This window comes from Copadichromis virginalis, linkage group LG2, assembly GCF_057382275.1.
Source record: "Copadichromis virginalis isolate Kocher_CV1m ecotype Utaka linkage group LG2, C_Virginalis_male_GT1.1, whole genome shotgun sequence".
NCBI lineage: Eukaryota > Metazoa > Chordata > Actinopteri > Cichliformes > Cichlidae > Copadichromis > Copadichromis virginalis.
The window spans coordinates 28,830,334-29,083,377 of NC_140619.1; the positions used below are offsets into that span (position 1 = coordinate 28,830,334).

Below are 253,044 nucleotides of genomic sequence, written 5' to 3' on the forward strand. Positions count from 1 at the left end.
TCAGTCCATGACTGACGGTGTTTCACTGTTTTTCCATCTAAGTATGTTTTAATTGCATCGGCAGAGTATCTGTGATCATTGCTAAAAAATGAAGCTGTTAACAGTCTGATGCTTGCCAGATGGCATTGCATAGTGGATCAAATATGACCGTAATTTTATGTGTTTATTTTAACGTTCTCCAATGCTATTGGCTGAAATGCAGCTCTAAACCTCTGTGCCTCCACCACGTTTTCAAGGTGGCTGTTGACACTCACTGGTGCGCCTCTTTTTTGGCATCCTCTGACAGTGAACCAAGAATTTTAAATCTGGATTCATTACTCCACAAGACCTGTTGGCACTGATTTTTAGTGCAGTTCTTGTGTAATTCGGCACAGCTCAGCCTTTTCTCCCTGCTTATTTTCCTTCTGTGAACAGTAGATGGATCAGCTGAAGGGCCAAATGAATCTTTCATGTCATATGTCAGATCTATATTGCAATTTTTCCTATTTCTTATGGACAAGACTTCTAGGTAGTGTTAATCTGCTGTAGTTTTACCTGCATTTTTTGTCCTCTACTTGTCCAGTTTCCTCAAATTTGTTCAGGGCATACTGCACACCATGGGAAGAGCTACTAGCTCTTTAGGAACCACCTTGTTGGTGCAAAAAAAATACTACCTTATTCCTGTCAAACTGTTATCGTTTGAACTGTTCACACATTCAGCTGAAAAAATGGGAACAAATGATGTGGTTTTGTGACAGGCTGGTAGTTACAGTCTCTATCCTAGTTTTAAATCCAATTTAAAACTGGTTCTTTTTTTGAGTCGTTATATGTAGGCAACTCTGCTTCATCCCTTGAATTAGATGCCATTCTTTTACTTGAATAAGTGTTTCACAAGTCAGCATTACGTGGCTTAACAAAAAGATATATTCATCTAAAACAGCCAGGTACAAGCACTGGGCTGAGATGAGTGAAACAAAATATCCAGAGAAAGACTTTGAAAGACCTTTAGAAAGCCTGGAGAACTAGTGCTCAAGACCATTTAAAAAAAAAGATACAAGGTCTGGCTCCTTTGAAATCAAATGCAGAGAAATGAGGGGTGGCTCTAGACTTGTGCACAGTACAGTAAAATGAAAACAGGGTCAAGAGCGATCTCTGCTCCATTTTAAAAGTTCCTGGTTGTGTGCATGTGGAAGCAATTTTGGAGCCAATAATCCCTCCACCCTCCTGAGCCCCCCTTCCTTGTATTCCCCACCTACTTTGCCCACTTGTAAACCTGTGGTCATGCTGGCAGTGCCTAAGCTACAGTTGGCGTATAAAAGAGCAGCTTAAGCCTGCTAGTAAACAATTTTGTTTATGGCAGACGTTCTGTAAACACAGCTCCATGTTCTCAACATGCTGACTGTCAACATATCACAGCTGGCAATTAACTGTCACCATCTAACTAACCACTAATAATGAAGCACAGACCCCCTTTTTTCCCCCCGAAGAAATTACCAAAGGCAGTGTTAAAGGTTCAGTACACAGCAGGACGCCTGGTACCAGCTTACAAACGCAAAGAAAGAAGTGAGAGAAATTTCATTTTTTAAGATTTTATTAAAATACGGTGTGGAGTTTACCATTGGAAGTTACCATCACAAACATGATTGTTTCTAATAAAAAAGTAAACAAAACAAAAAAATAAAGCTTAAGAGTCTAGTTACAGGAGAATTTTTTTTAATTTGTTTTGTTTTGTTTTTGCAGTCTGGTGAAAGAAAAAACAAAAAAACAAAACAAAAATCAATTCACAATGAGAGTGTGTGGAAAAAAAAAAAAAATGTTCACATGTTGTAAAAATACATTTCCCAATTTTAACATTACACACAGTCACTTCCAAGCATTCATTCATTCATTCCTTGTTAGATGGTTAGATGTCAGTGCTAAAAGAAAGCAAAAATGAAAGAGTAAAGGAAAAAGTTCAGACCTGTGCACAAACGGATCGAAGGGGAGAGCGGTTTCCAAAAACAAGAAAGAAAAAAAAAAAATGCAGGAGGCTGTTCTACATTGTCAGGGCGGAAAACTTGGGATGAGGGACAAGAGACAGAGGGCGACTGCTGGAGGATATGTGTGCATTTTGAACCCTGAGAGAGAAAAAGTGACCAGCTCTCACCATAATTTTCTCCTTTTGCTTTTTGCCAACAGACCACACCAGAGTCCGCTTTGTCCTCCCCCTACCAGTCACCCCTGTGGCTCCGGCTCGGAGACTTTTAAGAGCAGCAGAGCGGTGATGGTAACGGTGGCGGGGCAGTCTCACACCCAAGAGTGAAATATCAGCTATGAGCATACTCACACTGTGCTTATCTGTTAGCCAACACACATATACTCTCTGCCCGGCTGATTTGAACTATTAAACCAGGGAGTAATGAAAAAGACATTTAAAATAACGCTGTACAGCACAGGATTGATGTGCTGCAGAATGAGCTAAAAGAGTTCACACAAGGCTAAATGTGGTTCGTCACTGATAAAGAAACAAGGTGCGGTAGATTTAGGCCTGCTGGGGTGTGAGGAGCTTTTTGCGGAGAGGCCTTGAATGTGGCCCAATCTTCTTTTTTCCTTTTGGCTGGGTGTGTGTCTCCTGACTTCACCTGCTGTGGTCAACTGTATTAAGGCAGTGAGTGGTTCCATGGCAAATTTCACTAACAGCTACTATTATGGGGAGAGAGTAAGTAAGGCCCACAGGATATCAGTTGGAGAGAAAAGGTGGTGGGATCAGACAAATTTCTTTTAAGAAGAAAAAAAAATAAAAATTGGGGCTGCGGGGGAAAGAGGGAACTCTTGATCTCTGAAATGTTTCAGTACAACATGTAGAACACAGACAGCATATCCATTAAAATAAAACAGATCGGTTTTCATAACAGTGCACTGATGAACTGAAAAAAATATATATATATATAATCATCATCATCATCATCAACAACAGCAAAAAAAAAAAATTTTAAGATTACTATTATGCTCATAATCCAAACTATGGGGGTTATTTATTAAAAATATATACTCATCACATGACAGAGGAGCCTAACATCTCAGGACAGACGCGCTCCACGTCTGTCATAGACTCTGAGGGGGGAAACTGTACATCACTGGAAACTGACCACGACAAACATGGCAACTCGGGTTGGAAACACTCGGTGGGGTCTGGTAGGAGGGAGTGGGGGGGGGGGGGGGGCAATAGTATTTCCCCTTAAAAATGACCTCACATGCACTATAGATAGAGCAGCTTGACGAAGGGGGATTAAATGAATAACAAAACAGCACCTACTACTACTACTGTTCTAGTAAAAGAAAACTAGCAGATCACAACGATCGCCTTTTGTTTTGTTTTTTTCCTCCTTTTTTTCCTCTCATTTTTCCATCAGCCAGTAAGATTGGGACTGAAACACATCGACTACAGTCTGAATCTGTGCCGAATTCTTACACTATGAGGAAATAAAAAGGTAAAGGCAAACAGATACGCATTGGATTTAATGCCTGAGTATTCATTGATCTTATCGAACCTACAAAGATATTGTCAAATTATTTTATGGGGCTTTTTTTTGTTTTTAAATTGTATCATTACTGCTACCATTTTACAACCCTTCTAGTAAAGAATAGTAAAGATGCATCTAGAAAATCTGTACAAAAAAATAAAAGGGTATGCACGGTACATTCAATATCTGTTACTGAGGTACTAGAAGTGGTGTTCCCATGACACCAGGGCAACAGCGTTTAAGAGTTACTCCTAGGGGCTATTCCTTTGGAACGACAACAGCTTGTTATAAGGGTGAGGGAACATACAAACACACACTCGCACGCAAACCCACACTATCACGCGCGCACACACACGCATGCCACGGTCATTAATGAGCCAGCATGCAAGAACACCGTCCCATTTGCTCCTACGGAGAATCTAATCTCTATCGTCCCCTCGCACTTTGAAGGAATTGATGGATTCATGAGCAGATGTATAGGGTTGGAGCATCACAGTGGGAGAATAGTGGAGGGTGGGTGACAGAGTGGGTGTGTTGGTGGTTGTGGCGCGAGCTTAACAATAAGGCGGTAATCTATCCCTGGTCACCCCTCCTGTGGTTTGAACGTCGGCAGTGTGTCATCGTGTTCTTCGTCACTAAAGGTTACCTGTAACTGTGACTGAGAGAAGCTGCAGGCAGCTTCCTCTGCTCTGAGCAGCCAGACAGCGCCCTCTGCTGAAATGCTGCTGGGTTTCCAGCTGGGAAGGAAATGAAAAACAGAAAAGCTGCTGCAATCGAGTCCCTGTGGGCACCAGGTGCACAGGACCTCACACGCTCACTCGCACACTCAAACGCACATCACTCAAGACTGCTGGCAAGAGATAGAAATTCATACCAGGACATGCAGGTACATCTCTGATATGACGCTCAGAGCTTTTATCTCATGACATCACAATCCAAAAGGGGAAAAGCGTGTGTAAATACAGGGATGACTGTCCTAAAACTAGACAATCGCAGCAGTGAAAGTTGACAAAGAATAATGGGTTTAATACTCACAGACGAGTTTAGCAGATAAAAAACACACTGTGACAGTCAGAGAGCTCCACACTGACAGCATTATGGATCCCTCTGCTGAGCAAACTGATGACAGCGCAGAGGAGAGACAAGGGCCAAAGTGGGCTAAAGGGTTAGCTAGATACTTGGCAGGGAGAAGAGGATGTACTGTTTGTGATTCTGTCCTGTTTTCTTCTTTTACTTCAGTACAAACTTCACCCCCCATCATGAGAAAGATGGAAAGGGTAAGAAAAAGAAAAGAGGAAGAGAGCAGTAACATGAGCCATTAATGTACAAAAGTGGGGCTTCAACCATTCTGTGTCTGTGCCTCTAGTGGTCAGAGGAGGACTGCAGGAGGCAGACTGTAAAGCCTCGTGTCAGAAATGCTTTTTTTCTTGTTTTCTTCTTTTTTAAACAAACAAACATTAACATCTAGAACCAGAGCAGATCAACTTTTCATTAAAACAACAACCAACTAAGGAAATAAACCAATCCAATCACTGAATCCTTGAGAACACAGTTATTGCTGACGTAGTGGGGGAGTGAAGGAGATGAGGGGATGGTGGGTGAGCAGGTGGATGATGGAGGCAAGGGTGTATTCTGGGTGGTGGTGGTTGGGGGGGTGGATTGTTGTGGTGTGGACAGGTCACTCCTGGGCTGGTTATGTGATCTGAGAAAAGACTGTAGAGCCACGTCAGGTCAAACTAGTGCTGCCGATGTACTGGAGGGTAGGGTTGTGTCTGATCCTGGGAGGCGGGGGTTGGTTTCCAGAGATGACGGAATGTGCTGACGGCGGTGGGGGGGGGCTATTGGTCGGAAGGGATGTCTCTGTCGGCTTCGGCCTTAGTAGGTTGCCCTGGGGATGGGGCGTGAGGGGGGTGGGAGACGGGGGCGATGCCATGTGCCAGGGTTCCTGGAACCAAACTTTCAACGCCTGCGGCAGCTCCTGGGAGACCGCCTGCTGCTGCAACGTTGATCAGCCCCGGAGGAAATCTGACACAGAGCCAAACAAAATCAGATCAGGTTAAATTCAACCTTATCACCAATGAGGCAATCTCGGTCAATTCTCCGCTCACCTGTAGGCGGCTCCATTTAGTTCTGGGTGAACAGTAGCGGCCTCAATGCCGGGCCACTGAGAGGCTGCCATCAGATACTCCTTATTAACACAGTTCTTCAGACTGTCGGGGATACGCCCTGCAGAAAACAAACCACAAAGTTTCGCTGTCAGATATGACCGACAACCTCCTTATTCAGCTACCGGATACATTTCTGGTTTAATGTTCTAGCAATATGAGTCAAAACAGTCTCAGCATGGCAACAGGGAACACGTTACTCCAATGAAGCCTGTGTATTCCAAACGCCTTCGATGCTTGTTTCCTGCGGGGGAACACAGCGGGTCTATGTGCCGCGCTGGAATGGTAGCGCTGTGCAGGGCGGCTGCTGTGTTCGCTTCGTATTACTCCTCACCCCCCACCCAATCCTGTGGCTTGTCATGTCTTTCACAAAGTGTGATGTGGACATTTATGTGCTTTTTGTGCAGAGGAGTTTTTTTGTTTCTTGTTCTCATGCTGTCCTACCATGGAAGCACAGCATGAGTAGAGGTCTCTTTTTTCCCCTCTTGTACTTTCCCATTGTTGTGTATATTTCAGTGTTTTTCTGTAACGCTACCGATCTTCGACTTGTATCCCCATGTAATGTCTGTGTTGTGTCTGTAAGGTTGGGGGGGGGGGGGGGGGGGGGGGGGGGGGGGGGGTCCCATTTCACTGCAGGGCAACCTGCATGTCGCGAATAAAGCTTTGATTGATTGATTCATCATACATGCTCTGTGTTTGGTGGTAGGCATTTCATTTTAAATTTTTATGTGTGGAAATATAATCAAGAATTTAAAAATTTGTGTTTTTGGAATTTTACTCTTTAACCTCTTCTCCCATAAAGACAATATTTGAGGACATCCCATGGACCCTTAATGAGTTTTGAGACCTCGGTAATAAAAACTTGGTTTTATGATCATTAGAAGAGTTTCTAGGTTTTTCCAAGGGTAGTGCTAGTAAAGTGTAAAGGCAGAGTTCCCCTTCACTAACATCTGATCCAAACTGAGTAACTTTGTCCTGAAAGCCGGTCTGAAATATGACAGTAACTGCTCAGTTCAAAAAAGGAGAAACAAGGGGTACTCCTGGTAGCACTCTAAAACTCTATCACGCATCTTAAGAAAATCCAGAATTAGTCAGACTCCAGCTCTGATCCACTAATTCTGCACTTGTCCTAACCACAAAAAACCTGTATGCATGCTTAGAGATACAAACACTGGGCGATTCACAGAACCCAAACTGTCATTAGAAAAGTGATAGTTGCCAAAAAGTGAGGAGTGTCACATGATAATGCGTTCACTGCAGCGAAAGAAATGGCTTGATCTCATGAGATGAGTGTACACGTCTTACCAGTGATGGCCCGGCGCACCTCTCTGGCTGCCTCTTCACGAGCCTCGACAGATGCCTGCTCACTGTACCAAGATGTGTGCGGGGTACAGATAAGGTTGGGGGCATCCTTCAGAGGGCCTGTTGAAAAACTGGAGAAGAAAGTACAGGCTGATACAGAGAGAGCACTGAGGGTTTGCACCACACTTATGTATGAATGTAGCGGGCCAGTTAGAGCCCAATTCACTAGGGTTACCTGAAGGGTTCTGTCTCATGGACGTCCAGGGCGGCACCTCGTATCCGGCCTTCCTTTAGGGCCTGAGCCAGTGCTTTCTCATCCACCAGACCGCCTCTAGATGTGTTCACCAGGAAGGCTCCTTGGCGCATCTGTGTCATTAACAATATCATTCAACAATGTGGATGAGAGCTTGCGAGGAAAGGCTAAGAATTTCAATTTCCAGCGAAATGCAGTACAAACTGAAACAAATGAGCACTATTAAACTCTGATTAACACACACAGTCACACAATTACAAGGTTTGGCTCAGGAAAAGCTGCAAATGTTTGAAATGTCTGGCACATAGAAATTGTCACTCTCATTTAAAGTCCTGTCGATTATTTACTTAGCTGATGCTAGATAATGATTATGTTGAATTAATCCCACCAAAAAACTACAATTAATGCATTCAAAGACCCCTGCAGAAAAATATTTTTCATCCTCACAAAGAGCAATAAGGCAGAATTAGGCAGGAACGAGTCCTCAGATGTTACTGAAGTCATTTTGATAATAAACTTCTAATCATATGGATGTGACAAATACATCTAAAATTAATAACCTAACTGAACCAAATTATCAGCTGATGCAAGATAATATTTAGAGTAGTACGGCAGAATGCAGTCGTATCTAATCTCATCTAAAATAAACAATGCAAGCTACTCACAGGGTTTAAACAGATAGCAGAGGTATGTTGTCACTAGACAATCTATTCTAAACAAAACATAGCTGAGGTGGAAGTAATACTACCCTTTCTGAAACCAACATTGTTTTGGATATTTGGAGTATGTTCACACACCTGTTTGATGGTGAAGTCATTAATGAGATGGTGGTTGTGCTCATTGAGGCTGCAGTGCAGGGACACACAGTCAGAGTGGATTAGCAAGTCCTGCAGAGTGGCCATTCTCTGCAGGCCGAGTGAGCGCTCCACGCCATCGGGCAGGTAAGGGTCATAAAAGATCACGCCAAAACCAAAGGCCTTTGCCCGCAGAGCTACTGCTTGACCAACACGTCCTGGAAGGAGGAAGGGGAGGTTAGGGGTATAAGAAGCCATTAGTGGTGCACAGGCTTATTTTAAAATTCGTCACATTTCCTTACTTTGATGCCACCCCTCACTACGCTTTTTACTCACCTAGACCAATAATGCCCAGCGTTTCCCCCCGGATACGAGCGGCGCCACCAGCCACCTCTCTGATCTGCTCCACGCTAGAAGCACGGGTCCCCTCCCTTAGAGCTTGGTGCATCCAGGTTACTCGCCTGTACAGGTTGAGAATCAGACATAGCGAAGTGTCCGCTGTCTCTTCCACTGAGGCTGCTGGCACGTTACAGACAGCGATGCCTAAATAACAGGTAGAAAAGAAGAAAGAAACACTAACTAAACCGTTCTGTTTTACTGTGTGTCACAGCATGGCTGTACAAGTCTCTGAAAATACAGTACAAATTTGATCCTCTCACCCAGCTCAGCGGCTGCTTTGACATCAACGTTGTCGAAGCCGGAGCCGATCCTGACAATTACTCGTAGGCCTTTAAACTTTTCCAAGTCATCTCTGGATAGAGTGATAGTGTGGTACAGCAGAGCGGCCACTGCCTCGTTTAGCACCTGTTGGAGACAGATGGAAATTTTAACACCTCGGTGTTCATCTCAGTGGACTGCACTTATCATTCTGTTACAAGGCTGCAGTGTTGTGCACAGATTTCGATTCCACTTGTGAAGGAGGTGCATGCATGCTCTCTTAAATAAATCATCAAATAATACAGCTGCTTCTTTACAAATCTATTGCTAAGTGCATTATGATAAATGAATAATGAAGTGAGGAAATAAAGAAAGAAATAATAAACTAAACTAATCAACTGCATTCATCTCCACTGTCTTGGGCTGCAGCTAGCGGTGCTAATCCTGAGTGACTTCACGTTGTTTGTACATGAAACACTTTTCCATCTGCTGCAGGTTCTGTTAAGAGCGATTCTCCAGCTCATAATGGAGTTTCAAAGCAAAGCAAGGACTAACAATCTCCAGCTGCAGCCCAGGATGGTGTAGATGGAATCTTTCCAACCATGGGACAGATCCTCTCTTAGGAAGCAGGTGAATGATAGTGAGGACCGCTACAATAGCATCCTGGCCAGCAAGGCAGCCAGCAAGAAAAACATGAGACAGGAAGGTCAGAGATAGTTAGTAACTGAGCCTTCTAAGTAAGGAAAAAAAGAAGTGAGAGGGTTCTCTCTGAGAGACTATGTAACATAACATAACATAAAATGTGCTTGTTAATATGTCTGAGCCATCTGTCACAGCCAAATCTGTGTGGGGGGGAATTTTTTTCTCCGCAGGTTTCTTTTGTGTAGACAGCTTAGACGCTGTCTGAAGTTTACAGCTCTAGGAAAAGGGAATGCAGCCTTTTTTGACATTTAGAAGGTTTTAGAAGAATGTTTCATGTGACATCAGAATGTCGTGCCTTTTTAACGTGTGTGCTTGTGTCTCCTCTACCTTTTCATGAATCTCTTGTGTAGACTGGGCATCACAGAAAGCCACTGTGGCCACATCTTTCAGGATGGGCATCTCCACAGTGCAGTCACGCCCGTCCAGCAGGGCCACCAGAGGCCGAGGGTGCATTGGCCCATTCAGGATTGGGGGTCGGATACCTGAGTCCGCCGGGGAGAAAAGGGACAAATGTGCATCAAATCAATCTGAAGCAAGAACCAGGTAAAAGTATCAAATTGCCACAGACGCATGTGAGCACTTGTTTTCAAACAGATTTTGTTACACAGCCTTTCTGCTTTTTTGCCCCCTTTCAAATGTAGCTTCCACATGACGTTTGACGTAAAGAGCTACCAGCTACTTGCATTTCAGAACCAGTAAATTTCAGCTGAAGGTTTGTGACTCAACAGTCTGCATTTCCCATGTCTGGACTATCCGACGTGATACAAGTCATCATACCCTCACAAAAAAAACCCTGCGCACATGGCTAAACAGAGCTAGACAATAATAACTCAAGACTTTTATGACTGTATTTTTCCAACACTTACACCAGAACCTTAAGGGAACTATCAAAATGGTGTGTTTAAGTGTGTGTGTGTGTGTGTTTATACCAAGTGTTTTAAGGTTACAAAAGCAATGTGTAACCATATCTATGATGGGGCATGGACAGTGTCCAGCCATCTGGCCTAGTTGGCATTGAACTCCAGCTCTGTTTAGGATGGCATGTAACCATTATACACCGTCAAGACTTCACAGATCCATCGCGTCCTGTTCAAATCTACTACTCATAAAGGGGAAGCTCGGACACTGGTTAATGAAAGAGAGGCTTTTAGTTAAGTGTTAATTCTGGGAACTTGGCCTGCCTACTGTATGAGCAGACGGGTGGGGGTAGGGACAACGGGGGTGAGGTGATGGGTGTATGATGACTGGGGGAGGGGCGGAGAAAACTGTGGGGTCTCTGGGAGGAGGTTGTGGGGATTGGAGAGGAGGGGGGGCCTGAGTCATGACCTAAATTCTCCCGTCTGGAAGAGTCCCTACTTCTTATTTTTCCTGTTGTACCCTTTTATTTCCCCAATCGCACACTCACAAACACCTCAGCAGCAAACATCTGCACAACTAGCTCATGTGCACTACGGTCAATATTGCACGATTACCACAAATCAGAGGGATCAATAGGGATGCCGCGAGAACCGATATGGTAGCTAAGAAAAACAGGAAGTACTTTGCATTCAAAGGTGGGCAAGCAAGGGATGATAAGTGCAACATGCCCCCTGCAAATTAAATGATATTTTTTAGAGAAAGGGAGGAAATACTTCCAGTTGAGCAAAGCACCTGAAAGACCAGCATCCAGATCGGTTCACGGAATTCAAGTTGAGTGGGTTTCACTTCATAGTATCAGCAAACAAAGTATGGTCCTTCTTAGGTTATCCTGAAATACACGTTAGCGTTTTGTTTGAGACAGCTGGCACTGCTGTTGTGAAATTAACTTTGTTTTATAGGCTGAAATGTTTGCAGTGGCTAACACTAAATGCTTATGCCAACATAATGTAACTGTAACATTAGTAAGCCACTCAGCAAAAACCCTAACACTTCAGTCTGTGTCTTCTCAAAAAAGAAATTATAATATTAACATCTTAAATAAATGATCTGCCATGTCAGTGTTTTAACACAACATTTAAGTATGTTGGATAATATTTTTGTTTTTGGTATATAAAAATCATATTTTTACTGGTACAGACTATTCAATTAAATTATAAACGCCACATCTTTGCAAAAACAGCTACATCAGTAAAGTGTGTTTTACTCTTGCTCACTGTAGTTTTCTCACATGAAATCTGGATAAATCTTTCAGGAGAATCAGATCCAACACTTATTTCTCAGGACTAGAAGACAACAGGAGACTGTCCACTTGGGTAGAGCCTGCTGGAGGCAGGACACATGACGCCCACTCACTCGCTGTGGATTCTCTAGACAATTACCTGTGCTACTCACACATTTTGCTGCATTTAAGCCAGCTAAAGTCCACTTAACACCTGGATTGAGAGCTGGATAACCTGCCCAAATAATCTCTAGGGACGCGTGAAGGCGACTTTAACGTCTTCAGGCTTGGACTGACTCCACACATGCGCCAGCACTCACTATCTCAGTCCTGTTGGGTGACAGGTGTGTGTGCGCCTGCCCCCATGGTGGGGAGTGTGACAAGCAGGAACATTTACTTGGACAGAAGACAGGACGTAATGGTGAGACTGTTGAGGAAGAAAAGGCGCTGGTAGCTGGAAGGGGGGTGGAAAACAAATATTTGCGAAAGCTTCCTCTGACGCCTGAGCATATCTCAATTCATGAATAAAATGCACACAAGCTGAGGGGAAAAAGGTATTTATAAAGCCTGGTACACTCAATCTGATGCACACCATTTAGCAGTGTGATTCACATTTGCGGCAGAAGGTTCAAGAATGCCGTCATGCTGACTGCAAACAGGCTAGAGAAAAAAAAAGACAAAAAACAAAGACTCTTACTATGCAGAAAAACCCAAATGGGTGCGTCACAAAGACTCCCTGTGTAAAAATATATATCCAAGTAGGCCTACACAGAGAGCAATCTGAGCAAAGGACATCGGTATACCCGAGGCCTACAACCAGCGAGCATGGCCGCACACACAATGCAATTCATTCAGTGATTCATTCATTCTCCCTCCCTCTCCCTTTCTTTCCCCTTACTCCCTCCTCCTCCTCCTCCCCCCCCCCCCCTTCTGTAGTTAGAGTAAGAGGTGAGGGGGGAGGGGCAGCAAGCGATGATAATGCAGCAAGCAGCAGTACTCCACCCAGACACAGTGAGACCCACATACACACACATGCGATTATTCAGTTCCTTCTTACGCCTGCGACACCAACACACACTAAAGACAAAAAAGGAAAAAAAAGAAAAAAGGGAAACTGCACACACATAGCCGGCACCACACCCAGAGCCTAGATCCCTTCCCCCCTTCCACAGTTCACAAATTTCAAAAACACATGCCGATATAGAAAACACATGAGCACCGGGGCTAACCTTGCATTATGAAGTCTGTCAGCCTGTCTTCCTCTCTCTCTACCCTCGCCTTGCTCTCCCTCTATTGCTCGTTTTTTTTTTCCTCCCTCTCTCTCTGTTAGCCTGCTCTTGGCTGACTGGATCCCAGCTGTCATCCACGCCCAGCCCCTCCCCCACAGCCTGCCTCCAATCACCGGGCGACTCTATTGAGAGCCAGCCAACCAGCACTAACCTCATTAGCATAGCCCAAGCTGAGGCTGAGAGCGGTTTGGGGGGCTGTTGTCGTTTTTTAAAGAGACAGCTGGCCCGTTTCCCTGTAGCTGCGGCCACGACCCTTCACCTTGTCCTCTCTCCCTTTCACCCGTCTCCTGAGACTCTTCCAGACGCTTCCCTCCATTTTAGCGCACCGTTATGTCTCATCACTATCATCAACTCTCCACTCTCCAACCACTGTATCTCTAGAAATCTGCAGTGCAACATCTTCAAATGCATTTTGCTAAAAAGATCCAAGTTCACCTATTTTTCTCACCTAAAAATCGAAACAATTAATTTCACCGTGACTGTGTGCATCTGCCCATTCTGATGGATATTTCAAATTCTTTACTACTGTCCGCCTTCGGAGTTAAAACCCTTGTGAGTTGTGGCTTAAAAGGTGGTTTTCTCATGAGGACACAGCATGTAGTAAATATCTTCTGCAACCAAGTATTAAAGATTATTTCATAAGAAACTATCATTATGTGCAATGGCACAGGAACATTACAAACAAATGTTATTATACTTCCTCAAAACACTTATATATATATATTTTTTTTGAGAATCCTACATATATATGACTGTAATGCTTATAGTCTCACCCTCACAAATGCGGTCGAGTCTCTGCCGCTTGATTTGTTTGTGCTTGTCCATCAGAGCCATACACCAAGCAGTCTATACCCAGGGACACAGAAAGAACAGATCCAAGTGGTGGCAGGGTCCCTTTAATGACGTCCACGTATTTTCACCTGCGTACAAGAATCCAGCCAAAAATGAAAAGATGAAAAAAATTGAAATTTTAAATGCATCCTTATGTTGACACCTGCATTAAACCCAACTTGCAAATGAAAAGTAATGAGGATTTTAGAATTCAAAAAAAGAGTCACTTTCTTTTTAAACACATAGAATTTGGAGTATTAGAAGTTAGCCATAATCAAACTTGCCAGGAATGAAAACACTCTCAAGTGAAACTTTTTTTTCACAAGATCAAGTGATAACTAAAGCTAAAAAGTTACAGGACTACGGTTTTGGGGGCGTTGGGGGAAATATACTGTATATTTACCCCCAGAAACTTATTATAAGGATTTATTAGTACAGCTGCAGGGTTTAGACAGACTCACCTGGAGAATAGCGTCTGTTGCACCAATCAGCTTCACAACTTAGTTTACACTGTAAACAAAGCAGAGATAAAATTACTTTAGGTGATAATAATGCGAAACAGTGACGCTGCAGGTGGCTCATTAAAATAATAAAAATAATAATAATAACTGAATAAAACTCGACACTTATAACATCGCATGCACAGCAATTAAAATGATATGGCCATCATCTAGTGGCAAAAGTATTTTGAGAGAAGTAACTTGCGCTGTACAACTCGCATAGTTTTTTCCCCCCCTTCTTTTTCACAGTTACACTCGTTCGTGTTCCCCAACTTTCTCCTTAACTTTACTACAACAACCTAGGTACACAGTACGAATAAACAGTACGAAAGGACACTCTTGATAACTTTTTGGTTATAATATCCCCAACGGTTAGCTCCCAAATTACCGTTAATGAACTAGTTAGCTTACAGTGCTAGCTCACTCGTTTCTACTCTATCCAGAAACACCGGAACGCTTACAATGAAGGATAACATTCATCCGTTAAATGCAAACGTTACATTTATTGACTCATATACGCAGATGACATTCACTAAAGTCCACTCCGAGTTAGTTCAGCTAGCATTAACTTTTGAATCGCAATCCGAGCTATCGCTAACTAAACACATAGCACAGCAGCTAGCTGCGCGACGGTGGCTAGCTAACCCAAACACAAACACTTGAGGACTCTCTAACATTTTAGTGGCAAGTTCAAACTCCCGCCAACTTTCGAGTACACGTTGTTTTTGATGTTATTTACTTCTCATTAACTCGTGAATAGTGTTGCTACAACCCACGTCCACAATTACATGAGGCGTTTGAAGCGTTGCTAACGTTAGCTAGCTATCGCCGATAACTAGCGTGCAGCTGAGTGTGTGGGAGATGAGAACGGAGGGGGAGCCCATTTCGTCCGATCTGTTATCAGCGAAGAGCGCTACAATGTGAAATATCTGACCCAGAAGCTTTAAAATCATTAAATCTTCGGGGAAGGAACAATCGCCCGTATGCTTGATTTGAACCACATCTACTTTGTGAACTAAAAAGCGAATCTTGTGAGGAGAAATGATAATTATTTACCCCGAATAAACTCTTTGAGGAGTGCTCAGACAGTGTGCGTGCGTCGGCGGTGTTCCCTCTCTCCCGATCGCCATGAAATTAGACAAAGAGGAAGTGGCTTGTCGATGTGGGGGTCAGACAGTGTGCGAGAAAGCATCCTTGGACTGGAAGGAGCGCCCTCACCTTTCAAGGCGGAACGACAAAGACGCGCAAACTCTAGTGCAACAAGTCTGCAGGCAGCTATCAAAACTTTCTGCTTAAACTTTAACTTCGTGTGCAGCGTTCTTACACATACACCCGCAGACCCGATTCTGCTCAATTTGTAATTCGGTTACAGCTAGCTACAATATAGTTTACAAGAAAAACATATTTTCTCCCCGAGCGCGAAATGTAGGTGTATGTGTGTCAATATCTATGTTAACTAACCCAAACTGGACTATACAGTATATCCATACAGCACGACTATTATACTGAGATCAGCCACTAGGTGTCACAATAATCCAATTATCTACTGCCCCCTGACTTTCTTTATGTTGGGTCCAAGCATGAAACAACATTCATATTCATTTAAGAAGAAGAAAAGAAGGACAAGACACTTTTTGGGAAAAAAAAAATAATTCTATTAAATTTATTTGTACATAAATTGTGCAACAAGTATATTTCCAGCCAAAGAAATCATTTCTTAAAAGCCTCACTCTTTCGTTACATACACTCTCAGAAATGGCTGGACGCATGTACTCACTCAAACCACTGTACAGCCCGTTACATTGTGCCCTGTGAAGACCAGCTGCAGCACTCATACGACTGACCACTGAAGTGTATGTGCCTCGAATTCAGAAATATCTCAATCAGTGCAAACAGGAGCCTGGCTGTGAAAAACAAGAGCACAGCACCAAGAACTCTGTATTTTAAGCTTAAGGCATGGTCAGTTTATGTAAGCCGTGTCACTGTTAACAAGATGTGTCAATGTCAAAGCAATTACACAAACTCCAAAAAGATAATGTAACGTAGAGGGTGTGTTATGTCGTTTGTGCCAGAAGAAAAGCAGAATATATCTGAAAAGTTAGAACAGCAGTAAAAGTGAAGAGGCTTTAGGCGAGATTTTTAAAAAGTGGAATGTATCCTGTTAAATACACAGAACAATTAAATATGGATACTTATTGTATGGGCTTTTTTTTTTTTTTTTTAATCTTACACACAGCAACATTTTAGCTACTGTTAAACAGCTCACATTTAATTCAGTCAGCCAAATACAAAAGTAGTCTACTCGAGTATCAGAAGCAGCACTGAACAACAATCGGTCTCATTCAGTTACTGGCATTTAGTGTGCATCATGTAATAGAAACATTCTGTCAACCTCTGGCAATAAAGTTCTTTGATAAGGATATGTAAGGCCATCAAGATGCAAACCAGTGGCTTATGCTAATTAAGACTTGTCTTAATATCAAATATTAGTCAAAAATCTGTGCGCATTAAATCTTGCTTATTCGCTCATGCACATTTCCTTAAGGAGTGCTTCAACAGGCCAGCGCTAACAAAATTTGTGCAATTTTCAATAGTGAGCAAGCTCAAGTGTTATGATCGCAGCAATGTCATTGGATATTAGCCTCCCACATGGGGTCCTTGGATCTTACTTTTAAACTCTGGACATTTGTATAGAGAGGGCAGCAGGTTTCCACCAACTGCCAGAAGAGCACGTTATATTAAAAAGAAAATATAAGCCTGCAGGTGTGCTTAACATGGATATTGATGCAGTTATAACACTGAGAGCACCAAGGAGCGATCAGTTTTCTTCTATAAGGTTCAGATCCAATTCTGTACAGTCTCTTTCAAAAACAATCTTTTGTCCTCCATCTGCAGGCCTCCTTTCGTCTTCCTCTTCCTCACTTTCACTGAGCGGCCCGATGCTGGCTCTTCCCAGAAACTCTGCCGGAGAGAAAGCCGAACGTCGTTCCACCTGTGAGGTCACTGGAATCAAACCGCTACCTGGTCCATATGCAGGGCTCTCACGATTACCAATCTAAGCAGGAAAAACCATGTGCATCATGATCATCATGTTACTATTTTTATAGACAAAAATAATTACTGTCTTGCGTCCTTGCATCAAATAATAAGTGATAAAGATAAAGTGGTAAAACATAAGTGATGAGATAAAAGCAAAAAAAGAAAAAAAAAAAAAGATCACAAAAGGTCTCGAAGAGAAGGCTACATTTAAGGAAAGTAGTGAACTTGATTGCTCACCAATACTATTAGCCTCCGTCACAGAGGTACTGTAACACTGATGGACCACCTTCCTTGCTCACCTGTGTCATCTTGCTGAAGTCGAGGACTGGCCTTGGGTAGGGCAGAACATCTGGGTCATGGCGCCTCTTTAAGCGAGGTTTGCGCATGTCACAGGGCTGCGAGTGGCAACGTGGCAAAGCAGGGTGGAGGCCACGCCTAGATGAGGATGGTGTGCTGCAGGCTGAAGTAGGAGACGGAGACAGCGCTGGGTGCTCCAAGTCAGAACGGCCATATTTCAAGGCTGAACCTGCACAGGGTTGGGGGGGCAAGGGCACCGTAGGAGATTTCTGAATGTGTACAGGGGAGAGGGAGAAGCGACGCTGCAGCACATAGTGTGAGGTCAGCGGGGCCGGTGAAGAAGAGCACGAAGAAGGCGTAGCAAAGGATGCAGAACACGCTCCTTTCAGTGTATCGCAGGGGTCCCATGGGAAGCCCCATGATATCAGGGAGTCAGACGATAGCGCTAAGCTAAAGAAGGTAGGACTAGCAGATGAGTGTACGGAGGAAGAGGGGAAGGAGGAACTAGGACCACAAAGTGGCAAAGAGCTGGCTCCAGAGCCTGAACTAGATGCTCCACCACTGTGACAGCTACGTTTCACCGGGGTCCAAACCCTTGATGCGCTGGGATGCCAGGTGGTGCGGCACTGAGACAGATCCTCTGGAACAGAGAGGGACCGGCAGTGGCGTTTTGGAGGTGGCGGAGGTGAACTTTGGAAAGCCTTGAAGGGACGTTCTGGTCTCTGGAGTGATTCTCCAGATTGAGAAGTAGGCCATAGTGAATCAAGTCCACAGGAGTCATCCAAAACACTGGCAACAGATGATGGATGTGTAGTTGAGGTGTAGCTCTCTGAAAATGCCAAAAAGATAAACATGAGGCCAATTTCCCCACTGGTCACAAATGTTGCTCTTAACTCACTAAACTTGCCTTGTGTTGTTTTATGAGCACTCCACGAGACAGTGGGACTGGAGCCCACTGTAGGTAATGACTGTAACAAACAGAATGACTTGTTTTCAAAATCAGAAGTGAGAAAACCAAGTCAATGAAACAAAATCAGTTTGAAGGACAAGACTTTGTTCCATCTAAACCATCCAACTCACCACATTCACACTGAATGAGAAGGCCTTGTGATAGGGTTCTTCTAAACTCTGCTTACGAAGTTGCTCTGTTATAAGAGTCACCATATTTGTAGCTATGATCCAGGGAGAGACATGGAGATGAGGAGATTTACCAAGGGCAGTGAAAGTGTCATTAGTCAGAGTTCTGGCGTGGTTTGTGGCGTCCCCTCTACACCTCAACCAGCCAGACTGACCAGGTTCCTCACTTTGCCACCAACATCTTTATGCAACCTAGAGAGGCAGGTGAGAATAGATTGAAACAAATTAAATAAGTGGTTAGACAAACTGCAGAGAAATCAAACTAGTTTAGTCATTGTGGGGCAGAGGGTACTTTTTAATGTTTGTTTTTCTGTTTGGGAAAGCCCACAGCAAGAGGAACAGAAAAGCTGCACACCAAACACTGACCACAGGTCTATGTGAACCAAGCTAGGGATTATAAGTTGCCCTTTCATTCATGCAGGAGCAGAAGTTTATGCTCACTAAGGCGAGAATCACACATGGACATGAGGTGACCCTGAACAAAGCAGCACGTCACATTTCATCAAATTAAGTTCATATTGTCATTCCAAATGGGACTCCAAAGAAAATTTTATTTCGAAGGAGATGCAGACTACAACTCAAGTGAAAACTTTTGCAATCAAGTCAGTAGGGTCCAATAAACTGAAATGACAAAAGTTGTGAGTAGTAAAGAATGGAAGGGGGAGGGAAAGACTAAAAGGGAAAGGATGGAGGGGGAAGTGTGTGAAAAATGAATGGGACAGGGGCTGGAAGCATACCATAGTATCTTTGTAAAGGGGACAAAAGAATAGTGACCAGGTCTCAAGGACTTACTTGAGGCCAAACCAAATACAGTCCTGAACTACTCTACTTGTAATCAAAAACTTAAAAAAAAAAAAAAAAAAAAAACATTAGTTACTGAATGCACAAACACCTGAAGATTCCCCTGCAGTAGCCCATGTATGGAATCCCAGGAAGTCTATTACTCAGTGCTGTACATCTCAAATTGAAAGTAAAAGACACAGAATGACCGTTGCATTAAAATGTAACATGACCCATTAGCCTTTGGACTTCTGTTTAAAAGAATGTGTAGAGCACATGTAGGGTGGAAAACCCCCCTTCAAAAAAACCAAATATTAATCTAGCAACTTTGAGGCCCTTTGATGGCATTTATATTTCAGCTCACTTAAGAGACTTTCGTTCAATCACTGTTGAGTCAAGATGTGGCCTCCAGGGCCTTCCTCCTCCTTGTGGCAAACAGTGCATTTGCTAGCCTAGTTCCACATGCCACAAGACATTATTTAAGGGGCACAAGACCAAGCTTTTTCCACTGTCATGTCCTGAACACAATCAAGAGCTGTCAAGTAACTAGTATAAAACTTTAGCATCACTTTTCAGTGTGACTAGCAAACATACATTCGATCAGCATAAGAAAAAAAAATATAGGACGCTGTCGAAATGACAAGAAACCTCTAGCACAGCCACCTTGATAAAATAGCTTTGACTTAAGGACACTGTATTTAAAAAAAAAAATAAAAAAAAAATATTTAAAAAATGGAAAACAAGCGAGTTTAACACAGTGTTGCGCAGCTTACTCAAACCACGTTTCTGCCCATCAGCTAAAATTCATGAACTGCAATCCAGCTGTTGTTCGTTACAATGTAACACATTAAAATAATGCTAAACTTACAGGATCGATAGGATTCCGATTATAGCCGGTGAGCAAGGTGGTATGTGGTAAGCTAGCTCACGAACACGATGCAGCCAGTGAAGCACCAAGTTGTCAGCTAGCTCATAGGATAAATGCACTAAAATTACTAGCGTCAGTTTATTACAATAGATCTGATTGCGACCGGTTAGAGGCTTGTCATTCCAGTCGGTTATAGCTACGTTTTGTAAGGCCAGTATGAAAATTTGCGTTCCTAAATTTAACGCTAACCCAACAGTCTATGTCTAAATCACTTGTAGCGTTAGCTTGGTCAGGCAGCTTGGTTGCAAGCTAGCATGCTACAGCTGTCTTGATGTATTACCTGCTTTCAGGCGTTCCTAAGCAACCAAAGCTGCGCAGCGAGTGCACCGGGTGGCGAGCAGATTAACTGAGTATTTATAGCTTCTGGACGATACCAATTGAGAGGGTGTTTTTGTCACATGCCTTTACAACTGGTGATTCAAGAGATGCTTAAATGAGGTTTAGACATACCAGAAATGTATAACGTTTACTATTGTTTTTTTCTGTTGTTTTGGAGGAAAATAAACTGAACTCACAGCAAAACACATTGCAATTATTTTACGAGCTTCTGTCACTTTGACCGTCCCACAGTGACACCGTTCTGGTTAAAGCGAGAGCGTAATTTCAAATCTTCCTGTCTAACAATAAAGGCAAATGTATTTTATAATATAGGTCGAATAATAAAATATTTATTAAATTTAGATACCCTACCTTACCTGTGACAGGGGAAAAGAAAAGTTAAAACTACAAAGTGTTTGAACTCAGCTCTGCCACCGACGCATGCGTATTGGGTCAGTTAGCGAAACAGTTTTCCATAAGTTTCTAGTCAATAGCTGTTATAGTTTATGGCATTGTATTTGTATCTGTATTTGGTATACGTGAAATTAAAAGAGCCAGAGATTAAGTTGTCATGGCGCAAGAAGAACTTCGGAAAGAAGAAACTCTTGCAATGAGGAATAGGCTAATCGGGTATGTAAGATGAAACTTGGTGTTTTCTTGGTGCTTGCTCACAGGCTTATTGTGCATATAGTGCAAATGACACGTATTGATTTCTTTGATTACAGACAGTCATGTAAACTGTTTTATTCAGAAGACCCGGTGAAAATAGTAAGAGCACGAGGACAGTATCTATTTGACGAAAATGGCAAACGCTATTTGGACTGTATCAGTAACGTCCAACATGGTAAAACATTATCATCCAGTCTCAAGTCCGTTTTTTCTAACCAATTAAAAAAATACAGTGTATTACACTTCTGCCACCTAGTGGCAGGACGTTTTAACGCCCTTACTGACATGTTGTATGTATGTTTTTCTAAGTGGGTCATTGTCACCCCGCCATCACAAAGGCTGCAGCAGCTCAAATGGACGTCCTGAACACAAATTCAAGATTCCTGCATGACAACATAGTCCTGTATGCTGACCGCCTGGCTGCTACCCTCCCCCAGAAACTGTGTGTCTTCTACTTTGTTAACTCTGGGTGAGTATTCTGTTGCACGCTCATACTCCTTAAAGAAAGCATTCTCTAAAGTACAATTACATCTTTTTTTTCCTGATAGTTCAGAGGCCAATGATCTTGCCCTACGCTTGGCACGTCAGTACACCCAACATGAAGATGTCGTAGTTCTTGACCAGTAAGTATTTTGCTCCATTGCAGCCCTTTCACCCCTGCAATTACACGTGCTTTTCAGTTATAATGAGCTCTCCTTCTACACTAGTGCATACCATGGGCATCTAATGTCTCTCATCGACATTAGCCCTTACAAGTTCCGGAAACTGGCGGGACAGAAAGAATGGGTTCATGTGGTGTGTAAATTTAGAAACCTATTATCACAAAAACTGCTGCCCAGCAATAGACTCCTGCTGATCTCAAAGAACATGTTCTTTCATCCTCCCAGGCACCTCTACCAGACACATACAGAGGCATATACAGAGAAGATCACCCCAACCCAGGCCAAGCATATGCTGATACAGTAAAAGACCTTATAGAGGATGTTCACAAAAAAGGCCGTAAGGTACACTATAACCCAGTTCCATGCAGGCTCAATAAAATCTCTACTACACACGCTCAGAACAGTGCTAATAATAAGCACATTACACTTATAGTGCATATTTATTATCTGTTTTTCTTTAGATCTCAGCCTTCTTTGCTGAATCCCTGCCCAGTGTTGGTGGACAAATAATCTTGCCCCAAGGATACTTTCCTAAAGTTGCAGAGTGAGTAATTCTTCAGTTATCTGGTTGTTTTTGCTCAGCTGGTTGTACAACAATGAAAGTGTGGTGCCTCCTCGTCGTATTCTCCACAGATATGTGCGCTCAGCTGGTGGCGTGTTTGTGGCAGATGAAGTCCAGACAGGTTTTGGGCGTGTGGGACATCATTTCTGGGCTTTTCAGCTTCAGGGAGACGATTTCTGCCCAGACATTGTGACCATGGGCAAACCGATGGGCAATGGGCATCCCCTGGCATGCGTAGCAACCACTGCAGAGATAGCTGGAGCTTTTACAGCCAACGGAGTGGAGTACTTCAATACGGTGACTATACAGAAACCTTAATGTAGCATAAATTAATGCCCGATCTCCACACACAACCAGGTATTTGATAATAATAGCTATTCTACCATTAATATTAAAATGACATTAAGAGAGAAATGTCATTTTAAGACTTAAAACGTACATTTCACTCACAGTTCCTGTGTTACTTTTAAATATAATGCTTTTATGCATATTCTAAAGATAAATCACTCATTTTACTCTCCAACTTCATGCAGTTCGGCGGGACTCCAGTTTCATGTGCAGTTGGCCTAGCAGTCCTTGATGTGATCGTGGAGGAAGACTTAAGAGGAAATGCTGTGAGGGTCGGAGCCCACCTAAAAGATTTGCTCACAAAACTGAAAGCACGACATGAAATAATTGGAGATGTCAGGTAAGGATGCTATGTCAGCGGTATCCTGCAGTTCATAGCACTTAAAAAATAACTAATTGAGCTGCCGTATAATGAAGTCCAGTGACTCTACTAATTAAAGCTTGCCTACAGACATGTCCATGTTTACAGTGCCTCGTTGACATCTCACTTTTATTTGCAGGTGTGGTGTTTTGATCTTACTTAATCTAAAAATGTTCAATTATTCAAATGTATAGAAATTGTCCTCCATACCCTATTATACATATATTTGGTAGTGTTTACCCTTTGCAGTATAAAAAGCTAGATATGAATGACAAAAATCTCAGATTTTCAGACATGGACTGCAAACCGCTGCTAACGTGAATACTTAACATGTAAATATATTTGACAAGTATGCTAATTCTTTCATAATTCCAATAAAAGGCCATGTCTTTATTTCTGTAGAGGTGTTGGACTATTTTTGGGAATTGAGTTGGTGATTGACAGAGAGAAGAAGACTCCTGCCACAGAAGCTGCAGCGCATGTGGTCAAGAGGTGAGGGACTGCAGTGCAACATATTAGTTATCAGTTAGTTTTTACATTTTATGTTTTTTTTAAAAAAAGCTTACTCCCCAGTGCTGTTCTGTGATTGGAGTTTGTCCTCTTTATATCAGGTTGAAGGAGGATCAAATATGTGTCAGTACTGATGGCCCATGGGAGAACGTCTTGAAGTTTAAGCCTCCCATGTGCTTCGGCATGGAGAATGCAGAGCTGGTGGTGCAATGTATTGATCGCATCCTTACAGGTTAGCTGACTAACATTGTAAACAAGGTTATATGCATGCTATCTACTCAGTCCATAAAAACCTCAACACCAAAATATAACCATTTCATTTTTTTCAGACATGAAAGCCAGTGACCTCAAACTGGAAAAGGAAGACATCTAAGGTTTGTCAAACCTGTAGAAAACATTTTAATTGCATCAGACAGAGTCAGGTGGTCACATTCATAATATTTAGAGGTAGAGATTAAAATCTGTTCTTGAGGCTCCAGTAGACCAAACAGCTTCACAGAACATGTTGCCTCTTCCACTCAACACAGACTACTGTGGGGGTTCACTTTAGAGAAGTTGGACTTCTATCTGGAAATTAATAATTCAGAGAATATCAAAGCGGTGACAGTGAATTTTAAATAACGGTACTGCTGGATCAGCGTCGTCATTCGTTTCAAACTATGCCCATTTAAAGTGAAATATCAATGCAAATGTTTTAGTCATTCTCATTTTCAACAGATCATACCAGTCACCTCTCTGATGACACCCCACAGACTGGAGGTAAACACTACAAGCCACAACATATCATTGCCACCTGGGAAATGTAGTCTACCAGAAGATGACATTTTGAAATTCCACACTTTTATAATACAAAATAAATAAATTAAAGAAAATATTGACAACTTTTTTTTTTTTTTTAACTGTAATCCTGGTTCTTGTATCATTTTTCTGCTGACAGCAGTTCACATAATCAGCTGTGACTTAACACTGATTGGCAACATGTTCTTAATACACAGCATGGTAGAGTGAAGCACTTACCAGACAACTATAACTCCCGGACACATTCACAAAAATTGCTCAAGTATTGCAGTTTAACATCTAGTGGGGTGGGTGTTACACTCAGCAAGTTATCCTGCAGGTAGTGAAGCCCTCTCCCACAGCTTCCCATGGAGATGTTAACATTACTTGAGACGAAACAAGCAAGCCAGTTAACAGTACAAAAACATTTAACGTTAACTTTACAAATAATAACAGAAAGATCCATGTGTAATATAAACCAAAAGTTTATTTCTACCAATTTGCCAAAGACACTAGAGGAATGAATTTCCAGTGAGAGAGGGAATACCCTCTTACATTTAACAGGCTTGCGTTCAGTTGAATAACACTAGTAAAGCCACTTAAAAATTGCAGACATGATGGGGGAAGAATCTCCTTAAAAGCCAAAATAACAAAAACGACAACAACAAAAAAAACAAAACCAAATAATTGCTGGTTGTCTTTGTCTACAAGGCCTTCTGCAAATATTTATTTGACACTCTTACAAAGAACCCTTTGATTAGTATAAATCCCTTTTTTTTTTTTTTTTTAAACCTCACCCCACATCTGAAGCCATGCAACTCACATCCAACACTCAGCATGGGAGAACAACAAAATCTATAAACACCAAAACAAAATGAAGAAACAAAAAAAAAAAAAAATAATAATAATTGTTTTATTCGCGAGCTTTAAAAGCTCTTGCTCATCTGTAAATCCAGTAGACATGTAAAAATACAACCATACAATACATTAGATTCAAAAAGGTACCAAAAAGTACAGTAAAAATAACACTTCCATCACTGGAAATGTAAATGGACACAAAAAAAACAAAACAAAAAACAATATAAAATAAAAAGTGGAAAAGTGACATTTGCTTCCCCAGTTCCTCACTTGATCTGTACAAATGGAGCATGAGTCCAAATTTTCTGCCAACTCCAAAGGAAAAGCCAGAGCCCATGTTCGCTGTAGTCAGACCATGGATCTCTTTTTCTTATTTACTTTAGACCTTGAGAGAAAAACACGGTGCTTAACGTTACTGAGAATAAACCAAATGCGGCATGCAGTTACACAAAGACAGACAGGTGCATGAATGAGTTTGACTGGTCAGTGATGGACAGACACACTTTTTGGACGGGGGCAGGGGCTGGGAAGGGAGGGGGACACGACCTCTAGCTGTTACACCTAGCACTTTGGTGAAAGGTGAAACAGTCCTTTATTCCCGCTTTCAACCACCACAAACTCGACGCGTACTGATCAAACAGTCGCAGTACAGGTTCATCTAAAGATGGCCGACAGGTGGAATGAATCCATCTCTAATGATCACAGACCCCACAAGGCGGCCTACCCTAACCCCACAACAATGCTGGAATGGACTTAGAGTAGATGGAGATCTCTGGGGTCAGAAGGCACTAATGGTTACAGCTATGTTCTCATACTACCACGGATGATGCAGAAATGCATACCTGCACTATGTGTGATCAGTATGGCTTGTAGCTACTCTGGTGCCCTCCACGTCTTGGAGTTTTCCCATAGCTTGTATTGCCCTGGTCTGGAGGACAAGAGAAAAAGGGACTGAGTTCTTCTGTACAAAAAGGAGGACCAAGAAAATAAAGTTTCTCTCATTCTGTTTCTTTTCCCTGGGGCCACTTATCGCTTACTGTAATCGTAGCCACCCCCATAGCCGTAATAACCAGCAGAGTAGTCATAGCCACCATAGCCACCATATCCGTAGCCTTGCTGTCCATAACCATAGCCCTGGTTGTATCCCTGGTTCCAGTAGTTGTTGTAGCCTTGATTCCAGTTCTGGCCCTGGCCTAGAAATAACAAGTAGAAAGCTTTTGTCACAAGTCTCCAGAAACAAATTTAGGCCATGATTGAAATCAAGAGTCTTCTGAAGTGCACACAGATTTCGTGCTTACCTCCACGTCCTCGCCCACGTCCACCGTATCCACGGGCACCGTACTGCTGCTGCAGGTAGACCTCTTTGGGCTGCGCGATTTTAATTTCACACTACAATGTCACACAAAGAGCATCGTGTTAAACGTTTGCAAAGACTTATAAATCTGGCTAACTAAATTTCAGCCGGCAAGCTTGCTGTGCCATTACCTTGCTACCACCGACATTGTGGTACTTCTTCTCCATGACTTTCTTCACCGAAGCCTCTTCTTTGTACGTGATGAATACGAATCCCCTCCTCTTCTCTGTCTTTGGGTCCTGCGGAAGCTCTATGGTGTCAATCTACAAACAAAGAAATCAGAGTTTTGTAGCAGCCACCTCCAATATACCCACTTAATTCCATTAGATGCTGACAGGTGCTTCTAATGTACCTCTCCAAAGGTCCCAAAGTACTCCTCAATGACCTCCTTTGAAGTATCAGGGTTGAGTCCGCCCACAAAGATTTTCTTTACTGGATCCTTCTTCATGGCCATGGCTTTCTTGGGGTCAATCTGTCTCCCATCTAGCCTGTGCTCCTTCTGTTCAAGAACCTATTAGACAAAGAAAAAACAAACACATGTAAAATTGCCCACATTGTGAAAATATGCCTCACGTGTCCACATAATTACATAACTTACCTTTTCTACGCTGGCTGCGTCTTTAAACAGAATGAAACCAAAGCCTCTTGACCGGCCTGTCTGCTGGTCCATTTTGATGGTGCAGTCTGTCACTTCGCCAAATTTAGAGAAGTAGTCTTTAAGATCCTTCTTGCTTGTGTCCCAGCTGAGACCGCCAACAAACATTTTCCTGAGCACAGGAGAAGGGACACTGTTAGCAGCAGCAGCTGCAGGCACCCCCCCACTAACAAGCTTCACACAGTAGTGGTAGTGGGTAGAACCAGGGGTGTAGATATACAGGCTGTCCCAAAACATCTGGTGACCCAGTAATGTAGGGGGGTAGGTAGGTAGCACTTGCTTTAGCTTTTAGCCGTTAGCCATCTTTCAAGGCCGGTTTAATAAAGTGAGAAATCCCCATGGTAGAGGCACAGCACCCACCCCGTATCTGCTGCTTTTCTAAGCAACTATATATTAGATTTAATCTTTACAGTGGCGCCCATCCCCCCCCTCTCCGCGCTGCACATGGCGCCAACAAAAGGCCGGTTGAACAAAGAGCCGTGGCAAACCGCTAGCGCTCATTAGGGACGCCTGCTTCCTTCACAGATTCACAGCAGGCCTCTTAAACTCACCCGGCATCCTCCTCGCCCTTGCTGGCGTCGATCTGGCCTCCTTCCGTGCCGCCGTTTTGCGAATTGTCGTCGTCCTCGGGCCCTGCGTCCTCTCCGCAGTCATTCGCGGCGGCGCCGTCGTCGTCGTCGTTCCCCTCCTCAGTGAGGCCGGCTCCGTTAAAATCATCGTCGACTTCGTGGCCGTTTTCCGATGTTTCCATGTACTGTTGCTCTGACTCAGACATTTTGCACAATTATACCTAAGTCCCCCAACACAAACAAGATAGAGTAAGGAATTAGTGATACAGTTGTGGGGGTTATATAATGTGTCATGCCGTGCATGCCTCGCCATTTCCATGGTGCCAATACGTGCTTTTCCCACCATTTTGGCCGGCGCGATCGCGTTCCCTGCATTCAGAGAGCCCCGCTTATTACCGAGTGCCGGGAAATGGCCACAGAGTTACGTTCACTTACACATCACAGTAACCAAACTGCATCTTTAGCGCATTACTGCCAAGGGCAAATATTAGAAAAGTTGTACACATATGTATCGCGCTGATAAACCGAGCCGGGACTATGCAACTCAAATTCGCAGTTACGTAATGCCGAGGCCGATACGGCCGCAATATCAGTCTACAATTTTAATAACTACAAAAATTACCTGCACGTACCCCAAAAAACAACTGTTTAAAAATAGATAGATTACAAGAATCGCATTACTTACGTGACAATATAATGAGAAAAAAACTAATCAGGCTAATGAAATACAGAAACGTACTTACTAATCACACAACCGGAGAGCTCTCTTCAAGATGGATTCTCCCACACGACGGCAACTCGTGGTTGGTTTTCTAGAACCAGCAGGAGAAAAAAACGACCTTTTTGCGCAGAAGCCCTCTGATTGGAAAATCTCTGCTGCCATTCACGGCACCGACCAATGGCATGTAAGACAGTTTTTTTCTGTTTTTCTACAAAAGATGTTCACGCCTCGAGAACTCAGGAAGGAACTCAGAGTACTTTCAGAATGGTGTGTTCACTGCTCGGTAATTTCAGCTCCACTCAAGGAACTTGGTCTGAAAATTACCAGTGAAGTTTTCATTATTAATAAAAAAAAATCATAAAGTGACGTCATCAAGTTATATCCATATTCATAGAGTGCGAGATATAGGTAAAACAGCTCAGATAAAGTAACAAAACACACTGGCACAGTAATCCATTAATAATCTATTTTTTCCTTATTGATTATTTAAATAGGGAAGTAGCCCTGATCCTTCACTCAGTTTAATTCTTTTGCTCTCACCTGTGAAGACTTGTGAAGGAGGCTTAGAAAACACAACAGGGCCCAAACTACAAAATCCAAACCACTGACCAGCGGTAAAAAATTAGAAGGTCAAACTGAAGTTAAAAGAAAAGTAAAAAGATGAACCACCGCTGTTCTTAAACAGTTTGATGATGAGAGAAGGATTAACCTCCACCGGAGTGATGGAAAGCCCAATATACGGAGAAAGAAGGGATCTGCTTATCTGTGAAGCACAGTGGCGGTTGTGGCATGAGAGGTTTTGGCCATCACCAGATCTTTACCCAGCTGAACATTTCAACTCATGAAGAAAAGACTGAAAGGACAAACCCTGAAAAAGGTGCTGAAAAAGAACCCTGGAGAGACATAACTAATGAAGAGACTACTAATGAACTAATGAAGAAATAAGAAATATGATGAAGTCTATGGGTCATAGAATTGATGTAGTTATATATATTCTATGTTTTAAAAAAAACACATTTAGAGGCCAGTAACGGCAATAAAAAAAAATGAAACTGATCTCTCTTCTCAAATTCATCTTTTGGTTTCACACTCAAATGTCTTCAGTGCACAGTAAAAGCTAATTGATTGGCTTGAGGTTGTAATACACACAATTGTATATGTATAATCAGATACAAAAGCATTGAAGTGTGTTGACAGAACTCATAATTTTCTGTCATTCTTTTTCTAAATCCTTTTACCAGAAATATGTGTGTGATAAAAGGATATACACTTGGGTTATAATGCTTCAGTCCATTTATTTAAGAAAAAAATATATCCTGAGCTAGTCATAAGCACTTGTGTTTACAGTATAAGCAGCTTTCTGTATACCTGGTGAGTTAGGAACAAACAGAGTCACACACTGCAGAACAAAATGTTCACAGCTGGGTAACTGCAATCATCCGTTTCCAACAATCTTAGCATATAAATGTAGGAAATGGTATTGGAAGTACCCTCTTACTGAATAAGCAGACCCAAATGCACAAATAAGTTATTATTTTCACTAATAGTGAATCAATCTGAGTGGAGCAACAGCAACAGAACTGACTCAAAATCAAATATTGCTTGACTGTGTTTATTGTGTTATGGTGTGTTGATACCTGTGCATTCCTGTATTATCCTTTTGTGTTGCACATTTCGATGTTTTTTTCTTCGCTACCTAGCCTGACCTGTCTCCCCAATGTGATGTTTGTATTGTATGTACGGTCGGCAAGGTCTGTCATCTCGGTTGTGAGCAAAAGACCTGCAACTGACAAATAAAGGTTATCTCATCTCATCATCATCAAAATCAAATAAAGTTATTGAGTGTTTTGTCAACAAGTAACATTCTGATCTCAGCTGGGTTCATACAGTCGACCCAGGTTATCGGATGGATTCAGTGCAACCATGTTCACTACTTCAAAATGCACTCTTTTTAAACAGCGTCATTTGCAGACCCTATAAAATTGTTTGTCCTGTTATTTGGTGCTGCCAAATATTTACTCTGCTGTCTACTGCCTTGTCGACCAGCAGTGTTACCTGCTGGGTTGGAGATGGAGTGGCTCTTCGACATTAAACAGTCACCAATAGTATTATTGCCAATAATACTGAATACTTTCTTTCCCCCTTCCAAGTCAGATGGTGCACTGTTTTGTACGGAGGATAAAAGAAATATTTAACATGGCCACTTTTACCTAAAAGTAACTTTCATATCCTTCCAACAAAGTCAAGTTCACTCACAATGAGACTTCTTTAAATATCTCAAGGTAAAAAATGACATAAGATCACACACGAGTGACTTTGAAAGTGCAGCACCAGACACACGTATTTTCCCAGCTAGGGCTAAAACCACTGCAACTCAATGGGAAGTAGACCTAGGTTAACAATTATCAGAGGATATATGGGACATAAGTTTGAAAAATATACTTTGTCACAACACTGTATGTTCAATTAGTGCCAAACCTGCTGTAAAATAGTTTAAGGAGCTGCCCAAATCAAATTATTCAAAGATTAAATTACAGAGAATATTTCCAGACCTTTCATCCCAGCGTGATAAAGTTAGGTTCAAAAGTAATCGCCACCATAGATTTAAAAACACAGACACACAAGATTCAAATTACAGTGCAACTTTATTTCAGGGAGTTAGGCAAAAGTGTTGCATGACCCTTCAGGAATGACAGCCAATTGTACACGCAGTCCCCCATTTTCAGAGGCTCAAAGGTAAATGGACAAACTAACACAACTTTACATTGAATTGTTCTTAATGCTTAGAAAGTGCTTTGAGAGTTCAAACCTTACTACAAGCAGTAAGAAAGTGCTTTCTTTCTTTTATGAAAGCTTAATTCAACCAAACATTTTTGTTTGCCTTTAATGAGAAAATAACCTACTCTACCTCCTGAGCCACAGCCATTTTTGATGCATTTAGTTAAAGGTTAAGAAGTTGTGTCTATATTTAAGTGATAAGAAGACTTTTAACTTTCATCCATCCATCCATTTTTCTAACCCAAATTCTGGGGCTTAGGTAAGAGGTGAAGTACAACCTAGTCAGATCACCAGTCTATTGCTGATTTATGCCAGAAAGCAAACAGATGCTTACGACTGAAAATATGATTTATTTCATTATAGCGTTGAACAGATTCATTTCTCAGTCAAAAAGAAAGACATTAAACTCTGTGCTCGTTGCTCCTTTTTCCCCACTGTTTGCCTCTCATTGCTCCTCTTCCACAACGACTGCTTCACATATTTGAGGTTGGTCTGGGTTGTTTTGGATGAGCCAGTCTGCAAGCCAAATCTATCAGGAGCAAACATACAATCCCCATGTTCACAAAGCTCTAAACAGCTGGCTAATGACTGAACACGTATAGCTTCTAATACTTACAATGGGGTTGAGTGGCTTGTTCATGCAGAGCTCAGTGAGCCCGCGTAGCAGAACTGGGTTTATATACCTGCTCAGGTATTCTTCATTTTCTTCTCTTGAGGGTAAGGGTTCAATTATAGCTGCATAAAAAACACACAGGTCAAAGAATGAAAAGCATTCAAAACACTTCCATATGCACAAGATCTCTATGTATAGAAGATTATGTGTGGGTGTGCAAATTACTTACAGTTTGGGAACATGAATTTGATCTCCCTTACAGCTGCTTGAAATGAATCGCTTCCATGAAGGGCATTTTGTAGCTCAGAAGTGCCATATTTTGCTCTAAGGCTGAAGAAAAGTACAGCATTCTTTATTTGTACATCTGCGTATGAGTTTTAACAGAGCTGACCTTTAACCCATACCTTTGATAAAAGTAATATACCAAGCCTTGATGATGGGTCAGTCAAAGGACACGGTGAACTAAAATTCTGAGGCTGAGATCCAGAATTACAATCAAACACTGTAAGTTATATACAAGTCAAATTTATATTAAAAAAATGCCATGTAAATAATACACATTATTACTGTTATTCATTTGTCTGAGTCCAAGGATGGGGCAGGTTTGCAGAGAAATATTCAAGTGCTTTTACACCAAAGTGTGAGCATGCTGCACAGTATACTGTATATTGTGTAATAATGTCAGTCTTTGATTTTCTTCTATTCTATTCAAAATCTAATTACACCCCACTTTTCATTATCCCAAGCAATGACACTGACCACTCTGGATGGGTTTCTCTGGCCTTGGCACTGTTGACAGGTCCTATGATGGACTTCCAGTGGGCGATAGCATTGTCGCATGCTAGCATCAAGGCAACGATGGGGCCAGAGCTCATGAAGGCCGTCAAGCTGGGGAAGAAATGCTTTCCATACTCCTCTGCGTAGAAATCACTGCATTGCTCTGGACTTAGCAGCAGCTTCCGCTTCTAATGCAGGGATTAAATATTGGATATGACAGAGAAAGCACATATGGTGGTGAACACAGTCATGATTTATCTCTAACCACATCAGATACAGTAGATCAGTTTAATTTCAGTAGGCTGGTATTCTGAGGCTATTTGCTATTTGCATATGCATACTTCAATTGCTTTTACCATGTGCAAAAATAGTTTGTCCTGTCATATTTAATCAGCCAATCACGTCACAGCAGCTCAATGCATTTAGGCATGTATGCATAGTCATAGATCTTCTGAAGTATAAACTGAGCATCATAATTTGGCATAAACAACACGAAAGCATGGATCCATCCTGCTTTGTATCTATGGTTCAGGATGGTGGTGGTGTAATAGTGTGGGGTACATTTTCTTGGCACACTTCAGGTACCAGATGTACGATCGATTTATGACACAGTATACCCATCTTCTGATGGCTGCTTCCAGCAAGACAACGCGCCATGTCACAAAGCTAAAATCATCTCAAACTGGAATGTTTCCGACAACCATGCTATGAAACATTCAGGTGGTTCTGAGGGAAAAGGGGATCCAGGTTTACTAGAAATAAAGTGCCCAGTGATTGTATTATCAACTATTGTTTGTTATTATTGTTGTTAAGTTATTGTCTTCGTCCCATCACCCCCAGCCAGTTGCATCAGATGTCTACCCCTGCCTGAGTCTGATTCTGCTACAGGCTTCTTCCTGTTAAAAGGTAGTTTTCCCTCCCACTGTTGCCAAATGCTTGCTCAAAGAAGGACGTTTGATTGTAGGGTCTTTACCATAGAGAATAAAACACCTTGAGGTTACTGCTGTTGAGATTTGACGCTGTATAAAATAGAATTGCATTGGATATTAACGCCCTTTATTGGAAAACCTTTGCGCTACTGATATCTGCAAAGGAAGAAAATCTATTACTTTTAAAAGGGGCATTTATATGAACGAAGATATCACACTTCTTATAATAGAAAATAGATAAATTATTTCCTCAAAAATCCTCAGCTGGATAGCCTCGTCCCTGACACAACAAAGTGCACCCCACAGTTCTCATCTTGTAATTTACCAACGTAAGAAACTTTAACATACCTGCAGGATGGTGAAGCCCGACTTGAGGATAATATTCTCTATCTCCGCAGCTTTGTCGATGGCATCTGGTTTAATAATGGCCAGTGTTCTTTCCACATAAATACGAAGAGGTGAACTTTCATCCATCTCCTCTCGCTCGCTAACATCAAATCAGACAGACGCTTGTAACGTTTATCTTTATGATATTAATTTACTTAATATTAATAACAGCTGGCAATGAAGAGTTTGAGTAGCCTCATTATAAAAATGTTTTTTTTTTAAAGCGAAACTGCGATTACTCGTTCAATTAAACCACTGACCCACCTTCTGGATGTGTATGTCTGTTGCTAGGATGCACGTGTACGGCACCGCATGCAGGACAATTCTTACGATGTAAAAACTCGCGAATTCAAAGGTTCAATAAATATTTGTCCCCCTTCGTCAAAAAAGTATCAGCTTCTCTTAAATCTGTTTAGTTACATAAAATCTTGCCAAATATCTCAGGGTATAGTAAGAATCACAATAAACATGATGTGGGAGATTATGTTATAGCTCAGTGAAGAAACCTTTTCGTGGATAGCTGTACTTGTATGCCCCCTTTTTGCGTGGCAATAACTATTAACAGTGTTATTCCAGCAGCAGATCTGATAATCAGACTTTTTTCGTGACTCGAAGATTTTGCAAACCAAAGTAATTTAAATATGGAGGACTGTCACATTGGGGTACACAGTATAAGGGGGCACCTTACCACCCTGGTTTAACTACCAGGATGACAGTGAAAATACTTTAAAGCAACACTTAAATATTACTAAAGTAGACATTAATGCTTTTCAAAGGGCATTTAATTGACTATTTGAGGACTTTTACTGCACATATTTAAAGTTGAGCCTCTTTGTATACAGATCACATCAAACCTTCATACTCTGTAGCATTGCTGCTCTGTGACCTGCTTCTCTCTCTTGACTCAGGGAGTAGGAACAGTAGACCTGACCCTTCATATATTTGAAATCTTATTCGTAAAACAGATACAGAGATAAGAGGCTTTTATCATTCAGGGAGCATCTGTAACATGATCTGAAAAGTAACCATTAACTAAAGATATCAATTGAGTAAAAGGTACAAGATCTGAGATCCACAAACTTGCACTTAAATATTATACTAGATCTAATTTTTCCTTCTTAAATCAGACTTAATACTATTAACTTTTCAAGGGATTGCACAGGTCAGCACCCTTGTACCTTTTTGATCTTTTCAACTGGTAAATTCCTTCAAGATCATTGAGGTCTGGGGACCAAATGCTCCTAGCTGTCCATATGTCCAGATTAAAGCACAGAGGAGATTGGCCTTTGCTGTGATTGCTCCTGAAATGTGCAACAAACTCCCTCTTCACATCAGGACCTCCCCAACATTAGACACTTTCATAACCAGTTTAAAAACCCACTTTTATTCGTTGGCTTTTAAACCAGAATGAATTCCATTTTGTTTTATTTCTTACTCAAATTTTCTCATTTTATGCTTCTTTTCTTAAATTTTGTCAATTTCATCTCCTTTGATCATCTTAAATGTACAGCCCTTTGATCAACAGTTGTTTTAAATGTGCTATATGAATAAATTTTACATTAACCAACTTATATGAGAACCACCAATATTATACAATGTTCAGAGCAAGACGGGACACATTCTTTCCAAACAGTCTTTTATTTAAAGTTGCTTCAACGAGGATTTCTTATCGAGTTCCAATGGTGACCTGCCACACTCTGATCAGGTTGTCAGTGTAGCCAGCAAACAGGGTCTGTAAAGAAACCGAGAACATAAAGTCAACGCTCATCAATTTCTGTCGTTTTATAGTCCGATCATATTCAGATAACTGTTTTTAGTGCCCCTCATATTTGCAGGACTGTCACCAGTGGACATCAGAGGTAAAAGTGAATGGGAATAATCAAGGGGGTTAAACACTAAAATCACCTCTTCTGACAGACATGCTTAATATATGTTTTTCTTACCTGTCCATCAGCAGACCATGCCAGGGAAGTACACTGTGGGGGTTCGGCCTTGCTGTTTGTGCTGATCACTTCCTGTCTCAGCTCGTCCACAATGATCTTGCCCTCCAGATCCTACAAGAAAAGAAGAACCAAGAGGTGGTGTGATCACTAACAGGTATAAAACAGTGACTGAAGTTGAGCACCAAAATTTATTATTAAACTAACAAACGAGGTTAGAGCTCAGAAACAGCCTCTGGTTTTCATCATAGAATACAGCTGGCATGTTAGGTTACATCACTGCCCTTTACAACTTTAATTTTTAAACACACAGACCAGAGTGTGAAGCCTTACCCAGATCTTAATGCTGGGTCCAGTGGCAGCACAGAGCCAGTAACGGTTGGGGCTGAAGCAAAGGGCGTTGATCACATCACCGCTGTCCAGGGTGTAGAGGTGCTTGCCTTCATTCAGGTCCCACAGCATGGCCTGGCCATCCTAATGTGGAAGACAGAAGACATCCTTCAGTTCAAACATCTTTGTGTAACATTTAAAGCAAACAGTCACTTTTAAAAATCTTCAGCACTAATGATGATCTCTTTAAGGTGCAGGAATCACTCAGTAACAGCCTCTGGTGTCATCAATATTAAAACAGATGCATGTAAAGAATACATCATAGTTGAAACCTGCAGGCTTTAATTTACTCCTATTAAGTGGAGTAAAAATGATTTAAAAAAAAGACATTCAGTTAAACTCTGCCTTACCTTTCCACCAGATGCACACAGGGAGCCATCAGGAGACACGGTCACTGTGTTCAGGTAGCCAGTGTGACCAATGTGGTTGGTCTTCAGCTTGCAGTTGGCCAGGTTCCACACCTATGAGCAAGGGGCACACTATGTTAGGCCTCCACTGTTATAAGCGCCATCGTGTCAGCCTATCTGAGCTTTGCTCTCATAAATAATTCTCATCACTGAGTTCAGTTAAGCCATGCGAAAAGTTTTTAAATCACTGAGCAAACCACACAACACAAAGTTTCCACAAAGGTAACATACCTTAACCATCTTGTCCCAGCCACAGGAGACGATGATGGGGTTGCTGCTGTTGGGGGAGAAGCGAACACAAGACACCCACTCAGTGTGGCCCTCATCCTGCAAAATAAAGAGCTTTGTGAATTCTCAAAGCCAGATTATGAGTTATGCTGGTATTAAAAACGTCACGTGATGCTATTTGGTTTGTACCCTCATCAATAGTACTCATCAACGAGATCAGGTAATACATGCAAAATTTGTAATAATCATCGAGCAGACAAACCATATAACAAAGTTTTATTATCTGCCAGATCATTTTATCACAATCAGGCAAACAATGTGGGGGAAATGTAGATGTCAACAATAAAGTGCCATCTAGTTGCTTTACATTAAAGCTAGCATCTTTAACTGTTAAGTGTCTCGTTCAAAATAATATTAAGGCATTAAGAAGTGGCTGATAGCTGCAGGAGAGCATTAGATGGAAGTTCACCTGGATGGTGTACTTGCAGACTCCAAGAGTGTTCCACAGCTTGATGGTCTTGTCCCGGGAGCCAGACACGATCTGGCGGTTATCAGCAGAGAAAGCCACGCTCAAAACATCCTTTGTGTGTCCAACGAATCGGCGGGTGGTGAGACCACTAGGAAGAAAAATATGCAGGCATTTCAAATCAACTAAATTACTGCACACCTTAGCATAACCAATCAATGCATGCCTGCTGCCACTGCATCCAAATACTACTGACGAGTCCAAGGCCTAGACATTAATTTAAGAGCCAGAAAAAAAAATGACTACACCAGTTTTTCTTGTGTCTTTGTTTTACAATGCGAACACTGACACTGAAAAATAAAAAATACAACTCAAGATTTTAAAGCTGTGGATGCACAATCCAGCAAAACTGGACCATCTGCACATTTATTACCATCACTGTTTTCAGCATAGATCTTAGGCAGTGAAATGGTGCACACACCCAAAAGCCAGCTATTTGAGGCCATTCAAGAAACACCAATGTTGCTGCTCAACTGAGTTTTCAGTGATAAAAGAAATGAAAAAAATCAAGGAAAACACAACGGCCAGAGGTGAAGAAAAGGACAAACTATGTGGTTTGGGTTCACAAGTAGTCTGTGAAATCACCAAAGAATGCAGCTACACTTACAGTTTCTTCCATACTACTTGCCCTTAATCAGTTAAGCAAAAAAACCCTCTCGTTTTCTGACTTTGCTCCCACACAGTAACAAAAATCAGCTAAATTATGTTCAAACTTCCATTTCCCCTTGATTTTGTGAGTCCAGTGTGCAAATACAGTAACAGCAGCTGATGGATGTGTGATTTTCTGAGCTCATACTAAGGGTAGAGGGTAGGTGATGGGTTTGACAGAACCTGTGCCTGTCTGAGTACAGACCTTCACCCCATTACCTTTGTGGTGGTTCTGTCTGCGTGAGGTCGATCAGACTGCTGAAAAGTCAGTGTGACCTGATCTAGACAACTTAGGCTTTGTTGGTATCAGATCTCATGTACTGATGGCATAGAGAACAATTTGATATTCTGAAACTAACTAAGAAAACACTTCATTTGTAAGACTATTTTTGGCATATAACAGATCTGAGAAACTAGCACTAGGCCTCTTCAAACTCAAGTGATTCATAAAAAATCAAATGTCATTTAGAAGACTTGGCTTTTCACCTGTACTTCTAAACATCTGCCCAGGGGTAAAGACTCCCTGCACTTACGTGGTGAGATCCCACAGGCGGAGGGTCCCGTCCCAGGCTCCGGACAGGGCAAACTGTCCATCAGAGGAGATCACAACATCACTCACAAAGTGAGAGTGACCCTTCAGGGAACGCTGGGGGATACCGTAGTTGGTTTCATCACGGGTCAGTTTCCACATGATGATGGACTTGTCTGAAAAAAAGCAACACGTTTTCATGTCTCAACGTCCAATATTCATTCAGGAAACGAATAATTTAAGCATCAGCATGCATCGATTGCTAGCACTACATGCACACCTGTTAAACTTCGGATCCACGGGCTCAGTCTACGAAGGTTAGGAGGGTTTTGTTGCTAAATAATTACATTTATTCAGGTAACTAAACGTGCTATAACCCTCCTAACAAGTATGGACATCAACGGGTCTGTTACAGATGACGACAGATAGCGCTAGCGAGCTTAGCTAACCTGCTTCTTTCCAGCTAGTTAGGACCTTTTTTATGTAAAAGTTTGAGCCCTCTTTATCTAATATTACGTGGTTACTCATGTTTTATCTGCTCCTTACACACCAGTTTAAGTATCTGCCTCACATTACAGCGGCAGCAGCTAGCTTAATAATGCTATCTGAGCCATGTTGGCGCAACCGGCGGGGGAAGCCTCACCTCGGGACGCCGACAGGATCATATCGGGGTACTGGGGCGTAGTGGCGATCTGGGTGACCCATCCACTGTGCCCCTTCAGGGTCCCCCTCACTGTCATCTGCTCGGTCATTTTGGCGAGGTTCGGTGGTGCCTTTTGCAAGGATGGATTCGGATTTTTCAGAGGTCCGGGAAAACCTAGGTCCTCATCGCATCTAGGCACAGAGGAAAAGGAAGTTCAGACCCGGATGCAAAAACTAAGAGGGGGTGAGAGGCCCGCGGAGGATTCTGGGATATGTGAACTTCAGCCCATTACACAGCGACGTGTGTAAAAAGAAACGAAAACAAAACCTCTATTACTACCTCTAGTATGTGCTACAGATTATGTTAAATTCATGCTCTCTATGTGCGTCATATTTAGTAAAAGTTTTGATAAAAATGGTCCTCAAAAAGCCCCGAAAACAAACAAACAAACATGTAAAACAACAATCATAAAAATGTATCAAGGTACATTTTTCATAATAATAATAATAATAATAATAATAAATAAAACACAAAACGCAGTTATAGTCATTTTTGTTAATGCTCTCTACCCAAATAGAAATTGAGCTTAATTCATGTAACGTCTAATACTTGTATTTACGTACAACCTATTTTATTGCTCATCAAAGAAGAAGAAGAAGAAAAGGAATTGTTGCCTGGCTCTAAATGCTTTCAATACTTAATATAGTTATGTATTTCCTAATTAGTTTTCATTTTTATTTCATATTGACGTATTGTTTTTAATTCAGTTTAGTTTCAGGTTTTGTTTATTGCTTCCAAATGTTTAGTTTAGTTTTTAATAGATTTAGTTTTAGTCTCTTGTTGTATGGAGGACATATGCCAGATGCAAGGTTTAGGCAATTCACTACAGGTATTCAAATAAAAACAAACCTTTTTTTTTAAAACAATTAACTCTTTTTAGTTTAGTTTTTGTATTAGCCAGGTCTGTGTTGTATATTTTTCATGGTATGAAACTATGAGCAGCAGAATTCATTCTTTTTGCATACAGTGTGTGAATTCTTCCACTTCAGTGATTGAATTATGGATTATTTCATTTTGATCTGGATTCTAATCTGTATTTTTCTTCTTCACTTCTTCACTTTATATTGTCATTCAGAATTTTTTTTTTACACCCGTTGAGGGTTTTTTTTTAATAATTGTTCAGACGTGTGCGAAGCTTTGCTTTTAATTATAGCACCCTCTAGGGGCGAAATGCTTTGTCACAGGCGCGGGTATTTAATCCCGAGTGATTGTGTATATGTCAGATGCTCATGACAGACCTAATCAAAGACGTTTTTTTAAACTGTTTATTTTACCAAAAGACAGAGCTCCTCAGAAACACTTCTTTGATACTCAAATTTCATATCAAAGTGCCTGCTGTCAAAGAGTGTAGACAGCAAGAGCTCAGTAATCAGTGAAGTGTACCATATGTAAACATTGGTGTAATCACAACGAATGATCTAATGGTTCTGCTCCATTACAGCATCTCAGAAAATATTTAAAAATGAAATAATTGTAGTCTTAGATGATTTGACATAGAAATAACAATATCACATCTTTCCATGCTTAAAGTTTTGGTCGGTTTTGTTTAGGTGACAGTGTTTCTGTTGTGGTTAATGCCAACTTCTTTATGTATAAATATAGGCAGCACGGTGGCACGGTGGTTAGCACTGTTGCCTCACAGCAAGAAGGTCCTGAGTTCAATTCTACCATCAGGCCGGGGTCTTTCTGTGTGGAGTTTGCATGTTCTCCCTGTGTTTGTGTGGGTTCTCCCTGGGTACTCCGGCTTCCTTCCAAAGACATGCACTTTGTGGGGATAGGTTAATTGAACAATCTAAATTGCCCATAGGTGTGAATGTGACTGGTTGTCTGTCTCTGTGTGTTAGTCCTGCGACCTGTCCAGGGTCGCCTCTTGCCCTATGACAGCTGGGATAGGATCCAGCGACCCTGAAAAGGATAAGCGGTAGCGAATGGATGGATGGATGGTTCATTTGGTTAACAAACTGAAAATCTTTGGTTGTGTCTCTCTCATTTTTTGTCTTGGCTCTTTAGCCAATGAATTGCAATATCTGTTGACTATGACTTTTGTAATGCCTCAAAAGTAAATCCAATGCAAACATTTTTTACGTTGTCACAGGTCTTAGTCTTGTTTAAAGACTAAGACCTGTGACAACGTAAAAAATGTTTGCACAGATCTTAGACTCCCTTTTAGTATTTCTATTCTGTCCCATTTATTTTGTAGACTTTCTAGCTTTTGGCTTTTGGTAAAATCTAATGCAAATATCAATGGGTCCAAAACAATGAATCCTACTGATTTTCACATCCTCAAAGTCCTTCTGCATAGGCACGTGACCAAATACATGAAAAACAAAGTTGTGTTTTGTGTGTACTAATAAACATGAGCCATTTTGAGATGATTAAATATATATATATATATATATATATATATATATATATATATATACACATATATATATATATAATCCATAGGTCCCTCATCCTATTCATGTAGCCCCTTCCGCTAGGGGGGGGGCTACATGAATAGGATGAGGGACCTATGGATATAGGTCCCTCATCCTATTCATGTAGCCCCCCCCCCCCCCCCCCCCAGACATAGAGGACAGTTACAAGTACTTGGGGATCCCGCAGGCGAATGGGAACCATGAAGAGGCCACTAGAAAAGCTGCAACCACCAAGTACCTGCAGAGGGTCAGGCAAGTCCTGAGGAGTCAGCTGAATGGTAAGAACAAGATCCGGGCCATCAACACGTACGCCCTGCCCGTGATCAGGTACCCTGCTGGGGTAATAGGCTGGCCAAAGGAGGAGATAGAAGCCACTGACATAAAGACAAGAAAGCTCCTTACCATGCATGGAGGGTTTCACCCCAAGTCCAGCACCCTGAGGCTGTACGCTAAGCGGAAGGAAGGGGGCCGGGGACTGGTGAGTGTCAGCACCACAGTCCAGGATGAGACAATGAACATCCAAGAATACATTGGGAAGATGGCCCCAACTGACCGAGTGCTCAGTGAATACCTCAGGCAGCAGAAACCCAAGAAAGAGGAGGGAGACGAGGAACCATCATGGAAGGACAGGCCCCTGCACGGTATGTACCACCGGCAGATAGAGGAGGTGGCTGATATCCAGAAATCCTACCAGTGGCTGGACAAAGCTGGACTGAAAGACAGCACAGAGGCACTAATCATGGCAGCACAAGAACAAGCTCTGAGCACAAGATCCATAGAGGCTGGGGTCTATCACACCAGGCAAGACCCCAGGTGCAGGCTGTGTAAAGATGCCCCAGTAGGGTTGCCAACTCCCTGAAAAATAAATAAGGGACACCTCGTGGCCAGGGCCGGGCGACCCAGTTGTCTTCACCCTTCCCAGTGTGGTGAATTTTCTAGCTCTTTTTTTGTGTGTGAAATTATTTTTTTAACCATTTGACTTGAAGTTGATTTAAGTACATGCATATTCTATTCTTTGTGATATGAACACATGTGAAACAAATGATCATTTAGCCATTTATTTTTAGCTCAAAATGACAACATTAACACAGTAAAACAGGTCTCTTTCTTAAACAGAAGCCTGTCATGCTTAACTTTTGAGAATATAAGTAAATCTTTCTTTAAAAGAACTCTGTCCTGCTTAACTTAAAATAATAGAAAACAATAGAAAGAAAAATATTCTTGTAACAGTGCACATTTAGTGCATTTAGTACAATTGGCTTCAGTTGAGGTATTATTTCAGCTTTTCTAATGCTAATCAGCTGCTCCTGTTTGTAAACCCGCTTGTTCCCATGATTACGCATCTTAACTCATCATCATTATTCATCTATGTATTACTTTTATGTATTAGTCATCTATTTGTTGTAATCATCTATCCTTGCAGTTGTTTATTACACAAAATAAATTATATTATCACACTTCTGGCCACATAGCGCTGATATTCACTGCACATGCCCATATTAACTTTTTCCTGCCAGGTGTTTTCCTTTTCCCATTCTTCCCTTTCTCTGAGGGGAACAAACATTGCTGCTCTAATGCTGGGCTTACACTGTGCGGTTTTTGGCCCATTTTTAGCCGATTTTTGAGTGATCGGACCGATTTTGGCCTTCATCGTGCGTCGTGTAGTATACGTGGGGTAACGAGAAGTGATTAACACCTCACGACCAGCTCCCGATCATCAATCGCTCGTGAAGGTGTCACCACAGGCGCTCACACTGCTCACGCGCAAACACGTAAACGTCGGTGAAAAAGACGGAGCAGCACAGCAGTGCAGCGTGCGATCTGGACACAAGCGATGGAGGCACAACTTGTAGAACTTCGAAAAGGCTCGGATGAGCTTTCCAATGTGGCCTCACAAAATGATCACGACCACAACAACCGTGAAAATAGTTGGATCTACATTGCTGCTCAATCACAGCTGCCTGATCAATGTTTTTCATTAGCAATTTAGCAAAGTTGATGGTGGTGGTGTGTCTGTGTGAGTGAAAGACAGACAGAGAGAGCGACAGATTTTCTGTTATAACCTTCATTTTATGGAGGCACAGTGTGAGCTCTCAGGTCGCATCAGAGCATCGGGAGGTATAGTGTGAGACTCTGCATCGTGACCTACCAACGTCTAACCCCTGCGAGTCAATCGTGCAGTTTGAGCAGGAGCTGAATAACGTGACTGAAAAAATCGCACAGTGTCTGCCCAGCTTTAGGTGTACAGTCGTCCGAGACTTGCACCGCAGTGTCAGCGTTTGTTTCCCTGTTGGCCATGCTTGTTGTTGTGGTCATCTGTTGTCTTCCGGTATTTTCTCCGTAAGCGACCTTTCCTCGACCAATGAGATGAGCGGTAATCTGAATTGTCATACTCGAATTGTCATAAGTGTGGTGTCAGCTCATTGGTCACAAAGCAGGAGAGGGGCTGGGAATTATGTTTTCAAACAAAGTGTTAATTCCATAAACATTTATAGACTACTTTTGATTCTCACTGTATTACGGGACAAAGTGCGTCCCTTATTAGCTCAATACGGGACGTGTACTTTTGTTTCGAAATACGGGACGATTCCGTATTTTAAGGGACGGTTGGCAACCCTATGCCCCAGAGACAATCCAGCACATAACAGCAGGGTGCAAGATGCTAGCAGGCAAGGCATACATGGAACGCCATAACCAAGTGGCCGGCATAGTGTACAGGAACATCTGTGCCGAGTATAACCTGGAAGTCCCGAGGTCAAAATGGGAGATGCCCCCAAGGGTGGTGGAGAATGACCGAGCTAAGATCCTGTGGGACTTCCAGATACAGACGGACAAAATGGTGGTGGCTAACCAACCGGACATAGTGGTGGTAGACAAACAGAAGAAGACGGCCGTAGTGATCGATGTAGCGGTTCCGAATGACAGCAATATCAGGAAGAAGGAACACGAGAAGCTGGAGAAATACCAAGGGCTCAGAGAAGAGCTCGAGAGGATGTGGAGGGTGAAGGTAACGGTGGTCCCCGTGGTAATCGGAGCACTAGGTGCGGTGACTCCCAAGCTAGGCGAGTGGCTCCAGCAGATCCCGGGAACAACATCGGAGATCTCTGTCCAGAAGAGCGCAGTCCTGGGAACAGCTAAGATACTGCGCAGGACCCTCAAGCTCCCAGGCCTCTGGTAGAGGACCCGAGCTTGAAGGATAAACCGCCCGCAGGGGCGTGCTGGGTGTTTTTTATATAAGATTTCTGAGCTTTACAAATATTTTCTTCTAAACATCAACTTGGTAGCTTGGATGTGTTGTCATCTATCAGTGCTGTCCCCATGCATACAGCCGCTGCTGGTACTGTGTACATTTTTGCTCCTCTGTCCAAATATGCATAAAATGACAAATGAAACTTAACATTTTCTAATATTATTCCTTTAATCTTCTGTCTCTAGGTGTTTGTGTATCCACCCAGCCATCCATTTTCTTTCACTTATCCAGGGCTGGGTCATGGGGACAGCAGCCTAAGCAGAGAAGCCTACACTTCCCTTTCCCCGGTCACTTCCTCCAGGTTATCCAGGGGAACACCAAGGCATTCCCAGGCCAGCTGAGAGATATAATCTCTCCAGCGTGCCCTGGTCCAGTGTTCTGCCACTGGGACAAAAATCACGTTGTTTCTCCTGTATCTGAGGTTCAACTAGCAGGCTGCTGTGTGGGTTAAAAATAAGAGAAAAAGAAAGGGTGCACAGAGAGATAAGGAGAAAAACTATAGAAGAGAGCACAATTTAATTCAATGACATGCAGTGGTGGCATGTGATGAAGAGAATGGTAAATAGATGCTCACCCCTGCCATAGTAACATAATTAAGGGATGAATCAAGGTCACTCGATCCATCTCTAAGTATATGATTTTTTTTTTAAAGGAAAGTTCAACTGCTAATCTTAACCTGACCTGATCATTCAGGACTTAGAAATGTCTAGAAGGATTCTAAATTCAATGCATGAAGTACAGCACAGATTTGGCTGCACCTCTTAGTTTTAATGTAAAATGAATGAACCAGAACAATATAACATGGATATATTTAATGACAAGCAACCATAGAACTAGAGGGTTTATTTCCATCTACATGTTTAGTTTACCAGATTTTATGTTATACATTTTAGACAATTACAAAAATAGCTTAAATCTTTTACAACCAAATACCCAACCAAAAAAGAGCAAACAAAAACATTCTCACAAAGTTAAGCTAACACTGTGGTAAAAGAGTTGCTAAAACAAACTCTATCCTGACATGGCGCCATTTACTCATTTAGCCATAAAAAAGACACTGATAGAATCTGCGAAAGAAATCAAGGCACATATGTAATGTGGCAGATAACTACCAGCTTTCCCAATGAAACAAAACCCAAACCTGCGTTTTAAACCATTCTACATAACTGCAACCTCAACACACATTTGATCATGATTCCCAAAGAAAGTTCGTTTTAGCTTAATGTGATGCCTTTTCTTTTAGTTTTTTGAGTATGTGTTATTTAAGTTAACATATTTTTCTACTGATACAGAAATTGTTTTGTGTTTTAAGTGATGCAACTTTGCAGGTACAATGTAAAAGACTTCATGCAAAATGATAATAAACAAAAGGTGATATGAGGTTTGTTACAGCTTCTTATCTGAGGCTTAAACAGGAAATATTCTGTTGGAAGACTGCTTAACAAATTTATTAAACCACCACCTGGTGTCAGGTTTATGTCACAGCTGCCCCAAATTAACAGTATTGGTCATAACCAAAATCATTTTCTTATGTTTCTGTACTGGTTAATCCACCAGTTTAATACAACTACCTTATGTAAATAATATTTTTAATACTAAAATATAATTTCTGTTGTTGTCCAGTGTGCCAGCTTAAATTTGGATAGAAAAAAAACATGAATTCAGTTTGTATTTGCCTAATAAACAAACATTATATATATATTTTTTATATTTTTAAACACATTTTTAAGAGATTTCTAAAATATTTCTGATTTTTAATGACAGGTAGTCTAATAAATTTGTTAATTACTGGATCTGCAGCCTAAACCATACTCGAACATAACGTGAGCCTGGTTATAGGACATTAAGATATTTATAATTACAAGAAAGTCAGCATTACAAATGTACTGTTGTAATATAAAATCCATTTGAAATATTACAGCATTAGTTGAAAATGTTTAGCAGCCTCTGTGGTGATGGGTTAATAGTACTGAAGACAACTAACCAGTGTAACCTGTAGATTGCCAAAAATGATTAACCTGAAAATGTATTTTGCCTTTCAAAAAGATCATTACTGAGTAATTTTAATACTGCATTACAAATATCAATGCGTAGACAACTTTAACATCACTTTCCATTAATACGTATATGTTTGCATATATTGATCCTATGCATTATCAGTCCTGTGTATAGTGTCCAAGCCAACACAGATTACCATTTCACCATTTGTTTTACAGTTCTTTAAAAGGTGTGCATTTGTGCGTGTCTGTGTTTTATTTGAACAGTACACAAAAGTATTTAAGCACCAATAAATGAGTAAGTCTGAGGAAAATGTATTACAAAAACCACAACAAACTAGTTGAAGTCATCTGACTGCAAAGACTTTAGAACCACTGTGCTGAGATGTTGCTGAATGAAAAAGAAACTACCGCCAAAACAACTGCTGTGTGCATGTTTGATTAAAGGTTTCTTCTTTAGAGCGTTAGTCCTGCATTCCATGACTAATATTGATTCAAAGCTATCTAACAAACAACAAACATTTAAGTCAGCAGCAAGGACTTCTACTGTTGTCCAGGAAAGACTGGCAGCAGTAATTAAACATCTTTTCCTTTCTTTCTGTGACTAAACTATAACAATCAGTCAAAACGCATCAAGATTGGCAAACATTTGTCAAGCAACTGAAACACTGGTTTATCATGAATACTGTTAATGGTTCCTTCAAATCTGACCTTAAAGTTTCACTACCTAGTCATCTCACAATCATGGTAATGCACAGGAATGCAAAAATGAAACTGGCGATAGGTAAAAATATACCATAATAAAACAAAACGGCACAAGTCATCATAAACGTCAGCCGTAAAAAAGTGGACTAACATTTCTGAGTGGCTTGTTCATTTAAAAAATGCTTATTGTATGTAAAAATCAATGCACTTTGAGGTTTCAATGAGGGACCACAAGTCATACAAGCTGATAGCATGTTATACAAAACTGTTATGATCATGCATTAGTGAAAACTTACTTACTGACTTAAGATTAATTTAAGAGATCACCATAACATGTTCAAACTATCTGCACAGAAAATCCTTCCTTATGTGCCAGTGACATCATTGACTCTCAGAAAACCTCAAGCCTTTACAAAACATCAGAAGCAGGTTCATCTTTCCCTCTGAGGTGAATGTGGAAACGCAGTGTTTGCGTCCTCTTGGAGAGATTCCATGTCGGAGGATGTGAGAGTTCGGTTTGACACAGGGGCATTACATGGCCGGCTCTGCTGCAAAAAGCAAATCAGCCCCTTGTGATTTCTGCGTGTCTACGTGTCCTTACTCCAACCGGGCCCCGCACCGTTTCAGGGCTGAGAGAGACGCTTGCGTTTGAGCTTCTGCCTTGCCATTTCCTCCTTTCAAAACAAAAACAGAGAGAGGACAAGAGAGTACTGACAACACACTCTTGCATCCGCCGCGAAATAACGTCCATCTCTTCAAGCATCCATCCTGTGAGAATGGACGAGTGCGCACACGACAATCAGGCAACAAGGCAGGCTTTGTTAGTTAGGCACTCCTCTACTCCAACAATGGCATCTGGACTGTCCTCCAAACTAAGAGTCTCACGGCCACGTCACGTCAGTCTCTTCAAAAGCACGGCTGCTTTCACAACAACAACACCGGATCTCGAGTTTAAACATTTTTTTTTAATACTGTAGACCCAAATATGTCCTTGTTCTCAAAGTCTCAATATATTATATAATAGGATTTTATAAAAAAGGAAAAAAGGGAGTAGGGTTGTTGGCATAGTATTCTGTTGCAATATATACCACATCAATATGTACAGATTCCATGCTGCTGGTTAGTAATCACTGCAAAAGAAGAAAAAATGGACTGATTAGTGCGGAAGAATTAAAATGAGCAAATAACTACTGCATTCAGATATTCATGCACTGCAATTACAAAATCGCACACAGGCTGTAATATACTTACAAAATGCTCCTGTGTCAAATAAGCCAACAAATATGAATTCAATTGAATAATACTAAGCATGTGTTTTGACTTTGTTAGCCATTCCCCCAGAGCACTCTCTGCTGTATCAAAATCATTTGGAAATGATTTCATAAGTTAATAAAATGATTAAAAAAAAACATGTTCGAAATTTTAACACTCACCTTGTGCCAGCAGCCCGGTATGGGTAGCCCGTCACGTCCCTGCAAGGTGAAAACAGAAGTTAAAAAAAGCGTGAAAATGTCCAGCGATGCATGCTTCCCTGCATCTGAAGAATTTGCACGCTGCTGATTTTAATGTCGGTTGGTGTGCCTTCACGGTCAGGCGTGTTATATTAAAAATCAAATTTTACTTTTGTTTTGATTTTAAGTCATATGTTACTCTAATAAATCCAGATTTCTAAGTACCACATTACTTTTATTATCACATTTAAAATGAACATTTCGATATTTGGAGAAATACTTGGATAACACGATGGTCGATCTGTTAAATAAGAGGTACAGTCAGCAGTCCAGTTAACTTAGCTTCGCTTTGGATAGGTGCACTATCTTGACAGTACTGGGACACACCTCTTTATCTCTGAAAAGACGTGTGATAAAATGCACCTATCCATGCAATCTGCTTTTAGAAATATTTGGTCATTGCAAAGAGCTTGCTGAGTCAGTTCATGCAATATCTTCATCAACTATAAATGGTATTATTGTAAAGTGGAATTATTTAGGAACTATGACAACTTGACCAGAAAGTGTCAGACCATATAAAGTTAGTTACTGAGTGCTGTGCTGCATAGCACATAAAAGTTTCCTCAGTAAGTGCAGAGCTCCAAACCTCTGGCATTAACATCAGCACAGAAACTGTGCACCAGGAACTTCCTGCCATGGGTTTCCATGGCCATGTAGTGTATATGCTAGATGTTTCCTTCTATTACTAGTCTCCAAGCAAAACGATACCAACCAGCTACAGTAATATTCTAAGAACTGTACCATGTCTCATATGTAACTCGTTGTCAGCATTTACCAAATGTCTGTCTGTGGTTCTGATTTTGCACAATCCTTCATACTGACGAAACTATTAATTACTATTATTTTCTTGATTACACCTGCTTTTTCCTCTTCTGTTTTCTTCTTTGCAATCAAGTATAGTAAGTAGTTCTGCATTTCTGGAACTTGGCATTGTGTGTATATTTCACAAATTCATAGCAAGCTTTACGTTTTTTTGGCTTGATCGGGCCTAGACAGTTTTGCTGTTTATTATCTGTGAACGCCTTTCTTTATTATTATTGTTATTAAGCCACACCCACATGAACAATGTGTTGGTAAATGTCAGTTTATATGTTTCAGAGTTGGGACCAATTGGACCCCCCCCCCCCCCCCCCTCCAAAAGACCAAAATTTAAAGAAGCGTTTAAACAGTCAATAACAGCATCAGTTACAGTGATCAGAGAGAAGTGGGGAAAAGAAGCAAAGATACTGTACCAGAGGACAGGGGCCCTCAGGGCCAGAAGGAGGAAGAGGAGGAGTTGCAGGAGAAGAAACCGCTGCCTTCACAGACTGCTCTTTAGACTCATCGCACCCCTGTTAGCAGGAGCCGAGTAGACATTTAAAGCATAGAAGAACAAGTTCAGAAAAGCAGTTAAAGGGGGAAACAGAGATAAGATATATGCTAAGTGTTTTTAAACTAAAAAGCTAGAGGAAAGTGGGAGTAAGTAAATGAGCATTGCTGCAAAGCCTTTGTGTGTACATGTGTGGGGGAGACATACCACAGGACAAGGCTGGTCCAGACCCGGAGGACCTTGTTCACCCTTCTGGCCCTTTAGACCTCTCTTCCCTACTGTTCCTCTGTCACCCTGGGAGTGATGAGGACAACAGTTAAACAAATTCATACACTTATCACATGCAGCTAATGAAGACAGCCCATTCATACACTGGAAATAGTTTAAGCAGTTTAAGTCAGTCATTATTGTTGCTATGTTAAAAAACTGAAGGAGGAAGATGCGATAAGCTGGAGGAGAACTGAGAATCTGTTTGGACTTACCTTGTCTCCTTTTTCGCCTCGATCACCTTTTTCTCCCCTCAGGCCTGGGAAACCCTGGATACAAAACCACAATCCATAAGGGAACTTATTACCCAATATATGTCAGACTTTATTTAAACTGAAGATACTGTGATAAAATAATGTCAACATGTATAGTTCTTCTTAGTAAGAAACTCACATCAAGTCCAGGCTCTCCTAGTCTTCCCTGCAAATACACATTGAGAAAGATTTTTTTTAAAAATAATGAATAAACCAGCAACGAACAACAGATCTATTAAACACTTTTATGGAGGTTGTTGTGTCCTTACTTTCTCTCCCTTGGCACCAGGAAGGCCCACTAAGCCCGGAGACCCAGGTGGACCTTGGAGGCCATCTGATCCCTGCAGTAAAAGCACACATTCATCACTGCATCATGTCCAGTTCTTGAGCCATGACCAACACATTAGAATAATAATAAAGCCCATTATCACTTACTCTGGATCCAGGAGGACCACTGTCTCCCTTCTCTCCCTTTATCCCCACTCCTGGTTCACCCTGCATTACAGCAAAGCCACACTGAGTACAAGACAATGCATCATACAGCTGCCATCCGCCTCCATCACATACAGATAAACGAGCTTACCTTAGGACCAGGCATTCCATGCAGCCCCTGTAGGACATTGTGTGATGTGAGTCTTTGCAAACTACAGACCTGACTGGACTTGTTTTATCTGAAATGATATAAAGTTATGCTGCAGGTACTCACCATGGATCCAGGGTGCCCAGGTATTCCCGGTGGGCCTGGTGGGCCAGGTGGGCCTGGCTGGGAAATCATCTGAACCTTTAGCACCAATGAAAAAGTGGAAACAAGAAGAGAAGCATATAAATTAAGTGAAAAAAGTGGTTAAGAGTTTCTCAGCTAAATTCAAAACTTTGTATAGTCGTTCCTCAAAGTAACCAGAGAATTTCAGACTGTTTCATGTGTTTACTTCTTTAGATTCTCACTCATTTCCAAAATGAAAAACAATTGGAAAGAACTTAAAACTAGAGTAAAATCTACATCAATGAGTGTGAACATTATTCAGTTCTTTAAAGCAATGAAGTAGATGGTTCAAAACATGCAAATAACAAATAAATAACAATATATTTCCCTTTAAACTGTCTGTTTGGAGGTGCAGCAATCTGTAATGAACGTCAGAGGATTCATGTATTTCATACTCATACTAACCAAGTTGTCATCTAGTCTGCAGTCGCCTTTTTCTCCTTTCTGTCCATCCATACCCTGAGCCACAAAGAGCAGGATTAACTTTCAGCTGTTTTTAAAGTTGTCACCATTGTGTTATTAGCGAAATAGAGTCACTGTCGCTACTTACAGTAGGCCCAGAGAGACCCATCTCGCCTTTCTCTCCTCTCATGCCGGGAGGTCCTGTCTCACCCATGTCACCTTTGAGTCCCTGGAGATGAAGAAGAGATTAATAAGGCAGATGATGCTAAACGTCCCACTGACTACTATATGAAGTAGTGAAAGAAAAGGAGCATGCGTCTGGGTGTAATATACTCTCTTTGTCGCTTTACCTTCTCCCCGTCAACTCCTGCTGGTCCAGGTAACCCGAGCTCACCCTGATGCAGAACAAAAAGAGGGAAGATGCACTCGGTGGACTAATATATCTGACTTTGTCTACAAAATCAGGCTTAGCATGTTTTGGGTATTTATCAAACAATAAATATCAGCCAATCACAGCTGTATGGCTTACCTTTTCCCCTGCAGGTCCTGGAGGTCCTGGTGGTCCAGGTGGCCCCTGGAGAAAAACAGGCAGAATAAAAGAAATGAGCACAAAGCTTTGTTGCATGACCTGTGTTAGACTAAATTAACCTAGCAGCAACTGATTTTCTGGTTTAGCTGATTACAGCTAGTCACCGACTTTGTGTGTCACTTGCTGCCGGGCTGGCGTGCTAACAACAGCTGCCTCTCTTGGTGGATAAAATTGCTCGTGCGAGCTGTGAGACCAAACTCAAACAGATCAAACCAAGACCTGAAAGCAACTATAAAGCTGTGGGGAGCTAAGGAGGTCTTTCTCTTACAAATAGTCATATGCATCATATAAAAATATGACACTATAATGGCTTTAATTAGAGCTGCAATTTTCAGACAGTCCCTTAGACATCTTCTGCATTTTTTATCTGCTCACTCTCACACTGTTTATCACAGTGAGGCTGGTAACTCATTATAAAAGGCCCAAATCGTGAACACAAAACGCTATAATTCACAATGTGGGCCTGACAGTAAACAAGTCCAAAACCTTCCTTCATTCCTTTTTGCTGATCACAACCAACTTGAAGCAATTTTTATCTTACAGAGATTGTAAAAGAGCTCTGAATGTGGTTTGTGCTACACAATAGTCTGGCACGGCTCTCTGTGATTGTCTGAATGATGGGACTGCTGGAGAAAACATTCATGTGACTTTATGTAACCCTAATGATGAATGAAGAATGGCGTGCATATATGTAATAGGCCATATTCTTCCCATGCAGCTCTGCCGTTATGCTATGAGTGATAGCTCTTGTAAATCACTCCACTTAATCTTTATATTCACAATGCTACACTTGTTATTCCTCCTTGTAAAGGCTCCGGTCATCTTGAAGCAATAAAAAGGAAAAAAGCCAAGTCGCCTCCCAGAGGTGTACGATTCATTTTCCAGTTTCTAACTTGTTGTTCGTTCTCAGCTTTTAAAGCCATGGAAAATGATGTTTACAAGCAACTATTTGATCCCAGACACTCCATCACTGGAAAGTGAATGCTATTCATCTGCAAAATGACTGACAGTGACAAACAACCCATCTTAGCATTGTTTTAAACCAAATTCATCATCACCTAACATTTCACAACAAGCACATGAAACGCTGCTTTTCACACAAACAAGCGATCAACTCACAAGGTGGGTGGCCAGTGAGCGCTACCTGCTCCGTGGAGCCCTGCGTGTGAATTTGTGCCAACTAATTCGCAATGGCAAATAGCTTCCGATAAGATCTCGGGTCCATGCTTTCACCAATCCCTTTGCAACATTCTTATATTGCTTGTATTGATTGTTGCATGCAGGAGCTCAGCTCCAGGGGGACCTGGTTCATAATTGTTTTAAATCAAATGCATGCTCCACTTCTCAGAGAGCCATCTGCCAGTAGCACGTACTGCGGTGTACAGCAGGATCAAAGAAGCTGGTGTCTGAAGAGAGTGATGTGAGACTGTGTTGACAGTGAGGCGCTCCCTTCTCTATGTGCTAGCACAAAGTAAAACACACCATGCTGCCCTGTAGCAGGTTTCAAACACATACTTTTCACATACATGCCATAAAAACACAGAAGGCTTTTGATTTTTCTGCATAATTAATCAAAGCTCTTTAGGCTGCATGTCATCTGATAGCACAGCGGTGCTTTATTTGTAAGGGCTGTGCTTTTTTTTCTGTCCCAAACAAATACACAAGAGACTCTGGAAAACTGAGACACTCAGTAATGCTCTTTAGATGTGGCCCCTAGAGTGACATCCAATACATATGAAGTCCAACACTCTTTGTTGAGGGCATCTACAAACACAAACAAAACCCATTAGCAAGAGAAAGCGGGCGATGCAGTAAATACACAAGAGATGCTTAGATGCAAATCTGTGCATTGGTGTTAGTTACTGGTCACACCGCCAAAAACATGCAGCAACAGCAGCAGCAGATTACCGAAACACTGATGGTGTTGATGGCCTGTCGAGGAGAAATGGCGACATGTTTAGTTTTTGGTTTCTTTTTACCACACTGCCAGCTCTGGTGTTATTTACTTATTTACTTGTTTTGAAAAGCTCTGCCTCAATCCTTATGTGGAATTCAGTCATAAGCGGCTGAATGAATCGGGTGTCGCTGACACCGACACTTGAATATGACTCACCTGCAAAGCATCTAGAAGCTTCCCATTGAAGTCGATGATGTCTGAAGCACCCGGGGTGCCCTTCTCACCAGGAAAACCCTGAGGCAGAAAAAATAATAATGTAGGAATATTTTATATAAATGTAGAGATGCATAGATGGCTCAGCATAATAGCAGAAGGACAGAGTTGGCCCTTAAGCATAACAAATAACATACCATGGCTCCCTGTAGTCCTTGCTCTCCTCTTTCTCCTTTGTCACCCTGTTTGCACCATGAACACCATATTATGGTAAAACTCTTTCATAGCATAATTGTTAGCATTATTATTGATCATTATTATTTCAAAAACAATTTCAGATATGTTTCTTACCTTTAATCCTGGAAGTCCATCCATGCCTCGCTCTCCTTTTACTGCATTCCCAGGCTCGCCCTGTTTAAATGCACATTAAAGGTTAGAAACATACTTAAAATCATCCATGTCAGAGACATGAGAGTGGTAGAGTAAAGCTCGGCTTTACCTTTTGCCCCGGGACACCCTGTTGTGGATAACCAGGCTGCCCATCTTCTCCCTAGCAATTCAAAAGAGCCATTAAATGCAGAGAGAGCTACATATCTGGCTATATTAAAACAGCTTTTGAGCCCTTTGATGGCAACACTTCAGTTAAGATCAATAGTTTGTTAGCAGTCTTACCGGCCTCCCAGGCAGTCCCTGTGGCCCCTGAGGTGGAAATATATAAAAAAAATAAATTATGAATTTTTCAGACAGTCAAATTATTCCGACTAAAAAGACTCCAACAGCAAAAGCCAAATTGCTTCAGCTGTAAACCAAACAAAATGCGAAACAAACTCTTAAAGCTTAGTGTGAACTCTGCTCACCTCAGCTCCATCGCGACCAGGAAAACCCTGAAAGGACAGAGGAGACATTTAATGAGGTGAATCTACTTCAGGAACATGAATCTTTTTGGCCACTAGATGTCACTTTTCAATAAGGCATTCAAGGCAGTCTGTAGACTTCAGCTCCTTCAGCACAAGCTGGACTGTTTAGAGAACAATTACAGGAAATGGATGAATGATGAGCAGAGAAAAATAACAAAGACAGATGCTTCAATACAGGCCACAACTGGTTACCTAATGCATGGATAAGCAGGAAAATTCTGAAAATTATGCTCTTTTGGCCTTTCCAACAGCCAGATGTAAACCCAACTTCGGTCTAACTTGTTGGACAGCGGTGTTCCCGTGTCAGCAGTGATGATCAATCTTATGGCGTGTCGACCTCCCCAAAAAGGGTTCAAGAGACTTGCAAAATGCCCCTTAAGTATGCATTAAGAGAGTTTTCTTTCTTTGCTTTGACGCCCATTCATACAAAAGAAGACTAAACAAGTTTTATTCTGTTTGCAGTTGGATTTGAATTTGAAGCCTTCAAACTGAAGTCTGTGTTTGATGAGTGTTAAGCCAGTGAGCACAAACTTCTATCCATCAATGAGCTAACATATTTTTTATTTAGCCAAAAAGATCTTTTTTAGCGACTGTCTGCGACAGCCAGGTGGAAGCAGCTAAACATCTGCTATGAAGTCATTCATGGCGGAGACAGCTTAGAGGGCTCTTGTGCAAGAGCCTCTCTCCATTGCTTCCTCACACACAGATACACACACTACTATCAAGTAGTTGTGTTTACTTGATCAGCCAGTGGACCCTAATAAATGCACGATATAAATTGAAGGTTGTTAGCCTTCCATTCAGTAATATGCAGAAGCTGATTAGATATTCTCCAGCTGGCCAGCGTGCAAAAAGTGTCATCGCGATCCTTCCTACTGTTTTCTGGACCCGTTTTACTTTCATCTTTTTGGCACTGCTCTTTCTTTCTCATCATATTTCCTTACCAACATCTATCCATCCATACAGTCATCAATCCACCCGAACCAACCAATTGCCAATTAACTTGACAATTATCCTGTGGGAAGCCATGCAGGCAGAACATGTAGACCCTGCTGATTGGAAGGTTAAAACCCAGTACCTTCTTACTTTAAGGTGACAGAGCTACCCGACAGCATGAGACATTTCATTCTATATAACAGATAAAAAACGATGGAGGTTTGAGTACACCAGGGCTGGCAGTCTCACTCACTTTCTCCCGCTCGGCCCTCTTAGACATCTGCCTACAACATGGAGTGGCTCTCTGCAGGCCTCTGTGCTTTGTTTTGCTGTTTTGGGGTTTTGCAACTCCTTTAATCAACTTGAAGAGCACATTTGCAATCGACTAGGTTACAGGATGGGCCCCCTTTTCTCTTCGACCCGTCTGTTTTTTGTCATTTTCTGAGCTGCGCTGGCTTTCCCTGCTGTTGGTTCAGCAGTTCTCAAGTGACCCACACCGAAACCAACATTTTTCACTTGAATCCCTTGCTGTCCTCTTGTGCCAGTTGAGGGTAACAGCGCATTCATTCCTACACTTGAATAAACAAAAATTACCTTCATAGTCTCCTTCTCTTCAATTCAATAACCACAGCTGCAAGTTTTGCTGCATCTGAACTAGACCCTGGGAAGCAAAAAGTTAATTTTAAGAAACGAAAACGGCCACAGGCGAGGAGTGTACTATTGTTTGGTGAGACCGGCAAACTGCCCATGAACTCACCACAGTGCCATATCAGTTTCAGCGTGCACAGCAACACAGTTGTGGTAGGAGGGTGGGAGAATGTGGATTTGGAAAGGGGGGGTGTTGGAGAACTTTGTGGCCGCTAACTTACACAAAACAGATGAGGCCAGGAGTAGACTTGCTATTCTGGGACTTCTTTAGGTAAGCCACAGCATGCTGGCAAATCCCAGAAAAATGAGAATAGGGGTTCATTGCCATTTGCTGTGTACACCCTTACCCCTTAAATATATGTATAGGATTCCACATTTACAGGTTGGAGCTACACAGTTTGCAATCTATCACAGTGTTGTGGTTAAAAAGTATGATGGGAGTAACAAAGCCACTGATGACTGAGGTGTTCTAAGTGGCTGCAATGCTTGTGGTGTAACCTTAGTTTGACAGCCAGAAGGGATGGAGTAAGAGGAGATCTACAGTGGGGGTGGGAGGGCATTGTTTTGTTGAGTCAGTGTGGATTTGGCTCTTGTACAGTACTGTGCAAAAGTCTTGAGGCATCCATCATTTCTTCATATTTTACAAGGAAAATGGGAAATACGTGCAGTGATTTATTGAAACGTCAGCAAACACATGGAAATACTGACTTAAATACAAGCCTGAAAGTCAATATTTGGTGTCGCCACCTTTATTCTTCACACAGCCTGAACTCTCTTAGGCAGATTTCTTGTCATTTCTTTAAGCAGTCTTCAGGAATAGTTCTTCAGGCTTCTTGGGGAACTTTTGTTCTGTTTTCTGTCAAGATGAGCCTACACTGCTTCGATACTGCTGAGGTCTGGGCTCTGAAGAGGCCAATCCATGACTGATAGTGTTCCACTGTTTGTTTTTCTATCCAGGTATGCTTTTACTGGGCGATCGTGGCTCAAGAGTTGGGAGTTCACCTTGTAATTGGAAGGTTGTCGGTTCGAGCCCCTGCTTGGACAGTCTCGGTCGTTGTGTCCTTGGGCACACACTTCACCCGTTTCCTACTGGTGGTGGTCAGAGGACCCGGTGGCGCCAGTGTTCGGCAGCCTCGCCTCTGTCAGTGCGCCCAGGGTGGCTGTGGCTACAATGTAGCTTGCCATCACCAGTGTGTTAATGGGTGGATGACTGAATGTGTAAAGCGCTTTGGGGTCCTTAGGGACTAAGTAAAGCACTATATAAATACAGGCCATTTACTGCATTTGCAGTGTGTTTGGAATCTTTGTCATGCTGACAAATGAAGCCATTGCCAGTCAGAAGCTTTTCAGGTTTTTTATTGCATGGAGGATCAAAATCTGACTCTACTTTGCATTGTTCATAATGCCGTCTGTTTTCATGAAATCCTCAACACTGCTGGCTTAATTGCAGCTCCGCTGTGTTTTACAGATGGCTGTAGACACTAACTGCTGTTCCTCTCTGCTGACCTCCTCCGTACATACTGACGATGATCTGAACCAAAAATGTCAAACTTGGACTCATCACTCTATACGACATGTTGCCATTTATTTTCAATTAAGTTCTTGTATAATTTACCTCAGCCGTTTTAACTGTTTTTCTTTCTTAAGAATGGCTTACTGACAGCCACCATTCGACTGAGACCATTTCTGATGAGTCTTCAGTGAATGGCTAGATGCGTCTCTCAGGTCCTGTGCCAGGTTTGCCTCAGATTTTTTAAGAACACACCGCACACCATGCTGGGATATGCCAAGTTTTTAGCTAAGAGCTCTTTAGAAATCACCTTGCTAGTTCAATTTTAGAAATTTGAACAAATGGTGTTTTTTTTTTATCGGTCAGGTAAAAGGCCTGCTCTGAAAATAACTGAAAAAGCAGTCAATGTCCACAGAAGAACTTTGAAAGACCTACAGACAGCCTGGAGAACTGTTGCTCGAGACAAGTCTGGCTCCTTAGAAGCCAAATGTAAAGAAACGATGGCTAGCTCAAGAAGAGGGGTAGAGATAAAAAGATGCTCTTACTGGCTCTCCGGGAAGACCACGAGGTCCATCTTTTCCAGTGTTCCCAGGGGGGCCACGGGGACCTGGAGGACCTGGGGGACCGGGAGGACCAGCAGGTCCAGCCTGACCCTGATCACCCTGATAAAAAACAAGAAGAGGAAAAAATGCAAAAATAAACTACCAACTACAAACTTGTAATAAATACATTATTAAGTACACACGATAACGTAATATATTAAAATAAAACTCCTTAAACGCCCCCATTAACTGATTTGTTTTTGGCAACAGAAGCAAACACTGACATGCCAGCGACCTGTTAAGGTTATACGGCAAACATCAAAGAACTACCCCTCAGCTTCTGCAGCTGTCTTTGTGGGCAGTCAAGGTGTATAATCCTTAATCTGTTTATTTATTTGCCCAACATTTATTTACAGTTGCCTTTCTCTCCACCTGATAAACATGACTGCAAAATTCCCTCGTATTTTAGACCCCGTCGAGTTTCCTGAGAAAAATATTTGGTTCTTTATCTGCTAAATGCTCCACATATGTTTAACAGCTAGTTGAGAACACTGTTTGCTGTTTGGTGCTTGAGAGGAAACGCGGGGGCCTACAGTTTCTTTCTCTTTTTGACGCAACGACTGCCAGGAAAGAGCAGTGAGAGAGCAGAGAGTGAAAGTAAGAAAACAGGGAGATAAAAGACTCTCCAAAGTTCTGTAGAGCTGAGGGAAACTGCAGAGTTGGGTGATAATTATCTGTGTGTCACTGTAAGCCACGGATCTCACAAACACATTATTATTAAGAAAAGCTTTAAATATGCTTTGTGCTATGAGCAGAAATCCCTCAAACTTAACTTGCAATTACTGGCATGCAGCTGGTTAGTTAGTGTGGTTTTGTACCAGGGCACTGGTAATAAAGGACAACAGCAGGAGGAACTGGCCAATAAGAACAGTTTTTATCTGGTGAGTTAGACTGACATTTCAAACAAATCCATGCTGGCAAAACAACTTCATTTGTAAGTGAAAAATACATCTGATCACTGGATTTATACTGCGTGCCATCTTTTTTTACTGAAAATTACCACCATCCCACTGCCTATTTAGGCTAAATTAGGCACCAGTTTTGTCTCCACTTTGATGCTATTCTCCCATCCCTACAGACATGTGGTGCATTATGGTTTGCTTTGTCAAAAACACTTTCATGAAAATGATATGACCAGTGCCTTAAAGCAGACTAGAACCTCATTCCTATGCACTGATAATTATTATGTCCCTGTTAGGCTCGAGCTTGAACCAAAGTGATGAAGTGATGTCGACACTGAGGAGTAAGATTAACGAGAACCGCACATTTCTACAGTGTGGGTGGCTCATCTTCCAAAGATGTTTTCCTATGTTTCAAAACGCTTTGGAGCTCTGAATATAAACACTTTTAATTATTCATTCATGGCAATACATTTTTAGTTGACCAAAAGACAAGAAACACGAGATCAATTTCATGCAACATGACTGAAGAATGTGGAAAAAGTGGGAAAGAAGGGAAGACGCTAGTCAGAACATGAAAAGGAAAAGCGGGTTAAAGTGTTAAGGAAACAAAAGAAAAAGCACACATGCCTTTTAGTTGTGGTCTACCTTCAGAAAGAGTCTCTGAAAGCTGTTGGTCGGCTCTCGAGAGAGAAAGCCGTGGTCAGTTCTGGGGAAAACCATCTACGATGCAAAGAGGTGCACCAGTGATGAAAAGAAAAGAAAGGGGAGAAAACAAGGAGAGGGGATACAGAAAAAAGAGAGAAGAGGACATGGAGTGGATTAAAGTGAGTGCGAGAAGAGCGTCAGTTACATAAGTTGGAAATCAGAGGTCCGCTGTTAACCGTGAGTCCAGAGTTCATGAAAACAAATGCTGCAGGAAAAACAGATAAGAGTTCAACAGCCTCTTAAGCTCTAAGCACAAAGAAAGGAGGGAAAAACTGCAAGAGAGGTGTTTTGCTCCTCTGTCTGCAGGGATAGCGGTAGCTCGGCAGTCCGACAGCAGTTCTCTAAGAGGCACAAACCTTAACAGTGAGAATCTGATTACTGTGCAGGCTTGCATGTGTGCCGTACATAGGAGGACCCTGAAGAGAAGAGGAAAAGGTGAACAAGATAGCGCAGCATTACAGTCATGTTTGCAGCTGTTTCAAATCGAATTATATATGCAGTTAAAAACCCATCAGGTGCAAATAAAATGCATCATCGGCAAATCGTGAGACAGACATCCGTAAAATCTGCAAGTAAGGCCCAATAGCTGTCTTTTGACCCTTGAAAAATCATTTTGGAGTAGTGTGTGTGTGTGTGTGTCTGTGCGTGCACAACATTTAGTGCCTTCCGATCATTCCCACTGTGACCAAACAAAACAGTGGTGGTTTGGCTCTTTCCAGTCAACACAGTAAATGTGTTGATTGTCTGTCAGGCTGAAAGGAGCAGAGTTTTCCTGCTGCCGCAGAGCCTGGAGCACTGTGTCGCTTCTTTGGTTCAGCTCCCTCAAAAACACAAGGGAGGGAGGGAAGGATGGGGAGAAGATCTAAGGGGGGGGGGGAGTGACAGAAGAAGAAGAGCTGCTAGAGAAGGTTCTGCTAACAGGCTCTAGTGAGGGCTGGATGGCTGAGGTTTTTGCACCACCGCAGACTCCACCTCCTCCTCTCTGGGCCTGTGCACCCCTCTCTGCCCACTGTCACAGTTGCTTATTCACACCGTTCCCACCATGAAGACCACTTATGCATATGCTCCTTAAACACTGCATAAGAGAATAGACTGTTTCATGGTGGGTTTCCCCTTTACATTGTTCTCATCAGACTTAAGGCTGATACTAAGACAAATGGCCATTCATCCCTGGAGGCCCGTCTCACTATGGCCTGTTTGCAGATGCTCTCAGGGAGGCAAACTCAGGATTTGGCAGGGGATCAAACTCTCATCAGAGCTTGTCTTTCAATACAGCCCCCAGATGAACCTAAACATGCAGTGACAATGTCCTCTGTATGGATTTGACTGTATGGAGGCTTGGGAAAAATAGCTACCAGCTTTACTCCACTCAACAAAAAGTTGCTTTGGAGAAAGACGCAACACTATACATGACCTTTTTCTCACATCATTTTGGTGGTTCTTTAACATTTTGTTTTAATAACCCTGTTATCCTGTTTTGGTACCCTGGTCTAAGACCAGAATCAGCCTGGAAGAGGCACTAAAAGTGATGGACTGACAGGAAGCGGCACATTGACGGAGATTTGCGGTTGCTTTCTGTTTTCACACATACGCTTATCTGCCCGTAAAGGTCAAAGCTGAACCTTTGAATACAGTTTTGAAATCCCAGTAAGGTGATAAATGAGCATATTTAATGACCTGAAGACAATCCGACTGTTAAAAATAGTACTGAGCAAGCAAGAGATTTTTGTTTTCTAACCCATCTACAGCCGTATCTGTGACAACCTATATGAGGGAGCCAAACCTCATCCACATCTACAGTAGCTTTAGGAGCTGTTGGGTTTGATTTGAACCAAGCTTGAGGTTTTTGGGGCTGCAGATTTATCCAGGGACATCAAAGCTGCAGAGGCCTGGGCCAAGTGCAATATTTATCATTTGGAATAACTATGTAATGCGAAATGCCAAAGGAGATTTAATTCTTGCACAAACTATCTGAAAGGATAGGTGGGGAAATCAAATGGCTTACGCCTTGATAGAAATCAGGAATTTCTGTAATTTTTTGAACCGCATCATAAATACTGTTCCGTTGAGTAGCCACATCATATTTACTCTCCATTTAGCTTTTGGTATAAAACAGTAGCCAGTTTAACTCCAATAATCGTAGACTCTTCTGTGATTCCATTACTGGGGTTCAAGTCATAGGAGATGTACTTCCACATTTCTAATCTACAATCCATGCACTACCAGACCTAGGATAAGCAGTTGAAAATGGATGGATGGACAGATCGAAGGATATTGGTGGTAATAAACACAAGAAACGAATGGCTATGAGAAGATTTTAGAGCCATTAGAAACATGCTTGTAACACATTTTCATGTTCATCCCCACTTTAAAATTCATGTGAAGAAGCGGCTTTATGTGGCATTCTGATCTAAGCGCTCTAAAAAAAAACATTCATGGGTATGTGACCTCTTTAAAGATTTGAAACTGTTTACCATGTAAAGAACAGAGGTTTTATTTTCAAACCACACTAAATGAAATGGGAGCTCTCATGGAGGGAGGAATGATATCAGATGAAAAGGCAGCACTGACAACATAGACCAGATGCAGGGTGAGGTTTCTCTGTAATGTTAAAAAAAAGTAGCTTAGCTTGGGTAAGAGACGGGAGCTCTGGCAGGTTTAATGTTTGCTAATAACGTCATTTCTCATGTCTGGCTTTGGCTTTGGAGATGGGCGACTCCAACCTCGTGTGCTGTCAGTGCAGTTGTGTGTGGGGAAGCCACACTGGGTAAACACACGTTTGCTTTTGGATTTGTGTATGCGTTTTATAGACAGACCGAGACTTTTATCCTTATTTATCCAGATTTTTCCCGCATTGTGATAACAAATAAACCATTTAGTGGTTTTCAGATGACATAAACACTTCAGTCTCCCTGACATTTGATTTTCAGTTTGTGATAGCAGACTAGAAACCAGCTGAGGAAGCTCTACAGTTATAATGAAGCTAAAATACATTAAGCTAATTTCAAGCATAGCTTTTAAAACTGGTGGTTCTGTCTCACAAAAATCATATAAAAGGAGTGTTACCACTCATCTCAGACAGCAGCCAATTAGCATACAGACAGCTCTGCATTGGGAAAACTGTAACTCTGGCTCTACTTAACAGAATTTCTATTTACTGACTTAACACATTAAAGCGTTGCTTCACATGCAATAGCCAAATTTCTAAAATGTCAAGCGTCTGTTTTTCTCTTTAACTTCAATAGGACTGTGTAAAAGCCTCAAGTTACCCGTCATTTCTGTAGGAATCACCTCATTGTGGCAAAAATGATATTTTATGTCTGTCAAACTGTGTTACCTTTGGCAGTTTTCATCGATTCAACTAAAGAAATGTGAACAAATGATGTGTTTTGCGACAGGCGGCTAATAACAAATTGCCTAAGGACACAATCTAAAACTGGTTCTCGGTCCAGTGTTAAGTGGCTTGACAAACAAACAACATCTGGACTGAAAAATGAGTGAAAAGGCAGCCAATGTCCAAACAAAAACTTTGAAAGATCTTTATAAAGCCTTGAGAGCTATTGCTCAAGACCACTTTAACAATGAGAAGACAGTCTGGCTCCTTGGAAGCGAAATATGATAAAAATGAGGGTTGGCTCCGGACTTTTGCACAGTACTGTATGTCCTTTGTTTCAGTTGAAAGGAAAGTGCGGCTTATGACCTTTAAAAAGGGTGAATGTTTAAGAAGAACACTAACAGACAAAAATTCAAAATAAAAGGAGAACAAAAACTGGAAGTAAGGTTTAAATGGAAGGTCATTTTTAAATTACACAGAGAAAAAAAACATATAAAGGACAGCATCTTTTCTCCAGAGTCAGCTGCAGTGAGGACATAATTTCCAAAATGTGCATATAACAGCCAAAAACAACATATTTAACCTTCTCTGATGAATACAGAAAACACAGACTTACCCTTGGCCCAATGTCTCCTTGGTCACCCTGGAGGAAAAACAGGAAAATAACAATTGTCAGCAGTTATTAGCCCTGTATATGTGCAGCAGACCAGTTATCCAAAAGAGCTCAGCTACTGTGGAGCAGCGATGACAGACAGGCTTAAAATGGAAGATTTGGTTTTGGGAAGGAAGTGGTTCAAAGGTCATCTGTCTCCTAAACAGCTCAGCGTTTTGACATTTATTGTATAAATCATTTGGTAGGCCATAAATCATCTGACAGCACAGTATCAATGAAGTCGAAATGCGGAGTGCACATGCTGAACACAGCTGATTTCTGATCAACTTTTTGGAGTTCATGTTCTCATCACAGGGCTACTAGCATGATTACATGAAGTGAGCCAATTTTCCGAACCTCAGCTTCATCTGTCAGATGCAATCGCCTCATTAATCAGGCTGATTCCCGCTCTGACAGATGCACTTTAATGCAGTCGCGTTGCCCTCCTGATTCTGCTGAAACGCAGTCTCGAACATATACACACAACCAACCAGCAGCGTGGAGAGAAACGACCACACGACGAGGCTGCTCTTGCCAGCACTTACAGCTCTTACGGTTGCTAAGATCTTAGGCTGGGCAGAGGTTCACAGAGCGGGAAAACATCTGGCTATCATCGAGCTTTGCGGAAGGCCTGTAAACCTGCTTAGTACCTTGACGTGAGAATGTGCAGAGACACATGAGCTCCCGCATAGCTAAATGTAATCTACGGCTCTTTTGATGGACACGCAGCGAAAACTGGTTGTCCGAGCACCTTCTGCCCATAAATAAATGTTCGAAATACACTCGTACAGTGCATTGACTTGTCTAGAAAGGCTTTTGAAATCCATATTGAAGCATACCTTTTCTCCCTTGGGTCCGGATGGTCCCTGTGGGAGGAGGGGGGAGAAAATCAGAGACACTTGGTCAAGATAAATCAGTTATCACACATCACACGCATCTTCAATAGCCCTTCAGAAGGGAGCTTTCAATCAAACGGTAAGACAAGGCAGTTATTCTGCTTAATGGATTCATGGCATTGAGACCGCTCAATCCAAACATCACTTTTGTCTGAGTGTATTTCACAGTAAGAATACCAAATGACTCAAGCTTGTCCCAAGAATCCCTTTTAAGAGTGCTCTTTGAGAGATAAAAGTTTTCTCAGAGATAAAACCTTTGTTCCTCCATCAGTGACTCTTCGGAGCTCTTGAGATGTTTTAGATGAGGAATGCTGAAATGCTAACTAAAAACACGGGGTATCAAACATCCCTGTGCGATCCTACACTGGTGCACGGTCCCCACTTTGTGACAGCTTCAAATCCTCATGAGCTCTATGTATGAGGCAGGGCCTTTGTCCATTTCTGTGGTGAGCCATGTCTCAGTATGCTGCTGCTGCTGCTGCTGGTGGTGGTAAGGAGCATAAGGATGCCAAATGTGAAAGCACAAGCAGCAAACTCACTGCGGGCCCTCTGCGACTGTGACAGGCAGAAGAATAAGAGGTGCAGGAGCTTTCTTCTCTTCAGGAACTCTCTGCAGGAGGGGGAGATACAGGAGAGGTGGAGGAAGATCTCAGCCTGGGCGTTTACCGTCTTATGTAGTCTGGAAGATGTGTGGATGGGGGTGTGTGTGCAGTTTTCTCTGTGGTGGGGTTGGGTGGACTGTCCAGGGCTCTGTGGAGCCGGGGGGCGCTACTGCACTGGGCCCCGGTCTGATGGGCCTGGGCCCCCCTTCCCTGGCGGGTCGCGGAGGGTGGGAGTGCCTACTGGGGTCAGCGGGGGAGCTGGCCCCAGGGAGGGGTTACCTGCCCCTCCCTTCCTTCCCTCCCCATCTCCAGCTGCCTCCCTCTTCCCGCTCCTCCACAACCACCCACACATGCAGGGCCTTGGAGTAGGGGTATGTCACCAGGGTGCAGAGGAGGCTACCCCCCCGTCCCCTTCTGGCTGCCTCTGCCTCAATTTTATCCCACAACTTAGACATTCACATTATTCACACTCTCATTACACATACATATAGGATCTTGGGGGTGGGCACAATCACGGAGTCCAAATTACCATCAGAGTGTATACCTCACCCCTGACGTCATTGCCCACCTCTCAATTTTAAATACACTTAGTCATTGAGGGCTAGCAGGAGGGACTATGCGCTTACCTGCTGCTCCTTGGCAGGTAGCTCCATGCCCTCCTGGGTTTTAATTGCACCTTAGAACACATATGCATCAACACTACAATGAGCGGGTGGGGGGAGGTTTGGAGTCTTCTCCCACCCCCATTCTCTGCGGCCTGCTGGAGCGGGAGGGCTAGTAGGAGGAGTTGGCCGTCCGACTGCGGTCTGGGGTGTGGGGCCTCCCTGCTGCTGCGGAGTCGGGGTGGTCTGCCTCTCCCCACCGCAGGGAAAAGGGTAACACCACCTGGGTCTGGGTGCAATTCCCCCCTCCAGGGGCAAGGGTACCTAGACCCGGTTTGTAGAGTACGCTTGGGGAGTGTGATTGTGTGTACAGCGTCTCTTTATGTCTGTCTCCACGTTGGTTGAGTGTGGAGTGAGTGCATATGAGAGCATGAGGGTGGGAATGGATGTTTGTGTCTGTGTGTGCCTGTATGTCTGTGTCTATATGTCAGGTTGGGTATCAGACGCCACCTCTCTGGGGACACCTCAGGCCCTCCAAGGTTTGGAGGCCTATCTCCACCCACCACCACTTCCCCTGCCGGTGGCGGACTCCCTCAGGTGTCGGTGCGTTGGTGGTTCTTTGTGTCTGGGGGTGGGCGTCCGGGTGCACACCGGCTCACTCCTTGGCGGCCGCTTGTCGGGGCCTGGGGCCTGGGGCTCGCTCGGGCCCCTTTGGAGGTGGGGTGCCCCCGGCCTCTCGGCCTGGGGCTCGGTCACTCAGGCACAGCTGGGGGCCGGCGGAGCTCACGGGCGCGTCACTGCAACTCCCCCTGACTTCTGCTCCACGGCTGCTGGGCGAGCCCTCATCTGGGACTCTCCTCAGCTCTTACTGGGACAGTGGCGCGGCTGCCCCTCTGTTGGTCTTCCATGGTCTCTTGTGTTCTGGGGGCCTCTGGATGTCTGGAGTTTTGATCTCCTCCATACCCGCTTCACACCCTGGAGGACGGGGCTGTGGCCCCCCCACACTCCCTAGCAGATCATTACATGGAGAAACCTTTGGAATGCAAGCATGCTGATCCACACAGGTATGCACACATGGGTATTCACAGACGCGGACTAAAGCTTTCTTGGCTGCTGCCTCAAAGCACACTGTGCGCTGTCTATCTTGCGTGCTGCACAATATCGTTTATTACTTAGTAAATATTGATATCTATGACTAGCTAGTTTATTGTGATGGTGCTTTGTTTTCTCTATTATTATGTTGCTCTTTGTTGTTTGCTGTCTCCTCTGTTTGTTTTTTTTGTTTGTTTTTTTTTTTCTCCATACAGGTGACCCAGGAGTTCTTTTTTTTTTTCTCTCTCTTCCCCCCCCCCTTCTCACCGTCTCTTCTCCCCTTTGGTTTTCTTTCTTTCTCTCCCCCTCTTTCTCTCATTCATTCCCCCTGTCCTATTTATTAAAAAAAAAAAAAAAAAAAAAAAATGACAAAGGATGAACTGAAGCTCTGCCATCACGTAATGTCGCATACTGCTGTTTCTGATGTCATTTAAAAAAAAAAAAAGAAAAAAAAAAAAAAAGAATAAGAGGTGGAAAGCATCCACTGTCCATCTGTGACAACAATGGACAGATCATACCTCTTAAAGCCAAGTCACCACTTAGGTTAGACCCTTCGCACTCAACTTGTCCCCTCTGTCTGCGTTTCTCAGTCCCCTGGTTCCAAATCTGCCTTGAACCTTTTGAAGGCTTTCGTTCTATTTTGTACCTTCTTCCATAACTTCTTGTGTCTGGCGACAGTTTTATCTTAGAGCTATAAACGCGTTCAAGAGTACAACAGCGAAGACGACAAGCAGTGTGTCAATGTGACTATCTACGCGATGACAGACAGAGCTTATCTCCCGTGCTGCTCGCTCTTCCGAGCGGTAGAAAGCCTTTAACTCAGAGTCAAGCCGCAAATTGTTCAAACAAGACTAACTTTACAGTCAACTTCTTCATTCAAAATGATCTAAAACACAACAAAAAAATATGTTGAATTTCAATAAACTGATTTCCCATCTGGTTTAATTTCATTTATTGTGTATTTTATGTGCAGGAATGGCATTTTAAAAGGGGAAATGATAAAAAAAAAATCTTTAGTTTTCCAATTGATTCAAAAAGAAAAAAAACCCCAAATGCCAGCTCATAAAAACCTCATTATTAATTTTGGAAACAGAAGTCCCTCAAAGATAAAAAATGTGCTACATGTTTCCCCCCTTTATTATGTTGTTTTCATGCCCCCCACCCTTTGGGTTTGCATGCAACTCTGGTCATGAGTCACGCCTTCTGAGGGTTTTATGCCAGACCCTTGTTGATGGGGAGAAACCTATTAAAGGATACACCCAGCCTCAGGACTCCTTTCACAGGAACAGGAACAGCTTAATGGTGTTTGGAGAGCAACAGCTCTCATTATGCTGCGAGGGGGTTTACATTTCAGCTGATGACTTATGCCTCTTGTGGGTGAGCGCTGCGATGTGCTGAAGGAGGGGCGGAGGGGGCACAATAATGACTTTTTAAAGAGTCTCCGTCTGAAGGTTATAAACTAATCTCTTTCTTACTTTCCCAAATGGTGTGTAACCCATTCGCTCTGCTTCACCTGTTTCCATGCTGCACCTGGGCGTGCCTCTGAGTGCACCAGCATTTCAGGCGCGAGTTGATGGATGGGAGTGCAAAGGGGATTTCAACACTCAGCTCAGCTGAGCCCAGACTACCCCCGTGGCTGTGAGCCATTGGGATGACTTAAGAGGTGGAACAGGAAGTAAGATGGCTACCGGGTTTTTCACGCACTTGCAGTGACTCCTCAGGGCGAGTAAAAATGATTGATGAGGTATAACAAACTCTCACCAGTCTTACAGGACAAATGCAGAGTCCAGCTGGATTTATAATAGGAAAAATCTTTAAATAGGAACTGAATAAATTAAATAAAATAAGAAAGTAAGAATAAGAGGCGTGTGACGATGTACCTGGCTGCCCTTCAGACCTGGTGGACCCTGAGAGGAAAGAAAACAGAGTTAAAAATCAAACTTGTTTCTTTCATTTTGGGCATACTTGACAAATGTGGCTGAGAATACTCACTGGTTTGCCATCTAAGCCAAGTGGACCCTGTTGGGAAAGAAACAAAGAGAAATTATGACCAACACAAAGTCCCGAGAGCCCTGTCGCCACTGAACCACTTTAGGGGCTTCATTTATAAAAATGACTCAAACAGGAATAAGCAGTCGTTTATAAAAAAACCTTACTCTGACAGGGAAATGTAGTGTAGACTTTAGTGATTTTTCTGTCAGTTATGTAAGAGCTATTGCAATTTTGGACACACATGCCTCCACGCCTGCTGTGAACTTTATGCTTTATGATAGGAATTATCAATAAATTGCCGGACCAAAGGTGTTTTGAATTAAAAGCAGGATGCAGTGTTCTGTAATTCATATATCAAATTAGAGACACGTAACCACGGCTGCTTTTGTGTTGAGACGTTTTTAAAAAAGCCAAACACGCTTTTAGGAGGATGAAATTTTTTGGTGCACAATGATCTCATTTCAGAAGGAGTTTGCTTTTCTTTTTCGGTACATGCACTCAAAAAAAAAAAAAAAAAAAAAAAAATTCTTTGCTGTCTTTAATACGAGGCTATAATTTGGAGTAAACTGAAATATATAAAATCAAAAGTTTATTTATTTAAATAATGAATCATTATGGAAAATAATTTTGGTATCAGCCAATCAATAAAAAGTCATTTTTCTAGAATTCATTAAATTGTGAAAGTTTGACATTATAGTTGCACAACAAAATTACACAGAAAATATCTATCTATATATATCTCTCTGCTAAAGCCTCCTTTGTGCAGGCATTATATAGGTATCTTTTAACAATGAGGGAAAGATGTTATAAAATATAAAATCATGTAGAAAGTATGAGAACTTTTTTATAAATGAAGCCCAAGTAGTAGCGACATGACAGCTTATCTTGTGTTGGGAACATTATATGAATACACACTGGCCCACTGCTTGTTGAGAGTCACATTAAAGCAAAGGCACCTCTCTCGGTAAAGAATTGAAGCCAGAAGAAGGTAAGCTCACACTGTCGTTTTTAAGTGTCGTTTTTGTGCCGATAAAGTTGTGATTAGTAGGCTCTAGAGATTTCACCTTCCCTCAGAGCAATTCCAGCAATTTCCCCTTGTTTGCAGTGTTTATGCTAATTAAACTAAGCCAGGCACTTTTGTCTGGAGCTTATGTTTAACCTGCAGACATGAGAATGGTATCAATCTTTTCATTAGACTCTCAACAAGAAAGAAAATAGGCTTATTTAAAAAAAAGAAGAAGAAGAAAAAAGTGCTCCTTTAATTACTGGTTTAATAAGGCATAATGAGCCAATAATTATACTTGCAGGTCACCCGACCGAGTCTGCTGTGAATAAAGCATTGCTTCAAAACACTGAAGTCACTATTTGTTTTCAGTCCACGGACAAGACAACCTTTCCTCGGCAAGATACCCTACACCAGCTGTTACTTATTAGTATTTCAGAATGTTTTAGTCTTGTCTCCATATCGCTTATGAAAAAATGTAAATTGTGTTAGTGTTGGAAAAAGCAATTAAGTGGATTTGTAGAGGCAAACATTTCAAGAGAGGACAGCAAAAATAACCGAAACTTCAGAGTGAAAAAGTAGGAAAAAGAAGGTTTTTCATTATTGTATTTAAGTAAATGTGTAGGTCTATGTATATCCTGCCCAGTGTGTGTGTGTGTGTGTGTGTGTGTGTGTGTGTGTGTGTGTGTGTGTGTGTGTGTGTGTGTGTGTGTGTGTGTGTGTGTAACAAGTAACATTCAGATAAAGGCTCCCAGGCTATGTGCTGTATAATTATATTACTTGAGTGGACTTGTTCCAGTTGCATCAATTTGACACACACCCCCACATCTCCTGTGTGTGTGTCTCTTTGTGGTGCTTAGATTATACAACAGGCAGTTAAGAAAGTCTATTCATCCACTCTCCAGCACTGAAGCAGCAGTTGGAGATGTCCACTTTGTTTACCTCGATAAAAACAACTAACAAGCAGTCACTGAACTTCCTCTATGCTCAGTTCAAAGGCGCTCAAATCTTTGGATTACTTAAACATGAAGGAAGAGCCGGCTCTTGGATCAAACTTTCCGGACAAACACTTATATGTGATGTATGTGGTAAGGGCTAACGTTGACTTCCTGCCGCCTTCCTTCTTAACAACCCTACTCTATGTTAAGCTAACTGTTTTTACAGGGTCCCTTAAGTACTGGCTTGCTGTTCACAGTCCTGGTGGCTTTCCAGGGTGGAAACCATCATTAACAATAATCACTTCTGGCCTTGGATGGCGCACACAAGTCTTGGCTTTTTTCATGATCTCCTGATTTACCAGCCCCACGGATGCAACCCTACCACAGTCTCATCTTGGCCTGCTTTGCTGGATGGGCAGTAGGTACAGAGAGGGAGCGATACGTGAAGCTGCTCTCGTTACCCGCTCATCTGATCATTTACTGCTTTGCTTTTGCCTCATAATTTGTCAGCGTGGCTACAGACTGCTGTCAAACTTGAAAGCAGCCTGTAAAAGAGATTTATAAAAAAGCATAAAAAGTGCTTCTTTACAGAATGTCTTTTTGATTAAGGAACCCTTGTGAAGTCAGCAGTAGGTAGCCGAGACCAGGGTGGAACAAATGACTGGGACCAATTGGACGGCAATAATTTCACAGCACAGGACAGGCTGGATGTCCATCGCTCTATTAAAAACAACATCCTGAGTTTCCCATGAGAATTTCAAATGTCCCTCTGAGTTTTCCGAGGCTACATCCCTACATGCACACTAAGCTCTACCATGTATACATACATCTATGCAGGGACATCTCTGCATCTGGGAGCGTTTATGGGGGTCTGGCTCCTTCAAGACTCGTCAGGATGAGCAGGAGAGGTGAACAATGCGAGGTCAGCGGCTGCTGCACAATCTAAAAGGGACTGATTTATGGCCGCTAACAAGCGACAAAGAGCCTTATGAATTGTGGGTACAACTGCTGCTTGGGTCTTTTTCTTTGCGACGAGATGTGTATGAAAGGTTTATTTTCAGTAATAAAACCCTGCAGCTAATGTCTGACATCGGACTGCTTGCATTAATAAGTAGTAGCATAGAATTTCTACTAACTTGAGGAATTGCTAGAGCTGCCTGAAGCAATATTTCATGCAACGAGCAGTGGAGAGAGCTCTGGTATGTCTGGTAATAAAATACTTTAAAATATACAAGCTTCATTAAATCAGCAATAGAAATAAGAGCCGGTGTTCACTGAAAACCAATGACAAAATGGGTTTAAATAACTATGAAACAAACAAAATCAAAGGGAGTTAGGTACCTTATCTATTGTCTTTTTAAAAAAAAATATAATAGCTTAACTTTAAAACACTCTGCAAGGCATGAAACGTGTGCTGGAATTCAAATAAAACTAGGCTGAACTAAAAAAACATGAGCGATGTGGTGGGTTTCAGAGTGTTGGGGTGAGGGGCTGCTGCTAAATTTCTGCATCTCAAACCACAAACGGATCAGGCTGGAGAAGAAAGGGAGGGAAGGATGGAGGGTAAAAGAACACAAAAGGCAAAAAAAAATAAAAAATAGGAGATTAATGTTTAGAAAAAGTGGGAAAAAGAGCTGGAGATTACCGCCAAAACCTCAAGTAAATGTGGGAGAAAACAAAATAAAGAACCACACTCGCATAAAAAGAACTTGTATTTCTAGTCTGCAGCGCCACATTATCCTGCAGCATCCCTCAGCAGGTAAAACAACAAAAAAACAGCTTTGACTCACATTCCCATCAATTAGAAGGCTGTTAAACAGATCTCTGGGAAATAACATGGCCTGTAGGAGGGCACATGTCTGTGTTTGCTTATGTGTGAATGCGCGCGTTGATTCAGGCGTGTGTCTGTTTGCATGCGCTCGTCTCTTAATCCCGGTGAAAGAAGCCGCAGGCTGTTTTAGCTGCCTTTACTGTACTCCCTATGGCGCAGACTGCTAATTATCCACGAGGGTGTGATTGTCGAGGATGCAGCATGAAAAGCTGGTGTCTGCACATCACAGCCGGCGTCTCAGCGAGAATCGCACGCTGCTTATGCTGCAAACTGCAGGCTCAACAAACTTTTATGGCATTAAGGTGAAGGTGAGATAGTGAGAGAGCGCTTTCCTCTTTCTCTTCCTGGGATATGATTAATTTTTTCCTCTTGAGGCTGCCCATGAAAACCTTTGTTTGATGTCACCACAGGGACAGAAATCGGTGTTAGCTCTACGTGTGCGCAATTTGTGATACACGGCTCTTAGAAATAGTCAGTGGCTACAAGCAGAACCAAAGCGCACAATAAAGCATAGCAGAGTGCTGTTTGTTTGGGACAGAAAATTGCCAACATGTTGCCGGGTGCCCGTCAGGCTTTGATCTGCGCCCTGCAGCCTTGAAGGCTGAACAATGGCGAGCCTGGGCCCTTCTCGCTGATTGAGGTCCGCTGTCTGTCTCAGTGTTGCACTCGCGAATAAACACACTTGTGGCTGGGCATGCTGCACATGTGAAAAGGAGTCAGTTGGTGTGTGTGGGTGTGTGTTTACCCCTCTGCCCTGCTGTCAGCCTGCCTGACTGTGATTATTTGACAGGGGGAAGACTCTTTTCTGAATCTCGCCTTGGCTGTGATTTATGAGAGGAAGAAGTGGCAAGGGTTACATGAGGGGAGAAAACATACATGAGCACGCACGTCGTAGTGTTATGCTTGAGAGACACGCAAACCGCATTTCATTAACACTGTTTATCATACAACTGATGATTCTCTGGAAGTGGGCTGCTGCAGTCTGATGAATTCAACATGTGTATGCCACCTAAATGAAGTGCAGCTCATGTGCACTCACACTGCACACATGCATGCAGTTTCTTTAACAGGTCAGCAGTGGTGGATGAAGGGATCCAATGTTTTTTCTACCAGTATATATTTTTTTAATTCCAATATTTTAAAATTGCAATTACAACTTGGATTCAGGATCAATTCCCATCTGTGGAACAGAGGACTTGATCTTCACCCTTGCAAACTTCTGGATAATTCACAGAGGTTTGAACATTGAAGCTAGGTGTGTTTTGGTGGCTTGGAGAATGGTTATGAGCACCTGTTGGGGGAACTGCAGGAATACGTGGTTGCAAGTCAGTTGTCATGGGCCATCATGTCCTCGTAAAACCAAGTGTATCCACTTACTCTCTGCAAAGTTGGGCCTGTTTTCACTGGAGTTTAACTCTGCTAGGATTCTCTCTTGTCTTTAGTCCTGTTTGAGATATTCATGGACAGGATCTCAAGGCGTAGCAAGGCTTAGGAGGGCATGTACTTTGGGAACCTGCAACCTTCCTCATGTAGATGATGTGGTTCTGTTGGCTTCATGTATGGGTAGGATATGAAAGAGGATGGACCAAGCGATGGAATTCAAGCATCTTGAAATCTTAATCATGAGTAACGGAACGTGGAGTGTTACATTGACTGTTGTGGTAAAGAGAGAACTGAACCGAAAGTCGAGGCTTTTCCAAATCATCAATCCATCTAAGATCCGACCCTCATCTATGGTCACGGCATAAATGACTGACAGAGTAGGGCTGCAAATACAAGCTGCAAATACATGAGTTTCCTCTGTAGGATGGCTGGACTCCGCTTTAGACCCACTGTCAGATGCTACACTGCTGCTGCGGGTCCTGGGTTCCTCCTGGTGGACAACAATAACTGGACTCATGAGCCGTCATATGCAGATAGTTCCTGGAGGATGAAGGAATTGATACCACTGACTGGGCCCCCAGTCAGTGGTAGCCTGACCTAAATCCAGTCGAACACCTCTGGGACGTCATGTTTCAGTCCTTTTCAGCAGTGTACATTTCATCTGGCTTGAGAACAGCTCAGGTTCTCCTCAAGTTTGGATGAATTGGAAACTGTTGCTGGTGAGAAGGACGTTTGCCTAGTCGGCTTCAACTGAAACCCAACTCAGGACAAATTGAAGATAACGGATTGATGGAAAAGTTGCAATATCAAAATGTAAAAAATAGTTGGTTACACTCCAAACCAACCAAGGTTAAGTATCAAAAGTAGCAGTACACAGTATTCAAAGGCCATTAAAGGGTACAAAAACGTGTATTTAAAAAAATGCCTCTAAACTGCAGTGCAGGAGAATAAATTGCAGCAGAAAATTGTATTACCAGTAAATCAGGGACAAGTACCTCTAATTAAAACTTGATTAGATGCCCTTTGTTACTTTGGACTTCCACAGCTGTTATTATCATCTTGTTGAACTGTTTGCTAGCTTGTACACTTACAGACTTTTGGCTCGGGAGGGTTAAAAGCTTGAACTGCATTGTATGTAATTCAGAGAGACATAATAGGGGTGAGAGAGGACATGAAAAAACACTGGGAAGCAATCTAGCTGTTTGTTTAAGGAATGGAAACAGAAAGAGAAAAAAAAAGTCTTGTTGGCACAAATCTCTGGCACAATGCAGTTAGCAGCGCAGCGGTCTCCGGTAACCCACTTGTCTCATTTCTGCTGATTGCCCTCATATATGAGCATCTGAGAGAAAATACTGGTGTGAAAACACATCTAGCACTCACATCCACACACACACATACCTCTGACCACTTCCACAGTCCTGGGCTTTGTTACAGAGACATACATAAACAATAGGTGGTTTGGACAGCCTCCACACATATGCACACAGACACACAAACATTGATACCCAACAGGAAGAACGGCCCTTTTTAAAGTCAGATGTTTGAAATTCTATCATCTCTGCTCCTGCTAAATGTAATGATATACTGTCCATGATAATTGTCAGCGTGATTAATCTGCTGTTGTTTCACTGTGACCTCAAGCACGCAGCATCCTCAGTCTTTATAATCACACACACACAGACCAGGAAGCTGCCTCTTGCAACAGCAGACTGAGCTCCTCCAGTCGTTACACTGTTTCATCTATGTAATCTTAGCACTATACAGATTGATTTCATTATACTAACTAGACTGGGAAGAATTAACCAGATTGTGCAGTGTTTAAGCAATGCACAAATAATGGCATCCCAGGACAATGTTAAATGAAAACAAGACAATAAAATGTGCAATAACTCTGGGGTTTCAAATGGAGACGGCAATGGAGATGAACGGTCACAGGCAAAAACAAACAAGCAAGCAAGCAAACAAACAAAATCCTCTAAAAAACACAAATGTGCACAGGCTTATCTGTGCACCGAGTCCACCTGTGTGTAATTAGCAGCAGGCATTTCCCGTCAGCAGGGCTGTGCAGTGCCAGGCAGACTGTATGGGAATATGCCTGAGCGAGAGCCCGAGATACCCGCATTCCCAACATCCACAACTACACAGCTAGCATGGCAAAGATGTTGTAGGAGTTAAGATGACGTGACTATTTTGGGTCACCATGGAACTAGTCAATGAGTGAAAAACTAAGTGCACCCCATGATTCAGGAGCTTGTAGAACCACCTTTAGCATCAATTATCTGAAGTAAATGTTTCTGTATGACTTTATCAGTGTCTCACAAGGTTGTGGCCTCTTGGCTCGCTCTTCTTTAAGCGTTTTGTTTTGTGCACAGCACTCTCAGACTATTCAGTCCTGCTGAGGTCTGGACTTTGGGCCATTGCAACACTTTGATTCTTTTTAAGCCATTCTGTTGTAGATTAGCTGCTGTGTTTAGATTTAAATTGAGTCCTGTTGCATGGCAATTAGACCAAGCTTTAGCTATCAGACAGATTGCTTCTCATTTGACTCTAGAGTACTTTGGTATACAGAGGAGTTCAGGACTGACTAAAATACAAGGTGCTCAGATCCTGTAGCTCCGAATCCTCCCTTCACTACCCTGCTTGTCAGCTGATATGAGGTGTTTGTGTTGATTTATTGTGTGTGGTTCTCAAAATGTGGGGCTGTGCATTATGGCCAAACAGATCCACTTTGGTCTTGTCTGTCCAAAAAGCACATTTTTCCCAGAGTCTTTGGTTTTTGGTGGGTTTTTTTTTGTATTTTTCCAGAAGCAACTTCGCAAATTTAAACCATGCTACAATATTTTTCTTTCTCCCACAACCCCTAACAAACAAACCATACTTGTCCAGTCTTTTTCTAATTGTACAGTCGTAAAATTTAACATTTAACATGCTGACTGAGGCCTGTAGAGTTTGAGATGCTTTTGTGATTTTGCTATTTCTCTGAGCACTGCATCGTCTGACCTTGGGGGGGATTGCCGAGACGTCCACTCAGGGAGGACTGTAGCATTGTGCACACTTTTCTAGAAGTCACACTGTTTTGTGTAGGTGTATTCATAAATGGATGATAAGCTAGAAATCACCGTTTCATCTCATAAATTGTGGGAGAAAGAAAAAAGAAAAGAAAAGGTCTAGCTGTCCACTAGAGGCCGCTGTATCTCTGGATAACATTAGGCATGGCTCTGTGTTTTTGTGGAAATTGGTAACCTGCTTTCCATTCAGTAGCTATGCATGTACATCGTTGCATTACACCAAGCATATTAAAGCCCAACTAGAAGCTGCAAGCCATGATTGGAGCCTTGTGGATGACTGTTTCACATTGTGGTATGGTTTACACTCCTGTGGTTTGTGTTTACTGATGATATCTTAACATTATTGGGCATTTATGTCTACTGCTCTTTATGTTTACTCATATGAGAACTAAACGTGCTGCGTTTCCCCCTGCCAACTGCCTTGGGTTAGTCATATTTCGTGTGATATAACCAGTCTGAACTTTGTATATCTGTGAGCTTACTTCTCATTTATGAGGCAGGATACATCACTGTTGGTTATTGGTTATGAAGAGGAAGTCATGGAAAGGGTAAATGAATTAATTTAGTAATTTAGAAAGAAAAAGCAGAGAAGATGATGGGATAGAAAAAGGCAGAATAAATGTGGGGAAAAAGTTAGAACAGATCCAGGCCCAGACACACAAGTAGGTGAAGTGAATAGAGTGACAGGATAAATAAAAATCTAATTTACCGGGTATCCATCCCGTCCAGCCTTGCCCTGGTGAGGTTAGACATTGAAGCATGAAGCATTAATCAAGGCTGAACAGACACTAACAGCTGCACACAACAAACTCAAAGACCAACATGTAGCCTGGTATCCTACATAATAAAAGGAGACAAGTGGTTAATGATTTAAAGGATTGTGGCTGACTATTTATTTATTCATATAAAATATTGAATTCTTGAATGAAATAATTTACTGTAAATGGAGACTAAATTTGTATTTGGAAACGAATGAACTAGCGAGGACTTAGTCATATGTTTACACCACAGCTTTTGACTCACATGTTCTGGGATTTTTTTTTCTCTTTTCTCATCTGCTCTCAAACATGAGCCACGGTTTTAAACTAAAAGCCACTTGGACACAAAAAATAATTAAAAAAGAAAATCAGATCAGTTGTTTTCATTGTGTCTACAGTACCAGCCACTGCACATTACTTAGATAAACGGCACTGACACATTGCTACTTTGCAGAGTAGCGAGTGACTGGATTACCACACCTTCCCATCAACTTTATGAGATTTAGGCTGTAAGTTTTGTGGGGGTCTTTAAGAGAAGACATTGTTTCATGCACGCCTAGTGTGGATCAGATGCAGACCAATCGAACAAATCCTGGTTGGCCGGGCATGCTGTTTTTGTTCTGATGTGTCCGGAAGCTCGTCACGGTACGTTTCAGAGCATGTCCAATTCTGCATATCTGATCAGTGCCACATGGGACAATTTAATAAAAAAAAGAAAGAAAAAGAAGGGAATAAAAACTGAAATTGGACATTTAAAATGCAGATGGAAAAAACAAAACAAAAAACAAATCTGAAGGCAGCTGCATCAGTTTCCACTCTGTACAAGGCTTTGAGTAACGGTGTGTTTTATCTCCCGAGTGTGTCAGAGTGTCAGCAGGAGTTACAGTCCCACAGAGGAGAATAACTCACTGCAAATAAGTCACACCTCCCTAACCATCACCACGAAAGACTCAAACACACAGTCATGGACACCCACATGCACAGGTGGTCCATTTATTGGCGTTCTCTGTGGATGCATGTGCGAGTGAGTCTGTGACAGTCTGTATGTCTGTGAGTGAAAGGATTCCTGGCAACTCCCGCAGTTTGCCGGGCCGTGCAGGACTCACAGCGAGGGATGATACAAGGTGGATGTGTGTGCATGCGTGACTGATGTTGAAACCTCTCTTTAGTTTGTTTCCATACTACCTGGATGAGGTGGAATGGTACTTACAGGAAGCCCTGCAACACAAAAGAGAAACCAAGCGTTAGAAAGTAAATGCTACAAGTCTCTACAGACACATGAAGCACAACATGCGAGAACTGCAGCAGGCTTTGGTTTATATACCAATCAATTCCTCTGAACAGTGGTCTGCAACAAAAAAAACAAAACAACAAAAAACCTGCACATGCAATGTGGTTCGTTAGATGATGGCTGCAATTAACCACCTAAATACAGTACAGAACAAACATATTAGAGCTGCCGCCAGCGCAGTTTGTGGTGAACCCGTTATGATAAACAGACTGCTGGATAATGGGTCATGTTTTACATTAGGAAATGAAGTCATGTCAGGACTTTGTTTCTTAAGAAAATAAGGGCGTATTGGATGGCGGAAAAACAGCGAGTAAAAAGGTCGGGGCGTGCTGGCAAACTGTCTGTCCCTTTAAAGTTGTGGGGGGAGAAAAAGAATGAGATGCTTCTGAGATTTCTCCAGGGCAGTGTTTCTGTCGTGATTGAAATGCTCTGATGTTGAGCCTCAGCAGCAAAACTACATTCAGCTTTTCATTCTTTGCCTAACAGAAAACAAAAGTAATGATCAAAGAACTCCTTTTGTTGTTAGTGGCCTTTTTTTTTTTTTAATAATCTCCTTAAAGTCCGAGGCTAAGACCAGGAGCACTATTAAATCACTTAAATCCCTACAAAGTGAACGCATCATTAGCAGAATTTTTATTAGCTATTCCTTAATATGCTATCCGATAAAACCGATAATGATGCTGATTAATGCAGCTTATAGTGTATGATGTCACTTGGGGCTCTGCCACCTTTGCGGCTTCAGTACAGCATACCTCATCAGCATGAGTACGACATCAAACACCAACATAAAGTCAGCAAGACTGAAAACAGGCTCTCCTTAAAACACACACAAAAAAAAATCCTTGTTAACATGAACAGATTCTATTGTGGCCTTGAAGTGGGCTCTTTGATTCAGCAGGAGCTTTGCATACGTAGAGAGAGATGAAAATGCATGTTTTAGGGGCGAGCATGTGTCAAGAAGAAGAGGAGGGAGGCGTTTAGGTTCATGAGGGATGAAAGTTTATCTGTGTCTGGATGCTTCGACGGGGACCTCCCGGGCCAGACGGTTAGGCAAACAAACACACTAGCTTGGAAAGCCACACAGAAAGACAAGCTTTAACTACTGAACTTGGGACAGGTGTGTATATGTGCTTGTAGACTACTGAGAAAGAAAGAGACGCAGGAGCAAACATAAGAGAAAAGGAAACAATTTAAAGAAAAAAAAAAACGAGGCATGTCAGAGAGAAGATGACAGCGAGGGCTGATTTTAAGATGCTTAACTACTCTGTCTGCCCTCTTTCCTGTTATTTGTGTTTGTGCGCTCCCTTCTCCACTCTCATTTGTTTTTTTTTCCCTGAGAGAATGGAGGAAAACCTCTTCTGGCCTTTTAAAGTGTTGTCCTGGAGTCATCAGCATCAGGATGGCGAAACAGCCTCTCCATTTAATATACGTACTCGCTCTGAGCCAGGATGCAATGTGAGGATGAGAGACTAAAAAATACAAGCGATAGCCTAAACAGAACCACGACGGCCCTTCAGACACGGACCATCTGCCTCAAATAGGCATCCACTCTCGGCTGAAACCTTAGCAGCACACATCCTCCAAATCAGGGGTGGGTAATTAATTTTCCCAGGGGTGTGGGCCTCCACAACAGTCCCAGTTTCTTAAATTAATTCCCCACTCCTGCTCGTAATGATGAGGTTTCCATTAAACGGACCTGGAGGACACCCAAAGGGATTTCCACATTTTATGCTAATATAAATTTAGTTAGACAGTAAACTGATTATCGAGATTTGAGACCGGTCACTACTGCTCTCCAAAATCCATTAAAAACATGAGTAAGGCATAATGGTAAACTGGGTCAGTCCCGCTGAGACCGTAACGCTGCCGTGAACACTTACTAGTCCACCAAATCTGCCACAGCAAATTGACCCTAACAAATCTAATTTCACTTCTTGTTTTTTTTTAGTAGTTTCAGAAAATGAGTGAAACTCTGTAAACGGTAAGATTAAGATTTAAGATTTGCATCTCCAAAGAAAACCAAATTGCGCAAACCACACACAAGGCCGTTCATGCCGGCAAGAGACTAACACATTGATGGTGTTCACCTTCTGCTGCGATTTCTAGAAAACAGAAATATACTGTTTGGCCGCCCTCTAGAACAGAAAAAAAAACATGCAATTCCGAGTCGAGATTTATGGGACGTTTTGCTCAACCCGTCACCTAAAAGATGGACGTTTGATCAGATAAAATAAAGTAAGCAGACAAGCAGAAAGGGATCACTGATGATCTTTCACTTAGTCACCGTGTTCACAAAAACAGATCCCATCTGTAAACATCCACCTCAGTGATTCACAACCACAATGGAAATTTTACGACAGTGACACATATCCTGCAGGTTTTGATAAAATTGCCTAATACTGTCGTGGAGCCCACTTTTAATAAGAAACATTTAAAAATTGGGATGAGTGAGACTTGTACAACATCCGCTCCATCTTTCACGATGACATTTGTGAAACAAGACTTATGTCCTTGCTCTGTTTTGGTTCCTCGTGGAGTGTTTTTGTGGTTTGGATCGATTGAAAAAGCAGCACCATAATGGTGGGTAGCGATGTTGGCGAGGCAGACTCATTAGGCTCGTACTACAGCAGCTGCTACCGCTCAGCAAGAACGACTGACATCTGGGCAAAGTTAGTGGAACCACATGGCCAGAGTTAGCACTATGTCGGCGCAAATGGAAAGGGACAGGGAGAAGGGCCAACTGAAGCCCATCAACCAGTGGCCTGACTCATGGATCACTGCCTTTGCTGGGCCCTCGCCTCGAACTTACCCAGTCACACAGGAAAAAGAGGGATGGTATGTGAGTGTGATGAAGAAAAAAAGTGTGTGTTTTCCAGGAAAAGAGGTTAAAAGGAAAAATAAACCGTTAAATGATTTGATGGGCATTACTTACCAGGTTCCCCTCTTCTTCCCATCCTTCCACGTTTTCCTGGAGGCCCTGTGGAAACACAGAAAGAGCGATGAATTGCCAAAATCAGCACCGCAGGGATGAGTAGAAAATGACTCAACCTCACTCGCCGTTTCGCTTCTGCTGCTCGAGCGCTGTTTGGCATCAAATGCGTACGAGCTGGCAGAGCGCTAAAATGTCAGCGCACAAATTGCACATGTAGTTTCAGTTTCAGATGCGAGAAACAAAAATAAAATGACAGAAAAAGATTTCTTTAGAGCTAAATGCACTCTGTGACTTTCAGTTTGGCTGGACAAAGACTTTCATGTGTGTACAAGACTCTTCCCCTCATGTTGAGCGAATATCACATTCATCTCTGGCCTTCATGCAGCAACTTTCCTCTGGTCCTGTTATGATGCAGCCTCCACTGTGACCTTTCTAGTAAAAAGCTTTTTTGTCATTGTTGGCGAATTCTTGCCAAGCTTGGAAAACTAGGAAGAAAGCTACAGAAGGGACGGGAGATGATGTGAGACGTTAGACCTCATGCTGCTAGAAGACCATGAGTCATTTTCTACACTTCCATTGATTTGCGTCAGTGTCTGCTCGGTGATTTCACAGAGGTACTGTTCTTACAACTAGTGCACTTGATTGCACCCCAAAGAAAAATAAGGTTGTGATCAGGCTCAGAAAGATCACTCAAGCTTCCCATTTGGCTTAAAAGCTGAAGCTATCCACAAAAGGTTTTCCAAGTTCTCTCCATGTGTGATATGCACCAAGCTGGCTGCTTGGTGCATAGCAGACCAGCTTGTAGTCTCTAATTAGTCTCTAATTTACACTGAAAATTTTTAGCACAGTTTGCCACAGTGTTATAGCTAATTACATTACACCCAAGCAGAATATTACAGGCTGAGTATATTTTGTGGGCTTATTTATTTAAGTAGAGAGGTCTCAAAGTATTTTTCTTCTGCACCCTTCATTCACCCATAAGCATATGCATTCACATGTCCAATGTCTTTAAGCTGTTTGTTTAAAATGTACACTCACACTGTGATGTATCCATGAGGGGCAACTTGGGTTTAGGATTCTGGCTAAGGACACTTCAACATGCATGCAAACTGCTTCTTTTTGCCTACTGCCCTATCAGGATATCAGGATAAGCTCCCGTCAATGCTGATGCACATCAACTGTGTGGTAGCAGCGAGCGATACTGCAAATATAGGCATCGATCTGATACTGATCACTAAATCACTGTGGGTTTTCCTTTTCACAATAATGAGTTACTACAATAAAACACACCTTTCAGTTTTTCATGCATTCTGAAACTTGGAGACCTGAAATGTAAGGGGCTGTCCCTCACTGAGCCTGGTTCTGCCGGAGGTTTCTCCTTGTTAAAAGGGAGTTTTCTTCCCACTGTCACCAAAGTGCTTGCTCATAGGGTATCATATGATTGTTAAGGTTCTCTCCCTATTATTGATGTGTCTTTACCTTACAGTATAAAGCGCCTTGAGGCGACTGTTGTCATTTGGTGCTATATACCAAAGTGCTTGCTCATAGGGGTCATATGATCGTTGGGTTTTTCTGTGGGTGATTTGGTGCTGTATAAACAAAACTGAATTGAACTGAATTAAATGTGCTTGTCCCTAAAATACTCTGGGTCAGCTTCTTTTGTTTCATTGCGCCATAGGCTATAAATCCAAAACACATGACAGTCAGCACAAAAAGGTTCAGACATTTTTCACACTGCATGTTTGAGGTTGTTTCTTTTTTCCCTCTCAAATAAAGGAAATACATTTAACACAGTTCAGTGGCTACAAACTGAAAAAAAAAAAAAGATTGCTCAGTTGGTGCTAGTATCGATCCGATACAAATATCAGCACTGGTATTGATAATATCGATATTCGTAATCCACTTCTACTGTGTGATAGTCAACCATAAAGCGGATGTGTCCTGAGAGCAGCTCCCATGCACTCTGCAATTTCAGTTTAATATTTCTCTTACGTTGGGGACATGCTGGCCACAGGTTTGTCTAACACACAGTTGAATGTTTACTCCATTTCCTCCTGTAACATTAAAAGCAAAACACCAAAAAAATTTCTGAATAAACTTACGAGTATGTCAATACTACTGCTGGGTCGGCTATAAGGAGGCAATAGGAGCTGAAAGGATGTGTCAAGAGAGGCATCAGAAGGAAAGAATTACTCTTTGGAGCTTGTGAGAAGTATTTGAAATATTTTGTTGGTAGATCATCGAGAGTATTTTATTTTAAAAGCCCAAAACACTGACTGGCGTCCTTTACATGTCATTATTCACCTTACTGAAGCAGCCATGTAAAATATTTTTGTGAATTTACTGCCAAAGTAATAGGAAAACATTCTTAATCGAATCACACATTCTGATATAACTTTTTGAGGTTCTTTTCAAACTTGCGAGGCAAGATGGAAGAAGAAGAATAATGATAATAATCAGAATAAATAAACTCTGGACTTTGACTTACTTGTCCAGTATTGTTTTTTCTAATCTAAACGGGGTTATTCTAGTATCAAAAATCTTTATACTCGGCTGTATACACCATGTGCTTACACACCATTCTGCATTTAATCATTAGTTGTTGTTCATCTCTAGCTCTCTTGCACAGTGTGTTTTTTGTTCTGTCTTCCTCCCCTTCCTCCCAGCACCAGAATCACCCTGCATGAGCCTGGTTCTGCTGGAGTTTTCTTCCTGCTAAAAGGGAGCTTTTCCTTCCCACTGTCGCCAAGTGCATGCTCACAGGGAGTCGTTTGATTGACACAGGACTTATGGTAGCCTCAAAACGATCACTTTCTTTCTGCTGCATGTCAGAACTTTTTTTGTCAACCTCTCTTTGAAAAATAAATTCTGCTTGTTCTAAAAATGAATCTCAAAAAGCAAATCTACCGTCAATTTACTGCACAGGATCCAGACATGGCAAGAAAACAGGGCAGCTAAAGTAACAAGTAAGCCTTCAGCTTGCTTTCCCATGGTCTAAAACCCTTCTGTGGGCAACACCTCACTTCTTCTGTCTTTTGTTCCATGTGACCGTCCTCCCCTGCTCTCATAGTGAAATCAGAACCACACTGGTTCCACATAAATGGCTCTGAGCATGTTTTCTATTGTCATTATTGGGGGTATTGTAGTGGCCTAATCACTTCCTGACTCTGCCAGCCCTTTCAAGGAGACCTCAATCATGGTCTCCCACCTCCTACGCATGTCTGCCTCTCCTACTTTCATCCTCCTTAATGCAACAGCAATGAGCTATTAATGACACTGGAACTCTGGGATTGAAGGAATAGTAAAAAAAAAAAAAAAAGTAATAACTTTAATTAAAGAAATGAAGATTGACCCTTTTTTTAAGTGCTCGACTAAATCATATTTTTATGCTGTATGTAAGTGATTCCATTTGCCATTTTAAGCTCCCACAGGATTTTGCTGGCAAACTAAAAAAACAAAACAAAGAATAACAAAGGAAACTGAGTGGGCTACAGCTGTGCACCCACTGCACTGACTCTCATTTAAAATTTATGTTTGAACAGTTTTACACTTTTAACACCTCTACACCTTCAAACCTCAGGCACAGATGCCAGCCGTGTTATGATAGCCTCCATATTTCACAGTGGGCTTGACTTCCCCTCCCTCAGCCTCCACCGTCATAAACAGGAGTGGGAGATGCTAGAGTAAGCCCAAGGCCTCTGAAAAGAGACTAGATGGAGAGAGATGCTAGATGACAAGGTGGAAAAGCTGAAAAAGCTGGAAACAGGGAGACAGGAATGTGCATGGGAGTGATGGGATGGGGAGGAAAGACCAGGAGGTAGAGAAATTAGTTGGGAAGGACAGAGAAAGAGAGTCTTACAGATATAAGAAAAATGACAGAGGAAAGGATTGGCAGACAAAACGAAGTCAGCAGGCATCGATGGATGAATGCTTTCACAAGTCTTGCACGTACATGGTCTTTGGGTGCATAAAATTCTTCCTTAACCAAGCACATACTTCATAAGATATGGGTCACCACGGGCCATGCCTGCTCTACCTTTGTTTGAGACTTGAAAGGCGGCCATCTGCATGTCGACAGGTTAGTGGCCAAACACTGGAGGGGCAGGCGTCAGAGTGACTGAAATGTGGGAGCGTGATTAGTCCTGAGTGGCATAGTTGAGGGGGAATTGTGGCGGGTGATGACAAGCTGATGTAGGACTAGATTAACTGGAGGAATTAATGGGAAAAGCAGCAGGGCTGGAGAGCAGAGTGTAGGCATGTGTGAAAGCAGTTCAGATTCCTGCTCTAGAACAGCGAGGTGAGCGCATATCGGCTGAGATGCAAACAAATGGCCGTGGCTCGACTTGGGTTTTAGCTCTGTCTTTCTGTTTCACTGTGGCATTTCTGGGTCAGCTGAGGTGAAAGGAGTTGAAAATGTCCTACGGGTCTGCAAGGACACTCTTCAATCTAGTAGAGTCAGCAATTTTGAGGTTATCTGAATAATCACATGTAAAAAAAAAATCTCAGCAGGCATCATCCAGTCAAAGTGTGCAAGGCATGAAACAGAAAGGTCGTGCAGGCAAATGTAAAGTTTAAATGTAAAGCAGATTAAAAACAATGCGTCTAAAACAATGAAAAATCAAGTATCACACACGTACTCCTGGGTGACATTCTGGTTCCAACCTCCATATGTCGACTTGTGTTGTTATTTCAAAGTGGAAACATGCTCATTATGTCATTTAAGCAATGCTGCACCAACTCCACGAAGTGATAACAGCCTATTGAGCCTACAACTAGGTGCAGGCAGTGATGACAACTTATAATGATGATTTAATGGGATGATAACACACAAAAGCAGGTTTTCATTATACTCTTTAGAGGTCTAGGTTGCTAACTGACTAAAAGATGACTGTACAACTCCAAGACAAAGCAGCAATACATTTCCCAGAGTGACTGGTTGATTTGCACACTGTAAAACAGATGGGAGGATGCTAAACAAACAGACGTATGGGGTTAAGGTAGAAAAATGTGAACTGATAAATGTGTAATACTGAATATTTAGGAAATAAGGCTACATATAAACGTGTGTGATGTGTGCAGATCTCTTTAAGAAATGCACAAAAAAAAAAAAAATGCTGGACACGCATGAGCTCACTCAGCTGAGCACATGTTAAGAAATCCCTGGGAACAGCACGATAACACGGAAACATACAACGAACTTCATTTGAACTGCAGATAAGTGCGCGTGTGTGTGTATGTGCACGCTCGCCCGAGGCACTTGATCTCAAGCTCCACACAAGGAGCATTTAAGGTTTGACCGGGAGACCACAAGTGAGCCAATACCCCCCTCGGAGTGTCTATGTGTGTGAGAGAATGTCAGAAACCAGTGAAAAACAAACACATGGATCTCTGTTTAGATACAGCATCCTTCTCAAGTCTTCACACAGTATCTTTCAGGAAGCCACTAAAGATTGACCAATACTGAACATCACATCCTGTGGGTAAGCTCAAACACACACACACACACACACTCAGGCAAATCCAAAATTCCTGCTGATAAGTGAAATCGACCTGAGCGGCGCCGTAAGCTATTTTTCCATCAACGTTTTTACAGGTTGTAAAAACTATTTAAACCCACTGTGGTCTCAAATCAACAAAACATACACGCCAGTCCATCTTCCATCTACTCCTGTTTGTTTCTCATAGCTGAAGTTTGGCACGATCGAGCTACTGTGACATTTCTCGGAAAGAGGGAGCTTCGAGAGAATAAAGTGCACAATGTTTGAGAACTGAGCCCACCTTATCTTTGTTAAGGTCCTATTTTGTTTAACCTAGGTGGGATCAACAAGAGCTAACCAAAATCCATCCATCCACCTTCCCCACACACAAATATGGGAAAATGAAATTTAGTGCAAAGAACGGGAAAAGTGGGCTGGACATATCGAGAGGAAAGTCGAAAAGGTCTGTTTCTTGCTTTCATAATAGCTTTAGGTGGTGAACCTACAGCATATCATCTCTTTATTTTGCAATTCAAACAAAAGACGCTGGGGAAGAGAGCCAGAGATGAATAATCACTAATGATAGATTTTTTCCATCTTTTGTTACAATCATGAAAACTTTGAAGAGGTTTTTCTGTGTAGATACCTGAATTTTCTACACATGCTGGTGAGTTAAAATCACCTTAAGCCAAATTTTGACCACATTTGTAGAAATGCTGACACTAATATTGCAACACTTGACTCAAGATTATACTTGCAAAATATGTTTATAGCAACTAAACGAACTGTTTCCCCTTTTGTCAAAGACAGAATTTATGGTCTCATAAGGCGAGGTTAAGTACCGTCGCTGCAAACCAATGCTGACATCAGGCACGATTGCGAGGATTCCCCAGTTTCGCAGAAATGTGGACAGCTGTTAAGCTTCTTTGCCCGAAACAAAACTACTTGTCTCTGTCGTCTCCTGATCCGTCCACGTTCGTGTTTGTCCAAGTTTTGTTCCAGCAAGCTGGAGGACACATGCTGTGGGTGTAAACAGCTACAAAAAGACAAAAAGAAAACGGATGTGAATCACGTAACGATGATTCGTTCACCAGCTGCCTCGCATCTCTCTTGTTCTGGGTCAGGCGAGGTTCAGTGGCTCAGTCTGGGTTCATGAATATCCGATCTCAGAGTGGGTACAATCAGATATCCAAATTAAGCAGGAAAAATAGTTAGAAAATTCCAACTCAAACCTATTAAATCTCGTTGTGACAGATGTCATAACAACCTTGCATATCATATATATGTGAAAATGATTACTTAATATTCTTCTTACTTTAGTCAGAGAAAATTATTATTTCTGTTCGAAATAATTCATTTTTTATGGCTCTGTTCTGGAACCAGCAACAAAGACCCCAGTATAGACACGGCTAAAAGCGGGCTTCCAGTAGCTTCAGTTAATTAAATCTCACAGGCAATTTAATACATAAAAATATCCAATAAGTTCATTTTTCATATGCTGCAGCCTCATGTTGTTTCCCCACTGATGCCGTGGAGATCTCACGTAACAAGTCATAAAGTAACCTCACCCCATGGTTCTGCCTGCACTGGACCCAGATCCTTCATTCACGTTAGTAAAGTTTTGGCAGTGTTTCATAAAGCTCAAGAAATATCACCAAAAGCACAAAGTGTTCCTGTGCCGTTTGGCACTCATTAGGTCTCACTAGTTATGTCCTCACTCTTAGTCCGAATACAGATGGAGAAAGACATGAGGAAGAGAGCACAGGAGAGGAAGATGAGAGATTGCTTTCAGGGGTTAAAACTGATCAGCAAGTGATATATAGTAAACTAAACATTTTAAAGCTTACATGCACTGTTGTTATTAATTTTGATGCTTTTTCCTCCTCATCAGTGGGGAAAATACACATTATCCCTAGATCTTAGGGTCCCTCCCATCTACCAATCCCCCTTCAATCCCTGTTTATGGGGTACAGAAGTGAGCAAACATCACCGACTACTGTCAGAAAGAAGATGAAAATGGGGTATACGTGTTCATGTTTTTTATTAGTTTGTGGTTTTGGGGGATTGTTTAGAGCTTTTTTGTAAATTACTTTCATGCTTTTAGTTTTTGAGTTTCTGAAGTCTTCCCCAGCATTTCAGTTAGTGTGAAGCTGCTGTGTGTTGCTGTGTTTGTCCACCCTTTCCTGTTTTATTTTGCTATTTTTTTTCTGTGCCTTGTCCTGCCACCTATTACCTCTCCTCTCCTTATCGGCATATATATATGTTGTCCGAGTCTCCCCTTACCCTTTGTTGTGCTGTTTCTTAATGCTATGTGTGTATTCCCTGTGCTCTGTGCTTTCTGGTATTTCGATGTCCTGCCCCTGTTCAGTGTTGCATTTTGGACTTTATTTTTGCCTGACGGCATTAAAGCTGTTTTTTTTGAGTTACTCCTGTTTCTCCAGGTCAACATCCTGTCTGCCACACAGCCTTTCCTTGACAAGAAAAGTAGAAAGTGTGAACAGTGAGCTATATATAAGGCTGGATGTATAAAAGAAGGTGTCAACGGAGGTATCAGGTTGCACGGAACTCAACTATACACTGCTGATGTACCAGGATTGCTGGCTGAGCTGGACTTTCTGGCATGACGTCGCCACAAACCTCTTGTTTTACACAAAACTCGACCGTTTTAAAGAAAATGTACAAAAAATGTCCCTCATATTCCAAAGCTTAGTACAAATGGTTTTAAGAAATAATCGTATTCTTGGAATTCCTGCAGATAAGACAGCAAGTCGTAAGCAGGGTAAGAACTGTTGTTGGAAGTCTCACCAGATGATGAACAGCCTGAATCACATCAGTAATACAAACCTCTTGTGGATTAAATTGTCTTTATAAAACTTGTCTGCCTCTCATGTGGGTTGAACTTTGGCTCTGCGACTGTTGATATGTGGTTAGAGAGAGATGCTAGTAAACATCTCTCTGGTATTCAAGCAAAGGTCATCTTTGATTGGGAAATAAGATGCGGCAGAGTTTCGGCTTTTGTGTTTGAGTTTCTACAAGTGTTGCATGGCAGCAGAGCGTCTTTCTCTGAGTATGTTTGTGCGAAGGACTGGATGCCTGCTTCACGCCCATGAGTGTGATCAACATATAGTTTTCTTAGCACGCTCCGTCAAAGCTGAGTGACGCCGCTGTAAACCTGCATGCGAGCGATGTATGTATGCATGCTCTTAAAGTTGCAGGGTTGTTTAGTTGTCTGCTGCATTATTCATTTTGCCCTAACGAGCTCAATCTCTAAAAACTCATCAGGTCGGCACTGATGTGGGTTCGCATAATCCTTGACAGGTCATTTGTGTTTTTAGGGTGACACAGTGTATACTTGTAGAGAACTTTGATTGCGTGTTTATATTTGTTTGAAAGTGCGCACAGGTTGGAGAGGAAGACACAAAGGAGCTCTGCGCTGGATCTGCCGCTGCGATGTCTGGCAGGTGGTTTGTGTTGAGCGCTGGGCTGGTGCTGAAGGCTGCCTGGGCATTTATCGTGTGACACACCTAATGAGACGTGAAGGCAGGGACGGGACTGCAGTCAAAACAATGACAGTATCCTTGCAAAAACACAGCCAGCCCCAGCCAAGCATAGCAAATACGTCAGATCACAACAAAGAAGACCAAAGCACCCAAAGTTCAGCAGACAGAGGACAGAGCTTTTGCCTTTAGGTGCTACCAGCTGTATTTACATACAGGCACAAACTAAGGCCAGAAAGGCAATGGAAGGGTGGAATTTTTTTTTTCCCACTTTTTGGAAAAGTTTTTTTCATCTCAAGAAAATGTTTACGACGAGCATGATGAAAAATATCATCTCATAACTCATTGCCTGAGTAAATAATGGCCTAAACTTACGTGACACTTGGCAGAAACGGATGCGGACATGTTTATGTGCAACAGTAAGAGGAGTGACGTCACAAGAAATGTGGTAAAACACATGATAGCACATGACAGTAACGTAAACTGAAGAAATATTATTTTTACGTTTTTGTAGATTTTATATTGCAAAACTTAGGGAGGATGCAGATTTGTCGCTATGGCAACCTGCTTTTTAATTTTCACATTGCGTCTGGCTTGTAAAATATTAAAAACTGATGCCAGCAGCAACAATTCAGCGCTCTTGCTACTCTCGCTAAGAGTGGACATCCTGCAAAGCTTACAAAGAGTACAACACGCAACCCTGAAAGAGGTGAAGACCTGAAGAAACGGTGAATACGAATCCCACAAAATCCATGGCAACACATGTCAAGTTTGAAAAAGACAGGCTGGATATTTCATAGCACTTCTGGGACGGGGTTCTTGTGTATGTCCTTCCAACATTATCATTCAAAAAAGGCACAGATACCAAGCCAAAGGTTGTGAGTTAGGAGATGCAGGTCTTTACTGTTAAAAAGCAAGCAGATAGTAAACAGCATCTGATATTACCAATACAGACTTTAACATATTTTCTTCAACAAAGGAATGTGCCTCAAATATACAAAGTATCAGGACTCCTTTCAGCGCACTTGGACAACAGTTTTTGAAGATAAAAGTTTCAGACTCTTTAATGTGACAAACATCAACAGCATCAGTGTGTTCAGTGGTAGTTTGACGGGGTTATTTTTGAAGTGTTGGTTTCGTCCGGGGCCAGCCTATGGTGAACGGTGGTCTGTAACAGGATAAAAACTCTCTTTTATCTTTGTAGCCTTTATTCATTCATAAAATGTGGTTCTAGTTTCTGGAAGTTCTGGAACATGTTAGGGCAAAACTGGAGACCCGGGCATGGGGAGCGCGGGGGTGGGTCTTAAAGTGCGGAGGCATAAAGAGAAAATCGCAATAATCACCATGAATACTCCAGTATTTGTGGTGTGTGTGTGTGTGTGTACACCATGGTTGAGGAAACATGGTGTGAATGTTCAAAAGGCAGCTTAACTCCTGCTTTAACAATTATCTTATTGCAAAAGGCTTCCACCTTCTGTCGTTCCCACAGCTTTCTTCAAATTTCTTCAAGCCCTGCATATCTGTGCAGTTCCAACCATTTGAAAGCAGTTTCTAATTTTCACGATTATTTCCACCTCTCTTCTTTTTCGTTACAGGTGTTTCACACCTATTGCCCTTAGACCTTACCCTTGAGCTAGGTCCTCTGTCTGGTTTGCGCTTCCTCTTTTCTTAAACCTGAAATAGACAGGCCAATTACAGCTACTTTGGAAACCAAGGTGAGAGCGTGTAGATTACACAGTCATGACTGGGCATGCTGAACCCGGCTTCGTGAAGGAACTGAGAATGGGCATCTGGATCTAAGAAGAAGTGGTGCATTCACAGTCCCTGTGTTTTTTTTTTAAGTTATCTGTTTTTTTTGTTGTTTTATATGTAAAATTATATGAAAAATACAAAATGTTTTCTATGCAGTCCTGTGCAGTCAATATCTTTACATAACTTGAATAACCTCAAAGTTCTCTTAACGTCCCACCACAGCAGTCAGGTTCACTCTTTTCTTTTTCAGCCATACTGTTATATATCTACTGCTTTGTTTGGGCTTATTGGCTTGCTGCACGACCCAACTTTGTTCAAGCTTTAACTGTCCGACAGATGACCTCACATTTGACTCTAGGATACTTTGAGAAGGCCCTCCACCACTGTGCTTAACAGTTAGTATGAGATATCCGTGCTAATATTCTCCATTTAGTTTTTGACAAACCAGTGAATTATGTCCCAATATCTCCACTTTGGTCTCATCTTTACAAAGTTTTCTTTTTCTAATTGTACTGTCATGAAATTTAACATTTAACATGCCAGCTGAAGCTAGTGGACTTGAAGATGAAGCTCTGGAGTTTTTTTGCAAATTGCACGGTCTGACCTTGGTGTGAATTTGATGGGATGTCGATTCAAGGAAGATGGTGGCATGGTGTTACCACACACCTGAATGTAGTTTCTCTGCCTGGGTGGTCTGACCTTGCAGTGAATTTCTGCTTTTATAGAGGTGGTCACACTTGCTGATGATCAGTTCATAAAGTGCATTTGATTAACAGCGACTAACTGCTTCTTACATTCTCTGCTGATGGGCTTCACGTGCAAAGTATTAAGAGTGTACTTTTACTTGTACATAGAAATTTGCTGTCAGATCTCCTCCTCCGACTACCCAAGTGGTCTGCCAGATTGCTTTATTTGAGGACCTTACTAAGTTAATAGCAGAGTTAATGTACTGATTAGAAGCTGAATATTTGACCCTACTTATATTGTTACATTTAATCTAACTTTCTTCATCCCTCACTCATCTTTTTCACATATACAGTAAGTTCATCAGCATCATGTGTTCTGTACATTTCCAATCTCCATGACTTCACCAGCAATGATATGTGACCTGCTCTATTTGCCAATATCCTGTCTCGGGTCTCATAGTAATTCCATCCCAGTGAACAAACCTTCTCTGTCAACCCAACCTGACTTAAGTAAAGAACCCATGATGCTATCTGACACATGGATGAATTAAGAATAATCAGCGTTATTGTGGAATTAAAGCTCATAGCCAAACAGGCACACTGTGATTGATTACAAGGAGCAGTTCCCAAATGAAGGCGAAAGAAAAAAAAAAAAGTTGTGGTCAAAAAAAAAAAAAAAAAATCAGATAGAGGAATAAAGAAAACTGCAGACTTACAGGCTTTCTGACAAGAAAATGTCCATGTTGGATGTGATTCACAGTGCTCCAAAAACTCAAGGGAAATGTGTAAATATGTAGGACTTGTAGAGGTCTTGGCTTTGCATACTGGGCACACTGTACTAATTCTGTACATTTACACTCAATTTATGTGCACACACACGTTAAGCAGTGCACAAAGGATCTCTAAAAGCATGCACTGTTGGTATGTGAAGGCTCACTACTTTTCAATGCCCTGTGCAGCTGCAATGCTGTCAAAACTACTTTGGGGGCCTTAAAATCATAGCGATATATATTCTGTGGTCTCCTGCTCAATCATAATCTGCATAAATACATTTTTCAATACAAGAGAGAAAATACTGGACTTTTCCAGTTACAGTATATATGTTCTTTTCCCGTCCCACTTCTGCAGGTCCAGGTCGCAGAGGTCTACACAGAGAAGCCTAGACCTGTCTCTCTACACAGCCACCTTCACCAGCTCATTCATTGGAACAAGGCAGATGTCAGGGCAGGACAGAGACTGAGAAGTAAATGGACAATTTTGCTTTCACACTCTCTCTTCAATGGATTGATGCACCATCCCATCACTGCAGACACTGCACCACTCCTCTTGTGAAACTCTTCTCGTGGGTGCATTGTGAATCAAGGGTGAAGACAAGAGCCAAAACAGCAAGAGGTTTCAGATTATAAATAATTATTCCTTTCACTGCATGTTAATTTTTTTTCTTTTCTACTACTTGAGCATTCGAAACACTTTTACAACATGCACCGTTTACCGATTCACACACATTCATGCAAGCACTTTTTTCTACTTCTATCTAACGCCCGTGCTCCAATGAACGCATCAGAGAGCAACTTGGAGTTCAGGATCTTGCCCAAGGACACTTTGGCATGTAGACCGGAGAAGTCAGAGCTCAAACCATCAAACTTCCAGTTAGCAGATGACCTGCTTTACCTCCTGAGCTACAACCACCTCATAAATCAACACAAAACATGTTATAATGGCTAAATACACTTTTTAAAATACCCTAATGTGTCTCTATATTAAAACTTCAGGATCAACCCCCAGGACTAGTGATTTTTATTTTTTAAAACCGTAACTAGATCAAGAAAACTCAGACTGAAGTTCACCTTTATTGGGTCAAAGTTTCATGTCATGGGAGCGCCTGTTGCAGCCCGTTGGGACACGAACTTCGTCAGTCACTTACGTCAGTAGCGCTGCCTCTGTGATCGCTCATAAACACTTTAGGATTTCTAAACAAGAGCCCTCAGCTGCTTCTTCGTAGATCATCATCTCTTTATTTCAGACTTACACATACAGGTGGGTGCAAGGAGGATATCACTTCACGCTGCCGTCACCGCGGGCTGTCTGAGTGCCCCTCGCTCTCATTTCGCTACCGTGAGATCTCAGAGTTGGGACAGCATGGTGCGTCTATGCTTGTGTGTTGTGTTGTATGGTGTGTTGTGAAGTCCTTTCCTGTGGCAGGTGCAGACTTGCCCCAGTGTGAACTTGTTGGGTAGGGTGTCATGCGTCACTTTATCCGGTTGGTGGCTCCCATTTTAGGTCCAATCAGCTGCTTGAGTTCCTGGGGCCTGAACATGGCTGGGATGGCTGTCGAGCCTTTAACACAGTTGGTGATAGACTGGGATCAGTCTGATGTTTCAGCCTGTTGTGAGTTTACTTACAGTCATTCAAACACTCACCATGGATAAGATCACTTTCAATAAATATATGTTAGGAATATATGGAGTTTTGCATTTCTTTGAGCAGACGGCTCTATTAGAGAGTCCACCACCAGATTTGCAAGTGAAGATCTTTACAGCGTGTCAGTGTGCGTGTTGAACTTTGCTAATGTGTGTGAGCTCGGCAGCTGCAACTGTGATAGATGGCTGACACAGCTGATATGCCTGATAGGCTTCATGTGCAGTGATGAAAGTTAAACACAGCTGGGAGAGGTATGTGCCATTCAACGCTGTAGACCAATCGCATCTCTGTGTGCGCATTCATAACAAAGTGACCTTGCATAGGAGTTAAGATGGAGCACGTTCATATAAAAGATAGGAGAAAACAGCTGCAGAGAGCATTCGTTTAGCTCATCTATTGCCACACCAAATCATCGTGTCGTTATTCGCTCTATATAAAGCGCTGTTTTTTTTGGCTTAATAGGATTCTCTTCTTTACACCAAAGATGAAAAGCGACCCGCCGTTCGCTCTCCTGCTGCGCCACCTTCTTGCCAAGCCACCTCAGCCCAGCTGCTGCTGGCCAAAAATCCAACAAACTCCCACATTTGCGAGCTTGCCAACATGTGAGCGTGAGCAAAAAAAATAAAATAAGAGTAGCTGTATATTTAATCATAAAAGCCCTCATCTGGATATCAGAACATAATTTAATGACCCTTCTCAGTGGAGCAAAACGGGCCCAACATGGAAACTGATTACAGTCTGAAACCATCCTGATGTGCTGCCCTAGAGCAGGGCGTGCTTTATGTTTCAGCATTTGGCTGCCAGGTCAAGTGGAAGAAACCGCTTGTGGTTGTAACGCCCCTCTGACCAACAGACAGGTTCTTGGATTAAACTGGAGTCCCAGATCAACAGGCGTTGCGGGTAAACTGATATGTCAGAACAAGAAATACATTTTGTGGTCGCTTTGAAAGTGATTTAGGACCCTTGTCATCTGCTCCAAGAAGTAGCGCTTTCAAAATGTTTCATACTCACAGAAAGGTGCCTGCCTCATAAATCGATCAGAGGAGGTTTTTCAAACAATGGAGGCTTTGTCTGAATACACCTGACTGTAGCTGAGCCAATATGGTCTTACACAAAACCAAATACGGTCAAACGGCACTTACAGCACATTTCTCCTCTGTGAATCAACCTTCTGTTAAAGGAATTTCCAAACAGATCCATTGTTGGAGGAAATTACAGGTGCAACAAGGGAACAATTGTTTCAAATTCACCCTGCTTGTTTAAAAAAAAGAAAGAACAAAAAAGACAGATTTTGGCAAACTATACTGTATTTTTCTATATAGATTTGCACATGTCAGTAAAGCGCTGTGCCTTTTTCCCAATTTTCCCAAGAAACTTTAAAAACAAAAGTAATGAAGGGAGGCTCGAGAGGATGAATGGTGAATCAGTGCAAACACACAAATAGTTACTGTCAGTCTGGTAAGAATAATTAAAGAACAGAGCAAAAAAAGAGGAAGAAAACATAGCAGAAAGATGTACTAAGGATCACAGGATAAATCGTTTTGTAAAGAAGGAGCTGATGAAAAGTTTATAGATTTGACTTTTCACAGCTTAACCGCCCCGGAGGATAGATAAGAGCTCCCTCTGGACAGTCGCAGAAAAAGGGAGGGAGATAACAAATGAATGCACTAGAGAGGGGCAACACTAGATCTTGAGAAGCTGTTTTTGTTTCCCCGCCATTTTTCATCCTCTCATCCATCCGTGTCTGGCCGTTTTAAGCTTTGCACTGCTCTTGATAGATATTAATGATACCAAGCAACACGATCCGATTTTGATCTTTCATCTTTTGTCCAGAAGCTTGTTATCGATCAACGTCCAGTGTCCTCCATCTTAATCAGCTTTTTACATGTGGGCCAGATGAGATGAGACGGAGCCTAACGCACTCACATTTACTCGCACACAAACCTCATTCCATGTCTTACCTATTTCTTGGATCTTAACAGACATGATCTAACATCAGCAGGGCTGATATTGTGTGTGTGTGCCACTACTTTGGGGGTGAGTGTGATGGTTAAAGCGTGTAATTAAGTCAGGATGTGACCTCCAGCCTACAGGTTGGTGGAGCCCATAAATCTGCCACTGTACTCCAACACACCCCACCTCTGACCCCAACGTTCACATTTTCTTTGCAGACACGGCTGTGAAACACACATTAAACCAATAAAATACAGACTAGAGATAAAGTTTTATAGTGCGCACCCACACGTTGCGGCTCGGTAGATGGTTGTCACATTTCTGTGAAGATCCCTCAGTGGTTGTGTCATATTAATACCAAGTCTCCCTCTCACTATGTCTCCATCTTTCTGAGCTGAGGGTTAAGAGCAGGTGTCAATCTGAGAGAGATCTTCGTGTCCCCGTCACGTCTTACAACTTGGCTCTCAACCTCTGCTTTCCTCTCACTTTTCTCTCAGACGTCTCCGTCTCAGAGGCCCTGCTTCTCTGTTCTCATCTTCTGTCTCATATTCAAGGCGGCCGACAGTTGTCCTCCGGTGTTCTCTACTCTCGTAAACAGCACTTGTCAGAGTATCACCTTTCACCCACCACCCCATTCCTCAAACACCCTCCCCACACCCAACATATGGTGTGTACCCACCTCTCTCATCCTTACTCTTGAGCGTAACTCAGCTTAATGGGAAAAAAAAAACTGCAAATGGAGCAAGTGAGTAATCCCACACACGTTTTGTGCTTACTCATCTCCACCCTGCCTGCACTCACTTCTTCACCTCTCTCCTGCACTGTCCGTTGCTTTAGATGATTGACCTCAGCTATTTAAACTAGAGATGTACCGATCCGATATTAAGTATCGGTATCGGTCCGATACTGACCTAAATTACTGGATCGGATATAGGAGAGAAATAAAAAATGTAATCTGATCCATTAAATATCAAAAAAGCACCTCACAAAACTTGCGACATGGCGTAACTCGGCATAACTGTAGTGCGTCGGATGCATCACGTGATAGAGCGGCTGTGGCATGCGAGATCTGTTGTCTGGTTCTGCATTTGGAGCCTCGCTAACAACCCGGCATTTCATCTCTGACAAAGTTATCCCAAAGAGAAGTAAAGCAAGTGTGTAAGTTCATCTCTGAATGTTTGTAAAGCATTCCAGCGTTATGCTTAACAACCGATATATGTAGCGACTGCCTCTTCTCTCTCTCTCCCTCTCCTGCTGCTACTTCAATCGTGAAACTGATCAATGATCAGCTGATTGGCTTTTCTGTCGCGACTCCGTCTCTCTTGTTTGTTTATCACCCGCTTCGCGCCAGAAAGAGGAAACCAGCGGCTGAACAACAGCAGCACGTTTAAGCTTGATAATCTGTTGTTAGAATTTATTTAATATTTCTTTCTACACCAGGATCTTTTTCTACTTAGCTGACAGCTGGTAACTGTGCAGGGGCGGATCTAGCAAAGTTTAGCCAGGGGGGCCGATAGGGCATGAACAGGGAAAAGGGGGCACAAAGACATACTTTTCTTTCTTATTCTCATTTAAAATGTCTAGCTTTTAATAATTAATTATCTGAATCTTACATCCAAAGTTTTAATCTGATGTAAAATGTATAGAAGTCCATTACTGTCTATAGTAACTATCGTTACTATATACAGTCTAATATACCCTAGACTGTATATAGTATAATATACCCTAGTAAGCTATAGTACTTTTTCCTTTGGGAAGGTACCATCTGTGCAGTCTGCACTTCCGTTGAAGAAAGATGTTGAATCTATTTAATTATTCTTCAAAAATAATGGATTTCTGTGCATTGTTTTCTCACACTGCATCAAATTAAAGTTGATTACGTCGATTAAGCATCATGAGGTGGGGGGTGGTTCCCTATTTTTTTATTTATTTTTTATTTATTTTTTGCTGGGAGTTTTAGAACCCTATTAATTAGGTTGTTTACTCTTTAAAATACCAGAATAGGGAGGATGGAGTAGGTTTAAGTTTATTAGATTCATCAGTTTTGCTGAACTATGAAATATTTTGGGTGCAGTGTATTTTTTGCATACAGGTATAACAGAATAGCTTTAGTGTTTGTTTGTTTTTTTAAACTTGAATTTGAACTTATACAAAATGCAGCAAGATATTAAAAAAACAGTTTTAATTAAAAAACACACTATATCGGATTCATATCGGTATCGGCCGATATCCAAATTTATGATATCGGTATCGGACATAAAAAAGTGGTATCGTGCCATCTCTAATTTAAACTCATCTACTTTAAATCTCCTGCAATCTTCACCTATCCATCTGTCTCCCTCTCACTGAAACATATAAACCTCCACCCTCTCCACGTTCTCTTCCACCTGCTCCCCCCTCTTGCTACAGATCACAGTGACATCTGCAAACATAATCTACAGACACTCCTCCCTGACTTCATCTGCCAGTCTGCCCATCATCACTGCTAACAAGAAAGTGCCCAGAGCTGATCCCATCCCCACCTTGAACCCATCTGTCACTCCTACGCACACCTCACTACTGTCCTGCTGTCCTCATACATGTCCTGCACCACCTTCACATACTTCACTACACTCCTGACTTCTTCATGCAGTACCACCCTATCATATACTTTCTCTAGATGTACCGCATTATATTTCTTTTGTATAGTTACATATTTTAACAAGTGAGGCTACTGCGTTTGACTTGTTTTTGAAAAAACCCTCCAGTTCCCCATCAAAGTAACTGCAGTTTTGGCACTTTCATATGTTCAACCCCCGTCTTGGTAAATTGTTACCACGGTCACTTAATTTAACATTTTAGCTTACTGACATTTGCTAATTAGCCCTATCTGGACGCAATAATCAGAGTGAGGGGAAAAGGAAACGCAAAGTTATTGTAATTCATATCGAATGTCTGGATAAAATTTTGTGACCAACCACCTCATCACTTTTGACACATTTAACTCTCGACCACAACTTGTAACCTGGCGGAGGTCCTTGAGGTTGAAGATCATCAAAGTCTCATCATCTAGTATATCTACACTAAACGTCACGTCAATGATACTGGCATGCTACCTAATGGACATTGCAGCTTAAACAAAGTGCCGGCTTTATTTACCCGGCTAAACTGTCACCGTCATCCACCTTGGCATCAAAAGTGGTCGACATTAAAAGCCCTGCTAAGAAAACAGAGACCATAGATCTTATAGTGGAATCGATTTGTTTTGAAATTTACAACCAGCATATATCAAAATCTTGTGTCACATCCACCAAGACTAAATAAATCCACTGGGCCGTTCGGCCTTGTGCAGACTGTGTCTGTTTGCCTTGGTGCCATGAGACATCACAGCAAAGACACCCATGGGAAACTGGAGCTTGTGTGTTATGCTGGGAATGGATACCACAAACAAAGGCAGCTTCCTCTCCCTTTGGCTCCTTTATAACAGCATACAGTAAGATGACAGGTATCAAAATATTATGCACGACATTTAAGAGCTTTTAGCAGTGTTTGGACACGGGATGGTGCTTATAAAAAGGTGAGCCTGAGGGCCTGGGTTTGGTACTACACTGTCAATAGATAATAGACATATTACACACACACGCAGCAGTATTTCAGAGTGTCCAAGTGACTGCATGGTTGTTCTGCCATCCAGGCAGACATCGTTGTAGAAATAAACACCGGGAACATGCTTAGAATAATTCACCAGTGCATAAATATTCCTAGGAGGGAAACACAATTGCTTCCAGGTGTTCTTACAGATTCCACCGCTGTTCAAGTGTGCGGCTGCTAACTATCCTTAACCCCACACTTCAAGTAACCCTTCAACTATGGTGAAGACTTTCCATCAGTTTCTCCAAGAGAAGCTGAAAGTGACAGAAAAACCTTGGGCTTCATATTAAGAGTGTATTCTGTGTTCTCTTCACCCCTGCACAGCCTGAATCGGGCATTGCCACAGAGGCAAACAAGTTCAAGCGTTAGTTTAAACGGAAAACCTGATGACAATAGGTGAACGATTTATTATATATACACATGTCAGAGCTGACTGAACAGGATTAAATGTCTTACAGGGTAAAAAGCTGATACGAGTTGACAATTCAGAGCCATGCTGGTACCAGGCCAACGTGTAATTTGGCACGCGACTAGAAAAACACACACAGCAATCATGTTCTTAACTATTCAGTCTCCTTTTTTCTGCCTTCTCCTCATTTTCAGTCATTTTTCTAGTTCCTTGTGGTCGGAAATGTCTTGTTTCCTTAATGGTTTCCAGTAAAGTTCCCAGAGTCCCCAGTGTATAGCCAGCCATCCTCCAGGGGAGCTCCTCTGTGCGTCCAATTAGACTCTACATCCAGAGCAGCGTAATCAAGACATGGACTGCTGAGCCTCATGCTATCTTAAAATTTAGACTTAATCTGGGATCAAGCACTTGTGGAATAACGAGCATGCCTCAACACATGAACGCTGTTAGTCATATTTGGCTTCAGAAAATGTGACTAATATAAGCCACTAAATGTGTGCTTAAGGTTCAGCTACTTGTCTTGTGGGTTCTCTCAGCAGGCTCTCCATAGTGATCCACTGTGTGGAGGAAATGGAGCACCAAGCAAAGGACCATTGAGACTTTGCATTTACATGTGCGCTTGTGTGTGGCTGCCTACCAGTACAATATCAAGTTGTGTGTTAAGTTCCTGCCTTTCCAGTCTGGGTCTCCAGCCACATGCCCTAAACTCATTAACCAGATGCCCTGCTGAGGAAGCTCTGCTCAGAGCTTCACCTCTCTGGGACCCTGAGTAATCACAAAGCATCATCACCCAGGGGCACGAGCTACCCCGCTGCACCACTGCAGATTCAGCCAGGCATCGTCTGGCATTAGCCGCCTCCTCTGGGACTATGGTCACAATAGCTGTAACTGTTGGCATTACAATGAATGGGTATTTAATAGCACTCAATGCAGAAAGACATTAGGTAATGTAGGGATTATTAAGGTGGATTATTAGCAGCCATCCATGGTGCTCTGGTTCAGTGAGACCTGCCCAGCTGTTAGGACACACACACATACACACTACATGAAGCCTGACTGACTCTGGAGAGAGGGAGGTATAAATGTGGAGAATCCATGTTAGGGGGAAAAAGGGGGAGTTCATCATGTCCCCATTCATCTTTGTTCTTGGGGAATTTAAAAAAAAAGGGGAAAAAAAGCTGGGAGAGTTTTGGACATTTGCGTGCATAATTTTGGTCTTGTGCCTGAGGTTTTCTATTCATCATCCAGCCTGTTCATTTGTTAACAAATCATCGGCTTGAAGTTGCAGAATGATTTTAAAGGTCACTAATTGATCACCTTCACATGAAAAGTTTCCCAGAACATAGTTTTTCCTTTTTAGGGTAGTATATGCATTTGCACCTGCATCACCCTTACCTCCGACCCTTTGCACCTTGTTGATGGATTCCCTCATTACGGCCCTGCAGGCTGCGCAGTCACACAGTTGCACTCACGGTCAGTGCAGCTGCATGGTCACCCGGGTGGCCGCTCTAACATTCAGGATGCGTCTTATCCTTCATGTACAGTAAACATCGAATGATAAAAAGGTAAAGCAAATATGTACAAACTACCATTTATTTATGCATATATCATGAGTGGGCCGCAGAATCACCGCGCAGTCCGTTGGAAATGTTTTTTTTCCTGCTCCAAGACCAATGTGTTTCTTACTGCAAGAAATTTCCTGATGGGGCTGATAAAATGCGTATAAATATAAAGGTCTGTCTTCCATCTTGATTGTTTTTTCTCACTGTAATAACACGTTGATATAATATGCCATGTTTCCTAATGCTGGGATCAACTGAAGCATAAAAAATAAATTATGTAAATATAATAATTCTTTAGTCTTGTTTTCAAGTTTTTGGAGATCAAAGGTGTGCAATCATGTGCTCCACACTTCATGATTTTCCTCATGTGAACCCATGATATGTTTTGTGATAACCCCACATACAGGACACTCATGAGCTAGCTGTTTACACTGATTGTACCACAGTGTGAGCCCTCCTAAAGAGCCCCACAACATAGACCTGCTTCACATTTGTGCTACAGATCCCCTTTTCACTCGGTGACATGCTGTGCAAAAGTCCCACCGCGCTCTTTTACTTCTTTCATCTGGCCAGTCCAGATCTTCTCAGCTCATTTCACAGCAGCAGAAACAAAATCACTTTGAAGACATTCCAATATCCCCAAGGTCCTTGCAACGTGACTCACCACAATGACACGAGTACCTGTTAGTCAAGGAGCTGCACTTCTTTTCACGCACACAAACTTGTACACGGGATACACTAAGGGAAACATACACCACATGCTCTGTGGTGCACAGACCCGCATCACAAATGCCAGGCACACACCACAAGGGGAAGGTGTGCGTGTAAATGCAAATGAGAGCAGCTTAGAAACGAGTGGCTCGGGTTAGCGGAGCCTGAGATTTCCTCTGCTGGGGTACACAGACTATCACGTAGTCTAAACTTTCACTTTCTTTGATGTTTGTTTGACCAAAGCGGCAGATTAGACATTGCTGCACAGTGGCCCAAAGAGAGTTCGGGGACCATATGTGTGTTGTGAAGTGTTTCATATATACCTTAGTAATCCATCTGACACAGACACACTGCAAGGAATGAGGAGGCTTATTTCTCTTTATTCAATAGTGTTCTGAAGTTACCAACGCCGTAAACACGGGTCAGACCAGAGGCTTATGCTGATTCGATAACAAGTGTGTTCGCCATATGTAGACATCTGTGAGGACTTTAATTTTCACGGTAGTGCAAAACAGCCTTCATGTCAGTAGATGTCACCTTTTTCCACTTAGGGCCGTGTTCCCGAGGCTTCTCTGTTACTCAGTAGACATGTGAACGCATATTTTATGTGTGTTCTGACTTCCACATTAGATGAACACAAATGTAATTTTAAAGAGACATATTTAAAAAGGAAAGAAACAAGGCAGTGTGCTCAAATGCATTTTTTGCCATCTGTTTTCAAGGACAATGGAGGACAATGGTTGACCTTTTTTTTTAAAAAAACAAAACAATTTTCTTTTCATATTATGGCAGGGGTTCTTTGTAAGCACTCTGAGTGCTCAATAAAGTGCTTTGAATGCTCAGGTAGAGTAGAAAAGTGCTATATAAGAACCATTCCATTTACCATTTCACTAGGGATGGGAATCGAGAACTGGTTGTTTGGGAGATCGATTCCCAGTAGTCCAATTCCTAGAAATTGTTAGTCTGCCTGCCTATGGATCCTGCTTATTGGTTCTTGCACTTGCACTACAACCAGCATGTGAGGAGGAAAATAGTGACACCGTCTAGAGCCTGGACATGGAGATAAAATAAATAAAAAGTAAAGTAGAAACCTGAATCCAGGACAGAAACAACCGCATTATGCTGCTAAAACAACTTCGGTTCTTTGCAAGTATCAGTGAAGACAGCATGCTAACGCTAAGCTAGCCAAGAACCTGGAGTGAAAGCTAAGCGAATGCCGAGCCCAGCAGCCGGACCCTGAAGTTCAACAGGTAACAAGCAGGTGAGCCATCAGGCTGCAGCCTCGCTTTCTACCTGTTCACGTTTCTAAAGCAGAATCATTGTGGCGATTGTTTTTTTGTGCTGGTTTTCATCTTTGCTTTGCGCGGTCAACTTTGTATTCTACTAAGCGACAGATCGTAGAGATGCGTGTCCTCATTAGGGACTTGTGTTAAATGGTAATTATCAGAAGGTGTAATTCAGCTATTCTACAGAGTAACATGAAAGTAATGTAAAGAATACAAACAATAACAATAACAAATTCATTTTTCCAAGGAGTAATTAAGTAAGTGTTCTGTGTAATAATGACTTTTTTGATTAACAACTCCAACACTGATCATAACAAAGAGGGCAATACCTCAACATTTGACCCACAGCATGTAATTAATTTGCATGAATGCGATTTCTTTATTGCTTCTTAGCAAAGGTGGTTACTTTCAAAACGGAGCCAATGAGAACCCAATGACAACTGATAAGTGATATCGTTAATGGACTCACAATACTAATCTCTTTTCAATCCCCATCCCTACATTCAACATTTCCTAAACTGCATGTGTGGGTGTGATTGGCCTCTCTTAGTTACTTTGTTTCTTAATAGTGTTCTTGGATTCTTGGTTGTCTGATTATTTTCACCTGTGTCTTGTTTCCCAGCTGTTTTCACATCTGTGTCTGTGCATATATTTGGAGTTTTTTAGGAGTCCGTTACCTTCTCTCAGTTTGAATTTTTCTATTTTGTCTGAACTGTCCACTGACTCAACAAAAGTACTCTTTCAGTTTATTGAATCAGCTTCAAGAGTCAGGATTTGGGTCTGCTAGTTGTGATTTATTACAGCAAAAGTGTGGATCATTACAACTGGACCATGTCCATGTAGTTTAGTTGTGTACAATTCCCACATTTCTTTCCCCCCTTTTTTTGGACTGTTTCAAAAGGATCTTACGGCTAAACAATGATCAGTCATTGTTCTGTTTGTATCTTGGAGATGTAACGGTAATATATACCTCCCTATGACAGTTTTTTAAATCAGTTATATATACTACATGGAAATGATAAATTGCATCCTCATGCAAGGTGTGGAAACATGCTGGAAGATATGACTGGTTCTCACTGGAAACAGTATAATGATTTGGCTTTTGTCTCTCTGACATCAGAGCTCAAATCCCTTTGCAAGCAGTTGTACCTACCTGTCTCTGACCTTTTCTCAAACAAAAACCATTATCTCATTATCTGCACCACCAACTTTTATACAGAATCTTTTCTTGAAGTACACAAAACGCAAGACACAGAAAACCTGATGTGTAAAAATGATGACCAGTAGACAAATATTTGTCCCTAAAGTCAGAATGGAATTAGGTAAAAAGTCTTTTAAACAAACTGCCCGTTTTTCCTGGAATAATCTACAGAAGGAACTGAAATTGTCAGAACTGGTTAGGATTGAGGAGTTTGAGGAGCAAGAAAATAGTTCCCTTGGTCAGTATGACCGTTATTTTCCTCACTCGTTATATTTGCTGTAATTTCTGCTGCCCTCTTTCTGCCAGATCTGTCTTGAAAAATATACTTTTAATCTCAATGAGACTTTTATTCATATATAGGGTTCTGGGTGTGAAGGACAGGCTTTGGGTTAGTTTTACAGGAAAAAACAAAAAAACTGCACTTAAATGTGCATGATGAGAAATTTAAACCCTCAGACTAAATTCCAGCAAGATCTGTGCTGGAAGGAAGCTTGTGATTAATGTTGTTATGTATTCTTATGCATGTGATGATTGGTCTTGGGCATAGGCCAGACCTTGAGTGAAAAACAGCAGCAATAGATAACAGAGCTGTCAAATGGCTTCTGTCATGAAGCACAGTAACAGAAAGTTGCTGTATAGCATTTACATCCCTCCCCATCGCTGCTCATCCTTCTCTTTCCCTCACTGTCTGTCCCTCCCTGCTTCCCTGGAGGAGGGCAGTTAGGATGTGGAGCGTGAGAGTGTTGACAGAAGAAGATATGGCCAGGACCAGAATTCATGGACACAACTTGACACGGAGCGAAGAGTTCAAGGGAGTATCACAGGGTACGCATAAACTGTTTCAAGATCACTTCTGTTAGCTCTTACCAGGTCAAGGATGGCCAAGGAGGATCATGGGTAATTAAAAACCTATCTTGTAGGAATCTACCTTACATCTCCCTGAGGGTGATCAGATGAGAAGAAGGTGTGCATGTTTTGAATGAGGCTTTATTTGTTTGCGGTCGTCAAGCGGAGCGTAGGACAAGGGGGAAAGGAGTGTTTACAAAAGTCTGAGATGAATTTGAATCTGCACCTGATGTTACAAACATGCGCACAAACACACACACAACCCCATCTGGAAAGAGGCACTTAAAACTAAAGAGCGGAGGAGAGGAGATTAAGGTGTTTTCACTGAAAAACACACACTTGATTACATTACGCAACTCTGTTAAGACTTATAGCTTCTGTATGTTTGTAGCACCCACTGTGACCTGTACACAGGAGGCAGACGTTTTCCAAGATTCTGCTGCCCGGCCCAAACACCAGCAGTGGGGTGGTGGAGTGGAATATTATATCTGTTGACTAAAAGGTCGTTTTAAAGTACACAGATGAATGAAGTGGACAGGAGAGGCTGTGGGAAAGGACAAAATGAGCTGGTCTGCAGATGAGATCATTTTGCATACATCAACACACCTGAATAAACTGTAATGATGTGTGGACAGTAAAGACATGCAAATAAAAGTAAAAACTACAGTGTTTTGATGTATTTTTAATTACCCTAAGGTCACTAAAATTACATACAGTGGGTGGCAACCTTGCTACTGGTATTTTACTGCAAATTTTAGGGTATTTTTTTCTCGCCAGATTGTGTGTGTGTGTGTGTGTGTCTGTGCGATTTGTAATGGAAAAGACATGGCTGAAAAGTGGAAATTTGCAGTGAAGAGATTTCCTGTTATTTCAAAGTGTATGAATGAACTACAAGAAGTCCTTGAAGTGTTCGAAGAAAGAAGCCATAACCAAGTAATTTTTCAGTGCAAATCATTGAGATGGACCAACAAGGGGCTGCTAATCAGGATGTGGTCAGTGAAGCGTTAAGAAAGTTTAGACTATCAACAGTTTCAAGAGGTTGTTGGGGGCACATCTGCTTGCCGTTTTTTTCCTCCTCCACCACCTACACACACACACACACACACACACACACACACACACTTCACTGAAACTCCTCTGCAGCGGGACGGTTGTAGTCCTCTGTCCGGCTGACTGACTGGGTGCAGAGCTGAAACGGGGCCGGTGTGCTGGCTCTGATTAGCTTGTTTGCTTTCTATAACCCGGGGAGAAGGAAGCTCCCCTGCTGTAGCTCAGTGTCAACAGGCCACCCCTCGCTGCTGTGGCCACAAGGTCTCCGTTGGTCTCACGCACACAGAAGAACGTGTGAACGCACGGCATGTACGCGAACTGCGATGGTGAACATACAGAGCAGAGACCAGGCAGAGGTGAAGGTGTAAAACCTAAGAGACCTAAGAGAAAGCATGCCATGTGCACAGACGGTAAACAAACAGGCATTCTCCTGTCTGCACAGAGCACAAATATACAAGGAGAAGGCCTGACAACCGAAACAAACGGGGCAAACAGAGACAAAGCACCAGGCCCTCACTCCTCTCCTATCCTTCACCCAGAGAGGTTAAAACCTCGGTGAACTTTGGAATCTGGTGAGACACGCCACAGCAAAGCCACAAATAGCCCCTAATAGAACATCCCATCCTGCACACCACCGCTAATGCACAGAGACCAAAGCCAGGCACAGTTAACATACCTGTGGTAACTGCATGGTTAAAAGCTATGGGGAGTGTCTGTGTGTATTTTCTGTTGCAATTAGCAGAGGGTGGGAATAAGGGATGACAGGATTATGTGGGAGATATTCTGGGGATACAACAAATCAACTAAAACTGACCGAAGCCGGAGTACTACTGTAAACAAGCATCTTTTTAACATTTCTGCTCGGCTTAAAAGTCCTCGTATTCTCATGACCCCTGAAACTTTTAAATATTATGTTCTGCTTTATATTTTCCAGTGCATGCTACGATCATAAAGTATATGCCACGTTCTGTATATGTTAAGCCCTTTTCACACGGACGTAGTATTACCAGGGGACTTTTTGTGATTTTGAAATACATCACCCCCAACCCACCACACACACACACACACACACACATACACACACACACATCAGTGTTTCACGTCTCATTTATCAAGCCTTACAGAGTGATATATATAATAAATAATAATGCTTAACTCTCCTGTACTATGATTTGCTTGTGAAGTGCGCCTGTTGGGAAATTCAACAGTAATTACTGTTACTGTATTATCGTTTCAAATATCTTAAATGACTCATAGGAAATTTTTTTCTATGTTATTTGAAATGCTACAGGGGAATGAATGTATAAACAGTCATGAGAATGCATACAAAACACAGATAAGCTGGATCAGAGGAGCGATTGTAGGATGACACAGAGGTTCTAAATAGCAGGTAACAGATGCTGCTGGGTGTGCACTTCGCTGTGTGAGTTCGTTCTGCATGTATTCATGATGAGACTTTAAAACATTGCGGGGAGTCTGGAATGATTGATGAATCACGAGTGACTGATAAGTACAAGAGAGTGTTAATGCCAAGTACATAATTTCTTGATATCAGTCAGAACTGGTGTTTAGTTCATTTTAATCAAAGTAACACTTCATATTGCGACGTCTCAATAAAAAAATTAAAATCAGCTGTGTTGTTTTACATTACAATATGCATTTCAGAGGACAAAAAACAGAAAAACATTTAATAATTACAAACTAGTAAGTAATACAGAATAGAAAATCTATTTTCAGCTAATTTATTTAATTCAGTTCAATTTCATTGTATAGCGCCATATGACAGTTGCATCAAGGCGGTTTATATTGTAATGTAAAGACATATCAATAATAGGGGAAAAAAAACTAACAAAACCTAACAACAGATGACCCCCTATAAGCGACAATGGGAAGGAAAAAAAAATCACTTTTTAACAGAAAGAAATCTCCAGCAGCATCTGCCACGACCAATTAGGAGTGAGGACAGGGAGACAGGACAAAAGGCACTTTGAAACAGAGCCAGAAATTAATGATAACTAATGATGAAAAGCAAAGTAGCCTATAAACACATATAATGAAAATAGATGAGTGAAAGAGATGCACTCAATGCATCATGGGAAGGCACCAGCAGCAATAAAGTAATTAAGACTAATAAGACCAGCTAGGCCTATTGTAATGTAACTAATCGAGGGTTCAGGCTCACTTGATCCAGCCCTAACTCTAAGCTTTATATAAAAAAAAGGGGAAAGTTTTAAACCGAATTTTAAAAGATTATAGTTTTGTTTCCTGTCAATCAGATGAAGGTTCAATCTTTTTATAAAAGGTGTTTATTCTAAAACGAAAGATTTCCTGCTGTGGTCACGATATTGAATTCTGCAGTAATAGTTGTAATGTTGCTAACACAGGTGCAAAATCTTGCTAATATTTCGTCCCTCCACATTTTATACCACATGTGAGGAAAACAACCACATAAGATTGCAAAACCAGATCTGCTAACTCTAAATCGAAAAAAAAGAGAGAAATTCATCAATGAAATCATCACAGCTTCATGAAACTGGATATTTGCAGAGATGCTGTGCCGCAGTGCAACAGCGTGTACAAGTGTACTTAATAAACTCAGTGCACAGCCAGCTGACCAGACAGCTGTCCTTGAGGTGCTCTCGTAACCATTTCACTCTCAGTTCCAAGTATTTCTCACTGCAGCTGCAGTATAAATAACCATCACACATGTGACCGCAGGACGATATCATCCACTCCGCTCTGGCTGTGGGCGACAGCTCTTAATGTAATTCACTTTAAGTTCCAGGGTTAATTCACAAACTTTTACCGTGCTGTAATGTCTGCACTTCCCTGGAATTCTCCCTCATTGCCCTCAAGCTAGGTTTTAATCTGCAGAACCCATCCATCTGCATCTCACTGTATCGCCCATGCTGTATCTGTCGCCCTGTGCTATGCTGAGCAGGGAGGGCGTGGGGTGGGTGTAGTGTTACAGTCCATTTGTCACAGGTCAGTGCGTTGTTTCACTTTAATTATGACCTACAGTACCGTCTGAGAAATGGAAATAGAGCCTCTTAAGTAGCAGCGCAGTCTGGATATGGTTAACTGGAGTCCCATGGTGAAGATCGCATGAACAACAGACACTTGATTGAGATAATATTATTGTACCTGAGACCAGAGCCAGGAATGTTATGTGTGCACAGGATAGGGCGGTGGTGGTGGAGGTCCAACGTGAAGGAAAGGGAGGGAAAGCAGAGCAGACAAAGCAACAGGGATTAGATTAAAGTTGCACAGAAACATAGACAGAGTGTGTTATGGAGGTCTAATGGCACCATTGGGTTTGCAAAAATAAAGAAAGGACTCTATTCACTACTCGTACACTCAGGGCCCCATGCTTTGAGGAAACGAAGTGATAAAAGAGATATGACATCATTGGAGTCTCCCAACAAAGATATCAGGCAGTTGAAAGGCCCAGATTAAATTATGCTGAGATTAAATGATTACTTTGACCGTTGGAGGTCCCAAAGACTTGGTCATACATGCTGAACCAGCACTGTTCAAATGGAGCGTCACAAAAATATTACAAAAACATGTGGTGGAAGACGAAGCCTCTGTTAGCCACACGCTAAACCAACAACAGTAACAGCCTGACCCTTTCACTACCTTTGTTCTATGTAAAAGTACTGTGGCAGCACATTTTTAGAAAATGCCATGCGCAATAAGCGGTGCCATGTGGTGAGTCTGGTAAACAACGTGCTACTTTAAGGGTTATCAACAAACAAAAGAAAAACCCTTTGTAATTGGTCACAGAGAGGTCTGGGATGTCTTTGTTTATTGATGTGTTTTATTATTTTTCTCTTCCTGCGTCCTTCTATCATCTCTCTGTCGTTTACCATCTCTGCTGATCTCCTCCTTGTTCGCTGCTTGTTTTTGTGATTTCTCCCATGCCTCATCCTTCATCGTTTTTCTCTTTGTTTATTTGCGTTGTTGTTGAGATGGCGTGAGTCGAAGCTGGCCTCTGATCAGTCGTGGCCTGCAGCTAACGAGCATCGTGGGGCGCCCACATCTTCAATGCGCCACATCCAGTAAGCAGGGAACTGGAAATGAGGTGAGCTGTATATTTGGAAAGGGTTTCCCTACCCACACTCAGTCTATCACAGTTTATCCATATCCGTTTCCACCTGCATAAACTTTTAAAATGTGGACATGATTATCATAGAAAGTGATGGTGGTCTGATGTTTCCGAACGCTGATCCTTCATTTATCCTCACCTGCTTACGGCTGATCAAACCTGTGTTGTTGATCTCTTCCAGAAAAGTTCAAAAGCGAGTTACAGATCTAAAGGCCATGGTCCAAATTCACCCGGCCTCCATATTTCATTGAGATAATGACAGCCACTAATCATTACAATAAGACATGACACAGTAAGGCAGTGGACTTTGTCTTTTTTTCAGCCAAAAAGATGAACAAAAGCAGATTACCTCCCCTGTGTCCATCACTAGAAATAAAAAAGTAAAATAACAATGATGACTTGAGAAACCTCTTGTAGTGACCTCTAAACCGAGGAGTTAAACCTGCGAGGTAACTAGCCCTGTGGGATTAAATGATTGGCAGAGGTCGCAGAAAAACTTCTCTGACAGTGCAGAGGAGGCCACATGTTGGACGGAGACGCATCTGATGATGCAACTGTTTAAAGACGACTGACAGTTTTGACAAAACAAAGGCATCATCAGACGTGTCTAGAGAACATGGATCTGCTCAACTGGAAACCATACGATCACGGAAAACCTTGAAGCTACCTCTTGTGGGGGCGAGTTGAACATCTTCCAAACATTATGTCAAATTGGAAAATAGAGAAATAAATAAACCGACCGATACAAATAAGAATAAATTAAGTCTTTCATTTAATCAAGGATATTTGTGTAAACTACAATCATCATGTTCAAGACAACCTGCCGAAGTTTAAACTAAGCATCAGAATGAGGACAGAGGTGATTTAACTGACTTTGACTTTGTGTAGTATATTGTCTTGGCACACTTTGGAGCCCTTAGTACCAGCTGAGCACCATCTGAACACCACGGCCTATCTGAGTTTTGTTGCTGATCATGTCCATCCCTTTATGAGCAGTTTACACTCTTGTGATGGCTCCTTCTAGCAGCACCTTGTCAAAAAACTCAGATCATCTCAACCCTGTTTCTTGAATATGCCAATGAGATCACTCTAGTCAGATGGCCTCCACAGCCACCGGATCTCAGCCCATTAGAGCACCTTTGAGATGTTGTGGAACAGGAGATTCATATCATGGATTTACAGCCAGAAAATCTGCAGAAACTGTGATTCCATCATGTCAATATGAACCAAAATCTCTGAGTGACATTTTCAGCACCTTGTTAAGTCGGTGCCACAAAGAATTAAATCAGTTCTGAAGGCAAAACGTGTCCAACCTGGTACTAGCAAAGCGTACCTAATTGAGTGTCCAGTGAGTGTATTTCCAGGCCGGTAGTTGGCTGCAGCCACAATTTGTTTCCATTTTGTCAAAGTGTACTCAATTAAATGTATGCTGAGCTGGCTGTTAGTAGTTACTGTTTACAGTGGATGGACAAACAAGTTTCACAATATTATTTTGAACTCCAACCAAATCTACATCTGTCAGTTGAGACAGAGTCATTGTGCAGAGGAGATTTACACGATTTCTGAGGCAAACAATGTCACCCTGTGGCAAAGACTTAACGATCTGCTTCCAGGAAACATTACAGAGAGAAACCAAACCTCTGTTTTAACAGTAACACCAACAATTTTCCTTCTGTTCCCTCCACCTCTCTCCTATCATGGCTCATATAAAACTGTATCTTGGGGACAGGTCATGTACCTTGTCCCAGTCAGCACAATACCTTGGAATCGGATGAAGAAAGTTGGGTAGTTGTTAGCCCGAGGGGAGAAATGTTCCTTTGATGGGGAAAGTCAGCTTTAATTCTCTTCAGTGACTCGGAGTAAGACCTCGCAGGCCTGAGGCACGCCACTGAGAGAACTCATGAGGCCATTCCAGACATCTTGTTGGTGTTACATTATCTTCACTCTGGGTCGGCTGCCAAAGTTACCAGAGCTATATTATCTTTAGTCCATTTTGTGGCTCTGTTTTCTGTGAATGCCAACCATGACCATCGAGGCTATCAAGTCCCGGGTCGGACTGCCACTAGGTTCTTTAATGTCTGATAAGAGCGAGGGTAGAGATAAAGGGGGAGGCTCTACGAGCAAATAGTTTACATAGTAAGTTTTTTCTAATGTAAAGTGTGTTTTAGCTGACCTTTACTGAACGAATGAGCATAGCAGCTGTTCAGCATGTTTTTCCTCTTAAAAAGAAAAGAGATCAGATACAGGGTTTCCTCATATTAAAAACGTGCAAACGCCAAGCCAGCTTGCAAGGCCTCTTCTACTAAAGGGATTATGGATTTTGGACTCTTGGAAAAAAGAGTAAGGTTTGCTTTCATTGTCCTCCACAAAATACGAGTACACCGTAAACAGGCAAGAGGATTACTCTACCGAGACTGCAGGCAATTCATGTGAAAGGGCACAAGTGTTCAGAACAAAGTGCAAATGTAGTATTTTATTATATATTTATTGCACGGAAATATGAGAGTGTAATGCGAGAAGATGGAGAAAATTGTTGCTTCAAAGTAAACGTACTGTTTCCATATAAATCAAATCTTTCCCTAAGCCTTTGGAAATCAGGACAATGAGCCTTTCACGCTATTCTGCTCAGCTAATCAATGATGCAGACACATCACGGGCTAAAGAAGCACCTGGTACTCGTCCATGACCACTCACCACATGTTTTCATTTAGCCAATGTCCAGGAGGCGCAACCTATCTCACTAAACATGTCTAAGGGCATCCGTCACCGCCATCGCCTGCATTTCATTTGCCTTTTGGTGAAAACAGCTACAAATTTTGCAGAACACATAAGAGCAGATTATTTCTCTCATGAAGTTACAACAGAGCAATAAAGCGTTTTCCTTATTTGATTAATTCATTAAATAAAAGTAATAAAAACGGATTGGAGGTAATGTCTTAAACTAAAGCTTCCCAAATGCTTTGCTCTGTTCCATATTAAGTAGAACATTAAATGAAATATGTTCACTATGACTACTATTAATATTAATAGTAGTCATAGTCATGTTACTACAATGTTCGTAGCAAATGGATGTATATGTTTCTCTATGTATCTCCTCCTTAATGAAAGGCCAAACTCAACAAACTCTACACAAACATCATGACACTTACAGTTATCATTATTATAGATGTGTTTTTAAAAACATTTGTTATAAATGACAAAAGATTATTTAAAAGATTAATTAGATTTCAACTGAGAATGCTACACTCTCCATGTGTGTCCGAAGGTAAATGACCAAAATCTTTATCTGCAACAGAATTTTGATTGACTCACCACAAATAAGGAATTAAGAATTTAAAAAAGCATCACAGGCCTGGCAAAATCAGGGCTAGCAATTATAATGATGATAATGATGACCATTAATTATTATTATTATTGTCATTATCCTAATAGAGAATGTTTGCAGGGAGGCGAATCCAGTCTTGGATCGGATGGACATTTCTAATCTGAAAAATAAAACCAATTTAAAAAAAAAGCAGTCGCTGGTACATTTCTGTATTTCTGGTATAAACCTAAAGCCAAATATTAACAAACAGGGTGTGGGTTTGACAAACTACTAAACTGACAATAGTGTCGTACCGTTTCTACAGCTTTGACTTCAAAAGAAAATACAACAAAGTAACGTGCTAAAAGACGAATGACAAACTGCAACGAAATCTCGGTCGACTCAAAGTAAACACGGCAACGTGGAAACCCCTGCGACTGTTTTGGTCCGCTGGGCCCGGCTGAAAGTTTGGAGACATGAATATAAATCACGGGAACATTAGATAAACACTACCGTTCACATTTCAACAGAAACAACAGTAAACTAATAAAGAAACTCTCGCTTTATTCCAAGAATGGGGTCTAGCTTTGATCTGGTCCTGTTTAATGGCTCCCCGGTTGACAGCGTGGCAGGCCTTACCGTCTTGTGGTGTCTGAGAAGACTTGCATTGTATGAAGGAACGGCACAAACAACAGCTGAACAGATCGAATCAAAGTTCCTAATGAAACGGATAGATACTGCTCAGAGAACAAACAGTACTTTTAAAGGGAAGCTTTGTCTTCTTCAGTCGACCTCAGAGAGAAGAAACAACACCTTCTTGTCTCTTCAACTCCAAACAACACCGAGAACCATCAATTGGATGTAAGAAGTCGCAGGCATGTGGGTTCAGGTTTCCCGGCGCTCCGATGCAGTGACTTGCACAGATACACACATCGTGACAAAGGAACAAAGAAATCCATGTAGTGATCTGTTCTGTTGCAGCTTTGCACTCAGAGATCACAGGCTCGTTTTGACATATCATTCAGCACAACATCTGACTGGAGCCCAATTGCGGTTTTCACAGTTAGGACAAAGTTTACTAACGGGGCTTCCCATCCCTTCCTGCTCCCACAAATTTGTCCACGTCATCATCAACCACCACCGCCGCCATCATCTTAAGACTTCCAACGCACAATATTAGTAAAAAACACAGGGAAAACAGTGATCCTTTCTCAGCTCTGTTCAGTGAGTCCCTCCTCACAACAGGCCCTTCTTCCTCCCTCAAGCGACAGTGTAATTCAATTAGTGAGAATGCAGCCGACAGAGAGGTGAGGAAGGATGAGTAATGAAGACAAAAGGGTTTTCTGGCACGGTTGGAGGTGTGGGAATGGTCGGGGAATGTCCGGTCTGGGTCTCAGCATCAGCACAGATGCACAGAGCAAACAGACACCTCTAGGGGCAAATGCCGCTTCCTGTTAGCAGCTAAAGGAGAGAGAGCTGGTGCCAGAGGTTAACACAGCTGGGGTTAAGAGGTCAGGAGGGCTTGTGACCTCACCTTCCACTTCTCCTTAGTTCCAGGCAGTGGAACAAACCTGCTGCAGCGCTTGAAGATGGACAGACACAGACCATCCCATGCTGGGATGGAAGAAGCTTCCTGCTAGGCTGGAGATGTACGCTGGTGCAGCAGTGTCTGCACCTTTACAAGGGGTTTGCTGGTATGCTGTGCCTGGGGATGTATAATTAGAGAGAAAGTATGCATGCATGCTTTTGGTTTAAAGTTTTTCCTGTAGTTATTGCAAATTTTTTGCAATTATTTGATTTTCATGGTCCCTAGGCGATGGATCCTAATGCAAGTTTAGTTTTTCCAATTTACGGAGATAAAACTGATGCTTCAGGGTGAACTATTGGATTGATTTTAGTGAATTTTGCAACATATAATAATCCTTCCTTGAAGATACCCAAATTTTTGTGACTCTCTATTCTCCTTTTCTGTTCGATCTTCCCTACCAGCAGGACAACGCTAAAATATTCCATAAAATATATCAACACCAACTTGATGACACGATAGATTTATGCAGATGTTGATGGTTCCCAGATGGTTTTAATGACTCTGGTAAATCACTGACTGCCCTCTAATGATGAAATAAAACAATATCCATTTCAGTACTAGAAAACAGACCTACCACATTTATGGCCTCATGATGAATTGTGAACTTAAAAAAAAAAGTTACAGCATTGATCTACCAGTCACAATCGTCATCAGGTCAAAATTTGTATTTGTTTAATTTATAGCGAAAGAAGTATGCTGAAACATCAAAGCCGGTGAACATGGTACACTATAGGGAGTAACTAAAGGGCCATCAACACTTTATAGCTACAGGAGCTACTTGGCTGTTGAAGCTCATGGCATAAAGGCACGGTTTGTGTGCCTGGATGCTCTGCGGGGTCATTTTTCAACCCTCGGTGGCAAAAATAAATAAATAAATAAATGCACATTTACACCGTTTAAAATCGATACATGTCGACAAAAAGTTTCCTCAACAGCATTTTTAATGCTGCAGCATTCACTACACAAGAATGCCTACTAGATAACAAGCTATGCATACATGCTTTTCCATCACACTCCACTGAGCGCATTGGAGAGCAACTTGGGGTTCAGTATCTTGCCAAAGGATACTTTGGCATGCAGACTGGAGCAGCCAAGAATTAAACCAACCTTCTAGTTAGTAGATGACCTGCTCTCCCGCCTGAGCTGCAGCCATCCCACAATATGGACGAGTATATGTGTAGTACTGTGTCACCTACACATTACACCAACAGGAGCTGCTCAACCACAGAAACCCATGCCATGAAGCTCAATGTTTGTGCTGATGTTAAAGCTAGAGGAGGTTTGGAACTGTATTATTGAGCCCGCAAAGTGTCTGCAGCTTTCAAACACTATACACCAGCACCCACTGACCCCGCTCTGTGACTTTACGGGGTCTGCCACTTTGTGGCTGAGTTGCTGAGTTTCCTAAATTGCAGTAACACCACTTTCAGGTAATTGTGGATACATCGAGAGGGAAGAAATTTCAGGAACTGTCTTCTTGCAGTGGTGGAACCCAATTTATAGCTCTTTAGAACACGCCATTCTTTCACAAATGTTTGTAAAGGCGTGACTACACGATGAGGTCTTTGATTTCATTCACCCGGAGCACTGGTACTGAAAACACCTGAATTCAAAGGTTGTGTGGTCCAGTAAACCTCCCTGCTAACCATCAGTATATAGCATCTTGACTGTTTGTGAGTCAGCATACTGGTGTGAGCAACTGGTTCAACATTCCTGCTAACATGGCTATACATGACCTGCAAGGAAGCACTTGCGTATCAGGAGACACCTGACACACAGAACATTCGGTGGTTTGAAGAACACCAAGAGCTTGTGACAGGCAAAAACTGAACAACACATTTCTAGATTAGGCAATCCAAGTGTTTCCTCATGTAAACACTGGTGGTATTCATCTGTGTGAGTCTTGAGTATATTTGTGTGCCTGCCTAATGAGTCCAGATCTGTCAAATCTAACAATTCTCAAGAAATGATCTTTGATGTGAAACACATAGCACGGTCTGTCCACACATCTGGCCGATCATCTCTCCCCTTTCTCACCGGGCTAGGCCCGTCGATTTCGCGAGCGGTCGAGCATGTGAGGGCTCGGAGTGCCAGAGATAAATACAAAAACAAACATCTGGGACAGCTGTCAACCAGACAATCAGACTTCAGCAGAGCAGCCGATGTCTCTTTCAAAACAACTGCTGAAAACGGGAGAATGAGACATACGGAGAGGGAACGAAAACAAAGAGATGTGACCTGAGAGGAGAGAGACTCCATTTCTCATCGCAAGGAACAAACAGATGAAAGCAGGAAGTTAATGCGCATTGATAGAAATGCCTCCCAACCCGTCAACTGAGGTGCTGGAGATGTCAGCCACTTTAAATCATTATCTCTGCATGGACAAAACTGACAAGTGCACGAAAACTGATGTTTTGTGAGGTTTTCTTCACATTTTGAGAATCCCTGCTGAACTGGTGGAAGGGGTTCATTTGCTCTGACACGATCACAGAGCACTTTGTGTTGTCTTTAGTGATTAAACCTCAGCTCATACACGAAATAGTAACATCTAAGGGGTATAATTGAAAGTTATGCTACTCAGGCCCTCAATGGACATGTAGCTAAATGGCTCTTCCATCCAAATTCATACAGATATGTATGCATAAAGTTTATGTGATCAGTAAAACATCAAATATTCTCAGTTTGGGGTTCTGGTATAGCTTTCTGGGTTGAGCCTGCAATCCATATCACATCAGGCTACTTTACTGGGTATCCTCCCCCCTGCTCTTTCTTCTCTCCACCGTCTTGACTGATTAAAGGCTAAAAAGTCCCGAAAAATACAACAACAAGAACAACAGAAAAAAAAAAACTCAGCTCTGTGATGCACACATTGATGTCCCCTGCAACCTGGCAGCTAGTTTTAATTTACCAGTCATAATAAAATCCACTACAGCTTCAGCCCACAAAGCTCTTTATGTGGCTGCCACAAGAAAGGGATGACAAGGACAGATAATTTATCGTGGAATTTCTCTGTAGGGTCGCCAGAGAATACAGGGGAGGAAAAACTGAGCCGAGGAGGCGGCCACGACTCAAACTAACTGCATTATTAGTTCAACTTTCTGTGCAAGCACAGGTGTGTAAGCTAAACGCCTCAAATTTCCCGTTTCCCGTCACCAGATGTCCATATGCTTCCTGCTGTGTTACAGAGAAGCTCCGAGGTGAAGCATAGAAGACGCACCAACTACATCTAAACACAACAGTTCTTATTTAAACTTTATCTTTCTCATAGAAGCCTGGCCGGCCCAGCTTTGCAGGTCACAGAGAGTCACGGTTGCAGAAGGTTTTCATTACAGGAAACAAGCTGTAATTATTCAGCATTATCCACTTCATACGCTAACCATTTGGTGTCTCCAGCTCGTTTAAAGATGGATCTACACAGAGGGTAGTGGAAACAATCGTGTTTAGGGAGGAGATAGTTTATACCTCTCCGACTTCGCCCCAAACTTAAGAGGTTGGATGCATTTTATTGTCTGCATCTGTTGAGTGCAAACTACTTTCTGGTCATTTTCTTGATTTTGAGTGAATTCAATTACGCTGCTGAAGCAGACATATTAGTCAGCATCACTGGATTTGGAGTAGAGTTTGTGGCTAATTTGGCTAAAAAAAACCACAAACACAAGAAACATTTATGTCATTTATCGACAATTTTGTTTTCCTCTTTCAAGTTGTGAGGTACTCTGAGGTCTGCAGCCAATCACGGCACAGAGCAAAGCAGGCCTAACCTATCAAAGCCAGTGAACCAAGAAATGAACCTCCAGGGAACGCTAAGCGATCTGACTCATTCAGGTAACATCATTTACAGTGAAAACACGGCATAATTATAGTTCCCTGTTACGAGTTAACAGCATCTGGCGGAGACTTGACCACAAACTGCAGCTTACAACAACAACTGGGTTCAACTCTGACTCCATTTGCATACGTTCGATATTGTATTTTATGCTCTGTTCCAGGCTCTCGGGTGTGGAGTTGGTTAACCATGCTTGACAAGGACTCAGATCGGGTGTCCTAGTCTCGCCACAGGGAGGAGGGCCTGTAGTCTGAACATGAAGATCAAACTGTGGCACATGCTCCTACATCACCCTCTGCTCCACAGGGAGAACAATCATCCATCTCTGACACTTTAGCCTGAACTTTACCACAATATCAAAATACCAGCACCTTCTTAATCGACTTCTTTTATCAGGAGAATGAAAATCAGTTTGCATTAGATAGCTCATTGCAGGAAAAAAAAAGCTTTTAAATTTTATTATATGTCACATGTCAGGCTTTAAAAATTCAATATGGGATCAATCCAGCGCATGTAGAAACCAAGTTTCCCTTGGCAGGCAGTTATCTCTGTTCGCCGTCTGCATCACCTGCCTTCATGAGATCAGAAAGGCATTTGTCATTGACACTTTCACTTGCATGTTGACAAATTGTCAACATGCAAGTGAAATATTACTGGAAATACTTTTAACGTTTCTCGTGACTGGTCTTGGCACAAGTGATGACGAGCTTTATTAAATTTATTATGGTTTATTTCATATTGTCAAACTGGTTTGAAGGCAAATAAAAATGTGTTGAGGGACGCTAAGCTTGTCTCCCTGCTGTGGAGAAACATCTGGACAAAAACAGCTTTACGTCATCTCACATCCTGATAAACTGCATTCTAAAAAAGGAGAAAAACTGTCTTAACAATTTAACTACAGTTTGATAACCAATGCTTTCATTGATTGGATGGCCAACACTAACCTTTCAGTGCTATAAAAGGATACTATTGTTTTTTACCTGGACATACAGTCTACTTAGCTGTAAATTATTAAAAGTCTGTAATTACTCAATATAGACACCGGAATCTTTATTCATAGCCATTATAACAGATTAAAGGAGCTAGTGAAACCTTATTCTCAAAGTTAAAGTCCAAATAAAGTGAAACAGTAAAGTGAGCTGGAAGATCCCGTCCGTGACATCAGCACCTCTGGCTCAGCTGCTTCTGGCTGACAGTGAACGGCTCATTAATGTGAATCTGGCAAAGCCCTGAACAGCTTTCGGTTACGCTCACTTCTGCCAAAGGCTTCTTCTTTTTACTATTAGATGTTCTTTTCCTCTCTAAAATGTCCACTTTCCATCCTGTCCTTTCCTTCCAAGTCCATTTAAACTTAATTTCCCCAGCACTTCATCCCTACTGGACCAGGGCAAATGGCAGCAAGCCCGATGCCCAGCTGCTCCGCGAGCTAGCGTTTCACCCCTCAGTGGCAAACAAATGCAGACATACGCACTTTAAAGTCGATATATATGTAAGAAAGTTTCCCTCATTAGCATTTTTTAAGAAAACGAGGCCTCTCAAGAGCAAAAATGTGCATATGAATGCACATGCACAAAAGAGAAGCGGTGGGTGTGTGCATGTTTCAAAATCTGTGTAAAGGAAAAGCCACAGTTACTGTACAAATAACTAGAAACAAATTATACTGTAAGTAGAGGGAACAGGCTGTAATAAGCAGTAATGGGCCATCTGTCCCTGCTAAATAAAAGTGATGCATCACCATCTCCCCACTCCCCCTTTCTAAGCAAACCCACCGCTCTCTTTGTACTTCATAGAAGTTACATGTCATCGAGTGTACCTTTAGTGTTAGACGAATGGGCGGCATGGGTTCTTAATCAGAGACGAATGAGCGCTCGCCTGCGTGTTTGACTATTGGCGCACGCAGCAGACGCACACATGTCGAGAGAGCTGCGCTCCAGCTGGGTTTGATTCACAGTCAGTGTAATCAATTCATAAAAGGGATTTTCTCCAAAATACAAATATTGACACACATTTGGCACACCAGTCAAATCCAACTTATTGTGAAACAGTAATAATGAATGCAGCACTGCTCGTGCACTTCGGGGTATTTTGTACATTTTGTACACTCACCTTTAAAAGTGATGTAACTGGTGCTGCCTGTAAATGCAAAGTTCTGCTTTTAATAAGTCTAAACATACTGCATGAACACACAGACACACACATCTTTGTCTGACCAGCTGGGACAGTGGTTTCTTTTTAAATTTAATAACTTTCTTACTGCCTGAGGAATCTAAAGCCCTGTTACTCTTTCACGCCACAGTCTTACAGCACACAGTGCTCGACATTTACCTGTAAACCTGTTGACATTGGAATTTTTGATACGTATTTGGCTTTAAATTACTGATGACTTAGCACAGATGAGAGAGGAAGTACAGAAAGGATATTGTAAGAATAAAAATGACAGTTAAGAACTTGATGACATGGGGAGAAATATAGGTTTTAATGAGCTCAGGTCCCACAGTGAGACCGAAACCTTCGGACCGCATAAGAAGTCCACCAGAGAGCAGGCGGGGCTCCAGCCTGCATATACAGAGTCTATTAGATTTTTACACCAAATTTATCAGCGTTGAAGTCAGCATCGGAGCCAAAGGGCTGCTCCCTGTTGCTCCATGTGTACGTTACACCTGACACTCACACGGCTCTTCTTTTTCTGTGCATTTTTTTTCTGCCTATTATATTCTTTTAATATTTTTTTCATCTGTGGATGAGTTTCAAACCTTGACTGGAGATGACTGAAGACTGGAGATGTGAACATGAATTGTATTCTAGGACCACAGCGCGACGGTAAAGTGCATAAACTGTCCATGACAGAACCTTATCTTGCTAACAATACATCAGCTCTCTGCAAGCATCTGCAAAAATATGCTAACACTAAGTGTTGTTGACTTTGTGTTCAAAGTTAAACACACACACACAAAAAAAGACCATAACGTAGGGACTGTAGCTTAGCTTTATAGGCTATTACATGGTATTTACATGACAATGCATTTTAGGACATGTTACAGAGTAACACGAAAGTAATGCAGTAACGAATAGCATACCAAATTACTTCTCCAGTGAATAAATAATAAAGATGTGATACATTAGCTTTAGTTGAGTATCGACCCCCAACATCGATTACCAATGACAAGAAACAAGACCTTACAAATATTTAATCAATCAGCGTGCAACATTAGACACTTTAATAGTCACTGATCATTTTTTGAGACAACCCTCCCCCATCCCAATCTACAGGTCTTTTGAGGGTATTAACCAGTGCTAACAATGTAACACCCTAACCTGCACCTTTCCTTTGCCTCTTTTCTACATCCCTTCTTCCTTATAGAGGGTTCAGCTTATGTTTAAATGTTTAACCTGACGTCTCAGTAGGGGGCTGATTGTTTCTGACATGATATTATGAGAACAGCTTGATAGAGAACAGTGCGGAACAGGGCGATTTTCATAAAAGCTCACATTCAGTGATAGAACACATGGTTATGAGCGGATGCTGAGCCAATGCATCAGTATGAAGTCACCGAGGGTAATTTGTACTTTCCGATGATTTCCTTTGTCTGTGCGCTGTATAAACACACATGTAATTATGCTATACAAGTCAAGTCAAGTCAAGTCAAGTTTATTTATAGAGCACATTTAAAAACAACCAAGGCTGACCAAAGTGCTGTACAGTAAATACAGATAAAAATACAATAGAACACAATTTCGTAAAACACCTCGCTGATCAAATAAAAAATAAATAAACAAATAAATTAAACCTTTCTAAAAGCCAATGAAAAGAGGTGAGTTTTAAGAGCAGTTTTAAAAGTTTCTAGGCTTTTGGAGAATCTGACGTGAGGAGGTAAACTGTTCCACAGTCTGGGTGCAGCCACAGCAAACGCCCTCTCTCCCTTTGTCTTTAATTTATACCTGGGAACATCTAAAAGCATCAGATCGGCTGACCTCAAAGATCTCCTGGGGCGATAAGTACTAAGGAGTTCTGACAGGTAAGAAGGTGCAGTGCCATTTAAAACCTTAAAAGCCAGCAGTAAGATTTTAAAATCAATCCTAAAAGCAACTGGGAGCCAGTGGAGAGAGCAGAGAACCAGAGTGATGTGGTCTCTTTTTTTTGAACCGGTCAACAGGCGAGCGGCAGCGTTCTGCACCAGTTGAAGGCGATGTAGACAGGAATGATCTAGGCCAGCATAGAGGGAATTACAGTAGTCCAGCCGTGAAGTAATAAAAGCATGGACCACTCTTTCTAGATCGTTCCTGCAAAGGTAAGACTTGACTTTGGCTAAAATCCGTAAATGATAAAAAGATCCCTTAACTACAGAGCTGATTTGTTTATCAAGTTTAAAAGCATTGTCAAAAATAACTCCAAGACTCTTAATGGAAGAAGTGCAATCGGAGGTTAGGGGTCCCAAAAAGTCAAGAGAGAAGTTGGGATCTTTAGGAAGCCCAAACACAATGACTTCAGTTTTGCTTTCATTAAGGTGTAAGAAGTTAAGAGTCATCCAAGTCTTAATGTCAGACAAGCAGGAGAGTAGCGGCTGCAAAGAAACATTGCAGTTCAACCTCAGAGGGAGGTAGATCTGAATATCATCGGCAAAGATGTGGAAGGACACATTATGTTTACGGAGCACATCGCCCAGAGGGAGCAAGTACAGAATAAACAACAGGGGGCCTAGTATGGACCCCTGAGGTACGCCACAGGTTACAGCCAGTATTAAGTCTCATGGTCAGCGTAGTCACCTTCATATGCCTCCGCACTTCATTAATCAGGACCATTTGGCGGTTTCAGCAAACTTGGCAGCATGCATGAAGGAGTAAGGGACAGTAACAGGATGCACACATACATGTACTTGATTGTGTCAGCATGGTGAGATCAAACTGATTAAACTGTGTAAAATAATGATTTAAAATAAAGAACTGTAATAAGCAGTTACTGAGTGAAGTATTAAGATGGTTTATAACTTAAAGAGTTCCCGAAAACTACTAATGGTAATGTTTTTAAGGAAATTAGTGAGTTTTTTGCAGACGTACATGGAAACAATGGACGATTAGTGCTAAGGTCACGTCAGCCTCGCGCACGAAGGATCCATAAAACTCATCAGCTGCTGTCACAGTCAATTTTCAGCACAAAGCCAACTTGGATTAGTCAGATATTTATGAGTGGATACATTTTGACAAGATTCCTGGACATCTGCTAATTGTTGGAAGTTGTCTTTAATGACGAGCATCCATGTTGGATTATTACGTAATTTCTTATTTGCTGAATATTTAGACAGGTGTTATGCCTTATGTGATTGTTTATGACGTGTAATGCATGCAGCTGTGCAAAAATGGCACATTTGGAGTAAAGTGGCTCCTGATTGCTTAATGGGGGTTTGGACACTGACCAGTGAACGTATTGTTTACAGTATGCCACGAGTGATTTCCCACCGCCTCGATAAATTGTAACATAAAGATAAATCCCCATACATTTTTGCCATCCATTCATTTATTTTCTTCTTATAAAGCCCATCCTGGCTGTCATAGGAAGTTTCCCCCCCTAACACAGCACTCACACTAGCACTTGGAGGACACCAGTGCACTGAGTCTACAAACAGATGGGATTAATGCAGGTGGCTCAACAATCAGTTTCTGTAAAACGTCTGTAATATTCCAACACCATCATTAAGTTTGCAGATGACACCACGGTGATTGGCCTCATCAGTGACAACGATGAGGCCGCCTACAGGGAGGAGGTGGATCGTCTGGCTGAGTGGTGCGACAGAAACAACCTGCTGCTTAACACCGAGAAGACCAAGGAGCTCATCGTGGACTACAGGAGGAATGCTGACCCACATCCACCCATCCACATTAAGGGGACGGCTGTGGAGCGTGTGAGCAGCTTCAAGTTCCTGGGAGTCCACATCTCCGAGGATCTCACCTGGACGACCAACTGCTCCAAGCTGGTCAAGAAGGCTCACCAGCGCCTCTTCTTCTTGAGGACTCTGAGGAAGAACCACCTGTCCTCAGACACCCTGGTGAACTTCTATCGCTGCACCATCGAGAGCATCCTGACCAACTGTATAACAGTCTGGTACGGGAACTGCTCTGCCTCGGACCGGAAGGCGTTGCAGAGGGTCGTGAAAACTGCCCAGCGCATCGCCGGAGCACCACTTCCTGCCATAAAAGACATCTACAGGAAGCGGTGTCTGAAAAGGGCTGGGAAAATCATCAAAGACCCCAGTCACCCATCACATGGACTCTTCACCCTCCTGCCCTCTGGAAGGCGCCACAGGAGCCTCCGGACTAAGACCACCAGGTACCGGAACAGCTTCTTCCCCACAGCTGTCAGACTCCTGAACTCTGCCTCCTGACATCTGACCCACGTTAAACTCATGGACTGAACATACACACACACACAATGGACAACTGTACCCTCAAACACAATAATAACATGGACTGAACCACCACTCACAACCACTAGCACTTTATATAGCCTCTGTAGAAACTATCCACATATCTCACTTATCTTAACTGCACTACTGTATAGCTCTGTGTAAATAATCATTCTGTACATTCGATAATCTTTAATCCTACAACTGTTTACAACTTGCATAGTTCCCATTTCTGTATAGCTGTATATCCCAGATTCTGTAAAGTTATTTATTTCATATTCTGTATAGTTTTTCATATTTATATCCTGTTCATATCCTGTACATAGCTTGTACTCACTACAGCCTGTACATACTTATAGTTATAGAATATTCACAACATACTTCATACCGTGTACATTATAACATACCTTAATAGACCCATTTCTGTAATATACTCACATATCTATATTATTGCTAATATATATTGTAATATATCTATATCACTAAAGCACTTCTGGATGGATGCAAACTGCATTTCGTTGCCCTGTACCTGTGCATGTGCAATGACAATAAAGTTGAATTCTATTCTATTCTATTCTATTCTAATAGTTTAGCTTTCTTTCCTCGCTTGAACAGGATGGTATGAACTGAAGAGAGTGAGAATGAAGTGAGTTTGTTGTTTGTTTGAGATTAGATATCCATCTTTCTTTCTTTCTTTTTTACTGCAGGCAAATATTGTGCAACCAAGACTAAGTGAAGCATGATCATGCACTTTTAGTCCCACTGTTGCGTATTAAAAGCACAAAGGTAAACTGCAAGGCTCAACCTAAGAATAATTAGGTAGCATCAGTCTTTAGCTGAACCCTTGACAGAAGTGGATGAAAACAAATATGCCAGTCTTTTGGTCTTTGTTTAGGATTTGTTAGCAATAAGAAAAATATGCAATATCACCAAAATTGAATCCTTTAACAGAGTAGAAAATCAATTTAACCAAACTTTGCTGGAGCAGTTGCTTTGATCCTAATATAAAGGCTACTGTGCCTAACCTGAAGTTTAGACATTACATGGTGTCTTTTATTCCAATTCACCCCCTTCGGCTGCATTTATCCCCCTGTCAGGAGTTCATTAAATCCCCAGGCATACCATCTATTGTATGTGGAGAAAATTAGGACATTAATAAATGGCAGGCTTCTAATTAAAAGTATTTTCCGTCCTTTCATTCTTCTGTGTCTGAGTTATGCCCTCAGACTCTTATTAGGGGCCCTTGCTTTAAGTGCTTGGCAAGAATTGTAAACCCAAACCGAGCTACATGGTTACCATCAAGCATGAAAGAGCAGATGGCTAACCTTTTCAAATAGTATCAGGGGCCCAATCATTTACACACATTTCCTTTTAACGAAAGAAAATGATGCTTTCACTTTCGTTCCTCTCGCCTTTAATTGCGGCTCAATTTTCCACCCTCTCTGAGATGTTTACGCAAGCATGTAAACAAGGCTGACAAAGTTGGTAATGGTTGTATCTGAAGAAGGAAAGACAAACAGCAACAAATGGCAGCGCTCACAGCATGACAAAAAAAGCAATGCAAAATACAAGTAAACATAAACTACTCCAGAAAGCTTGTTTATAGAGTCGGTACTCGAGTTCCTCGAGGATATCCAAGGCCATATACAAACTAAGTTTGTTAATATTTTCCCAATTTTTCACGTAATCTACACCAGATAAGTCCTTGTTTTAATCTTTTAATTTACACTGAGAGCCGAACACAAGGTTTTAACAGTCCCATGTTTATGCATTCAGATAAGCATTGTGGTATATCGCTATCACACTCGGATTAATAAATTAGTCTCTTCATTATTATGTTTACAGCTCAGAAAACCATCACACGCCTCACTTAACTTCACAACTGAATAGAACAAACACAAAGGAACGTGGGGACGTTTGGGGGCAGTGTAGTGTACTAATGTTTGCCTTTCAGTAACTGATAAACATTTAAAACTCAAGCAGTTCAGGCAAAATATTAACATAATTATTTCATCACCATTTTATATGCTGGTGTGGAATTTTTAATAGTTGTGTAACAGCCTATGGCACTAATGTGTTTGTCATTGATGTGACCTAAATTAATGAGATAAGAATAAATGGCACGGAGGCGATGTTGACAGCAGAAACGGTCATCGTGAGGAACTGGGATATTTATAGTTTTCAGGAAACACCCACCTGGAGAGCAAAACAAAGCTTCCCCGCTAAAAGCAACTGTACTTTTACCAGCTTTATAATGATGGATAGCTGTTAACAGTTGCCTCGAGGTGTTTTATATTGTTAGGCAATGACCCTACAATACTGCTACATACAAACAAATTCAAAAAGTTAGTTAAACTGTTAGCAAAGTGGACAAAACAGCTTACAAAAACCCGTTTTCTAATCCCAGACCAGCAGAGTAGCTAAACTGCACCAAATCAACTCAGGTTGTCAATGAAGAGTCATTAAAACTAACATGAGAAATAAGATAAGATTTATGTCATAAGCTATTACTATTTTGTTATTACTGTACTTTAACACTGATGGATCAGTATTAAATAGCAAGCTAGTGTTAGCTAATTAGCACCCAGGATTTCAGAAGTGAAAACAGATGTACCTGTTAGCAATATAAAAGCAGTGCTTGTCAACATGATTATGACTTAGTAAAAATCTGATTATCTCCATTAGCAGCCTTATTATGTACGTATCTGTTCAACTGCTTCTTAACACAAATATCTAAACAGCCAATCGCATGGCAGCAAATCCGTGCATTTACACATGTAGACATGTAAAAGGCGGCCTGATGAAGTTCAAACTGAGCATCACAAAAGGGGAGAAAGGTGATTTAAGAGATTTTGAATGTGCCATAGTTGTTGGTGCCACACAGGCTGCTCTGAGTATTTGAAAATCTGCTGATCCACTGGGATTTTCCCACACAACCACCTCTAGAGTTTACAGAGAATGATATGAAAAAGAGAAATATCCAGAGAGTGGCACATGACTGGGAAAGTCAGGGATGCCAGAAGTACGCAGAAGAACCTCTCTAGCTCATCTTGAAGCAGATGGGTTACTGCAGCATATAAAGATGACACTGCACGGCAATCCAACAGGTAACAACAGGGAACTGAGGCAACAGTTTACACAAGCACAGTGACATTGGGCAATAGATGATTGGTAATAGCCTAGCAGCTTTGGGTCCTGCCTCATACCACCGTTGTTTATTATTATTATATTATAACCTTTATTAGTCCCACACGTGGGAAATTTGTTTTGTCACAGCAGGAAGTGGACAGTGCAAAAGTTATGAGGCAAAAATTAGAATACAATAAGAATAAATACAGTACACAACTGTACAGAATAGAATAAAATAAAATACTATATACAGTAGAATAAAATAAAATAAATATACAATAAGATAAAAATATAATACAAATACAAATACTATATACAACTGAGTAAAAATACAACGATGACAGAAAGGATTATTGCACTTAGTATTATTGCACATGTATGGATGTGTGTGCTTGATCAGTTAAAGTCTTTATTATGGAGTCTGACAGCAGTGGGGAGGAAAGACCTGCGAAATCTCTCCGTCCCACACCGTGGGTGCCGCAGTCTCCCACTGAAGGAGCTGCTCAGTGCTGTCACAGTCTGCTGCATGGGGTGGGAGATGTTGTCCATCAGGGATGACAGCTTAGCCGCCGTTCTCCTGTCACTCACCACCTCCACTGGGTCCAGAGGGCATCCTAGAGTTGTCTATTATATTTTAATTTTTTTTCAATTTCCTCACTTAAGATTTTGTGGATCTCCTGTTTAACCGGCCTCATTTGCTCCAATACCTGGAGCACACCTTGTAACGGTGTGCAGTTGTTCAAATTTTTCCAAATTTTCCTGCAAATCTGACAGCTTTTTTGCTCTCACCTTCTTTAGGACTGCACATTTTGCAATAATTTTACCCCTAAGGTATGCCTTAGCTGCATCCCATAAAATTGTAGGATTAACTGTTCCATTGTCATTGAGTTCTAAATATGTTTTTAACTCCTGTCCCATTTCTCTTTTAAACGAGTCATTATTTAACAGACTTGTGTTAAGCCTCCATAAGGTGTTTTTGGGGCTAGCTTTAAACCCAATCTTCACAGTTAGTCCCGAATGATCAGATAAATCTCTCTGTCCTATTATACAATCCTTCACTCTGTGGAGATCTTCACTAGGGCAATAGATGATTGGAAAAATGTTGTCTGATCTGAGTTTCAATTCCTGCTGCAACATTCGGATGTTAGCGTCAGAATTTGGCATAAACAACATGAAAGGATGGCACAGTGAACCCAATTTGATGGTTACACTGTGGTGTACCCAAAAACTCTCAAACTAGTTTCTTGATCATTACAAGTTCAGGCGAGTTCACTGTACTCAAATGACCTCCACAGTCACCAGGTCGAAATCCAACACAGCATGTTATAGACGTAGTGGAACACAAGATTCACATCATGGAAGTGCATTGACGCTATCATGTCAACATGGACGAAAATCTTTGAAGAATGTTTTCAGCACCTTGTTGAATATATGCTATAAAGACTTAAGGCAGTCAAGAAGGCAAACAGTGTCCCTAACAAAGTTGAATGGAAAGAAAGAACCAAAGAAAATCAGAGGAATGGAGAGAGGAAACTACTCAGAACAGAGCAGGGAAACAGGTACTAACTGCCACACAAGACAGCACAGTAAGATAAACAAGATGGAGGTAAAGGGATTGTGCAATTGTAGTGTGTGGTTTGAATAACCCCCAGTGTTGCTAGAGACTTCTGTAAAAAAAGATAAAGATGTGATTTTAGAAAACCTGGAAAGACTCAGGCTGAATCATCCCTGTTTGGAGTCGCTGCAGGCGTGTTTTCTCTGACAACCACAGTGTGGGTTTGCGGTTAATACAGGGGTCCATATAAAGCCTAGACTATGCTTAGCAGAAAAGTCACACAGATACACACATCTCAGTGCTTTCCTTCAACACACACACACACACTGACCATCAACACATGTGCGCTCAGGCTTGTTTATGCAGAGCATTCCAGTGTGACGCCTCCGAGGCACATTAAAGAGCCCCCCCCAGCAGGCCAAGTGGTGCCCCCCCAGCACGCATCCGTTGGCCCAGGGAAGGGGGTCCTGTTTGCTTTATCAGGTTTGTTTTGATTCTACAGTCAGTATCCAATAGCCGTCCCAAGTGCTAAGCTCTGAGTTTGTTGTTGAACTGTATGCTTGTCCTTTTGAAGTGACGGGAAACCAGCCTAACTTCCACTGAGAAGCAGCGTCATCAGACTTTCGGTTACATTCGCAGGGCTCCAGCAGTGACAGCAGAGGTTTCCACACCTTTTGGCAGGCTCCCAGATTCTCACGTCGGATTTAAAATTTGTTAAAACGTGTATTTATTGATTTTTGATTTTGCAGGGATGTTAGATATTCCTGGAGCCACAAATTTAGCCAGTTAGAGAAATAAAGTGAAACCAGGCATGGCTTTCCTCCACTTGCATTTAACAGGACAATGATAACATAGTTAACGCATGTCAGATCTGCTTTCACAGCAGAAACGAGTTCATAAATTCTGAAGAAGCTATGAAAGCAAATACTGGCAAGAGAAGCTCAGGAAATATTTAAAAGATTAACATCTAAACTGCTGCAGGATAATGCAATCATTTATAGAACATTAACTATTTTACTAATACAATATCCCATGTTACCAAGTCTAGTGTGTGCTAATACTTAAAACTTATGTTTGCTAATATTATCATATTTCTGTCCAATTTTACTGAGTAGAGATTTTACAATTCAGAGCTTGTGCTTCTTCTGCAATGTGCTTTAGCGGTTCTCATTCAAAAATATTACAAGATGGCAAATTTGAAGCAAGAAGCAGTTCTGTTCGTTGTTATAGAACATATACGCGGTTTGTAGACACTTTGCTACTACCATGGCGGTACTGCCTGAATGGCATAGATTCAGCAAGGTGCTGGAAACATTTGGTAGAGATCTTGATTTACATGGTAGCTTCACACAGTTGCTGCAGAGTTGTTGGCTGAACATCCATGACGCAAATCTCCGGTTCCACCACATCCCAAAGGTGCTCTGCTGTAATGAGATCTGGTGACTGTGGAGGCTGTTTGAGTCCAGTGAACTTATTGTCATGTCAAGAAACTATTTTAGATGATTTGAGCTCACAAAATATTGAAAATATCCCCTCACGTCATTGCACCACCTCCACCAGCCTGAACGAATGTTAGAAGGCAGGACGCATCCATCCTTAAATGTGGCTGACACCAACTTTTGATGACTGTAGAGAGAATTGGGGCAACATTTTTACAAATCTTTTATTGGTCAGCTTTGGCTAAGCTTGGCTAAGCTTAGCTGACAGTAGGGCTTCCTATGCTGCTGCAGCCCATCTCCTTCAAGGTTGAGAGATGCACTTCTGTATAACTTGGCTGGAACGAGTGGGTGTTTTTGAGTATTGGTATGGTATAGGTGTTTAAGATCATACTACAGCCTGTCCAGCACCAACAACCATGCCGCATTCAAAGTCATTTCAATCACCTTTCTTTCCCCATCCTGACACTCAGTTTGAACTCAATCAGGTCAGCTTGACCATGTCTACATGCCTAAACACACTGAGTTGCTGCAATTGTGCATTATTTACATATTTACAAGAGGTCGAACAGGTGTATCTGAGGGTAAGATAAAGAGTATTTTTTAATCTTAAAATAACCTGATATCAACTCACAACTTTTGTGAAACTAGTGCAAAAATGGGTGGTGGAACATGTGGACACCTGGCAGCCATTCCCCAGCCAGACATGTACTGTGACTCACTGAGACTCGTTTATCTACTTTATACATCCAGACATTCAGACTCAATAAAAATACAGACGTACACAATTATATTTGTCACCATCATCAGATTAACAGTAGTGCTGAATACGATGGTGGCGCAGTTAACTCAATTATCCCGGCGTGATTAGTCTAAATAACGTAAAGCTGTCATAGATGACTCACTTCAGGGGGGGGAGGAAAGTCATTTAGAGATCAGGATGAATCTCCTTCACCATTCCTTCGTCAACACATATTTCTAAACTACTTGTACCACCACAGGACATCCCTAGCTAAAAAAAAAGGCTGAGAGGTGGTTGAAGAGAACATCCTTCTCCCTTTTCTCCGCCTGTTAGGACGTATATCAGCTACGTCCACTAAGTGCCCATCAGGAAACACTTACCGACGTGTTGTCGTGTTCTCACATTTGCAAACATGTGTATCACAGAGTCAAGTGTGTAACCACTGTGCTTGAAGGGTTTTTTTTGCATCAAACAACAGAAAACAAAACAGAAACATGCAGCTTGTGATTCTTCTGACTGCCATTTCCTCAGATAAAGGAGGGGCCGAAGCAGCGGGGAAGATATATTTTTAGCTGGAGTGAATAACTGCCGAGTCACTCTGTGAGCAACTCTGGCTAGAACAGAAAATAAAAAACATGCAAAAAAAAGGCAGAAAGAGTAAAACTCATTGCAGAGCGCAAAAGTTAAACAGTGTTTAAGCCACAGAAATCACTTCCACATGGCTGACTCAAAGAGCCAAAACAAGACTGTGATTAATGATATTTACTGGCATACTGTCAGTGTGCTTGGAATATACAGTATTCACTGCAGTGGGCGACTGTATGCCCCAATACATACCACTGCTGACTCAACACGTGGAGGACATTCAGGCTCGTGTGTTGAGTGCCTCGACAGTGTGGTTGTTTAACATATTAGTTGAAAGCAGTGGTTGAAAAATTGGGAATATGTGACAATAGGATAAAATGAAAAGAGAGATGGGAAGGGGAGGTGGAGCCAACTTGAAACACATACCTGACATGACGGAAAGAAGGTGGTGCACCACAGGAAAATGCCGTCCCGGCGACATGGAGGGAGAGAAAAAAAGAAATAAAAGAGTTAATGGAGAGAATAAGAGCTACATAATGAAGTTCACTATTTGCCTGTGAGAATGTGTGAATGTGCAGTCTCATGTGATGCATCAGGGTGGCATGTGTGAATGTGTGTGTCGGCGACGGCGCCAAACCCAGCTGTCAATCGTTGCCCTGGTGCTTCAGTCAAAATAAACCTCCAGCAAACCATAAATCACACATAATGTTTCTTTGAACTTCTACAATCTGCAAAGAAATCGTGCATTCTCTAACTATTAAACTTCAGCCTCTAGCCTGACCGAAGACTCTTAACATCCACCAGGTCAATTTCGCCCAGTCTAGATTTAGATTCATAATTATGGCTTCATTCCACCCATTAACCCTAACTCTAAAATGTCTCAGCCTTTTCTCTCTTTTCTCTCTAACTTTGCCTCTAAACCACTCAACCAGAGGTGTCCCCCTAATATACACCATTTCTCCCATGAATCATTACTCCCAAAGAACATTCATTAATTAGTCAAAGTCCACCAATCCGTCCATATTTATCTAATTCAGGGTTGTCATCAGGAGACACTTGATGAGCTGCCAAATGCTGAATAAATTAGAAGTACCAACAGAGGCAAAAACAGTTGTGTAGTGGTACACCTCAAACCCTCCTGACTCACGCCAAACATGATACTGAGTCAAGAGGATTGCACCCTGTTTGTAAATAGTAACAATCAGACTACTTATCGCTACTCTCTACAGACCTTTCAATACTTACTCGTGCATTTAAAACTGGCTGCATTTTAAAATGTCCAAACTGAACTGGATTCAAATACATTGCTCCAAAAAATATGCTTTTATTACAGCTGTAAACATTAAAAAACCTCCAATAACTCATGCCGCTCTTATCTGTTGTGCTTCACAGCATAATAGATAAAACACATGGCAAAGACAAAGAGATGCCATCTGTACAGGTGACACAGATTAATCAGAAGCTGAAAAGGAACCACAACTAGATTATTTGAGAGATTATTTTACAGTAAGTTTAAAATGTTTTTGGTGGAGATTTAAAGAAAAATGCTCAAAAAGCACAACAGATTTCAAGAAGTTTGTTTTGTTGTAGGTCCTTAAACGAAGCACGGCTTTAGATGCACTACTTCCACAACTTTTGAAATGCAACAAAGTGAACCACATTTAGATATTTATATGACGTTATCAGCAGTTTATTACCCTTGTAAGATGTCACAATGCTCATACATGTAAATATTCACATACATTCTCTTTGTTTGGCATCATTAGTTAACTTTCTCCTGATCCAAGCAGAGGGCAAATGTGCCACTGATTTAGGTAGAAAATGTGTTTCTATCTGAAAATTAGAGAACAAAAAGTCCTTTAACTTCATGCAAGACACACAAAGGAAAGGAGTAAGTCAGAAGAGATCAAATCATATCCCGGAGAAACCCCGAAGGGATCTTTATTTTAAATATCTCTGAACACAAGGGGGAGCTTTTGGCAGCTGAGCAGGAGAGAAGCTGCATGACTCACGAATCATCGGCCCCCGACAGATCTGACATAAGGAAATCGTATCTAAAATCTTCTCTGTTGTTTTTGTGAAACATCCACCACCTCATAAACAATGCTCCAGAGCACTTTACATGAGAGATTATCCATTAATCAGCATCATTGGCACTTTAATGGCCACTCCAACCCAAACTCTCCTCTCTGATTGATTTATAGGCAATAGCAGGAGAAAGTTATTCTTTAGTGAAGAGGCACTTTCTCACAGTGACGCGGTTCGACAGAGAGGAATTCACTGACAGTGATCTCAGCGTTTCTACCTGCAAATAATGACTGTAAACATCTTTTTGCATTTCTAAACAGCCCAAAATAATTGGCAGAGACTTCTCTCACGCTGCTTTTCAAGCCCTTTCTTTCCTCTTTGCCTCATGTTGTTCTTTCGACTCAGCTCCCTCTTTCAACTTCCTACGTGATGGATCGCTCTTGCTGCTATACATCAGTGATTCTGTCTGTCTTAATGAACAAGAGCAACATTGGCACAGAGTATGTGAGAGTCATTAAAGTACGATTACCATGGTGGAGTTCATCAAAGTCAGATTATTTCAGCGCAGATCATCAAAGTCTGAATCTTTACAGCTTTTTTCTTTTCTTTTTTTTTACACTATAATATCTGGATCATCGAGGATCAGCCGAGGTCTGGACCTCCATTTAAAACTTCAAAAGGTCACGCAGAGGAACGAAGCCTGCAGCATCCAGTCTGCATTTCAACTGGCCAGAGGTGAAATAGTCACTGAGGGAGAAACGATACAAAGCTCAGGCCAGAACTTCAAACAACCTGACAAAAGCACCCGAGACCAGATGTGACATCGTAACACATTACCTGTGCTTTAGACCAAACTGAGTCGCAACAGCAAACACTGGAATGACACAAACACGGTGTGCGAAGCCGAGAAGCAGACATGTGACACACACCAAACACATGTGCTCAGGAAGAAGCAGATGGTGACAAAAAGCAAACCGTGCGTCTGATCTCCGATATCCAGAGTTCCCAAAATGCCACAGCTCCCCTTATGCAAGTACAGTGCATTTCTTTCATCTACAGCTCACATCAATGAGCATAACCTTAACCCTACTAACATCGACCAACACAGGTGGTGTCAAAGAGCAGCCAGGACCATCCTCTAAAAAGACTTGCTAAAAGCACTACCTTAAACAGAGGGTCAGTGAACCATTCAATACGACTTTAACAATTTGAATACTCTTCCTTAAAGTAAAACAAAAACAAAACAAAAACTATGATTTGATCTATCAGATTCTTTCTCCTTTTTTTGAGTGAAAGTTTGAAATCTTGTTACCTCTCTTTGCCCTTTACGTAAGTCTCCAATTCGACACGGTTGCATATTTTATTAAGCTGTATTTCCTCTGGGCTTACCGCTGAGTCCGACTCATGGACGCAAACATATACACGCACAAAAGCGAGGACAGTCAAATATGACAGCTTTACTTGTTAGGAGAAAACAAACACAAAGATGTAAATATTTGTGCCTTTCTTTTTTTTTGCTCATTAATATTAGTATTGGGACCTAATATTAGGTTGTTCTGAGGATAAGGATTTGTGTATAAAAGAGATTTATAAAACTTAATCCACATTTAATAAATGAAATGGCTGTATAATTTTATTTGAAATATGCGCTATCAAAGGCCAACTGATAACAGACAGCTAACAGCACTCTGCTTTTTCTCTCTGCTGCTCAATACATGCTGTTGTCATTATGGCTACTTTAAGGGGAGGCTCTGGGGTGACTACACACACACGCACACACACACACACACACACGACTCTTCTCCACTTTAACATGCACCTCAGTCCATCTGATGTGGATGAATTGCTACTTTTTACGTTGTAAAGTGATAAAGTGATTCCTAAAATTATGTTTTGGATGAATCACTTTGTTGACTATAGAGTGAGGTTTTATTTGGGGGGGGTGTAACAAAGGTTTTTCATGGGAGAAGAGATGAAAGCGATACACTGCAGAGGAGCCCCGTGGTTGCGGTGGTCCTGTGGCGACTGGCGTCCTGCACAGCCCGCTCACTGTAGCTCCTGTAACTTGATGATTATTAAATTCCACAAAGTGAATGAAGACATTCTCTTGGGGTCTTTCGCTGTCGTGGCTGATATTTTAGGAACGTTTGCGTTATTCACGCTAATGTATGTTAAATTGACCTGCTGCGTCCACAATCAGCACACTGATTGTGATTTAAGGCTCTGAGTTAAATTTCTCTTTGCCTGATTGTAAATTGTCTCATAGCAGCTTTATCCACACATTTTGCTACTTTTGCCTCTTTTCCCTTTTCCACATCTCCTCCCCTTCTTTCGCTCTTGCACAACCTACATTGCTACATACAAAAGAATATACCGTACCCTGACATTAAACGTTACTGTGCCTGTGCTGACTGCGGAGCGAATTGATGAAGTGATAGATTCCTCTCTCCGTCTGAACAATAGGGATTGGCCAAAAGCCCGACACAGATCTTTATCACTTATCTCTTCCCTCTCCCCAGAGGGTTAAAACAACACAGATCAGCATGTGGTCTGTTTTTGTTCTGCAGTGTCCAGGTTAGACACAGCGGGGGATCTAGTGGTGAGCAGATCACTCAGATAACATTAGCCATTAGCTCATGGATGGTCAGTCATAACCTGTGAAGAGGAAAAAAAAAATCCCTTCGCTAACAGGAGCAAACATGTGTGCCTTGCAGAGCCTGCAGTCTATTAAAATAAAAAACACGAACAATAAATCGCTATCATCTTTTCCCGGCCCCCCGCGAGCATTGTATAAATAGGTGACCCTGCACAGCCCAACTTAGTGTTGGTAAGGTAATTAGACATAAAATGTGGGGGGAGGAGCGGACGACAAAAGAGAGAGTCTCTGTGAAACACACTGGTTTTATTACATAGTCTGTTAGGGGTGGAAAGAGGGCTGAAACTTGTGTTGAGTGAGCGTCTGGTTATTGATGCCTCGAGGACTCACCATGCTGGTACATTCAGTGAAAAAAGGACTGCACATGTGAAGTGCAGATGAATAACAGAAGCCTCTCTCCTTCTCAAAAACCCCTTTTTTCCCCATCCTACATCTCTGAATTGTCTATTTGTCACATTGCCCATATTCTCTTTCTTTTTTCCCCCATATCTCTACAATTGTTTTCTTCTGGACTTTTCCATTTTTCCATCTTCCCATATGCTTCTTGCTCAGAGTCAGCTGTCACTCTTATCACAGAGTAATGTGCTGGGTCACACATCTGGCATCCCCTGGCAGGGAAGTCCCCTGCCCAGCCTCCACCACCATCCCCAACATTTTTTTTAATGGGGCTGACTGGATCGAGATCTTTCGTTGGCCTTCGTTTGTGCCTCCTGAAAAAACAAAACTGATGCAGGACCAAAACAATGAGGGGAGGTCTGTCTTTCATCTCTGGGCCGAGCGGGGGTTCCACATGGTCCTGCTCACGGCCCCTCTCAGCACTAAACTGCACCACAGCATTTATCAATTATCAATTAATCAGCAGTAAATACGATTACCTCTGCTCACACGCTGATGACTGATGGGATTTCCAGAGAAATACATAAATAAATAAATAAACAAACATGGCTGTTCACAATGGATGTTATTGGTTTCTTTTTTCTTCCCTGACATCCCTTTCCTCTTATCAATCCAGCACCCCCCCCCTCCCCCAAGAAAAAAAAACCTGGGCTGAATGAAAAAGAGCAACAAAGCAGTTTGTCTACTTGTTGTAACAATGCTAAGACCCAAATCTAAATGAGCCAGCGGAAGGCCACTAATCTCCCTATAGAGACACCCTGTGGGTCCAGCATAGCAGACTAGAATCACAGAGTGCCTCGACACATCGAAGCCTCGACATGGACCCACATATGCACAAGCTGCAGTATAATGCACTGAAATTCTCAAAGGCAAATTTCGATTTTTACCACAGTTGTTTGGATTGCATCTACAAACCCAATTCCTTGGGTGATTTCCTGCTGTCCCTCCAGTTAAAATGTAATTAAAAACAGAATACAATGATCTGCAAATCCCATAAACCTATATTTTACTTACAATAGAAATTAGAAAACAAATTTTTTTTAAACTGCTAGATTTTATTATATCCTTGAAAATATTTACTCATTTTTAAAAGGATGGCAGAAACATGTCTCAGTTAAGTTGAGACATGGGTAACAAAAGGCTGGAAAACCAAGCGGCTTTAGAAGGAAATAACTGGAGGAATATTTGCAAATAATTAGGTTAATTTCTGACAGGTCAGTAACATGACTGGGTCTAAAAAGAGCACCTTAGAAAGGCGAAGAAGTGAAGACGGACAGAGGTTTCACTGATATGCAGAAAACTGAGTCTAAAATTGTGAAATAATTTCAGAGTAATGACTCCTCATCGTCTACAGTGTAGAGTATCATCAATAGAATCAGAAAATCTGAAGAAATCTCTGTGTGCAAGGGACAAGGCCCGTGATCTTCAGACATGGCTGCATGTTTACACAGGGTTAAAAACGGCCCTGATTCAATTTTTCTGAGAGATTTTGCTGCCATCAAGTTGAAAATGAGCTTTATCATTGCATTCTGTTTTGATTTACATTTTACACAGCATCACAACTTTTTCAGAACTGGGGTTCTCACACTATTTATGATTTTTATGCTCTAACCATAAAGCAGTCAGTATGTTTTACTGTATCACAAAGGGGTTAATAATTTTGTCAATCAGTCCTCTAAAACAGAAACATCTGAATTATGAACTGAACCAGTGTGGCTTTGATTACACTGCTTTAACCTTTCTCTGCTGTGGGTGTGTGCCTGTCAGTGTGCCGGTCTCGTGAGAAAGACTGTCTTTTAGTGTGAGCTAAAAAGTGTGTGTATTTATGCGTGTCTGTCATCATTCACCAACAAGCAGATAAAAACTGAAATGCTTAAAGGGCAGCCAAGCTCTCTAGATTTATATTTCGCAACATGAAAAAACAGAAATAAAAAAGACTGAAGGTACGAGAACAGCCAAACCTGGGCAGCTGACCATGAAACGGATTAAAGTAAAATATTATTGTGGACTGATGGACACGCAAGGATTCACAGTGACACGAGGAAGCACCTTAACTGCTGCTTTCCTTCATGTAGACAGCGGTTCCTTGAATTAGAGGGCTTTGTTGCTCATTTGTCACAGACTGTATGTGCATGATTACCACTCCAACAGCTGGGTCCATTAGAGCTAAAGGCGATGTTTGCATCTTCCACCCAGTGTCGTCATCCACTCATCCTCACCTAACACGGTCCATCCCCATTCATTTATTTTCAGTGAGCATTTTAGGATTAGACTGGACAAGGTTGAATAAACAGCAGCATTTAAACACTGGGCAGAAAATCAACATTCAAACATGTAGTCTCCTATAGAAGGAAAGGGAGGCCTCTAATTTTGAGTAATCCTGAAGGGCAGAGTGCTAGAAAGCATCTGCTTCCTGAAACAAGACAGATGTTAAACATCACTAAGAAACGTGATGTGGATCTAATACTGCATATTAAAGGATGCGCATGATATATAGGGCAGGATCTGGGCATGTCACTGTATCAAAAGTATATGGCATATACTTATTCAGAACATAAATGCATGTTACACTTACTGGTTCTTAAAGAAACTGATTGGTTCTGACTGCATCTGGGCTTCCCAAGAACGTCTGCTGGATGGAGGAAAACCAGTCGCTGTTGAGCAACTGCTCTGCAGTGACCTCCGCTTCACCTTTTCTTCTTTCATATTTCATTTTATAGTTCTCTTCTTTGACTTTTAAGAGCTTAAAGCAAAGAAGGGGATGCGTGCACTGGGGCCAGAGAAGACCATTAGGCTATCAAAAAGGTATTCTGTGGAGGGACAGCAGGAAGTTCTCAGCTAGATCAACCTTTGATCAAAATTTTAATTATTATAATCGCATGTAATTTCATGTAAGCAACAAAATATTTAGACTGCATGTTTAAAATGTCTTGTAATTTTTTTTACTGATTTTTACCACCCATACAGGAGAGAATGTTGCTGTGGTGTTAAACTCCCCGATACCAAACCAAACTGTTCATCTTCTGGTCCTTGGACCAGCATAACGATCGCTTTATATTCTGTCAATGGGTTGTGTGTGGTCAGTATTTTCTGCTGCTGTTGGTGGCACAGCACCAAACATTTTCTGCTGCTTCAGGCACCATACATATAGTAGCAGTCTGGTCAAAAACCACCTCATTTTTCTTTTCCACACTGGAACAAAAAAGGCCACAGTCACAAATCTCTTTCAGTGGCCCACAAGGGAAAAATTCTTGCACTTTCAAACACTCATGTAAATAAACATGGACAGGGAAGCAGTGGCAGCTTTTGATTTATTTTAAACTTTTACTGAAATTTACAGGGCATTTTTAGAAACTGTGTGACCGTGACAAACACGCAAAACATGCCCACAGATCTCCAGCACAAAAGCTCTCTAAACTCTCCAGATCTGTGTGAGCCATCCTTGCCTCCAGACACAGTCCACAGTGTGGATGCAGACTCCCTATAAAAACCCACTAAACCATTCCAATCTTTTATATTCTGTCCTCTACAATTACACATTTAGCTTACTGATCACTTCACTGCAAAGAGTTTGAGCTGAAGAGACTGTTTGCGGTACAAGAGCTGGTTTAGTCTCACAATAGGCCCTTCCTGCCTTGCCATAACAAACCTCTGGCTATTGTCTCTGTGTGGTGCCCAGTCAGATGTGTGTGCATTTGTGTGAGTACCTATGTGTATAAAAAAAAAAAGGAAAAGGGAAAAAAAGAAAGAAACATGCTGGGTGCACTGACCGAGAGAAATCAGCCATGTCGTGGCGCTGCGGCCCTCCGCTGCCACCCTGCCTTCGTGCCCTCAGGCTTGCTCAGGTTCCCAGGGGCCCAATCAAAACCTAGAGACACCCAGCGACCTTCTAACCCCAGCTGTAAGCGCTCTGATTAAGACCTCATCAACACGATGTGGTCACTGCAGCTGCGTGCTCGTGCACACAAGCCCCGCTTTGTCCACCTTCAACGCACACACGTATGCGTGCAAAGCACAAGGGTGCACAACACACTGACCTACAATCACTGGGAGGTGCAGACTTAGTAACCTTTAACTTCTGTGACTACCTTTGTAATCTCCCCTCCTCCCTCTCTTGCTGTGTATGCATTTGATTGTGAGTGTGTGTGTTTGAGGACAGGGCAGTGAGGTGTGAGGAGCAGGAAATGAGCATCCAGATAACACTAAGCCCAGAATGATAGCCATTCAGCACAACAGCGTGTGTTAGCATTGTGCGTGTCTGCAGGACGGATGATGTCAGGTCAGTTGGACGGGACTAAGATGGCAGGAGGCAGGAAGAGTATAAGACCTGGTTTTCAAACAAGTGGATGCGACTTGAAAGTGCAGCTTAACCCCCTGCAATGCTCATCAGACTCTAAAGCCTTGCTTTTGTATTCCTGTGATAAAATTATCCTCATAAGGCAATGTGCTGGCATATAACTTCCACAGCTCTGAACCAGAAATCAAGAGAAATGGGGATGCAAGCAGCTACTACTTAAGTCTAGAAACTGAATCTCTGAAAACTACTCGGAAATAGCAAAGATAACTTCAGAAATCAAACACCCTCCTACTCAAAAGTGTTATCTTAAACTTTTATTGCGAGCGGCGATCAACAAACTATGGGTCACATGTGCATGGGTGAAAGTCATGGTGAGGGATGAGGCTGTGGGAGTGGAATGAGGGTCAGCGTGATGCTCCAACCAAAACAAAAGTTGCTCCTCTGAGGATACTGCCAGCTATTCAGCACAAAGTATTCATAAATTTGCATCCTATTTCAGTTTGTGACTGGGACACCAAGTCTCCCAAGTCATATTCATGCAGACAGCAGATTGTGCAAGCACACATACTGGCACGCTTGCATCTCCACACACATGCAAACACACTCGATTTAATGAGAGTCCAAAAACCAAAGAGAAGGGAAAACAATGGAATATTTGAAAATTATCCCAGACTGCTGCTGGGGGTTCACAGCGGGAAGTGGTGCTGTAGTTTTATTAATTCTGACTGAATCTCATCCGCCGGGCCACCAAACCATCAGCACTTCCATTGGCTGTCCAGCACAGAGACATCAGCTCTATAGACCCGCTCAGATGTTTTCATAAGGTTTGTCCTCACATTCCACTCGTGGACACAAACCTGATATCAAGGCGTGTGTGTTTACGCATTAAAATCACATTTAAATCATGAATTAAATCATGTAAATCGTGACTTCTTAACCTTTCAGAAATTAAATCCTAACAGAACTGGCTTATATTCAAGGTCTGATACTAAACACCAAATAAAATAGAGATCAGCAGGTGTCAAACTGTAGAACAGGCCTCAACCACTCACAGCATGGATGATATCACCCTATGACAGCTGGGATAGGTGTCATAGGCTGGGCTCCAGCTCAGGGTCCTCCAGCTCGACCCTGAATCGGATGAGCTGAAGAACATGGATGGTTGGATGGTTAACCTCTGATGACATGGGAAAAATACGGAATAAAACTAAGCTCATGAGAGAGAAAATAAACTGAACAATATTAATTTATACCATCAAGCTGGCCTTTATTTCACTAAAATTCAACCAAGATACGTTTTACTGCAGATGGAATAACTCAAAATTATGAGAACCACTGACATACGTAAAACAGGAAGTCTAAAATATAAAAAGGGTACAGAGGTCACCGTATGTAGCAGTGAGGGGGCCCTATAGGGGACTATTACCCCATACTCAGAGTGGGGGGAAAACGTTGTTCAGGTGGACCCTCCATGTGGATTATGATGTCATCGGGACATGGGCTTTTTCCCTGCCTGTTAGTAGCGTGACATTTCATTACCTGCTAACTTCATCTCATCTCATGTAACTCGAACACCAGTGCATACAATGATCCACAGCCAACCCCCCTGCAGGAAGACATTTACCTTTCACATCCACTGTCCATCTGTAAGTTTGGAGAAACAAACTACACGGTAAAAAGAAAAAAGCACTAAGAGATCATTTTCTAAAACAGGAACCATGTGCTGTTTGTTAGAAGACTCAAACAGTGGAAGAACTTTAATGGTGGCTGTGGAGAGGAGCAAGATGTTATCTGAGCTATTCACCGTAGCTAACATGACCAGACTGTGGAGCTTCATACTGTTATTTATAGGTCTTTTCCCTTCCAATACTAGGCAATAAATACAATTGATTATCCCATAACAGCTGAAGATGGTGATCGCCTAAAGGTTGGCTGAATGGGAAGCAAAGACTTGGACCAGAAAGATGAAAGAGAGGCTTTCTTCCCAAAATCAAAAGCTTCTATTTAATGGCCTGGGGTAGGACACTTATCAAACTTTCAAGAACCACCCAGTGGTGAATACAAAAAGCCACTGTAGCAGGACAAAATTTCTGATGTGCTTTCTGATGCATTTAACCCATGAATCACATATTTTATTTAGCTGCTGGGGATCAGTTTCACTTTCACATATGAGATTTCTGAGGAAAATAGGATTAATTTGCCATTGAATGCAAAAAAATACACAAAAATTAAACCTAAAAATTTGATGTACTTGAAAAACAGTAAATAGATTAGCCCATATATTTTATGTAAACCTTATTTCCCTAATTTCTACCCATGCTATGACATGAGTGACTGCTGACTCATGAAGCATGCTACAGAAAGGGCACTGAGCATTTGTATATGTGTGTGAGCAATAGTGCCTGTAGGAAATCAAATGTGTGTGTTAGGTAAGGTTGTATAATTCAGTTCTGCCACTAAAAACAGAGCAGACACAAACATTTATAATATCCCATGTGTTTAAGATGAACAGGATCTGTACACAGTTTAGACATCATTCCAGTCCCAGCATCATTCCCATAACAACAGTATAAAGCTAGAAGACCACAGAGGAAGATTAAGTATTGCCAGAAGTCTCTCTTAAGCCAATTGGGTCAATTCTGTTGCTCCTCGTAGGGGTGTTTGATTCTGTTTTTTGTCCCTTTCGTGTTTGTTTTGTACACATTGGCTCTGTGGTGAAGTTAGGCAAAGTTTAAAGCTCAAGGATGATCAATCACGGCGCTGGATACCATCGGTGCTAATGCTGACATGGCGTGAGAACATTGCTGCAGTAATCTCTCACCTTTGACCAGCAATTAGTGCATACACTCCCATGAGAGGCTTGGTAGATGACCGAACCGGCAACCCTCAGATAAGAGATGTGCTTATCCAATTTAGAAACCACTGAGTTAAGAACTTTAAACTGGGGAAAAATTTTCCCCAGTTTAAAGCACCAAACTTCACCAGAATTGGCCTGAGCTAAGGATTGAGGAGCTGATTGTTATGCTTGCATGCCTTTGGTTCCTCATTCATCAGACTAAAAAAAAATGTATTTACTGTTCATCAGTGAGTTACAAATGCAAATTACACAGCTCTGCCTTACTTTCTATAAAACCCACAAGGTTCTCACCATACGTTTTAGATGGTCTCAACATATTCAAGCAATTTGAGCTAAACCAGAGTCAATCAGTGTGTTTCTGCTTCTGCAGTGCCACTGGATGACTGAGCTGCCCTCTCTTAAATTGGCTGTGGACATGTTGAAGTGGATGGAAATAAAACTACGGATATACACTGGGCATTTTTGGCATCTAGATTTCAATGATGGAGATAAAATATCAAAAACGCTAAAAGCAAACTGTAAACGTAACTGAGACATGAGGTTTCAATAGCAACTCATTACCTGGCCAGAACCACAGACTACCAAAGGACTTCCATCTGAAACAGAAAGAGCGTGTTTCTACCAAATCCTATCGCATACAGACATCTCCACCGATCTCCAAAACACGTCTCATCTAACACAGCAGCCAAAGCTCCACATCATCACATCCAAGTGAAGTGCGTCTTCTAAAGTCAGCCGGTCTTTGGAAGGTGAGCCCTTGCTAATGCATGTATGCTAGTGTGGCTGATGTTGAGAGGGAACTACAAGGACTGGTTTGTAGGAACACGTCAACAGGATGGCGACAACAGCTCATCAAGCTTGTGAGGTTACTTAAAAGCTAACTAAGTTTAAAACCACACACTTCCAATATTTCCCAGCAAACCATCTGACGTGTCGGGAAATGGGAGGAAACAGTGAGCCTGCTTCTGTCTGATTCAACAAATAACACCTGTCAAGTTCCTTTATAAACATATTCATCTGGTCGAAAACTTATATCGAAATGAAGAGTTACAGTGTTGTGCAGAGATGTGTATTTTAGGCAATAAGGCACTGCAACAAAGAGCTAGCCCAATGCTCCCATATCATTTCTGAACTCAGTGTTTTGCACTCAATAAGCCTCATTTGGCTGCTCCACTATTCACAAGGCGCTGCCTGTAGATGCATCTACAGCTGTATTTGTATTTCTTCTTAAGTTAAGGATATCTGTGATTTTCTTTTTTAAATTACAGGTTAAACAAAGGTTATGTTGTACGATTAAAGATGCCTATTGACAGACCAGGTTTCAGTCACCAAGCTAACCTTGGACATGTGCAGAATGTTGATAGTGGAAATGCTAGACAAAGGATGTTGAATACAGAGTTGGCAGGCAGGACGAAAAGAGAAAGACCACAGGTAAGATTCGTGGTTGTAGTGACAGAGGACGTGCAGAGGGCTGGTGTAACAGGAGGATGCTAGGAAGAGTGAGATGGAGGCAGATGTTCTGCTGTGCAATCCCCTAAAGAAGACGACACTAAGCTAACCTTATCTGCTTCCACTAACATGTTTCTAAACCTCCATGAAATTTAGAAAACACTCCCTTGTGCCCTGTCTGGCAGCTGGACTGTAACGAGATTAAACTAATCCATCACACGACTGGCTCTATTCGGACCAATCGGTGTCCATGGAGGAGCTAATGAGGCGCATGGCCCTGGTTTAAACTGTATAGTGATAGATGCCGCATTCAATCACCTTCTCCTTTTTGAAAGTGACTGCCGTTTTCCAAACAGCTTTCCAAACAAGCGCTCCTCAGATGTTTCTGTGTAATGAACCATCTGGCTCGGCAGGTTACGTTCCCTCTTGGTGGTAAATCCGCTGCCTGTTTTCCATCTAAGAAAACATAGGTTCGTTACTCGATAGCATCGCAATAAATCAGCACATTTGGACTGCATAATGATTCTCGTTCTATGCCAAATGCATGGGAACTATCCTTAGGCCAACATCTGTGATAAGAAAACATCAAATACATCAACAGAATCAAAGAACTATAATAAAGATAACCAAAGAACTATCAGGACAAGGACTTTACCCTCAAGAAGGAATACGTTCTGACCCAACTCTCCATCTCCCTGCTAATAATTACATGCACATTTTCCTACCATCTTTATGCAAATAGTCTTTATCTCAAAAGTCAATTTCCTGCCAACCAGGAAACGCTCGTCTGCTGAGAGATTTGACTTTTACTGTGCAAGGGAGCCAAGACAGGAGGTAATTAGCCTAACTTGCTGAAAAGGAAAGATAGAGACACGAGTTTGACGATATGACTAACAGACTGTGAAGCCATTTACATTCCCTTGTTTTGTCCTGCTTCAGGAGTTTAACCCAACTCAAATTGGATCTTCTTGAAAAATAACACTTTTATTACACCCTTTAAAACTCTCATTACTCTAGCAAAGAGACTACAGAGGGTGCCAGCTGAGACAGAAGGCGCCCACTTCAGCAGCTGGTCCCCAGAGCTTGCAGGACTTCAACTGGGGGTCATCCTACAGCATAGGGCCAAATGCTACAAGCCCTGCACCAAAAGTCATGAGGGAGTACAAGCATGCGTGCACATCTGTACGCTCCACTCTCATTTCAGCCTTGTTTTCTCACACACGCACGCACGCACATAGTAGTACACATGCAGTCTAATTAGTCACACCTGCCATCCAGTGCCGCCCTGAACTGAGACCAGACCATAAAGGAAAAGCGTATATGACACAAATTATAATATGAGCTAATGACCCCCGCAGTTTAAATTTCATGGTAAATAAACAACTCGTCCAACTCTGTGCACCTTTCTGTAGCATAATGGGGATTTTCTGCCTCGAGCTCCATGAAAGATTAATGGGCAGCACATCAGCTATTTCGGACATTCGGAAAACAAACCTCTTAATTGTGCTGCTCAGATAGTTTTCCTGTTTGATTGCTGTGTTTTCAGTGGGGTGTTTCATTCATAGGTGTGGGAGCGCTGGTTTGAAGGTGTTGTTTGCATTCATGCGTGCAGACACACTTTCAGATCATCAGCAACAGACAGCAGTAGCTGCAGTTCCCATGTTTTGACTTGCACAGCAATAGCAGCTCGCTCTCTTTTTACCCCCCGTTGCCATCTGTGTTGAGATCCCACGAGGAGTTCGACCCAATCTCTCTTCATCTTCCTCATTCGTGACCTCTGACATGCCATGCGACCTCTCGGTGTCTCTCTGGGGTTGTTCTCCGTGGACCCTGACCGGTTCTTCATCACTTATCACCCATCAGGAAGCCCAGCTTGTTTGATACAGAACAGCTTGGGCTTGCCCAGTCGGGCAGCTCTTTGGGAAAATATAAAGATGGAGTGAAGGGTGTGTTGTGTTGCCTTGTGTTTTCCTTGATTTACCAAACTTTTACCTGGAATAATCTACTGCTCTTACAACAAGTCCTGAGGTTGAACAAAGAGAAACTGGGCCTCAACATACTCAATAGCAGTGGTCATTTAAGGCAAGAAATGACTAAACTTCCATCAGTTCGAACTAGGGCTGCCACGATTAGTCGACTAGTCACGATTATGTCGACTATTAAAATCGTCGACGACTAATTTAATAGTCGACGCATCGTTTGAAGCTTTGTAAGATCACAAAGGACGCAGGAATGAGTAGTAGGATTTAAGGGTGTAATAACGGACTGAAACAGAAGATGGCAGCACTGCATGTACAAGGATGCCAGCTGCCGTTAAACCCCGAAGAAGAAGAAGCTGTATCCCAGAATTCATAGCGCAGCCCAGCGCAGTTGTCGACAATGGCGGCAGCTAGTTAGTTTTAACTTTACTCTTATTATTCTTTCTGGGTCACAAAATAAACGTTTAACATATTTTCAGGCGAGAATGTAGCTGTGTAAACCTCAAATATCTGCTCAGTTTATCAAGACACCACATATTTTCAAAAGCTCTCCGACGTTTTCGGAGACGTCTGTTACCCACTAGCTCGTTAGCTAGGCGGGGGCAAGGCTAACTAGAGCCGTGAGAACACCGGACTCCCGGCAAATCGTTTTCAAACCCACCGCCGTCTTTCGCTACTCAGGTTAAACATGATGTATAAGTCACTTAGATAACTTAAAATGTTATTGTTTGGCTTTCTTTAGTATTTTATTTGTTCCTGAGTAAATCGGTTTGGCTGAGATTAAAGTTATAGTTTTTGCACAGCTAAATAAACTTCAAGCAGACAGCTGATTATCAGAAGTGTGAGATGCTCCAGAATATACTCCGGTGTCCTGTTATATTTTAGAAAGCAAGGAGTTTATTAAACTTCACCGAAACAATCTGCAAATTTCATTAAAAATTAATAAACTACCATCTTGTCTTTATTTTTAGTTAGCACAAACACTTCAAGCTGTAAGCTAATGATAGTTATATAAGACCAGATGCTGTTGGTGCAATAAGCTGTACGCTGTACGTCCAATGGATGATGATCTGATTAGTCGACTAATCGCAAAAATAATCGGTGACTAGTCGACTATCAAAATAATCGTTTGTGGCAGCCCTAGTTCGAACACAACTACACCTTTAGTGTAAACTCTCTCTGTAATCCGCTTATATAAGAGAGTCAAAGCGTCTACTTTTCACTCAGTCACGCTACACCAGCTAGGCGTTGGCCATCACTGATCTCACGCTCTACTAAAGTCTCCTCACAAGAGGGTCAGCTGGCCCGATGAGGGGGAAACGTCTTATTCTGTCAAACAAGGCTGAGTGTTATCGGTAGATTGCATCAGTACTTGTCACAGAAGAGAGAGTGTAGCAACGTTATGCTTCTATTTCTCAATGGCGGCGGTCAAGCCAAAGCGTTGTTTCGAGTGCCGCTTCTATCTGATTATGTTCGTGACTGGGGTAATTTGTGTTGCCCAAAAGAAAACTAGTATTTCCACTTTGGCTGTTGAACTTTTCATTGAGGCCAACTCAACACGAGCCAATAAAGACAGACACAGAGGCGCAACAGTCATACAAAAAGAAAAGAAGAATGAGCTCTAAGCCTTAAGATTTAAGTGATCATAAAGGATCATGATCTACATTATGTTCCCATTAAAAAGGACTTGGAATGACAGCCTTTCATTTATATCCTGCTAACCCAGTAAGTGAGGTCTTATAAACATTGCACTATCGGGATCCAACCTCTCATTTCTTCACACTTTTATGCATAAAACCCACACATGAATCTCTCGCAGCGTATGAACACCTTGCCTGCCTGTGTGGCGGCTCCCTGGAGCCAGATGTGGGGTCAAGTTATTGAGAAGATGATGCGAACTGGCAGCCATCTGTCATCACACCATAATATCGCAGTTTCCTTCGCTCAAGAAATACAAGTGGCGTATTTTTGTTTGGCTGTTCGCCACAGAGCGGACGCATTCCTCTTTCCTAGCATCAAGCGCTAGCTTGTCAAAGGCAAGGGCAAGAAATGGAAGAGGTTAAAGCTCCCAGAAGACCTGAGGATAATGGGACATCCACAAGCACAGACGCAGATGAGGACAGATAGAGGGCAGCGTGGACACCAGGTGAAGATGGAGGGGAGAGGGGGGAAGATGGGGAAAGGGTCAGGATCAGGGTGAAGGCAGGAGAGAGCAGGAGGCCCAATGGGAGTTAAAGCAAGGTAAGGGTTGAGCCAGGAGCAGAGAGCACGAGGGGGCCCTTTGGTGGAGGGAGAGAAAAGGGTGAAGGGGTTGGCACACTTCAGACAGTACAAGGGAGCTATTGGGGCAGAGGGCCACATACTCCTACCAGTACTTCAAACACATTCCACCATGCCTGCAGAAACATCACAATCTGAATACTTGAAAACTCCTACAAACAGGACAATGCACAAAAAAATCCCCTGAAAGCTTAAAAATCACAGAGGTACTGATACTGCATGAAAAACTGAAAAAAAATCCCTAATAAACGACTTCATACTGTGCATATAATACACTGATGTAAGAGTCCAGAACAAAACGTGGGAAGATCCTGTGAGCCAAAAAAGATGTCACACACAGTCTGTATTTATAAATCATCTATTAAAAGCACTCGTACACATTTTCCTTTTTGGCAGCTGACAGATTCATTTGAAGTCCCATCTGGAGCAGGAGGAGTGTTTACACACAAACATCTGCCCATCGAACAGAAAGTACACAGATCTAACCTCGCAGCCAAGCCAGCCGGCACACACCACTTCTGTTCATTAATACAGAGAAAATGTAAACTGCGGTCCTATAGACAGTGACGGAAACGGAGCAGAGTCCTTAAACGAATGGCTTTTAAATCCTTTTTTTTAGCCCCTCGCAAATGACAAACATATGGCAAAGACAAACATGCACATGCGGACAAAGACACCATGCAAAAACACACACGGGGCTACACGGACGCAGGACAACACACACAAACAAAGCAAAAAACAACAAATACAGAGAGTGAGAGCTGTTTGTGTGTGGCACACAGACGTTTTCATAGTGTGTGCGTCTGTGTGTTTGTTTGTGCACTTGTATTACTCATGCTGTAGAGACATAAATCTGTTTATGTAATCTCAATAATTTGACTTTGGTTTTGCTGACAAGGATCAAGTTGCAATACTATAAATCCTTATAATTCAGGGTGAAGATCTGGCTTAAGGTTACAGGGAGGGTTGGGTCAAGCCAGGAAGTGAGTGCAATGTCCTCCAGAGTCACACAAAAAGGACTCTGTTCGTGTCCGTGTGCATTCTTATACTTTACGCGTCCACAGATAAATGTGTTTTTTTAGGCTCTGCTGGAGCTGGAAGAGCTGGAACTAATGACAGTTCTAATCACAGCGATAGGGATCAGCGAGCGACTGCATGCCGAACACCCTCTGTACAATTTACTGCAACGTGCCAATGATTTGGGATTTCCTTAGAAAACTTTTGTTTTGTGGTCCGATCATTGATCAGTATCCTGTCAGTCGTATAAAAAAAAAAAAAACAAGGAAAAGACAAGCCTGACAAATTGCATACCTTACGCAATGGCAGTATATTCCGTGATATTGCTAGACAGAAATTGCAGGTGTCTCTTGTTTAAATTCCCTTGCCTGACTATGCTAGCTGGGGAATTCTAGCATTTCTACCGGAGATGTAAATCTCTAAAAAACACAAATACTTAGTTTCATTTTGGAAAGTCATTTTCTTCAACTTTTTGGTAGTACAGTTTGAGAAAGTAAACTTTAAACTGTTTGTACTAGGGCAGGTGTGTAAGGCCAACAGGCCTGAATTAGCAATAAATTAGTAATAAAAGACATTTAAATGACAAATCTACTGTTTTTTCCCAAATATTTCACAATAATAGAAATATCTTCCTCATTTCTAGTTGGATCCGCAGTAAAAAAAAACAAAATCAAATCAAAAATGTTTTTATAGTTACAGTACCTTTTACTTTTATAACGTAACACTTATTTCAGCCCAAATACTCGTACTGACAGATTTCTTTCACTTACTAGAGCATCATTTCTTCACTATCAGCTTATCCCAGCTGTGACAGGGCTGTGAGGAAACAGTGCTAGCCACCTCAAAACTGTGCTGCTCCAGACCTAAAGTTCCACAGTGTGAAAAATAAAAAGAACTTCATAGATTTTTTAAAAAAATACTGTAAACCTTTAAACATGGGGTCTACGGGGACTGACTTACATTTGGGTCTCAAGTGGCCATTCAAGGAACTGCAGTTTTCTATATTTTCATGCTGGCACTATTTTTTTCATTAGCATAATCTGATTGTTGGTTTGGAGATGGACAAGTGCAATTTGATTTGGCTTACAGACAATACTTATATCCAGATCTAAATAAGTCATGATTTGGTATAAAAAAAGAAACACAGAATATCTAACAGAATGCTTTTTTAATGTAAAACTTCAGAAACCCCTCATATCCCTCCTCTCTCTGTATCCAGTGGACTACAGCGGCTTTTTGCAGAATCAGAATTTTTAAAAAAACATCCTCATGGTTTATTTTCTCATTGAGAATATTCTGTCACAGTGGGTGACACAGTGGGGAAGATTCCTGAGGTTTTAAATGGAATTTGGAAAAAAGGGAATTGTTGATGCGGGACTTCATAAAATTTGGGACTACAAACCACACTGAGTGACATTTCAGTGATTTTTCCACTGGCTCTCCTTCTAAACAATGACAGCAAAGTCCTGTCAGCACTGAGGTTATTTGAAGAACCGAGTTTTTGATATCTAACCATCAATTTGAATGACAAAGTTAATCTGCATTCATCCTCTGCTGTTCCACCACCGTCCCAGTTCATTTGCATCCCGTCTATGAAATTTACATCTGACTGTTTGAGATTTCACATTGTTGTCCCATTTTAAAATGTCAGTGAATCTGATCTGTGAACTGTCCAATGGAACCAGCCTCGAGGCTCAATGTGTGTGTGTGTTTGTGTGTGAGAAGGCAAAGAGAAGCAGAGCAACACAAACCTCCCCGAGGGAAGTGAAGCATTTAGAGCTACATTGGAGGGAGGCGATGCCCGGCCACACACAGACTGAGCCCACATTCCGCCTAAGCAGAACAATTATTCCCATAATGGGCAAGTTTAACTTTATTAGAAGTCGTGCAGTCAGCAGCACGGTACCGAGCCAACAACAATGACAGTGACATTAAACTGCCTGAGAGGTTATCCTGCTTCAACATCTGACCTTCAAATCCTCCACAGCCTGTCCCAGTGTAACATAACCAGCTCGGCACTTTTTCAGATGAGTGGTTCAGACAAGAATAGCTTGTGCGACTGTGTGTGTGTGTGTGTGCATGTTTAAGGTTATGGTCACATACAAATGTGCTTTTGTATATGAGGACTATAGTGAGCCTAAAATATGCAGAGTTCCTTCCAGTGGCTTTGTTTCACGGGTCCTTGATAAGCCAGAGTTTGTTATCTGTCTGGCTGTCAGCCTGAATGTTTATCCATTTGTCTGAAAAAGAAGAAGAAGAAGAAGAAGAAGAAAATCTGGAAAAGGTGACTCTGTCCTTCCCACCTTACACCCACTGACATCCGTTGAATGTTAATGTGGGCAGAAGGCTTAGCATACCTGTCTCTATATGATGAACGAGAAGCCTGTGAGACAATGACAGCAGATGAGTTGAGGATCCAGTCCCAGAGCTCGGCTGGGACGGCTGGGTGTTTTTAGGGAGGGGACGATGGGAATGCGAGTAACTCGGGCTCACAGTTAACCTGACACCGCCATCACCAGACCAGCGGGACAATAACGGGCCAAAGCATTCCACACTTTTCTAAACATGGCCTTCACTCCTCTGGTGCAAGACACTGCAGAGCTTTAATGCTCCTGAAAGCGATCTCTGTGCCACATTTACTCCTTTGCTGGCTGCTCTCTTTGTCTTTTTCCGGGTTGTCCGTACAAAAAAAGAAAAAACCAAAAAAAAAACAGCTTCCACTTAGCACGAGCAACCAATCAATCAGGAAGCAGTACACCCCAACAGGTCTGATAAGAACGTGATGGATGCTAAACACAAAACCTGGATTTACCATGCATAGGGGTATCACAGAGACAAATTACCATAACACAGCTCCTTTAAATGCCCTGAGAAGATTGTAGCTGTCTATTTTTCCACTCTGTAACTGCTTTGAACTTTTTTTTGCTGACTGCTCGACTATAAGGGGTTAGCACAACACAACAAAAGAGACCAAAATGTCAAAGAAATAAATATTTGACTTAATTAGACTATAAACATCTGCTCTCAATTTCATACCCCAAATTCGGCGTCCAAAGCCGATCTTGATTCCCTGAGATATTTTCTCATTAGCGGTTCACAGACAGACAAATATAGAGTGAGAATTTTAATGAAAACTTGAATTAGTTCTGCCTTAAACCCCAAACACAGGAGGCTAGATGCCCTACAAGCTCGGTATGATGAGGCTCTTTGCGACTGCACGGAAAATCTATTAGTGCATTTAGCTCAACTGGAGTATTGCTGGTGTTTATACAGTGCACCACTGTACACTCTTCAAGGACACTCGCTTATTCCCCCACATTTCCCACTTATCTCTCTTGCACACACGCACACACATGGGTCACTGTGAAGGACATCCAGCATTCCCAACATTCCCATTGGTGCCTGGCATCAGTGAAGACTTGCCAGATCCTCTCTTTGCAGACCCCTCCAACACCTACGGCCCCACATTCACCACAGGCTGATGCTTCCTTCAAAGGGTTACCATCATGTGGATGGGCCTTGTTTCTCTTTGCCCAGTTCATTCATTTGAATTAGCTGCACGCAAACAGAAGATACTGTAGCAATAACAATCGTACTCTACAACAGGACTAGGTTTTGGTCCTATTTGCTGACCTATTTATAAAAATCAACAATGAAAAGCCAGATGTTTGTTCATTTCTACACAGAACTGTCATGGTGGAAGGAGAAGAATGTGAAACACATCCTAAAAAGTACCATTTCAGCAGGTTGATGCAGTAATTCCTCAGTTTTTATATCTAATTTAAAAATCTGCTTAATGACTTTTCACAGTTACTGCTTCAACTAATCAATAATTATAATTTTTAATATAGAAAACCAAAATAAAATGCTTTGTCTATGAAAGAAGTTCAGGTACAGAATTTCACAAAGCAAAAAACAAGCAGAAGTAATGTTTGCCATTTTTCTTTCCAAAAGTTCCCAGCAGAGTTCCGAACTGATCCTAAGATTATTTTAAACAACTTTTTTGAGCTCTAATTTTTTTATTATTAGTTATAAACTTTGGTGTCATTCGAGCAGTGACTGTCTATCCGTTTATTCAGTACAAAACAGCCCCACAAGCAGCAGGAGTCTCAGACTGTTTGGAAAGTGCTCAGCTATGAAGTATATTTTTCTTCTTCTTCTGGCAGGGCAAGTTCTCATTAGCATAACTCAAATATAGCATATACAGACTGAGAAAACATTGGATATACAAGATTTGCTGAATGATGTGTTGGCAGGATGAGAGAAAAAGGGAAATAAATTTGAAAAATGTCTTCATAAGCCTCTTAGGCTTTAAGTGTTGATGAACTGTTGATGTGTGAGCTTCCCCCTCAGCGGGGCATCTCCTTCCTATATCTGCTGTCTTTTTTTGGTCCTTTATGAATGCTTCAACAATGCCATCCACTCCCCACACCTGTCGAGGGTCACAACCCCCCCCGATTCCTCTCATGATTGGCCTCCTCGGTCTCTGGACAAGCTGCCTTCATTTCAGACCTTTGTTTATCCATACATCCTACTGATGCATCTATTACCAGCCATCTCTGGTGATGATCTCTTTCTCATCTCCATGTCTGGATTGGTTCATCAGGGTGCTAACTTTACACCAGCTGTACATCATGCTCCTGCCTGCCGTCTGACAGTAGTAAGACACATGGTTACTGAAAGCCTAAATTTAAAACTGCTGCTCTGATGCCCAGAGCAAGTGGCTTCATTAAAAACTATCAGAGGAATTTCGAGAGGGCTACTTAGTGTGCTAATAGGATAACACCACAGTGTCTGGTGACACATGTGGGCTATATAAGGGGCGAAAGAGAGACCATGTTCAAGGGATGTGTGGACACAAAATACCCTGGGGAGCAATAGAATGATAGTCGTAGAGGAAATGAGTGGAAAAAAGAGATGCTTGCTAAGACACTAAGGTCTGTTGGGGTCAGAGGATGGAGTAAGTGAATGGAAAAGAACAAACCCTGCTCTCTAAATAGTAAATGTGGATTAAAGTGAAAATCAAATCATCTTCAGTATTTGGTTTAAACTCGCCTGGGGCATCTACTGGTTGTGGTTTTTCTGCAAAGAACGGCACAATTTCATTCTGTACTTCCACAAATATTAAAAACATCTCTTTTTACAGATGACCATAACCTGTCATTATTTGCCTTTTCAACCCTATTAAGCAACCACAGACATTTTTGAATATTATCTTTCTATCTGCAGACGGACTGAGTAAGAAAGTGGCAGACGGGACGAGTCGGGGGAATGATGGAGAAAAGGCGAGGAAGCAGTAAAGAGAGAGGAAAGCTGGAAGGAGGAGTGGAAGGAAAGATCAAATCAGGTCAGATTATGGTTAACGGCACATTGAGGATCATGTTCAACAGCGGTCTTTGACTTTTACTGTCCCCCCCTTTTACACCCCTGTCACCAACGCAGGCAATGCAGCAAATGGCTTTGACATCTGTATTCCCACTTAGAGGACAGCGGAGCAGCAGAGAGGAGATGAGAGTAGAGGCGAAACAGAACAAAGGAGAGATTGGCAATGTAAAGCATAAAACAACAAAGCGAACAGGCAGGAGATCAGTTACAAAACAACCCCTTAATACAGCCAATGAGAATCCCAACTCTCCCCATCTGGTTGCAGGTGTGTGCGGAGTCAAGTTAATGTGCTGGCAAAATCATTACAACATTATACAGTTAAAGTCCTCTGCAGTGGAAACATCTTGACTGAATCATGACCAAAAAGGAAAGAAAAAAAAGTCCAAAGCAGCAATCAAATGACAACTGAGATCCTGTGGATTGAAAGTGACAGCAGTGGTTTGGCTAAATCTCACTCTGCCTCAGCCAGTCAAGCAAAGGGGTTGAAAAACCAACAAAAACCGAGGCTGAAGGAGGACTGACTCTTAAAGTGGGATTAGGCTCGAGATCGGTTTAACCCTCGATATAAAAGCATTAAAAAAAAGCTGTTAAAAGCATGAGAATGTGGTCAGAGCAGGAAGATTTTTGTAGAGACATGATGTTCAGTTATGTTAATTACAGCAGATACTGAAAACCAAAAGAGATAAAAACAAAAATTAAAAAAAAAAAATGGTGGTATACTGCAAAATGAAAACATCAAGTCCATAATTTTACATGCTGGGATATCAATGATTTACTGGAAATGCTTTGAGGTAAATTTTGTTATTAACTGGAAAATACGCTAACAGCTTGTCACTCTGTAAAACTGTCATGAAAACAGTCGGCCTCACGGTGGTAAACTAAGGCCTGAAACACTGAAAAACCAACACATTTAACACATCAGATTATTTTAGATTTCTCTCAACTCGGAAATACGATAATCTGACAATGACTTCTGGATATCTGACTTCCTGTTGCACATGTAAGCACAGTGAACACAGGGGTCGCACGTGTTTCTACAGGACTTTTAATCATTAGTTATTATAAATCTCTGGCGCTCATCCACAGCGTATATTTGCCCTGTCTCTCTCCCCTCACCCCCAACTGGTCGTGGCACATGGCTTTCCCTCCCTGAGCCTGGTTCTGCCGCTTTCTTCCTGTTTAAAGGGAGTTTCTCCTTCCTGCTGTCACTAGATGTTTGCTCAAAGGCAGTCATGTAATTGTTGGGGGTTTCTCTGTGTTATTGTAGGGTCTTTAGCATACAATACAAAACACCTTGAGGTGATTGTTGTTGTGATTTGGCACTATAAAAATAAAACTAAATTGAACTATATTCATGCTGTGTGTATTATTGTTGCCAAACTGCTGTTTGTGTTTAGCAGCTTATGAAGACTTTAGTTCTTCATCCTGTTATAGTGCATTCCCACAGGGGGCACCTTCTTCAAGCAACACACACACACACAAAAAAAAACCCACCCATGAGCTACAAATTGTGTTCGGTCTGTATGTTTACCATTATCACTAACTTAGTTTGGTGTAATAGTGTGCTAACATCTGCAAATTTGCACTACACAGACAAAACAGCTGCACCAAATTTTGTGAAAAGACATCCAATAGTTGTTGAGACATTTTACTCAAAGCCACAAACTTCTCGGTGGCATGAAGAAAACTGGAAGATCACCAAAGTCATTAGGATCCAGCAGGTGATCCGACAGTTACTGAATAATTGTAGTCCGGTCCACACAGCTAAGATAGCACAAACACAATTCATGGGTTTTGGTTGCCTTTGCACTCTTCTGACAGCAATACACCATAATCTACGTCATGTCTTATGTTCCAGACATTTAAAATGATATTCTAGACATCTCCCATTCTTACTCAATTGAGGAGGCCCTGCTATTCATTATAACAGCCAGCTGCAGGTTCTTTTGTCGAGGGTGCAAGTTACTGAAGCTTTCCCTGGAGCTGTCTGCAGTGTGTGAGCATGCCTCCATAGGCAGAGGTAGAGACATACTATGCACACATGGGCTGCACTTGAAGACACCCCCCCACCAAAAAAAGCACCTAATTGGAGACAGGAACATCAGCATACCTTAAGTGTGCACATATGTCCGTTTATGTCAGCGTGTGTAAGAGACGTGAATGAAAAACAATGAAGACTTTTTAAAAATTCACTTTGAAGAAGAACCCTGCTCAGCCTGTCTGCCCAATGTCCCTTTGGTGTTACTGCAACACCATACCACAAAGCACAAAAGTGACACCGCAGTACACAAGACTAAAGAGCCCAATACCACATGTACAATCACAACCAGGAGGAGAGAAGGGCATCGTGTGGGTCTCCAGCATGAAGGATTTTTTTGTGAATTCAAACATATAAAATATCAGAATTAGCTGAAGAGGAGATCGAGGGACAAACGATGGCTGGGATGAGGGGAAAGGGAACAAATGATAGTTTCACTTCATGTCCCTCAAGGGAAAAATAGGAAAACTGGGATTGGGAGAGACGGCATTCTCCTGCTTCTTTCTATGGCTCCTGCTTGATGGTTAATGCCTCTTTGTTTTGTCACTGTGTTTTTGAGTGTGTCCTGGAGTAGAGTAGAGCTGAAAATCCATCAAGGGTTTGTTGGATCGTATCCAAAATCTACGTGTTTCCATCAAACGCACATATGGCAACATGGCTTTGCGTGTATGTGTATCTGTTTTTATTGGCACGTAAGCCCTGCCTTTGTGTACATATCCATATACCTGTGCATGTGGGCCCCTGCGTCGAAACATATTTGTTTGCTCTCTGGAACCAGGTTCAATGTTTTCCTCGGGGGCCCTTTTGTTTCATGTCATGAGGATCCAAAAACAGTTTGGCTAACTCAATTCAGCTCCAACTTCAACATCAACCACAGCCGAGTCCAGTAACTGTGCCAGAGGCAGGATACTGGACTGAGGGGGCCAGGTCAGTGTGTGGGAGACTGAGTGAATGATGACTGATGGTTGGCAGACCCACATAACCCAACAGACAGAAAGACTGACAGATAGATGCATGGACAACTTCAGGACCAAATGCCAAGTCATCCGATCTGTTTTGTTAGGAAAGGCTCCCTTGACCACCCTCAAGCAGCCTGATCAGATCCGTCGTGGAACCCTGACAGCCCTCCAAGTTCTTCCTCTCCTCCTCCTTCACCCCTCCACCCTATAGAGACAAACAACCCTTATCTTCATCCGTCTTCTTGCATGGATGTCTGCACAGTAAAGGTGGTAGATTCAGGCCAAAAGCTGAGAGGTGATTGGCTTCAAGTCTCCTTTACATGTCTTTTAGGTGTTTTGAACTGTGAGCTCCACTTCTAACTAAAATCTCAGCGCTAAGAAGAACTTATAGGGACCAGCTCCCTCCTGGTAAAACAAAACAAGTAATGTTTAAATTAGACCTGGCTTCCTTTAAACTCTTTACTCCATGAAAGTCTGCGGGAGTAACACTTGAAGCTCTTCTCTAAACTGAGCAGTTTCTGTCACATTTCAGGCCTCCTTATAGAACAGAATGTCTGGGTGTACATCAGACGTCATTAAGGGTGGTCTCTGTGTAGCTACCTTTGGAAACTATTCTAATGGTTGTCAAACCACAGCTTTGATACATACTAAGGTGACAAAACTCATTTATGTCACTTAGGGTACTGGGGAGGTTGTCAAATGTTGTCTTTATGGGGAAAAGAGTTCAGATATAGATTTCACATACAATTTTGTGATATCTGTTATATTTATGCATTTTTCAGACATTCATCTGTCAGAAACTTTAAACATTTACAAACATGTTATAACTGTAGTTTCTTCTCCCCTAATTTAAACACTCCCCCCACCCAGAGCCATGGTGAGAGAGGTTTGCAGGGGTGCTGATGATGGCGTTTAGCTCCCAGAGATAACACCGGGTGTTTTTAGTGGAGGTAGATTAAAAGGTGGAGGAGTGACCGAGCATCCTGTTTGCCCTTGTTTAGGTTTTGAAGCTTACTGAAGGAGAGATTGTGGGGCGCCACTGTTACTAAAAGGTGAAGAGGTTGCAAGGTTAGAGGCTAAGGATTATTACTGGACGCAAGATCCCGGATAAACTAAACCCCTGATGTGTGCCGGGGCCAGCAGCGAATTTCGATAACTGAACCTAAGACTGTGTTCAGTTCAATTTAGGTTATTAGATCCCCAAAGTCTGGCTTCTATTAATATTAAAAGATAAGATCTTGGTGTGGCGTGTGATCTGTGTGAAGAGCCTGTCAGCGGCACAGACTATTTACAGATATGGGCCCAGTTAAAATGACAGGACGGACGCAGGGCCAAAATAGAAGTGAGCTGGCAACAACAGCTGTCTTTGTGTCTCAATGTGCTAAATATACGTGACAATTATTCCAAGACAGCATACAATGACAGGTTTCACATTTCCCCGTTTTCTAACTTTCCTCCTCCGTTAAGTATAAACTCTTCTTTCTTTTTTTTTCAAAGAAATTCAACCTCTCTCTCCTGATGAATGGCACAATCCACAATGGCTCCACTCGGTGACACTAAATCAGGTTAAAAAAGATAACAAGCACAGATGTTTGTAAGATTTTTTTTTTCTTTTTACTCTGTCCTAATCCCGTTAGACACAAATACACATAAATTCAGTGAAAAACCTGACATGTCCCGGTGGAGAGGCCTTATTTTGAAATGTTAGGCCTACTGTCATGTCTAGGCCATGACCCAGGGGAAAACATGAAAGGCAATCGGCCAGTTTGGAGAGGCCAGCATTAATGAAGTAGTCAAAGAGCAGGGGAGAAACAAGAGGAAAGACACAGCATTACATGCTAAAGGCTGACCCCACTTTACTGAGGTCCTGCAGAGAGGAGGGGGAAAGAGGCGAGAGGAGGCAGATGGGGAAGAGGCAGTAAAGTGAAGAACAGGAGGAGAGACACCACAAAGGAAACTCCCAACATGAGGATAATGTTTGAAAAATACAGATAATAGATGGAGTATTATGCTGAAATATTCCTGGGAGGGAACCGGGGAGCGAAAAAGATGAGGTGAAGTAGGAAAAACAAAGATGTTAGGAGGTGAAATAGTCAGACGTGGAGAAAATGGGGAGAAACGGGGCAGCGGGGAGGCTTGCATCTGTGCCCCATTCAGACTTTATCTGTTTGTATGGAGAGCACATAAAACTTTGACACCCTCCTACCCCCAGCATGTCCTGCAGCCAGTCACCCTCCCTCTGCGTTTTTCTGCACGTGGACTATTCCTCTCTCTCTCACACATACACACAAACAAGCATTCAGAGGTGCACTGAGGAAAAAACCTTGTACAGGAAAGACAAGCATCAGTGCACAATAGAGGAGGACACAGAGACAGACTGAATGAATGTTAACGCAGTTTAAAGGGTCGGGCAAGATGACGGGCTGTCCAGCTGATCTGCCACGTGAGAGACGCTCGTCAGGTCTGTCTGATTTGATCAAACCTGTTGCTCCGAATAAATAAATGAGAGCTCCATGGCGCCAGGAAATCTGTCTCCAAGAAACCAGCTTGTTAAAAAGAGTCAGTCACATTCCTGTTTCCCGAATGAGCCAGGTACACTAGTTGTTCAAAACTTGGGTCTGACAAAAGAAAAATAGAATAGCATTGGGGTTTTCTGGAAATTACAGTAGGTTGGCTCTTCACAGGAGAATGACAGCACCAAAAATGGTATTGTGTTTTTTTTCCTATTCATACAACCTCAAGAGAAAGCAACCAGAAAAGGAAAATAGGGTGCTTGGCTGTGAGTGCATCTTAAGGCTTCCACCAGCAAGGTGAAACAGATTTGGATGAGTTAACAGGCAGACAAGGCCTCACTAACAAGCGACAGATCAGAGCTTGCTACGGCAGCCGACTAAACGCGATTTAGAAACTGAAAATGTGTCAGAGGTGTGACTTTAGAGCACAGCAGCTGTACCTGCAGTCAGCTGGTTTTCACTGGTTAGGCTTGTATTAGCTTTCATCAGAACCATTTTTAAAAATCTAATAAATTCCACTGTTCTTCTGTAAAAACACACACCCAGACAAAAACCCACAAGCTAGAAATCCTACCTCCCATCTCCAGCCTCATACCATAACATCTTAATTTTCCTCGCTCATTTGAACAACCGCAGTTTTTTCTCATCTGTGCCAGCTTTTTTTCTTTTTTCCCCTCCTCCCCCTTCTTAGACAATAACACCGCATGTCAAGCCAATTCTTCCAATTAAAAGTACACTAGAGAATCGCTTTTCGCTGGTGGTTTGGCTCCGACGCTCAGCGCGTTTTATGATGAGCGGCTTGAATTGGGTCAGATCTCCTTACTGGCTCATTGCGCGTTATAAACAAAAGATCCAGTTTGATCCACTAATCGGTAAAGGACAGAGAGCAATTTAAAGTGACAGAAAGACTTTGGTTTCATTTGTCTACTTCACATCTTAAATCCCATTCATGGGAATCACATTGCACACATTAGTCTCTCTGGCGCTTCCTCGGGCCGCTGTCTCGTTCTCCCCGTTCTCTCCACTCATCCCAGTCTTTGTCCTTGTTCCAGATCACACATCAGAACCACATGAAAGCGAGAAAACACTCAGAGTAAATAAACAGAACTAAAGTGGAGACTGCTCAGTCCCTAGTGTGAATCCCCGGCTTTAAGGAGTATCAGCAGCAAGCAAAAGAGTGACAGTGAAAAAAACAAACAAACTTGAGCATGCATCTGTGCTGTTTTGTGGTTCTATGTTTAAATGGGTTGCGAGCCTCTTCCTATTGATGTGCATTGATGCTGCAACCCTAGAAACAAAATACTGTGAGACAAAAATGAGCAAACAGGCTGATTGGATCCTTTTTACATACATCCAATGCTCCGTCTGTGTAAACACTATGTGGGAAGAAGAGCGGCATTTGCATGCTAAATACTGAGAGGGAAAAGTAGGAAAAGCAAGTAAGAGAAACAAAATTTGGATGCAGGCAGGGAGAAAATGAGAGGAAAGAGATGGTAGACCTGATAGATTGTCCACATGTTCAAGTCAGATATTCCATGTGTAACCCAAGCTGACTGGACATCTGTGATATACTCTCCTGGCTCCCAAAATGCACTCAGGACTCGTTTATGATTCCTGAGTGGAACAGCAAATATGCAGATAAGAAGTCCCTGCAGAGGCTGGCAATGGAGATGGGCTGTCGGGTGGTATGCAGAAATGTGGGGAACACACACGCAAGGTGAGCCCACACATATAGACACGCGCACAAAACAAGCATACGCTCGCACACAAGCTTGCTCAGTATGTAAAAAACAGATGGAACGCTGATAAAAAGTTTCAACATGTGCAATATATTGTGCTATTCCAAGTTTCTCCATTTCCTCCTTCCTCGCCCCCTCCCACCCCACCTCCACCTGTGCCTCCATCCGGAACAAGCAGTTAGAGAGTGAGCAGCAGCAGCAACAGCATTCTTGATACAAATCAAGTGTTTCAATTTAATAGCAACAAATCAAGTGTGTGTGTGTTTGTGTGCACATAAACACATGTTTAGCTCCAATTATCACATTGCTTCACCCTGAGGCCTGCTGGAAAAACATTCACCCAAAATCGGTGACCCCCACGTACAGACATACAGCTTGAACACGCACAGGCTTCTGCCCAAGCTTGGCTGGCGATCAGATCTATTTACGGGGTCATTTTTGGTACGCCGGGTTGGCGTACGACTGCGCGCGAAATCCTCAAATCAGTGAAGAGAAACCTCAGAGAGATAAATGACTCGATCGGCGGGACAGGCCATTTCACACAGAGTGATGCTGATCGTTTAACTGCAGCCACTGAGGCTTAGTCTTAAGCCCTGCATGTGTTACATATGGTTGTAAACATGAGAGCAGAATGACTGCGAGTTTTGCTTGGCTAACTTTTGCCATTATTTTTTTTTTCAACCAACCCTAAAAAATAAAACCCCAGCTCGTATTGTTCATCTTATTAGAAATGCAATCATTCAGTCAGCAGATTATAGCCTTTAACAGCTACTGCTCCTCTTCACCAGTAGCTTTAATACAAGACAACCTTGGCCTGTACCTTCAGGGACCCCCCACTTTTCCCGTGAAAGTCCCCCTGCATCTCCTCATCGTCTGTTTACAGCATGTGTGATAACAAGCTCCATTCCCCCGCCTCACTTCTGGCTGAACTCTGGGTTAATGTATACACTGACTGACCCACTGTGGATGTACAGCAGCCTCAGACCAACCAGATCGTGAGCTAAATATAAACTCCTGAAATCATAAATATTGAGCAGAATGATGGGGGAGGGGCTGCACGTAGGAAACAGAGACATGGGGAGGGATGTGGGGAAATAACAGACAGAAGGACATATTTGGAGAGGTCAAACGGAGAGAAAGAGCGAGAGCAGACCTGAGACAAGTAAATAAACCGCTGCTCAAAGTGGGGGTGTTAAGTTGTTGAGAGCTATACTGCACTCCCTGCTATGACAGAATAACATGCACCAGTGGTGCCGAGGGCCCGTTCAAAGGTTTCAAGCCCAGTTTTATGAGCTCAGCTCATTAAAGAGGTGCCGGGAGAGTGGCGAGTCCATCCAGGGGCTTTTACACTGAGCAGGAGCACGTTTGCCACAGCGAGACCATCTGGATCACCAGTGCTCTTCTTCACATCTCCAACAGCCATTCTGTGACTCCCAAAGAGAGATATACCCTGACTGTTATTACCAGTCTGCATCTGGAAGGATAAACAGTATCCTCTGCACCATCCCTGCATATCTGCTTGTCTGGGTTCATGTCCAGAGATGCTAACTGCCCAATAAATCCAGGTGTGTTTGCACGGGTGTCGTCCCGCAGCTGGGGTCAGCCTTGTTACATTCCTGACAGATTAACTGAGCTGTAAAAATGCAGAAGGGCTGATATGGGATATTCATTTCTGTCGATCTTTATTCTTTAATAGAGGATAAGAGTGACACTATCATTCCAATGAAAACACACTTCAAAAGACATCACCATGAGGTGTTTCGGATCTTTGTGAATACAGAGAAATAATTAACACAAATCAATTAAATTAATATAAAACAGGTTCATACTATAACACAGAAAGGGGCTGTTTTCATCATCACGGTGCTGTCAGCCAGCAGGAGCCCACATGGTGGTGTTAAAGAGTTTTTTTTGCTCCCCCATTAAAAGGCTATTCACCTTGTCACCTGCCACTTGTGATAATTAAAGAAAACACGATAATAGTTTCCACATTTGGCACTGCGTGTCTGCTCTGCACCACTCTGCAAGTTCCTGCAACTGCTAATTGCAAAGCCATACTTGCTTGTCCTGAAAATATGGACTCCCTGAAGAAAAATGTATTTTTTTCCCATTACTGATTATTATGAAAGAAAATATGAGACAAAATGTCCCAAACACATCTTAAAATACCAGAATATCTAATATAGATAAACTAGAAATACTCAATAGCTATAATAAGTGCTGTTTTCCATTTAAAGTAATCTTCTAAAGGCCATCTGCTGAGTTTCCAGCCAAAGAAACACCATGGATACTTCTGTGGTGATGCTCCTAAATCAATCCAGGGCTAAAGAAATGAATTACATCCCTGTGGTTTAACACAACATTTGATGCTTTTGATGCACGCTGGTCTGCTGCAAACAATGGCTGTTTTCAAATCATGCCCATCAGACAAAGCATTACTGTGTGAAAAGCAGCACATCAGATGTTCTTCAAAGTCTAGCTGTACTTTGATGCCATGTGCATTTGAAATGATTGATATTTTACTCTATATTCCCCACGGAATTGATTTAACTTGATGTTAAAAGATGTTTAAGTAAAGCAATTTTAAAATAGCTTGTTGATTCAGTTCACAATGTACAATAAACCTCAAAAATGCAGAATTTTATTTTTAATTCAGTGTCCATCTGTGGTAAAAACAAACATCTAATTTATGTTTGTGTCGGGGTTGTGTTCAAAACTGATTCTTTTATTTAATGCCCTCGCACCACTGCTGTGCCGCGCTTGAGAAACCGCTCTCAGCTCTCTTACTTGTCTAGAAAAACACATAAATATAAACATGTCCTTAAATAGCTGTTGCTCATTAGCCGGCTCCAGCTATTTATTGGGCTGACAACATTCAAAACAGGTGATATTCCCCCTACTAGCCAAGAGGTGACGATGCTTAAATATGTACACATGGATGCAAAGTTCTTTAAATAAGCCAGAATCTGTGATTCCTCCTTTAACTGCTTCACATCATTTCCTGCTTTTAATGGCCTCGGTCAATTCTGACAGATAATATGATAACATGCCAGCAGATAATTGCATCCAGAAACCTTTATTGTGAATCGGGACTACGATCCCAGGGCGGATCGCTGCGTTCAGACAGTTCTTCGTTCTCCTGGGGTCCGCGTGGGCCTTGCCGCCTGGCTGGCCTGTGTCCAGCCAGGAAGAATGTTGGCCCCGCTGTTAAACGTTGTGGTTTCACAAAGCTAACTTTAATAAAAAGAGCTGCTGAGAGACAGAGAGGGGAGACGTGTGGACGTTTTCTCTGTGGTTATGTAGTGCAAGTGTGTGTTTGCGTGTGTGTGTGTGTGTGCTAATCAATGGTCAGGAGGGCTGATACATGGATAAAAATGTCCACACCTGGAGTGGATTCCACCAGCTGTGCTTCAGTTCATCCTCAGTCTGACTTTAATGCAAATGCTTTGGTGAACATGAACACATGAACATCTCATATAGAGACGAGTTGTCTCTTCACTTCACTGACACCATCCTGGTTTAGCCACATAACAGATGAAGCACTGGCACTCACCCTGGCTTACCAAGATCGCTGTAACAAGATCATAAAAGACCAAAAGTTATGTAAAGAAGACGTAAACTGAGAGTTCTCAAACTGTACTTTTGTAAAACACACACATTCAACTGTGGGAATAATACATTTACCTCATGACTTCCTTCTTGCATTGCTGATTGGAGTCGGCCACACAGCACCAGACTTCACACAGCTTCCCTTTAAAAAAGGTTTCCTACAAGTTTTTCACATGTGCAAAAGTCCTCCCTGTAACCCGTTACAATGTATAAATTCAGCAATTTCCCCTTGTAACTTTTAACGGTGCAGCCCATTTCACTAAATTACTTGTTTGACAGTGGCTACCAGTTAAAGGGCTTTGATCTAGAAACACCTCTTGAACTCAATCGCTGCACTCAGCGCATGACTTCAGCAATGCAGACGTAGCCATCGCCAAAGTAAATATCTCCAGCTATCTAAGAAGCAGCATTCCCCTTTCCTCCTACAAACAAACTGAGAACACTTAAGCCTTCCAAGATCATCTTCCAAATAAGAAAAAATTAAGATACATCACTTATTTTTATTCCTCCTCTTAACGACACGTCAGCCGAAGCAAAAAAGTAACTTGAGGACGAAATGCTGTGGAGCTGCTGTCCATATGAAAATGATGTCTGTAGTCTTTTGGGATGTAGTCCTAAATGCAAAGCAGGCTGTCGGACAGCACAGGAGGGAAGAGGGAAACATTCTACTTCCTTTCAAATAAAAGACCACCACACAGCGGTGTCTTACTGAAATATTATTTTCAAATAATTACATTCAATAAATAGCTTACTGTAAATCGATTTAGCTCGTATGTTCACCTCATGAAGAAGTACAGTGTGTGAAGTAAAACGGGTGCAAAGAGAAAAAAATAGGTCAGCTGGATGTAGAACATATTTTTATTCTGCACTACAACTTTGCCTGGATCAGAAGAAGATTTATGCTGGAAAAAAGACGCTGCGGTCCAACTGATATCTGCAAGTATGAGTATGCGTGCACAGACACTTAACTCCGTGTGCCAGCAGGACAGAGATGATTTTGTCTCCTGAAAATTGTCAATTTTACCCCTCTCCCCTGTGGCATCAGGTTATTACTTGTTGCCACAGGGGAGAGGATATTGATGCCATATGATACCTAAAGCAATGTATTCAGTCACCTCAAGACATAATAAACCGTGTACCTGCAGACATCAAAATAAACACAAGTACTAGAAATACACGGGTGCAAGTACAAACATGAAGTCAAAGGACTCACAATCGTGCACAAAGAGCTGGTTATGTGCTCTGGTCCAGCATTTCAATGCCGTCCCAGCCCAAAGCTACAGTGTAACAAATCTAAAACATGGCGTACAAAAACAAAATTTCCTGCTGTTATTGTTTTAAAGTGGTAATAAATTAAACTTATATGTGTTCTTCTGTGGCAATACATTGCATAGGTAGCAGCAAGCTTCCTGTCTGATTTATTATGGCTTTTAAACAAAATGCAGCCTGAAGGGAGGGGTGATTGCTGGCCCCGCTTTGGGTCTCCATCTCCCAAAAGACTTTTCTCCACCCCCGCCTCCAGGTGGTAGAGCACGATGCTGGGCAATGAGTGCATTCAGCTGCCCTTAAGTGAGAGTGAGAGGCCGATCCCATGCCGGGATGTTTAACGCCAACAGACTCCTGGAGGGTTTCACACAAGAAGTAGTGCATTTCTCAAGCGATTAAACATCACCCTGCTGCAGAAGGCGTCAAGAGTACATATATATGTAGGACTTCTGTTGGTATCGGCACATGTTAAATACATCAACGTGAGAATGCTATGCACAAACACTCGAATATAGGGGGCCCAGTGCTCCCATTTAGTGTGCTAATGACCTCTTCTTATCTCATGGAATCTAATCTGACTGCACAACCAGGGGTTTGACCTCGTGGCATCACATACAAGAACACCACAGACTCTCACAGATGCATTAGGCACACTGAAGGCGCTCAGTCCTCACGTATAGCAGAAAACAAGCATAGCACACATAAAACAACATATTTTTAACACCCATTCATTCAGCAGAGCCATCGCTGGTTGCTGACTCAGGTTTATTTATAGTCATTTTCAGGCTGGTACTCGCCAAAGTGCTGGCAGACTTTGTGCCCCCTACTAAGTATCAGACCTGTTAAACAGCTTTTAAGCGCAATTTGCTTAGATGACAATACACTCCTTCCTCGCAGGACACATGCTGTCCCCACATGATTCGAATTAGTCGGGGCACCTTAGAGGTGTTGTGCTCATGTGTAAGTAATGAACGCCTGTGTACGCGAATGTTTGTGTACGTCTGTGTGCATGTGCTGCTTGAGTGTGCGTTGAGGGTGTAGGCGGGTGTTAATTGCAAACACCTGAAGCTCGTAAGCAGAGCTGCATTTAGTGACAGTTTGACTTAACAACGGCTGGCCGTGCTGTATCTGTGAGCACACAGAGGAGGCCCAGTGCTGCTGCCTTTAGGAGGACGCTGGAGGTAAATGTCCCTGAAGTGAAAGCCTGAGGGACATTACCATTTACAGTTAGTGGGTCTGCTGGCCTTCACAATACTTTACTACTTTTTTTTTTCCATTAGAGGAACATCTTTCAACTAAAAAGTGTCAACCAAGAGTTCTGCATCATTCTTTCCAACGCTGCTGCAGAGCTGCTGCCCCCTGTTGGGCTCCTGGCCTCATGCTTAGTGAAAGGTGAACACCCTGATGTGGAGGGCATGGGCACGGACTTAATGGCAGAAATGCCACTCATGCAGTGTGGTAGTTTGTGTCTCACACGCATACAAGCAGAAATACCTTGGCCTGTGATCCTGTTGGTAAGAGAATCAAATTTCAAGCGGTGAGAGTTGGAACCAAAGGGGAGAAGATGGTCTTATCTTACAGTGTCGCGTTGAGAGAGAGAGGAGCCCCCCCGCCCTTCCCGTCGGCCCCTCAAAGGCTCTGAGACGAACTCAGACTTGCACGACACACGCAGCATAGGACCACGTGTGACCACGACATGAAGCCCAAACCCTCGTCCAAGGACGCAAACAAATACGCGATACTTTTCATAAAAACGTGCAAAAAGAAGAAGAAAATAAAGCATTTATTTTCTGGAAATCCCTCCTTAGAAATAAACACATTTTTATAGAGAAATGTTAACAAGTCTGTGTTGAGCAATCAAATCGCTGAGACGTGGAAAAAAATAGATGTCCACAAGCATTCTATTGCATCAAAGCTGCAATAAACAAAATAGCCTTTTGTTTCGACAAAAACAAACCACCACATCTAGAGAGGACTTTAAATAGACTCCTGAAGAGCTGTTATGGATCGTATCAGTGCCAAAACCACTCGATTACGCAGCGGTTTACGGGATTTATAGGAAAATGAGGGGCAACGTGTGACACAATAATAAGATCTAATGGAGTAAAAACACCTCGTCTGCATTTCTGTGTGTGCTGCATATCTCTTATTTAAAAGTGCTTGGAGTGGAACTGCATTCAATAAATTTATAAATAATAAACCTAAAACCTAAATTAGCAGTATTAGTATCTCCTCTAACCCAGCAGGCAGCACCAACAAGCTTTTCTCAGCAGAGCACGCTTCTGGATGGAAAGCACAAAGTGTTGAAAGCGGGCCAGAAATTCCACTTGTGAATGCTTTCACCTGTTCTTATTGTTGCACAGCTATTCACACCCAGAAACACTGAGAAAGAAAAGAACAACAACAACAAAAAGAAGAACCATGCAAGGCAGTTTCCCAAATCTGCAATAAGCACCTTGAAAACTCTACTTCTGGCTTTACCTCTTTACACAAGAAAGCAAGAAAAGAAAGTGTGTCCAAGCAGGAACTGTGGCCAGATTCCACTTGAGTTTAAAAAAAAAGAAAAACAAAAAAACAAAACTGGAATGTCATGAATGCCAACTTCAACACACTCACACATCCTGTTGCTGCTAGCCAAAAGATTTCTGTCAATAAAGAACAGTTTCCCCTTTAAAAGCTCAGCCCAAATGCTCCGTGTAAACCAGCACTGAGCAGCAGCGTACTCCAGCTGATGTTTATGCATCACTCTTGGCACGCAAGTTGCGCCAAACTGCAGTGTAATTAGAAATCAAAGAAATACCTTATATCTTTCTTTAATTCAGAGGGATACTGGGGGAGTGTGTGTGTGTGTGTGTGTGTGTGTGTGTGTGTGTGTGTATCATGATGTGGATCACACCCTGTTCCCCACACCAGGAACTATCACTGGCCCTGTAATGAACACCACACGCCAAACGTGGCCAATCTTGGCACAGGACTGCTCCATCTATTAAAGTGGCATAAGGCCGAAAGGCTCAGGGATGGACATCCCAGTCCCACTGATCTGTCCCACTGATCTGCTGAGTGTTGAGCTCTGCGGGCCCTACCCCAGGCTTTAGGGGGCTGTAACCCTCCAACATGCGCACACACATACACACAGACATAGAGTCCGAGGGGGGCTGCCAAAAGCTTTTGCGAGCTCAGTCGTTAACGTTTACCTGAGAGTGGAGGGTTTTAGTGTTTTGCTTATGTGTTTTGGTAGGTGGCATTTAAGGTACAGACACACAGGTACCTGGAGGACAGGAGCACTCTTGGCCAACATCCCTCGCTGGCCGCACTTTTGGCGTCAGAGCCACCACTTTCTGCAAAGAAAGAGCAAATTCCAGTACGTTATAAATATGCATGAATGCACTCAGTTGCAAAATAGTACCGTTACACTAACTCTAACAGTTCCTTGAGAATGAGATTTCAGTTTAATTTAAATGGGAATAAATTGGGATTAAGAGAACAAAATAATGTTCTCAAGATATCTAAGTAACAGTTATGAGATCATGATCTTTCTGCTATTATATGCAGCTCCAAATGAGAAGAGTTTGCTTAATTTCTTTTCCATGTGATAACATTTTAGTTTGGTGTCTATCATCAACGGTTATGTCACCCCATAAAGCGCCGCAACCGCAAACTAATTGGCCAGCTGCATGTTGCCTTTCAATTCCTAACACTGTGCATTAACTGATTTTGGGGTGGTGGTGGGGAGGCAATTAGGGTACAACTGCCAACGATTGCCAAGTCTGCCTGCGCACACTACACATGTTCTGCGTTATTGCGCAAAGTTTGGGCACGGGGAGCAGACATCCACACGCATAGCACATGTATTTATCAACGACAATCACTGCGTATCCACAACAGACATGTACCTCTTCCACGAGCTTTCCTATTGGGGTGCTCAACTCTGACAGTAGGGTCCCATCCTCGTTTACGAACGCCCTTTTCGGGTGTTGGAAGATAGACGCCTTGTCCAACTCCATCTGCAGTCGGTTCTCCAGCTGATAGGTCTTCAAGCTCATCAGAAGACACACGGTGATGGAGCTCATCGACATCAGCAAGCACAGAGCGATGGGGAAACCTGGCACCCATCGCTGGCTCCGGGACTTGGGGGTACACTGGCACACCGGCTTACTTTCTCCGATAGAGTCGCCGACCGTATCCATGGTGCGATCCTACTTCTAAGTCCTCTTGCTGAACAGAAATGGCCAAAATACTTTGTTGTATTTGGCGTTGTTAAAATATAAACCGTATTCAGGCTCCTAGTTCGAACTTAACGCACTCACTTACACTCCGCCACAGCGCAGTGCGCTCGGGGTTCAAAGCGCTGACTGAAATTAGTCCTGGAATAAGAGGCAGCAGCGGCGCGCACCGGGTTTGCACCAGATGGGAGTAATCTGGATGCCGCAGAAGACGCGCCTCCAGACTTCCAGGACGTTTTCTGTTGAGTATCCTACATGCACGTGCAAGTGCAACTGCCCACCTAAAAGTTGCACATTCAACTAGTCGAGATGCGCCCGCCCTGAAGACCACGTGGGAGGCTTTAGATTGACAGCTGTAAATGAAACAGATTTGGCTGAAATAATTGAGATCAGTCAGGAAAATCCGGGTTGGTTCCTGTGATTTAAATAAAAATGAATATATTATAGTAGTAAACTCTTCCAAGCCAATGCAGTCCATTTTATTTAAATGAGAGCAGCAGCAGAGGATGTTCAGGAGATATGTGGGCGCTGAAGGCTTGTTTTTGTCCATCTCTAATACAAAACAGGATCATTTACAAAGGAGAAAAAGAACCTGCACAGTCTTTAGTGCTGAACCAGTTACGGTCCTTTAATCTTAGAGGATAAAATCATTGCTTTAAAAAGGCCTTTTAACTAGTTTGAGATGTAAGTTGATCCTGTAAGTCTGACAGTGATCAGGGTTAGGTCACACAGACAGGCTGAAATCCTCGAACAATCTTCACTTAATATTCCCCCCTTTTATTAGTAGGACATCGCGCTAAGACGGACACGAGGCTCTAGTTCAGCTCAAGCTGCTACAACGAGCTCTAGTAATAATGGCCTCAGACTGTTTAAATTTTTCAGTATTTTAGCTGTTTGGCGCCATCATGAGGACATAGGCAACTACTGCAACCCATGTACAAATCCAAACTCAATAGTTTGTGATCCGTTTATTGAAAATGTATTTCACAAAAATTTACATAACCATTCAGTGGGAAAAAAAAACGAAACAAAAACTACAAAACAAAAAACAAGCTTAGTACTATGTACAAGGATTTTCTGCCCCAATAGTTGTGTGTTTTATTTTATTTTTTTAAACATCAACCCTAAATAAATTACTTAAGACACTTAATGATTAAGAGATTCTCAATCTGTTCATTCACCAATGACCTATATCCCATTGCAAAGAGAGAACACTGACAAATCTGGACTTCAAAAAAAAAAAAAAAAAAAAAAAAGTTCTTCCCGTACATGTTCAGAAAATACAATTTAAATTACATGAGCAAATAAATAGATATCAACTATGGTGGGTTCATTACATCACAAATGTCATCTATATGAATATAATTGGTTAACAAATGAGACGAAACAGTTTTCAGGGCAGGACACAGTGTAGTGGGGCAGTGGACTGATACAGTCAGTTTATCTACACCTCTCCCAGAGAGGCAGGAAGTGGAGACTGGCCTGAGACAGCCAGACTAACTGAGGTCACATGCCAGATGTCTACAGGTTCAGGAGCTGTCTTTTTTGCTGCTGTTGCTATTATTACTGCTACTGCGCCTGCTTCTGCCCCTGCTCTTGTGGTAGCATGCGAAGAAGGGGTGTCGGAGGGCTTGCTCAAGACTGAGGCGCTTAGCTGGGTCATACTCCATCATCTTCTCTATCAGGTCAAAAAGCTGCTGGTGGTCTTCGCGCTTTGACATCATGTAATGCTGATGACATAAAAAAAACAAAAACAATGACAACTGTTAATCAGTTTCTATGGGTTTGTTACTAAAGCCATTGTTTATTGCTTTACAACAACCAATATTTTCCAAGTTAAAGAGCACAATCGGGATAATTTGACAGAACCGAGAAAGTTGATTTTAACATTTTTCGATAAAAACACGTCTCCACCTCTGACTTACGGTCTTCTCCATCAGTTATTCTTACCTTGAGGGGTTTGCAGTGTTTCTTGACATATCTCCCAGCAGAGCTATGTACATCCCAATCCAGCTTGTTCCTGTGAACATATCGCCGTTTTCTGCAGAACATTTGTTTTTAAAGTCAATTCATTCCACATTGTCAATTCTGTATATAAACATGCATAATCAAAATTTATATAATTTCTAGTTCTAAGTAAGTAATTTTAACAAACAGCTTTTTCAATCAACCCTTACTTTGTTTTCTCCAGGAGGTTTGTAGGAATGGGGCCCAGGACTCGCTCCATCATAGCAAGATGCTCTTTGCTGTCATGTGTCTGAATGAGGAAACAATATGACCTGAATTAGTTCAATGGCATGCCAAATAGCAGGATTGTGTATCTGCCATGTACTGTTACCTACCTGGAAAAGAGTACTTCCTAGATAATACTCAATGAGTATGCAGCCTACACTCCAGACATCGCAGGAATGATCCCACCCTAGATCTGAAGGACACCATGTAAAATCGTTTAGTCACCACCCCAGGGGTTGTCTCAAGCTTCAGCACGGTGCTTTAAAAACAGCTACTTACCTAAAATAACTTCAGGAGCACGGTAGTGACGTGTTGACACCACAGAGGTATGATGCTCGTGGTCATATGTGGCGTTACCAAAGTCAACAATTTTCACATCTGGATTCCTCAACGTTCGTTCATCTCTTTTCTGAGAACAAAATACAACCGTAAAGCTCCCACAGCTGCTCCCACATACAATATTTCACCTTTTACCAGTACTTGATATCAACAAAACCTTACCATTTCACGATTGTACTCCATATCATATTCTGACTCTATGAAGAGAATATTCTCAGGCTTCAAGTCTGTGTGCGTCAGCTTGTTCTTATGCAGAACTGAAAGACAAGATCACATTTTAAAAAACAAAACAATTTTAACCCCGATCTTTTATGTTAACTTGCTGAGCTTTCTGCACACAAACAGAGCAAGTATTCATTACTTACATTGCACAGCTCGAATAATCTGGTAGGCCATGTGTCTGATGTGGTCAATGGGGAAAGGTTGGAAGTTGTTTTCCTTGAGGAAATCGTATGTACTGAGCCCAAGCAGCTCAAAAGCAATACAAATGTGACCGTTAAAGTCAAACCAGTCCAGCATATGAACACAAGCACTTAATGGGAAAGGAAGGAAGAGAAGATGTTAATATACACAGCATGTAGAGCTATATAAATCTTAGTATGTTGTCATCGCTGTGTGATAATAACTTACTATCGCCTATCAGTGTCGAGGGAATTCAGCTGTTTAAGGACCTCTACCTCAGACAGAGCTGCCTCTCGGTAGCGGTCTATATTTTTAATGATCTTCAGAGCCACTCGAGCCCCATCACTGAAACAAAAGGAAATACAAGACTTTATATTTAAACCTAAAAGCATACAGCAGTAAATGACCACATTACATTAACAGGAACATTTTTCCTTTTCTTTCCTGATAGTACTTACTTTGAATGATCAATGCACTCAGCGACTCTCCCAAAGGCTCCCTCTCCTAGAGTACACACAATCTCATCTACAGAAAATAAAGAGTAGAAGTTAGACACTTAGCAATGACAGTAGAAAACTGACCTTTTGGTGGTTCACTGCCTGATGTTATATTGCTCTGTTTAGCTACACTACAGTAAAAGTCTTCTTAAGACTGGCAATAAACTCAGCAGTAAATGTAACACTGACAATCAATGTCTAAACCAAAAATGTAAGTCTACTGGACGAAATATTTCAGCCTCTAAATTAATGTTTGGAAATAAAAACCAGACAACAAGAGAGTGAAAGAGACAAAGTGTGAACAACAGTAGAAAGAAAAGGTATATAATTCTATACATCTCGCTCTTAGCATGTCTCCACTGTGATAGATGAGGTGACCCTCGTCATCATCCTCAAAACTCCTGGATCTTTTCCTGCGGTGATGGCTCCTCCTCTGCACCGGAACCGCCGCAATCCGCCATCACACCAATAACCCATCAGCCAGCCAGCACCAGGCCACCACAATGCGACATCGCCATTCATTCAACCGGACCAAGGGGGGGAGTTGTAGGGGTGGATAGATTCAGCCCGTTCAGTAACACCATCAGGCGAATGGACGGAAGGACGGAGCAGCCAAATTCAAATTCAGCCCCGTCAGAGAAATTGGGCGGCAGCCACCACATAGTGTGTGTTACAGAAGAAAAACATGGCAACAAGATTTACAGATGAGAGACTTTCTCAAAGTAGTACAGAAAAAAAAACTAAACTTGATTACAGTCTTTCTACATGTAGCTCTTTTTAACTCTTCGGATACAGCTTTACCATTTACCATCACGTCAAATGACTGCCCACTATGATCACAGCAACAAATAATGAGTCCACTTTTCTCTTGCAAAACTACACTCACAATCCATTACTTCCCGAGTCCCCCCCCCCCCAAACGTTTCATTACTGGAAATCATGCTTAATAGTAAGGAGTAGGACACACGCACAGATACAGAAAGACAAAGAAATGGGTGTTAAGCATTGGCTAAACACCAGTGGTAATGATCCTTTCATCTTGGTGGTATAGATAGGAAGGGGCGGGGGTAGAGAGGAGAAGGAGGTTCCCGTACCGAAGAGGACATGTGGCGAGAGTGGCTCCGCCGGCGCCTTCTATCGCGGTGCCTACGGCTACGGCTGCTTCGCCTGCTGCGATTGCTACGTGCAGAGGACTTGCTGTAGTGGTGCCAATCGCGGTCTCTCTCCTTGCAGTTGCTTTCATGGCTGTCCTCGTCACAGGCCATGTCCCAGCTATGGTCCCTTTCTCGAGAGTCCAGTCTCTGGTTCAGATTACGGGTCTCTAGGTAGTGCCTGCAGTCAAACAAACGAGAACACAAACAGATGAAAAGCACGCATAAGGGCTCAGGTAAGAACAGTCCAGCTCCTTGTTTGTGATCAAGCTCTAAACTGAAGACTGGATGTGAGAGTGCTAATGATACGCTTATCGCCTGACACTCTATCCAGGAGCCTTTTATGTAACATTTGGAATTAGCAACCTACTGGTTTACAGCCACCAAACACCCCACATCCTGTTCAATAAGGGGTTCAACTAAAGAAAGCAAATTTATTTATAGATTCAACAGAAATACCCCATTTGCAAGTTGGCAAAGCAACATGTAACACCACACTTCTGGGCATTTTTTAAACATTTATACAGCTTTTCATTGGCAGCCCAAGGCATGTCCTCTTAATAAAGCATTCACCTTGACAGAGAGCCACATTGGCAGAGTTCAAGTGCAAAACATTGATAGTTGATGGTGCGAAATATAATCTGCGATTCCACACCTGTGCATCTTGGAAGCTGGTAGTCAACACCTTCATGGTACCATTTGAGCCAATAGAAAATTGAGTGTTAGGAAAATTCCATTTATTCCTTGCATAATTGTTTACTTGCATATACACTACCTTACTCGCCATTTCCTCAATAAGGCTGAAAGTTTCCAGTAACTTGGCGCAAACTCCCACCTAGCATGTGATTTTAGCACCTAAGTATCTAAAAAAGACCAAGAAACCTTTAGAGCCTTAGCACCCTGGTGGTGTCAAGTGTCTTCCAAATGAAGTCTGCCTCTCTACAGAATTAAAATTAGAGTAGATCTGGAAAACATCTAATGTAACCTTATGAATCCTCAAGCATACTCACAAAAAGCTGGGAACAGCAAAACAAGTCTCCAACCCACTTTACTTTGAGTTTTGTGTTATTGAAAGGAAAAAAAAGAAAAAGAAAAGAATACTGACAGTTTAACGTGCACATTTAGAGTGTCACACACTGTCCATGAAGGTTGAAACGCAGTAAACATGACCTTGGTGGACACAACCTTGGTGAACACATTAAGTAAATGAACATTGAGTTTAAGGTTTACATAAGTGCTCATTATCCATTTGTATTATGGAGTATGCCTGTACAAGACAAAGGACCCAGTGTGTTCCAACAAGCTGAACAAGCAGGGCAAAGTAAATAAACCTGTCTGCAACAAGTCACCTTCAAGTACTCCACCCACAGTCAACACCAACTCCCATGCTCATCAAAACAAGAGCTTACAGGGCTTCTAACGCAATATGCCAAACCATTACTTCCAGCTCTAGATTGAAGCAGACACCATTGCAGGCTTTCATTCAAATTGGCTCAAGTTTGATTAACGTAAGCTGTAAAAAAAATAAAATGAAAAAAAATCCTGTGTACAATACATTCAGTATGCATGCAGCTCAGCACCTACTTCTCTCTACCAGCAATTACAGAGACAGTGAAGACTTACAGCATTACAAAAATATATTTGTCCGTTATGAAAAAATAAACCAATATAGATTAATACCAATTTATGGGCCTTTAGGGGTTTCTACACATAAGCACGATTTGTCCACATACTGCCAAGTAGTCCTGGTATTTAGAGCCATTTGATAAAAGAATGAATTTATATATCATATTGGTGGAAGGAGAAAACCTCTGATGGACACCCTTTTATTTGGAAATGCAGGAAAAACCTTTAATGGTTTGTAAATATACTGCATCAGCCACATTGAGCAGGCCATTATTGGTTACTTGCCCCATATCGTGTTTTTGTGCTTCTCTAAGCGGCACAAATTGACTCATTAAGTACTGGTTGAAGGTACATTCATTTTTATTTTTTAAATTACAGTTTATTTGCACAGTTAACAGTTTTTCCCCAGTGTAACACTGTAACAACTAGCATTTTTTGTGCCAAGGTATGTACTGGTATTTTTGGCATTCCTGCTGATCGAGCTTCAAGGTTCAGGAGCTGTATATTTGGTTCTATGTTCAATTTGTTTTTTAAAGACCACTGAATGTTTTAAAGATATCAAAAATTTGCTATCAACTGTTGCAATCATGCAATGCCAGATTATACAAACAGCCTTTCCACAAAACATAACTTCTGCCACTAGAGGTCTCTCAAAACAATAACATCCAGTCTGATGACCTTCTGCAGGGGATTATTTTGTCTTTACAAGTCTTTCCAACATGAACTTTGTTCACAAGTGAAGTAATGTATTACGGGTTTTACTCATATTGGGTGTCTGACCCAACTAAACCTATCATACCAAACATTAGCTACACCTTTTGTTGCTAATATTTGACACAATTGACAGGTAAACCAATTTAAATGCAGTTATGCAGAATAACAGTATCAGTTTCACTGGGTTTAATGATTGTTTGAAATATGTGGGATACTAGTAAATGAAAAAAACAACACTATTGGACCTCCAAGACATGTTATAGTCAAACAGTTCCACATTAAGCTGACATAAACCCTAAACACAAGCTCAGAATTTGAATAGGTATCCTATAAATGCTGACATATATTTACCCCTCGTAGGTCTTGTGGTGTCGGTGAGTTCTTCGAGATTTGTTTTCTCTTTCGCTGCTGTGTGAATCTTGCCTCTTTCGCTTACGACACTCCATCCTCTCTTCCCAGCTGTACTCATCGAGCCAGATGCCAGGGGAGCGCATTCGCTTTGAGTGGCGCATCTGGAAGACATGATGGGTAGATAATTTTAAAAAAGGAAAACAAAACATGTCAATTGGGTAGAACTAAAGTCTACTGAAACTTCAGAAAGTGTTAAATCTGATTATTTATCATCTAGTGAACTGCATCCTACTGAGGTCATGGTCACATGACCTCAGCTACAGGATAAACAGCTTCCTAGAAAGAGCCCTTATCCTACTGGCAGAGATCCAATACCCTGCATTACACGTGAATGAAGAAATTTAAATTGTAGCTGAAATGCAAGCACTAATGACTAAGCAAATAATGCTGAAATCATTAACATAGATTTAACATTTTAGAACCTTAATAGGAATTTCATTTATAGAAAATTATTTGAATATGTTCTGAATTCAGCTTACAGTTATTAAACTTTTTTGTTCTGCTCATGTAACACCCTACCCACAACAACAGCCACATTAGCAATCTGATCATAGGACACGAGGCTTTGTGACTATTATAGCCACATTTTACGCAAGCTGTTCGGGGTAAAAGACAAAACAGGTAAATGGACAATAAGAAAACTAAATTTAGCCTAGTTTAAGATATCAAATATTTCATAATATGTTATGTTTGCTAGGTAAAGACGCATTAATACAACTGCAAAGCCCCAACAAACAAGTTATGAGGCCTAACGTGGACGTATGGTCGACGTTTTGACCCGGTAACCGCAAAGGGCCTTTAAGGGCTCCATGTTGTCCATCTACCACCTGCGCTTCTCCGCTTGTATTTGCACAAACTGTAAGAACTTTCAGTCAAACACAATCTGAAGCTTTTGCTTATTGCTTGTGTAAAACTGCTTAGCAGTGTAGGGATAAAGCACACGGTAGCTGTTAGCTGCAGTTAGCTTGTTATGTACACGTCGAGTACTTAAACCACCGCGAATGGTACTTTAGCAGGCTAATTTCATTGAAACAAACATTACATGATTATCTGATCGTACTTAAGAATGACTAACATTGTAGAAAGCAGCGCATCATATTCTGTTCAGCCAGTTATAACATTTCCGAGGAGGTGGAAGGTAATAATCAGACACGCAACTTCCATGTTAGCAAGGCGTCGACTCTTGAAGCTCATGAGCAAACGCCAGCAGTAAAGACGCCCAATGACTGAAAAAACCGGACCAAATTAGTAATTTTCAGAGACAGGGGAATTCGTCTTACCTTTATTTCACAGTTACAAGTTAGAAAGCCGATACTTTTGCGGCTGTGTGGAAATATACGAACAAAGAAAGCGGAAAAACGGACCGTCCAGCCGTCTTCAAAAATGGCGACCTTCCGTAGAATCCGATGGAACTTTCTAAAACACATTCCATGACGCAATGCACAATAACGACGCCTATCGCAATGTCTTCTGGGACTTGTTGTTCTACGCTGAGTCTTTCAGACGGCCCTCAGACTTTATTCTATTTTATTTTATCTTATGTTTAAGTAAGATGTTTAAGTATATGGACTATATTGTGCCTGCGCCTTATGATGGCTTACCTACTTTATACATATTTCTTTTCTCTTACAGATTTGACTTATCTCTACAACTAAGCTGACCACTCATTATGTTTGTGGGTTGTTTTTTTTTCTTGGTTTGTGTGTTTTGTTTTTTCTGTGTCTGTGTGGGGGTGTGGGCTCTGAAACTCTCCACATCTCTCTTGTACACTCAGGAACTGTTATCTTGTATTCGTATTATTAGATTGGACCCTTTCTTTTTTCTTTTTGTACACCCACTGGTACTAATATAATTATGAGGTGGGAGTGTATGTTTCATATTGTTTTATGTTCTTCAAAAAGAAAAAGGCATATTGTTCAATTTGTCTTTTGTAAAAATGGATGCAGAAACTTTAATAAAAATATCTGAGGAAAAAAAGAAAGCGGAAAAACGGACCGTACAGCCGTCTTCAAAAATGGCGACCTTCCGTAGAATCCGATGGAACTTTCTAAAACACATTCCATGACGCAATGCACAATAACGACGCCTATCGCAATGCCTTCTGGGACTTGTTGTTCTACGCTAAGTCTTTCAGACGGCCCACAACGAATTAGTTTTCCTGAACTAAACAAAACATTTTTTATGATCATAATAATTGTATTACTTAAAGAATCCAATGTTAAATAATAAACAGCTATTTCATGGTGTTTTTAGTATCTTGCCTTACTTACTAGAAAATAATTTTATTTTGACATTGCAGTAGGAAAAAACACAGCATCTTTCAAATGTTATATACCCATATATACTTTTTTCATTTCTGTTTTTATGCTGAACGTAAGTGGGGTTTTTTTTTTTTGGTTTTTTTGGGGGGGGGTTTGTGTCCCGTTTGAATCTATGGCCATCAGAATTGTTGTCTTAAGGCCGAGAAAGATGCCAAGCGGATTTATTTTACCAAGTGGATCATCATGGCCTTGCCATATTGGTCCATTTGATTGACCTTTATTATGATTATGTATTTATTTTATTTTCGGTTGCTACAAACATGACAGACATGACTGGGCGATAGGACATGGAGAAAGAATGAAAGAAAGAGAGGGAGAGAAAGAAAACCAGAGGGGAGAAGAGACGGTGAGAAAGGGGGGAAGGAAGAAAGAAAAACAAACAAAACGCCTGGATCACCTGTATGGAAAAAAAAAAAACAGAAGAGAAAGCAAACAAAAAAAGAGCAACATAATAAAAACAGCACCATCACAATAAACTAGCTAGCAGTAGATAACAATAGATACTAAATATTAAACGATATTGTGCAGCACGCAAGATAGACAGCGCACAATGTGCTTTGAGGCAGCAGCCAAGAAAGGTGTAGTCCACGTCTGTGAACACCCGTGTGTACACCTGTGTGCATACCTGTGTGGATCAGCATGCTTGTATTCCAAAGGTTTCTCCATGTAACGATCTGCTAGGGAGTGTGGGGAGCCATAGCCCCGTCCCCTAGGGCATGAAGCAGGCCCCAGATATCCAGAGGCCCCAGAGTACGAGGACCCGAGGAGGACCACTAAAAGGGGGGGAACCGTGCCACCCTCCTGGGAAGAGCTGAGTAGAGCCCCAAACGAGAGGTCACCCCGCAGCTACAGAGCAGAGGCCAGAGGGGGTTGCATTGGCGTGCCCGCGGGCTCCGCGCCCAGCGCCCAGCCCCAGTCCACCACACTGGACCACCAACACACCAACGTCTGAGGGCATCAGCCACCGGCAGGGAGTGTGGTGAGGGGAGATAGGCCTCTGTACTTTGGAGGGCCTGAGATGTACCCAGAGAGGTTGAGTCTAAGACCCAACCTGACATATAGACACAGATGAACAGGCGCACGCGGACACAAACGTGCATTCCCACCCCATATACACAACCAAATACTCGGCACTCACCCAACGTGTAGACAGACACAAATAGACACTGCACAGACAGTCACACTCCCCAAACATGTGTGGGTGGGTGTGGTAGAGCGGGAATAGGGAGGCAGCTGAGGATGGGGAGGGAAGAAAGGGAGGGGCAAGCGGCCCCTCCCTGGGGCCAGCTCCCCCGCTGACCCCAGTAGGCACCCCCACACTCTGGAACCCACCAGGGCAAGGGGGCCCAGGCCCATCCGGACCGGGGCCCGCAGCAGCAGCACCGCCCAGCCCCACAGAGTCCGGGGCAGCCCACCCGACTCCACCCCAGAGAAAACTGCACCCACCCCATCATCCAATCCAATGCTGAACGTAAGTATTACCACTCCGTTTTATTATTGTTTTTGTGCTTTTTCAAACATAATAAATAGATCCTCTTCGCTCCTCTCCGCACTCTGAGTGGAAATGAGCAGTATTACTGTTGTGTGTGTTATGGGAAAATACTTTCCCCATATGACAGGAATATTCTGGGACAGGGTTCTGGGACAAAAACATCCGAGTGAAAACACTGAACGTGATCGTTTATATGTTGAAATCCAAGCTCATTGTTTTGTCCTAGGCTCAACCCTGCCTGGCAGGTTGCGTTCAGGGCACAAATACTCACATCGGCGCTTTGAATTGTGGGTAAGACATGTCTGCGCCCTGTCTTGTTTCCTGAAAGCACCTTGCTTACAGTGAACATCTGAATTATCCAAAGGTTTTCTGGCTGTAAACCGGCTTGATTCCAACACGCTGTGAACATGTCGGAAAATCCTCAGAAGAAGAGCACCTCTGGAAATGGGCTGACAAAAGCGGTGATTGCTGAAATGCTGTTGCAGAACTTCGAGAGGTTGCCTGACATTGATCAGAAAGTCTTCAGCTACGGACCCTTGTATCTGGGGGGAAACGCCGGACTTGCGGGACTCATATCCAACAGCTTGTATCGCAGAGCTCTGAACGTCAGACAGGCGCCCATCACCTCCAGCCTGCCCATGGCCGTGCTGCCCTTCCTGACAACATGCGCCCTGTACAGCGCAACCGTGTCCAACCCGCTCCTGTCCGGTGACCTCAACTGTCCCATGTGCTCCATAATACGAGGTGCAGTTGTTGGTGTGATCGGTGGTGGGGTGTACCCCATCCTCCTGGCGTTACCTATGAATATTGGCCTTGCTTCTAGGTACAGTACAGCTCCGATGCCAGAGAAGGGCAATATGATCCGCTACTGTGTGGAGATCTCCAGACCGGTCTTGAGGAGGATGAGGGCAGTTTTAGTCCTCCAAGCCTTCTTCGGCACCTACCTGGGATCCAGGCACTATGAGACATATACCAAACTGGCCGCGATAACATTTGGCCCAGGTGGAGAAGAACTCAAAGACTAAATGCACTGAACTATAAATAAACACATTCATTTGCAATGATCTTGATCACTGTTTTACATGGTATATCCCAATGCCTGAGATTGTCATCGTGGAAATAAATGTATTTGACGTATCTGTTCTGAAATCTTTTCTGGTTCGCCAAGAATAGATAAATTGTTATGTTTGCACTACCCAATATATGTTCTTTAAAATTAGAGCTGAACCAGTTGAGTAGCTATTTAATTACTTAATTACGTGTGCAGATTTTCTATATGTCTCTCTTATTACACTTGAAAACATTGAGCTTTGTACGGCTCTGAGATGTTCTAATGATTCTACATTTAAACCACAAGACTAGTGGTGATCTGATAAACTCTGGTGGCACCATTTCTGGTTTACTACATTCTGGGCTTTCTATATTAGGTTCTATAAACCAGTGAATCAATGACGTAGTAGCGTATCTGTCTCACAACCCACCACAAAAAACAGGTTATTGCCTGTAACATGACAAATGTGACCTTGATCTAGAGTACAGTTTGGCTGAAGACTGATCGTGTGTAAATTTTATTAAATTGTGACCAATAGTGTAGAAGCATTGCTTGTGAGTCGTGGACAGACGGTTGCCTTGTCATGGCATAAGAATGGCACAAGTTCATCAATCCACTGACAAGAATGGCTAAAAATAAGTTTGCATATTAGCAGATACTTGTTAATCTATGACAGGCCATTATCAGCTTAGCGATGTATTATTCATGCTCACTTTCCTATTTTTAGTGGGTAGATACTGCTGCTCCATGAGTTTACAAAGTCAACTGTTACAGCCATGTTATGAGTGAATAGTACCCCTGTTTCTCTTTGAGATACCTTAACCACTAACATGCATATGCACGCAGTTAATAGAAAAATGTGATTTTCCTCTTAGACTAAATAAATCTGAAAGCCAAAATACACATTTTATCATTTTTAGTCACAGGAGTTCACCATTTAAAGTATGCAGTTCTCTTCCTTGTCAAACTAAACATTGACGTGTGGCTGCCTCAGAAATTTAGTAACGCAAAATGTAATTTTAAGTTTCATTTGAGGGTGAAATCTTGTAGGACATTTAGATTCTCAAGGCATTTAAGGTGCTTATTATAAACCAGAGCTAACTTTAATGGAGGCACAAAGCTTGAGCTGTGGAGCAAACATAATCACAGATAAACATCAACTGCAAACAGACACCAGACCAAGCATGGTTTAGTTTTATTAAAGGCTTTAAAGGAACATGTCACAAATTTTGCAGTTACAGCCAAGAAGACTGAATGTGTTCCACCCATTTAACGGCACACTGCGATGCATGTGCAAGCAAAAATAAAATAAAATAAAAATGCAAAACTGGAGCAGACAGTCCAGTCACACCATTTAAAAAAAAAAAAGAAAAAAAAAGAGAAAACCCTAAAAAGTAATAGCAGATCTGATGACACCTAGACGATTGTCGTTGAAAGCACATATTCAGCACAGTCATCATTTAAAAAAAACAAAAACGTGTTTACCATGAGTGGCTGATTTGACATCGCATCTCAAGCTCGCTGGAATAAATTATCTGAGGAATGGGTTGCAGTGAAAGGAAGTTTATTGATGACAAATGAAGTGGGAGAATCAAAGTCAGACTGTTATAGAGAGGGAAAGGTGCTTCTTTAGAGAAAACACTGACATCAATTAATAAAAAGAAACCGATTTAGACCATTTACTAAAAAAAAAAAAAAAGCTTATTGTGTAATAGTCCCTCCCTCCCTCTCCCCTCCCCATACCCCCTCCCGCAAAATGGCTCTTGAATCACAGAACAAAAAATGAAGCCAAAAAAGGTGACAATCCCACAAAACGATTCAACAACACGTTTCAAGTCAAAGGAACCTGAATTGTTATGACAACCAGTGAATTGTATGGCACAAGTTTCCCTCTTTACTTTATATCAAGACAGAAGACCTCCTTTCATTATCGTCCTTCCACAAAATGTAACAAAGCATCCTCACCACAAAGTCTGTGTTGCAGTCTTCACAAGGTGGATACTCTAATGCCCCTTTAAGAACACCTGTCGTAGCATGCCGTTGGACTTCCTAACCAATAAAGGAACATTACAATAAAAATTATACATCTGTCAGCACAGAAATCTCCATAAATATATATCAGACAACTGAACATCAGTCAGAGAAAACTTCCTGTAGAGCAGAAAGATGAGGGGTAAATGTCACCTGTACACAATCTACACCTGGCCTGGCTCCACATGCAGCGACCAATTACTGTAGTTTTCTTGTGTAGTTGATGGCACAACACATTTAAAAGAAGTAAACACTTTTAAAACAAGTTGATCATCCCCACACGACACCTTCCCCAAAATGAAAAAGAATAAATAAAAATAAAAAATAGAGATGAACCATAAACAGGTTTCTCCGATCGACAGCGTGTAGCACAATACAGAGACGATATGAACAAACGCGTGATCGCACACAGTCAGAGGATATTTCGCAAAATGCTCAAGGCATGTTGTCTTCCATCTTCTCTGAAAACACACAGATGCCATTTCTTCAGTAAACCTATAAAACTTGACAGTTGAAATGGGCTAGCCAGCGCCCGTCACATTATTTTCGTGTTTCATTACAGTACATTACAAGTAAAGGAAAAAAAGAAGAACGTCAAATTTAAATACCTAGACAAGGCTTTGTAGCAAAGGGGAAGAGGGAAGAGAGAAGGAGGTGGGAGGAGCAAATACAAAAAAACCCCACAAACAGCATTAATAGGAATTCTTGTTTTAGAAAGTGGTTTTCCCTGTAACTGTACTCTCTAAAGTAGTAAACATCTTCACAGAGTAAACACACATCACACATGGAGAAGCATTGTCGCTCTCCAATATACTGTACCTCATCACCAACCTCCTGCAAACTGCAAAGGGATTTTGCTTCATAGCTTAATATAGTCACTTCACTTTTTAAAAAAAATTTTTTTTGTTTTTTTACACACTCCATGATGAATCCTGTTCATCGTGTTTCTCCCTTTTTTTCTTCATAGAAAAACATCAAAGTACCAGTTAGGTTCCTTCACAGTTCAGTTTAGTGCAAAGAGTCCACACGCTCCCTTGTTGGTGGCAGGTGAGCTGCCTTCGCTGCCTCATGTCTTTGCCAGGACGTTGGACCTGAAGGGAGCAAAGAGGTGAAAGGTTAATTAAGTAAAGCAGGTCTATTTAGACTTAAGCAGTTCCCATTTAATGTGTTCTCACCTGAGTGCTTTCCATCTGTCCTTCTCTACCTGATTCTCTGGACTCTCACTCTCATAGGAAGCAAGATAGAGCCCTAGGAATAATGAGAACAGATACATTTAAAAAAAAAAAAAGACAGTGTGTGTCTTCAGGAATTTCAGAAAAGTCCAAAAGAGCTAAAACAATCTGTCTAAATTGATAAATTAGATGGCAGTTATTTGCAAACCTTTGCTTCCAACTAGGTAATCTATAGAACTGCCTTGCAATCAAAAGTGGCCTTCCAGAGATTGAAGGTGTTGTACGCTCAACCTCTGGGCAACCAGTTGGTCGCTGCAATTACTTGCAATCAATTTCCATCTGCAACAGTCACATGGAGGTTGCCGTCTTATTTTTAATGGAGTTTGGCTGAGACATTAAAGAGTCTGCAGCTGTGAAGATGTTGGACACCGATGCTTTGAGCTAAACGGTAATGTCACCGTTGTAACGCTTGCCGATTACTATTAAAACAAATTACAGCCGAGGGTGATGAGAATGTTATTAGTTTTTAGTAATTAGGAAAAATGAATAATTTGACCCGACAGTGGCACTAAATGGAAAGTAAGCGGATTAGTCAAGTTATTCAAATTTGGCCTGAGGACAACTTGAAAATACAAGGCAACAAAGACTGTAAGATGTTCAGATCTTTCTGGAACAAAACAGTAGAGGCATCAAGCGAACTGGACTGTAAATGAAAACTATGTGACAGGTTCTCACCGTCCTCGCTGAAGATGGGAGCAGTGTGGAGGTAGTGTAGGATGGCCCTATCCTCCTCAAATGGACACTCTACTTGTTTCCATGTCATGAACTCGCCAACTTGCCTCGCCAACTCGACAAATTTCTAAATAAATAAATAAGCGAGTAACCATTTAATGGTTTAGGATGAGGTTAACGATGGAGGAGAGGCAGGGTTAGGAAACAGCCTCACCTCAAAGTTGACGTGGCCGTTGGGCAGCCGATTGGCACATCCTTCATTCAGGAAATAAATGTCCTTTATCAGCAGACTGAAGAAAGGAATCACAATCTGAGGAGAGAAAATGGGCAGGAAGGCAAAGTAAATAGTAAATACTGAACTGCAGCCAGCAGGTTTTTGGAGGAAATCAGTCAATGTGTTGCTGAGCCCCACCCTTTCTCTGTTACTGTTGGCAGTCTGAGAGCGGTGGGCGGCCCCCCTCAGGGCAGTCCTGTAGTTGTAAAAGTTTCCAGTCGGATCCATCTGATGCTGTCAAGAGTAAATGGCAACAAGCAAAAACGCCGTCAGCATCTAATTTTTACTGTCTTTTACTTCTTAGACAGTGAATAGCTGTGTTTACCTCAAGAATGAAGAACTTGGCAGTCTTAGCTTTGCTCCAAGTCTTCTTCAGCCGGGACACAGGACTCATGTTCATCCCAGCTGAGAAAGAAAATGTATATATATATATTTTTAACTATGAACACAAGATGGGAATCAATGCTCAGGGATTGTAAAATGAACAACTCACAAATAATTGCCATGAGGGAGTTGAAGTTTCCAATGTTGAAACACTCCCTGGCCACATCAATGAAGAACTCGATCACCTGGGCCCTCTGTTTCTTCTTCGCTGGCTGCAGCAGTGAGACAAAACACAAAACAAACCCCCCCCCCCCAATTTTTTTTTTAAAATTCTGACTTAATTTTTCATAGAGAATTTATCTCTACATATACAGATACAGGCAGAAATTTTGTCTGTGCAAGTGCAGTAACACAAAATGTCCATTAAGGGGCAGTAATGCCCTGTAAAAACTAAACCTTTATCTCCTGTCCACTTACTTAGGGGAATAAATTACTACTATGGTAGAATTCAGTTGAAAGTACTATTAAATAAAGAGAATCTATAAACTAAAAACATGCATATATGCTACAATGGTCACCCAGATATGTCCTGTAGTTACTGACATTTCCAGGTTTTCCCCATTCAGTCTGAAGTAGATCCCTGAGAGGTGTTTATAATCTTGTTCTGTTCCCAGTGTGCTTCCTAGTCTTTCTAATGTTTTGGAGGCTTCAATATGGCTGAAACTGAGTTGTGTTTTCCACTCACCATGCAGATCTCTGTCGCAACCAGGTAGCAAAGTCTGTTGAACCACCTCACGTAGGCTTCCAGGTTGGAGGTTTTTTTCTTCTGGTCACTGAAGCACGGCTGCTTAATAAGATGCGCGCGCGCACACACATACACACATACACACCACAAGTGAGTGCTACAATCGGGAATTCCACTATTAATTAGCTTCCCGTCTACAAGCTTGACCCCCTGTGTGAGCGCAAATAACAAAGACGGTGATCTTGGAGCAGAAATAACAGAACCAATTTAGAGCACAAAAAAAAGGAGAGAAAGGAGAAACTGAGTGAAGACAGGTTAAAGTGATGATAACTGAAAATGAAAGGAAATCAGTGAATGAGTGACAGCGATGGAACGGAGAGTGGAAGCATTCAGCGGTCATACATAGAGGGCACAGAAAGCACACTGTGTGTGCTTGCTGTAGTTTGCCATTTGTGACATTTACGCTCACTGACATTTGTTTGGATACGTACAAAATAACAATTTTAACCATAATGCAAAAATAAACAAATGCTGTGGTCTGACAGACTGTAAGATCATAAAAATGGATCTAGTCTTTGGTTCTAAATGTGAAGCTAATGATAATAATAGTAACAGTGACATTTTTTTAATAACAGCTTGTTTTTAAATAATCTGTGTTGCAGTCTTTACAAACTTCATCAGGAATTTGCGGCGATGTGTCAACCAAAGAAAATCAAAGGCATTTGACCACTTTGCAGCCAAAGCAAAGTGAGCAGGTCCTACTGTAAACAAACATTATTCAACTTTGGGGCAAGTGATTGAAGGGACTACCAGTGAGGAATATAACAGAGTAGTAAATACATAGAACGTTACCTAGGCAACCAATGCCCACTAGTGACCAGCTGTTATCTCCAAAGAAATATGAGACGAGTGATTTGCTTCCTGTTTGGATGCACCTTTATTGTTACCATAGTGGAACATGGCTTTGTACCATTTTGAAGAGAGCAAGATGGTGATGGTCAAATGCGGGACTCAAGTCCACAAATGAACGGATGCCATCTTCTATTTACAGTCTACAGCATTGACCTAAGTACAGACTCTGGCAAGCTTAGTGCAAAATTAGTTTTCTGATTAAATAGGACAGTGTATTAAAAAAAAGTTCACCTGTGTTCCATCTAGAGGGTCTTTCTGAACAAAAGCTTGGACAAACTCCTCCGGTCCGATACGACTCAAATGTTCCTGGAAAATACAAACACACAGTCATGAATCACTCATCCCTGCAGGACAATACATTCACTCTCATTCTTTTCCTAGACACGCCCCAACCATAACAATTACTAACCATAACAAATCTGACCTGAACTTTAAAACAACCTCAACATCGTACCAAGTCTTTCCTTGACAGCGGCAACATATTTATGTTCCCACGACATGAGCATTAGAAGTCCACTCGCATACACCGACGGGGGTAGCCCCATTAATAATTCTTTCATTTCAGTAATGGAAGGCAATCAATATGGACGAGTAATGACTGACTGAGGTGACTCACTGGAATCAGATTTCCTCACAGTGACACTTGAGACAATATTCACCTCTATTAAAAGACAGCTGTGCAGTCACATACATGGGCAAATCAAAATGAGTCATTAGCACCATCTCAACTGGTGACGCAACCCAAAACCAAAGCAGCGCTGCACACAAGTGTGCACACAGTGGCATAAAGCACAGCTGTGTAGTTCTTTAAATAAGTATCAACATGTTGCTAAAACATACAATAATATCCAGGCTGTGTGGTTGCTGCATGCCTCTCTATCTGCCCATCTCTGTTTCCTTTTGTATGCGTGCGTGTGAACGCATGTGAAGCTGTCAGGTCACATATATCCACTGCAGTTTTCCTCCCTTTTGTTTGAGGCCCCGGGCGCATCACTGACTTCAGGGGTGATGTCACCGCTCAGACAAGGGTACAAGCTTACTCAGACACTCTCACATGCACAGACAGAAACACAACCACCCCGAGATACACGTGTCCACATGAAGACACACATGAGCAGACTGAAGGCACCGAGCATGCAATGTGAGGGACAGTGTACGGATCCTTTGTTCATGTGGGTTCCATCTCCTCATTCCCTTTGTTCTGCTGTCTGTGAAGGAAGTTAGCGCTGTAATAGCTGACAAGTAAGGTCAGGTTATCAAACACATGGCGTCAAAATCCAGCGAGTTATTTTGATGATTTATGTTCATCATCAATTCGTTCACTGCATTTCCATTGTTCTGTTAAAATCTTTATCACCCTCCAGTTCCCTCTCTCTTGATGTGATTTAATGTTTATGACCTTGACATGGGTGGACTTGATCTCCACCCATGCTTCACCATCCTCCGCCTTCATCTCTCCGCTGACATCCTTTCTACTTCTCCTTGTCCGCCCTCGTTATCATCTCTTACCCCTGACCTCTTTCTAACCCGCATCCCGCTCTCTCTTCCCCTCCCCCCCTCCTCTTCCTTACCAGCTCCACGTGGGTGAGCTGTTGTGCCAGCGTGTAGGGGTCGTTGCAGATGGAGAGTATGTCCTTCTGGATGGGCGGAGGCTTGGTCTTGAAGGCCACCAGCTTGTCAGAGGAGGCGTTGAGGGAGACCTTGACAATGCTCTCTTCCCCCTGGCTCATCAGGGACAGCCTCTGGCTAAGTTTCTGCAGCACCTGGTTCAGAGTTTTCCAGTATGCCTTGAGAGAAGAGGAGAGCGACATGTTAAACATGTTATTGTGAGTTTCAGCAGTGCAAGCAGAGGTGTGCTGTGTGCCCTGCCTGGGAATGTTTGTTTTGGTGTTCCTCGCTCGACACGAGGGCTTCAAAGAGGACGTGAGGTCAGTCTGTTTCACAAGTGACCCAGAGCCACACCTCCCACATGTATGCACACACACCCGTAGTGCAGACAGCCAGCTTTAAATAGCAGCACATTCATCACCACCTGTCTTTCCTGCTTCCTTTCTATCCTCCCTACATTTCTCACTATGGTTCCACTCCCATACCTTTTCTTCGGCTCTCTGCGCCCTTGCATCCCAACCCTCTCCCCTTTTTCTCCATCCGTGTCCTTCCCTCTATTTTCCCCTCAAGACTGCAGATAGAGCCACTCCTCTAATATCCTTCCTTCCTCCCTCATGTAATGTAAGATTGTATAACAGTTAGGCTGTATGTGTTCACCCTACACTGACTCCCTCATCAACAGCCGCAGTGACAATAATTAAATCTAGCTCCCCATCAGACTATTTTTCACTGCAGATGCTTTTTATCCAGTGTTTTCTGTCCAGTTTTATTGGTTAATCTATCCTGTTTGAAAATTTACAGCCTTTCAAAACTGGAAAAAAAAATCTTAGGACATATTAAGTGAAGATGATTGGACTTGTTGGACATAATACCTCATCACATGGAGCTATCCTGTGGATGATGTCTTTGAGGTGTCCGACCATCTTTTCATCCCTGAAATCGGACGGGAATGTCTCTGTCCATTCTGTCAGCAGCTGCAGGATCTTGGGGCCAAACTTGCGAACTTTTGCCTGTTTTTAACGACGTGAGAAAGATTTACAACTGGCTTTATAACATAGCAAACAAAAATACCTGCATAGAGTGAAGGGAAAAACAGCGGTTATTAAGATGCTTACATGCAGCAGATAAGTACGCCTGAATGCTTTTCATACGCCGGAATATGTATTTATGTGTGGTGCAGTGCTGACCGTATCGAGTGGGCTCTGATCCAGCTGCTGCTGTTTGATGCACATCTCACACACCCTGGCCAGCAGCTCCGGAGGAGGAATGAACAGACGAGCGCTCAGCAAGAAGGTAAACACATAGGCTTTCTGTCAAAGGACGTAAAAAGACATTCGCTAAGACACTCTCGCCACATCAATAAACACCACTGCAGCTTACTGTCATTAAAAGAAGCAGAGGAGCACTTGAAACATAGACATGTGGTTAATAATCTAATCGGCAGCACTATAAAGTGAAATGGACTCTGAGGCTAATGGGAACATGATGAGCAGCAGTGACTGTAGCACATTTCATTTTACCTCGGGGTAGTAATCAGCAGTGGGCACCAGGTTCTGGATCAGGGTGTCCAGGGAGGCAGAAGTGATGGGCGGCCCATCGGAGAGGCAAGCCCCAGGCCCCGGCCCCGGGCCTTCCTGTGGGGCCTCCTCCTCCCCAGGCTCAGCACAGGCCAGATGAGGGCTGAAGCCACTGGGAGTGGTAAACATGGTGCCTGAGCACGCAGTCTGGGGCATTCCTGACTAGAATATAAACACAAACACACCAAATGAATGAAGTAGAGAGATGAAATTGGGATTTAGAAAAGTCATTCGTTTCATTTTCATAAAGGTCTCTGGTACAGCCATGTAAACAAGACAGTTTGTTTGTGTAATTCAAGGTTTGCACCATTTAATCTCATGTGTACATTCAAGGACACAGAAACACAAGCCCCGCCCTCTTACTTTCCAGTCCATCTCCAGGTCATCGCCTCTTCAGCGCTAGGTAACCAGTACAGCCGGTTTCTGCTGGTGCATCAGGCAGAAATGTTGCCACAAAAAACAGATTAAAATCTGTCTATACTGTGAAACGCTGAGAGATTCACCTGGCCCTGCGAAGCTTAATCATCATTACATAAACCAGTTTGCTTGTTTCCACTCACTCCAGTTGACCTGCTGGACCCAAACATTTTCTCTGTCTCTTTTAGATCCTCTGTCCATCCTCGTGATGTATCGCTTTCACTCTTATTTTCCAGTGCAAAGACTCTTATTTCCCCTCACTTGATGAGCGCCTGTCAATGGCAGATGATACAGAATACCTCTCCTAAACAACAAGCCCCGCCTACCACGCTGACAAGCCAGAGGTGAGAATGAAAACAGGTCACACAGTCACTGTGGAGGCTGATCATGTTGTCTCCACCACTGAAATGAATCCCTTTGCCTTTGTAAGGCTCTGGCTTACACATTTTAAAAATTCAACAGGCTCTTCCCCTCAGTGGACCAACACTGCAGCTCTAGTGGAAAGGAACGCTTAATGTGGTGTAAGCTAGAGCAGTGATACCATAATGTCACTCGCAGTACAAAAGAGCTCGTCTTCATCACCCAGCTTAAAAAAAGGCAGCCGTTAATAGTTAATTACATTTTATAGTTTCATCCAACTCTTCTGTGGGAGTAGCTCCTGTGCTCTCTGACAGCGACTAAAATGACCCGTAGCACCACATCCAACTCGAATACCTGCAGTCTCAAAGTTGCTTTGGTTTTACAAAAGATCTCTGCCTGCAGGACTCACAATAAAAGCAAAAAACCTGCACGCTGACACTGAAACCTCAAGCACAACAACATACCATACCAAACACTCTTCCTGTTGTCTATTGTCAGCTTGGCCTAAATATGCACCTGAACACATAGTAAAGTGTGTATGTATATGTGCGTACACATACATACACACACACACACACAACAGTACTAACATAAAAGAAGTCCTTCGTAAACTGAATGAAAGACGGCATGTTCGTCCATATTAGTGATCGTCCTAAGACAGTGAAGGAAATGTCTTCGGCCATACTTTCATCCTCTGCTGACCTCTACAAGCCGCCCCGATAAATGAGTATCGTGGGTCCCCCTGGGTTGAAAGGCCAAACGCACGGTGCCATGCACAAATGCACAAATGTTTCAAGTTCCCTGTGTGAGTGGATCGGCTTTCCTTTGTCCTCCTTGTTCCCCTACATTTGGGCACTTACTTATGCACTTGTGCACACCTAGGCACAAACACACACAGACAGGCTCACAAAAGGCTGGGGGATGGGGAGTTCTGAGAAGCGTTTTACACCCAAAGCCACATTTCTTTTAATATATGTTGTGGTTAGAAAAGGCCGACATCTCGTCTGCGTATCAGTGGAGTGATCTTGGCTCTATGTGCAATCGGGGGTGTGTGTAACCAACCAAAACACTGTCCATCTGATTCAGACAAATCAGCCTAAATACTAAAGCTCTATAAATAACAGTGGGTGAAAAAACAGAGTTTAAAATTGTAGAGTTAGAGATTATAGAGGATGAATGAATATTGTTTAAAAATGCTAAAAAAAAATTGCCTTAAATTACATTTGACTTGTTTTTCACTCATAAAAGTTACTGGCTCTGTCTAGAAAAGACCGGGATGTCCTTGCAGTGACATCCCGCAGATTGGATTATAACATTGAGCCACAGAGAACAGGATAAAGGACTAAAGTACACGAGTGAAGCTTTATGGTTACTAAAGAAAACTTCCTTTATGTTAAGACTGACAGGAGGACAATATCTGCTTAGTTCAAGGTGACTAAATCTCACACAACTCTCTATGTCTCTGTGTTTGTATTTCTACATGTATAGCAGTGTCTGCGAGTTCTATACTACGTGCTCACACTGTCAATGATTCCCCATATCGCATGTGATAATCTCCCATCTCCGTATTTCTCCCCACTGCTTCCTCCTCAGCCTCCCGCTCCTCCCTCCAGCACTTCTCAGGCTCTGAGTCATTATTTCATCACAGCTCCTCATGTCTGTCAGTCGATACCTCACAGTTTCAGTCAGTCAGGTGGCTCATCTGCCAATGTGTACATTTTTTAAATGGACAAGCCGAAAGCAAAGTCTTTTCTGCGACAGTGAAAGTAACCCAAAAGGACTTTAGGGTTGAGGTAGTGATGTGTGAGTTCGAAGTAGTAGTGAAACCTGCAGGGGTGCAACTTTAAGTACTGACATAAAAGTGAAAGACAGACTATGTAACTTTTATGGCCAATTTAACTAAAAGAGACAACCGAGGAAAAGTAGGGCTTGCAGTGAAACAGCAGCAAGAGCAGAGACTGACTCAATAACGTCAGTAAGAGCAACAAATAATGAGGTTCGCTTTACATTAGCCAACAACCGGCACCGTCAGCTGTTTGTCACCTCATGCCATCCCAGTTAAACTTCCTCTAAAATGCCTTCTTGCTTGGAAACTCCAAGGGAAGACCACCTTACCTAACACAAAGTCTTATGACTAACAAACTGAAATACTTCCTTTAAAATGTCACTTCCCCCCCCAAAGCCATATTGCTTACACCGCTTTTTCTACAGTGTGAAGAAGTCATCCACAGCTGTACTCTGTGTATAACTTGTTTTCACAGCTCCTGCTACACTCAACCCCCTCTGCGCCTGTCACACTTTGTCAGCGCTGCATGAAAAAACACAATGAGAAACATGTAGCTAAGAACAGGTGAGTGTAGTGATGTGTGCTTTAATCCCCCCCCCCTTGAGATCTACGGTAGCCTTGCACTCAGTCTAGACAGCTGGGGGGTGTCATTGTTCTGTGCCCTTGCAGCCTGTGTGCATGTAGTTGTGTGATTTGGTTAGGCTGCTATCGTTGTCATCAGGAGATCTGCCTCCTTTGTTCCATTATGATTAACAGAGTGGCACGGTCTGCGGCCACACAATCTTCGACAACACCTCGGCTGTCAAGCAGCGCATGTGTTGATGAATCAAACGCATTCCTCACATAACCAGCCAGTTTAGCTGTCAAACTGCTTCTTTGTTGTTAATCCGCTGCCTTCCTACAACACTCTGTAAAACCCGTTTCACTAAAAACAAACAAAAAAAGAAGAGAACAGTCACACCTACTGTTCTTGTGTCTTCCTGCTTAGGTGAGTGGTGACAAAACTGTGCAAATATGTTCTTTCACAGAGGGGTTGATGGACGAGCAGCATCAGAGACCGGCCTACGTTCAGACTGAGGAGGGTTCTTCAAGAGAAAAAACAAGAGAAAAATCTGTGCCATCAGTGGGTCAAGGGTCAAATGAGAAGCGGTGGGGTTATTTGATGGGGCAGAAGCAGCTTTGAGGTCCCTCTGCTTACTTATATTAGGGCAAACACTACCTCTGCTGCTTATGATTATTAGTCATCACCCAAGCAAGACAAGGAACTTGTCTATAGGTCAACACCCACACGCATATTAAAATAAACAGTCTGGATCTTTTGACACTTAAATAAAAGCGGGATGCTCAACTATACAAACACATCGACGTCTGAGCAAAAATATATCTTTTCCTTTCAATACAGAAACAAATCTTAACACTTTTCAATATTTTCCTCTGACGTTAGCTAACTGATTGTACAAAGTCCTAAGCAACATTTTTATCTCAGCCTAACAATATTCTTCCAGACACTTGAATATGTTCCAGGTAAGTGTTTTCAAAGCTGATTTCATGTCCTTGACCAGTGGCGATTCTACAGGCTGTTGTGGCCCAAGGCTAAAATTCACAGGGGGCCCCCCCCCTCACGATTATGTGATAATTTTAAATATGTCCAGAGCGCAACACGCTAAGCAAACAAAAGAAATAACTTGATGCTAGTGTCTCTCCTCTAAATCTGAGGCTAGATTAACATTATTCCTTCTGTACCATTACATTTAAACATTTTCACTCCAAAAAGGAGAGCTTTTCTTCATTTTCACTGATTATCTTTCATCGTTACCAATAGGCTTGCTTAAACAGTATAATTCATGCCAGATACAAGTGAGTGGAGTCAGGTGAGGACCTATTATGGCATTGCTGTAGTTTAAAGTGTTTTGGCTCTCTAGGGCATCCCACTGGCTTGGAGGGCAGAGCAGTTGTCTGGTGGCAAGTTGTGCCTCTATCTGCTACGGCAAATACAAAAATGTCATTATGTTTAGCATATTTTTAGTAAAACCAACCCTTCACCATGTGATCCAGCCGCCAAACCCTTTTTTGCAGTTTTACACTGATACATATTATTCTTAAGCCGTTGAACTGTTTGCACACGCAGCCTTTGCAAAAGAATTCTAAGAAACTTTCCCACGCTTTATTTTCAACTTTTTATTCTATCCTTTTACTACTTGGTACTAGTTTCAAAGTTGAATTTAAGTGGTTTGCACCTCATTGCATTTTATTTTTAGTTACATTTCATGCAGCATTCAAATTGCAGTTAAGCACATCTTTGATTTTTGGGCCCCTTATATCTATAACACACTGCACCGATACTGAGAAATGCGACGAAGAAAGACGGAAATGATTACATGATATAAAGCTATTCTTAGACAAGCGGCACATCATCTGAAAGCAAGCACATCAAGTATCCGGCATGGGTGCTACAGCAACGTTTTGTTTTGCTTCTGTCATTGCTTCGTGGTTTCAGAGATCACAGCTGAAGGAAAGTCGAATGAATATATAACAAAAAGTGCTTCCCCTTTTTCGCTCAAGATGCTGATACCAATCCAAATGAAGTTTGCAAACAGTCTTGGCTCTATCAGTGCCAATCTCATCCTCTGCAGGCTTCCTCCTCACCAACTAATTTCGGACCCACATGTTAACTCCTTTAACACAGAAAGCTTCAACACTTCATCTATTTTGGGATAGTGCTCTAAAAAAGCAGATACTTGCGTATTTTTGGGACTGACACTGTTTTGTGCTCCTCCGAGTATTAAAGCTCTGGCCTGAATTTTCTACCAAATTCTTTGAAAGCTGAAATGATGAGTATTCTCAGGATGGCACAGGCTTAAAAGTGAGTAAACACCTCTTTGTCATGCAGCCTCTCACTTCCCTTCCCCTTGCACATGTCCCCTATTTTACTCCCCTCCTCCTTTATCTCCCGCTCCACGCCCCAGATTCTAATGCTCCCAGTCGGGACGCCTGTACAGATGGCCCTGCAGCAGCCTGCTCTCCCAGTGGGAGCTCCTGGCATGGGAGGCTTTTTTGGCCCGCTGCCTCTGCCATCATCCCCAGTCGCTACAGGAGTCCAAGAATAAGTGTACTGGCGTCCAGGCCGAATGTCGAGGTACACAGACTGAGCCAAACTGGCTGCTGAGCTGCACAGCAACCTCCTGGCACAGCTGACAATAGAGAGACCGCAAAATACCACACATGTCACTACACACGCTGCAACAAAACCAGACCAGCGCACTATTGTTGGGTAATGGTGGGTGTGCATATTTGAGGAGCTGAACACAATCGAGTACATTGTATCTTAAGAAAACATATCCATGCACACTTGCACCCACGTAGCGGCCAAGCTCAGGATCGAGTTACAGTGAAGGCATTCAGGTTATACACCCATTCATCTGTCTTTTTTTTCCTTTGATAAAAGCCTGACTGGAATTGAAAAAAAATAAAAAATCACAGTCAGGGCTCAACAGGAACACACTCCCCAAAGCCCTTTCAGTGGAATTCCCCTTAAGTGTCTAAGTGGAGTGACACTAATATTCTGGCACCTGTTCCACACCCACCATCAGTCCCACTGATGCTTACTGGGAAATCTCTTTAATGAAAACAGCTTGTGCGTGTGTTCTCATCCTCATTCCTGAGCGAGTTCGGACACAGCTGCTTCCACGCAAGTGTTGGAGTTTCTGTTTGCGTACGTGCTCACAAGAGTCCGAGACAGTCAACGTCCATCCAAGTCCAAGTGAAGTCATTCACTCACTATGAAAACAACGATCCGTCTTACTGTCCTCCAAGAAGTGCTGCTAAACCTATAGCACGAGAAGAACTGCAGACAACTGATCTCTAAAGTCAAACTGTCACCTTTGTAAAATTTACATTTAGATGGAATCGAGTTCATCACTGCAAAAAAAACATTAACTGTGAGGGGTGAAAAAAAAAACCCAAAACCCTCCAAATTTAAAGGTTGAGCACCATTATCACAGACTCCACTTTCAAACCACTTCACGCGTGCACGAAGCGCACTTCTGGATCCATCTCCCTGGTTTGTTGAAGATAAAAATAGTGTATTAAAATAAGCTAAATGTCTCTGACATGATGGGCCCGGTCAATCTATCATATTATGTAGAGATAATTGGAGTTGAGCACAGATTGGCTCTTAGTGAGCACATAGCACATGGCTGAGTTGTGAGTGCCCTAAATCTGTCACTCACAACGGTCACAATGCCTTAAAAAACAGCCGTTAGTCATAATATGTCAATTTGCAGCTACCATTCATGCAATGTACTTTTGCGGAGAATCAGACAAGAGTGATTTTGTCTCTGTCCTACACAGGCACAATTTCGCCTCAAGTGCTACTTATGAGAAATTACCAGCTCACCAAGTAAATGGAAGGAAATAGCACAGAAAACCAGCGCAGGGCGATTGAAAGCATCCAGACAGAAAATCTGAATTAAACAATGCCAATGCGCAGCAACCTAAATAGGCCGCTAAGCACGTTTTAAAATTAGTCTGCCAGTGGAAACACTCACTCAGCATTGTATTACTCTCAATCAAACCTGCACAATAACCACCGTGAGGTAATGAGCGAAATAGTAACAGATGCAAATCTAATAAGCACACCTTGATAATTTCATCACGGCCGTCGCCTTTGCCGTTTAAGTACATCTATCAGCTCATTACAACCAGTACAGGCAGAGGCTGCACTGTGTATCACTGCTGATGTATGATCTCAAAGCGTACTAATTAGCATTTGGTGATTTCACGGGGGTGGTCTGTTCACCGCTCATGCTTCATGTATTTTGATATGGTTACACACGGGCAACACCAAAATACAAGACTCATTAATTCACAGTTAGTTTCATTTTTGCTATTTGCACCCAACATTTCATATCTCTGTATGTCATTTTGCATCTTAACGGACTCTCAGGCAGAACTGAATCACACACCGTGCACAAATAAATCACTTTGCAGTCACACCTTCTGCTTTCTCTTTTCATTGTTACGGGCGGTTCTACAAATTACACTATACAAACACTGGGGGCGGCTTTGGCTCAGTTTGTAGAGCAGGCTGTCCACTAATCACAGAGTGCTGGCAGCTCAATCCCTGGCCTCTCCATGTGTCAAAGTGTCCTTGGGCAAGACACTGAACCCCAAATGTTTCTCTATGGCAGGAAAACACCTTGCACAGCAGATTCAATTGTGTGCGAATCCATAACTGAAAAAAAGAAAGAAGAAAAAGAACAACACACACACACACACACACAAACAAACACCGTAAAGCACTAAGTAGAATAGCTATAGGCCAAAAGATTCTATATCTACCACTGTATGCCAGCACAGCAGTCTGAGCTGGAAAGATTAGTGGAATTTCCCTCAGGCAACATATTTTGAACCGTGCATTAAAGCCACGGTTTCTAGCTTTTCTCTTTACTACCCTCTTCAGGTGCACTGTAGTGCTCAACTGTTATCAAAGCACAATGTGCTTGGTAGGGCTGCGCCATATCATGTCGTCCAGGATAATAGCTGCATCTCATATTGTGATATCATTGCCATAGCAACGCTTTGCATTTATGTTCCCTTGTGCAAAACAATGAGAGACTCTCATGTCTGAGAGTGAGAGGCGCGTGTAAGCCAATTTAGTACCTACAAGCTACCTCAGCAACCCTCAAACACAGCACTTTTTAAAATATGCAAGAAAATCTTTACTGCTAAAGGATGAAACAACAAGAGTGTTTTATCGTTTGAGGCCCAAAAAAACCCCCCCAAAACAAAACAAAAACCCCACAACATCTAGTAAAACCAGACTGCAAAGCAAGAAATGCTAGAAGCTGTTCATGTAGAACTCAAACCCAAAGAAATGACTCCATCGAGCACCAAACTACAGGACTAATATTATCAGTACCAATACAGACATCGCAAATTTTCAACACATTTCAGTGACCATCAATTCACTCAATTACTCTCCACAATAAATAATTAACACAAAATAAGAAACATTTCAGCTTTTCGTGCATTTTGAAACTGTTTTTTTTTTTGGGTTGACATCATTGTTTAAATAATAATAATAATGCATACTTTGATCCCCGTGGGGAAATTACTGCCCAGGGAGCAGTGTGTAGGGACGGTACCTTGCTCAGGGGTATCGCAGGGTAGCCGTTCAGTGGATTCGAACCCCCGACCTTCCGATCATGGGGCGACCATGTTACCTACTGAGCTATCCCTGCCCCAAATGTGCTATAGGCTATAAATAAACTGGCTATAAATAAACTGAAACCAGGTATCGATATTATTATATTATAGTATCGATCCTATACCAATACCAACATAGGTATCAATACTATCGACATTTGGGTCGATGTGCCCACCTTTACTCCATATAACAGGAAGAGTAAATGGTGAATGGAAAGTACTGAGCTGAAAAAGCTCAACCCAAGCTACGAGACTGCAGGTAGAAAATATTTATCAGTAGGTTTAGTTATTGTCAAACTGAAATGTTGAGCAGCTATTTTATACATTTACTGAAATTTTGAAATATTGCTGCAGTCTCTAATTTAGGATAGAGTTCATCAATGACAGTAGGTCACTGGAACAAAAGGATAGAAACTTATAGTTATAAATAGGGATGGGTACCGGGTTCTGTCATAAACGGTAGTAACCAGACCGAAAAGCAGCGCACATTTCGGTGCTTTGTTTTTCCTGAGCTGTGACACACTTTAGATTCTAGCCAATCATTTTACGTTTCCGAGGATAGTAGGCGGGTCCAGGTACGTACGTTCTTTTCGAGCAGAGCTACAGATTAAAAATGCCCAAGGCGAAGCGGTCAAAAGTCTGGCACTTCACAGCAAAATATGCAAACTTAGCCGCCTGCAACAAGTGCTTTAAGCTGATACTGTGATACTGTCAAAGGAGGAAACACCTTGAATCCGATGAAACACCTGGCGACGCATAGTGTTTTTTTATAAGCCGAGAAATGCGCCGTATTTGATAGCTTGCTGCGAGACCTCACACCGTGCACATCTACTGCGGGTGTGGTGCCTGTTATCGGACCCGGAGTTAGCAACATCCCCCAAAAACCCGAAGATTAGAGTCCTGGCCCCTAGCCCTGCCAGTGTAGCAGAAATGATGACGGATGATGATGATGGCAGCAGCAGCAGCCGTTCTTCTCTGCGTGAGTAGCTTAATGTTGTTCGTGTGTAATTTACGTTGAGTATGCTAACCACGTTATTACATTAATGCATGTAAGGTGAACTAGCAAACATCATCATAGCTACATGCGGCTGTCTTCTTGTTTGATGGCAGATACTCCCTTCACCCTGGCCAAAAAGCCTAAAACGACCAAAGAAAAAGTGGAAAATAGTTATACATGAGAGGTTTTTGGACAAAGTTTGTGTTTTTTTCCATTGTTTAAGCACTGCTTCCAGCCAAGAGGGATGCCACATATTCCCCATAGCTGCAGAAAAGGCTAACATTGTTATCTTTTTACAAAAAACCAGCTGAACATGAGAGGTTTTTGGACCGATTTTGTGTTCTCCATTCTTTAAGCACCGGTTTGAGCACCGTTTAAGCACCGGCAGTTTCAAAAGTACCGGTTTGGCACCGGTATCGGATAAAACCTAAACGATACCCATCCCTAGTTATAAATGCTGCTGCCTTCAAGATGCAAGCATAAATAACACATATCAATATCAGACAGTACTTATAAGAACACACACACTCTTGATTTAATAGCAAAGCTTAATGTGAGCTTTATCTGAATTTTGCGACACACCTGCCACCTCTTAGGTGAGCAGAAGCTTGGCGGTCACCGCTTTTTGCCTTAGATCCTATATCTGATGGAGCAATCACCGTGCTCACTGTTTATCGAACAAAACAGGCATCTAATCATATCTCATTGCTTTTTTGACCCTGTCGAATCCTCTATGATTGACCATCAATACTGTCCTTATGACAGCATGAAGGCCATGTAGAGGCAGCTAATACAGCTCAGAGCGTTTCCATGGAGTCAAGGCTCCTGTTGGGAGGTAATTAGATGCCTGTTGTATCTCCACTGTGACACAACCCCCCTTCTCGCACCCCTTTATTCCATCGAAATCCCGTGTTTGTCCTCGCGCTCACTCTCTGGTGACAGAGCGGGCAGTTCTGAGTGACTCCACATGTGAACTCCATCTGCCACGAGCTGTCAACACGATCAGTCTCATCACCTCAGAGTCAGCGGCAGGGCTGCTGCGTCGCCAAAGGACATCCCAAGAGCTGTCAGGTACACAGGCCGTCATAATGTAATGTCCCTTTGTCAGTCGAGTACGTCCTGACTATGTAAGGTGTGGAAAAAACAAACATTCGAATTCTTGACACTACACCACTAGCAATGTGAAATGGGGGAGATTTGCAAACACTTAGCAAGAACATTGTGTGAGTGTTAGTCAAAGTAGCAGTGAAAATAACCGGCTGTGTTTCATCTTTCTACAGTGCCTGTTTTTTTGGACCATCATAACTCGTTTCATAATTTTTTGTATAATATGAACATAACAAACTTAGTAATACAATTAATTTAAATTCATCTTGGCTTAAGATGAAAAAAGGTTAAAGAAAAGATTTTAACTGATTGATCATCCAGCCATCCATGCAAGTGCTACAGGAGCACGCAGCCAATCCCACTGTAAATAACTCAGCACCCATTTAATAAAAAATGAATACATGAAGAAGTCTGAGTATTTTATTACTGCTTAAGTATTGGCAGTCAGATGGAGCAGGTTTCTGTTTGCATTGCTCCATCACAGGACAGTAGTGGAATTCCATCATACCAGTATAGTACAGCACTTCACACAGGCACACACACAAATCCCCTTCCCCCACACAAACACAGCCATAAACCTTGCGGTGGTGATAAAGCTGTCATTGCTACCAGACTAACAGCGACTGCGTTTACCTCCCCATTGACCTGCTACCAGAGAAACCCTGCTTTTCCCTTTGCTGTCTCTCTCTACACCTATACACAGACCTCACTGTCTGAGAATTTGTCTCTTTCAGTCTCACATTAGACCAAACGATGCCCTCATTAGCAGCACACCTGTTATCCTCTGCAGGCTCGGCCTGAATTGGAGGGAACACAAGCTTTAATCTATGTAACCGGTGACTTCTGCCAGACCCCTGCTCCAGTGACTTATATCTCTACATCTCCCCCATGTAATGCACAGCAAGGGCAAGCTCTCAGTTCAATTAAAATAAATAAATAAATAAATAAATAAAAACACATTCTGACTGAGGGCAGCAGGCCTATATATGGGCAAAGCAGAGACAAGGTCAGCTGCATTGGTAAACCCACAGAGGAGATAGAACAAAGAGCTGAGTGGAGGCCCTGATCACAGAGAGCAAAGGCAAAGGGTGTAAATGATGCTGCGGGACTAAAAATCATAATGCACCCTTTATCCAAAATGGATGACATGCTAGACGGCAGAGAAGCAATGAACTGAAGCACTGGTTCAGCAAACATGGCACACAAACGCAAACAGTGCCAGTGAGGGTGAAAGTGAGGAAAACACGCTTCAGTGGGACTGAGTGATAAACAGAGGAAGGGCAAAGCAGAGCATGTGACAAAAGAGAGGAGACAGAGTCTGCTGGTGCCTCCTGAAAGTCCACACAGAGAAGGTATGGTCACAAAATCTCCCCCCTCACCCCCTAGATTATGGTGTTTCCCTCCTACTGGGGGACTAGGAGATGCAGTCTGGCTGCTGAGACTTGGATGAGAGACACATCAAAGTGTGGTGCTGAATTGCAAAACTGGCTCACCCACCTGACTGGTTAGTCGACAGAACCGGTTTTACTCTCATCCCCTTTTGCATTGAGTTGCTGAGAGACCGACAACAAACCCTTCTGGTTTGTACTTGGTTAGCTGTGCGAGCTGCTGCATCATCCCTTGGGTGTCAAGTCTACTTACCACCTACTGGATGCTCATTTTCCTTTCCCCTTTCATTCCAAGGAGAACAGAGTAAATGTCAACAGTGCCGCCACCACCACACCCGTTTACTCCCTCTCCTACACCCCTCCCTCCAAGGCACTTTTTAAGGGTGTATTTTGTCTGAGAATAATCAGCAGCAAGTTTACACAGTTAATAACTGCATGTTAACTAAACCCAGTCCATCAGCACACCGTGACATTTTTCACTTATGAGCGGATGCTGTCTTTGTTTCCAATACCACATTATCACCTGCCCGCACGCATTCTCGCTCATGAACGTGTCAAAGACAGAAGACGCAGTGACAGCGCTCTATTAAAATAGAAAAAGATAGAGCCGGATCCTTTCACGCCTTTAAACAGACGAGCACGCCGCTGACTCACGGCACACATCTGCGATGTTTCCATCGTAGTAAAGTGATGCAAGCGACGCTGCCGTACCTCTACAGCGATAAGGGATCGTGATGTCATCGCTGCCTCTAGTTGAACTTCTTATCATGACGACACAGTGTCCTCGTAGGCAATCTGTCCGATTACAACGCGCGCGCGCGCGCGCACACACACACACATATACACACACACACCTACCCGTACGCACACACGCTGGCGCGAGCGCAGGCTGTGGGCGTGAGCGCAATTTCAATATTTCAGAGTGATAATATTGTAATTGTTGCCACTCACCAGCACTACACTTTGATCCTCATCTTTGATCCGACTTGTATCCGATGTCAAATCGATATAAGCTCCGGTGCCGGTTATTCCCAAATTAATCAGGGTTTAGAAGCAGCTGGGCATCAGCTGGGAGAAGTGAAGCCGGACTCCAGAGGCACACCGCCTGGTTGCAGTTAAGTACAGTGTTTACAGTTGCTTGTTAAATGTCCCGCACAGGCTCGTACCGGTGTGCAGCGGACACAAACGCAAGGTTGGGCCGTTAAAAAGAGCGTCCCTGAAGGCGTGGCGACTGTCCTGTCCTGCGCCACGGAGACTCGGCGGACTGCACAGTTACATCCACACGTCCTCGGAGCGAGTGATCAGCCAGAGAGGAGAGTAACTCCTACTACTCACCGGTCAGGCAGCGTATAATAAGGCTTCCGTGTTCGACTCTTTCAAAATAAGATGATCCACGAGTACTGCGGGAATTCTCGAGAAGCCCGAATAATAAGAAGGGTTAAAAGCCACATGTTCATCGAGTACAATTGAAAAGTTAGTTAGCAATAATGATTCAGGGCGCGTTTAAAATGTCATTTAAGTCAAAGTTGAAAGTCAAACACAAAATAAAGGCTCTATGAGGATCCTGTATTTTGTGATGCTCTAGCCCCCCCCTAGCTTTGGCGCATATCAATCAATCAATCAATCAATCAATAAAATAAACATTGAATCATATCTAAAAAAGTCACTTTTGTAACAGCGTTGAACTTTATCTTGCCAGCGTTTCTCAACGTATTAAGCTTTTATTTTGAAAGCAGAAATAATTTCCGGTGGTTGTTTCTAGTAGGGACCTGGATACTGCCGTGGGCAAGCAGTGATATTCTCTCTCTGTCTTCTTGTCCATCCTCCGTCTCCCCACACACACACACACACACACACACACACACACACACACACACACACACACACACACACACACACACACACACACAGAGAGGTCTTTTCGGTTTCTGCTACTCATTCTCATACCAAAGCACAATAAATCGCAGCAGTGTTTCACCTATTTAAACACAATGCGAAAACCCCCAGACTTTCCAATTAAATTAATTGGGACGTATTCAGCAGGGTTGTGAAAATAACAATGTTTTCCTCTGGAGCTTTGAGTCCATGGCTATATTAATTTTACAACCAATATAAGAAGAACAAGAAAGTTAAACAAACTGTCAAAATTCCTTTAATAGTTGTCTGCATGAATCACGTTTTCCATCTTCAATCACAACCAATTTACAAGAAGCAAGGAGCACTTTTAATTTGTAATCCTGAGGCGTCTGTTTTACCACTGACAGCCTGAGTGATGCCCGCTAACCATGACCCCAGATTGAAAGGGTCACCTCTGAATGTGGAAATGAGGCTCTAACATTCAGAGTCGGGCTGTATTTCCATTAAAATCTGATTGACTTAATACCAGTATGTGAATTTAAAAACAACAATGGGATGTTCAAAACATCTTTATTGAGTGAAGATGAGATAAGATGTGAGGTCTTGCTTTTTTTTAAAAAAAAATTCTGGGTTCTTTTTTCTCCAAAGTTAAGCTGTATTGTATTGGAGGGGAGTAATTAATTTGAAGGGAAGTGTTGGAGAGAGGGAAGGGGAGAGATGGACAGAGTGGGAGATAATTAAGTGGATGAAATGCAGAGTGGTAAAGGTCCTTGTCGTGTCGTGAGGGGCTGTGTGCGAGATGCTGCCCCTGGAGCTTTGATGCCTGCTGCTGTGGCTTCTGGATGAAGGAAAAATTGGGTCTGACATTGCAGCAAAGGACAGAGATAAATCTCTCTCTCTGCTATATATACGCACACACAAATACGCGAAGCAGGTGCACAGGGTCTTGTTGTGAGAGGTGGGAATTAATCTGCACATGTGCATGCTATTTCACACGTCCACAGACATCTGTTTTTGTCATTTGTACAAGAGACTGCTCTGACCTTTATTTAGTCATCCATTCTATTGATTTCTGTAACATTTTGCTTACAATGCAACCGAGATTGAGAATGAAGGGCCATCACTCAAAAGAAGTCAGATGTGCCAGACATTTCAAATGTAGGACGACGCTGCAGATGACTAAAAAACACAACAGCAGCAGACCAAAGCTGGAACACATTATTCTATCTAACTATGAAAATGTACCATCACATTTGTTTCACCTTCCAAATCAGTGCAGAACACAAGCCTTTGTTTAAACCCTTTTACTGTCTGTAATGTGGCAAACTAATGGTTAGTTCACTGACCCAGCCTCCTGGGAAATGCCAGATTTTATGTGTACTTCGGTGTAGCCAGGCTGTCTGGATAGATGATAGTGAGCATACTGTTCATGATGTTCTCTTCTGTTCAGACAGACATTTAAAAGAGCTAGTAAAGGCTATATACATACATACATATATATATTTTCACAGTAGCTAGTGGTTGTTGTCAGAGAATGATTAGAGGCGGAACCAATGGCAGTGCAGTAGTTTGTATTGTTTCCTCACAGTAAGAAGGTCGTGGGTTTGAATCAAATGACCAGTTTGGGGCCTTTATTTGGAGTTTGGAGGCTCTCTCTGGTTACCTGCCACAATCCAAAGACACGTATGTTGAGGTTAATTGGTAATTCTAAATTGGCTGTAGATAGGAATGGTTTTCTGTGATAGACTGGTGACTTGTCCATTCATGACAGCTTGGATAGGCTCCAGCACCCCCTGTGACCCTGAATTGGATAAGTGGAAGAAGATGGATGAATAGCCTAAGGTTTCATTTCAGCAAATGCACCTACTAGAAGACCTTTCACCTTCCAGTGTGCAAAATCGTCTTCTGTCTTAAGATTTTGGCACACTACTATGAGCTGTCTGTTAAGAGAGATGATACCATTTGTGTTTTAAATTTGGTTTTAGTTTTATTTACAGATCCAAGACCTAATTGTGTGCAAACAATGACATCACAACTGATAAAAATAATTGCTGAGCCGACTAAAATCACACCCAAACTAAATGCTCCATACCTGACCTCATACCTTCACATAAAACCACAAGCACAAATGATTAAGCTTGTGGCATGTTTTTCCTTAGATGGAAGGGTGATTTCCCGCAGTGTGGCTGTGTGAGCATACGTTGGTGATACACACACACACACACACACACACACATGCAAACACAACAATAATCGAAGCAGCACGCAGGGATGGACTTGGAGACAAAAAAAACAAACATAGTTCAGATATGAGGCTAATTTGTTTAGGGGGATGTTTGTCACCTTTCCTGTTTCTCTATTACTCAACAGCTGCTAAACTCTTTGATTAGTTCCTGTCATGCATATATGTGTGTTTGTATGTTTGAGTCTGTGGCCTAAACGTGAATCTCTGATTCCAAGAAGCTTCTAGAATAGCAGAAGAAGACACAACTTTCAAAATTGTCACATCACCTCTGCTCCTCATTCTCCCCTTGCAGGCTTACGTTGCACAGTGAGGCTCAGTGACAGATGCTGATTGCATTTGAAACATTTCAAAGTTTGTGTGTTCTTTCTTTCTTTCTTTCTTTCTTTCTTTCTTTCTTTCTTTCTTTCTTTCTTTCTTTCTTTCTTTCTTTCTTTCTTTCTTTCTTTCTTTCTTTCTTTTGTAATCATTTGCCTGCAGTATATAACACCCCCGTTGCGCCTTCATCAGAAGCTGTTGCTTGGTGCCGTGAGAACAACATCCCAGAGAAGTGCTGCAAATAAACTCGACAGTCACAGATCAAATCTAGCGCTACAGTCAGTATATGTGTGAATGCTGTGTTCTCCATTACGATCTTCACAGCAACTGCAGCAGTCAGTCACTTTAGTACAATGACAAAGCCACTATTGAAATGTGGCTATGCTAATTCTTTTAATAGAACCAGTACATAGCACGAGCTGGTAGTGATGGAGGTGACCTTTTTTTTTTTAAAATCCAGACAGCAAATAACTTAAAAGATATATCCTATCTTTTCTCTCTGCTCTCTGCTCTCAGCGTTATCTCTTCCCACCTCTCTCTGTGTCTCTCTAACGGCCCTGCTTCCTCGGCTCTCCTGCAGGGCCCAACATGCCTTGCCAGAAGCATACTCATTATTTATGCCACTGCAAATGTACCACAACAATGTAAAATTACTTTTGCATCTGTTACGAGTGTATAATTCACTTCTAAAAGGAGGCTATTAGTTCTATTAAACAACCTTTTTTTTGGTCACATCATGCTGTGTCTGTAGTTAGACTAACTTATAATTACTGCAGATAGAATATTCTTATAAGATTCAAGGAAGAGCACGAGTGATAGAACACGAGGATGATGCAGGATTACATTACAGACTGCAATATTTCTTCTGTGCATGACAGGATGGACAGATTAGTAGCTGTCAGCGATAAGTGGGAGGAAAGCAAGAAAAGAGAGGAAACATTCAGGAGAGATGACAGGTACCTATAACCAAAAGCTAAAAAATATGGAATTTAAAGCGTTCACAGGACAGATTTGCTTCGGTGAGATTTGAGAGACCTTTCGCTGTCTGTCATTTTGTTTGTCCACTGTGAAGAATGTGGCCACAGTGTTGTCAGTGCCAGATCTGAGTCTGGTCTTCCTACCCTTGGCTGATCGCTCCTCATTTCAACAGGCGCCTCTCTGTCTCTCAATAGCTCAGTCTGTACCCATCCCATGTCCCCCTCAATTTCAGAAGAGGGGGATAAAGAGGATGAGGCGACAAAACAAGAGGGCTCTTTTGTGGCCGTTGAGGAGGAAAGAGATGGTTGTCTGACTCTCCCTGTCATAGGCCCCTTCTGGCAAAAATAATTGGAAAGTAATAAGAACTCAAACACAATAACAACACCCAATAGACCCACAAAATGGGTGTGGATGCTGATTTCTAGGTCAGACAAAGCGGGAGAGGAGAGATGATGTATGTCAGTAGGTTTGACTGAGGGTGGGAAGGGGGTGTCATGAGGTAGGTGGTTGGTGTGTACATAATATACTTGCAAAATGGCATAAACTGTGAGTCACCAGGAGCTCAGAGATCAGTGAAAATCCCTCACCATGCTAGTCTGGATTATGATTTATATCAGTGACGTGGAGTATTGTCGGGACTCTGTTCAGAAGGTTGTTCATGCAAGATGAGTAATCAACTTGTGGAGTAGGTTGAAAGGTTTGAGTCTGACTGACTCATTTTGAAACAAGATAAGTATAAAAGGATCTCACACATGTGATTTTCACAGCTATATACACTATATCAAGCAAAGAAGAAGTTATATTAAAGTTCAACTGTTTTTTAGATATTTTCTAAATATTTCTAGATAGAAAATACGAGTGGAGTACTACATTAGCATTAGGTTGTAACCTAGTTGGTTAATGCTCACAGCTTGCAACTGAGCCTATAAATGCTATATTTGATTCATTCTTCTGCTTTTCCCCCCTTTGTTTTTGTTTAGGAAAGGCTGTCTAAGAAAGCCCAAGCACTTCAGCATGCTGAGAAATCCAAGAACTGGCACGCCCTGTCATACACACCAACTGGTCGCTTAGTTAGGTAAACCTATTCAACTGCCTGTTACTGCAAATATCTGATCAGCCAATCCTATCAGATCAACTCGGTGCATTTAGGCATGTAGACATGGTCAGGATGACCTGCTGAAGTTCAAATTGAGCATCAGAATGAGGAAGAAAAGGGATTACATGTCTTTGAACGTGGCATGGTTCCAGTGCCAGACAGGCTGGTCTGGGTATGTCAGAAAAATCCTGGATTTCTCAATTTCTGTTACGACACTTGGTTAATAGGGTAGAAATTAACAATAAAAAACACGGGGATGGATCAGTAGTTCAGGCTTGTAGTAGAGGTGTTGTAATGGTACGGGGGATATTCAGATCTGTGACGCGAAGTGCGCAGAAAGACGTCATTTAAAGAGCAATCAAACTTAGTTTCTAAGTAAAAAATTGATGCTAAACCTTCTTCTCACTTCACAGTTTCTTGTAAATATGAATTTGATTTATTGCGTATCACTTCTTAATTTCGCATGTCTACATTTGAGAAACTGTCCCAATCAGCGGACTCTCTTCCAGTAAGGAGACACACTCAGTGCTTTACATGCGTAAAACACTTGTTTTTTTTAAATGTCATTTGTTTTTCAAGAGCACACCGTGGTGATTTTTTCTACTGCTTCTCTCAGATAGGCAGTGCAATAGGGGAATAACTCAACAGTAATTTAGAGAGCATTAATAGCAGTGACTAAAGGTGTCTGTGGGTATGCTGCCAACGCTCAGAAATGCACACTTACATCAGGGGTAAATGGAAGGAGGCAAAAAAGACGGCACAAGAAAGAACAATTGCGGTAAATAAAAAAAATTACTTTATCAAAAGTGATTTTAGTTAGTCACTATAAAATCTTTAACCTTCAACAGAGCGAGTGTTTGTGGGGGTGTATGAGAAAGCTCTGTTATCTTTTCTCTTTCCTCACCTCAGACTGTGAAGAAAAACATCTATTCACATCATCTTCCCACACAGCACCAACCTCTGCTATTCCATCAAAGCGGAAATATAATTAATGACGTTATTGTCATGTATAGCTTGCACTTGGATGCCAATCGCACACACTGAGATGTCAGGCAGCATCATAATCCCCCTCATGTTGGCAGCACTGCTAGGGGTGAATGGGTCTGTTTGTGTTTAGCCTGCCCAGAGCAGAGCCCCTTCAGTGGGATAGAGGATCAGCCATTTTTTCTTGTGGCCCTGTGGCTCTGGGATCAGCAGGGTGCAAGGAATTACACGACCACATACAGGGAAATGTGCTGGCCGCTCAACGACATTCAGTTTCTATTTTTTCCTCTAGATATGTCAAGTAACTTAAATTGACAAAAACAAACCACTTTCCTTGAAAATACTTGTAAAATCAGGCGAAGTCTCCTGAAAACCATTCACATAAGGGGATCTTCAGGGTTGCTTTGTTCCTTAGTTGTAATCAAACAAGAGGAGGATTATTTGATGTTTCAGCTGATATCTGTGTTCCCAGTTAAAGACAAAGCCGTGCAAACATCAAAGATCCAAATTCAAGTTAGCTTCAATATTTAGCAAGGCTAAAAGGGATCGATGTGGAGTCTTGTTTGTCAAACAACTTCACAAATCTTTTCTGGGGTTTGTGGACACAGTGGATTTCAGGGCATCATTACAATTGCGTCAACGCGTTGCTCCGGTACGTTTGTGGCTGACGCTTTCCGACATGTGTCACGTCTTGTGTGTAAACCGATGCAGAAAGGATCGGTTGATGGAAGGTCATCGTGAAGCTCGAGGAATCCGAGTTGACAGCTTTGGTCCTGACATCACGTATCTGCCAGGGCTTCAGCACACACTGTACTTACTGTATGTCTCAGTGGCTTCAGATTTAAAAAAAAAAAAAAGAAAAGAAAAAAAGACCCATTCACAGTTATTTGATACAAACGTTTGCTTGCTGGTTTGCTTTATTAAAGAAAAGACCTGCAGCAGTTATGCAAATAAAAGAATTCTGACTAATACTTTGTGAGTAGGTAGCCATCTCTTTAGTTGACTGAATGATTTCAACGCTGATTGTGTAAAATAGAGATTAAAACGAATGTCAAACAGTTCATTTTAATCTCTGTGAACTTAAGTTTGACCTGGTTTTTGCCTGTGGAGTAATACTTCTGCTCTTCTTTCTGCTAGAAAAAAAGCACTCAAAGTATTTTCTTACTACAAGCCTCATTCACCATTCATACACGCACATTCATACGAGTCCTTTTATGTATGCTTAACCTAACATTTAAGGCCTTTACACAGATGATGGATGAAATTTGTGTGATAAAACATTTTTTCAGACTCACTTATTCATAATGTAGACATTCACACCACCTGGGGAATTTTGCAGGATGGATTTGCACCATTTGTTTCAGATCACACTTGATATTTCCTGTGTTTATCATGCAAATTAACATATCTGATCAATCTGACCATTGCATTTAGTACCAATGCTAAAAACATGCACTGGTACTGAATATGCAATGATACAGACATAGGAAAATAATACTCGTTCGCCTCAGACGCACAGGTTGATTTACTCTGGGTCAATCGACTCTTTTGCTATTTCTCTGCCTCCTCAGATGTGGTCCCATCTCTGCTGACATTAGCTCAAACTGCCCCACTGACATCTTGAAATATGTCAGAAAGCGGCCGTGATACAGTTTCAGCACCTCGATCAAACCATGAAATTCTCCCTACTGCTCCCAGAATCTCTGTTTCTTCCTTTTCTTGTTTAGACACATCGGCTCCAAACATCATTACTTGATATTGACCTCAATTGTTTTTTGTAGTGAGCATGAACTTTTGGCAAAATTGCAAAATTTTCGGTGTGTATATATGTTACAAAAAATGCCGTGTCTTTTTTTTTTTTTTGCAAGGCACTGTAAAGGCCTCACACTCTGATGGAAGAACTGTGGAGACTCAATGTTTGGTATTTTGCCCAGGGATACTTCAACATACCTCCCGAGCCACAGCCACAGCTTCTGACCTGCCTCATCTCTTATGCTCCAAAGTTATGAGTGATGATTAAATTGAAAAAAAAAAACTTGGCACAGACACAGAACATCTATTTCTTGATAATTTAACATGAATATTAATATACAGTCATGACAGCAGCTTTTACCCCACCCCTTAAAATGATTTTTGATTCAAGAAGATGGTGAAGTTGACTTTGCATCACTTGTGTGATGAAAACAAAAAACAGAAACACCATTTATTATCTACCGTTCACTTTAGAGGTCACGTGCTACTGCAATAACGTGCACGTCTGAGCCATGTGATCAGAGCCGTTGTCCTTAGTGTGGTTAGCAGACCTTTCAGAGTTCATTCCTGCTACTGGAAACGCTGACGTGACTTCATGATTGAATACAGTAAATGTTCTCAAATGTCAATCATGGCAGCTTCATCAGCAGGTGGTGTTTACAGTTGTTGCATATTTTTTTTGTCAAAATTTCTACTCAGTTTTTCAACTGCAATTGAATCGAGTGCGACAAGTAAGCACTTAATAAGCAAGCAGTGATCTTACATTCTGCAACGTTCATATTTATTTATATTGTGCTTTACATACGGAATTAAATGATTACCATGTTTCACCATGACTGTCACTGCCAAGTTAAAAACCCCTTAAAAAGTGGCAGTAATTTTGGTTTTTAGGGAAACTGAGACCATATATGATGTGTGTTCAATAATTAAGGCATAAATGTTTGTAGACAAATGAGTGTGAACCAGCAAAAACCAAAAATCTCTTATCCACATTGCTCTCTATGTCAGTGACACTTTAACTCTTGTCCTCTTCAGTCAGAGGCAGCACATGAGGCTATCAGGATGTAATGAAACTTTTAAGCTGAATGTTGTTCAGGTTGGCCAAGTTAGGTCAACCCAGCGTCCATAAACTTTCAATATTTAAATTGAAAATTTCCCAGTTAAAGGCTTATATGTGCTGTCCAAAATCCTGGATGTTAGAGCCAATGATTACAACAAGCGGCTGTGGATCTGGAAGTCGAGGAGGTCGTCCACTTATCTGAATGTGGGTGGTTTAATGTGTGGCTCAGTCTGCATGTTGAAGTGTCCTTGGCTGTTAGTATGACAGTGAAAGTGCTGAATGGTTGAATGAGGCTTGTAGTACGACAGTTCGCTTTGAGTAGCTGATAAGACTACAGAGTAAATTTAAAACCAATTTACATAACAAGGGCCAAAATGTAAAAGAAACTTACTTAGAAAAACAGGAACTTCATTCTGCTGGAGGGGACAGAGGTGAGCTCGAATAGATTTGAAACTATTTGGATCCTGCATTTGGATTTATTGAATTTGGATTTCAAATTAAAAGAATGAATATTGGCTGTAATATTTAATACATTTTTGTTGCATGTTCAGGAGCATCTGTGGTTCAGTTTGGTTGATACTGGATGGTAAATATGGATCAAGATTAAAAAGAAATGAAATTGTTTTGGGATAAATTTTCACAAAAAGTGTCAATAATAATAATACTTATATTTTTTTCATTATAAAAACTTTACAAAATGTTATTTTTCACCAAACAGGGCATGAATGGATTCCACATAAAAACATCCCCATCGTCACTTTCATCTACAAACCTCTCCAAAAACTCAGCAGTACAGGTCCTCGTCTATACTTTACTATTTTAGGCTTTTATGCCATATTTTCTTCCTAAAACCCCAAGAAAATAGAGGACTGATCTGTGTCTGTCTGATACTACTATGATGCTTTTAATCTGGCTTCATGTAGGTGCTAGGAACTGCTATATTCATTTGATGCAGGAGCTTTTACTTCGACAATCACGAGTAAAACTGATCATTTTGATGTGGAAACTATTCATCTCTGACCTGCTTTTGAAAAAATTAGATGAAAGGAGCAGTGAAGCTATTTCCGTCTCGAACTTGGGCGCTGTTGAGTCTTAAAATGATTGACAACCATGCCACTGGATGGGTCTGAACAATATCGCAGAAGCAACAGAGAGTGAGGCCACATTTTCGTTCTATATGGTGCATTTAACAGTTGCCATTAAACAGGTGCGTCGGGGCTAAAAGGGCAAGACTATAAATTAGAGGAAAAAAGTATAACAGCTTACATTAACTTGCTTTCTTTTTTTTATCATGCTCTCCTTATGAACTCCTCTCTCTTTATTGATCGTCTCTCCATCCTCTCACTTCACAACCAGATGCTCCAGGAGGCCGAGTGATTGACAGGCCTGTGTTCTGCTCCTGCTGGATAATACCCTTCCCACCTCTCTCGTTGCCTGGGTGACAGATGGGTTTTCTCTGCTGTAACACTCGGTTTCCATCTCTGTCACCTCAGATTGGTGAGCGTGCGAGAGAGAGAAAGGAACGGTGGTTGAGTCCTAGTCAATCCTACACTTCCCATGACAAATGACAGCGGCACAGACAAACAGTGCACGGTGAGTCGTTTGTGTTTCTAACTGTGACATTGCCTCATAGTCTCTCACACTCTGCTCACACCAATCTTGCACACTGTTCTCTCTCTGGAATGGGAGCTGACATTAAAAGCAGACTGTGCCTGTCTGTGATTCACAGTGAAGATATTTCTCTGCTCTCCCTCGGATGATGCTTAAACATAGAGCTTTGGCCTCCTGTGCCGGCAGAGGTGGGAGTCTTTGATTCAAAACCAACTGGAACGGGTCAAAAAAACAGCCTGGAGGCAGCTGCTTCCTCAGCTAAAGTAGCTCTCGTTTTGCTTCTCTCTGTCTCTCCCCTTCCTCCTCCCCCCCCCCCGTTTTTCCTTTTGTCACTTAGCATCATCTCTAACAACGTTGCTATTAGCACAGCTCATCATTCACGCTGGCAGTGCCCGTGGCACAATTGGGCCAGTGCCAAGTGAAATAGATGACATCATCCATTGTGCTTGTGCACTAGTCCAGTCAGGCTTTGAGGCACCAGTATGAAGCTTTGGACTTGATTAGCGTTGAGACCATGACATCACCCTTCAGTCAGTTTCCCTATGGAGGCGCTGACATCATCCATCTGAGTCAATTATTACGATCGCAGGTGTCTAATAATCTGTTTAGAGCCTCACTAGTAATGATTACAGGTCCCAGATCATTCCTGAATCAATGTGGAAATCTATCATCTAAAACCAGGTGTGAAGAATAACTCATATGTAGACTGTCTGTGCGCCTGCTTGTTGAGTTAATAAACAAGCACACCTGCTGCTGCTGTTGTTGCTTCTACCATATATTCTGATTCGACCCTACCCAAGGCAATCCTTGTGCTTTTTCCTGATCCTGTATTATTCAAAAACATGGTCTTCCTATCAGCTTATTTCATTGGCAGGAGTGGAAACTCATCTTACCCCTGAATGAATATTTCTTCCTGTGAAGCTCTTTTTTCTGTTACACGTCTGCAGAAAACAAGAGCAGCCTTAAAAGTAAATAAATATAAAAAAATCTACAACCCATTACAGGTTGTATATGCTTTTGATCTCTGAAGCGTGTTGGCAGTCTAAAAACAAACAGAAGAAAAAATGAAAATCTGGGGAAACACTCATAAGATTCCCTGACAGAAGGAGGTAAGTTCCCATGGGGAGCTAAGATAGCGAAACACAACTGAAGAACTGATGACAGGTATTACTGGAACGTGCGAGCATTTATGTGCACGATGACAAACGTGCTCGCACATGGTTGGAGAAAACACATTGGCTTGTTTATGTCAGGTTACACCTCGAAAAGAGTGATGAACCTATATTTGATTGGGTGGATGCCAATGAGATAAAACTCCAAACATTTTCATTTGCTGTAACATTTCCTTTTTGGGTCGTCTTTTTCAAAAATGTTCCCATATTGTAATTACAGATTCCTACCTGGAATCCCGTTTCTTAAACTTTAGGTCCTTTTTTCCTCTAAGTTTTGTGTTGGTGTTCGAAGGTAAGTATATTATCTCCCTGTTAGGAGCCAGACATGCGAGAGAAGAAGCAGATAAGGGAACATGGTGAGACGCTGAGCTGTCTTGGAGTGATAATTAAGGAAGAACCAGGTGGACAAGTGTGACTGTCGAATTAGTCATAAGGGGCTCGACACACACACACACACACACACACACACACACACACACACACACACACCTTGGTATGCACACACACACAGGCACATGACCACACAAAGATACACGCCAGCACTCTGTCACATCTCAGAGCAGTCTTCACACATTTTGTTCAGCAGGTATGTGACATGTTTAATTACGGGTGGATAATGAACATCATGTCAAACGCTCAAACATGGAAGGCTGTATTACAGCTTCAGGAGGAACGCTTCACAGAAGATTCTCCATGCAGCAGTGATGGCTACAGAAATTGCATAAGAGCTGGAAGCACACACAATGTCTTCTAAATACAACAGTTGACTACCACGAGCCTGGTATGAACTAGAAATCATTTCAGTAATATTTCATAATACAGTTTGCAGATTATGGTTTTATTTCCCAACGTTCATGGAATGAATGTTTTATAAATTTAGGATGTAATTAATGAAGGGTAGATACAGGGGAATAATGGGAGTAAAATTTGGCAATTTTAAAGTAAATTAGAAACTACACCAACACCAGACCCTTTTTCAGATACACCTTGCTAATACCAGGTGAGATCTGTGTTTGCTTTCAGAACAGCTTGGCATACATTCAACAAGGTGCTGGAAACATTCCTCAGAGATTTTGATCCGTATTGACATAACAGCATCACACGATTCTGTAGATTTGTCGGCTGCACACTCATAATGCTCTCCTGTTTCACCACATCCCAAAGCTGCTCTAGTGCAGTGGTCCCCAGGGCCACGGACCAGTACCGGTCCGTGAGTCGTTTGGTACTGGGCCGCAAGAGTTGAGGCTTGGGTGTGAAATGTATGGTTTTCAGAGTTTTTACAGTTAACTTGGTTTCCCTGCGTCTTTTCCCGTGTTATAGTTGTGTCTTATTTTGAAAGAAATATTTACGCATTACCATGGTGACCAGACAGCATTAAGGGGAAGAGAGGAGTACGTTATTCTCAGTGTTGTTGGCGCATTTCAGAAGGACGCTACTAATAAAGTTACACAATGACACAGTGAATTCTCGTTTATTATTATATTTACAAAATACCACAGTTTTTCTCTTGGTCGTATAATTTTATTTTGTTGTATTTATTCGCGACACCTTAAAGGCCGGTCCGTGAAAATATTGTCTGACATTAAACCGGTCTGTGATGCACCACTGTTCTAGCGGACTGAGATCTGGTGACTGTGGAGGCCCTTTGAGTAAAGTGAACTCGCTGTCATGCTCAATTAATCAGTTTGAGATGATTTGAGCTGTGCGACAATACAATGCAATATTTTTCAAATCTTCGTTGTCCAGTTTTGGTGAGCCTGTGTGAATTGTAGCCTTAGTTTCCTGTTTTTAGTTGACAGGGATGGCACTAGGTGTGGTCTTCTGCTGCTGTAGCTCATCTTCAAGCTTCAAGGTTCAAGAAGAGATGCTCTTCTGCGTACCTTGTTTGTAATGAATGGCTATTTGAGTTACTGTTACCTTCCTATCATCTTAACACGATCTGTCCATTCTTCTCTGACCTATCCAGCAAGGGGTTTTCACCCAATGAATTACAGTTCAGTGGAAATTTCCTATTTTCTAGTAAACCCAAGAGATGGCTGTGTGTGGGAAAATCCCAATAGATCAGCAGTTTCTAAAATAATCAGGCAGCCCATCTGGCACTAACACGCCATATTTAAAGTCACTTACCCATGCCTTTTGTACCCATGCTTATGCTCAGTTTGAACTTTATCAGGTCATCTTGATCATGCCTACATGCCAGTAAGCAGTGTGTACATCAGTAATTCTGACAGCATGAGTATCAATGAAGGGAAAAAAGACCTCAGAGGGTGCTGTGAAAATGCAACAGCAGTACAGTGTCAAATCAAAAGTGTGTGCATACAGATCACACAGGATCAAAAGAGAAATGTGGCCTGACAGTAAAAATCAAAATGCTTTTGTTTTCATGAAGAAAATATAAGAAATGTGCATGTCCATACTTGCAAAGAGGCATTGCATTAAAGCCACCCCCTCTGAGCCATAGTTATGATAACCACGCGTGACATGTATGGCTTCACATCACCAGAGTTGATAGAATGCTATCCAAAACTGCACGAAGTCAGTGTGTGAGCAGTGCTTCAAGTCATAACAGCTACTTTGAACTGTCAGGGCAGTGAGTGGGTGTATGACTCTGATAGTCAATTTATGCTGGATAATGCAAAGATAGGAGCTGATAAATTATGACTCACAGACAGTCTGAGTTAGAATTATTTTGCGTACATGTCTGTAATATGTGCAGTGTGTCACCTTGCCCCCTGCATGTGCTGCGGCAGTTTGTTATTCCTCATGGAGACTCACAGGATTTATCAAGGTGCGCTTTTTTTAACCAGCTGACATAACAAACTCCCTTCAACCCTCACCAAACACAAACTCAGAGCCACATGATGTGAGCTGCAGTTGTCATCGCTGGTGTCTGCTGCTATTCGAGTGAATCCCACCCTGACAGAAACATCACTTTCTGTATTTTTTTTCTAAAGAAGGCTATTCTTTCTTTGCTCGATCACTTTCTTTCACTCCATCCTTTGTGTTACTCTGCGCCCACTCTTTTTCCCCAGATCTTGGAGAAACTAGTCGCCATTGAGGCCCACAGTGCGTAAATGCCACATATCCTGGGGAATTAATAAAAAACCCTGTCTGTTTGTGAAAGAGAGAGTGAGTTAGGGAAAGAAAGCAAAAGGAGGAAAAAAAGGACAGAAGCGAGTGAGAATGGTGGCGAGATTGATAGGATGCGTGAAGAAGCATCTCGTCTCATTATGTGTGAAAATGAACCCACGTGGTCGCTTCTCCTTCTCCGTAATTACCAAGACGCTGCTCTGTCATTAGCGGGATTAAAATAAACTTAGCAGCACACACCACAAAACAACCGCAATGACACTCACGCACACACAAAGACATATGCCGAAGCAGTTTTCTAGCTTTTAACTTCCTTCGCTTTAAACAGCTGAAACGGATGCTTTTCAGATTGCATCAAATAAACCACGTCGGTGATCCCATCTTTCAGAACCTGAAACCTATTTCCTACCTGTGAGGAAAGCTATTTACGCTATCAGCCCTCCTTTCAGCCTTATAACTGCTCCATCACATAATCATGTATGCATTTGCCAGAATCTCATCTGGTGATGCCTTCTGTGATGCAGGGAATTTATTATCAGGCTGGTTTGTTTTTGATAGTCCTTCCACAGGCCCTCTATTGGGTTTCCTAGCAACAGGTCTGTGTAAGGGCTGGTGCAAAGAGGGGGATAGCAGTGTCCCCATCCTGATTACCCTCTAATTACTTTAATGGAAGCTAGGCTCTCTGGATATGTACCCCCACCTGCTCACAGTCTCTTCTTAGACATTCATACATTGGCAGCTATCAAAGCAGCTGCTTAGCCACTGTGTATTTCCTCCTACTTTAATGCTGCGGGGGCCACTTAAGCTGTTTTAAAAAAAATAAGGTTAGGCAGCGAATTTGCTCATTGGCGGATCGGTTCTCCTTTAAGACAAGCCCTTGTAGCAGCGTCTTAGTTGTGAGCATGTTAACATGCTGAGATTAACATTTAGCTGAAAGTGCCGCTGTGTATCAGCCTCACAAGGCCAGCAGCACAGCTGTACACCGCTTTGTCTTGTTCCTCTGCAGACGAGCGACGAACTGCTGTCACATCCTCCTGTAAGAAACACACAAGCATTGTTGTACTGCGCCTAAAAGCAGATGCAGCACACACATTTATATGCACGCACACTTCACATGCAATTTACTGTCACCCAGTTGTTACTCATCTGACTTGTGCCATCGTTAGAGTACCCATGGTTACCGTGAGTCTAAGTGTGCATGAGAAGTAAGAAAAGGAGAAATAAGCTGAGCAGGAAAGAAGAAGAAGAAGTGGAAGATGCTAAGGTGGGGGGGATGACGAGGAGCTGAGGAGGATGAAAAAAGTAAGATATTTTGCCTGCTGCAAAGAGTTTCCCTGAAGAAACAGAAGCTGTCTTTCCCAACTCATAATGTGGGCACGGATGTGTGTCTTTGCATGTGTGTTGGTACAAAAGGACCCCACCCGATATCGTGTGGGTGTATTTGTTGAACATGCTGGAACAACTTGTACAGTGATAAAAGACGTTGCTTTAGGGTAAATACAGAATTCACCTCAGCACGTCACACTCTTATCATTCACGGCTGTGATATGATTCATATTAAAGGGAAATCCATATGCGCTAAAAGCACCGTGGCCATCCCCCGACAGTGATGAAGTTAATCTTGTTCATTTTGATTGGGCTATTAACATAGTTTGTCATTTAATAAGCTGGACCCAGTGATTATGTAGATTGCAGATGAGCTGCAGCAGATATGTAACAATATTACTCCATAGCTTTATTTAGAACATATTTCTGCAGTTATTTCTTATGCAGCACAAACATGGTCGCTACTGAAATGCCCACATCCTCGGGCCACAGTTTGAAATGCAAATTAACAAAAGTCAAGAAAAGAAAATTCTACTACAAAAGTAAATGCTTGAGATTTGTGCCAGCTCAGTCATTTGTTTGTGTCATTTCCGCTCAGCTTCCAGCTAAGGCCCACATGCCTGCAGAGACCGGCGCAGTTACTATGGTGAAGAGCTGTGAAATTGTGTTTACCAATCTTGCGTTGCATTTCCTCTCACTCCTTTCTCATTTCGCTGTGATTTAGTTCAAGCATTCTCATTCACTTTCCTCAGTAATATTCTCTATCAGTGAAACAGCATTTGCAAACTGTGCATTGCAGTTCCTCTCACTCCCTTCTCATTATGAGATGATGTAGTTAGAGCATCTACATTTGCTTACCTTAAAAACAGTCTAAAAACTGAGGACTACAAAAGGTCTTTAACAAACCTATCAAACTACTCTGAAGTGTAGCAGTGACAGCATCTATCTTCACGGTAAGCGCTGCTGCAGAATTAGACAGAGGCCACTGGTGAGTCAGAGCGTGTAGGCCCAGGGAAGGCTGGATGAACAGAAAGGGGAATCTATGTATAGACAGCGTCTTTGCAGCCAGCTGAAGATGGTGACAGCTTCAATACATGGCTGATTACATAACAACATAGCTGTCATACTTCTATGGAAAAACATATATGTGTGGATGAAGCACAAAGGGTTATACTCCTCATCTCGGAGATTTGTTTTCGTGCCCAACGCGTCACTAAACAATGAGTCTTTGAAGATGTCGTGCCCACTACTACCCGCCCGCCCACACCAATCAGTCAGGGCAGCTTATCCAAAATACTATTCAAACCCACTCATCCTGGCAGGAGTATGGCTGTGTTATTGGGGGAGAGGGTGATAAGAGTGGATTTGCTTTCTGTGCATGATGTAAGGTTGCTTCTTTAAATACTCCCCTGTGTTCCCGCACGTGTGCTTCTCTGTACATGTGATTTTAAGGTGCCACAGAATATGCGACCGAATGTGCACACCTTCCCGTAAATTTGGGTGCTCTCTCATTTTTAGCCTCCAGCTTTGTCACCGGTGCTGTGCGTCTCCGTGTGTACTCCCAGAGCGCAGAGAGCCTGCGTTAGAAGTAAGGTGTCAAATTCTCAGCAAATGCTCCCGCCTCGGTTTTCTGACGATTGTTCACCACTTCCACAGCTAACTGGGAGCCAAACTGTTTTTGCGGTGTTCTCTGCAGCGGCTGCTCGTTTTGATTTGAGGCTCAGAAAGACAGGGCTGGGGGGATTACTAGCAGAAAATGTGTGTGTGCGTGAACTTGCATGAGCATGTGCGTGCACAGACTCTCATAGTGTGAAGTATTCTCTTGCTTTCGTTAATGAGTCAGCAGATTTCTGCCTTGTGAAACGTCCCTCGGGTTAAAAAAGTGAAGGAAGCGTAGGGAAAGGGCATCTCCTTATTTGACATTCCAATTATTGCATAACTGCCTAATCTCCTGTTCTGTGTCATTCCTGTTTTAATGGGGATTAAACTCTACTGGGAATGGGGGAAACATTTTATCTTTCACTGCCTATTGATACACACACGAGCACCAAGTCACACACCAACGCAGCTGCAGCAAAGGTGCTTCTCTTCTAGAAAAATGACATAAAAACCATAAAATGTAAACATTTATTGTCTTTTGGCAAGAGGCCGAAAGAAACATGGCATTAGTTCCACCTCGCATGTGCCCAGATGGCCTATATGAATCTTTGCCAAGGCCCTGGGCTGCATTTACAAAGGAGCTTAGAGTACTGACACAATCAGTCTAATTAGAATTCCAATGCTATTACATTTCAGTTACAAGACGGATTATTGAGGACGATGATACAAAATGTTGCAGCATGACATTTAAGGTAAGAACTGCATTGGAAATGTTTAAGAATCATTTGCAGCATTTGCCATAAGGCTGCATTACATTTGTCTACAGAACTGTCGAAAAGTCTTGAGGCACCACTCATCTCTTTATATTTTGCTTCAAAGGAGTCTGACCTTGTTGCCATTTTTTAAGTGGTCTTGAGTAGAGATGGACCGATCCGATATTACGTATCGGTATCGGTCCGATACTGACCTAAATTACTGGATCGGATATCGGAGAAAAATAAAAAATGTAATCCGATCCATTAAATATCACGAAAGCACCTCACAAAACTTGCAACACGCCGTAACTCACCTCAGAACGTTAGCACGTCGGAGCAGTATGCATCACGTGATAGAGCGGCTGTGGCATGCGGGACCTGTCGGTGGTCTGGATAGCATGTGGAGCTTCACTAGCAACCCGGCATTTCATCTCCGACAAAGTTATCCCGAGAGAAGTAAAGCAAGTGTGTAAGTCCATCTCTGAATGTTTGTAAAGCATTCCTGCGTTAAGCTTAACAAGCGATATATGGAGCGACTGCCTCTTCTTGTTGCTACTTCAATCATGAAACTGCTTAACGATCAGCTGATCGGCTTTTCTGTTGCGAGTCCGTGTCTCTAGTTTGCTTTTGGCCCACTTTGCACCAGAAAGAGGAAACCAGCGGCTGAACAACAGCAGCACGTTTAAGCTTGATCAGCTGTTGTTAGAATTTATTTAATATTAATTTCTACTCCAGGATCTTTTTCTACAGCTGACGCTGGTAACTGTGCAGGGGCGGATCTAGCAAAGTTTAGCCAGGGGGGCTGATAGGGCATTAACAGGGAAAAGGGGCACAAAGACATACTTTTCTTTATTCTCATTTAAAATGTCTAGCTTTTAATAAATAATTATCTGAATCTTACACCCAAAGTTTTAATTTGATGTAAAAGGAATAGAAGTCCATTACTGTATATAGTAACTATTAAGTTACTTCCTTTGGGAAGGTACCATCTGTGCAGTCTGCAATTTTGTTGAAGAAAGATGTTGAATCTATTTAATATTTCTTGAAAAATAATTGATTTCTGTGCATTTTTTTTCACACTGCATCAAATTAAGGTTGATTACGTCGATTAAGCATCATGAGGTGGAGCGTGAGGGGTGGTTCCCTATTTTTTATTTATTTATTTTTGTTGCTAGGAGTTGGAACCCTATTAGTTAGGTTGCTTAATATTTATGCTAAGTACTCTTTAAAATACCAGAATAGGGAGGATGGTGTAGGTTTAAGTTTATTAGATTGATCAGTATTGCTGAACTATGAAATATTTTTTTTTGCATACAGGTATAACAGAATAGCTTTAGTGTAGTTGTTGTTTTAAACTTGAGTATGAACTTATACAAAATTCAGCAAGATATTTAAAAAAAAACAGTTTTGTTGATTAAAAAACACTATATCGGATTCATATCGGTATCGGCAGATATCCAAATTTATGATATCGGTATCGGTATCGGACATAAAAAAGTGGTATTGTGCCATCTCTAGTCTTGAGCAAAGGTTCTCCAGATTTTCTGACAGCCTTTCAAAATTTCACTGTCTGTGAGAGATATTTTTTAAAGGAATTGTTTTTTCACTTAATCCGGTCTTTAAGTTTGACGTCATTAAGCGTGTCTGGGCACAAACTTTACTGCAGGTCTGTCACGGTTCTGGGTCCGTTGGACCCAGTATTTTGAGTTTATTATGTTTTGGTTTATTTCTGCTTCATGGATTGTTTTCTTCTCGTAGTGATGATGATGATTATTATTAGTTTCTTGTTTCTGTTTATCCGTGCTTAAGGATTTGTTCTCAGTTATATCTCACGTTTAGTTTAGTTCAGATTCCATGTGTTATTCTGTTTGTCTCTCAGTGTAAAGTCTGCATACTTGTTTAGTAATTCATGTTTCCTGTTTTATTGTGAAAGTCTTTGTCTTATGTTAGTGTGTGCAGCTTAGCTCCCCCGTCTCGTTAGCCCTGATCTCTCCCAGCTGTGTCTCCCTCCTGTTGCCGATTCCCCCGTTACTACCCTGTGTATATAAGCCCTGTGTTTTCCCATGCTCAGTGTCGCGTCGTACCATCAGTTTTTGCCTGTGTGTTCTTGGTCTCAGTGTTCCGTCCTCACTTTATGTTTGTTTTCCTGCCAGCAATAAAGCTGAGGTTTTTTGAGTTACATTCCATTTTCCGAGTCCTGCATTTGGATCCTCATCTCTGCCTGCCCGCACACAGAGCCTTGACAGAACGACGCGACCAGTAATGGATCCAGCGGACTCACCGTGGAAGCGCAGCTCCCGTTTTGACGGGACTCGGCTAGCGCTTGGAGGGCCTCCGTGCTGCCGTTCCTCGCTGGCAGCCTACCCTTCGCCCCACTCGTCTGCTTCCTCCCCGCGGACGCCCAGGTCTTGCAGAAAACGCTCCAGCCGGTCCCGGGAGGATTACTACGAGCCTGCAAGCAATCAGCTCACGCCTGCACAAGCCTTTTACAAGATGTTAGGGATTATTATCGTGCCACCTGACTCACCCAGCATTTCCACATCATAGCAGGAGCAGCCACAGCAGAGTCCTCCCTCGTCACATTCCGCCAACGCCGCTCCCTCTTCAACAGGGAGGCAGCGAACACGCAGCCAGCACTCACAGCTCCAGCAGGAGCCTGGGATTCAGCTCAAACAACCGCCTAGGGTGAGTGACAGAGTCTCCCTTCATTCGCCTTTTTTGTCAAGGGATAGACAGACTGTTTCCCCCAAAGCTGCGAACGCCAGCTACATGAACACTACAGCTCGTGTTTCTCTGGTTCGGGAAAATAAGAGTTTTCGTTTTAAGAATGACTATTTTCCCATTGGTTCAGAAGACTGTGCGCCTGATGTTTTTTCAGATCCAGGAGTTAAGACTGTTCCGTCTGGATCTGTTTATTCTGGAGCTATGTTTATTCAGTTAGCCGCCCGGCCTCAAGCTCAGTTAGCCGCCCGGCCTCAAGCTCAGTTAGCCGCCCGGCCTCAAGCTCAGTTAGCCGCCCGGCCTCAAGCTCAGTTAGCCGCCCGGCCTCAAGCTCAGTTAGCCGCCCGGCCTCAAGCTCAGTCTCCAATTCCACCACCGTCGTCATCCCAACCATTGTTTCAGTCACCCTCAGTTCAGCCTCCTGTTCAGCAGCCACTAGCCCTGCACCCTGTGTCACTTGCTACCCCGGTACAACAAGCTCAGTCAAATCAATCTAAAAGGAACTGTGTTTCATCAGTTTGTTCTAAGCAGAGCAACAAACCTCATGATAATGTAATCATTCCTAAAAAGCTGGCCAGTTCAGAGACTGTGACGCGCTCCAGGGCCTCCCCAGAGGCTGAGTTTCAGCCCTCAGCCTACTCTGGACCCCTGGAGGCTAGGAACCCAGCTGAGGACTGCACCCGGCTGTCACTGCCTGAGCAGAGTCAATGCTCTGGGCGGCTGAAGTCTGCTATGTGTTTGCCAGAGGCCCGTGCGCCTGCTGGTCCTGTTCTGTCCCTGCCAGAGGCCCGTGCGCCTGCTGGTTCTGTTGCGTTCCTGCCAGAGGCCCGTGCGCCTGCTGGTTCTGTTGCGTCCCTGCCAGAGGTCTCCGCACCTGCTGGTTCTGTTCTGTGTGTGCCAGGGGCTCCAGTGCCCACTGGTTCTGAGACTGTTTTTGCTGGGGGGCCCGAGGAGCCCGTCCAGCGTCCTGCCTCGTCAGCTGGGGGGCCCGAGGAGCCCGTCCAGCCTTCTGCCTCGTCAGCTGGGGGGCCCGAGGAGCCCGTCCAGCCATCAGCTGCAGTCTCATCACCAGCTGCAGTCTCATCACCAGCTGCAGTCTCATCACCAGCTGCAGTCTCATCGCCTGCTGCAGCTTCATCGTCCTCGCCTGCTGCAGCTTCATCGTCCTCGCCTGCTGCAGCTTCATCGTCCTCGCCTGCTGCAGCTTCATCGTCCTCGCCTGCTGCGGCCTCAGAGTCTTCGTCCTCGCCTGCTGCGGCCTCAGAGTCTTCGGCCTCGCCTGGTCCAGCGTCTGCTTCGGCTTCATCCGCCTCGCCTGGTCCAGCGTCTGCTTCGGCTTCATCCGCCTCGCCTGGTCCAGCGTCTGCTTCGGCTTCATCCGCCTCGCCTGGTCCAGCGTCTGCTTCGGCTTCATCCGCTTTGCCTGGTCCAGCCACTGCTTCATCCTTGCCTGGTCCAGCCACTGCTTCATCCTCGTCTGGTCCAGCCTCTGTGTCCTCATCAGCGTCGCCTGGTCCAGCCTCTGTGTCCTCATCAGCGTCGCCTGGTCCAGCCTCCGCTTCAGCGTCCGCCTCGCCTGGTCCAGCCTCCGCTTCAGCGTCCGCCTCGCCTGGTCCAGCCTCCGCTTCAGCGTCCGCCTCGTCTGGTCCAGCCTCCGCTTCACCTGGGGCTGCAGGGGCCACGCAGCCTTCAGGTCCCCTACTACCACCTCCACATCGTCGGTCATCTGCCTGGCCGCTTGTTGGGCATCTCCGCCACCGTGGACGCCCTCCTGAACGCCGCCACTGCCTTCCGCGTGGCCGGCCTCCAGGCTTGCATTCCCGCCGCCGTTGCCGTCCGCACGGTCGGACCCCAGAACTGCTTCCTCGCCGCCGTTGCCGTCCGCACGGTCGGACCCCAGAACTGCTTCCTCGCCGCCGTTGCCGTCCGCACGGTCGGCCTCCAGAACTGTTTGCCCGCCGTCGCCATGTGCACGGTCGGCCTCCAGAACTGTTCGCACGTCGCCACCGTTGCCGTGTGCACGGTCGGCCCCCTGGACTTTTTGTAGACTCTTGGTGAGCTCTGGTTTCATTTTGTTTTTGATATGCTTTCCTGCGTTTTTTGGACTCTGGTGCTCGTTTTTTTTTTTTTTTTTGCTTGGGCATTTTTGCTTTCATCTGTAAAAAAATGATCAGTGTGGCTGCTCTACCAGGTGTAACAATTAAGTTTAACATCCAGGCATCCATGAAAATGGAATTTATTAAATTTAACAGAGTTAGAAGTTAGCAGGGAGTTAACTCGCTAGTTTCCATCTAAATATAATATTCTGTTCTGACTGAGAGATTTCTGAAAAAATTAAGACGTACAGCATTGCTATCACTCCCGACGTAAATGAAGACAGGAAAGTAAACAGCAGTGATGTTTGTAGCGTTACTGAAGTTTGGCTAGCTGGTATATAACGATGTGCTAAGTGATCGCTGGCGACCAGTTACTTTTTAAAAACACGATTTACAACCTGAATAGGTGATAAAGTGATAGATTTTTTTCTACAATCCATCATACAAAATGTAATCAAATGGAAAGGTCCCTTTTTAAAACTTGTTTTATTAGTTTTATTTTTTAACTTTATGCATCAAGCAAAAATGTAATTATATGCAACATTCTCTGACTGGAAGAAATTTGTTTAATATTTAAACCTATTTTCTGCACATTCCAGCACATAAAATATATATATATTTTTTTGTGTTTACACCCAGTCTTTCAAATAGATGCAAGTAAAACACAGCAGAAAATAAATAAAGTCAAAGACTAGCGGTCCTGTTGCTCTATTTTCACCTGTAAAGCAGGATTGGCGTAGGCGGAGGTTTACCCTGGTGCGGGTGTGCCGCAGTGGTCAGTGGAAGAATCCGCGAGTTTCTCTGTGAATTTCCCATTACGTCGTTGCGCACTCGGTGCTTGCTTGGAAGTTTAGGGGTTTTTTTTTTTTTTTTTTTTGCTGTAAAAAGAAATTTTCTACCCACGCACAACAGACGCTAATGTTTTTGTCACTTTTTATGGAATCAAACTTAAAGTAAGGTTAGTACTTCCACGCTTTAAACGCTGCGCGCTCACACTCTCTCCTGCACTCGATATATTATCCATTGTTGATCTGCACACAGCTGTTGTCACGAACGTCGCACTCGCTTACGTCACTGTCATGAGACATTCTCGCAAGAAAATCACGGTTTTAGTAACGCAGTAACGCAGCGTTCCTACGGGAAAGTAACGGTAATCTAATTACCGTTTTTGCAATAGTAATCCCTTACTTTAATCGTTACTTGAAAAAAGTAATCGGATTACAGTAACGTGTTACAAGTTACGTGTTACTGCCCATCCCTGCTGGCAACACAGCTATGTTAGCATAATATAAACACAGTGAAGCTGGTGGATGAACGCTAACTTTTTTCCACTTGATAACAGTTAAGATGAGGGTTCCCTATGGTTAGTAACAAATGCAATTGCATGGCAGGATGCTGTAAACGGACCAAACTTAAGTCAGGAGAAAAGCTGAGATAATCCATCCACAATACGAGGTTAGTCATTAATATACTGCTGCATGGGCTGGGCTGTAGTTACATCGTAAGTTTTTTTTTTTTTTTTTTTTTTTTTTTTGCCTGTCCCGTTTGGCTCTTTTGCCATCAGAATTGTTGTCTAAAGGCAAAGAAAGATGCCCAACGGATTTACTTTGATGTATGATCCCTAGCAATGCTAAAAATGGTGTTCGCTCATTAATTGACTAAACACAGATGAGACCCCTAAAAATGAAATCAACACTCATCATTTGCTGTTTTAGCATCTCAAATCATACTTGCAGATGAAGACACAGTCAGATGTTGTGATCTTCATTTCTCAACTGGTTGAGAAAACATACCCATACCACTAAAGTAAGTACACACCTAGTATTCATAGAAGTCATTGGCATTGTATTAATGACAACATCCAAATAAAACACAGGGATATGTTTCAAGGGAAAACAAGCTAATGCTTACTTAATATGGTTTTTCCAGCAGTAGTGCAACAATTTCAACCCCACAGTCATTACTGTTGCATCATCTAGTATCCTGAGTATCTTAAACCATATGAAGTGTTGCCTCTATCTTTGAGGTGTAACTGGTGAAATGGTCTGTGAAAGCGGCATGGCTCACTCCTCTCTATCACTGCTCTACAGCTTGACCACGCACACAAATATATGTCCACACTCATATACACACACACAGAAAATGTTATTTTCATTACTTCACAGGACATTATATTGACTTACATTTCATTTTGAAAGGGGAAGTGGGTCCCCACACTGTGACTGTGTAAACAAATTTATGTTCCCGCAACATGCGTCACTCACACACACACACACACACACACACACACACACACACACACACACACACACACACACACACAGTCTCTTTCTCTTCCATTTCTCTCTCTTACAGTAGCAAATGAATTCCCGCTCCTGCTGATCGTAGCCATTCACTGCTATCTGTCTTCATTCCTGGGGCTTGGGAGACAGCTGGTAGCGCTGTACTAGGGTGAAAGATAATTCTCCGCTATCTCCTGCTCTCTACACAATGCCCCACATCAGCAAGTGGATAACTAGCCTCTGCTCCCTTGCTCTCCCTCTCTTTCAGCTCAATCATGAAACAATTCCCAAAAGTGGGCTTTAATTTTAAAGAACAACAACGCTCGTTCAGGCTACTTGGAAACAGCATTCCTCCTTAAACGGGTGGCTCATTTTACAAATTGACAGATAAGACCAGTATGAATCTGTAGATAGTGCTACACAGGATAACATTAATACACGCAGACAGATTGAAAGTATTCATTAGAACAATGGCAGCACATGAACTATTAATAGTTACTTTATTTATGAATGCAAAAACAAAGCCACACAAGCACAACATGTACTCCTCCGTGATGCATGGCGGGAGCTCTGCAGGCCTGGAGGCTGCAGACACTTATTATAGACTGGAGAAAGCCACCATGTTGCACCAACTCAACAAGAAACCTGCTCTGTGTGTGTCTGTGTGTTTGTGAAAAGGAAGACAGAGAGATTTATAGTGTGTGATTTAGGATGATTGTGCTTCTGAGTGATTCATTGCATGATCTGGGATAGAAGGTCTCCTCCTCCATCAGGGAGACAGAGAGAGAGAGAGACAGCAATAAGCTGTGTACAGAGTCAGTAAGTGACCACAGTCTGGCCATTGAAAGAAAGGACCACGTCAGGTCACAGACAGAGGAAGTGAGAAGTGAAAACTGAGAGCGGCTTTGTTCTCATTATTTCCAGCACAATATATAAATATAACATGTTTTGCTGTGGAAATTATTACTGAGGCACCCAAAGTTCCTGAGAACTGAGACAAAACATAACAGACTGCACACCCAGCAGGGCATTTTAGTTATTTATTTAATTTTTTTTAAAATCAAAATTACAAAATGTTTTAGTAATTGCAACAACTCCTGTGTGATTTATTACATAATATATATTTACACTTGGTAGGTTTTCAGTATTTTCTGAACAAATTCTGTAATTATGCTGTGAAAGCACATAATTTAACAAGGAACATGAGCTCCACGTGAGAGAGGGCAGGACTCTGTAGCTGTTCTCTTTACTTTTCTGTATGTATAGCACATTTAGATTTATTTTATTTTTAAAAGTATCTACCAACTTCAGAGTATAATTCTACTCAAAGACGAGAAATAAGCATAATAATGCTCCTGAATGTATTCACGGGATGTCACAATGTCCATATTTCATGTCATTATGTCTAAATGACTGTATGACTTCCTTATTACCTTCACAAGCCCGTTAAATGTGACTTCACTTACAATGCTTAAGTAATCTCATTGTGCAGAGGGGTGTGTTTCCACTCCAATTTGTCATCATCAGACTGAAGTTCATTAGGTTGACATTTCCGGTGTATGGTCGTCCACGCACACACCCACACACCTTCAAGGACAAAGCTTTTCACATTCCCCAAACCTATAGGCTAAGAAGCACTACTGATGACATCATTATGGGCATAATGATAATTGTAGTCAGATTAAATTAAATCAGCAACATTATGTCTTTATTCTATTAACTGTGAGATCATAAGATGTTGTCTCGCCATCATTTGCTTGTTGTCTTTTTTTATTATTTACATCTCAGACCTGTGTTAGGGTCTCTCCAGTGCATGCAAAAATCCCCTTTTATATTCGCGTAGGTGTGTGTAAGGTGGGAAATATGCAGCGTTAAACAAGATGAATCATTTGTGGTCAACACATTCGCCTAACATGTGAAAGATCCCCAGTTCAAGACTGGGAGGAGACAAACCCAGTCTCATTGAGACACAAGATAGTGTGCTTCTAATGACGGTTCCAAACCCGGCTAAGTGTGCTGAATCAATCCACTGCAGTGGATCCAATCCGGTCTTGAAGTGATGAAGTATGAACCCTGTTTCTGGGTCCAAAGTGTTTTAATGCTTTGTATCTTGTTCTATTTAATCTGAACAAGCCCCTAAAAACAGTCAGTGATCACTTTCGGCCTTTCTCAGTTTTTATTACCACTATTCATTTTAAAGCTCAGTTTTTAAAACCTTATGATGTAACTACAGCCCAGCCCATGCAGCAGTATATTAATGACTAACCTTGTATTGTGGCTGGATTATCTCAGTTGTTCTCCTGAATGAAGTTTGGTCTGTTTACAACATCCTGCCATGTGATTGCATTTGTCCCTAACCATCGGGAACCCTCACGTTAACTTTTTTTGAGTAGAAAAAGGTTAGCACTCATCCTCCAGCTTCACTGTGTTTATATTATGCTAACATAGCTGTGTGGCTAGCCACCACGTAGCACGTCATCATATACCAGCTAGCCCAACTTTAATAACCCTACAAAAATCACTGCTGTTTGGTTTTCTGTCTTCATTTACGTCAGGAGTGATAGCAGAGCTGTACTTTTACATTTTTCAGAAATCCCTCAGTCAGTATGTCATCTTTAGGTGGAAACTAGCAAGCTAACTCCATGCTAACTTCTAACTCTGTTAAACGTCATAAATCCTGTTTTCATTGATGCCTGAATGTTAAACTTAATTGTTACACCTGGTAGAGCAGCCTCACTGATCATTTTATTAAAGATGAAAGAATTTAGACAGTTTTTAACTCGCAGTGACGCCGCAGTGTTTGTTTGCCTTTGGGACCTGAAGCGGAGGTTGGACCCAAAAAGGGCTAATAACGTCAGACTTAAATACCAGATATGGAAATAAGGGAGTAACTGTGGATTTATATTCTCACCCTACAAACGCTGTTGTTGTTCATCTACACTGAAGAAGACCATAAAAAGAATCATCAGCTGCATCTATAAAGAAGTACCCAATGCAAAGTGGTTATAAATCATTTGAAAGATGGGATGATTACCAAACAGGCTGTTGGCTGCTTGGATCTGCCTCATTTATCCTCTGTCAGTGGTGCATTGAAGTTCAATAGCAATACAGCGGCTTTGTCTAGTATGGTATTACTATAGGATTGCTTGATCTGACCAAAGTGAGACAGCGATCTAATCTCATTCCAGAACATTAGCATGATAATAGGCAAGTGCAGGAGGGGTGCAGTAGATGGAGGTGGCTCTGCGACTCTTGATGAATCAACCTACACGTTAAAGCTGACGTGTACATTCAAATAGCTCCAAATCATTAAGGACTCTGTCACAGGGAGTTTTTCAAACACACACTGCCTGATTATTAGATGTGGAGTGTCACGATCAGCTGCAACCATCTTGTGAAAGTGAAGAAAGAACCATTATCACAAGATAAGATGGAAGAATTTTGATGTGCAAATATCTTAATGATGGCCAAAAGTCTTGGTAGCCTTTTATAATACAGCCTACAAATAAGGATTGTAATTTCCATGTAATTAAATGGATTTTCAATGTATTTGATTTGACCAAGTATTTGTAAGTAAATATAATTACATTGTAATTTAAAGTGTTACCTATGAAATCAACTAAAAAAAGGGTTTCATGTTATTTGATAATTGTTTCAGTGGCACAGTCAATGTTATTAAGCCTATTATAGACGTATTCCTGCAGCTGCCATCTGCCCCTGATTCTCAGTCTTTTGTCCTTCTAAACCATACAACAGTTTCATAACATTGTCTATTTTATCATTTTCACTTTATTAAATTAAAAAAGTAAGGCTTTTATGATCATCTGCATCTAATCTCTGACTTAAATCATAAAACAGGAGACCAGGCCAAGTCATATGGTTTGTATCCAAATCCACCAGCCTGACTTCTGGCTCCCGTCTGTGAACATCACACTGCTTTCTACGCTAGAACAAAACACTGAACATAAATTTCAATTTCAAATTAATGATATACCAGAGCAATTCACGGGAGACGAGCAAGGAAGATGGAGTCATAGGAAGTCAATACTGATCTCTGCTCATCTGGAAAGTTAGAGTTGTAATAACTGTTGTTCCGGCAGAGAAGAGGTGTGGGGGTTGAAGGCCACTGGGGAGGAAGAAGAAGAACAAAAATGTTCAGATGTGGGCGTATGGAAGGACATGTGCACAGGAGAAGCAGCGAGGTTTGCAGACAAAGAGGAGGCTGAATGTGCGAGAGTAAAAGTCAGGAGGGGGAGAGAGAGGGATGATGAACGCATGCGAGTCAGCCATGAATTTTTCTTCTATCTTACAATGACCCAGGAGACCCTGTTACAGAGCTGGTCAATATCCTTCAGCTTAGCCTCCACATATATATATATTATATTTGATTATTTGGGGGATATATACTGCAAACAAAGCCAGAGCAGTTAGAGCAGACATGCACACACGGGGGAAAAAATACAATCCCAGCAATTCATCCGCTGTACCGCTGAGAATAACCAGGTGAATTCAGTTTTTAAGGAGCATCTTTCTGTTTCCCCTCCCTTAAAGCGTGATCTGTTATTGTGAGGTCTAAGCTCATGGTGATTTAAAAAGCCCACCTGCTTCCCTGTTTTACCCTTTTTTCAGTTTATGCTGTCACGTCTGTTAAGCCCTCATCCCAGCTGGACAGAAAAACAAGAAAACAAAGTGTCCATCACCGGGCTTCAGTATAAGCCAGACTGTGTTTCCACCTCTTTCTCAGTTGCTGAAACTACTTTACATCATTATAGCACCCTGGCTTTGAGAGCCTGAACTTCAACCCAGTGTTTTGTGTTAATACACTGCAGTTTTCCATTATCGATTTGTCCTAATGTATGTGTTTAAAAATAAAATAATAACAAAACGAGACAAGCTTGACCAGAGGAAATGTTTTAAGGTTATTGAAGGGGAATTAGACAACAGCTCAAAACACTAAGGAGACCTAAAAGCATTTAGCTCATTCATTACCTCTGTCTGAGAGCACAGATGAGGCTGAAAGCACTGGGGGCCACAAAGGCAGACAGACTGCCTCTGTCTGGAGTCTGAACCCAGATCTACATCTAGATTGAGGCCATTCTCCACCGTCTCGCGCTGGCCGTCCACCAGCAGAAAGCCCTCTTTTCAAACACCCAGATGCTGCAGGCTGTAGCTGTGGCACATATTTTTAACAAGGAGTCTGATGAGTATGTTTTTACTCTATTGTACTGCATTGGTTGATACACGTTCATTCAAATGTATGTACATTATCAGTGAGCCTTGCTCTGAATTTCACTAGTCACTATTAAATGTTAAACCTTTGAATGTGCGACAGCAGATTGAGCTGCAAAGATTACCAGAGCGTTGTGGTGGGAAGTGGTGTGCTTATGGCCCAGTTTCTGATGCATGACAGATCTATAAATTCACTCTGCGCTTGTAGGAGTTTTTTCTTAATGTATTTACGTCCCATATAACCACAGGAGCATCAGACCTCAACATCTCAGGTGGAATAGCACCTAACAGGACAGCGACAAGTATGAAAGACTAAGACCGCATCTATACCACTGGAAACTTCCCCCAGTGACTAGAAACTTTTGGAGGTAGTGTATTTCCACCACAAGCACCAACTGACTAAACTAGGAAGGACCTATTTTACTCCCTGGTCATGTCAAAATATTGCTTTGTGACTGCTTTGCCACTGGTAGTAGTCTCTTTTACAGAGTTTAAAAAAATATACAAATCAGTACATGACACTCAGCAGCACCACTGTTTGATGTTGACTGATAATGCTCTAAACCACAGTGGAAAGACAGACTTCAAAATGCACTGAGGGGGAGGAAAGATCGAACATATTTAAGGTCACACTAGTCTATTCCTTTGTTTTTGACTTTGTTTCCCGGTAGCAAACCCTATAGATATCCAATATTTGGAAAATACCTAAAAAGATTTATTTATTTCTCTTGCACAGGCATTAATGCTTTACTCCATGTGGACTTCTTAGAGTCAGATTTCATGTCCCATCAGTACCTCAAACCAATAACTGTAACCTCCAGACCTGTTTGCAGTCCAGTGCTTCCTAAGCCCGTGGAATCGAGAGAGTACTTTTTAATAAAAGTATAAAATAAAAGTGTTCTTCAAACTTCAGTGTTTAAGCTGAAAGTGAGAGGTACATGATAAACCAGGTGTAGTTAGTGTAAAACAGGGGAGTCAAACATAAGGTCTGGGGGCCAGAATAGGCTCAGCAAAGACTCCACTATGGACCATTGGACGGCTTTGGAAAATGTGAAAGAGTGCATAGATTTTGAGCTTTTAACTGTATTTTCATAAGCTTTTCCTATTCATACCCCCCACCCCCACCACTGCCATTCATACTACATCAAAGTTGTTAAGTAATAGATAAAAGGTTAATTGGCAAAAACGTTCCTGTTTTTCTACTATCTGCTATATAAATGTGTTTTTTTTAAACAATTAATCTACAGTAAACAAAAAACTAACAGAAAAACTTAATATTTTACAATGATAGGATGATTTGTGCATTAACTGCCAAAACATTTTCAGTAATTTTACACATTTATCGTGTAGTTTCACTAGTTCGGACCACCTAAGATCAAATTAGGCTGTATGTGGTCCACGACGTAAAACGACTTTGACATCCCCGGTCTGGAATAAAAATAGTTCGGACTTGATTAGGATGGAAAATGTATTCCAGGCTTTACCACCCAATCAGTGTCTCATATAAGCTGTTCATGCATTGAATTCTAGCCTTTGGATACAAACAACAGCTTTGTTGCTTTATCTCAGTTCACATCATGAGGAACTTTTTAGTACAATAGCACAGCACGACCAGCTTAGCTTAAACTATAGACAGAATCCCCCACATGTTGTGTTTCTTCCCCTTTTTTTTAACTGTAGAAAAATATTAAAAGACTGTATTTTTTTTCTAACAGAGAAAAATGGGCAGGACTTCCCCTACCTCATAATATTTAGCACGCTTTTCTTCTGTAGAAGAATAGCTGTATTTCTCCTTTTGGATAACAAAGTGCTATATGCTTTTACTGCTGGTGTCATCTCATGCATAGTGAATGTGAGGGGATACGGTAAGTTAATTGGTAACCAGTAACAGGGAAATGGCCAAGAGGAACATAATGAATGAGATGGCAGAAGTAGGTCGCCGGATACTTTCTATGTCATGTTGAATGCCATCCATCCACCCTCTCCTGTTTTTCTCCAAACTATCATTTTAAAGCCATTTCATCCTCTCTCGCTCTTCACTCCCCTTTTCTTTCGTGCCCGCTCATTGTTAGTGAACTCTCCCTCGCTGCCTCTCTCCATGTCCTTCCATCTCTCAGAAAATCTCTTTAACAGAGTGAGGACCTTTTCCTCTCCTCCTCCAGGCATCTATTTGGCGCAGTTAATGGATAGTTGAGAAATGACTACCGGCATTGGGGGAGGAAGGAGGAATGAGAGTGGAAGGGGAAGTATGGGTGGTGTGGCTTCTCTTTGTCTGTAAAATACTATTGATAGGAGACTGGCCAAATCACATTATGACACAGCCGTCTTTACACTTCTAAATCCGTTACCACACTGCAAACACACTGAGATGAGCTCTATTTAAATTGTGTTCTTCAAAATAAAAGTTATGAATCTCAGTTTAGAATATCCCACTGTTTGAATTTAAATCATGGATTCGCTTAGCAGAAGAGGTGCTGGGGACGGAGGGTCCTTTCTGATATGACCGGATAAATACTTACTTCTCCACTGTTCTATCATTGCCTCCTCTCTTCTCTTTTTCTCTTCAACAGGCCAATTTAAATTTTTTCTCCTCCCATCATTACTCCCACTTTGCCTGTGATAGCCTACTGGAGCTGGCGTGTTGCCTCCTTTGCTCCCCGCATGTCTCGATGTGAATCTAATGGGTAAATAATGACTACACATTTTGTCTTTAACTGCTGGCTGATCAGCGTAAGAGTCCTCTGTAATTTTTCTCTCGGCCCTCATTGATTTCCAGTATAAGAGGCCAAATAAGATCCAGGGGAATACTCATTATGTGTGGGTGAGACTGGGTGTTGCCTCTCCTCTAATGAAGCCTCTTATGGAAGACAAAAAGGCAATTATAGAAACCAAAGAAAGAGGACACCTCGCTATAATTGTAACAGGACCTTGGTAATGTTTTCAAGAAATAAATTGGGGAAATAAGATGAAACTCAGGTAGAAATAACACCTCCAGCTACTTCAGCAATCACAGTCTGCACAGAAACCACACTGAATAAATTACAAGGAACACCTCAACGGCACAGCTCATGCATCTGCTAATCTTTTGCAAAGCTTTATGGACTAAAAAAATATTATAAAACGTTCAGTTTTTGAAGTCAGATTGCATCTATCTATGGATGACTATCTATCTATCTATCTATCTATCTATCTATCTATCTATCTATCTATCTATCTATCTATCTATCTATCTATCTATCTATCTATCCTTCATGCTGTTAGGACTGTGTTGGGAAACACAGTAAACCTTGTGGGAGTGGCACATACTGATGTGCCTTCACGGAGGAGTTGAACCACCTGTGCAATCTCTGTAGAGTTTCAGTATCTCCTCATGTTACCAGTACTGACACACTGACTGTAGCCAAATGCAAAACTAGTGATAAAAACAGTCAGAAAAAAATGTGGAGGGAAAAATGTCATTATTCTCCACCAGTAAAGCCATTCCTGTTTTGGGTGTTGTCTCATTGTTTCCCGCCTAGTGCACCTATTTTATTGTTCTTGCAACAGTGACAATAAAGAGCTATTCTATTCTATTCTATTCTATTCTATTCTATTTTATTTTATTCTATTCTATTGTTAATGTCATAACACCAAACCAGCTGAAGTGGATTAACAAACCCCTCTCTGCAACTTAACATGTAACTAATTTTCTCTGATTTCTCTGATTAAAAAGTGTTCCTTTGATTTTTTTGGCCCGTGTATATTCACTTAATGAGAGAGAGCTGATGTCCACACATGAGGACAATTTGAGACTGAGCCCCACGTATCTCAAATTGAAGCAAGTTTTCAGCCTGTTGACCTGGTTTAATTGGTAACACCTGTGCTTCCCAGTCCAATGACAAGACTGTATCCCAATTCAGGGTCTGCAGCCTTAAAGTACGCAGCCTCAACGATCCTCAAGGGCCGCGTACTTAAAGACCGCTAGGGCCGGAAGTGCGAGGCTTGTGAAATGGGACGGTCTAGCCTCCGTTGCGCTGCCCAGGTTGCCTAGCAACCATGATACTAACAGCTGGAAACGTTTCATACAGCTTTGTTTGACAGAAATGAAGGAGAAAATCTTTTGTTCATTTGTTTGTTTGTTTCTACATGAGCTTTGATCATTCTCTGTAAGATTAAGCTCAGCTATTGAACGGCGTATATTTTAAAGTAAAGGCTTTAAAACCAAGTTAGTACAAACGTCACTAATGTTACATAACTCTGCCGACATGTGGCCAACAGTAATGTTTTAATTTTCTTCGTTATTAAACATTTGCACATAAATAAGTGACATAATATTCAGTACTTAAAGTTTACTCTTTGGGCGCCCCTCATCCGCCGTTTTTTTCGGCAAAATTATCCACACCCACCGCCGCGCTATGCATTCTGGGATATGTTGGGCCACGAAGTCACGCCACGTCCTTAATATTCAGGAAGGACGCATTTGAGGGCCGCATTTCGAGCAGCCTTCGAATTGGGACAGCCTTCGTCGCGTCGCGGTGACGTAATCGGCCTTAAAATGCGGCCTTTAAGGCTGCAGACCCTGAATTGGGATACAGCCAGTGAAAATGGGCAAGTCAGAAGGAGGAAAAGAGAGAAAAAGCATTACACTCTAAGTAATGATAAAGCCAGCACGAATATTAATGCAAATTGCTGGCACTGCTGATTTGTTAATGGTATTGCTCATCATTCCTCATGCTGTTATGCAATTTAACTGAATGTTTTCATTCTAAAAAAAAAATCCTTCCTTTTTTGTCACTTTGCTTCATTTTTGTGTTCAAAAATGACTTCTGTCTTTTTTTCTGTGACACAAACAAAAAAATATATGACTTGTTTTGCTTGACACATTTCCCGATTGGAAGAACTACTCAAAATCTTCACAAAAAAGCCGTCTTTGTGGATAAGAGAGCTTAGAATTTGGGGGGAGAGAGGAATGAGAGAGACAAAAATAGAGAGTATTATATTCAGTAATTTGATTTTATGTGGATCCTCTGTAAGCTTGAACGAGCCTATTTCCTGTCATTGTGTGAGAGAATTTAAAGAGTATCTGATGGATGTGGGTCTCTGCAGCAGCAGGTACATTAAAAGAACAGCCTCCGCCTATTAAATCTCCGCTTTATGGTCTCCCACCTCACTCATAATCACATCTTTTCTAGGAGATAAGAGTCTTCCTATTTATACATGGATGTTTGCTCGTGGGAGGACTCATAATGGTTTGGGAATTATGTGTGACAGATGGAGTATTGAGCTTCCTCTTGTGCATAATAAAACACTCCCATATCCTTCACAAGGCTTTGTATAACTATCCATAGGATGAAGCGAATGATTGCTCCGTGAATCCTTTATCATTGATATTTGGAGCACAAGTCTCTGCTGAGCTTGAATTAAAGAGGAAAGATTGTTTTTATAGATAGCAAATGTCTGTGCCTGCAGGGCTGGAAAGCGGTAGGTGTGCATACTCACATGCAGAAGTATTTGGGTTTGCGATAGTCGGCCCTCCCACTGAGGGAGACAGCAGAGTGAGACAGAGCATATGCCTGCAGCGCTTCTTGGTGTTACTTTCAACCGACCTCGTATGTGCTATCCAGTCTAGTGCCACAGTTTACCTAGTCAGCTTAGTGCATAGTAGAAAATGTGTAGATTTGGAAAACAGGCTTTGGAGATAACAGTGATAACTGCATGTCTAGCTAACATATAATAGGGAAGCTGTTGATGAGCAAGGTAACGGGGGTAAGGAAGATCTGCTACCTGTTGCAAAAGTTCAGTATCATTAACACTCAAGTTGTCACATTATATAAAGTCTTAACTGATCTGTAATATCCATAACATTATGTGAATGAAGAAATCTGTTTTCTGCAGCATTTAATGTAAATTCGTGCCAGCACGCGGCAGTTGTTCCATCGAGGATGAGGAAGTTAAAGCAGGAGAGGACACAGAAGCTTTTTGTTCAGTATAGAATGAGAGGTGTGTGATTATGACATGCACTGTGTAGATAGATGGTGTGCATATGAAGTATAATTCCAAACACAGCAGCAGGTAAACACTGTGCGTGAGCGCTACTGTTCAGACACAAAAGCAACAGCTTGTTCCTTTTCTTGCAAACAGTGCTTTTGCGTTGTGTTCTTCTTTTATTCAGAATCACATATTAACTTTATTTTTTTATTTTGAGATTTCCTCATCTTAAAGTTGGGAGGAAATTCCAGTTTCATATCACACGAGTTACGGTTTCGTCGGTCATTTCCATTGCTAATAATAACATTGCATTCATTATGCTAATGAGATACAGGAACGTAGCTATGCAGTTCAGACCAAAATACACGACCGTATTGCTGAAATATCATCATGAACTGTGGGTTCATGATGGTTTACCAAACAGGTTGATCAAAATAAGGAAATAATGAGAGCTAAAACTCTATGGCCGAGTTTATAGCATTCACTTGCTGTCATCTATGAAATTAGGAAATAAGCTTTTTATGCTTTATTATGACAGAAAACTGTGGAGACTGGCAAGAAGCAGAGCAGTAATCAAATGAGGAACACAAGTTATATTTCACTGGAATTTCCCTTTGATAGTGCAGTACTGCGTGAAAGTGTGTTGACATGTTTCTGCTGAAACGTGCAAGCATAACTGGAAATATGGTAAACACACATACAAGTTTGTACAATTCTAATAAGCTTGAAAGTGGATACTTGGTACAACCACCATTATTCTTTAACACAGCCCGAACTCTGTGACTGCATCATCCCACACTGCTTCAGTAATGTTGAGGGCCAGGCTGTGGGGAGACCAGTCCATTGTACTGACAGTGTGTTTGGGATGGTGTTGAAAGTATCTGTTGATACTTTTCTCAGTTTATTATTCAGTCAATTTTGACAATATCCTCAACTAGGGATGCACCGATACCGGTATCGGGTATCGGCCTCGATACCACATTTTCTAAAGTACTCGTACTTGTTAAAAGTCCCCCGATACCGAGGACCGATACCACGGTCTGAGACCTGTCTATGTTTGAGCGGCATGTAAGGGGTTAATCACAGGCGCCCCCTTTGAGGAACTAACTAAAAAAAGTGAGCAGCTACGACGCACTAGCCTCTGATGTCATCCCAGCTGTGACTGTGCTAGTGAGACTTCTAAACAGAGAAACAGACGAACAAATTTAAAATTAAATGTTGTTTTTTTTTATAATTATTTATAATGTAATATGTTGCATGCTTTTCATTTTAAATAAATGTTCTTAATTCCAAACTAGTCCCGTGTTTGTTTGTTTTTTGTTAAATTATAGGACTAAAGCTGTTACCTGCAAATTTAAATCATGTTTTTATTAAGTACTCGGTATCGGTATCGGCGAGTACTGAAATGCAAGTACTTGTACTCGTACTCATTTCCAAAAAAGTGGTATCGGTGCATCCCTATCCTCAACATCATTGGCTGAAATTCAGCTCCGAACCATGGGAAAGAAAAGGTGTCCAATAAAACACTTTTAAAAATGTTCAGAAAGCATGGAAAATTATTACTCAAGAGTACTTTAAGAATGTACAAGAAAGTCAGGCTCCTTGGAAGCAAAATATAAAAATAGGATGGGTAGCTTAAGACCTTTGCTCAGTACTAAAATTGTATTAAATTGGCCCTGTATGTCTGCTATGATGGAGGAAGTTAGGCATAGTTCCTATGTGTTTACAGTTTAAACAGCACAGAAATGGCCTTCCTCCACTGTTCTCAGAGGGGGATGGGAGCAGCTCTGGCAAAAGAAACACACCTACAGTGCACACAAACATGCCACACGTGATCAGTACAAACTGAGTCATATCTCACTTACTGTGATTGTTTTTTTGTTTTTGGGTTTTTTTCAAAATCCCTTTAATATGTTAAAGCACAGCGCTCACTAAGAGAAAAGACAGTCTCCTTCTGTGCCTTTATGAAGCCACGCTAACTGTGAGCTAATAAATGCCCATGGCTGTTTGTGTGCAGTGTACCAGCCCTCACCTGCTGTCTCTGTATGTATCAGCCGTATAAATAAACATGAGCTGTAGCTGTCACTAATCTTTCAAATAGAAAGGGACCAATAGAGCAGTATCTTTACACATGCTGCATGAAAGCCTGCCAAGATGAACAGCGTACACATGCAGTGCTTTCTCATCAATATCACGCATAAACACACATAAACACACACACACACAACCTGAGATTAACGTTCTCATAAAAGACATCTATGAATTCATTACAGTATTTACACTGTGTTATATGTGATTCCTCTGCATGTAGCTGCACCGCTCATATGTATCCACCCTGATGACCTTTGACCCTCGCTTTGGCTATTCTCATCGTCCTACTGTTTACTCTCCCAGACCCAATCGGCTGTCTCCCATGGCAACAGCTAGGTTAGCCAATGAGCTGAGTTTTCCGGGGGTTCGGTGAAAGCTGGATATGTTCCAAATGCAAACACACACACACACACACACACACACACACACACACACACACACACACACACACACACACACACACACACACACACAAAGGAGCCTGGGAGCCAACACACTGAGTCCAGATTGTCCTGTTAAACTGAGAAACTGTCAGGCCTCTGTTTGCCCATTAGCCGGCCAGAAGCTCAGGCCTGTCCTTTCTCCTCACAATGGCGTGAAAAGGCCAGCGAACGACGTAGCTGTGGAGGTGCCACTTCTCAGCTTTAATATCTCACCAATGTTTAGGCAGCTGTTCTCTTCTCAGAGCCTGTTTCTATATTTTTTTTATTTTTCATGTATTACATTCCTTTGTTGTGTCCTTTCCCATCCTGCTCTTTTTTATATTTTTCTATCCCGTCCCAGATTTTTTTTTTTTTTTACTACTAATCAAATGCAAGAGATAAGCTTTAGCTCTTTTAATAACCTGTTCTCATGCTCCGACCTTGCTGGTGCCTACTGAGGCCTCGTATAGAAGAGAGCATAAATATTCTGCCCTCTTTTGTCACATTTCCTCTACTTCCTTTCTCCTTGCAGTCACATCTCCTCATGCTGTGTATCTGTCCTTGTGTCTGTTCTACCACCTCCTGCTCCACGTCCCACTGACAGACAGAATATCACGTATGCAGACACTTCAAACATGCTGCTTTTCACAGAGATCCTCAGAGGAGAGAACTAGATAGTCCCGAATAAGTCATCTAATCTCTTTTTCCTTTTTGTCTTCTGAACTGCGCGCTGTCCATTTTATCTCCTCATGCAAATATTTTCATCCCTTGTAGATTCTCTTCTTCTCTGTACCTCACTGCCTTCAGTTCAACTAACTTTTTTTCTGCTAATTTCCTTTCCCATCTCTGTTTAGTACTCTCATTGCACAGCACACAGTCGTCCTGTTCATCCCCTCACTCGGGAATCTGATGGCAGGACACTCTGATTCCACCCTAAATTCATGAGGGATTTCCAATAAAATGCTCTTCCCCTCTATTTCATTTTCAGCCTGAGTAAAGT

General features: G+C 42.1%; 11 protein-coding genes across 20 annotated transcripts; 3 read left to right on the plus strand and 8 right to left on the minus strand.

The window, feature by feature from the left end:
• Window positions 1-4,363: 4,363 nt before the first annotated feature.
• On the minus strand, window positions 4,364-15,555 carry ctbp1l (C-terminal binding protein 1-like). 5 transcript variants are annotated; one of them, XM_085477637.1, is made up of 11 exons: window positions 15,169-15,555; window positions 14,074-14,122; window positions 13,555-13,701; window positions 9,683-9,837; window positions 8,656-8,800; window positions 8,333-8,539; window positions 8,000-8,214; window positions 7,185-7,315; window positions 6,953-7,080; window positions 5,591-5,708; window positions 4,364-5,507 (listed from the first exon to the last, which is right to left on the minus strand). In XM_085477637.1, exons 3-11 carry the CDS (start codon window positions 13,613-13,615, stop codon window positions 5,321-5,323), a joined length of 1,347 nt encoding a protein of 448 aa, XP_085333763.1. In that variant the 5' UTR covers window positions 13,616-13,701; window positions 14,074-14,122; window positions 15,169-15,555; the 3' UTR covers window positions 4,364-5,320. The 5 variants fall into 5 exon arrangements, with proteins under 5 accessions (XP_085333763.1, XP_085333774.1, XP_085333793.1 ...); XM_085477648.1 differs by lacking the exon at window positions 15,169-15,555 and adding an exon at window positions 14,852-14,997; XM_085477667.1 differs by lacking the exon at window positions 15,169-15,555 and adding an exon at window positions 14,788-14,807.
• A 204-nt stretch (window positions 15,556-15,759) lies between these two features.
• LOC146717535 (protein FAM53C-like) lies at window positions 15,760-21,048 on the minus strand. 4 transcript variants are annotated; one of them, XM_085477717.1, is made up of 5 exons: window positions 20,989-21,048; window positions 18,529-18,777; window positions 18,356-18,416; window positions 17,451-18,277; window positions 15,760-17,167 (listed from the first exon to the last, which is right to left on the minus strand). In XM_085477717.1, exons 2-5 carry the CDS (start codon window positions 18,610-18,612, stop codon window positions 16,931-16,933), a joined length of 1,209 nt encoding a protein of 402 aa, XP_085333843.1. In that variant the 5' UTR covers window positions 18,613-18,777; window positions 20,989-21,048; the 3' UTR covers window positions 15,760-16,930. The 4 variants fall into 4 exon arrangements, with proteins under 4 accessions (XP_085333843.1, XP_085333851.1, XP_085333825.1 ...); XM_085477725.1 differs by having other exon boundaries at window positions 20,984-21,006; XM_085477699.1 differs by lacking the exon at window positions 20,989-21,048 and adding an exon at window positions 20,574-20,632.
• A 133-nt stretch (window positions 21,049-21,181) lies between these two features.
• Window positions 21,182-25,375, plus strand: phykpl (5-phosphohydroxy-L-lysine phospho-lyase). Its single transcript, XM_085477688.1, has 13 exons — window positions 21,182-21,241; window positions 21,337-21,455; window positions 21,590-21,749; window positions 21,829-21,903; window positions 21,988-22,075; window positions 22,168-22,284; window positions 22,404-22,486; window positions 22,576-22,801; window positions 23,038-23,192; window positions 23,616-23,705; window positions 23,825-23,955; window positions 24,053-24,097; window positions 24,441-25,375. The coding sequence occupies exons 1-12, from the start codon at window positions 21,183-21,185 to the stop codon at window positions 24,094-24,096; spliced, it is 1,347 nt and encodes a 448-aa protein (XP_085333814.1). The 5' UTR covers window position 21,182; the 3' UTR covers window position 24,097; window positions 24,441-25,375.
• hnrnpaba (heterogeneous nuclear ribonucleoprotein A/Ba) lies at window positions 24,968-28,760 on the minus strand. Its single transcript, XM_085477737.1, has 9 exons — window positions 28,680-28,760; window positions 27,919-28,157; window positions 27,311-27,479; window positions 27,065-27,223; window positions 26,844-26,975; window positions 26,657-26,747; window positions 26,396-26,551; window positions 26,201-26,286; window positions 24,968-25,743 (listed from the first exon to the last, which is right to left on the minus strand). The coding sequence occupies exons 2-8, from the start codon at window positions 28,140-28,142 to the stop codon at window positions 26,216-26,218; spliced, it is 1,002 nt and encodes a 333-aa protein (XP_085333863.1). The 5' UTR covers window positions 28,143-28,157; window positions 28,680-28,760; the 3' UTR covers window positions 24,968-25,743; window positions 26,201-26,215.
• A 3,005-nt stretch (window positions 28,761-31,765) lies between these two features.
• On the minus strand, window positions 31,766-34,481 carry nme5 (NME/NM23 family member 5). Of its 2 annotated transcripts, XM_085477768.1 has the most exons (6): window positions 34,406-34,481; window positions 34,103-34,241; window positions 32,808-33,013; window positions 32,278-32,378; window positions 32,052-32,170; window positions 31,766-31,964 (listed from the first exon to the last, which is right to left on the minus strand). In XM_085477768.1, exons 2-6 carry the CDS (start codon window positions 34,226-34,228, stop codon window positions 31,881-31,883), a joined length of 636 nt encoding a protein of 211 aa, XP_085333894.1. In that variant the 5' UTR covers window positions 34,229-34,241; window positions 34,406-34,481; the 3' UTR covers window positions 31,766-31,880. The 2 variants fall into 2 exon arrangements, with proteins under 2 accessions (XP_085333894.1, XP_085333885.1); XM_085477759.1 differs by having other exon boundaries at window positions 34,103-34,445.
• Window positions 34,482-35,760: 1,279 nt separating this feature from the next.
• On the minus strand, window positions 35,761-39,649 carry rack1 (receptor for activated C kinase 1). The gene is made up of 8 exons (XM_085477749.1): window positions 39,453-39,649; window positions 38,814-38,985; window positions 37,576-37,723; window positions 37,110-37,205; window positions 36,822-36,932; window positions 36,415-36,555; window positions 36,085-36,195; window positions 35,761-35,873 (listed from the first exon to the last, which is right to left on the minus strand). Exons 1-8 carry the CDS (start codon window positions 39,559-39,561, stop codon window positions 35,808-35,810), a joined length of 954 nt encoding a protein of 317 aa, XP_085333875.1. The 5' UTR covers window positions 39,562-39,649; the 3' UTR covers window positions 35,761-35,807.
• Window positions 39,650-44,061: 4,412 nt separating this feature from the next.
• LOC146717540 (uncharacterized) lies at window positions 44,062-46,883 on the plus strand. Its single transcript, XM_085477782.1, has 2 exons — window positions 44,062-45,269; window positions 45,368-46,883. The coding sequence occupies exon 1, from the start codon at window positions 44,592-44,594 to the stop codon at window positions 45,108-45,110; it is 519 nt and encodes a 172-aa protein (XP_085333908.1). The 5' UTR covers window positions 44,062-44,591; the 3' UTR covers window positions 45,111-45,269; window positions 45,368-46,883.
• LOC146717541 (uncharacterized) lies at window positions 45,980-177,809 on the minus strand. Its single transcript, XM_085477795.1, has 30 exons — window positions 177,194-177,809; window positions 176,569-176,638; window positions 83,684-83,728; window positions 81,560-81,567; window positions 79,412-79,438; window positions 70,480-70,506; window positions 70,368-70,394; window positions 66,135-66,161; window positions 65,260-65,286; window positions 61,666-61,725; window positions 59,646-59,762; window positions 55,947-55,973; window positions 55,762-55,788; window positions 55,589-55,639; window positions 55,441-55,500; window positions 55,287-55,331; window positions 55,093-55,170; window positions 52,920-52,964; window positions 52,741-52,785; window positions 52,539-52,619; window positions 52,394-52,447; window positions 51,932-52,006; window positions 51,809-51,835; window positions 51,661-51,720; window positions 51,495-51,566; window positions 51,365-51,391; window positions 51,187-51,240; window positions 50,912-50,998; window positions 49,318-49,356; window positions 45,980-48,558 (listed from the first exon to the last, which is right to left on the minus strand). Exons 1-30 carry the CDS (start codon window positions 177,485-177,487, stop codon window positions 48,508-48,510), a joined length of 1,734 nt encoding a protein of 577 aa, XP_085333921.1. The 5' UTR covers window positions 177,488-177,809; the 3' UTR covers window positions 45,980-48,507.
• A 667-nt stretch (window positions 177,810-178,476) lies between these two features.
• Window positions 178,477-186,337, minus strand: LOC146717542 (dual specificity protein kinase CLK4-like). Its single transcript, XM_085477808.1, has 13 exons — window positions 186,176-186,337; window positions 184,836-184,996; window positions 182,088-182,325; window positions 181,330-181,426; window positions 180,955-181,021; window positions 180,725-180,841; window positions 180,460-180,626; window positions 180,257-180,351; window positions 180,035-180,164; window positions 179,866-179,948; window positions 179,701-179,780; window positions 179,474-179,564; window positions 178,477-179,253 (listed from the first exon to the last, which is right to left on the minus strand). The coding sequence occupies exons 1-13, from the start codon at window positions 186,320-186,322 to the stop codon at window positions 179,053-179,055; spliced, it is 1,674 nt and encodes a 557-aa protein (XP_085333934.1). The 5' UTR covers window positions 186,323-186,337; the 3' UTR covers window positions 178,477-179,052.
• Window positions 186,338-188,964: 2,627 nt separating this feature from the next.
• tmem126a (transmembrane protein 126A) lies at window positions 188,965-189,847 on the plus strand. Its single transcript, XM_085466041.1, has one exon. It carries the CDS (start codon window positions 189,116-189,118, stop codon window positions 189,731-189,733), a length of 618 nt encoding a protein of 205 aa, XP_085322167.1. The 5' UTR covers window positions 188,965-189,115; the 3' UTR covers window positions 189,734-189,847.
• A 1,083-nt stretch (window positions 189,848-190,930) lies between these two features.
• On the minus strand, window positions 190,931-212,715 carry LOC146717544 (ras-GEF domain-containing family member 1C-like). Of its 2 annotated transcripts, XM_085477830.1 has the most exons (15): window positions 212,348-212,715; window positions 202,663-202,782; window positions 199,078-199,296; window positions 198,745-198,867; window positions 198,430-198,567; window positions 197,521-197,736; window positions 196,181-196,255; window positions 195,038-195,136; window positions 194,462-194,564; window positions 194,294-194,373; window positions 194,107-194,202; window positions 193,909-194,004; window positions 193,698-193,821; window positions 192,966-193,038; window positions 190,931-192,881 (listed from the first exon to the last, which is right to left on the minus strand). In XM_085477830.1, exons 3-15 carry the CDS (start codon window positions 199,288-199,290, stop codon window positions 192,857-192,859), a joined length of 1,461 nt encoding a protein of 486 aa, XP_085333956.1. In that variant the 5' UTR covers window positions 199,291-199,296; window positions 202,663-202,782; window positions 212,348-212,715; the 3' UTR covers window positions 190,931-192,856. The 2 variants fall into 2 exon arrangements, with proteins under 2 accessions (XP_085333956.1, XP_085333948.1); XM_085477822.1 differs by lacking the exon at window positions 202,663-202,782.
• Window positions 212,716-253,044: the final 40,329 nt, after the last annotated feature.

Bases quoted from the DNA above. Each gene is read 5' to 3' on its own strand.
- LOC146717535 (XM_085477717.1), bottom strand. From the start codon at position 18,612: ATGGTGACTCTTATAACAGAGCAACTTCGTAAGCAGAGTTTAGAAGAA. The intron at 18,417-18,528 runs GTGAGTTGGATG...TGTTTGTTACAG, and splicing joins TCTCATTCAGTGTGAATGTG to TCATTACCTACAGTGGGCTC. The intron at 17,168-17,450 runs GTGAGCAAGGAA...TTTCCTGCTTAG, and splicing joins ACTTCAGCAAGATGACACAG to ATTGGTAATCGTGAGAGCCC.
- tmem126a (XM_085466041.1), top strand. From the start codon at position 189,116: ATGTCGGAAAATCCTCAGAAGAAGAGCACCTCTGGAAATGGGCTGACA.
- LOC146717541 (XM_085477795.1), bottom strand. From the start codon at position 177,487: ATGGATACGGTCGGCGACTCTATCGGAGAAAGTAAGCCGGTGTGCCAG. The intron at 83,729-176,568 runs GTACCTGTGTGT...GTGTTTCCACAG, and splicing joins AGAGTGCTCCTGTCCTCCAG to GGCCTCCAGGAAAACGTGGA. The intron at 51,567-51,660 runs GTAAGTGATAAT...CTTTTACTGCAG, and splicing joins GTGGTCCTCCTGGATCCAGA to GGATCAGATGGCCTCCAAGG.
- LOC146717544 (XM_085477822.1), bottom strand. From the start codon at position 199,290: ATGCCCCAGACTGCGTGCTCAGGCACCATGTTTACCACTCCCAGTGGC. The intron at 198,568-198,744 runs GTCAGCACTGCA...CGTTAAAAACAG, and splicing joins ATCAGAGCCCACTCGATACG to GCAAAAGTTCGCAAGTTTGG. The intron at 194,565-195,037 runs GTGAGTGGAAAA...TCACTGCTGCAG, and splicing joins TTGCGACAGAGATCTGCATG to CCAGCGAAGAAGAAACAGAG.
- ctbp1l (XM_085477637.1), bottom strand. From the start codon at position 13,615: ATGGCTCTGATGGACAAGCACAAACAAATCAAGCGGCAGAGACTCGAC. The intron at 5,709-6,952 runs GTAAGACGTGTA...TGTTTTCTGCAG, and splicing joins GGTGCGCCGGGCCATCACTG to GGCGTATCCCCGACAGTCTG. The intron at 5,508-5,590 runs GTGAGCGGAGAA...GCTCTGTGTCAG, and splicing joins CTAAATGGAGCCGCCTACAG to ATTTCCTCCGGGGCTGATCA.
- hnrnpaba (XM_085477737.1), bottom strand. From the start codon at position 28,142: ATGTCTGAGTCAGAGCAACAGTACATGGAAACATCGGAAAACGGCCAC. The intron at 27,224-27,310 runs GTAAGTTATGTA...TTTGTCTAATAG, and splicing joins ACGCAGCCAGCGTAGAAAAG to GTTCTTGAACAGAAGGAGCA. The intron at 26,748-26,843 runs GTAATGGCACAG...GTGACATTGTAG, and splicing joins ACAATGTCGGTGGTAGCAAG to TGTGAAATTAAAATCGCGCA.
- rack1 (XM_085477749.1), bottom strand. From the start codon at position 39,561: ATGACCGAGCAGATGACAGTGAGGGGGACCCTGAAGGGGCACAGTGGA. The intron at 37,724-38,813 runs GTAAGTGCAGGG...TTTTCTTCCTAG, and splicing joins CGCCTGTGGGATCTCACCAC to TGGTCTCACCACCCGCCGAT. The intron at 37,206-37,575 runs GTGAACTTCCAT...TTTATTTTGCAG, and splicing joins TCTGCAAGTACACCATCCAG to GATGAGGGCCACACTGAGTG.
- LOC146717540 (XM_085477782.1), top strand. From the start codon at position 44,592: ATGCTAGCAGGCAAGGCATACATGGAACGCCATAACCAAGTGGCCGGC.
- phykpl (XM_085477688.1), top strand. From the start codon at position 21,183: ATGGCGCAAGAAGAACTTCGGAAAGAAGAAACTCTTGCAATGAGGAAT. The intron at 22,285-22,403 runs GTACACTATAAC...GTTTTTCTTTAG, and splicing joins TTCACAAAAAAGGCCGTAAG to ATCTCAGCCTTCTTTGCTGA. The intron at 23,706-23,824 runs GTGAGGGACTGC...TCTTTATATCAG, and splicing joins GCAGCGCATGTGGTCAAGAG to GTTGAAGGAGGATCAAATAT.
- nme5 (XM_085477768.1), bottom strand. From the start codon at position 34,228: ATGGATGAAAGTTCACCTCTTCGTATTTATGTGGAAAGAACACTGGCC. The intron at 33,014-34,102 runs GTATGTTAAAGT...TCCCTGCATTAG, and splicing joins CGGGCTTCACCATCCTGCAG to AAGCGGAAGCTGCTGCTAAG. The intron at 32,171-32,277 runs GTAAGTAATTTG...TTTTTTATGCAG, and splicing joins CAAATTCATGTTCCCAAACT to CTATAATTGAACCCTTACCC.
- LOC146717542 (XM_085477808.1), bottom strand. From the start codon at position 186,322: ATGTGTTTTAGAAAGTTCCATCGGATTCTACGGAAGGTCGCCATTTTT. The intron at 179,781-179,865 runs GTAGGTAACAGT...TTCCTCATTCAG, and splicing joins TAGGAAGTACTCTTTTCCAG to ACACATGACAGCAAAGAGCA. The intron at 179,565-179,700 runs GTAAGGGTTGAT...AATGTTCTGCAG, and splicing joins AACCTCCTGGAGAAAACAAA to AAAACGGCGATATGTTCACA.